Source organism: Mesocricetus auratus, unplaced genomic scaffold (assembly GCF_017639785.1).
Source record: "Mesocricetus auratus isolate SY011 unplaced genomic scaffold, BCM_Maur_2.0 Super-Scaffold_100007, whole genome shotgun sequence".
NCBI classification, from domain to species: domain Eukaryota; kingdom Metazoa; phylum Chordata; class Mammalia; order Rodentia; family Cricetidae; genus Mesocricetus; species Mesocricetus auratus.
The window spans coordinates 97136623-97410222 of NW_024429191.1; the positions used below are offsets into that span (position 1 = coordinate 97136623).

Genomic DNA, 273600 nt, shown 5'->3' on the forward strand with positions numbered 1-273600 from the left:
TAGGCTGGCCAAAGTGTGTGTGGGGGGGGGCATTTCCAAGGTCGCCCTCCTAAAATTAGGAGTCTAAAAGAACCTATGTCAGGCCAGGCGTTGGTGGCACACGGCTTTAATCCCAGCACTTGGGAGGCAGAGGCAGGCGGATCACTGTGAGTTCGAGACCAGCCTGGTCTACAGAGCGAGTGCCAGGCAGCCTCCAAAACAATACAGAGAAACCCTGTCTCGAAAAACCAAAAAAAAAAAAAAAAAAAAAAAAAAAGAACCTATGTCAGCATCCAGTGCGTCCCTAGCAAGCAGTCCAGGGCCCTGAACCACACTGGTGTCCCTGGAAGGCCTCTCGGCCCCAGGCAGCCGGCAGGCTTCAGTGTCCCGGGTATGGGGTGCTGGAGACTACCTCTGTGGAGCGTGTTTCCTGGAAACAGGTGAATGGAATGGCAGAGGGGAGTATGGCAGGTATCTGGGAGGCAATCCAGACCCCACGAAGTTTAAACTCGCCCCTCTCCCTGCTGTTTTGAGAGCAGACAGCCTGCTCTGATGAGAGAGTGGAAGAGACTGGTGTGAACCGTGGTTGTGTGCCCTCAGGCTCCCCAGGCATTTAGGCTTCCCAGCCTGCATCTTTTTAACCTTTGGGGGGGTTCTATGAAAGCCAGGAGTCTACGTCCAGGAGATGAGACTCCCCGGATGTGTAGAAGAATTGGCAGGGAAGAAAGGAAGCCATTGCAGAGGTCCTGGGAAGGGCCTGGGTCCTTCAGGCGATAAAAATAGGTGGTGGACACTCTGACCCAGCTGGCCAGGACAGACAGCACCTGGGGGCCTAACTAACCTGCTGCTGTGTCCCACACACCTCCACACCCCACACCCCCGTCCAGGCTACTCTCCAAAGATCAGGGCTGGTGCTGATGGGGTTGGGGTGCCCAGCCTCTGCCCACAGCCGTGGTCACCTGCAGTCACAGCTGGTCACTGCCTCACCTCAGCTGCATGCTAGGGTGTTGCCGCCCTTAGGTCTGAGAGTCCAACCATCCCTGTGTTTTGAAGTCAGGCAACCGTTAGTGGGCTACCTGGGACACATATAATAAGCATGTCACCAGTAAGCCCCCCCCCCCCAGGGAGGGCAGAGTACTTAGCAGGGATCTGAAGTCATCAGAAGGCCCGGACGACGGAGAGCCTTGGCTGACGTGAGACGGGGGGGGAGGTGTGTGTGTGGGGGGGTGGGGGGTGGGGGGGTGGTCAGGAGGGCAGGAAATAACTGGAGATGGGGCTGGAAGGCAAAGCCGCCGGGGGGGGTAGTCGGCCTCAGCAGGTGTCCAGCTCAGTCACGAGTCCCGTGTTATAAAAGGCAAGGGCTGGAAGGGCAGGAGAGAGGGTGATGTCGCCTTTGTGTTCCATGTTGAAGGGAGGCTTGGGGACAGACCACATGGGATTCAGGAAAGGGCCGTGGCTGAGCCGCAGGCATCTGGCAGCGTTATTTCATCCCTACTGGACATGGCTCCAGTTGTACAAAAAACAAAAACAAAAAAACTGGGCACCCAAGCAGCCCGCAGGAAGGCAAAAAGGAGCCGCGAACGGTGTTTTGCTACACAAAAGCCGTTTTCTTATTTTGCCTCCCCGACCTCGTGAACGACCTAGAGCAAGTTGCCACCAAGTGAGCTGGGGAACTTCAGTCTAAACGCGCTTCTGCAGCATCCCGAGCTCGGCTCTCACTTGACAATTTGAGTATGAGGATCTGGAGATCAATCTTCTGCGCGCGCACACGACAGGGGCCCTCCCACAGGAGCCGGTTGGCCAGGAGGAGCGATGTGGGAGCGCGCCCCAGCGGTTATATCCGGTATGGCAGCTGGCAGGAGAGGGAATCTGGACTAGGAATGCTTCCAGAATCCAAATGCTCCTGATTTGGATCCTGGGCAACTTGGGAACTAAAAAACGAACGGCTTAGTGGGTAGGGAAGAGTAAGATTGGTGCACACGTGTGACCCTAACTCAGGTGGTTGAGGCAGGAGGATCTGGAGTTTGAAAGCAGCTTAGGCTACACAGTGGGACCTGCTATCAGAAAACAAACCAGAGGGGTTGGAGAGATGGCTCAGCAGTGCTTGCTGCTGTTCCAGAGGACCTGAGTTTGGTTCTCAGCACCCATGTCAGGCAGCTCACAACTGTATGTAACTCTAACTCCAGCTCCAAGAAATCTGATGCCCTCTTCTGATTTCTCCAGGCATCCATATACACGCGCTCGCGCCTGCGCACCCGTGCAGCCACACAACACACACACACACACACACACAGCAACCAAAGGGCTGGGGAGATGCCTCGGTGGCTAAGGGCACTTGTCTGCAAGCAGAGAACCTGAGTCTGACTCCCCAGCACCCATGTGAAAAGCTGCTTCCCTGCACTCGCCTATAACCCCAGCAGCACTGGAGGCTGAAGACAGGCGATACTCAGAGCCCACGGTTCAACCAGCCTAATGTGACCAACAAGCCTCTGATTCCACGAGACAGATGTCAAGGCGGAGGACAGGGGAAGACACCTGGCATTTGGCTCTGGCTTCCATGTGCACAGGCACAAGAAGACACACATTCACATGCAAACACCTCACACACACAGAGACATTTCTGGGGTGACTTCTCTAGGGTCCTGAAGGGGTGAAGCCAGAGATCACCTAACCAGAGTGGACACAGCCCAGTCAGGAGCTAGAGTTGTCATGTTAGGAGATGGGCAGAGCCTTGACTGGGAATACTGGTCAGGGAGCTGGGGAGCACCATGTCAGAAGCTCAGCCCGGTTTATCATCATTGCCTGAGGCTGTTGTCCCAAGAAAGATGAAGCCTTCCTCAAACTCTGACTTTCCCAAAGCTCTAAAAGTGGGTAATTTCAAGGGAGTTCTCCTGCCTCACTGCTTGCCTGCTCTATGCCCAAAGGGCATTGGTGACTTTCCTCTTGAACAGAAGCATACACTGGCTCACCTGCAGATGAGTATTGCTTCCTGGAACTGAATCCTGCCACACCTGGATGGAGACCAGGGACTGCTTCCAACATAAGCAGTGAAGTTTGTATGTAATAGTTTATATATATATATATATATAAAATTTATTTATTGTGTATACAATCTTCTGCCTGCATGCCAGCAGAGGGCACCATATCTCATTCAAGGTGGTTGTGAACCACCATTGCGTTGCCGGGAATTGCTCTGGAAGAACACTCAGTGCTCTCCAGCCCATATGTAATAGTTTTACTGAAACACAATCTACACATAATGTAAAATCCACAGGTTGCAGGGGTCTACATACAGTGTTAACTTTAAAAGTAGCCTTCAGGGGGCTGGAGAGATGGCTCAGAGGTTAAGAGCACTGACTGCTCTTCCCAGGGGCCCTGAATTCAATTCTCAGCAACCACACGGTGGTTCACAACCATCTGTAATGAGATCTGGTGCCCTCTTCTGCCATACAGGAGTGTCTGCAGGCAGAGCACTGTATACGCAATGAATAAACCTTTAAAAACCAAAACTTTAAGTGCATTCATAGTGCTGTGGTCACCACCACTATCGGTGGCAGAACTTTCTGCCCTCAGTGAGCAGAAGCCACCCCTCTGCCACCCTCTGTTTCCACTCCAGCTTTAAGTTATCATAGATTGGAGAGCCAGAGATGGCTCAGTGGCTAAGGGGACGCACTGTTCTTGCAGGGGATCAAGATTTGCTTTCCAGCACCCATATGTTGGTTCACAAGCATCTATAACCCTAGTTCCAGGAGAATCCCACAGCCTCTTCTGGTCCTCATGGGCACAATACACATGAGCAAAATGTACACATAGATTAAAAATAAGTTTAAAAAAACTATGCCAGGCAATAGTGGCACGCATCTTTACTCCCAGCAGTAGGAAGGAAGGCAGAGGCAGGCAGATCTCTGATTTCAGAGCCAGCCTGGTCTATAGAGTCAGTTCCAGGACAGCCAGAGCTACACAGAGAAGCCCTGTCTCAAAAAAAAATTACCCTACTATAGATGTTTCATGTGTTTGTCCTAGGTGATTGCCTTATTCATAGTGCGTTTTCAAAAGCTAGCTTATTATAGGGACCTTACTGAGGTCTCTATCATGGTGAGGTATGTGTAGTCTACCCTGCTTACCCATTTGTCCTAGGTGGACAAGTCAGTTTCCATCTTTTGTCCTTTATGAATAACACTGACAAGAACTCTTGGAAGACTAGTATTCAGGGGACACCTTTCAATTTAAAGCAGTAATTTTTTTTTTTTGGTTTTTCGAGATAGGGTTTCTCTGTGGCTTTGGAGGCTGTCCTGGAACTCGCTTGGTAGTCCAGGCTGGTCTCGAACTCACAGAGATCCACCTGCCTCTGCCTCCCGAGTGCTGGGATTAAAGGCGTGCGCCACCAACGCCCGGCTTAGTAATATGTTTTTAAAGATGTATTTACTATGTATAGTGTTATGAGATCTCTTTACAGATGGCTGTGAGCCACCATGTGGTTGCTGGGAATTGAACTCAGGACCTCTGGAAGATCTCTTAGTCATCTCTCCAGTCCCTAATGATTATTTATTTTTATGTGCAATAGTGTTTTGCCTACATATATCTGTGTGAGGGTGTCAGATCCCTGGTTGTGAGCCACTATGTGGTTGCTGGGAATTGAACCCAGGTCCTCCGGAAGAGCAGCCAGTGCTCTTAACCACTGAGCCATCTCTCCAGCTCAAAAAGCACTAATTTCTATTTCCAACCAAACAAATATCTAATTACCATATATTAGGAAAACACATCAGCTATGATCACTGCTAACTTCTATTTTGACTTCTGGTGTTTGTTGTTTTGTGTTTTGAGACAGGGTCTCGTGTAGCTCAGGCTGACCTTGAGCTCCCTATGTAGCCAAGAATAGCCTTGAATTTTTTTAAAGATTTATTTATTATGTACACGGTGTTCTGTCTGCATGTATCCCTGCATGCCAGAAGAGGGCACTAGATTTCATTACACATGGTTGTGAGCCACCATGTGGGTTCTGGGAATCGAACTCAGGACCTCTGGAAGAGCAGCAGCCAGTACCTCTTCACCGCTGAGCTATCTCCCCAGCCCCTAGCCTTGAATTTCTAATCCTCCTGTCTCTGCCTGTCAAGTGCTAGGACTGCAGGTGTGCGCCGCCATACCCAGCTTTACGTACATCTAGGCAAACACTCTTTGTATTTACTTATTTGTTTGTTTTGGTTTTTCCAACAAGGGCTATCCTGGAACTTGCTCTGTAGCCCAGGCTGGCCTCGAACTCACAGAGATCTGCCTGCCTCTGCCTCCCGAGTGCTGGGATTAAAGGCGTGCGTCACCAACGCCCGGCTAGGCAAACTCACTCTCTCTCTCTCTCTCTCTCTCTCTCTCTCTCTCTCTCTCTCTCTCTCTCTCTCTCTCCCTCCCTCCCTCCCTCCCTCCCTCCCTCCCTCCCTCCCTCCCTCCCTCCCTCCCTCCCTCCCTCCCTCCCTCTCTCTCTCTCTCTCTCTCCTTTTATTTTTTTAAAGACAATACTGACAGGTTGCCCGGGGTTGTCTCTGCCTCCCTCATGCTGGGATTACAGGTGTGTCTCATCAAGCTCGACTGTGATTGGACGGGGGGGGGGGGGGGGGACAGCAAAAAACAGAGGCCGAGAGTCGGAGAATTACTAAGGTCAGGGCGTCCGCGCCGGGAGACTGCGCTTCGCTCCGCAGGTGCGACCAGACGGCCGACACTGAATCACCGGCTCGCACCCCAGAGCCCTCCCCGCCCGTCGTCTGCAGCCGCGCAGGGGACAGCACTCCCCGGGGCCCGCACGCCCGCCCGCCCAGCAGCCGCGCGCCTATTGGCTGAGAGAACGGCAGCGCGACCCAATCAGCGGACAGCGTCCGAGCGCCCACTAGGAATGCGGGGAGGGGCGGTGGGGGAAGCGCCCCGCCCAGCGCCCCACCCCACCCCCCCAACCCGGAGGCCGCGCGCGTGCGCACTGGACCCCGCTCGCCGTCGAGCCCGCCCTTGGGTCTCCCCGGGCCCCGCCCACCCACCCACGTGACTCGGCGCGCGCTGGCGGTGGGGCGCGCGCCCCTCGCCCTAGGACAAAGCGCCGCCGGGGCCGCGCTCCCGGGTGCGGGGGGAAGCCTCGGCCAGGTCCCCAGCCCGGCGGTGCCTAGGGGACTAGGCTGGCCACCCGCGTGGCCTCGGGCTCCTTCCGCTCCGATGAAGGAGACGACACGAGCCACAGCGGCACCGGGCTGCACGTGCGGCCACCGGACCCGAGGACCAGGGGAAGCCGGGTCCTTCCAGCGCCCAGCAGGACCGCACCACCCCTGCCGTCCTTCCCCGTGTGGGTGTGGCGCTTTGAGCGGCCAATCACACCCTGCCTGGCCTCGACCTTGCTCCCCAAGGGCCGGCCGGTTGGATCTGGAACCCCAAACCATAAAGGGAGGGGAACCGAGGCAGCCCCCGCCGTGGGGTGGGTGGGGCCCGTGGACCCTGCTAGGCTGGACCGCAGGCAAAGCTTTGTAGGCCCCCAGTTTGGAGCTGTCGTGTCACCTGACCGCATTGCGCAGCACAGGGGAACCCTTCGCGCCCAGAACCCCAAGAGGGCAGGTGGGAGCTCGCAGCCCCACCTGGCTCCCCTGGGCGGTGCACCTGCCTCACCCTGCTGGCCTCCCAGCCTTTCACTTCGGGGACACTGGCCCTCTCCTCTTTGCTCCTCTTGGCTCCTCCCCACTTTGTGGTCCAGTACACAGTGTCTTTATTTATAGCCTGTCCCCTCAGGCTAGGGTCTGAGTCGTGTTGGGAGCAAAAGACAGCTCCACGGGGTGCCTGGAGCGGTCAGAGGCTTCCTTTCAAACACCGCTCCTCCGATGGAGCCAGGATTCTGAGATGGAGTTTTTATTATTATTATTATTAATTTTTTATTTTGTTTTTTTCGAGACAGGGTTTCTCTATTCTTTTGGAGGCTGTCCTGGAACTCGCTCTTTAGACCATGCTGGCCTTGAAGTCACAGATATCCGCCTGCCTCTGCCTCCTGAGTGCTGGGATTAAAGGCATGCGCCACCAACACCCGGCTTGAGATGGAGTTTATTTTTTATTTTTTTAAGATTTATTTATTGTGTATACAGTATTCTGTCTGCACGTATGCTTGCAGGTCAGAAGAGGGCGTCAGATCTCTGGTTGCTGGGAATTGAATTCAAGACCTCTGGAAGAGCAGCCAGTGCTCTTAATCTCTGAGCCATCTCTCCAGCCCCCGAGATGGAGTTTATTAAGATGAGATTTTTATGGGATTTAAGCACTATCTCTGGGAAAGATAGTACACATCCAGGCGTGGGTGTGTCCCGCTTTGAGGGACCAGCAGTAACCACATATGCAATGTTTGGTGGCTCTTAATCTTTAATTGCTCATAACGTTTGGAAGTAACCCTCCCCCCCCACCCCGCGCACGTGCCCTTCTGTGGTAAAAAACCATAGGTTTGCAAAGGTTGCACACAGGGTAAACCATATCTGCTAGGCTTACCCTGGGTTAAATCTTGACTGTGAGATTTCCAGAAAATTGCAAGTTTGTATCTGGGGAGAGAATGAGGCCAAACCCAGAGGTCATGTACGCTTGGGTTCCAAGCCTGGTTTATTATTTGATATCTCTGTATAAAAGGGACATTGTCTCTGCAAAGACAGCAAGTTTTATGAGCCGTGCTGGAATTCTTGACTCAGCAAAAAACTTTGCCACATCCCACAGCTTCTGTCTTCCTAGCCTGCCTCAAGCTGACAGCAAAGCTATGGAGGCATTCACTATAAATTTAGTCCTAAACTCACTGTGGGGCACATGCCTATAACCCAGCACCCAAGAGGCAGAAAGGCTGAAGCAGGAAAGTCTCCACAGGTTCTAACATGCCTGGTTTGCATGTTAATACCTAAATCTTTTTTTTTAATCTCATTTTAACCGGGTAGTGGTGGTACGTACCTTTAATTATCCGCACTCAGGAGGCAGAGAGGCAGGCTCGTCTCTGAGTTCCAGGACAGCCAGGGCTACACAGAGAACCCTGACACAGACACACATTCCAATCCAGTCTGGACTACAGTTGGGGGTGGAGTGGGCCCCACAGGATGATGGACAGCAGGCCTCCAGCTGGGACTCCTCTGGGTAAATGCTTGCTTTGCAAGCATGAGGACCTGAGTTTAGATCCCCAGCACCATGGAAAGGCCAAGTATGGGAACAGGCAGATCCTGGCCAGTTTAGCCAATCAGTGAGCTCCAGGTTCTATGAGAGACTGTCAAAAACAAAAACAAAAACAAAAAAACCAAGATGGAGGGCTGGTGAAATGTCTCAGAGGGTGATGGCTCCTGCTGCCAAACCTGATGCCTGAGTTCAGTCCCAGGAAACTAACATGCTGGAAGGAAAAACTGATTCCTGCAAGTTACCCTCTAACCTAAACACACACACACACACACACACACACACACACACACACACACACGGCGGCGGGGTGGGGGTGAGCACACAAATAAATGAAAAATAAAGAAGCAACGTAGGAAGAAGTCACATTGACCTCTGAGTTCTGAACATCTTTGCATACATATGTGTGACACACAAAACTCAACCTGAATATGTAGCCTCTTTCCAAGGCGCAGCTACCTTCTTTCTAACAGCATACTGGGGGCAGGGTGTGCACACCCCTTTAATTCCAGCACACCGGAGGCAGAGGCAGCCAGATCTCTTTGTGTGTTTCAGGTCAGCCAGCGTTACATAGTCAGACATTGTCTCAATGTTACGTGAATAGAAACAAATATTCTAGAAGGTCCTTCTTTAGGAAGGAAAATGGGGACACTTAACCAGAAATAAGAAAAGATTATCGAAGATATCCAATAATGGCCTCGAATTCAGATAGTCACGAGTGGTCACTTATCATCTGCCAGGTTGGCAGACATTCCCGGATGTAAAGACAGGTCTTGTGTGGGGAAGCCGGAAGGACACCCTTGGGGGAGAAAACAGACCTAAGTGGTGAGACCTGCTATCCCAGCCTCCAAAGTTTCCCACTAAGGAAAAAGAGTGCAAGACACCTCCACTCAGCATTGCTGCGTGCAAAGCACCACCTGGCCAGAGTTTAGACCCTGCAGGTCGACGACAAAACAGTTCTGGCCAACAGTGCCCACAGATGCTCAATCCCAGGACAAGCTGACCCCACCCTGGCCGCCTGCTCACCCCCCCCCCATTCTCAGTTCAGCTACTGATGGATGTTTCTGTGACACCCGTAAGAAGAAAGGGCCTGGTCTGGTCAGGGACACTAAGTTGGTGTAGGACTCACTCTGAAGAAGGACCTGCAGGACCTTGTGGTCAGTGGGAGGAAGCCAGGGCAGCCCCAAGAACACTTAGCATGGTAGTTCCGCCTGCCTCTGCCCCTCCCCTCTGCATCACTGCCTGAAGTTTGAAGTGTGGGCACATATAATTTAGTTTTTTTGTTTGTTTTTTTTTAGTGGTGCAGGCAATATTTGATCGTCTCAGAGATTCCGTGGGACAGATAGCTGAAAAGCTAACTCCTGGCCCTCGAGTGCCTGATGCCATAGGCCCCTGGAGTTATAGGTCATTTCCAAGATTCTGATGATCGTTTGACCACGTGCCCGCCGCCATGGCCCCCTCTCATACTATCTTTGCTAACGCTACCGGGCTCATCTGCCTGAAGTCTGTGGCTGAAACCTCACTTTTATGTCTTTGAGGGATCTTAGGGTAAGGGTGCAGCCCTGACCCCTGCCTGGGGCTGACAAATTGTGCTTCTGACTCATGGTGAGGGTTTGGAGTCTACCCATCCCTTAACCTATCATTAAGACAGGCAAAATCAGAGTGTCAAGGCAAGGGTTTTATTAGCAGCCAGTGTGGGTATTTAACTGCAGAGCCTCTCAAGGAGGCCTGGGGAAGAGCCTCTTCCACTCCTGAAGTGCGACACTCGAACTGCAGCAAAACCTGGAGCTTCCTGACGAGATTACAGCGAACACAGGTAGACACACAGAAACAGAACAGCAGCCGCCCTACCTGCGCCTACCCTCCCTCGGTGTCTCTCAACACAGAAGCGAGCACGCCCGTGGAATCGGACTATGGAAGTTGCCATGGTTTCTGTTTCGCCTTCTCCATAAGGATTGCACCTGGTAGCGTGCTAACCCTAAACCCTTACTGTAACCCTAGCCTCAGTCTGGCCACACCCCTCATGGGAGACCCTGAGCCTAAACTACCGCAGTCTGCCGACTGCCCACTCTCAAACACTGCTGTGAGGCAGCAGATGTCTGTTTCAAGCTCCAGGGTTGCAAGGTCGTTTCTGTTGCCTGGCGATAAAGAGCTGACACACCATCTGCGTGGGAGTGTGTTTCTTTACTACGATAAAATACGGGAGATGGGTTCGCTTTGTAAAGAAAGAAAAAAAAAGCATTGTAGACAGTTTTGGGAGCTGGAGGGCATGACGTTGGCATCCACTCTGCTCTGGTGCGGGCTCGGTGACTGTGTGTGTTCCCACTCATTTTCACAAGTTGACACACAGCTCTCTCTAAGCTCCCAGGACTGTGAACCACACCACACAGGCAAGGAAACTGAGAGATCGAGGCCGCGGGACTTGATCCCGTAACTGGTCAGCGAGCGAGCCAGAATGACTGACGTTGGCAACTGGCTCTGGATCCACGCTCGGGCTCGCCTGGGGCACAAACCACCTGCTTTGCCGCGGCCTCTCATCTCCCCAAGCGGACCAAGACAGACATTAGCGGCCGGGCATGGCTGGCGTCCATCCTGCCCAGCACCAGCACGAGCCAATCAGAGCGCAGCTGCCTGCCCCGCATTGTGATTGGTTCGGGCGACGCAGACTTCTTCCAATCACAGGGAAGTTCTCTTTGACCGCAGGGTGGCTTGGAGCCCCGGGCTTTTGTTCCTCGGGAGCTGTGAGGTCCAGATTTGCTGAACCCCAGTGCCAGGGAGCGGGGAGTAGGGAGTGTGAAGGTCAGAGCCGAGGTAACTGAAGGGGAGCTGTACCTGGAGGAAACGTAGCCTAACGTTTAACACTTACGCTCGAGCCGCACACCAAAACGGAACAAAAAAGTGGGCCCCTAATCAAACCGTGCCTAAGATTGTGCTTGCTTGATGCTGGCTAGCTAGCCGCGCACTGCCTTGTTGTAGTTTTCTTTTGTTCGAAACGGGGGAATCTCCCCGTGTCGTTCAGGTTGGCTTAGAACTCACTCTGCAGCCCTGAATTTGGAACAATTGCACTGCAAGCCTCCCCAGTGCTGCCGTATGACCCCATGCCTGCCTCTTGAAGGCTTGCTTCAGGTACAAAGAAAGCCACAGAGCTGGCGAGGGCTCCCTGGCCTGGGGTAAGCAGCGGTTGTCCGCGAGTCTTAGGCCCCACAGGAGAGGTGAAAGTGTCAGGATAATGTGGTGGTGGGTACCGGGCCACCACAGATGGCTGCTTCTGGTTGTCCGGGTGCACACCCGGGTTTCACTGGGCGCCTGATCTTGTTCCCCCCCAGGCACTCTGTCACCCGGAGCCACCCGGAACTGGGAACTGTTACAGGCAAGAATCCTGCAAGCTTTAGCGTAAGCCATGGCTTCTGCTAGCCCCAGGCTGTCGACAGAGCTGACGGTCACCACAGATGCATGCCCAGGAAGCAGCACGGCTAGTCTCCAGGAACGAAATTGTTTTTTGCAGAGAACTGAGTACCAATTAGCAGGAGATTCAATTTATGAGAATTCTTTTTCTCACATAATTATCGGGTGGGGTGGGGTGGGGGAGGGCTGTGGGCTGGGGCAGTCAGGGGTGGATGCGTCCAGTCAGGGTCCCAGATTCTTTCTTCCGCCCTTTCCCCCTGAAACATCTGCGGCAGCTGGGCTTCCTTCCTTTTCCTGGATGCAAGGGAGGACAAACACTATACAGAGGCACTTCCTGTCTCTCCACAAGTCAGCCCCTGTGCTGCCTGGGGACTCAGCCACACACTGCTCCCAACCTTGACCCAGAATCATGAACCAAAATAAATCTGTTTTCTTTGTAACTTAAAAAAAAAAAGATGGGGAAGAAAGAAGAGAAACAGGAAGTCACACACGTCCGTCCTATACAGAGAGAGACGGAAAGAGAAGATAATGGGAGGCGGGTAAATGTGACCAGGGCACACTGTATATACGCGTGAGAGGGTCAAAAAATACAGGCAGGCGTCAATTCACTGGGAGCCTCAGGACTGTAGGGTTTTCACGGCTTGACTGAGCCCCGTGGTGGTTATGAGGTGGTGAAGCAGGTCTGAATGAATCTGACCAGCTTGCAAACTGGTTTTGCAATGTGCTAAAGCAATGAACAGGGGGCAAAAATAAAGGAAAGCACACCCATGGGTCTGTCCCGGCCACTCACGGGGCAAATGGCAAGATTTGTGTTAAGTTGGAGCTCCCAGGGGGAAAACGGACAGAAAACTGAACGCTGTTCTGGTGAGCTTCTCAGGGACTTTAAAGTCTCGGGGTTGGAGCTCGTGGGACACTCAAGTGAAGAGCAGCAGGTTGAGCCTGCTCCTGCAGGGGGTGCCTCCCAAACCGGAGTGCCTTCCTCCCAAACCAGAGTGTCTTCCTCCCAAACCAGAGTGCCTTCCTCCCAAACCGGAGTGTCTTCCTCCCAAACCAGAGTGTCTTCCTCCCAAACCAGAGTGCCTTCCTCCCAAACCAGAGGAGTGCCTTCCTCCCAAACCAGAGTGCCTTCCTCCCAAACCAGAGTGCCTTCCTCCCAAACTGGAGTGCCTTCCTCCCAAACCGGAGTGCCTTCCTCCCAAACCGGAGTGCCTTCCTCCCAAACCGGAGTGTCTTCCTCCCAAACCAGAGTGCCTTCCTCCCAAACCGGAGGAGTGTCTTCCTCCCAAACCGGAGTGCCTTCCTCCCAAACCGGAGTGCCTTCCTCCCCTGCAAGAACTGGAGCTGGGCAGTGGTGGCGCACGCCTTTAGTCCTAGCACTGGGGAGGCAGAGGCAGATGGATCTCTGGGTTTGAGGCCAGCTTGGTCTACAGAGTGAGTTCCAGGACAGACAAGGTTACACAGAGAAACCCTGTCTCAGAGAGAAAGAGAAAGAGAGAGAGAGAAAGAGAGAGAGAGAGAGAGAGAGAGAGAGAGAGAGAGAGAGAGAGAGAGAGAGAGAGAGAGAGAGGTGAGGATACTAGAACCCTGCACTTGTGGGGTAGAAGCAGGAGGGTCAAGAATTCTAGGTTATCCTCAGCTACATAGCAAATTTGAGGCAGCCTAGGCTATATGACGCCGTATTTCAAAATACTAGTACAATAAGATTAATTAGAAGACAATGCATGTTCAACAAAACCAAATATAAAAATGACAAGTGTCAGCCGGGCGTTGGTGGCGCACGCCTTTATTCCCAGCACTCGGGAGGCAGAGGCAGGCGGATCTCTGTGAGTTCGAGACCAGCCTGGACTACCAAGCGAGTTCCAGCACAGCCTCCAAAGCCACAGAGAAACCCTGTCTCGAAAAACCAAAAAAAAAAAATGACAAGTGTCTTATAAAAAGAAACACATGCCGGGCATTGGTGGCGCATGCCTTTAATCCCAGCACTCGGGAGGTAGAGGCAGGTGGATCTCTGTAAATTTGAGGCCGGGCTGGACCGACAGCCTCCAAAACAATACAGAGAGACCCTAAAGAAACACTGAAAGAAAAAAGGAGAAAATGGAACGACACATTAAAATTGCTAATACCAACCATTTTCAACCTAGAATTCTATCCAGAGAAAATATTCTTCAAACATAAAGGTAACTGGCAGTGGTGGTGCAAGCAATCTCTGCACTCATGAGATGGGAGGGTTATAATCCAAGATCTGCCTGGGTCACACAGCTAGATCCTATTACTCCCCCCAAGGAAAAAAAAAACAAAAAAGAAAGAAAAAAGGATGCACTAAACATTTAGGAACTGGAGAGACAGAGCTCAGTGCATGATACGCTTGCAGGGGATTTGAGTTTGGTTCCCAAGACCTGTGTCAGGGAGCTCATGAACTCCTATAATTCCAGCTCAAGTCGTCCAATGCCTGCTTTCTCTCTCTCTCTCTCTCTCTCTCTCTCTCTCTCTCTCTCTCTCTCTCTCTCTCTCTCTCTCTCTCTCTCTCTTTTCATTTGGCTGTCTTGGAACTGGCTCTGTAGACCAGGCTGGCCTCGAATTCACAGAGATCTGTCTACCTCTGCCTCCTGAGCGCTGGAACTAAAGGTGTGCACCACCACTGCCCAACTCCAATGTCCTCTCTTGTCTTGGAGGGCACCTGCACTCATGTGCCCATGCCCATGCAAAGACACACATACACATGATTAAAAAGAAAGTAACTCGGTTGGCTCTGAGGTTAAGAACACTGACTGCTCTTCCAGAGGTCCTGAGCTCAATTCCCAGCAACCACATGATGACTCACAACCATCTGTAATGAGATCTGGTGCCCTCTTCTGGCCTGCAGGCAGACATGCAGACAGAACACTGTATGCATAATAAATGAATCTTAAAAAAAAACAAAGTAACTCCTTAGAATAAGCCAATACGTTAATCATAAGATATTCAGTATTTCTAATAATAAGGAAAACGCATACAATGGTAATGTTGAAGTGACACCCGTATCTGTGGGAATGACTTAAAAGAGGGTGGGGAGCCGGGCGTTGGTGGCACACGCCTTTAATCCCAGCACTCGGGAGGCAGAGGCAGGCGGATCTCTGTGAGTTCGAGACCAGCCTGGACTACCAAGCGAGTTCCAGGACAGCCTCCAAAGCCACAGAGAAACCCTGTCTCGAAAAACCAAAAAAAAAAAAAAATGACAAGTGTCTTATAAAAAGAAACACATGCCGGGCATTGGTGGCGCATGCCTTTAATCCCAGCACTCGGGAGGTAGAGGCAGGTGGATCTCTGTAAATTTGAGGCCGGGCTGGACCGACAGCCTCCAAAACAATACAGAGAGACCCTAAAGAAACACTGAAAGAAAAAAGGAGAAAATGGAACGACACATTAAAATTGCTAATACCAACCATTTTCAACCTAGAATTCTATCCAGAGAAAATATTCTTCAAACATAAAGGTAACTGGCAGTGGTGGTGCAAGCAATCTCTGCACTCATGAGATGGGAGGGTTATAATCCAAGATCTGCCTGGGTCACACAGCTAGATCCTATTACTCCCCCCAAGGAAAAAAAAACAAAAAAGAAAGAAAAAAGGATGCACTAAACATTTAGGAACTGGAGAGACAGAGCTCAGTGCATGATACGCTTGCAGGGGATTTGAGTTTGGTTCCCAAGACCTGTGTCAGGGAGCTCATGAACTCCTATAATTCCAGCTCAAGTCGTCCAATGCCTGCTTTCTCTCTCTCTCTCTCTCTCTCTCTCTCTCTCTCTCTCTCTCTCTCTCTCTCTCTCTCTCTCTCTCTCTCTCTTTTCATTTGGCTGTCTTGGAACTGGCTCTGTAGACCAGGCTGGCCTCGAATTCACAGAGATCTGTCTACCTCTGCCTCCTGAGCGCTGGAACTAAAGGTGTGCACCACCACTGCCCAACTCCAATGTCCTCTCTTGTCTTGGAGGGCACCTGCACTCATGTGCCCATGCCCATGCAAAGACACACATACACATGATTAAAAAGAAAGTAACTCGGTTGGCTCTGAGGTTAAGAACACTGACTGCTCTTCCAGAGGTCCTGAGCTCAATTCCCAGCAACCACATGATGACTCACAACCATCTGTAATGAGATCTGGTGCCCTCTTCTGGCCTGCAGGCAGACATGCAGACAGAACACTGTATGCATAATAAATGAATCTTAAAAAAAAACAAAGTAACTCCTTAGAATAAGCCAATACGTTAATCATAAGATATTCAGTATTTCTAATAATAAGGAAAACGCATACAATGGTAATGTTGAAGTGACACCCGTATCTGTGGGAATGACTTAAAAGAGGGTGGGGAGCCGGGCGTTGGTGGCACACGCCTTTAATCCCAGCACTCGGGAGGCAGAGGCAGGCGGATCTCTGTGAGTTCGAGACCAGCCTGGACTACCAAGCGAGTTCCAGGACAGCCTCCAAAGCCACAGAGAAACCCTGTCTCGAAAAACCAAAAAAAAAAAAAATGACAAGTGTCTTATAAAAAGAAACACATGCCGGGCATTGGTGGCGCATGCCTTTAATCCCAGCACTCGGGAGGTAGAGGCAGGTGGATCTCTGTAAATTTGAGGCCGGGCTGGACCGACAGCCTCCAAAACAATACAGAGAGACCCTAAAGAAACACTGAAAGAAAAAAGGAGAAAATGGAACGACACATTAAAATTGCTAATACCAACCATTTTCAACCTAGAATTCTATCCAGAGAAAATATTCTTCAAACATAAAGGTAACTGGCAGTGGTGGTGCAAGCAATCTCTGCACTCATGAGATGGGAGGGTTATAATCCAAGATCTGCCTGGGTCACACAGCTAGATCCTATTACTCCCCCAAGGAAAAAAAACAAAAAAGAAAGAAAAAAGGATGCACTAAACATTTAGGAACTGGAGAGACAGAGCTCAGTGCATGATACGCTTGCAGGGGATTTGAGTTTGGTTCCCAAGACCTGTGTCAGGGAGCTCATGAACTCCTATAATTCCAGCTCAAGTCGTCCAATGCCTGCTTTCTCTCTCTCTCTCTCTCTCTCTCTCTCTCTCTCTCTCTCTCTCTCTCTCTCTCTCTCTCTCTCTTTTCATTTGGCTGTCTTGGAACTGGCTCTGTAGACCAGGCTGGCCTCGAATTCACAGAGATCTGTCTACCTCTGCCTCCTGAGCGCTGGAACTAAAGGTGTGCACCACCACTGCCCAACTCCAATGTCCTCTCTTGTCTTGGAGGGCACCTGCACTCATGTGCCCATGCCCATGCAAAGACACACATACACATGATTAAAAAGAAAGTAACTCGGTTGGCTCTGAGGTTAAGAACACTGACTGCTCTTCCAGAGGTCCTGAGCTCAATTCCCAGCAACCACATGATGACTCACAACCATCTGTAATGAGATCTGGTGCCCTCTTCTGGCCTGCAGGCAGACATGCAGACAGAACACTGTATGCATAATAAATGAATCTTAAAAAAAAACAAAGTAACTCCTTAGAATAAGCCAATACGTTAATCATAAGATATTCAGTATTTCTAATAATAAGGAAAACGCATACAATGGTAATGTTGAAGTGACACCCGTATCTGTGGGAATGACTTAAAAGAGGGTGGGGAGCCGGGCGTTGGTGGCACACGCCTTTAATCCCAGCACTCGGGAGGCAGAGGCAGGCGGATCTCTGTGAGTTCGAGGCCAGCCTGGTCTACAGAGTGAGTTCCGGGACAGCCTCCAAAGCCACAGAGAAACCCTGTCTCGAAAAACCAAAAAAAAAAAAAAAAAACCAAACAAAAGAGGGTGGGGATACTGGAACTTTACAGACATTGCTGGTGTGAGTGTCAACAGGGCAAACAGCGTGAGGTCATCTGGCAATTTGCACAAAGATAAATGCCCACTTACATATGACCCAGCAGCCCCACTCTGTTTACCCAAGAGAAACAGGAGCGTTGGGTATGGAGGGTACACTCAACATCCCAGCACTGGGACTGAGGTGGAAACAGTCAGCGGCTTCGTTTGTAGACACGGCCCAACAGTCCATCAGTGAACAGTGATCAGGCAGGATACCACGTGTATCTGTACACAGTTATAACCAACTCACTCTTTGTCTTTTGAGATGGAGTCTCACTGTGTAGCCCTGGTTGTCCTGGAACTCTCTATGTAGACCAGGCTGTCCCACTTGACTCTGCCTCCTAAGTGCTAGGATTAAAGGTGTGGGCCACCACACCTGCTCCTCCTTTTCCTCCTCCTCCTCTTCTTCTTTTTGAGGGGGTGATACTGGAGACAGGGTCTCCTGTGGTCTGCACTAGCCTCAAATTCACTTTGTAGCCAATGGTGACCTTGAACTTCTGATCCTCCTGCCTCCACGTCCTGGGATCCACACCTGGTATCCACACCTGGGAATCACACCTGAGATCCACCCCTAGGACCCACACCTGGGACTCACACCTGAGATCCACCCCTAGGACCCACACCTGGGACTCACACCTGGGACCCACACCTGGCCACACCTGGGACTCACACCTGAGAGCCACCCCTAGGACCCACACCTGGGACTCACACCTGGGCCCCACACCTGGGATCCACACCTGGGCCCCACACCTGAGAGCCACACCTGGGCCCTACACCTGGGACCCACACCTGGGACCCACACCTGGGCCCTACACCTGGGCCCCACACCTGGGATCTACACCTAGGACCCACACCTGGCCACACCTGGGATCCACACCTGAGATCCACACCTGGGACTCACACCTGAGATCCACCCCTAGGACCCACACCTGGGACCCACACCTGGCCACACCTGGGACCCACACCTGGGACCCACACCTGGGACTCACACCTGGGATCCATACATAGGATCACAGGTTCATGCCTCCAACCCTAGTTTTCTGTATCTTCTTTGGTGAGAGGTTCATTTAGCTCCTTTGCCTGCATTTACTATGTAGAGAAATGCCCAGGTAGGAACATTCACTCAGGCACATACACAAGGAACCACCGACCTGCAGCCTGGAAGGTGGGCTAGCACAAAGAGACGTGCCAACTTGCCGACTTGTAGGAGACAGCTTTCTTAGTTACCTCATACCTAATTTCCTTCTGAGACTACTCAGTGTCTCAGACTGGTCTCAGACTGGGCTGAGACGTTCTGTTGCTCTGGGGTGGGGAATTTTTAAAAATGAAACACTGTCATGAAAGTGTGGGCCAGGGACTGACACTGGCTTGTCAGGGCTTGGATTGCCTACTGGGTTCCTTTCTCCCAGCTCCATGGCATGTCTATTCTCAGTCTCACACGAGTGGGGCCTAACTGATATTATTAAATGGCACAGCATTTCAGGTTTGCAGATGTACTCAGCATGACCCCTTATCTGAGGGGTTAGGACAGGACTGCAAGTCTTTTTTTTTTTTTTCCTTTTTGACAGGGCTTCTCTGTGTAGCCTTGGCTGTCCTGGGACTCACTCTGTAGACCAGGCTGGCCTCGAACTCACAGAGATCCACCTGCCTCTGCCTCCCAAGTGCTGGGATTAAAGGCATGTGCCACCACTGCCCAGCTTCAGGGGACAAGCCTTAAGCTGTATGGTTTTTACTACAAATTTTTCAAAACTTACCACCATCAAATGCTCCCAACAGTGGGGAACAGTGGGGATTCTCCATCGTGGGTGGTAGGAATGGGAAACAGTTCACCCGGCTGCTTTGCAAAACAACCAGGCAGTTTGTGACAAAGGGAAACGTCTTGCCTCACAGAAAACCCTCTTAGGTGTTTTACCCAAATGACTGGAAGACATGTCCATGTAAAAACCTCAGTGATGTTTATTCATAGTGACTGGGAACTGAAAAGAGCTCTCCCCAGTCAGTAGGTGAACACACCGGGTTTTCTGGTCCAGGGACTGTGGCAATGGGGAACCAGTGTTGGCACAGAGCCTGGGGAATTTTAGATGTATACTTCCCAGGGCAATGAGCCAGTTGCAAAGGCCACCATGTAATCCCACCTAAGGGGCATCCTAGAAAAAAGCAAAACTGTGCAATCGCCAGGGCTTGAGATAGGGTGGACTGAAAAGACGGTCAGTGAAGGTGTTTTGGGGTGGTGGCATGGTCTACGTGCTGCTGTAGGATGGGTGTCTCACATTTATCAATTCGCCAAGGACCGGCCTGGTGTCAGAGCTCTTGTGTAGCACATGGGTCGCCTTGGATGGGTAAGGCACCGTCACAGCACCACACAAAGACCAAAACAAGGAAACTACCAGCAGGAAAAGGGAGTCATGATGCACCCAGATCAGACATGGTGGTACACACCTGTGTGTGGTACATACCGGTGACCCCAGTGCTTAGGCTGGGACAGACAATCACAAGGTTAAGATCCGCCCTGGCTAAGCTACATAGCAAAACCCTATCTCAAACACACACACACACACACACAAAGACAGAGAGCACACTTTTAGAAGAAACAGGATCCTAGCTAGGATGGAGTTCAGACAGTGACAGGAATCCGCATCACGACAGCCTTGCTGAAGGGGAGGGTTGACCTCACTCACTGAAAGAGGAAGTGACCTCAGGAGCTAAAATTAGTGCAAAGTGTAAGAACAAAGGCAAAGGAAGCCGCAGAGAGACTTCGACTGTAGCCGGTAACATCATCTTCATGGTTGGTTCCATGCTGTGCCCACCAGACCAGCACTCGGAGCCTCCAGGAAGAGCCGGGGGATGGAGTGGCAGGAGGGTAGGGAGGGCTTGCTTGAGTCGGCCCTCGGCGGGAACTGGTGTTGAGCACCAGCACATGCTACAGGCCACATATGGAAAAGCCTTGGTATGTGTGCAGACACACAAGGTAAATACACATGCATGTACTCCAAACGCACGTACTCCAAGCTACATCTCCTGCTTTCATCGGCTGGGAGGGCCCAGCAGCCAGGACACTCAAGGCCTTGGGATACTTGTCTGAACCATGGCACCCAAGCGTTGGGGAATCTTGGAACTGCCTGCCCTTCCACGCCCTGTAAGTTCCAGGATCGTTCCAGGCTCCTCCATACCGCTCATTCTCTATGGGACATAGAGGGCTCTGAACTCTCTTTGGGCTGGTTCTGCCGCCTGAGTTCTGAGATGCTTCTTGGGCTGGGTTTCTGGTTTCTGTATGGCAATGTCAGGTATTTCCTGAGAGGCCTGGAGACAACCCACCAGTCAGGGTTTGCAGCACACCTTCTGAAGGGACCAGACCCTCACCCAGCCCCCTGCTTTAGCAGCCACGACAGGCTGCAGAAAAGACCCAGCGAGATGTAGGCCTCTGACTCAGCACGTGTTCCGAACTTCTGACCTTGCTGGACCTGCCCCAGTCTGTAGGAAGCCAGATACCCTCCCGGGGCAAGGAACCAATCAGAAGTTAGCTGGCGGGCTCTGGATGTGCTTTACAGCAATGGTGATGGGCAGAGCATAGCAACCGCCCCAGGAGGACCAACCAACACAGGACAGGTCATCCAAGCTCGGAATGTACTAATACTGAGACTGTTGTAGACCCCTTGCTCCGCCCCACAGTCCCTCTGGGTCCCTGTTGCTCTACCTGCTATGTCAGACAGATCGAAGACCTGAGTTAATACAGTTAACTCGTTAATTAATTAAAGACTCTTTGCTCTTGCATCCGAACAGGTGTCTTTTTTTTAAAGATTTATTTATTTATTACATATACACCAGATTGAATTGTAGATGGTTGTGAGCCACCATGTGGTTGCTGGGAATTGAACTCAAGACCTCTGGAAGAGCAGTCAGAGCTCTTAACCTCTGAGCCATCTCTCCAGCCCCTCGAACAGGTGTCTTGGTGACATGAGGGTTCAGAATGTAGGCACAACACTTCCAGGGTGGCCACTTCCGGAGGCATGGGATCCACATCAGCAGGGCAGCTAGGAGGGAGCAGCCTATGCCGATCCACAGGGTAACGGGCCCTAAACACAGTGGATGACCTTTGCACTTTACTAAGAATAGAATATGGCTGGGCGGTGGAGGCGCACGCCTTTATTCCCAGCACTCTGGAGGCAGAGGCAGGCGGATCTCTGTGAGTTCGAGACCAGCCTGGTCTACAGAGCAAGTTCCAGGACAGAGTCCAAAACAATAGAGAGAAGCCCTGTCACGAAAAAACAAACAAAAACAAAAAAAGAATAGAATATGAGCTCTAGGAGTGGAGAGACAGCTGAGTGGTTAAGAGCACTTGTTTTTCTTTCTTGCAGAGGACTCAGGTTCAATTCCGAGTACTACACGGTGATCCACAACCGTCTGTAACTCCAGTACCATCAGATCTGATGCCCCGTTCTGGCTTCTGTGGGGCACCAGTCAATAATAATAATTTTTTCTCTCTTTTTAAAGGATTTTATTTATTTACTATGAATAAACATCCTGCCTCCATGTACATCTACACATCAGAAGAGGGCACCAGATCTCATTACATATGGTTGTGAGCCACCATGTGGTTGCTGCGAATTGAACTCAGGACCTCTGGAAGAACAGTCAGTGCTCCTAACCGCTGGCCATCTCACTAGCCCCCTTCAGAATCTTTTCATTTTCCAGAACTTCTGTTTTTTAAATTATCATTATTGGGCTGGCCAGATGGCTCAGAGGTTAAGAGCACTGACTGCTCTTCCAGAGGCCCTGGGTTTGATTCCCAGCACCCGCATGGTGATTTACAACCATCTGTAAGTCCAGGGGATTTGGTGCCCTCCCTCTTCTGGCTTCTGTGGGTACCTGCACACATGTGGCATACAGATACACATAATTAAAATAATAGATATATTTTAAGATTTATTTATGCCAGGCTTTGGTGGTGCATGCCTTTAATCCCAGCACTTGGGAGGCAGAGGCAGGTGAATCTGTGTGAGTTCGAGGCCAACCTGGTCTATAGATCGAGTTCCAGGACAGCCTCCAAAGGCAATACAGAGAAACCCTGTCTTGAAAAACCAAAAAAAAAAAATATTATGGAGCTGAGCATGGTGGCTAACGCCTTTAATCTTAATACTCAAGAGGCACAGGCAGGTGGATCTGTAAGTTTGAGGCTGCCTTGATATATATAGAGAGTTCCAGGACAGCCAGAGTTACATAGGGAGACCATGTCTCCAGAACAAAACAAAACAAAAAGAAAAAGACTTACTCATTTTCATTTTATGTGTATGAGTGCCTGCCTGCATGTATGTGTGTGTGAACACATGTTCCGCGTGCCCTCAGTGGGTGTCAGGCCACCTGGTGAGCAGTTATGTAAGGCTCTGGGAACTGAGCCCAAGTCCTCTGCACGAGCAGCCAACGCTCTTAACCACTGAGCCATCTCTCTGGCCCTGGTGTTTGGTTTGAGAGGTGATCTTGCTCTTCAGCTTTGAACTCAGAGCAGTTCTCTCCTCCTAGCTTCCACAGCACTGGTATTATCGGCGTGAGCCACCACACCCACGTTTTAGGTGTATACTTAAAAATGGTTGGAAGAGTGGGAGAGAAATACCAAGAGCACAGAGGAGAACCCGGGCTGCTGAGTCAGGCCTGCGATTCTGGTTAGTCAGGAGGCTAAGGCAGAAGTACTCCAAATCAAGGCTAACCTGTGAAACCTTTTCTCAGAATAAAAAATCGAAGAGTGGATAGCGCTTTCCTAGCCTGCTCAAGGTCAGGGGGAGAAAAGGGTTAAAAGGATACATTTTGTGATGGGCATTTACCACAATTTTTTTCTTTTTTTTTTGTTTTTCGAGACAGGGTTTCTCTGTGGCTTTGGAGGCTGTCCTGGAACTCGCTCTGTAGACCAGGCTGGCCTCGAACTCACAGAGATCCGCCTGCCTCTGCCTCCCGAGTGCTGGGAATAAAGGTGTGCGCCACCAACGCCCAGCTCATTTACCACAATTTTAAAAGCACGTATATAGTGGCTCGCGACCATCTGTAGCTATAGTTCTAGGGCACCCAATGTCCTCTTCTGTCCTCCATAGCATTCCTATAGTGCACACAGACTCCAGCAAGCATACACATATACTCATAACTACAAATCATTCCAAGGCCTTGGCTGCAGAAATGGAACTTGAAGACCTGGGTTTGAATTCCCGGGACCCATATACAACCACACACAGTCATGTGTCTATAAGGGCTCTGAAGGCAGAAACAGGAGAATTCCCAGAAAGCTATGCAGTGACCAACAAGGAGGAAGATATAGCATGTTCTCTCTCTCTCTCTCCCTCCCTCTCTCTCTCTCTCTCTCTCTCTCTCTTTCCCTCCTTCCTTCCCTCACCCCCCTCTCTGTCTCTCTGTGTCAACAAGGGGGAAGATATAATAGCATGTTCTCTCTGTGTATGTGTAAGTGTGTGTGTGTGTGTGTCTGTCTGTCTGTCTGTCTCTCTTACACACACACACACACAGCATGTTCTCTGTGTGTGTCTGTCTCTGTCTCTGTGTTTCTCCCTCTCTCTCACACACACCATATATACATCTTTTTTTTTGAAAGGCTCTATATTTTTTATTACTGGACAAATCAATCCCAACTTAAATATGACCAAATCTCCAGGTTAAAAATGTTAAACTTCATCCGGTAGCATAGCTTGCGTTGACCACCATTCAGTGCAAACTCTCAGTTCTTGCCATTGATTGTGTGAATCCCTAGAGGCCCAGCTTGGTTCTCCTCCAGGGTCTTCTCTTGGAGTTGTACCTGATTTTGCTACCGGTTTTCATCCGCATCCGCTGAGAAATAGGGCGATTTTGCTTTTGTTTTGTTTTTTTGGTTTTTTTTTGCTTTTGTTCCTTGGCCAAGAATCGCTTGATTCTGAGAGTCTTGTGAGAAGACATGATGAGACACTGACCCAGACGTAACACTGTACGATGGCGGAGGGAAGGTGAAGCGTATATACATCTTTTTTTTTTTTCGGCTTTTCGAGACAGGGTTTCTCTGTATTGTGTTGGAGGCTGTCCTGGAACTCACTCTGTAGACCAGGCTGGCCTCGAACTCACAGAGATCTGCCTGCCTCTGCCTCCCGAGTGCTGGGAATAAAGGCGCGCGCCACCAACGCCCGGCCAATGTTTTTTTTTTTAAAGATTTATTTATTTATTACATATACAGTGTTCTGTCTACATGCCAGAGAAGGGTACCAGATTGAATTGTAGCTGGTTGTGAGCCATCATGTGGTTGCTGGGAATTGAACTCAGGATCTCTGGAAGAGCAGTCAGTGCTCTTAACCTCTGAGCCATCTCTCCAGCCCGCCAATGGGTTTATTCTGCGTTTGAATCCAGGAGGCAAGTGTAATGCCCACAGCTGAAAGAGAAGGCGGGTTGGCTAATCTTGGTAGGTTTCTGTAAGGGATTGGGCTAGGGTTTCAGTCACCTTGGAGGAGGGAGCTATGGGTGGTAATTTCTGCACACAGGTCAATCCTTCATAACATGTGTACTCGAGCCAGGGAAGACTTTGCTGTTCCTCTGAGCCCCACCTGGAGAAGGCTTTGGCCATTTCCACGAGTCTGAGGCATTGGAGTCCTCGAAATATGGCTGTGCTCATGTCAAAAATAAACATTCAGACTTCATCCACTCAACTCCTACGGTACGGATGCTACTGGTACATGGTATACTTAGGTATCAGGCAGGAGACTTTGCTATGCTACTGCATAATAAGTGACCCCACACTCTCATTAATTCACAACTGGTAATTCTTCATTTCTTTGAAAAATACTTACGTCGCCGGGCGTTGGTGGCGCACGCCTTTGATCTCAGCACTTGGGAGCCAGAGGCAGGAAGAGCTCTGAGTTCAAGGCCAGCCTGATCTACAGAGCTAGTTCTAGGACAGACAGCCAGGGCTACACAGAGAAAGTCTGCCTGGGAACAAAAGAAACAACAACAAAAAACAGAAGCTGTATTGATAATGGTGAAGGGTTAGACGTCAGACACCCTATCCCAAATCTGGGCCTGCTCTCCACCTGTATAAAGAGCCTGTGACCTTCTCCCCTGAGCTAGCAGATTGCTCTCGAAAAATAGAACTAAGTAAAATAAAAAATGCCTTGATGTGACCACCTCATGTCATCTCACAAATACACATTCCAGGGCCGGCTTTGTGCCAGGTGTGAGAGTGACACCAGGCTTGGATCTCTATGAACCCCACAACACAGGCCGGCTTTGGCCCCCACGGAGGGTAGGCTTTGGGCTAGTCTGGAGCTGGAAAGGAAGTCCTCCACAGTAGACCAGTGGGGGTTGGCTGTGGGTGGGGCAGAGAGGGTGGACCAGTGTTCCAGGCCTAAAAAGGACCGGATGGATTGGATTTCCTGGATTTTTGGATGTAGAGTTTAGAGTCCCCAGTCCAACCAGCACTGCAGCATTGTCCTGTCTGTCATTTATCTATTTTGGTTTTTTAGACAGGATCTCACCATGTAGCCCTGGCTGGCCTGGAACTCACTTGTAGACAAGGTTGGCCTCAAACTCAAGAGATGGGCCTGCCTCTGCCTCTGGAGTGGGACACATCTAGCACTTTTATTTTTATTGTTGATGTGTGTGCCTTTGTGTTTATGTGCACCAGTTCTTACAGGAGCCCAGAGGACAGAAAGGGCATTGGATCCACCGGAACTAGGGTTTTTTTTGTGGGGGGGATGGGGGGCCTTCCAGACAGACTCCTCTATGTAGCTTTAGAGCCTGTCCTGGCACTGTTCTGTAAACCAGGCCTGCCTCTGCCTCCCCAGTGCTGGGATTAAAGGGGTGTGCCACCACCTCCGCCCTCTGGAACTAGAGTTATGGTGAGTCACCATGAAGATAAAGGAACCCGGAACCCAGGTTCTCTGTAAGAGCACCCACTACCTGCTTATAACCACTGAGCCATCTTTCCAAAAATCCTCCCCCCCTCAACCCCCTACGGCCGTTTGTTTTTGATACAGGGTCTCAGGTGGGTCTGGCTGAACTCACTGTAAGTGCAGATAAGACTTCTGATCCTCTTTGCCTCCACCTGCGTGCTGAGGTAACGGGTATGTGCCCAAGGCCTTGTGCATGCAGCCAAGCAGCCTACTTCAGTAGGTATTGAAATTTACCCCTAGTCCTAATATTAAGCAGTCACTCCACTGCCATATGCAAACAGCACCATCTCCTGATGACCAGCCTGAATTTCAGGGTCCGTTCGCACTGTAGCGGCTGCCAGACCTGCTCTGCTTTACGGCTAGATGCTCTGGGCTCTTTCTACCCTTTGGATGTTAGGGCCAGTGCCGCTGTAAACGTTAACCAGTTTTCCTCATCTGGAGAAGACATAGTCCTAGACACATGGTTACCTGAGGCCCTGCCAAGGACAACAGACATGGGCTGGTTGTGTGCTCTTGCTTCCGTAGCAATCCTAGACAAGCTGCGCTTCATTGACATCCAGCCCAATTCCTCACCTTTTGGAGGATGCGGCCTGCAGCAATGCTGGGAGGATTCAAGGGCCTGAATCTATTATAGAGCAGGCAACAGGAGGGCCATAACCCCAGCAGGCAGGTAATCTCTGCATTCAAGACCAGCCTGAGCTACTTTCCAGGACAGGTTCCAAAGCTACAGAGAAACCCTGCCTCAACTAAAGTCTCTGAGGAAACAGACAATAATATAACCACTCCCAGTCTCAATGAATGGGAAGGCCTCCACTGCATAGCAACGGGCTTGGAATTTCCAAGTCATTCCCCACCCCCAAATTTTTAGAAGCCAACAACCCTCCCACCCCACCTCCCTTCCCAACAGGACTTTCAGGAGGACAGAGATTACTGCAGCACTTTTATTTTCCTTTACACAATGTTGCTGGGGCCTAATGTTCTCACTGAACAGTAGAAAACCAAAATTTGTCATTTCTTAAAGAATTGAGTACAAAAAACCTTACATAAATTAAAAGGATGAATACATTTACAGGTGTCAATGCAAACGTTCCCAACTCAAGGCAAGTAACAACCCACGGCGGTCAGGAGGGAAAACACCAGAACGGAAACTGGGTCCTAAGGCTCGGACTTTCCCACCCTGTTAGACCGGCAAGACGGAAGTGGTGACTGGTTCAAGAATCCTTGCCAGCCTCGAGAAATCCTGGAAGTCAGCTGTCGGCTAATACCCTGCACAGATCGCTGCATGGTGCTCACACAGATCCACCAGGCTGGGGATTTCTCTTCCACAGCGCGCTCTCCCCAGCCACCAAGTGACCGAGCCACATGACTAAGGACTAAATCAAGATATGCACAGGGTATTAACATATACCAAGGGAACAGTTAACTTGAATACAAGGTCAAAAATCAGCAACAAGTTCTACGATCCAGTGCTGATATTGGATACAAGCTTCAAGGACAAATTTCTTTTCAAAGGCTTATTCCAGTTTCATGAGGCTAGCATGAGGTGTGTACATTTGCCAGGGCAAATCGATACTTCAGAATCAGCTCATGCAGCAGATGCCTGGCACCTGCTCAGTCCATCTAGAAGCATTTGCGGTGCACGATGGAGGGGCCTGATTCGTCATACTCCTGCTTGCTGATCCACATCTGCTGGAAGGTGGACAGCGAGGCCAGAATGGAGCCGCCAATCCAGACGGAGTACTTGCGCTCAGGGGGGGCGATGATCTGCAGAGGAAACGGTGAATGAGAACTTGTCTGGGGTCCTACCTCCCTCCCTCAGGTGCTAGGCCTGCTCAGACTGGCGGCTGCTACTCACCTTAATCTTCATGGTGCTGGGAGCCAGGGCGGTGATCTCCTTCTGCATCCTGTCAGCAATGCCTGGGTACATGGTGGTGCCACCAGACAGCACTGTGTTGGCGTACAGGTCCTTGCGGATGTCCACGTCACACTTCATGATGGAGTTGAAGGTGGTCTCATGGATGCCACAGGACTCCATTCCTAGGGGACAGACAGAGCTCATTCACCCACTGACTTCCATGTGCCCCACCCCCTTCCAAGGTGACAAGAACCTGTGGCTCCTGCACCGTGTTCAGGACACCTACCCAGGAAGGAGGGCTGGAAAAGCGCCTCTGGACACCGGAAGCGCTCGTTGCCGATGGTGATCACCTGCCCATCAGGCAGCTCGTAGCTCTTCTCCAAGGAGGAGGAGGATGCAGCAGTGGCCATTTCCTGCTCAAAATCCAGGGCAACGTAGCACAGCTTCTCCTTAATGTCACGCACGATTTCCCGCTCAGCCGTGGTGGTGAAGCTGTAGCCTCTCTCAGTCAGGATCTTCATGAGGTAGTCTGTCAGGTCCCGGCCAGCCAGGTCCAGACGCAAGATGGCGTGGGGAAGGGCGTAGCCCTCGTAGATGGGCACTGTGTGTGTGACCCCGTCACCAGAGTCCATGACAATGCCAGTGGTGCGCCCGGATGCGTACAGGGACAGCACCGCCTGAATGGCCACGTACATGGCTGGGGTGTTGAAGGTTTCAAACATTATCTGCAGAGGGACAAAGAGAAGGACACTTTAGTGAGCGGCAGACCCGGAGTCACCCATACCCACACGCTACATGCTGCATGCCACAAATGTGATGTGTGAAGTAAAAAATAAACAAAAAAAGATCAGAACACAGGCAGAAACGCAAACAGAAACCTGGAGGCTTCAGGGAGGAAATGCCAGGAGAGGAGGAACAACAGAACCCTGGAAACACCAAAGAAACACTTGAATATCAGGAAACGAGGAGGGAAAAGAAAATGACTGGTCAGGCTCAAGGGTGGCAGAAAGAGGGCCCGGGCCTGTGACGTACCTGCGTCATCTTCTCTCTGTTAGCTTTGGGGTTCAGGGGGGCCTCGGTCAGAAGCACCGGGTGCTCCTCAGGGGCCACACGCAGTTCATTGTAGAAGGTGTGGTGCCAGATCTTCTCCATGTCGTCCCAGTTGGTGACAATGCCGTGCTCAATGGGATACTTCAGGGTCAGGATACCTCTCTTGCTCTGGGCCTCGTCACCCACGTACGAGTCCTTCTGGCCCATGCCCACCATGACGCCCTGCGAGGAGAAGAGCCCGTCATGTCTGCCCGCCCCACCCTCCTCCTCCTCCTCCTCCGCAGCGCACCCGAGGCCCAGGGGAGCTCTTTCTGCCCCTCTCGACTCACCTGGTGCCGGGGACGCCCGACGATGGAAGGGAACACGGCCCTGGGGGCGTCGTCGCCAGCAAAGCCAGCTTTGCACATGCCGGAGCCATTGTCAATGACGAGGGCGGCAATTTCCTCTTCCATTGCGATCTGTGCGGGGACACGCCACGGGGAAATCAGCGCGGCCCTCCCGCCCGAGTCACCCGGGAGGAGGAGGAGCGCGGTCGGTCCCTCCCCACCCAGTCCCAGGGCGGCCTCCGGGGCCCCGCGTAACCGTCGGCAACCGGCGGCTCACCGCCCCCCCATCCCACGCCCCGTTCCGCCGCGGAGGGGCTTGCGCACTGCGGCGGGCCCCGCCCTGCCCCCAGCGGGATGCAGCAGGCGCGGATGCAGCACCACGGCCACCCCGGCCGGGCTCCACACGGAAGCGGGGAGGCAGGCAGGGCGTCCCGGGAGAAGAGCGACCCGCAAAGGGGAGCCCCGGGCCGGGTTGTGGTTTAGTGGGTGCGGCGGGTGCGAGGGCCGCGGGGCCGCTTACCGGCGAAGGACGGGGCGACGGAGCAGCGGGAGAGGAACACGCAGCGCAGGCCGGCGGCGGAGACTGAGACCGACCGCGGCCTCCCCCGCCGCTATTTAAGCGGGAGCGGGCCGCGCGCGCGGGCGGAGGGCGCGCGCGGCCCCAGAACATGTCCATATATGGCGATCTTTCCAAAAGCCGGGCGCCCATTGGCCCGCCCGCCAGGGACACGTGGGGCCCGGGGCCCGCCCGCCCCTCGCCCGCGCCTCCGCCAACGGCCCCGCCCGCGCCGCCCCCGCGTGCTCGAGACCCGGGGCGGCGCGGGCCTGGCCTCCCGGGGGCGGGGGTGGGGGGGTGGTCTCGGCGAGGGGCTTGCGGGTGACAGGCCGGGCCCTGTCCCCGGTACTGCAGCAGGGAGGGCCCGGGCTGCGCCCCGAAACTGCCAGGTCCCAGGCGGGCCGCGCCCCGAGCTGGGGTGAGCCCCGCGGCCCCCGCCCCTCGTGAGTGCTGCGCCCCGCACACACACACACCCCTTCCCGGAAGCTTCAGTACAGATCGGGGCCTCAGCAGCGGGTGCCCGGCTGGGGAAGGGGTCCTCAGGGGGGACCCCCGGGGGGTTGCGGGGTGCGGTCATCATCGCTTCTGATCACGTGGAAGAGGGGGTCACCGGCTCCCCCATTACGGCCACGTCCGCGTTGGCCCCTGCAGCGGAGGAGGCTCGCCCCCCAACACACACACACGCACACACACACACACGCAGGCCCGGGGTTGGTTATCGCTGACCATCCTCATGCATGGTGGTGGTGGTGTGTGGGCATTGTGTCAGGCTCGTGTCTGTGGACATTCCAGGGAAACTGAGGCAGGGGAGGACTTCTAGCCCCGCCCCCGTCTTAGGCCAGCTGGGCGAGACACCCTGGATAAACTGAGGTCCGGGTGGAACTGGTTTGGGGCACGGAATGCAGGTGCCTTAGGTCCAGACTGGCGCGCTGGGGGCGGGCATCCCTTGCCATTCTCCCCGTCAGACGGCGCTGGGGTAACCTGTCAACCCTCGGCAGGGTCGCGGCGGCACCTTGCAGCGAGTGTGCTCCGCCTTGATGGTACCCGGGAGGGGAAGCTTTGGCCCTGTAGCTTCCTGCGTTTGTGTGTAAGCTTCTGGGGTTGTTCAGTGTAGCCTCAAGCAGAGGGGGCGGGGTGGAGGGGCGCGCGGCGGGCTCCCAAGGTCACAGGGCGACCAGCTCGACTCCGCAGGAAAGGGGGCGATGCCCCCCACTCACAACCCCCCTCATTCCTGCAAGAGATCAGCTCCCCGTGTGACTCAAGAGGGCCAAGCAGCCTGCCCCAGTCCACCCGCTGTCCACAGGACCCGGTCACCCTTGTCATCGGGCCTAGAGAGAGGGGCGCTGCCCCCCGAGTAGCCTGTCAAATGTGGGCGCCTCCAACGAAGGGTGCGCGCAGGGCTGCACGCCCAGAGACACCCCCACCCCGCCCCCCACCGTGACCTGGGTAGAAACCCTGAGCCTGCGCGGCCTTCCCGCAGGTGGGGGGGTCCCCAAGATGCGGTAGCACAACACTGAGACACGCAGGGACGTGCAAGTGAGTGGGAGGTTTCGGGGGCCGCCCTCGCCAGGGGCCATCTCTCGCTGCCCCTGGCTACCCAAACCCCGGCTTTCTCTCCAGAGCGCCTTTGTCTGCCTGTGTGCAGGAGGCAACCGCGCGACTCAGGGACGGCTTTGTAAGGCCGGGCTCCCCCCTGACGCCGGCGGGGGCGCCTCGTCGTCGTCCCCACACCCCAACCCCCCACCCGCCGCCGGCGATGCGCGCGGCGGGGCCCAGGTGCGGCTCAGGTGTGTGCGGTGGGGGCAGGGGCGGCGGGCGGCGCGCGGCCATATTTGGCGATTTCGACCCGTGCGCGCTCCGCCCGCAGCCGGGAGGCCCGCGGCCGCCCTGAGTCACGGGGGTTGGGGGGGACGGACGTAACGGACGAGGCGCTCCTCGCCTTATTTAGTCAAGCAGGCTACCCATTGGCCCGCGGGACAAAGGGGCGGCGGTCCCGGCCGGTGCGCGCCGGAGACCCCCTCGGCTGTGCGCCTGGGTTCAGAGACGCGGCCCTCCCCGGGGACGGCGGGGGAGGGGCATCCAGGCTTCCCAACGCCGCCGCGCACCGGATGGAGGAAGGGAGCGAGGGGCTGTGTGTGTGAGTGTGTGCGCGCGCGCTGTGATTTTTTTTTTTTTTTTTGTCTTTTCTGCTTTGCAACCGGACTGCGTGAGGCCTCACCCAAGGTCAGGTCCCGGCCCAGCTCGACTGCTGCGGAAGTTGGCGGCCCCACCCCTCTCGGAGCTGGACTGGAGAACGCCTGCCTTCCGTGTGAGCCTGCAGGCCAGCTGGGGCAGCGATTGCTGAGCGGCCAGAAGTGGGCGTGTCCTCTCGTTGTAAAGAGAGACTCAGGCTAGAGAAATGACAGGAATTTTTCTTTTTTCTTTTTTTTCCTGTGCTGGCTTTGGTCAGTTTTTTATTGTGACCTCGATGCTTATTTCACAGTCTGGTCGTTTTCATGGATGAAAAAAAAACAGCAGTTCCAAGGGGCGAGGAGTTAGGAGATTTAATGCATGCTGCCCCCACCCTGAAGCCCTCCCATGTGTCTTTTGTTTTGTTTTGTTTTGCAACCTGTCAGTCCCTTCTCCCCGCGGACATTTTGGATACTCCTTGAACTTGTGGTCACCTCTGTGCCTGGTACCTCGGTCCTCCAGCAGTGCTCCACCCACCTTGGGTACTGTACGCTTCCTCCTAACAGGCTGCCTTGTTAGGCAAACGGAACAAGAAATTTGGCCCTGGGCCTCCATGCTCGGTCTCTGCTATTTCTGCCATCGGGGATGTCAGCCTAACCCTGAAGCAGAAGAGACCGAATAAGCCGTGAGATTCAGGTCAGGTTTGGAATGTAAGTACCAAGGTTAACCTTTCAGGTGAGGGCGGGCTGCCGCGCGGTAGGATGCTGACCTTAAATGGTAATGGGCGAACTCCTCTGCTGTCTTTGAGCCGGGTCTCTAAGTCCAAAAACCGTAATAAAAAGCAGAACGTCAGAGCCCGAGGAAATGCAAACCTAAACACCGCCACGCTGCTCACTTCCTTGTCCTAGGCCTCTGCAGACGCACCAAACGCACCAAATGCAAGTGGGTGTTGCTTGTCCGTCCAGCGCCAGGACGCACAGGCCTGGCCCTGTCGCTGAAGGAGGCTCTAAAACTGAGCGTGAGACCCGGGCAGTCTCCGGTGGCAGAGCAGTGAGCCAGAACTCGGGGCGCACGCACGCGCGGCAGCCGTGGAGGTCAAGGATCTGCAGGGCATCACGGACCCCCACCACACGAAACAGCATGTTGGCCAACTGCGAGCCTGCCCCTCCCCCTCCAGGGAAGGCATCTGCCCAGTGCACAACTGCTCCAAGATGCCCCCGGGTAGTCCCTTTTCACTCAGTGACCCCACGTGTCAGACCCGAGGCTAGACATAGACAGGACTGCCCGCCTGTGCCTTGGCCTGCTCTCAAGGATACACTCACTCCTGGCCAGCTGAGGCCCCAAGGAGACTAATTCATACACACACACACACACACACACACACACACACACACACACACGCTGCACGGGTGTGGTGGCCCACCCCTTGATGCCATCACTCCAGCAGCACAGGCAGGGCCTATCTCGGTGAGTTCAAGGCCAGCCTGGCCCACACAGTGAGTTCCAAGACAGGCAAGGCTACACAGAGAAACCCTGTCTCGGGAAAGAGAGACGATGGCTCTCCCCCAAGGGCCTTGCTCCTTTCGGGGCCACAAATTAGCCCAGGCGTCTCGTCGTCGCTGTGCTGATGTGGCCTGTGGTGTGGTGGTGAGTGGTGTTGGGAGAGTGTGCCGAGACACCTCCCCAGAGCCCAGCACATCCTAAAGCTGACACACACACACACACACACACACACCGCAGTTCCTACTCTCAGCGCTCTGACTTAACTCATTTGTCTGAGCCTGCTTCAGGCTCAGCTGCAAACTGGGCCCCACAGTGAGGTCTGTGTGTCCCCATTCTCTCTCGATGGGGCTCTTGTGTGGTTCAGCCTTCAGCTCCATCGTTGCTCACTGAGCCTCGGCTTCTGACCACTGCTTGCTTGGCTTCCAACCTCCGCCCCTAAGTTAACTGACTGCCCCCCACCATAGGCCGGCGACCTGAGGCTTCCAAGTTACACCCAGTGAGTAGCCTCAGAAGCCCCGTCCTCAGGTGGAGGGAGGGGGAGGGGTTCCCCAGCCCTGGAGAAGGAGGCAGAGGTGGGCAGGGCCCGGGCAACCAAGAAAATGGGGCGGATTCCGTTTCAGCCCCCACCCTGACCTCACGCTGCAGGGATTGGAGCTCCGGGAGGGGCAGGAATCCCGTTCTCCATTCCCTCCCGGTTCATCAGCTCTGGTGACCCCAGATAGACTGAGAGGGCTGCAGGGGACAGGACAGGTTAGCCTCGCCACCACACCTCCCGCTCTGGCAGCTGGCTTGCAGGGAGTAGCCTGCAGAGCTAGTCTGGGTCAGGGCTGGCTTCCACCCTCCGGAGGCTGGGCTCGGCGCCTGACTAGGGGGCGGGTCGGGGCCGGACAAAAGGGCGGAAAGCTGCTGATCTGAACGTACTGTGCCTCGCCGCTGTCCACCTGCTGCAGCGGCTTGCGCACAAAAGCAGGTGGGCGGAGGGGTGGCTGGAGTTTCTGCAGGACGCTCAGAAGGGACACTCTGACCCTGCGATTGCCCTCCCTGGGGGTGCGGGGGGAGGCGTGACCTGGGCGGGGCCCCGTGGGAGTGTGCTCTGCTGGGCGTGGGAAACCTGCCCACTGAGATACCCAGCTTGCACTCGCAGGCCAAGTCCAGTGTCTGAGCCACTACGATGGAGGGCGGAGCTGCCCAGCTGCTAGCCTCTCGCTACCCGCATCCTCGGAGCCAGTCCGCACTCTCCCCTTCCGTCTTCGGGGTCAGCACTGGCATCGCGCGGAGAAACCAGTCTTCAGAGGGCGCAAGGGACCTAGGGAGGAAAACCAGTGGGGCGGATGGATGGATGGTCGTGGGGGGGGGTGCGGAAAGGCTGTCTCAAACACCAAGTCCTGGGAAGCCTGACCCGCGCCCCAAACTGCAGGCTGGAGGAAAGCGAGGCACTGCCCGGGCTTCGCCTCCCCTTCCTGAGACCGCCCCGCGCTCGAGCTTGGAGTCCAGGCCCCAGCAGAGGGCGCCCCGGGCACGGGCCATGCGGAAGGCGGGTCTGGCTGGCTCGTGTCATTCCCGTGGGGACCGCCAGGGGGGTGGGGTTCCGCTACTGACACTGGGAGGGGTGCAGCTCACCTGCGGTTCCAAGTCATCCCCACCTCCAAGGCGAGAAGGACCCCGAAGCCAGGAACCACGCAGGGCTGGGCTCGCCCACCGCTGAGTCATCCGTGCCAGCGGAACCAAGGCAGGGTTGCGGCCAAGCAAGCGGGTGACCTCAGCTGGTGCTGACGCACGCACGGGAGGAGGTGGGGCTGGGACAGCCAGCGCCCAGAACAGAGGAGAAAAGAAAGAACAGATGGGACTCACTGCCAGATAGGACCAGCCCCTCGGATATCTGGGAGCAGACGCACACTCAGGGACCCCCAAAGCAACGCGCCCCGTGACCTGGGGTGTCTATTCACTAGCGGGAGAGGTGGGAGAGGTGTGCTCCCGACTGCCTCGCCTTGTACTCCCTGGGTGTCACCGGGTCTCACTGTCACTCACTGAGCCACCTAACAGCCACCATTTCTCAGAAAAGAAAAGCAAGCGTGATTCACAGTAGACGAGGGTGTGCGGGTCACGGAGCCGGATGTGGTCTGGAGTAGAGGTTTAGGACTCCGAGCAGGGCCCCCTCCACACACACCTGATCTCCTCCCCACTGAGTCAAAGGTTTTTAGTTTTTTCTTCCTCCTCTTTATCTTGAGTGTTTGCCGAAATATGTAGCCGCTCCGCGGACCAGGCTGGCCTCAAAGTCACAGAGAGCATTGCGGTTTGCGTCGTTGTCTGTTTGTTGTTGGTGTTTGTTTTTTCGAGGCCGGGCTTCTCTGTGTAGCCTTGGCTGTCCTGGAACTCAGAGATCCACCCGCCTCTGCTGAGATTAAAGGTCAGCACCATCTTTGCCTCATGGTCTTTTTTTTTTTTTCCAGACAGAGTTTCTCTGTTTAACATTCCTGGCTGTCCTGTCCTGGAACTCACTCTGTAGGGTCAGTCTCGTTGTCTTTTTTAACAATAACTTGTTTATTTGTATTTTATGTACATTAGTGTTTTGACCCATTGTATGTCTGTGTGAGGTTACAGACAGTTGTGAGCCACCGCCATGTGGGTGCTGGGAATTGAACCCTGGACCTCTGGAAGAGCAGCCAGTGCTCTTTTAACTTCTGAGCCATCTCTCCAGCCCTCTCATTGTCTTTTTTATTTTATATTTTGGTTTTTTGAGACGGGGTTTCTCTGTATTGTTTTGGACACTGGCCCCTCTCACTGTCTTCTTAATGGCATGAGTATGTGAATGTTTCCTTGACTTATAGTCATTTGGTGGAATTTTTCATTTTTAAAACGCCATTTGTGGAGCCGGGCGTTGGTGGCGCACGCCTTTATTCCCAGCACTCGGGAGGCAGAGGCAGGCGGATCTCTGTGAGTTCGAGGCCAGCCTGGTCTACAAGAGTGAGTTCCAGGACAGCCTCCAAAACAATACAGAGAAACCCTGTCTCAAATAAATAAATAAGTAAAAGCTATTTGTGTGTGTGTGTTTGATATGAATGCAGGCACTATTGGGGGCTAGAATAGGATATTGAATCCCCTGGAGCTGGAGTTACAAGCTACTGTGAGCTGTCATGTGGGTTCTGGGAACTGGACTTGGAACTGCTGGGAGATCAGCCAGCACCCCCAACAGCTGATCCTGTCCTGGAACTCACTTTGTAGACCAGGTTGCCCTCAAACTCAAGAGATCCACCTGCCTCTGCCTCCCGAGTGCTGGGATTAAAGGCGTGCGCCACCACCACGTGGCAGATATCACTGTTTTAAAACACCTTTTAGAAACAGCTTGCTGTTCTGTCTCGTTATTTCTGAGGCATTTTACAAGTTGGCCCAGGCACGATGCCCCTGCATTTTATCCTGCTTCACGGCATCGATCAAGAAACAATTCTGAGCCGGGCGTTGGTGGCGCACGCCTTTATTCCCAGCACTCGGGAGGCAGAGGCAGGCGGATCACTGTGAGTTCGAGACCAGCCTGGTCTACAGAGTGAGTTCCAGGACAGCCTCCAAAGCCACAGGGAAACCCTGTCTCGAAAAACAAAACAAAAAAAAAAAAAAAAAAAAAGAAACGATTCTGCCAGTTGGTGGTGGCACACGCCTTTAATCCCAGCACTTGGGAGGCAGAGGCAGGCGGATCTCTGTGAGTTCGAGGCCAGGTGGACCGACAGCCTCCAAAACAATACAGAGCAACCCTGTCTCGTAAAACAAAACAAAACAACAACAACAACAAAAAACCCAAACTGATTCTATGGTAATCTGCTGTCTTACGGTTTCCATTGCAGTGAAGAGACACCACCTCGAGAGGAAGACATTTCATTGAGGTGGTAGCTTACAGCTTCAGAGGTTCAGTCCATTACCATCGTGGTGAGACACGGCGGCATTTTGCAGACAGACTTGGCGCTGGAGAAGGAGCCGATACACGTTGGGGTGCAGACAACAGGAAGCAGACTGAAACCTTGAATGTGGCTTGAGCACATATGAGACCTCAAAGCCCGCCCGCCCCCTCCCCCCCACAGTGACACACTTCCTCCTACAAGGCCACACCTCCTAATAGTGCCACTCCCCTTTGGGGGCCATTTTTATCCATTAATAATTCTAGAGCATTTTTTTGTAGGTCTAACCCAGGATCTTACATTGTGGGTTTTTTTTTTGTCATAAACACTCATACTTTTAATTTCCAAGACCTCTCATTCTGTGACTACTCATAAAATTAACTATGAGACTGTAGCCCGTGCCAGGAGCGGACAGATGACTCAGCAGCTTCCAGAGGACCCAAGTTTGATTTCAGTCATTCACCCTGAGAGGCTTACAACTACCTGTTACGGCAGCTCCGGAACGGCTGATGCCCAATTCTGGCTCAGATATCACCACACCTGTTGCACACGCATACAAGAGTGTTTCTTTTTTTTCATTTTTCAAGACAGGGTTTCTATGTGTAACAGCTCTGGGTGCCCTGCTATCCTAGAACTTGCTTTGTAGATCAGGGCTGGCCTTGTGGAACTCACTCTGTAGACCAGGCTAACCTAAAACTCATAGAGATCCTCCTGCCTCTGCCTCCCAAGTGTGCCCGGCTTCTCTGTGAGTTCTTAATTAATGACTATTAATGACTGATGTGGGAGGACCCAGCCCACGGTGGGTGGAGCCACATTGCCTGGGGGTCCTAGGTGATAAAAGAAAGCAGGTACAACAAGCCCTCCATGGCTCCTGGTTTATTTCCTGCCTCCAGGCTTCTGCCTTGATTTCCCTGGACGGTGGGCTATGGGATGAAAGAAGAAATAAACCCCTTCCTCCCCGAGTTGCTTTTGGTCAGAGTTTACCACAGCAGTAGAAACCCTAACGAAAACAAGGAGGTTGTAGCAGTGTGTACCTGTTATCCCAGCACTTGGGAAGCAGAAATAGGGAGGGACCTCCCAGTGTAGCTGAGTCAGTGAGTTCCAGGTGAGAGGCCCAGTCTCAAAGGGTAAGGTAGGGGCTCCAGGAGGGAAAGGCATTACCGTGAAAATGTGTTGACTTGAGTTCCGTCCTCGGAACCCTTGCAAAGGTGGGAGGAGAGAATTCACCGCACACACATGATAAATAAATAAGTAAATAAATAATTTAAAAGGGAGGATGGACAGCAACTGAAAGGCACCCTGTGTCAACTTTTGACGTATTCATACATCCACGCACACTCAAAAGATGCATACTCACACACACACACACACACACACACACACACACTACCGGTACCTGGGACTGACCTGAGGAGGGTCTAGTTCATGGAGAGCAAGCTGAGTTCTGCAGGCAGTTGTGGCTGTGTCTCCCGGCACAGCTGGGCCTTTGTGTCCACAGAAATGGCAAGATCTCAGAGATGAAGGCTGGGTTGAGGCTGCCTTCACCCCTAGTGTTGGGGGCTCCCACTGTCTGCACACAGGTATCCGTTTCCTAGGTCCTCAGCGAGTCCCACACATCCAGGGACCCAGGTGCAGGCGCTTCATGAGTGCTCCCTGCCCTGAGGTATGAGTGGGGAAGAGGACCCAGCGGTCACACGTGTGTTTGTGACACCCTCTGCTCTGCCCTCACGTCCCTCTTGGAGACTCTTGGCCTTGCTGGAGCCTTGGGATCTGCTGAGGTGACAGAGTCCTCCGGCCCTCCCCTCCCTTGTCTTAGCTTGCTTGCGAGACGTCACCACTTTGTGGATTTTTCCCCCTTTTGGTTTTCGAGACAGGGTTTCTCTGTATTGTTTTGGAGGCTGTCCTGGAACTCGCTCTGTAGACCAGGCTGGTCTCGAACTCACAGAGATCCGCCTGCCTCTGACTCCTGAGTGCTGGGATTAAAGGCGTGCACCACCAACGCCCGGCCCAGGCCATGTTTTACATGCCTGTAATTTCAACCCTGCAGAGTAGAGGCCACCCTATGCAACACGGGGAAATCTGTCTTAAAGCAGTGAAAAAGGAGGGGCCATGCATTTGAAAGAGCAGAGGGTGGTACTTGGAAGGGGTTGAAGGGTGGCAAAGGAAGCAGGAAACAATGTGATTATATTACACTCTCAAAAGTAAAAAATAAAAACAGGGCTGGAGAGATGGTTCAGAAGTTAAGAGCACTGACTGCTCTTCCAGGGGTCCTGAGTTCAATTCCCAGCAACCACATGGTGGCTCACAACCATCTGTAATGAGATCTGGCGCCCTCTTCTGGCCTGCAGGGATACATGTAGGCAGAACACTGTGTATGTAATAAAGAAATCTTTGGTTGCACACACCTTTAATCCCAGCACTCGGGAGTCAGAGGCAGGCGGATCTCTGTGAGTTCGAGGCCAGCCTGGTCTACCGAGCGAGTTCCAGGACAGCCTCCAAAGCCACAGAGAAACCCTGTCTCGAAAAACCACAAAAAAAAAGAAACCCCCTCCCCATGATCTTCTTTCTGACAGGACCTCCCCCCGCCCCGCCCCGACCTCCCCGTGGGGCAGAGCCTGTTACCCTAAACCAGGTCTGCAGGCCTCAGTAAATGGAGCTGGGCCGAGAAAGTGACGCGCGGCCCCTCCCCCTCCGCCGTGTGTAAGCGGAACCGCGCACTGAGAGCCGAGCATGAAAAATTGATTCAAGAGCCCAGGGAGGAGGGCACAGCAGGAGGCGCGGCTTGGGCCTAGGCCAAGCCGGGCCCTGGGCAGGAGCAGGCGCCCTGCCCAAGGACACCGAGGTGTGGCGTGTGGGGTCGTGTTGGGCAGCCACTTGGGTACCTGCCCTCCTTGCAGGGGCAAGTTAGCCTGGGAGATGTCGGTGGGGCAGAGGGCTCAACCGCAGCAGCAGCAGCAGCCGAGGGGCGGGGCTGGGAGCATCCCGGGAAGGGTGAAGTCCTGGGGTTTCCTGGTTTCCCCGGAGGGGCCGTTGGAAGGTCACCCTGGGCCACGGGTCTCCCCGGCTGTTTCCCAGCTTCCAGGGCTCCAGGCCGTCCAGGGGAAAACAACCCATTCCTGTACCGACAGGCTCGCACTGCCAACACCAGAGCTGCTGGGCACCCAGCCTGGCCTGGCCCACGTGCTGGTTGCCATGGCAGCAGGCAGCATGCTGGCAGGAGCCCCAGGTTGGGCTAATCTAGATGGGGGTGGAGGGTTATCCCGAGTTCTGGGGTACTGTTGACAGTACTGGGGGCCTGCTTGGGGGACACGGCGAAGAGGCCCTTAGTGTCCAGGAAGGACCCGTCCCCCAGCACTCGGAGAAAGGTTTCCTTAGAACGAGGAGTGTGGTGAACACCTTGAGTCTGGGGGCCCTCAGGGCACTCTATTCCCCTGCCCCCAGCTGATCTCTTACTGAGAAGGGCATCAACTCGGACCCTAACTTTGCCACAGCCAGACTAACAGCTGAGCCGACCCTTGCCTTTCAGGCCCAGCTGCGGTTAGAATGGCCCCTGCTGGGTCCAGAGTGGGCAGGGGCGTTGCTCACCTAAACGGCGGCCTCTGAGTCCATCCATCAAAGGTGCCCCTCCCCCAAGACACACCTGTTGAAGTTGGCGCATCAGGCGGCCTGGCATCTGCGCCCAGACCTGGGGCAGCAGCACTGGGACAGCTATGCTTTGGGCATACCATCTCCCCCTCTGGTTCAGGGCGGATCGATGGGGTCCTAGAGGGGATGTCCCAAGGGTGCAGCCTGGAGAGGCCACAGTGGCAGACACATATGTGAACCCGAGACTAAGAGGCTTGCACGCTGGGCAGCGGTGGCGCACACCTTTAATCCCAGCACTCGGGAGGCAGAGGCAGGTGGATCTCTGAGTTCAAGGCCAGCCTGGTCTACAGAGCGAGTTATAGGACAGCCAGGGCTACACACAGAGAAACCCTGTCTTTTTGTTTTTTTTTGTTTTGTTTTGTTTTGTTTTTGTTTTTGTTTTTTCGAGACAGGGTTTCTCTGTGGCTTTGGAGGCTGTCCTGGAACTAGCTCTTGTAGACCAGCCTGGCCTCGAACTCACAGAGATCCGCCTGCCTCTGCCTCCCGAGTGCTGGGATTAAAGGCGTGCGCCACCAACGCCCGGCTGAGAAACCCTGTCTCAAAAACAACAACAACAACAACAAAAAAAGGTGTGCATTGGGGCCAGAGAGACGGCTTAGTGATTAAGATCACCGGCTGCTCTTCCAAAGAATGCAAGTTCAATTCCCAGCACCCACATGGCAGCTCTCTGTGAGTTTGAGACCAGCCTGCTCTGCAAGAGCTAGTTCCTGGACAGCCTCCAAAGCCACAGAGAAACCCTGTCTTGAAAAACCAGAAAAAAAAAAAGAAAGGAAGGAAGAAAGCTACCTCCGTCCGAGGAGCTCTTACTCACACACCCTGGAGCCCAGCAGGCCCCTCATATCACACAACCGTCAATGCCGACAGCTCTGCTCCATCTGGGGCTGTTGGGGGGAGTGTCCCAAAGTTGAATAGACACCTACACTTCTGGCTCTATTACCAAGAGACTGTCCAGAGCCAGGCCACTTAGTGCCTGGCGGCCAGGCCTCCCCCCGCTAGGTACCTGATGCCGGGGAATCTCGCCAGCACCAGTCAAGCTAATGAAGCCGTTATGCCAATCAGAGGGACCAGACACCCAGGGCTCTTCTGCAGCCTGGCTAGCTGGGGCTAGGGCGCATCGTGGGCACAGCCGGCTCTCAGGCCTTCCCCTCTCACGGACAAACCTAACTAGCACCTTGGGACCTGATGGATGGGAGAGACTGCTCCAAGCCAGGGACGCTCCTCAGTGTGGAAACCAGCATGGTAACTGGGGGCTTTTGCATGGGCGTCATGCTACCCCGGACTACCTGTAGGGCGGTACTAGGCACACAGCCCAGTCACACTTTCAGTGGGTGCCTTGTGCATGTGTGTGGGCCACAGAGGGGAGGGGGGACAGAGCAGGAAGAGAGCTGAAACCGGTGGGGTTAGCGCTTGGCAACCAGTCAGGAATCCTACCCTGCGCCCCCTGTTGAGGACGGCCCCCTTACTTCCTCAGGCATTGCATTGAGCTACCTCACCCTCCGCGTGCTCCTCAGACAGACGCCTGTGCCTGTCTGCCTCTGTGTCAGTCCCCGACCGCAGCCACGTGAGGCTGGAGGGTCCAGGAGGATGACAGGGCTGGGGCCCTGACTGAGAGTGCTCCACGTCCTCCTATTGCTGCCCCCCCCCCAGGAAGGCCTTCGCACCCTGTCCCGGGCTTTCCAGTCCACCGAAGTCACACAGTTATGAGTGGGAAGACGCCACTTCTGGCTCAGGCCCAGGACGGGCAGCTCCAGTTTCCCACTTGGCTCTGGTCCCCTGAGGCAGGTGCCGCACACAGGAAAGCAGGGTAAAACCGGGCAGGCCCACTGAAGCCCTCTATAAGCTTCCTCTGGGACTCAGGATGGAGAGGGTACAGCAGCCAGGTGTGGCCATGTACGGCCAACTTCCGGTATCTCCCATCCCCGCCCTGGATTCCATGGGGGGCACTTTTGGAAACCTGGGGGAAAGACTGCACCATACACACACATACACACACACCTATACTGAAGTCTGTAAAGGCCACGAGCCAAGCCATAACCCACTGTGATCTGAGCAGCAGTATTGGGGTCTCCAAATCTGTTGGAGGCCCTTGAAGCTAGATCGTCCTGGGCCCCCTGCATAAAGGGGAAGAGCATCACAGTCCAACAGCTGTCAGGGTACACAGGAACCCTGGCACACCCTGGCTTTTTGCCGGCTACAAGGGTGTGTTCCTGCACAACGCAGTCCTGGACGTGAACATCACACGGTTTCCCTGTCGTACATACGAGTCTGCTCTTCCCAAACCAAGTGGACCAGGAACATCAGGGCCCCCGTCTCCACACTGCCAGTCCTGCTAGTGGTCCTTACATGCTTCCCGCTGGCTGCCTTCCAGCCCATAGACAGGGACAGTGTCAGACCCAGGGCTGCACACGCGGTTAGGAACCATGGGCCAGAGGGACAGGCCAGGCTGCTGCTGCGTGCTACGGGGGGCCTTGCTGCTCCTGGGAATCAGAGACGCGGTAACTGGATCCTGCAGAGGATCCGGGTGGCCACTACGGGTGGAGGGCTGCGATCAGGTTGCCGCCCTGCTGTGAGTTTTCCACTGGGCTGCTTTTTCTACCTCGGGAAAGAGCTGGGCTGGACTGGGGGGTCCGAGCTGGGGGGTGGGGATTGGAAGGTCCTGAAGCAATAGGTGGGCAGAAGAGAAGCTAAGAGGTGGGAGACCCACAGGACAGGACCTCGGGCCCAGGCAGCCGTGGGTGAGGACGGAGGAGGTGGCCAGTCTTGCTCTTGTCCTGCTAGGCACCAGGCTCCGGCCTCGGTGCTATCCAGGAGCCACTGAAATCCAAGCTGGGGGTAGGGCAAAGTGGCTACTCCTCCTAAGCCGGCGCATCTCTGATCCGCCCGCCCCCTCACCCGCCCTCGGCTGCCCGCTGGCCATGTATAGATCTGCCTGGGTGGCCAAGGCCACAAGACAGAGGCAGCGTTGGAGCAGGTAGCGTCCATGTCACTGGCTAGGCTTGGGGGCCAAGGGCCAGCTAAACAGAGCTGGGCCTCTGGGGGGGCCACAGGGCCCCTGGGCACTCAGAGAGACCTTCCCAGGCCCCCGAAGCAACGTGGTTAGCCCCAAAGATGCCAACCAACGGACTGCACCAGGTGCTGAAGATCCAGTTCGGCCTTGTCAACGACGCCAGCCGCTATCTGACGGCAGAGAACTTCGGCTTCAAGGTGAACGCCTCGGCGTCCAGCCTCAAGAGGAAGCAGATATGGGTCCTGGAGCCTGACCCAGGGCAGGGCACGGCCGTGCTGTTCCGCAGCAGCTACCTAGGCCGCTACCTGTCAGCAGGAGAAGACGGACGCGTGGCCTGCGAGATGGACCGGCCAGGCCGAGACTGCCGCTTCCTGGTCCTGCCGCAGCCTGATGGGCGCTGGGTGCTGCAGTCAGAGCCACACGGCCGCTTCTTTGGTGGCACGGAGGACCGACTGTCCTGCTTTGCCACAGCCGTCTCCCCCGCAGAGCTCTGGACTGTGCACCTGGCCATCCACCCGCAGGCTCATCTGCTGAGTGTGAGCCGCCGGCGCTATGTGCACCTGTGCCTGCAGGAGGGCGAGATGGCAGCAGACGGGGACATGCCGTGGGGTGTGGATGCGCTGCTCACCCTCATTTTCCGGGGTAGGCGGTACTGCCTCAAGTCTCACGACAGCCGCTACCTGCGCAGCGATGGTCACCTGGTCTGGGAACCCGAAGCCCGCGCCTGCTACACACTAGAGTTTAAGGCAGGCAAGCTAGCCTTCAAGGACTGCGACGGCCGCTACCTGGCACCCGTGGGGCCTGCTGGCACCCTCAAGGCTGGCCGCAATACCAGGCCCGGCAAAGATGAACTCTTCGACCTAGAGCAAAGCCACCCACAGGTGGTGCTGGTGGCTGCCAACCACCGCTATGTCTCCGTGAGGCAAGGTAAGGGGTGTGTGTGTGTGTGTGTGTGTGTGTGTCCACTGGACACGGGTGTTTCTGCGTACACCAGCTGAATCTGGTGCCTGCTGACGGCAACTGTCTCTAAGACCCCCGGTCCGGTGAGGCAGAGTCTAAGGGCAGCGGGGAGGGTGGGAAGCAGGCTGGGGAGATCCTGCTTTTTCTTGCTCTCCTGACAGCCCCGCTTTTCTGGTCTTTGGGGGAGGTAAGGGAGGGTACCATTTTCATATATTTGACCGACAGGGACCTTGTGGGGGCCCCAAGAGTGGGAGAGTTCGCTGTTATCTTCAGCGTTAGTAGACTCGAGCCAAGGCGACCCTGACCAGGGGCTGTGCTTTCAGGGGAAAGGTGCCGTTTCCACCTGTGGGGTGTGGCTTGGCTCTCCATTTCCTGGCCGCTGGTCACTTGTGTGACACTTGAGCAGTCTGGGGTAAACACAGTGTTCCTACTGCCTCATGAGGAAGCCAAAGTGGCCCTAGGCTACTGGTGTAACCCTGGCCCGGGCTAGAAGGTAGATTTGTTTCCGTCCGGGTTCTGAGCTCACGCACCCGGGGTGCCTGACCTGAGTCCACTGAGCTCACATGAAGAGGTGAGGCAGGGAATGCCCCTCCTACTCACTTAGACCCCTTCCTTGCCAGCGCTTGCCAGAGAAAGGGGAGCTCCCATGTGCCTATCATGCCACTGCCCACCGCTACGGTATGCAGCTCTCCGATCTCCTTGGGTGTCTTAGGTCCTCCCAGGCGGTCAGGGACACCCATGCGGGAGTCCAGCTTGCCCAGGACCTACACCTGCAGTCGTATGGAGACAGGGTTTCTCTGTGACTTTGGAGGCTGTCCTGGAACTGGCTCTTGTAGACCAGGCTGGCCTCGAACTCACAGAGATCCTCCCGCCTCTGCCTCCTGAGTGCTGGGACTAAAGGCGTGCGCCACCAACACCGGGCTCTGCAGTCGTTTCCTTTAGGTCAGTCTGGAGTGACAACAGGCATAGTCACCAGACACACTGCCAGGTCTGGAGAAGGCTCAGATGCCCGCCACAGTCTTTAACTAAGCAAGCTAGCCGGGGCAGTGGTGGTGAGGTGCTTCCTGGAGGAGGAGGAGGAAGAGGGGGGGGTAGTGGCAGCCGCGTTGTGCGTGCAGTGATTGCAGCAGGTAGCCTGTAAAGGAGTCAGGAAGGAGGGCGCCAACGGTAGTGTCAGTACCTGTGGCCGTGCCGTGGTGGGATTGGCAGTGTTATCTACCAATGGCATGGTGATGCAGGGGTGGAGGTGGGGACGGGGACGGGGAGGGGGAGGACGTGGAGATGGCGATGGCAGTGGTTGTGTTGATAAGGGGATAGGTGGAGACGGTGGAGTTAAGGAGGGTGGTAGAACCTGTGACGGTGTTAGAGGTGGCCGTGGCTTGGGAGTTGGTGGCGGGGATGTGGGGCTGGGGAGATGACTCTGGGGAGCACCTGCCTAGGTAGGGTGTGCCGCACCCCGAGTCCCACCCCAGCACTGGAGAGAAAGATGGTGGAGCTGGGCAGGGCAGTGTCTGTGTGGATTGCTTTCCAGCCTTTAAAAGAATATTATGAGCCAGGCGTTGGTGGCGCACGCCTTTAATCCCAGCACTTGGGAGGCAGAGGCAGGTGGATCTCTGTGAGTTCGAGGCCAGCCTGGTCTACAGAGCGAGTTCCAGGACAGCCTCCAAAGCCACAGAGAAACCCTGTCTCGAAAAACCAAAAAAAAAAAAAAAAAAAAAGAATATTATGGTGCACATGTGGGAGGGAGGGGTGCGTGCAGGCGCCTTCAGAAGCCGGGAGAGGGTGTTGGGTTATCTAGAGCCCTAGGCTATGGGCAACTGTAGACCACTTGACAAAGGGAGCCGAGGACAGGACTCAGGTCCGCTGGAAGGATGTAAGTGTTCCTAAACCCGGAGCCATCTGGCCAGTCCACATTTTAGTCATTTAATTTTTGTTATTATTGGCTGGGTGTGGTTGTGGCACACGCCTTTAATCCCAGAACTTTCAGAGCAGAGGCAGGCAGAACTCTGTGAGTTTGAGGCCAGCTTTTTTACACAGGGAGTTGCAGGAAAGCCAGGGCTACATAGTGAGACCTTGTCTTGAAAAAAATAAAATTGTATATTGTGTGTGTGATGTGTGTGTGGTGTGTATGGTGTGTGTGATGTGTGGGCATGTGCATGCCATGACACACCTGTAGAGGTGTAGAGGTCAGTAAACAACTTTATGGAATAATTCCCCCCCCCCACCTTTACATGGATCCCAGGGATCAATCCTAGGCTTCTGGGCTTTCACAGCAAGCACCTGAACTTGCTAAGCCATCTCACCAATCTTTTCAGGGTTCTGACACCCAGGTTGGGATTCCAGCCTTTTGGTGAGGGATCTCCTACTAAGGACTTGGCAGTAGAGGCACTGAGTACTCATCTGTGCTTCCTCAGCTGGTGATGCCTGCAAGCTGTCAGCCTGGGGAATGATGTTGGGTAAAAGAAGGCAGGTCTTTGCGTGTCGGGGTGCAAGACAGACAGAAAAGGGCCTCTGTCCCGGCTGGCAGGGCATCTATGGGGTAGCCGCTCAGCTCGCTATGGTCACCTGGAGAGACAGCCCCAAGCTTGTCTCCCAGTTAGGAGCTGCCTATGAGCCCCAGCTTGCAATTTCCCCCACTTGGACTCCTTTGCTGCCCCTCCATAGCCTCTGCCAGCCTGTCTCTGCCTTCTTGGGCACTGCAGGGCCGACGTGCAGCCCAGCTATGAGTGTTCGCTTCGGCCAGTAATAGACTGATACGACCCCTTCCCAAATCCTAGCAGACACAGCTCGTACTCACTGCCAGAACCTTCTGGGTCCTGCACCCCTCCCGCGGCCATCGATGGATGGTGCTGGCTGGCATGCCCAGCTAACGACCATTGACCTGGTTCTGCCCTCTGTCCCCATTGGAGGCCACTTTTCCTGCGGCCTACGGCATCCTGCCTTATGAGACGCATTACCCAGACTTCCCCACTGACTTCTGCCCACCATGTGGGCTTGGTGCATGAGGTGGAGGGCTGTCCTTGGTGCCAGCCACCCAGTTTAGTATTTGTTGCTGGAATGACGAAGCTAGCAGGGGTGGGGACAGTAAAAAAAAAAAAAAAAGAGGCTGTTGGGCCGGGGGCTGGAGAGATGGCTCAGTGGTTAAGAGCACTGGCTGCTCTTCCAGAGGACCCCGGTTCAATTGCAGTACCCGTATTGTGGCTCACGACTGTCTGTAACTCCAGTGCCAGGGTTTCTGATGCCCTCTTCTGGCCTCTGAGTGCACTGCACACAAATGGTACAGATAAACACACAGGCAAAGCACTCGTACACATGGGAAAAAAATAAACCAACTTATAAAAAAAGCCAACTGGGACATGGAAGCAATGATTCCCAGTGTGAGGCTGCCTGGGCATAGCCTTTGGGAGCTAGAGAAGGGCGGAAGAGCTCAGCCTCTGCGCTAGGGGTTGCTGTCTGGTTGCTCCCCTCTTCCCCTACAGGATTGGACCAGATGTGGCCCCGCCTTCATGCTTAGCCCCTCCCCCACCCCCGCTTCCGTCTGTTACACCTTGAGTCCCTGGGGCTCATGTGGGCTCTATCTGCCCCCCCCCCCCCCTACTCAGAGTCGTGGGAGGGGGCCAGAGCTTCTAGGACAACCCTGAGGAGGCTTCAGCGCCTGCGGGCTGTTCCATTACACACAGTGGGCTGGCCCCGTCAGCCTGCCTTCCCCTCGGGCCCCCGGGGTACCGTGTGTGAGAGGTGGGCTGGTTCCTAGTCTCTGGCTATGGTTTAGGTCACCTCAGAGGGAAGGTCAGAGACACACACTGCCCCGGCCCCCTCAGCAGCTTAAGGGTGAATTATAAATAGAAGCTGCTGTAAATCCTGGGTCAATAGGGCAGGAACAAGCAGATTACTTGCTGATTGGCAGACAGGGCTTTGCCGGCATTAAAGGTACTAACTATCCCAGGGAGTGAGGGAAGAGCAGGGCTGAGAGTGGATCCTTTAGGGGCCGTGTGTGGGGTACACTGGTGTCTGGATGGTCCTGGGCAGGGCTCTCTTGCCTCTGAGAGAGGGCTTCCAGATCTCAAGACAAGAGGGCTCTAACCGAGACTCCCTCCGGCTTCCCGCTCTCCCCAAGGCATGCTTCCCCATCTCTTGCCTGCCAGGAGGGCTGAGGGGCTTCCCTGTCTTCTCCCCCCAGGAATCAATGTCTCGGCCAATCAGGATGAAGAACTGGACCACGAGACCTTCCTGATGCAAATTGACCAGGAGACAAAGAAGTGTATTTTCTATTCCAGCACTGGTGGCTACTGGACCCTGGTCACTCACGGGGGCATTCAGGCCACAGCCACTCAAGTGTGAGTGCACCCGCCCCTTGTCACCACCACTGCCGGCTCCCCCATCACCATCTCTTACAGACACGACCACCACCGCCTTTTTTTTGTTTGTTTTGAGACAGGGCTCACAGTGTTGTAGCCTTGGAACTCACAATATAGACCAGGCTGGCCTCCCACCCAGAGATGTGCCCCTGCCCTGCTCTCCCCCCACCCCAACCCCCCAGTCCTGGGATTGGAGGCCCCACGGCACCCGGTGACCACTATCACCTCTGTCACCGCCTCCTCCACGGCCAGGCCATCATTGCCAGTACCACACTCCCGGCACAGCCTAAGCTATGAGGATAGCGACCTAGGTGGAAAATGTTCGCCCGGGGTGGGGAGTAGCTCCCACTGGCCATGGGCAGGCTTCTAGCTCACCCCCGGAACCCAATGAGTACAGGGGGACCAAACTACGCCTCGCTCTCTGAAATCTTGCCCGTCTCCTCCCCCAACCCCCCAGTTCTGCCAACACCATGTTTGAAATGGAATGGCATGGCCGGCGAGTGGCTCTTAAAGCCAGCAACGGGCGTTATGTATGCATGAAGAAAAACGGGCAGCTGGCCGCCATCAGCGACTTTGTGGGTGAGCACCCCGGTGCCTTCTGTAAATTGGTGCAGCTTTCCTCCCAGGGCCGGTGCGTCTGAGGTTCCCTCCCCACTTCGTTCGTCAGGGGAAGAAGTCAGACCCCAGGGTCTCTTTTTCCTTTACTGTCTTTGGGGGACCCCGGTGCTTTCTGAACACCTGGACTTTAGGAACGCCTAGGCTGGGTCGTGTTAGGTTCCCTGCCACAGTAGCACACTAGGCAGTGAGTGGCACACCTGGACCCCCAAGTCTCTGGCTTGCGTAGGACAGGTATGGGCAGCAGTGGTCCGCAGCGTCCTCTCCCTTAGGCGAAGACGAATTGTTCACCCTCAAACTCATCAACCGACCCATCCTGGTGCTGCGGGGCCTGGATGGCTTTGTCTGCCACCGCCGGGGATCCAACCAGCTGGACACCAACCGCTCCACCTATGATGTCTTCCACCTGAGCTTCAGGGACGGCGCCTATCAGATCAGAGGTGCGGGGGTGGGGTGGGAACAAAAGGCGCAGGGAGGGCATGGGGTGCACCGGCCCTGCCGACCTCCGGCCTTGCCCCCAGGTCTTGGAGCTGGGTTCTGGTACGTTGGCAGTCACGGGAGCGTGTGCAGTGACGGCGACCTGGCGGAGGACTTCCTCTTCGAGTTCCGAGAGCGTGGCCGCTTGGCCATCCGTGCCCTCAGTGGCAAGTACCTGCGCGGCGGTGCCTCGGGGCTGCTGCGTGCTGACGCAGACCTGCCTATGGCGGAAGCGCTCTGGGAATACTGAGGACTCGCAGGGGACCGACCCCTGGGCACCACCGACCTAACATTAAACCTGTGTTGCGCAGCTGCGGTGGGCTTGTGCCACACCCAGCTTGGTAACGGGAAGGGTGCGCACCTTGGAGTCCCAGTTTTGTCTGCTCTGCACCGGGGCCCTGCCCTTAGGAAAGCCTTTGCCCTTTCCTGCGAGGACCTCCCCATCTTCTGTCAACCTTAGGGCAGGGCCATGGCTGGAAGTGGGGGCTACCTCTGTGCCCTCACCCCCCACCCTGCGCCAGAAGTTGCTAGGCTTTGGGTCCCAGATTGAGACAGGCCATCCTAACCTAGGCTGACCTGACTTTGCTTGGGGCCCTGAAATCCTCCCCAACTACCCAGGGCAAACCAGACCCCTGGAGCGTTGCAAGTCTAAGACAAGAGGTCACTCGGCCAGAGGATGTGTCGCGGTGGGGAGGCAATGTATAGATGGAAGGAAGGCAGAAGGCATGCTGGGAAGGACGTTATGGCTGGATACCACCCCCACCCTTAGGAATAAGATAGGGACTGTCCTTGGCTTCCCCAAATCCACAAGGGTGGCACTTCTGGGCATATCCCTATAAACCCTTGGAGCTGACCCTAGTGGCTTGCCCGAGTGGGCTGGGTCTCAGAATCTGGTGTTCTCACGGCCTGCGGCGTCACAGGTGTCAGGCGTTATCTGGCATGTACGGGGATGGCACAGGAGATTGCGGGGGGGCCCAGCGGGGATAACGGTGGCTCTTACTCCACAATGGCATCTCAAGCGAGACGCTCCAGCTGAGCCTGGCATTTCTTCAGCGCCGCCAGCCACCTAGGCCTGGTGCTGGGCCTTTCTAACCCTGCCAGTGCCAAAGCCCAGGTGTGGGGTGTGTGCCCAGCGGGGCCGATGAGGTGACGGCATCACCGGCAGTCCCTGGGGACACGTGCCCAGTTCCCAACATCTGCTGGAGGTTAGGCTAAAGACGAACCTTGCAGTTTATGTGGACTATAATAGCAAGTAGGGGACACTAGAAAAATGTCACCTGTGACAGAGACAGAAGTCAGGTTACCCGGGGAGACCCCCCCCTCCCGCCAGCCTCTCCAACTTGCTCAGAGCAGACAGTCATGCACACACACTACGTGATGCAGCTGGAGGCTTCCAGTCAGGAGGTGGCAGGGGTGGCCTTGGAGACGAGCTCTGGGCAGGGCTCGCAGCAGCCCGGCAGTGGAGGCGAGCCTTCTGCACCCCGTTACAGAAGCCAGGCTGGCACAGACTCCAGCTTGTGTCGAGGGAGGCCATTCCATCTCCTGGCTGCCTCCGGGGGGAGGGGGGAGGGCTCTGTCCTGTGGGATGGACAGACCCCCATGTAAATAAATACCCTGTGAGAGGAGCCCTGGAGGAGGTAGCTGGGCACGGCGAGAACGGCCCTTTGTTATCAGGGCCAAGGGCGCGGCGGACTCTGAAGAGGGCAAGAGGTGAGTAAACATCAGCTGACATCTGGGACGCCATGAAAAGGGCAGCTAGTCGGCACAGCACCGCAGACAGCACTCCACAGGAGCAGACACGCTCTCCCCCTCCCCCGACAGTGAGAGCAGCCCCGCCCCACCCCGCCCCAGCAGCAGGGCACTGCCCAGCTGAAGGAGGAGGCTGGGACACCGGGGCTGTGGGAGCCTTCCCATGGTCTTTGTGCTTTGGTTGCGGTGGGCACTCTGCCGCCTGGTGGCTCCGGAGGGGCAGCCAGCGCTCCTGGGGCACGGCGGGCGGGTGGGGGGCGGGGTGTGTGTGTCAGCGGCAGAACAGTCCCAAACCCACAAGTCCAGACCCCAGAAACACTGTGTCCTCATGGTCCGGGCACTTGGGCAGCGGTGTCTCCCATCAGTGGGGGCGGGGAGGTGCCCCCAGGCACGCCCCAGAGCTCATCCTGAAGTGAGTCCCGCAGTGAGGAGAGGCTGGCCAGCAGCTGTGCCGGGAGGGAGGGAGGGAGGAGAGCATGAGAGGCAGCAAACCCTAGTGGGTTCAGGCACTGCCCGGGTCCTCCTCACACCCCACTTTCTCGGCCTTTCTGGCTGACCAGCCAGGAGGCGCAGCTGCCTGAGCCAGGGAGCCAAAGAGTATCCTTTCCGGCCCGCGTAGAGCCACGAAGGCTGGCGCACTGGAGGAAGAGGACCAGGACCCATCTGGTCACAACAGGACGAGGCTAGGGTTGCGCAGCTGCTTGTAAACCTGCAGGAGCTTCTGGGCTGTGGAGCAGGATCTGACTTCATCCTCCGTGCACAGCTGGTCACGCAGTGTCTGCACCTCACGAAGCAGTTCCTGTGGGCAGGCAGCACAGCTCAGCCCGGGGCCTTCGCCCATGAGCATCTTGTACTTGGGAGGGAGGTAGAGGGTGGTCCAAAATAGGACACCGGGTAACATGGCCTTATATATGTGACATACAGCCACGTGGGTATGGCCAGGAAACAGGAAATGGACATAGCCCTATACATCTTGATTCCATCCTGGGAACCCCGCCCACACTGGAAACCGGGCCCCCCACATGCCATCTGGGGACACTCCTCACACCCAGGGACCAGGGCTCACCTGGTGGTTGGCATGGATCTGGTGTAGATACTGCATTCGGAGGTCAGGTGGGCTGGCACCTTGGGCAGCTTGCTCTGTGACCATGGTCTGGGGGACAGAAGGGTTGGGGGACGGGTACTGGAGAGTTGTTTCCCAGAGTGGGTGCCTGAGTCTAGAGGCCAGGATCTTCATGGTCCTCAGATCACATAGTGACCATTTCTTGTCTGTCTCCCCAAACATTACCACCTGGCTTTTCTAACCAGCTGGCCCTGACTCCTGTGGAGAGGCCCCCTCGTTCATTCACCCAGTAGTGTTTCCCACCCTGCTCCTCAGGACGTTCCTCCTCAGAGCAGCTGGAACTCCCACCCACAGTAATTAAGAAAGATGCTTCTAGAGTTTAAGTCAGGACCTGAAATAACCCAGGGTGACTTCAAACTTGCTATGGAGCTTAGGCTAGGCTGGCCTTGAATTCCCGATCCTCCTGCCAGGATTTTGGAATGTACCACTAGGCCTGGACCTTTTTTGTGTGTTTGGTTTTTGAGACAGGGTTTCTCTGTATAATAGCCGTGGCTGTCCTGGAACTTGCTTTGGAGACCACGCTGGCCTTGAACTCATAGAGATCCACCTGCCTCTATCTACCAAGTGCTGGGATTAAAGACATAAGGACATGTCACAACACCCAGCTTAAAGAGATGTTTTAAAACACTTTTCTCAAGGCAGAGGCAGGCGGATCTCAGTGAGTTCAAGGCCAGCGTGGTCTACAGAGCAAGTGCCAGGATAGGCTTCCAAAGCTACACAGAGAAACCCTGTCTAGATAAAAAAAAAAAAAAAGAAAAATCCCCCAAAACAAACAACTAAAAACCCTTTTCTCACTTCTGTGGCTCAGACAAACTTTGGGCTGGGCCTTAGGCAGGACCCCCACCTGATATATTTGCTCATTTCCTCTGAGGGTTATTTAGGGCCGGGCATTCGTTCTTGCTTTCTGAAGACAGCTTAGCTTCCTGCAGCTGAAGCTGAATATCCACCCGGGGCCCAGGGGGTTGCTGCCTATGGGGAAGCTAACCTCTGGGAGAGTCCTGGCTATGCACCACAGAAGTGTTTGGCTGAAGGTGCCCTGCTGAATGCTGCCTAGGGGACAGTTACGCCACGTGATTCTCTCTCAAGGATCCACTGTGTCCCCCTGAAGTCACACACCAAGTCCTAACACTACAACTTTTTTGAAACTGAGTCTTTGCAGATGACCAAGATAAAGTCACCAGGGCAGCTTTATTCCTATGTGACTGTGTCCTTGTAACGGGAAATTTGGGGGAAAGGCGACAGAAGTTCTTGGAGGCTGGCCGGCCCTGTGGGTCATCTCTGGCTGGTGGCACCACTGCCTTGGAGACTACCCTGCTGGTAGTCCACAGCATGGGGACTGAACTCCTGAACCCACCACTCACTCTGTGCGGTGAACATCACAGACGGCTCACGACAAGGCAGTTAACCACTGGGGGTCATGTGCGGGGGCTGAGCTTGCGGCTCTGAGAGCAGCTAGCTCCTCCACCTGGCCCTGCACTCACAGAGCACCTGTCAGCTACCAGGCCCCTGGTTCTGGGGTGGTGGTGGGGAAGCACCAGGGTACACTGGGTCAAGTTCCAGGGTGAGGTTGGTAGAAGGCCACAGCCCAGAACCAACCGCAGGACTGCCAGGTGGCCTCTGTGGACCTTGCCCTGAGGCTGAGTCACACCAGAGGGTGACCGATGATGGGTGCTTGGGACAGCACAGGCGCCTTGGCCTGCAAATCTGTATCTGGGGCCTTGCCCCAGACATGGCAAGCAGTGGCTAGAGATTTATCGGACGTGCAGACTCAGCCATTTCTGAACTTGCAGGTGACACCGGTTGACAGCACAGCCTTGCTTGCTCCAGAGAGGCTCACGCATGCACCCTTTCGGGAGGTGACAGCGCAACCTGTTGTCCACACACAGCTGCGTGGGTCCACAGAGGAAACCCAGATAGCTGCCGGCCCCCTCCCTTCCCCAGCCCCCCACCCCTGCTGGCCGTGGTACCTGTATTCGCCTGATGATAGCGTGGTGTGCCCTGCACATGTTGGCCAGGGAGGAGCTCTCCACTTGGATCTCCACAGCCTGGATGGGCCCCGCGGGGCTCAAATCAGTCACAGCTACCTGCAGCGTAAGAGGCCCCGATTAGCTGCAACGTAGGCTGGGCTGTTCTTTACATTTTATAGGCAGGCAGGCTCGAGAACCAAGGTAAGAAACCTATTTGCAAGGGACAGTCATATCACGACGACTCAGAATCCAATCCCGTAGGAACCACCTCATTCTGAGCTGCACCTAGACCCAAGCTAAGCTTGGCTCCATGCCAGGGATGGCGTGCGGTCCTAACACAGGGAACTGAAGTGCCCGTCTGTGGACATGTCAGCGTCCTTCAGGAGGTTCTGACTGTGCTAACTGGACAGGCTGAGGATTGCAGAAAGGCCTTGGCCACCAGGGGTTTCTCCATGTGGCTGCCAGCACAGACTTTGTACACTGACCAGAACCAATGCCAGTTCTTAGCCTTGGTCAGGGGTCATCCGGCTTAGATGTTGGTCCCAACAGGGCTTGAGTGGGCAGTGCGGTGGGCAGTGAGGTGGGGAGCTTGGAGGACGTGGCCTGATCACTAAAATAACCTGAGCTTGAGTAGAGACCACGGCTCTTGACAGACAGGGCTTATTCTCCAAGAGTCTCTGATAGTAAGGCCTACTGCAGGGGACCCTAGCTGCTGGGAGGACCCCAAAAAGAGGCTATATGAGGCCAGGTGGCGGCGGTGCACGCATTTAATCCCAGCACTCGGGAGGCAGAGGCAGGAGGATCTTGAGCTTTCTCAGTCTGGTCTACAGGGTGAGTTCCAGGACAGGGTCCAAAGCTACAGAGAAACCCTGTCTCAAAAAACCCAGGAGAAGCCAGGCGTTGTTGGCGCACGCCTTTAATCCCAGCACTGGGGAGGCAGAGGCAGGTGGATCTCTGTGAGTTCGAGGCCAGCCTGGACTACAGAGTGAGTTCCAGGACAGCCTCCAAAACAATACAGAGAAACCCTGTCTTGGGAAAAAAACAAAGAAAAAGGGTTATATGAGAAGGAAAGGCCAGAGGGGATGGGCTGTCTCATCTGAAGTTCCCCAAAGGGGCCCACTGCCCTTCGGTGCTCCAAGAGGTTAACTGCTACTGGCTTGGGATGGGTAACCACCAGCACTGTATTTATTGTCCACTGTGACCCTAGCAGTGCACAGGAAGGAGGGGACCCAGGGTGGGTCAGACAGGGCTGCTCCTCCCGGGGACCCAGTGTTGGTGAGGCGGATGGGGACTGAAGTACAGTGACTCCCCACTGAGGACTGTGGGCCCCGCGGCCCGTCCCAAAGGCACACACAAGAGACCCCTGCTTGCCTCATGGACGATGAGGTTGACGTCGGTGCCGTCCGGTGCTGTTCCCTGGATGGAGGACAGTTTCTGGGCCCTCACAACAGCCACGGCGGCATTCTCGGCAAGGAGCCACTGCAGGGTGGCGCTGCACAGGTGGGAACCTGGGAGAGAGAGGTGACCGCCCGAGCGTGGCGGGACGTGCCAAATGGCACCTGTGCGGCTTCCCACACTTGCTCCCTTTGCCCTAAGTGTCCCGGACGCACGCCCACAGTCCTGCCGCAAGTAGGGAGCTAGGCTGGTTACCCGAGAGACAGGGAGGAACGGGGGGGGGTCACTAGAAAAGCCAGGGACCCGGAGCTGGACCCTCACCCCAGGGGATTCTACAAGGCACAGGGCACACGGTCTTAACTGCACACTGAGGTGCACAGGCAGAAATGCTGCGCAAGGCGGGTTCAGGCCTCGGGGGCGGGGGACAGACTGTCGCACACCCCAACACCCTGTGGGAGCAGGGCAGAAGTACCAGAAGTCAGGACACTTCTGCCACAGGGCCTGCGCCAAGCAATACAAATGGCTGGGCACATTGTGTGTGGGAGCGAGAGCGAGAGCCGGGCCCAGTGCTGTGGCAGACTTCAGGCAGGACCGGCTTTTGGTATGGAGACGCCGGGCGTGAGGACTTACCAAGCTGTTCTTTGGCGGCATCTGCCTCTGCTTAGGTTTTTTTTTTTTTTTTTTTAAACACACAAAGGACATGACCACAGGGCAACGTGACACAGGGCTCCAAAACCATCAGGGAGGGTGCAGTGGAACCTCATGGGGATGGGGGTGGGGGTGGGTGGGGTGGGTTGGTGAGACACGGGGAGACAGAGGAGCAGCCGACCCCCACAGGCTACAGGGCCCTGAGGCCAAAGTGAAGCCAGTGGGGCCACCAACCTGAGTGGCCGCCCTCCAGGGCGGTTCTGAGGAGCACCGCCGACACTCTGATGGACGCCGTGGACGGAGGCAGGTACTTGGCCCGAAGGGAGGCGGCAGCGCCGGCTGGCTCGCCGCCGGGGGCCTGGCAGGTCTTCAGGAAGGTCTCCACCGGCTCGCGGGCAGGGCCCGGCACGCAGGGGGCCTGGGCAGGTTGCGAGGCCGCGCCGGGGGAAGCGCAGGCACTGCAGCATGTCCACCGTGCGCTTGCACAGGGGCAGGCAGACGCCATCTTGCTTAGGGAGGTTGAGTGGGAGCTTCTCCAGATAGGGGGCCTCTAGCGGGTCGGAGGGGGCCAGGGCCCCGCCCACCACCTCCCTGAGGCTGTAGAAGAGCCAGCAGGACATGGTCACCGGCAGGTCGAGCGCGCCGCTCTCGCTGGGGCCCAGGGGCAATGTCACTTCGCGCCGACTGCCTGGGCCGAGTCTGTCCACTGGGATGGTGTAGGTGAAAGTCGAGCCGGCCCCGTCCAGGTCTAAGGCGGAGGAGCTCGTTAGCACCTGGATGCACAAGGTCCAGCCCTGGTCCAGGCTGAAGCTGCTACCGTTCTCGAGCGTGCAGGTGGCCATCAGCACGTCTCGTAACTCCAGGCGGCTCCAGGAGGTGGCGATGGTACATGAGATGGGCCGCACGCCCTCCTGGCTGGACAGCAGGGCACAGCTCACGTTCATGGCCTCGTTGAGGCTTGTTAGGGCCTTGTTGCGCTGGTCAACAGCTTTCTTCAGGAAGGACACTCTGCAAGGGGACAGACACAACGCCCAGGAGAGTGAGAGCACAGCAGAGGGGGCCCGCGGCTGTGGGCGCGCGAGCTCTCAGGGGGAGCAGGCGGCTCCCAGGCCTAAGGAGCAGGAAGGAGCCTTTCCCTGTCTGGCCCCTGAAACCCGTCAGAAGCTGCGTTCAGTTTCGACCTGATCCTTGTTCTTGGCTGTCGACCGGCCTACGCCTACCAGGGATGGGTTAGCCCCACAAATCACCCCGTGTGCTCCCAAATGGCACCCTCCCCCCTTGCCGCACTCCACAGCGATGGTAGGTTGTAGGCCTACTCGGCTATCTCCGAGACGCAAGGGCCACAGGGCCCACACATCACCGGCTCCGGGCCCCAAGTCACGAGGAGCAAGAGGAGCTAGCTAGCTGGTGGTGGCTGTGGGGAAGGCTTGGTTGTTGGAAACTTTGCTGAGGGCAGGAACACAATGCCGGCCTTTAAGGAGGGTCCACAGAAACAGGCCAGGGGTTGGCGGTAGAAGGCTCCCGGGTCCTGTTAGATAAGAGGGGACTGAGGAGGAAGGGATGACTTGTCTTCTGAGGGCGAGGCGCACTCTCTGGCCCCTGATGGAGATAGTCACACGCATGGTTGTTACCCAGGACCTCCCTCGCCTGAGTCGGCTGCACAAGGACAGAGACACAGGCTCCGCTTGAGACAGAGCCGGAAGCTCACCTCTCAGAGACATCACCGATGTCCAGGAGCAGCTCCTTAATTTTCTGGCCTGCGTTTGCCATAGTCATTTTGGGAGGCACAGGTACCTCAGAGTTCAAGCCCAGGCTGCAGGTGATCAGGCGCCCTTTAGAAGACAGGGCTAGGAGCTCGGCGCCACCTGATGACGGACAACGGACACACACGCAGGGCCAGTCAGCAAGTGTGGGGCAGCTGCCAGACACACAGCAGTGTTTGCTCTGGACTCCAGGGAAAGGGTTGGCAAAGGGCCCAGGCCGTGTCCAAGGAAGGAAGTGAGTTTCTGGGGGGGTGTGGAACACCGGGGAAGCCCACACCAAGGGGCTGGACAGAGAAGGTGACCCCGGGTCTCTACACACATTTTCCAGTTGCCTACACGAGATGCTGTCGGCCCAGATGGGATGCCACGGTAATGACTGACCCACACAGGCAGGACAAACGGGGGACGATGTCCAGTCACTCTTAAGTGTCTCGACCTTCAACAGGCCACACGGAGCAAGGCCGCTGAGCCTTACAGAGACAAGTGTCCCCGAGGCTGAGCTCTCCTCACCTCATCCTCACTGGGCTCCTCTCAGAAAGCCCGGCTTTTCTACCACATCCTCCTGCTCTCGCCTGGCACTGAGGGGACAGAGGCTGCCCCTGACAAAGGTCTGCTGGCTTCCCTGCTCCCAACACAGCTCTTACCACAAGCCCTGACGTAGGTAGCTTACACCCTGGGTCAGCTGAAAGTCAGTCAGTTCCTATGTACCTACGCCTACCCGTGCCCCAAGCCCTGTGGTAGCATGGCTCTTCCAAGCATTTTTCCCCCGTTAACGGTTTTCTGAGGACTTAACATCTTCTTCTCATTCCAGAGTCAGGCAAACCCAGCTGAAGCTTTCTGAGACACCCTCTGAATGGCTCATAAACAGGTCACACACACAGCAGCGAAAGCAGGCTCGCCCAGCTCCCCGGGAGGACACGGGGAGGCTTGGCCTGACCTGATTTGTCCCTGCTGTGGGGGGATGCTCTTATGGCAACTCCACAAGCCACATGCTGTGAGTTGGCACTCAAGTGTGTGTGTAGGGGACAGAGAACACCCAGGCAGGGCAGCACACTGCCCAATCCCAGGCAGGACACAACACACAGGGGTTACCTGGACCCCGAGACGGGAGTGAGGGAGCCACTGCTCTGTGACAGGCCTGGTGAGGAAAGCCCGTACCTGCCGGCCTTAGCACACGTCTCGCCAAAGAGGAAAGCAGGGACAGCTCAGGGGGAAGGGACTGTCCCAAGGCTCGGTCATATCTAACAGCAGGTCCGTACCTGTGGGTGCCCTTGACGACACACAGAGAGTGACGACACTGCAGATGTTCAAACTGGCTGGGCACAGCGTGGAGGGCAGGCCTCCCGCGGCCCCGCCTGGCTTCTCAGGGTTCCAGGGAGCGTCTCTCCGGGTCAGGTCTACAGCACAGAGGTTTGAGGGGGTGCTGTGGTACATGAGGCCGTCCCCGCCACAGGCAGCACAGAGCACAGGCCCCGGGAGGCAGTACTCACGAAGGTCTGGTACCAGGTTCCCCGACTCACTCCAGCTGGCCTTGATGGCCAGTGTCCGGCCTTGGTGGCCCAGGGCCACCAGGCAGTCAGAGTGTACATTCTCCTCGGGCAGAGGCTCTCCTGCTTCTTCCTCAGCGTGTGGCTCTGCCCTCAGGGCCCCAATGAAGACCACAGGCTCCTCCAGGTGATGGAGGATCTTGACTAAGGCCTTGGGGTCGCCGGGGGCTAACCCACAGGTAACCAAGGCCTTCAGGACCACGCAACAAAGCTGGCCGTCAGGGAGGCCGCAGAGGACCACGGGGGACTGCATGAGGGCCGCATCGGCTCCAAAGAGCAGGCCAAAGAGGGCCTCCTCCAGCGTGAAGCAGCCACAGCCCTGGGGGTGACCGTGAGGAGCCCCGGAGTCTGGTGGGAACGCGCAGGACAGCACCGGCAGGAAGCAGGGGGCTGAGGGCTTCCCGGGCACCCCACCTGGAGGGGTGCAGGTGGACAGCTCCACCTCGCCAATCTGGCCTCCAAGCCCAGGCTCCTCCCCTGGACAGGGACGCTCAAACAGCTGCATCTTCCACTGGGTGGGGCCCTGCACCAGGGTGACCAGCATGTCATCGAGCACGGTGAAGGCACAGAGCGCAGCGTTGGGGAGGACACAGGCGTCTGGGTCCACATGGATCACAGGGGTAGAGCAAGTGTCGTCCTCCTTGTCCTCACAGGCCTGGATCACAGACCTTCAGGAACACAATGGAACAGCAGGCAGTGCTGGGTGGGGTAGCCTCATTTTCGCGTTCAACAACAATAACCTGACTTTCTCGGTTGGCGGGCGGGCCGGGCAGGAGGCATCTCGGGAAGTGCTCGCTCCCACGCCCTCCACAGGCCACTCAGCAGGTCACACACACACAGACACCCCTTGACACACGGATCAGCCGGAAGCACAGCCCCACAGCAGGCAGACAATGCTCACCCGTGCGCGCGTGGGAATGGGTCCCCAGTGCTGCATCTGGGCTGTGCGCGCTGCTTTCCCAGCACCGGCCAATGGCCAACAAGCCTTGGCTGTCCCTACCAACAGGACGACACACCTCTTTCTGAGACCCACTTCTGAGAGGTCTTGCCAGACACCCGGGCAGTTGTGCTCCTGGCTACAGACTTTGCTACCTGAGCCTCAACAGCTAAGAACTTCGTGGAGGCACACACTCTCGGGTCGCACCCACGGAGTTAGTGCACGGGTGTTGGGGGCAGGAGGTTCCAAGTAGCGGGTCCGGATGGCCTAGACCGCCGTCCCCTGCCTGCTTCCCGCGTGCAGTCAGTGGCTGGCCGGCCAGCACGGGACTGGGTAGGATAATGTCAGCGGGTCTCAGACCTGCGAGCTTCCCTAGGGACCCGACTGGGTGCACGGACGGGCCACACGAGCCGCGTGCGGCCACGCCCCCTCCCTCACCTGTCCCGGTTGTCCAGCGACAGACAGTAGATGCCGGTCCGGGCGCACAGGACGTAGAGCGCCCTGCGGATCGCCAGCAGCTGCAGGTGCCACACCTGGTCGGGAAACTGGTACACCGCCTGGGCGCCAGGAGAGCGAGGTCAGGCGAGGGCACACGCGGCCCCGGCTCACCTCGGAACCGCGCCGCCCGCTCGCCCGCCGCTCACCGTCAGCACCCCGCCCTCCTGGTCGTACACATAGACGAACTCGCGCCCGGTGGACAGGAAGACCTCCGCCTGGTGACGCAGCACATGCGGCTTGGCCCCCGCACGGCCTCCGAGCGGACAGCAGAAGTCGGACAGGTAGTGCACGCGGGAGGCAGAGGCAGCGGCAGCACCCGCCATCCTGCGGGCGCCGGGCCAGGGCTCAGCCTCGAGAGGCGGCGCCGCCTCCGGGCTTTACGGCCGCCCACAGCGCGGCGCGGCCTCCGCCGTAAAGCGGCCGCTGCGGAGGCGGGGCTGGGACCCGTGCGGGGACGCGGGGGCGGGTCACAGCAGGGCGGGCACGCTGCGACCGAGGGAAGAGCCGCGGCTCAGGGCGGGACGCGGGAAGCCAGCCCGAGGGCGGCCAGATGGGAGGAGATCTTTCGGGTCCACTCTGGCCCGGGTAGGGGGTCCTTGCCTCAGACCACCTACCTGGCGAGCAGAGGTTGCTCTGGCGCATACAGCCTTGTATGCCGCACCCCGTTTTGTGTCAGCACTTGGGAGGGTGTCACCAACGTGGCACAGGCGCTTTGGAGTTGGGTGGCTCAGTACCCTGAGCAGTCCCTTGACCGGGGCGGGGTGGTGGTGGTGGTGGTGGTGGTGGTAGAAAAGGGGCTTCGGGCCAGCCAGGCGAGCCTGCGCTCTCCGTATGAACGCGTCGGGAGCAGAGGATGCTGAGAGGCCTCTTAAGAGCAAGGTCTAAGGGAGGCTTTCCGTTTTCCTCGAGGGCAGGCAGCTCTTTGGGGGAGCAGGCTGAGGTGAGAACCCTACTCTGGATGACGCCCCAAGTGGAAGATCAAGTAAGTGCTCTCCGCCTGAGCACTCATCAGCAACCAGATGCCACAGTGGCCTACGCTGCTGAGGTGGCAGCTTCTCGGAGGCTGAGGCAGGATTGCTTGAGCTCAGGAAACCCTGTCTTAATGCTCGTCTGAAAACTTCAGCGGCCAAATCTAGGAATAAAGGTGTCTGGGGCACAACAAAAGAAAATGTCCCACGAGCTTGGGCATAGTATAACCCTAGTGTAGCTTTCAAAGCACAACCCTGGGCTAGAACATGGCTCAGCAGCTGAGAGCACACACTGTTCTTGCAGAGGACCTAAGTTTGATTTCCAGCATCTACAACCCCTGGCGGCCCCGGGGGCTCCTACATCTTCTACTGGCCTTTCTATTAATGTGCACAAAAACACAATAAAAATGATGCGCCTGTGGTGGTACACACCTTTAATCCCAGCACTCTGGAGGCAAAGACAGGCCAGGACTACACAGTGAGACTATCTCTAAAAAAATTAGTTTATCATTGGTTTTTATGGACAGGGTTTCTCTGTGTAGCCTTGGATGTCCTGGAAGTTGCTCTGTAGACCAGGCTGGCCTCGGAACTCAAGAGATTCACCTGTCTCTGCCTCCTGAGTGGTGGAATTAAAGGCATCTGCCACCATGCCCAGTTGTAAATTAAAAACTAAAAAGCCAGACCACAACCTTAACCCGCGGGTGAGGCTGTCCGGGAGGGCCTGGACCTACTGCGCCAATTCCCTGTGGCCTCTGGAACAGATGTCTGGGCCCTATCCCCAGGCTGCTGAAGACACCACGGAGCTGGAAGCATCCTCAGCTTATCTTCTGCACACCAGGCTTTAACGCTGAAGACTGTCCCTATGTGGTACAGGTGGTGTGCACACACCACACACACACACACACACACACACACACACACACACACACACACACACACACACACACACACACACACCTGGCGGGCAATGGCTCTGGGCACAGAACAAGGCACTGGGAGCAGGGCAGTCGCTTCAGGCGCTTTTATTAGGTTCCACTGCAGGGCTAAGGTCAAAGGACACTAGTCCACACCCAGCCAGTGCACACCTGAGCCCAAGTCAGAGCTGAAGCGGGAGCACCATGTCCTGGGAACAGGCTGGTCAGAGCAAGGACAGGGCGAGGGCCCATCTCTGAGCCTGAGGAGGACCATGGCAGCCACTGGGTCACTTGGGTAGGAATACCCACAGGCACCCCCTTTTGGGTCGCAGTGCCTGATGGCAGGAGGGATTAGAGGTGGGACTAGGGCCACCTCCGTGGAGGAGGTAGCTGAGCTGCTCAGGCCTGAACCTTCTGTAGGGCTCACCCCAAGCTGGTAGCATTAGCTTGACTCTCTTTGGACAATAAAATAAAGTGCATTACTGAACAAAGAGTAATTCAAAACCATAAGCAGAGAAATCACAACAATTTCTTTAGCTAAAGATATGAAAACAAGAATGATATGGATTCCAAAACACGAGAGAAAAAGTAATTAACTTTGTAGACAAAGATGAGTGGGGGAATAGGTGGTGGCAAAAAGCTCTCCAGAGTTTGTGCTGGGCAGCAGCTGCCAGCATGAGTGATGGTGCTGGTACAATTGGCACCAGGAACACAGCTGAGTCAAGGACACGGCTATGCCAGGACATCCAGTCTACCAGACTCAGGGACCAGAAAAGACACAGTGTGAAGCCCTAACCAGGGAGACTACCAGGAGGGATATAGACAGCCCTCTGTAGATTTCTCTGTAGACTGCTGGCAGGTGGCTGGAGAGACAGCTTGCTCTCTGCCTCCTGACCCTCCAGGATGACCCTGTCAATACTAAACCAAACTCAGTGGGTCCACAGTCCCAGGGCCTCTGACCTCACATTGCCTGCCAGGTGAAACCAGAGACGCTGACCCCAGCCCTGCCCACCACATGAAAACCTAGCAGGTAACTGTTCTGCCCACAGGGCCAAGGATGTGGAAGGCAGCATGGGTGCACTCTAGTAAAATGACACGTGGCCTCCAGTAGTCTGTGCTTGGCACGGCCTTTCCCAGGGTGAAGGACAGCTGACAGAGCTCTCATTAAGGCAAAGAGGCATCAAGATATCCATATCTTACCTGGGTAAGGGCTGTCACAACACAGCCACGAGGGAGGCCCACACCTGTCCAGGCCTCGTGATGGTCATATGGGCACCTCCTCTAGGCTGTCTCAACTACCACAGCACTGCGCAAGAAGGCCACAGTGTAGGGAGGCCTTGGGTAAAGGAGCAGTGCTGGGAGAGGGGACCAGGTTCCCAGGGCTCCCACAGACATGAGGGGCTGCCTGCCAAGCAAGAGCAACCACTGCTCTGCTAACCCACCCAGGCTACCGGCTGCCACCATCCGTGGCATGATAGGAAAGTCTCAGGCACTGAGGTTTGCTTCAGAGGAGAACTGATGGCGGCCCCTGCCCAATAACCACCCTGAACACCCAGGAGGGGCTGCACTGAAGGAGGAAAGAAAGCAGCATTAAGTCGCCCTCACTCCCATCTGTGCTGTTTTATCTTAAAAACAATAAATAAAAGTTTTCTGGGCAGGAATTACTGATAACTGCTGATTTCAGGCAAGGGCAGGGGCGCACTACACTGCAGGTCAGACCGAGGACCACCTAGTCACACATGCTCCCCGCAGGGGACACAGCCCCACACAAGGGGGCGCAGACAGCCAGGAGCATCCGTCCACAAACCGGGGAAAAGGTGGGAGGCAGAGAACAAAAAGCAGAGGAGGAAAGACAGCGGGGCGACAGCAGCAACCTCTCTGTGCACCCCCGTTTCAGGGGGTTGTTTGGAGGCGCTCAGTCCTTCCAATACAGCGGGGAGCTATTAACTAGGTGAGGCGTGTGGGGTGTTCTTGGGCAGGGCTGCTCTGCCCTTCCAGTCGGGAGGTTCTGTTCAATCCCAGCATAGCAGCTGGGGCTCTTTCTCTTCAAGATCCGCACTGAGACGCCTCAGTGTATCTGGAATACCAGGGTAGCTGGCCCCACTGCTTTGGGGCTATGGGCTTCAGGCCTTATAGGAAACATGTGGCGCTCCAGGCTTCAGAGAGGGCTGGGCTGGCCCAGTCCCGCTCAGCAGAGGGCCAGAGCCCTAGGTCCTGGGGAGGCTGCACATCTCGCAGTGGCCGGTGCCGGGTTGGTTCATGAAGGTGCAGTGCTGACAGGCCCACATGGCAGACGTAGCAGCCCGTGCAGAGCCCCCAACTGCACCATATTCATGAAGGCCTGGGAGCTGCACACCAACAGTGCCTGTGGGGGAGAGCAGGGAGAGCACATCATTGCTGCACACCAACAGTGCCTGTAGGGCAGAGTAGGGAGAGCACATCATTGCTGCACAGAAAAGACATCTCCCAAGAGCACCACGGCAGGGGCAGAGGTGGCTCGGAAGCCCATTCTGTTTGAGCACAAACTGTCAGCACATACCCCACCCTGCTCTGCACTAGGCAGGGAACTTGCTCCCTTGTTGCTAAGTATTGCTGTGAGAGTAGTTTCATTCTTTTTTTGCTCTTTTTCTTGGGGACAGGGTTTCTCTATATTGCTTTGAAGGCTGTCTTGGAACTCACTCTGGAGAGACCACGGTGGCCTTGAACTCACAGAGATACGCCTGCCTGCATTAGGTAAGTTCTGCGCTGGGGCTCCCATGACACCAGGAGAGCTTGTAAGTATGAAGAGTCAGTCTACCTACAAGATGTTGCTTTCCCGATATTGATGACTGAAGTTTCAGTCAAAAAATACACACATTTTGTTGTTGTTTGAGACAGGGTTTCACTGCTGCCTTGGCTGCCCTGAAACTCTACAGATCAGGGTGGCCTTGAACTCACGGAGATCCGCATGCCTCCGCCTCCCAAGTGCTGGGACTATAGGTGTGCACCACCATGCTCAGCCCAGGTATCTTGTTTTTGTGATGCTGTTTAACAGCTCTCAGTTCTCACCACCAATCTTGTGCATAGGACTGGATCACCAGGCTGCTGTGGAATATTATTTTAAGGTGTGTCACATTTGTTTATACTCTAGAACATTTATTTTACTATGTAAAGACGTCTTGCGTTTGCCTAACTCTGTGAAGTTGTGATTCCTTGCCTGTCTAAAACACCTGATGGTCTAATAAAGAGCTGAACAGCCAATAGAGAGGCAGGAGAAAGGCTAGGCGGGGCTGGCAGGCAGAGAGGATAAATAGGAGAAGGCGAGACAAGGGAGAAGCAAGGCAGAACAAGGGAGGTGGACGTCAGGGGCGTCACCCAGCCAGCCACAGAGTAGGAGTGAAAGTAAGATACCCAGAAGTAAGAAGAAGGAAAAAGCCCAGAGGCAAAGGGTAGTCAGGAAAGCTGGCTAGAAATAAGCCAAGTTAAGGCTGGGCATTTATAAGATATAATAAGACTGTGTGTGTAATTTATGTGAGAGCTGAGTGGCAGGCCCCCCAAAAGTATAAAGAGCCCAAAAGTGGAAGAATAAAAACAAAAACAACCAAAATTCAACATTTTAGCATACTAACGTGGGGCCATATTCCCATGTAGGGCCTGAGGAAGCTGGGAAAAAGTACACAGCTTCTGCAAGAGTTTTCACCTGCTGGTGAGTCCTGGAACAGCCAGTATGTTAAGTAGAGATGGAAAAAAATCTTCTCAAATCGCTATCCAGCAATCAATCATGGATCAGGTAATGCAGTTTGTTGTGCCAAGTCAGCACTTCATAAAGGACTCAATTCCACTGGTTAAAAGATGCACCAAAGCTGATAGAAAAGGGCTCCAGAAGATTGCCATGGCTACAGCCATCCGAGTTGCTATCACGGGATTCATTGGCTTCTTTGTGAAATGGATCCATATCCCTATTAATAACATTGTGGGGGCTGAGTGCTTTCCCTTCATGGGAACTAGAGAACAAAGGAGGGTGTGAGAAACTCATGAAAAGCTGCCTGTATACTTTGTTGTTTTTTTACTTTCCTCCTACCTAAGAGGTTTTCTATTTCTAAATTAAAACAACTTCATAATAAACATTTTTTTTCTATTAAAAAAAGTAAAAATGCCTGCCACAGCGCAAGCATTGACATTCTATAGCTCTAGAAAGTTTGAATCACTCAAGTTTTAGGCTTGGCTTTCTGGACCTGCCCCAAGAGTGTGCGGAGCCAGCTTGCAGAGTAGTTCTAGTTCTGAGGAGTCAGGTGTAGTTTAACAGTCTAAAGTTTGCTCGTGCAGTCAAAAAAGGCTAAAAGAAAGCCGGACATTGGTGGCGCACGCCTTTAATCCCAGCCCTCGGGAGTCAGAGGCAGGTGGATCTCTGTGAGTTCAAAGCCAGCCTGGTCTACTGAGAGAGCTCCAGGACAGTCAAAGATAGAGAAACCCTATCTTGAAAAGTCCCCCCCACCAGAAAAAAAGGTAAAAAAAGGTATTTGTCAAGTAGAAAATCAAATGCTTTGGAGAAGCAGTTTTGCTTTTGTTTCCACAAGAAACATGAGGCTAGAGAGTTGTTCCAGGTTGATATGGATCTGGTTTGAACAGGGGAGACATCCTGAAACTTGACAGATGATGTCTATCAACAAAGGTTACTACTGGTCTTTCCAGGACTTGGCCATTGTATTTCACCTATTGACAGCAGGAATTAGTATGGAGAAAATGGGGTGTGTGTGTGGTCTTTGGTTATTTGGTAGGTTGTGGATGTTTGTTATATTTGGGGGATATAGGAATGATAAAAGGGCAGATTATTGAATCTACTTTAAACTGAAAACTATTAATCTCCAATATTTTGTATTGGCATGGGTTTTTGTATATTGATACAAATTGTTATAAAACACTATGTTTCTTCTCTTGTTAAAGGATTTTTGAATACTGATACAATTTAAGGTTATTTTGTTAAAAAATATTGTATGTATGTATCTACTCTTTTTTAAGGTATTATTGTACCTATACAATTCATTTAAAAATGTAAGGTAAAATTCTAGTCTTTAACAACCATTGTAGCCAGGCAGAGGCAGTTGGATCTCTGTGAGCTTGACAGCCAGGGCTACACAGAGAATTCCTGTCTCGGTCATACAGAGCTATATTTTAGATAGATAAATGCTTTTCAAACAACTTCACACACCTACAGCATTAAAATTAAAATGTTTTCACGATAATGAGACCCATCTGCTCCTGGCAGTTCCAATTTACTTCTGAGATGATGGGTATTTGAAGCAACTTCTTATGGACTTTGCTTTTATTGTGGCAAGGTTAGCCACTGGGCAAGGAAACTGCTTTTGTCTTTGGCTGTTTACAGTGTCCTGTGCAGACCATATGCACGACACACAGGGAAGTGACCGTTGAACTTTGCCACTACAAGGCAGGACAGTCCTTGAACTTTCCTGCTTCGCTGAAAAGTCTGCCAGGTACTCTAGTCCTGTAGGCTGAAGATGGATGCCCCAACATTGCACAGGAATTTTGGATGGCTGTCCAGGTAGTCAAACATTCTGTTGTTAAATAATATTACATCCTTCTGGATCTCTGATGGAGTTGGTTTAGGCTAGACAGCTTTAGCTGAAATTTTCCCTAGTGATGATTCAAAGTAAATTAGGTGTAAAACTTTGGATTCACTAAGACAGGATAGATAATGCATTGTTTTCTCTGAATATCCTAACTACAACTGAACAGAATATTGCAAATTAATTCTTATTTGATAATAGTTTTACTATGTGAAAACCTTTCACTTTTATTTAGACAAAAAAGGGGAAATGTTGTGGAGTATTATTTTAAGATGTGTTGCATTTGTCTAACTCTGTGAAGCTGTGTTACTTTGCGGGTCTAAAACAACTTATGGTCTAATAAAGAGTTGAATGGCCAACAGAGAGGCAGGAGAAAAGAAAGGTGGGGCTGGCAGGCAGAGAGAATACATGAAAGGAGATGTGAGAGAGGAGGGAGGAGGACATCAGGGTCCAGCCACAGAGTAAGAGGGCAAGTAAGATACACAGAAGTAAGAAAAGGACAAAGCCCAAAGGCAAAAGGTAGCTGGGATAATTTAAGTTAAGGAAAGCTGGTTAGAAATAAGCCAAGCTAAGGCTGGGCATTTATAAGAAATAAGACTCTGTGTGTGATTTATGTGAGAGCTGGGTGGTCGGTCCCCCAAAAGTATAAAGAGCCTAAAAGAGGAAGAATAAAAAACAAACAAAAACATTTCGGCATCCCAACATGGGGCTAGAGTAGAAGAGAATCCAACAACACAGTCAGACACTTTATGGAGTTCCTGTCAGCAGTAGCACTGTGAGTTGTTTTGTTTCCATCATCAAAGTGAAGGGGACAGTAACACATGCAGTGTTCAAAACATCTTTTCAGACCAATGATCTATCTGCTGCACAAAGTCACACAGCTTAAAACTCTACAAACGCAAGGATTATACCTGGACAGTGAATGGCCACACCAGCAACCATGACATATACCCAACTAAAGATTTAGTTTGTGTTTGTCCCTTTGCCCAAGCTTTCCAAGGAGGTGCCTGGGCATAAACAACAGAGCTCACGCTGCACATCCTGGCTGTGCCCTTGGCAGAGGGGATGGGGACACTTACTGCACAGCTGCTCGATGGTGGCCCACTGTTCAGATTTCTTCCACGCCTGTGCCAGCTCCTCGTTCCTGGTCCTCACGGCTTCTAGCAGCAGGCTGATGCTGTCCTGCAAGAGGCCACAGGAAGGTTCTACTTTGCTCTGACTGAGAGGAAAGACTCTATCTTTTTTCCCTTAACATCAATAGCAGCTTTTTGTTTGTTTGTTTGTTTTTTGGTTTTGTTTTTGAGACAGGGTTTCTCTGTATTGTTTTGGAGCCTGTTCTGGAAATCTCTCTGTAGACCAGGCTGAACTAGAACTCACAGAGATCAGCCTGACTCTGCCTCCCAAGTGCTGGGATTAAAGGCACGTCCGGCTCAGTAACAGCTTTTAAAAGAAAATTGAAAAGATCTCAGGCTGTCACTGCAAAATGAAGATGCATTAGCTCTAACTGGGGATTCAACTTAGTGGCAGAGTGCTTGCCTAATGTGAAAAATCACTGGGATCAATTCTCTGTATGGAGAAAGAGAAAAAAGGTATTAATGCTAAAGTTAACTAAAACTTAATTTCCTCTCAAACAGTCTCAACAGCAGAGAAGACACACCCTGGGTCTTAGAAGCACAGTTGAACAGGAGCCCAAGTCTGTAAGACCCATCTTCCTCTCTCATAAGGCTACAAGCTAGAGGACATGGCTCACTCCCCTCTGCTCTCCGGGTGATTCTCAATAACCAAACTGTTCTTCACCACAAAGGCTAAAGATCAAACATCTCCACCAACAGTGAAGTTCCCCTGTGAAGTGCTATGGCCTGTGTATTGTCACACTGTGGAATGAGGCAGCTATTTCTTGACACCAAGCTCCGCCCCCCAGTACTTGGGATCGGAGGAAAGAAATCAAGAGGGGGGCAGAGCTGGTACCTGCAGTGGCATGACTTCATTGGTGACCAGAAACAGCAGGAGATGGAAGTCAGAGATGGTATCCAAGAACACGGAGGAGGTATTCTGGGACAGGTAGGTGGCCAAACTATGAAAGTCCTAAGGAAAGAGTCATCAAAGAAGTGAAATGATCACAAATCCCGAGCACTGAACCAGGGAAAGAGTGCAGCCTCCTCCTAAGCACAAGCGCATGAAATGGCAGAGACATCCTGTTTCAGTAACCACAAGGGAGTCCAGAAGAGGTACAGAGAGCTGCTCGTGTGACTCTCCTGCACAAGGGCAGCTCTAAGCACACCTGACCCAGGTATATAAGGAAGCAAGTATTTAAGCGGGTCCAGATCCAAGTCCTTGTTCAGATAAACAGAACACATCCCTTTACCTACCCTAGCTGTCTTGGAAATGTATGTACCAGGCTAGACTTGAAATCACAGACATCAGCCAGCCTCTGCCACCTCAGTCCTGATGGACCCTAACAAGCCCAAGACACAGGAAAGGCAGGGCAGACCAACAGGGAAGTAAGACTGTGTGCATTGCTCTACTATATGGGACAGCAATATACAAAGAAAGCTTGGTAGACAACAATAAGTGGTAAAATGATGGGAACACTAAAAAGACAAGTGAAGGGCTGGAGAGATGGCGCAGTGGTTAAGAGCTCTGGATGCACTTCCAGAGGACCAGGGTTCAAGTCCCAGCATCCACATGGTGACTCAAAATCAATTACAATGGTGCCCTCTTCTGGCATGCAGGGATACATGCAGGAAGAGCACTTCACACATAAGAAATAAATAAATTGGGGCTGGAAAGATGGCTCAGTGATTAAGAGTACTGGCTGCTCTTCCAGAGGACCTGGGTTCAAGTCCCAGCTTACAACTGTCTGTAGGCCCAGTTCCAGAGTATCCAACATCCTCACATAGATACACATTCAGGCAAAACACCAATGTACATAAAAAAAAAAAAAAGAAATCAATCTCAAATAAATAAAAGAATTTTTTTAAAAAGGCAGGTGAGAATGGGTTACAGCAAGTCCATAGGCAAAGGGCTTCATGGGATTTAAGCATGGTTATCTACTGCCTACTGAAGGAAAGACATTCCGGTAATAACAACACCCAGAACAGGGCCTCACGGGACTTGTCAGTCAATGAACCAAGGGACTGTGAGAAAAATAAGACCAATGCTAGACGTTCCATTAAATTTTGTCTCTAAGACAAAGAGCTTACCTGTGTCTCACCCAACACATCACGGTTTTCAATAGGAAATGGATTTTGCGAAATAGAAAAAGTGTAAACTGGATCCTTGGGAAAGGTGGTTGTGATCTACAGAAGAAAAAACATATTGTGAAAGTTCACCAGAAACAGGATGGGCACTCCTGCCTATGTGAGCCATCCAGACAGGCATTCTGAGCTGAGCCTACAGCTTTGTGCTGAAGGGAACTGGAAACTGTGTTATTCTCAAACAGTGGAGCCCTGACTCTGGGAAACAAACCTAAGAATATACGTATCTTAAAAGTGCTCACATCTGAGCAGCCGTAGCTCAGTTGAGTGGCTGACACACACCTAACTGCAGTGTCAGGACTGTTGGGGGCTTGTGCTACTGGGTTCATTCTGTTACAGATGTACAAGGTCAGTTCATCCTGGTCAAACAAGGGAACCACACAAAGGATCAGAGAAAGAAGGCAGACTACAAGCATAAAATTCTCAACACCAGGATTGCTACCATGTGTGCAATAAGCCAGTGTGGGCCTGAGAAGCACCCATACCTCCAAGAGTCTATCAGAGCCCACTCCATGAGACACACAGGTTTGCAGGGCGCAAGCCACAGGCAGTCATCTCCCTCCAACGTGAGGGAACCTAAGTCAAGACTTTCTTTTTTTTTTTTTTTTTTTTTTTTGTTTTTCGAGACAGGGTTTCTCTGTGGCTTTGGAGGCTGTCCTGGAACTCACTCTGTAGACCAGGCTGGCCTCGAACTCACAGAGATCTGCCTGCCTCTGCCTCCCGAGTGCTGGGATTAAAGGCGTGCGCCACCAACGCGCGGCGCTAAGTCAAGACTTTCTACCAAAGGTACGACATTTCTTTCCTTTGACTTCAGCATGCTTTAATTAATGGCAGAGGGCATTTTAAACCTAACATGTAATCAATAGAAGCCTCGGGGTCACTGGTGAATGTGCAGGAATCAATACAAACACAGGTTTTATTCCTCTTGGCAGAGGCCCCTTCCCTACAAAAGCACCTAAGAGCAAGTTACCGCACTTCCGTCTGACATACTTCTCTCTGCACGTGACATCAGCATCATCAGGTCATACCCCTTCCCGATATAGCATAGCTATTCTCACTCCTGTGGGACTATTTCTAAAGAATGAAAACGTTGCTCTGGTGGCTGTGATCTGTTTTCTCCATCAGCAAAGGCAGCAGGTTATTTTGGGATTCAGTGATGCCAATGTCAGCACTCTGTAAGGAAGAGCTGAACCATCAGCTGCATCAGAGGTGGCTGGTGCTTCACAGACATACGTGTGATTGCAGCAGGGAGGCCATGTATGTAGACTTGAGCCATGTGCTGCCCACAGGGCCTCAGGTTACTATCTAAGAGACAGACGACGGGAGTGGCTCTGAGTATGTTCTGACAACACAGTTCCAGCTGTGTCTGAACACTAAACATAAGGAGTATAACCAAGTTGTAAGCAAAGGCCTGGGGATACTCAAGTCCCTTCTTTTGGGTTGGCACAGACAGGAGTGGAAGGGTGGATGCAGAATACTTGCTAGTATTTACCAGTAATCCAGAGAGTACATGCCTGTAACCCAGTTTGCATTTACCAGTAATCCGGAGTTTCTTGTGGTACACACCCAGTTATTCAAGAGATCAAAGCAGGAGATTCTGGGTTTGAGAGCTGCTGGGCAACTAAAGGATAACTTATCTCAAAATAAAGAAAATGTAAACAAAATGGGATAGGTCTAACAGTGTGCTTGCCTAGTAAACACAAGCCTATGCATTCAAATCTCTAAAGGGTGAGGGGTATTTAACCTAGAAGAACACCCTGGAGAACAGCACAAATCAAAGTCTGCAGTGGCTCCAGGGGATCACTCCAGGGATCCAGTTCCTCTTCCTGAGCTTAAGGACAGCTCAGACTCCTGGGTTTATACTTCACAGTGTGAAACAGCCATCCCATCAGCACTTGAGAGACGACTCAGTATGCAAATCTTTGCTGTGATACAGCTGTCCTACCCTCAAATTCAAAAACAGAAGCGCCTGCGTTGGTGGCGCATGCCTTTAATCCCAGCACTCGGGAAGGCAGAGGCAGACGGATCTCGTGAGTTTGAGGCCAGCCTAGTCTACAGAGCTAGTTCCAGGACAGCTTCCAAAACAATACAGAGAAACCTTGTCTCAAAAAATAAAACAATAGAAAACAGAAGCTATGTTGGGTGGGATGGCTTATACCCCAGCACTTGGGGGCAGAACCAGACAGAACTCTATAAATGCAAGGCCAGCCTGTTCTAAATACTGATTACCATGACAGTCAGAGCTATACAAAAAAACAAAACCAAAAGCAAACCCAAACAAACAACAACACAGCAACAAAACCCAGCATATATGCTAGGCAAGGTGGCTCATATCTCTAATTCCAGCCCCAAAGAGGCAGAGGCAGGATTATAAGTTTGAGGCCAGTGAGGGCTATATAGTATGGCCCTGTCTTAAAAAAAAAAAAAAAAAAGAGGGGGGTAGATAGCTCTAGTCTAGGTCTATACTATCTCTGACACCTGGTAAAGAGCCAAACAACACTATTCAGGCCCCTATCCTAAAGCTCTCTCAGTCCTCACTTTCATAGGGGCAGAGAATATGGGTATTATAGGGTAGACTGTTTCCCAGTAACCAAGTGATGCTGAAAGGTGGGGGAGATGCCAGGGGGGAGGTGAAGGGGGTGAAGGGAAGGGCTTAGGAAGCTCATTTTAAATCATGCTGACTCCTCCATCAATCTGTTTTCATCTTAATTACACCCCAGGTAGTATAAAAACAGATGCCTTTATGGCCTAGGTAATAAATATGTTCTCAGGAGCTGTCAATTGAAATGGAGCATCTATGGGCTAGGCTCAGGGGAACTCACTGCTCCAAATGCAATGATATTTTATTGCCTGAATCATATACCCACCCTAAGTCCAAATGCAGTTGAAAAGATGAATTCTGGCACAGCAGTAATGTAGAAAATGAGCTGCCTCCAACACCACCCCCCCCCACCGCCCCAGAAAGAACACTGCAGGCAATGACACCCCAGCTGCTGTTGAGTTAGCAGGCTTTGTCGTACAGTGCTCACAGCCCTGTGGCCAAAGGCATGACTGTGTCTCTGTGACCATCAAATTTCTCGACACAGGAGCAACAGCAGAGCCAGCTCCTCTAACATCCTGGAGGTTTGCCCAGAAACAACCCTGGTCCTCACCACTCACGGCCACTAAGGCATGGATGTGTCCAGGAAACTCTTGATAGAGGGGCCCCCAGGAGTACTACTGCTGCTGTGTTAGGCAGGGCAACATCTGCTACCTCCTGGGCAGTGGGCAGCGACCAGCCCAGATTACAGAACTGCTCAGATGCCCTTGGGACTCAGTCCCATGAATCATTTGCCTTCCAGAAGTCACAGGGTACAACTGGAGGCAGGTGTCCTTTGTGTGCATTTTAGCACGAGGAAAGTTAATCTCTAGGTTGTTTAAACTGTGCAGTTTCTGGAAACATGGGAACTGATAATCAAGAAACAATTCTTGGGACAGCATGTTGACTCAAATCTCCATGGCTTCCTTCCTCAAGTGGCCAACACCCAGGAGTCCTGGCCTTTGAGTGGCTATGGTACCAGTCAGTGAGTCTGAGTATAAAAGAGTACTTACGTCTATGATCAGGTACTCCACAGGCAGGGGGCGGGCCAGCTGGGTGATCTCATTGCCAAACTTGTCTATGTCCTGAAACAATCAAAGTACAACATCAAGTGAATGAAGGCCAACAGTGACAATATTCTTTTCACACCAGTATTTCAACTTTTAAATTATTATTATTATTATTATTGGTAGTAGTAGTAGTAGTAGTAGTAGTAGTAGTAACAGCATCTCAGACTGACCTGGAAGGAACTTACTATGTGGACCATGTTGGCATTGAACTTGTGGCAATCATGTCTCTATCTTTCCAGGGCTGGAATCACGTCTCTATCTTTCCAGGGTTGGAATCACGTCTCTATCTTTCCAGGGTTGGAATCACATCTCTATCTTTCCAGGGTTGGAATCACATCTCTATCTTTCCAGGGTCGGAATCACATCTCTATCTTTCCAGGGTTGGAATCACATCTCTATCTTATCTCTATGCCTGGCTCTTTTAAGATATTATGATTTAGCCAGGCACAGTGGCACACATCTTTAATCTTAGTACTTGGGAGGCAAAGTAAGAAAAATCTATGAGTTTGAGGTCAGTCTGGTCTACAAAGTGAGCTCTGGAACATCCAGAGCTAAACAGAGAAATCCTGTCTCAAAAAGTCACAAGTAAATATAACTAAATAAAATTTAAAAAAATAAAATTTACACTTCTGAAAACCACACAAAATAAAGACACGTACAAATAAGTGTACGTGCGCTTGCTCTCTCTCTCTCTCTCTCTCTCTCTCTCTCTCTCTCTCTCTCTCTCTCTCTCTCACCACCAATATGTCAAAGTCTAAACCTGTTTTGCTTTGTCAGATGCACAGAACATAAAGTTTAATTATGGGGAAAAATGGCCAACATATGTTCATTAATCATAAGATGACAATTAGATCTGATTTATGTCAAACATGCTGAGTTCAAACAGAGCTTTAGAAACAAATTCCTAAGAACTGATGCTTTTTATTAAAAGATCCTACAAGAGGAGTCATATTTTCTATCTAAATCATCACTTAACATTATGAGTCATTCTTGAGCTGTATATAAATTATGTGTCCATAATATCTAATCATAGGTCCTTACATAAAAGTTTGTTTATTGAAGCCCTCAGACCCAAACTGCCAACCATATGTTCCCAAGGTGTGCCATAAGGCCACTCCCAGCATATCCACACCTTCCAGGGAACTCAGAGAGCCAGACTGGTCTGCCTTTGGAGACAATCATTGCAAGCTGTTCTCAGGTTAACAAGCCCATCATCCTAACAGGACATCACTGGCCCCACACTAGTCCTGTTTCCTGTCTGTCACCTACAGGAGGCTCCAACAAAGATTTACCCTCTGCCCTCCTAAGAAAGCTGGCCAAAGCACATCTATGCAGCACCTATGTGAGAAGTGTGGGCTTTCATTCCATCTTCATGCCAAACAGGCTGATATCATGTTCCTGCAACACCTACTATGTTCTGCCAGTCTCTGTGAGGGTGCTGTTCTACTAACCTGTGGAAGGGTCACTTGTCCTTCCCCACACACGTGATCACAGGGTCAGAATGGCCTCCATGATCTGTGCTTCCACTATGTATGACACGGTCCCAAAGACGTAGGCCTACTGGGGCATCTTAGGCCTCTGAAGACACAGTTTCTTGATGGAGACAGGGTAGAAGGCAGGAATCAAACCCAATCAAACTAAATCACCATTTCCAAAAATACATGCTTGCCCCTACAAGAAATAACCTGCAACAACTCACACATAATTAGCCCATCTGGAATTCATCTTCAAATCTAATTAAGCTCTAAGATGCAGAAACATTTTCCAGCACCTGTTCACTTTAATCTTCCCCTCCAGGGAATTTTCTTGTTCAATGCCTCCACCCTTTCTTTGTGTTGAGCTATTCTCGTTCAAATTTAACTACCCAACTGTACCTTTCCTGCTCACCACGGAAATAAAGGTGCTGTAGTTCCCATTTTCCCTAAGGGAAAGCCGGCTAACTTCTACCTCTCTCCCATGCCCTCACCCAAATGCTCGTGCCAGCCAATCCCTAGCCCTACATACCATTTTAAAGGCCCTTACTTTTTATGAGCTTTAGCAAATGTCAGACTGAATACACTAGGAGGAAGACATCTTGATTCTAAGTTTGACAGCTGCCAAAGTATCAGCTGTTTTATCTACACCTGGAGCAAGACAAGGGAGAGTGAGGAATCACAGTCCGCAATGCCTCACTGCCTACTGCAGACCACGTCTGGAAGCACGGGCACCATGGTCTTGACATGAAAAAGAAACACAGATACTGATGTCCTTGCATCCCCCAGCCAACACGGGCTTTGTGGCTTGGTGAGTGGCTCACTGACTGGCTGCCATCACCCTGCTCTAGAGAAGCTGGGTGAACCCGAGCACGTTGCTGCCCCATTAGCAATGGGTACACATCACCAGCGGTGCTGATCTGAGAAACACTCAAGAGCATAAAATCCTGGGGGGCAGGGAAGCCCCACCCACAGGACATCTGCAGGGTGCCCGCCAGAGGCGACAGAAGCAGCAGCAGCTGCTTCTCAGGCCCTTGTCAGGTTGGACCTGCATGTCCTGGTCTGCCAAGCCCCAACGGCGCATGTCGCAGGCACTGTCCTTGTACCTAGTGCATGAGAAATGATAGACTTCAATAACCGGAGGATACTGAAGAGCAAGTCTATCATGGTTGCCCTAGCCTGGCTCACACCTCAGCCCAGCAGTCATGCAATGTCCAGGGCACATCCAGACCTCATGTGTCCTCCTAGACTCTGGAGCTCAGGCAGTACACTTGTTACTTGTACTGAAACTGAAGAACAAAACTCTTTCCTAGACCAAAACAGTTCCACTGTGTTGATAGGTGAGGAAATCTGGAGAAACAAAACTAGATTTCCACTTATACCAAGATGATGCACAAATGTTTTGTTGATCATAAAGTAAAATTACATCATAACAGCACCACACACACACACACAGAAAAATTCTAGCGGGGCATAGAGTACAAAACATGAATCCACCTAGCACTCGAAATGTGAAAGCAAGAGGATGCCAAGTTCAGGGCCAGCTAACCTGGGCTTCATAGTAAGCCTTGACTGACTGAGTGACTGAGTGACTGACTGACTGACTGACTGATTCATTCATTCAGTTTTGGTTTTACCAGACAGGGTTTCTCTTAGCCCTGGCTGTCCTATAACTCACTCTGTAGACCAGGCTGGCCTTAAACTCACAGATACACCTGCCTCTGCCTCCCAAGTGCTGGTATTAAAGGTGTGTGCCGCCACCACTCCACTGTAAATCATGTTTTTTTTCTTTAAAGATTTATTTATTTATTACACATACACCAGATTGAATTGTAGATGGTTGTCAGCCACCATGTGGTTGCTGGGAATTGAACTCAAGATCTCTGGAAGAGCAGTCAGTGCTCTTAACCTCTGAGCCACCTCTCTAGCCCCGTAAATCATGTTTTAAAACCAGCCACAACCACAACAAAACAATTTTATTTATTTTTAACAAATGATGACACATTTTAGGGTCTCACAAGGGGTGGTGGTGGCACACACCTTTAATCCCAGAGCTTGGGAAGCAGAGGCAGGCAGATCTCAGTCAGTTTGAGGCTAGCCTGGTCTACATAGTGAGTTCCAGAGCAGCCAGAAACCCTGTCTTGAGGAAAATGAAAAAAAGACAGAACCTCACTGTGTAGCCATAGTTAACCTGGAACTCTCTATGTAGACTAGGCTAGCCTTGAACTCCCAGAGATCTCTGCCTGCTTCTGTCCCCAAGAACTAGTATTAAAGGTGTGTACCAACAAGCTCGGCTTTTATTTTTCGAAACAGAGCCTCAAGAAGCCCTGGCTGGCATGAAGCATGTTATATAGCTGGTGATGACCTTGAACTCCTGATCCTATCTGTGTCCCCCAAGTTCTGAAATTATAGAAATGTGCCACCACACCAGACCAAAGGCAGAAATTATAATGAAAAACAAAATTAAGGTATTTTTTAAAAAGCATAAACTGAGTCAGATGGTGGTTTAGTCCCAGCACTCGGGAGGCAGAGGCAGGTGGATCTCTGAATTCGAGGCCAGCCTGGTCTAGAGTCAGTTCTGGGATAGGCTCCAAAGCCAGAAAAACCCTGCCTCAAAAAACAAAAGCAGGGGCTGGAGAGAGAGGGCTCAGAGATTAAAAGCACTGACTGCTCTCCCAGAGGTCCTGAATTCAATTCCCAGCAACCACATGGTGGCTCACAACCATCTGTAATAAGATCTGGTGCCCTCTTCTGGCCTGCAGGCAGAGCACTGTATATATAACAAATAAATCTTTAAAAAGCAAAACAAAACAAAAACAAAGAAATCATAAACTGATTTAGCTCCTTTACATTAACATACAGAAAATAAAACTCTTACATGTGTTTCTAATATATAATAACAACAAAAACTGCATTAAAAATTTAACACATAGGGCTGGTCAAGCAGCTGAGTGGTTACAACACGGGCTGCTCTTCCACAGGACCCAGGTTCGATTCCCATCTCTCACCTGGGGCTCACAAATCCCTGTAACTCCACCCCAGGGGATCCAGTGTCCTCTTTCTGGCCTCCTCAGGTACCACACACATGTGGTACATAGACATTCACTCAGGCAAAACATCCATATTTGTAAATAAACTTTTAACAAACTGAGGTCAGTGGAGATGGCTCAATAGTTATGGTGCTTGCTACCAAGCCTGACAACCTGAGTTCAAACCCAAAGGACCTGCGTGGTAGAGGAAACCACTCCCTACACATTGTCCTCCGACCTCTACATGCATGCAAATACACAGAATAAGCATGTGTAATAAAAACAGTCAGTGAAGAAGGTAGGTGTGGTCCACAGCCCAGCCAGTCTAACAGTGAGGAAATGGAAGAGAACACAGGACTCATTCTACACATCTACACGTGGTAGCATTTAACAAGTAACTGCAATACTGACAACTCATCTCAAGCATTAGGTAGCAAGTAGCATGAATGAAGACCTAGTTCTCAGGAGCCTAGTGAGCACCGCTCATGCAGATGCCGTAACAACTCCCACTCTATGGAGGATATAGCACCCAGCCTCAGAATGGAGCTCACGGGTGTTGGAGGTGTCTCTCTTCCACCCCCTTGAAGGAATGATGTCTGCTTAGTCCTAGCTCGAGCCCTTGCTCTCAACATCATTCCTTCCAGTGAGAGCACCACCTTTGGTCCCTTTCACAGCTGGCACCTGCAGCTCCGGAGGGCAGTGTCCTCAGGTTTCCCCGGCACGCCCCTCTGGCTTTCTCCTGGAAATCTCTGCTTCTCTTGCATACTTCAGGAACTATAATTTGTACTTTTCATGCAGACAAATTTGAGCTTGGTATTATCAGCCCCTATCCCTTGCCTGTGTTTTTCAGCCTCACTGGCAACTATCTGAGGCTACCACGCCAGCCCAGCCCAGCTTCAAACTGCTATCAGCGTCAGCTGGGCAAGGTAGTATAAGCCTATAATTCAGGCTGATACGAGTATAACTGGGCATGGTAGTACACACCTGTAAGTCAGGAGGCTGAGGCAAGAGGATCCTGCACTTCAGGCTATATAGAAATGTCATATTTTCAAAAATGCAAATGCTGGCACCCAGTCTTGTTGTCTTCATACATAGACCCAGTACACTGCTCCAGAATTTCCCTGCTCGCCCAGAGGCTGGCTTGTCCCTGATCCTCACTGAGCCCCCAACCCCACAGTGGACCAAAGGATGGGTCTTCCACAACAGGACCTCTTGCCTGTGCACAGGCATGGGCTGTGTGCCACCCCTCTGCTCTGCTCCCCTCCTCATTCAAGCCTCTGGAATGTGATACTTGACTGCCAACCTCTTCTGAACCACATCTCATAGGAATGTTCTAAAACCCTCCTTCCACATCACTTTCTGTGGCCTGACAACATCAACCATACTGACAAGACTGACTGTCTGGATGCAAACACTATCTCCCGAGAAGTGGACCTGCGAGACCTCAGCTCATGCTCTTTCTATTCTAGTCTTAGCTCTGGGTTGTCTGCCTGTCTGTCTGCCTGTCTATCCTACCCTGGGCAGGAACATCACCCAACTCTCCGAGGAAAAGAGCCAGGCATTGACTGGCTGATGGTTACAGGTCCAGGGGAAAGTGCTCAGCAAAGTCTCTAGATGAGTAAGAAGCGCAGTCTGGCTGTCAATTCACAGTGGTTATGGTTGTGGATGTGAGAGCATGGGGGAAGGGTACCCAGGGAACATGTGATGGGAGCTGTGTGAGATTTTCCTATCAGTTTATAACTCCTGGTTTTCATAAGCACATGTGTGGTTTTACATTAATGAAATGTTCCACCTCATCAGAGAGTACCACTCTGCAAAGTCTGGTGCTGTCTGATGAAGGCTGTGGCCATGGTGGTCCTGTGGCCTGCTCCTCTGTCAGCCCTGACACACCCTGGGTAGATTCTGTCTAGGTCCACACATCTCCACCTCTGGCCTCACTTCCACCGTCCTGTGGGCCAACCTCACCCATCATTCTGCCTCTGATTCCCTGCCTGATCTCCCTCCACTTTCAATGCTGCTTGTCCGCTGTCCACCACTCACGTGAGCACTGCTACTCAGCAATTCCAGCAGCACACATGGGAAACCCGCAAATGAGAGCATGTGGCCCCGTTTTCACACGGCCGCTCTCTGCTGCTTTTACTTTGAGGTACAGCTCCTTGAAAGAGCACAATCTAACCTCAGGCTCCTGTGACTGCTCCTCAGCCTCCTGTCACTAATCACAGATCTAGAGAGACCCTTCAGGCTACCCTCAAGCTTCGTAGATATCTCAGCTCTCTGTAGCTGATTTTTGTCTCCTTTTCCCTCTCTCCTTTTTTTGTAACTTTGACAGAGGCCCACTTTTGGTCCTTCATTCTCTCCTATCAAGCTGTCTAGGTCTGTAGCCTTGAGCTACTCAACCTTGTGCCTCCAATGCCTACTTTTTTAAAGACCTTCTTCATTCTCTTAAGCAATAGCTGCCACAGTGGCTCCACCAGGATAACACAGCAAAAAGTTCCATCTTCACTGATGCCCCCTGGTATCTGGCCTGAAAGCCCCTGGGCTCCCTGCCCTTGTCTCTAGAGTCTCTCATGGCATACATTGAGCCCAGGAAGTCTTGGCCTAAACAACAAGGCCCTTGCAGATTCAGCCACTAAGGCTGCTAGCCTGACCTGGCTCCTAATTGTTCCTTTGCCGTATTAAACCTTGACTCCTGGCCTACTCCCAGCTTGTATATTCAATTCTCTAGTCAAGCCTCTTAGAGTGGTCCATACTGTTGCATGGCCCTCTCCCTGCCTCTGTCCCAGAAATACAAGTCATATTGCTTATTGTACTCCATATTAGAAACAGGCCGCTGCCTTGCCTGGAATAATCCTTCCCAGATCCATGGGCCAAGTCATCACTGCCTATTAAAAACTCTACCCAGGCCTGGCAGTAGTGGCTCAAGCCTTTAATCCCAGCACTCGGGAGGCAGAGGCAGGCGGATCTCTGTGAGTTCGAGGCTGGGCTGGACCGACAGCCTCAAAAACAATACAGAGAAACCCTGTCTCATAAAACAAAAAACAAAAAAAACAAAAAACAAAACTCTACCCAGTTGAAAACATCTTCCTCTACTACAACAGTACTTCCACAGTACAGGAAAACCACTGTACTCTCAATAGATCTAAGACTCTGCAAACAGTGTCTGGTGTTCCCAGGTGTCCCCTAGACACAAGTGAATGACCACCATCAATGGACTAGGGAGAGCCATGGCCTGACGCCATAGAGTAAAGGCAGCGTTCACTGTCAAAGGAGTTGTCGATGACCACTCAGCTCCAAGAGACATCATCTATATCCATGCCGGCCGGGCACACACTCCCAAAACCCTCTCAGTCTTCAGAAGCTAGGGTGCAAGGGGAACCGAACCTGGGAGAGTCCCACAAAGACATGCAATACTCTGAGCAGACCCTTAGCTGAGCCCTAGGACCTGCTGGCTTGGCTCCCCTGAAAGCAGAGATTGCCACAGGAAAGGAAATGGACCCCTATATTGCTGTTTTGAGACAGGTCTCATTATACAGCCTCAGCTGGTCTAGAATTCAGAGGTCTGTCTGCCTCTATCTCCAGAGTGCTGAGATTAAAGGAGTTTACCACCACATCTACCTTGACATCACAGCAACATAACGTCAGTCTCCAGCTAGAGACACCACAGTGCTATTTTATCTTTATCACACTAAGTAGTGAACTCTGCCTAGAAACCCAGAAAGCTGTAGATCCTATGGGGTAGAGACCTGGGGGTCTGTTTGCTCCAAATTCTATGGAGTACAGAAAGAGAGGTGTCACTCTCACGGGTGATGGAAAGAGGTCCTTAAGAGTTTAAGCCATGTTCACCCTGCCCATGTGGGCCACCAGAGCACCACAAGACTCTAACATACTGACACAGCCTTTCTTTCTGGTTATAAACAAGTACCTATTAAAGAAGCAGGTGCAGTGGCACAAGCTTGTAACCCTAACATTGATAGACAAGAGCCTGACAGGGCTTGCTAACTGGCTAGTCTGGCTAAACTGGTAGAATCCAGGATTAGTGAGAAACCCTGTTTTCAAAGATTAAGTGAAATTATAAGGATCTAGATATAACATTGACCTCAAGCCCCCAAACCCATGTACCCTTTCACATGTACTCATATTATATAAACACACAAATCCTAAAATTTATTAAAGCTACCATCCCCACCTTTTTTGAAAACAGGGTCTTAGTATATGGCTCTGGCTGGACAGATACACTACTTTGTGAAAAAAATTTTGGAGGGCAAGCTAACATCCACCAAAACTCAAAATTCTCATGCCCAGCAATTATTATTATTTTTTTCCTTTGTAAGATGTGGCTAGTAGCCGGGCGTTGGTGGCCCACGCCTTTAATCCCAGCACTCGGGAGGCAGAGGCAGGCGGATCTCTGTGAGTTCGAGGCCAGGCTGGACCGACAGCCTCCAAAACAGAGAAACCCTGTCTCATAAAACCAAAAAAAAAAAAAAAAAAAAAAAAGATGTGGCTAGTTTGTAACAACAACCAGAAATAACTGAAGTAGCAATCAACACTCAACTAATGAAATGAAATTTATTTGGATTTGGTCACCAATAATAAAGGTACTCATTTATTCTAACGACAGCTCTTTTCTTTCTTTTAAATTAAAAAGAATCTAAAGGCAAACATTGTCATTGTGGCTAGGAACATCACTCAGTAGTCGACATCACTGGCTGCTCTTCCAGAGGACTCAAGTTCAGTTCCCAGCACCTGCATTGTGTTCACAATTGCCTGCTACTGCTGGGCGGTGGTGGCGCACACCTTTAATCCCAGCACTTGGGAGGCAGAGGCAGGTGGAGTTGTTATCAAATGTCTTCTTCCTATTTTTCTGCAGAAACCACAGGATCACAATGAATATGCTCAGCCAATGGTCCTTATGTGGAGTGCAGGCAGCTGAGAGAAACAAAGCGACTCCTAGACCCTCACTCCTGACAGTCCTGGGAATAAGCAAAAGCAGCCTGGTTCCTCTGGGGATAACTGGCTGTCCACACACAGCCAATGCCTCCACTGTTTTCTTATAGCACACACAGACACATTTAGGTCTCCCAGCTTCTTTGCCAGCATTAGGAGTCTCTGCCCACTGCTCTTTCCTGCTTCCCTGCTGCAGGCACAGGACATACTGCACACTCAGGCTCCCTGTTCCCACCCTATCTGTGAATACAAGGAAAAGTACACACACACATACACACACACAAATATACATACACACACAAAACACACACACACATACACACACACACACAAAACTACACACACATACATATACACACAAAAAAACCACACACACACACACACACACACACACACAACACACACACACACACACACACACACACACACACATGCACCCACTACATGTTTACAAGACACCAGGATGACACTTCATGTATCTGCTTTTAATTTTACATGAGGGTTAGGGTCTGATATCTCTAACTGGCTAATACCACACTGAAGGGGTCATATACAGCAATCTAACAGGATGTGTGATTATTATGTTCCTTTGTTATAGGACTATCTAATCGCTTTCAATTTTATGACCATAGATGACATTGTGATGAACAATACTTAGGTAAATATTGGTGCAGGTTTAATTTATACAGCGTATTAAAAAAAAAAAATCAACCACAAAGTCCATGGCAGGACTAAAAGGATTACTTCAATGTTTGCTTTTATAGTCCTTTTTGCTTCAATTGATACTTCTCTTAAACACACGGTGAATGGGCATCTTAACCCCAAGGAGTTATGAACCACTCAGAAGCACTCCTGCATGCTCTCATGACAGACCAGACAAACAAAGGAAATAACAGGATTAAGGAAGTACCAATAATTTCTTAAGTGCAACAGTTATACAAGGGATTGGGGGGGGAGAAAAACAAGAGGGGGGAAGGAGGGAGGGGGGGAGGTTGCTTTCTTATTTGGTAAAAGATACTTTAAAAAGGTGGTGGCACATACTTTTAATCCCAGCACTTGGGAGGCAGAGGCGGTGGATCTCTGAGAGTTTGAGGCCAGTCTGGTCTACAGAGAGTTCCAAGGCAGTCAGAGATACACAGAGAAACCCTGTCTTGAAAAACAAAAATAAAAGGAAAAAAAAATCTGCTATTTGTTCTTTTACTTGGAAACTTCACAACAAAAAACTGAGTAGCTATAGCAGGCAGAATTCTAACAATGGTCCAAATGACTCTCATCTTTACAAAGCAAAAATGGGCTGCAATGGTCAGATTTGGTATAACATGCCCAAGCCAAATAAATATGACTGTTTCCTTTTCTGGCTATGCCACAAAAGGCCATCAAAGCCTGAGTAAGTAACAATAAGCTCCAGAAATGTGACAGATGCTTTGACCCATAAGCTGGGCTCCAAACCACAAAGGCTGACACACAGGTCACACTCATCCAAGATAGCCACATTGTCCTACACATTGTTAATATTTTTTTTCTCCTGTATTTTACCTTATAAAATACATCAGGAACATACTGCTCACTGCTGGACTCCTTGGCATAGCCGAGCTCAGGGGCATCCTTACAAGGCAGAAGACACTCATCTCGGACCAGTGCCATGCACTGATTGGATACCTGGTAACCTTCAAAGTGAACCTGGTTGTCTGGACCACCTGTAAGAGAAAAACCTTCTAAGAAAATCTACCAAAGGGTAATCGGAAGCATTCACATCACCTATGCTACAACTGGTAGGAAGCAATCTGGAGGATGGCCAGAGCACAAAGCTTTGGAAACTGTTCACTCTTCCACAGCCAAGGGCCATCTATGACAGGTTGTCGAGTCTACTGCTACACTCTCATGCACAGAGCTCTGTGGGTGCTTAGAGCCCTTAAAGCACACAGACGATCAGTTTGGAACATGAAAGTATGAAGGCAGACACTGCCCTGCACCTCACTAGCACTGTCACCTGAGTGAAGAGGGTTAGGAACAAGAACAGATTCATTTGCAGGCAAGGAATGAAAAGCACACCTGTGATACAACAGAAACTATAGATATGGGGCTGGGTTGCAGAGATCTTGTCTTGCATACATGAAGTCCTAGGTTCAATCTCTGGCAATAAACCAGGCATAGTGGTCAATGTCTGCACCCTCAGTACTTGGGAAGCGGAGGCAGGAGGATCAGAGCTTCAAGGCCATCCTCAGCTACATAGCAAGTTTAAAGTCAGCTTAGGCTTCACGAAAACGGTTCAAAACAACAACAACAAAACCAAAACCAAACAGAAGACCAAAAGGCTCAGTCACAAAAGTCTGAAGCCTGGCCTGAGTTTGAGACCTACAACTCACAATGGAAGAAGTGATTTCCATTCCTATATGAGCACACATGTGCCCCCCCCCCGTCTCGCTCCTCTCCCTCCTTCCCTCTCTAATAAAAATAGAAAACTGATTATAGCACACAAATCATATACACAGCATTCTCCAGATTACAGAAACCTATGTGGTCATATCAAGTTAGTGCCCAGGCATGTCATTCTGTGAATACCTGGACACGGCCTAGACCTGTAGTAATGTGTACCTCAACAGTCTCTACAGCCCTCCACACTAATGATACATATACTGACTGCCCTATAGTGTACCCTCTTTCCCAAGCACCACCCATAAAGCCTTAACATTAAGTCTGGAGAGAAAGTGAGTAAAGGCTTCTATTGTCTGCGTGAGTAGAATCCACATGACAGAAGAAAAGAAATTACTCCACACCGGGCGTTGGTTGGTGGTGCACACCTTTAATCCCAGCACTCGGGAAGCAAAGGCAGGCAGATCTCTGTGAGTTCGAGGCCACCCTGGTCTACAAAGTGAGTTCCAGGACAGCCTCCAAAACAATACAGAGAAACCCTGTCTCGAAAAACCAAAAGAAAAAAAAGAAAAGAAAAGAAAAAAGAAAAAAAAATCTTTAAAAAAAGCTTATAATAAAATGTGAATTTGGTTTTAAGAAAATATTAAATTAAGGACAAAGATAGTAAAAATGGCTATTCCAGAGACAGCCATCCAGTTGGTTACACTGGAGCCCTGAAATTAGGAGGGTGAGGATAGTAGCATGGGTAGGTATGATCCAAGAATCAGGACTGCATACAAGGACAACTTGTGTCCAATGTTCTTTTACAGTGCTGGAGATTTTTAAAAATCCTATCTCTAGCCGAGCATTGGTGGCTCACACCTTTAATCCCAGCACTTGGGAGGCAGAGGCAGGTGGATCTCTGTGAGTTCAAGGCCAGCTTGGTCTACAGAGCAAGTTCCAGGACAGCCTCTAAAACAATACAGAGAAACCCTGTCTCGAAAAACCAAAAAATAAAATAAAATAAAATAAAAAATCCTATCTCTGCCAGGTAGTGGTGGCGCACACCTTTAAACCCAGCACTCCAGAGTCAGATACAAGAGGATTTCTGTAAAGGCAGTCTGGTCTACAAAGCAAGTTCCAGGACAGGCTCCAAAGTTACAGAGAAACCCTGTCTTGAAAAACCAAAATAACTAAGTAAAAAATAAAAATTCATCTCTATTTCAGTTTGAAAACAGTTACAAATCAGGAAAGAGATTCAGTTCATCTTCTTTTCAAATACATCTGACCCAGACCTGAACAACACCATCAGAAAGCGTGGAACCAAAGGCGAGGTGGCCCTTGAGCGATTCACCACTACACGAGGCCAGCTGCAGCTGACTGCACAGTGCTGCATGAACCAGTTCCCCAAGTCCTGTCCAGAGCCTAGCACTTTCGCTTTGGTTCTAATGCAGACCACCATTACATATCATCAGCCACCCAGGTGCAGCTGTACAGTGTATAGGACAGCAGACACATACTTAAGCTCATGGCTTAGAATGCAGAGACCAAAGTTGGAGGAATACAACTACTTACAATCAGGGTACTGTAAACTGGGGCTGGTTTTCAGATCAGTCATTTAAGTGTGACAAGTCATTGGGAAATGAAAAATTTTACGAGACTAAAAAAAAAAAAAGCATTAGAAACCAGGCATGGTGATGCCTGTTTCTAATTCCAGCACTTGTAAGGTAGAGACAAGAGGATCAGGAGTTTCAGGCTAGCCTGGTCCTCATGAGATACTCCCCTCCCCTCCCCACCCCACCCTTAAAAAGAGCTCAGGATATAGGTCAGTAAGCAGATCCAGCAAGCTTGGGCCCTCAGTTCCATCTCTAACATCACAAAGGAAGGGGGAAGGGCTGAGGAGTAAGTGCACACAGGTGCCCTCTGGAAGTAACGAGCTACATGCACACTCCTTTCCCAAAAGGAGGAGAACCGCATCACACACATTGTTTACACATCTTTTAGGAAACCTCACAAAGGCTGGGCAAGTTAACTCTCACTCCCTGCAGAGCCTCTGCTAGGAAGTCCACACACACAAATTGGGCACATACTGGAAAGTGATAATGACAAAAAGAACTGAGTTGCCTTGAATCTGAGGTCTTCAAAGTCATTTTTACAGCCCAGGAGCCAAACATGTAACCAACACTGAAGGCCTCACATGTGGTATAGCCAGCCCCTATACATATCCAAGCCAGAAAAGCTGTAGGCAAAGGCAAGGGGCCAGGCCTTGGGTACCCAGCCACAAAAGAGGGATCAACTCATAGGATGTGTCCATAAACATGCAGGCTCACAACTTCCTCTCCAGCAAGGAAGATGGGACTGTAGCAGGTGTATTTCCCAGGACCTCTACAAGGTCCCTACTTGCCCTTGGCCAAAAGACCCTAAACACAGGAGAAGGAGTACACTTTCCTTTGAGTTAGAAAACCAGTGTCCCAGGCTGGAGAGAAGGCTCACAGGTTAAGAGCATCAGCTGCTCTTCTAGAGGACCCGGGTCCAATTCCCAGCACCCACATGGCAGCTCACAACTGTCTATAACTCCAAGATCTTACAGCCTCAGACACACATACATGCAGGCAAAACACCAATGCAAATGACATGGATGATCTAATTTCCAAACTTTCAACAAGCATGTGACTCAATAATTGAAGGTGGCAGTCTCCAAGATGTAAACTACTTAAAATTCCCAAAACGTGCCAGTTCTTGTGGCTCATGGGACAATTTCCCCATAGAAAAATTAAAAAGGTTAGATGGATCACTATAGGAGCCCACAGATGCCCAAAATACCCATTTTCAGTGAAGGTGCCCCAGCTGTCTCAATGAGGGGCACTGCCAGCTTTTGTGGGGTGTTAGAGATGCTTGATATAGAGGTTTCACAAACAGTAAGAACTGACCCACATCCCCACTCCCTACACGATCATGTAGGCAACCCCCCTTTTGTCTACTATGATCCAGGGTTACGATCAAAGCTACTTTATAAACCCTAATAAAAACACACACACATACATGACTGTAATACCCACTGAGGGTTCCAGGACTACAAAACTGTGAAGAAAGGGCAAACAGCTTGGCTTGAGCAAGAGAAAGCATGAAGCACCTCAGGAGGCCATCACCCTAGCAATCACGAGAGAGATGTCGGATCTGTGGTTTACCCTTATGTGTACCCAGACCACAAAGTAGCCTGACACCTGCCATTGTGTCAGTGTCCTACCTGCTCACAAGAAAGGACTTTCTGGTGCTCTTAATCCCAGCCAACATCTCCACTCACTACCTTCAGCACTCAACTCTAGCAACAATGTACAAAAATATGCCACCAATCCAAATGTGCAATGATTAACATCCCTCTATTATCAACACAACAAAGATGCCAACAGATACTCTCACTCATTCCTCGAAAGGTGTTCACTCAAAAATAAAAAAGAAAAAGAAAAAAAAGGAAAGAAAAAAGACACTTGTCAATTTAAACAGGCCATAGGAAAGGCAAGCTTGCTAGCATTTAACAAGGCTTAAAAATCCTGGCAATGTGGTAGTGTCTTAAACCCGGAACCTAATGGCGACAAAGACAGGGTCTAGGCCCCTGACTCAGGCAGTGTGAACTGGGAGGGTGTTCTAAGAGACAGAAAGTAGGTCACCGAGACAAGAGACTGCTGGCTCCTTGGAGAGAGGAGGGCTTCCAAGTCAGAAACCGTGTTTCTGTTAAAATCCTAGCTAAGTGGATCACACGCTTACATTTTGTTTCTCCAATTTCTAAATCCCTACACCTTTCAATTCTATGGCCCTATGTCTCACTTTTCTGTAGGATCGCACCCAAGGGATGTAATCAAAGACCTAGTACATGTCTGCATAGGCTACAACCTACTGTACATTTACAATGTATAAGACATGTATTATCTAACACACATCACTCCCAAAGGAACGTTATAGAATTTTTTAGAATGGCATTCCCATTCACATGTGGAGTGGACATGAATCACGAGAGCAGGGATTCTCTCTTCCTGCAAAGTCATTTCTAGCTGCGGGAAAAGGGCGCATATCCAAAAGCCAGAGCTACCCTAGACTTGTGATGAGAGACCCGAGGATGGATGGCCAAGGAGAAGTCCTGACTTGGCCCCAGTCTCACGGATGATGCTAAACTGAGAATTTTTACCGTCAAAGTTCATTAAGGAACTTATTCTAACAAAGCCAAGGACAAGAGTCGCTGCAAAGAAGAGCAAACACAGTAACGGGCAATGGTATCGCTGACGTTCCTCTGCCCCATTTATACCTGTGGCCACAGCAGTAACAAACTTGGATCCAAAATGACCATCGGGAGAGAGCCGGCAAATGTTGGGGTGCTTGTTTTGAAAGTCTCCTGCAGTGATGCATTCTTCTGAACTCAGGAAATAGGTGTCCTAAGCCAAGAGAGGCGGGATATCAAATTTTACAGCATGTGTCAAAACAAGCTTCCATTTCTTTTGCAGAAAATATTAAAGAGCTGGGACAGCAAGAAGACTCAGCAGGTAAAGATGCTTGCCACTAAGGCTGACTGACCTGAGTTCAATCCCCAGGCACCCCATGGTAAAAGGAGAGAAACAACTACAAGCTGTCCTCAGACTTCCACGGGTGTGCCATAGCACACCTGCAGAATAAATAAAACAAATTTCAAACATCAAAACAAAAAACACAAGAAAGAGCTTCTAATGCCAGCACTTGGGAAGCAAAGGCAAGTGAAACTCTGTGAGTTTGAGGTCGGCTTGGTCTATACAGTGAGTTCCAGGCCAATCAACACACTGAGATCCTTGTTACAAAAAATAGAGCTTAAACGACAGCACCTCAAAAATACCTGAGGCAATACACTGAGACAAACACTTGTACTTCCTAGCCATATGGGACTCATATTAAAACCACCCAAACTAGGAGGGCAGAAGGCCCTGGGCAAACCGCTCCCACAGGGCTGCAAGTAAGGGTGAGTGGGATTTGCTGTGGGACAGAATCAACAGGCTGAGCCTTAACTAAGAAGAGTGTCTTCAAAGTTATGTGCAAGCTGTGCAGAGACTAAGAGATCCAAGTCAGCACTACCTTAATGAGGTTTCAGGCCAAGCAACACTCCTGTCTCCGTCTCACCTTATTCCGACTGTATCGGACTGTACCCTTTCGGGTATCTTCTGAGACAAGGTCCGTGAATATCCATCCAACCTTAATGGAAAAGGAAAGCATCTTTTGAGTATCTCCATACAACAGATGGCTTCTGTCCAGGGAGCATAAAAGCAGTGGCCTTCAGACAACCCTTCTTGCTCCTGAGCCATGTAAAACTGAGAGCAAACAGTTCCTTGACTCTGCTGCCAGGGAGAAACTGGCACCTTCCTCTGGTGCTGCCATGACAAACATGCACCCATCACACAGACTCTGCTTAGGACCACTCAAGCCCACACTTTGTTAGAAGTCAGAGCATCTTGTGAATGAGACCAATAGGACATGGCAAGAAGGAGCATATGCTCCGAAAAGAAGACAGACAAGAAGCAAGCAGTAAGTTTTCCTGGGGTGTGTCATCTACAAGGAAGAAACAGACTCCCTGGAGAGAGGCAGCTGAGATGAAAGGAGTGTTACAGCAGAGGTTTCCCCATGCCAGGCAGCACAGGTCTAAAGCTGCATCAGGGGCTCCTAAAGGCCAATCCCACAATCCAGGTATTGTGCAACCTGAACACCTAGTGAAGAGGTCTGCGTGATCTGTCATCTAGGCTCACCCTGGCCTCCAGAGTCAGAAGACAGTGAGAGCCAGTCAGACTGGAGCTAGAGGACAAGCAAAGCATCACTTGCATCCTTGGGAAACTGACAGATGGCCCCGAGACTAAGCACTTCAAACCACTGTGCACACATAGGACTGGTACACTATGGATCACTACGGCTGTAACAATGCTCACATGAGCACAAACCAAAAGAGATGGGAGCAGAGAAAGCAAACACAGGACCCAGTTAACTGGCACAGTCCAAAGCAGGCTGTGTAAGAGCCTGTCAAGGAACTTGAGTTTTGAGGAAGTAACAAGTAACTTCAGACTTTATATTATGATGTGATGAAACAAGTTTGGGACAGTCTCTCCTGCATTAAACCCTGACCTGGCATTGAGGTGCTGGCTCCAGAACCTGTAGGGTATTTGGCCTCAACAAGGTAAAACTACGCTATGCCTTCCTCAGTCATGCTCCTGAGCTTCCTGCCCACCTGGAGAGAGGTAAGATAAAGCAATCCACAGATCATTCCTCTCTGTTCAAATAAGGGGCAAAACTTACATGGCTACTAACACTGAACTGAACTCTCCCCCATGTGTTCAAATTCATGGTTCAGTGAGTCCCTAAACCCTAACAAGCCAGGGAGGTTAGCCTCCATCTGTAGCCCTCACACGGGAGGCTGAGAAGGAGGATTTCCGTTTGAGAACATTGTGACCTACAAAACAAGAAAGCACAGCCCACCATTCCTAGGACCCTTGTCAAAGGTGTGAAGCAAGCTACAGCATGGACTGAGAAGACTTTCTGTCACTAACTGTCCCAGGGACCACAAAAAAGCCGGACTCAATGACCTGCACTACACAGAGGAAATCCAATGCTGAAGCAGGAAAGGTACCAGCACCGAAACTGTCCTCAGGCACTGTGACTGGCAAGTTGAAAAACTATGTCTTCAAACCTTTTACTTGGGTTTTATAATTAAGAGTCTTGATCCATGCACCAGGCTCCCCTTGAACTCTTGATCATCCTGCCTCAGACTGTTGGGGGGGGGGGGCTGAGGACAGGGTTGACACACATGTGCCTTTGCGTTTATACTTCAGAAAAGTGTTCTCACCTCACTCTAAGTCAGAGACCCATCAAAGCTATTTGCAGTAATTAATACAAATGAGGGTCCAAAGGGGTTGAGCCTACACTTGATCTTGTCACCTAGGGGTTTGATCCCAGACCAGACTTAGCCACTCCACTGCACATGTGGATTTCCCCAGCATGGAGCCCTAGGTTTCCCCAAAGACCACCTGGCTGGCGAAGGCCTCATACCTTCCTCAGGCCAAGTTTGGCAGCAATCTCATCAACCACCTCAGCTTTCGGATCTTCCAGAAGCTCCAGGCTGTTCTGTGTACCAATCTGTGAGGAACCACAGTTAGAAAACAGTAAGAAGACAGAATTGAAGAGCGGTGCTGCTACAACTTCCACCTCCGACTACCAGCTTCAACCCTGCTGAAGAGATCTACAGCTACAAACACAAATGGGCCCCAAGGAAGGCTGGCCTTGGGAAAGGAGTGGCTTCCAGAATTCCTGGGGATAGGTAATTCTGCTCCAAACAGCTTGGCTGGCAGACATCCCAGAACGGCTTTGGTGGGTTGTGCCCTACTGCTGGAGAGGCCACACTTGGTCCTACAGACAAGACACTGAGCCAGAGGGACAATCTAACAACAGAAAATGAACAGACACCCCAAACTGTGACATGGCAGTAGGAGGTGGAACCCTGAGCTTGAGCATTCCACAAGCGCTGGGGTGGCTGGCTCGCATGTAACCTAAACTGACAGGCGGCGCAACAAGTTGGGAGTTGCCAAGTCTGGTGACCTGAGCTTACCCCCAGGACTCACTGTGGGAAGAGATAATGGACTCCCAAAAGCTGTCTTCTGACCTCCACTGTGTACACACAAAATAAATAAATGTAAAAAATTTAGAGTAAGCCAGGTGGTGGTGGTGAATAACTAATCCCAGCACTCAGGATGCAGAGGCAGGAAAATTTCTGAGTTTGGGGTCATCCTGGTCTACAGAGCAAGTTCTAGGACACCCAGGGCTACACACAGAAACCCTGTCTTGGAAACAAACAAAAAGAATTAGAGGAAAAGAACTCTTAAGTGGTAATAGGTGTCACTTCCTGAAGTGGACACACATTACCAAAATCTTACTTTTCTACTTAAATGCAGCCCCAAAACCATGAGTAAGTATCACTCTAAGCCAACCCCACTCACAGGGACTTAAAATGCAAAGGGACTTCAATGGAATTCAGGCCTGTAAACTAGTCAAGCTCTAACAAAATAGCAATGGATTTTATGTTTGCGGGATTTCACCAGGTAGGAAACACTAACACATTCAGAACATATGTCAAAGCGTGGCATAAATATAAGATCCTTGTCCAATGACACGGCAGCAAGGGCTGACTTGGTGCTGGCAGGTGGTGCTAAGAGGTCAAGGGTTTCCACCACTGGGACCCCCAACATGGGACACTGATACTGACGGCAACAGTCAGAATGCCAAAAGTTTCTGTTCTTTCCCCAAAAATGTGTGCTGTGTATAGTTGCTGGTTTGGGGCTTTCTTTTTTGGGGGGGAAGGAGGTGTTCTTTTGAGACAGCCTTTGGCTATGTAGTGGTGTCTAGCCTCAGAGTTACTGCAGACTACGCTGACCTGAAAGCAACAGCTGACAGCTGGGGGAGGAGCTGGCGCTCACCTTTAATCCCAGCACTCGGGAGGGAAGGGCAGGCAGATCTCCAAATCTGAGGCCAGCCTGGACTACAAAGTAAGTTCCAGGCCAGCCAGGGCTACACTGCAGCCACCGCTTGCCTCTCCCCTCTTCAGTGCTGTGGTCAGTGGTACTGGCTATCACATCCTGCCTTTTTTCTATTTAAGACAGTGTCTCACTTTTTCTTCTGGACTGACTCAGATTCACTATGCAGCACAGGCTGGCCTTGAACTCCATTCAATTCTCCCAAGTGCTTAGATCTAAGGGATGAATATCCACACTGGGCTTCAATTATGTATTTTTTGTTTGTTTGGTTTTGTTTTTCGAGACAGAGTTTCTCTGTAGCTTTGGAGGCTGTCCTGGAACTAGCTCTTGTAGATCAGGCTGGCTTCGAACTCACAGAGATCCAACTGCCTCTGCCTCCCAAGTACTGGGATTAAAGGCATTCGCCACCAACGTCCAGCTCAATTATGTTTTAAATAGAACTGCCACACTCTCCATGACAGAGACTACAAAACTGAGCTGAGCCTCTGTGCTTACACAGTGGCACTCTGGTCGGGTATAACTCCATGGTCCATGTTCTGTGGCGTAGTCTCTCTGTGGGGTCTCAGTTACCATTAACTGTTTCTTTGTAAACAAGGCATCATAAAAAGACCTCTACAATTATCTGGGTGGTGGTGGCCCACACCTTTAATCCCAGCACTCAGCACTCGGGAGACAGAGGCAGGTGGGTCACAGTGAGTTCAAGGTCAGCCTGGTCTACAAATCAAGTTCCTGGATAGCTAAAGCTACACACACACAAAAAAAAACCCCGTCTCAAAAAAAAAATTAATAACATAAAGAGTAAGAAAAAGAACCCCGACCTTCACACATGGTAGATCCTGCACTCATATACCTGAGGAGGTTCATAGATTGCAGCCACTTCAGCTCTGATGCCGAGGGGAATGTCCTTGTGTTCTGTGTACCGTCCATATAAATATCCAAAATGCTGATTTCCTGTCTTTCTCCAGAAGTCAAGGAAGCGGTCAGCAACAGTGTGATTCTCAAACATGATATTGTCCACATGTCTGTATTTCTGTAGAATAACAAAAGTAGACTTAAGTCAAAACATTCCACCAGAAACTATTTTTTTTTCAAGAAAAATAAAAAAACATGAAACCATTGCCTCGCTTTGTTTTTGCTTTGAAGATTTAGTTTTGTTTTTATGTATAGGAATGTTTGCTTGTATGCATGTCTCAGCACTACCTGCATACATGGTGCCCGTGGAAGTCTCAGACTGTGTTTACAGACAGCTGTGAGATACCATGGGTGCTGGGAACCAACCTGGGACTTGCGCAAGAACAGGAAGAGCTCTGACCTCTGTACCACAGCCCAGAGCCATTTGCTTGTATTCAGCTTGGACCCAGCCTTATTTAGTTCTTTCAACAAGGTAAACAGGGTTGGGTGTAGCTCAAAGATGTGGCCAGTGGCACATCACTGACTTGCCTAGCATGTGCCCTGGAGTTTAGGCCCCTGCAAACAAACAAAACCCAATTTCAAGAACCTATTCTAACCAGGCCTGGTGGCTCATACATTCCCAGAAATCAAGATGCTAACGCAGGAAGAAAACTGTCTGAGGCCAACCTGGACTAAAGGACACAGCTGGAGACTGTTTCTAAAACTCAGGAAAGAAAGAGGGAGGGCGGGTGGGCCGAGAATTGCTTTGTTCTTTAGAGATCAAGGGAACAGGGAAAGAAGGATTTCATCTATCAGTAGCCTGAGCAGATCTCTGAAGCTGTATTACCAACTCCCATGTAAAAGGTTCTTAAAGGCAAAGTCACAACCACTGAGCACTTGAAAATCTAAGAAAACCCCACCTCCCAAAGTAAACAAAACCACTAAAATAAATTGAAGAGGAGGAGGAGGCTGCTGTGGAATAATCCTCTGTACACTGTGAATATGTATTACTCTCATTGTTAATAAACTCCAGCTCTGGAACTTATAACACCACCTCACGGCTGCAACATACACATATGTGCAGGCAAATATACTCAATACATAAAATAAAAATAGTATTTTTAAATGCCTGTTAAAGAAAACCCATCCTCTGCACAAGCCAACCAAATGGAATCAAAAGTTCCACACCTGCAAGCACTGGAAACTTCTCTCTCACTTATGGCTGACTGCCACAGCAAGGTAGACAGTTAGATCTAAAAACACAATTCCCAGCAAACACATGGTTGCTCACAACCATCTACAATTCAATCTGGTGCCCTCTTCTGGCATGTAGACATAACACTGTATATGTAATAAATAAATCTTTAAAAAAAAAAAAACACAGAGGAGCTGGACACATGGCTCACTAGTTAAGATCATGTGCTGCCCTTCCAGAGGATCCAAGTTCTGTTCCTAGCACCCACAGCAGGAAGCTAAAATTCCCTGTAACTTAAATTCCAGGGGACCTATTCGGGTACCTGCACACACCCTACACAGACATACAATGTACATGAAACTAATGCCAGGTGTTAATCCCAGCACTTGGGAGGCAGAGGCAGGTAGGTAGATCTCTAAGTTCCAGGACAGTCAGGCCTACACAGAGAAACCCTGTCTCAAAACAAACAATGAAACCAGAAGGAAACACAAAGCATGCAACAAAGAATATAAATGAACAGACGGCTGAAACACCAGAGAATTTGCCACAAGGGAAGCGCCCATTTGTTAGTCATGAAAACAAACCTCAGGGACACAGGCAGCCTCACCTGTCTGTTCAGCGTGATGGCACTAGGTTGGCATTTAGTGCAGATGCCATTTGGCCATGGGAGGTGTCCCTCACACCCTGACTTAATCTTGCAGCTGATGTTCTCCAGGGCAACAAACTTCCCTCTGAGGGAGAAGGCAAGAGACAGAATTAAACACGACATTAGGAGACTAGAAGGGTATGTGAGACAGCTTACACCCACTGCAAGTGCTCCTAGGGGGCAAGAATGAAACACAATGCACTAGCCACTCTAATTTAAAGTTCCCCGTTCTTACAGTGTCCTATAGGGGACTCACAGCTCTCTTTCTACAGAAATCCAGTCATTGTTCTCAGCTCTTTCCCACACCCATGAGGCTCTGAAGGATATTGTTGAATACCTGTTATCTGCCTTGTGCCATCAAGAGAACATGCAGCTTATCACTGACTGATGACAGTGTTCGCCCACTATCTACTCATTTGTATAACATCCTCGTTCTTAGGAAAAATCTGGTTAGGACACAGAACAGTAATGTATTCTTTCTATCTGCAAGCAGAAGGGATGTCTGTGGATATCAATGAGGAAGCACTGGGCCTACCATTGATCTGTAGATATGATTTCTGGGGCTGGAGAGATGGCTCAGAGGTTAAGAGCACTGGTTGCTCTTTTAGAGGTTCTGAGTTCAATTCCCAGCAACCACATGGTGGCTCACAACCATCGGTAAGGAGATCTGGTGCCCTCTTCTGGCTTGCATGAATACATGCAGGCCGAAAGCTGTATACACAGTAATAAATCTTTAAAAAAAAAGAAATGATTTCTGTAAAAGAGATGTTGGTTTTCTCAATCACAGAATGCTGGGTTAATCCCACCTTTTTGCTTTATAATAGTTGTTTCATTACATTTTCTATATTTAGTGTGTGTGTGCCACAATCTCGCCCTGCTTCTGGATCAGGCAATATTCAGACACTGCCCTCTGCACTGCCTTCCTTTCCTTTCCTTTTGCATTCCTGTACCCACTGTATAAACAAAAGGCACCAGAAATCCATGTAAAGTCTGTGTGCTGGGGCCAGAGTGGCCACTTACTTGTCAGCCCCTCCAGTCAGCTTCCGGATGTAGGCATGGAAGGACATGTGCTTCACGGGCGGCTCCAGGTGGTTCAGATAGTCCTCATCAAATGGCTATCAACAACACACAGGAAGAGAGTGGTCAGGGTCTGCCAAGGTACATGAGACTTCAACTGTACTGTGTAGGGGCTCACACCAGACAGCACAGAGACACTAAGGGAGGCTGAGCTGGACCTTCACGAGTTCAAGCTTAGAGTCAAGTTTTTCTCTGTAGAGTTACATTTTCAAGATAAAATGAACTCCTATTCAAGGCAAAAGCTCCAAGAAAATCTTGCAAAGTCACAAAAGGCCTGAGGCTTAGTAGCAAAGCCCTGAGCTCAACCCTCATTAACCAACACATGCACGGGAGGGGGGGAGGGGAAGGGAAAGAAGAGAGAGAGAGAGAGAGAGAGAGAGAGAGAGAGAGAGAGAGAGAGAGAGAGAGAGAGAGAGAGAAACACAGACAGACAAATCAACAGGAGACATAAGATTCAGACATAGTAAATCAAAACCATGACAAGCAGGACTGGAGAAGCCCAGCTTTGTGTCAGAGAATAATTATCTAAGAAGACAACTGTACACATTCTTCATCAGCAGCATCAGCCTCAGCCATTCACAGTCTCTCGGAAGGTCACTCCCATAAATAAGTCTAGATTCACTGTGCCGCTTGTACTCTGGGAGTACAAGGCCCAAGACAATAAATAGAAAAATTCTTTTAAGAGCCACAAACACCCAAGTTTAGGAAGCAGAAAGTGCTGAGCCAGCTAGCTCTCTCAGCAGCCAGCCACACTGCCATCCAAGAGCGACTCCCTCTGCACAACTCACCTCCAGAGGGACACAATGTACACACTTCCCCAGGGGGCCATGGCGACACCTGGAGCGGGCACGGGGTAAAAGAGAAGCACAGGGACACCAAGGTTATTTTCTGTGGCTACTTCCCATATGTTTGTACATCACACTTGGGTAAAATGCTTCCCTACAAATGAAGAATTACTGTTGATGGTACACAGATGAATGTTTCCATTATAATAGATATTATTTACTATACTATGTGTCAGAAAAAACTACTACATAGGATAACATAAAGTACAACCCCAGCACTCAGGAGGCAGAGGTAAGAAGACGCAAGCAAGTTCAAGGCCAGTCCTGCTGACAGGGCCACACAGGCAGAACCTACCTCGGAAGAGAATGGGAAAGGGGCAGAGGGAAAGGAAGAATGGGGTGGGGAGGAGAAGAAATGGAAAGGGGAGGGAAAATGAAGAAAAAGGAAAGTGAAACCTGGCACATTAAACCTGCTTAACATGACACTAACTAAACATAAAGTAGCACTTATCAAACATACAAGGTGATGGTCCATCTCCAGCAAGAAAAATAAAAATGTTTTAAAGTCACATTAAATAAAAATGTTAAGGAAAAGCTGGGTACACGTCTTTAATCCCAGCAATTAGGAGGCAGAGGCAGGCGGATCTCTGTGAGTTCTAGCTGAGCCTGGTCTACAGAGTTCCAGGATAGTCAGGACTGCTACACAGAGAAACCCTGTCTTGGGGGGAGAGGAGGGATGGGGACAGACACCAAAACCCACAAAAGAGCTCGACTATCTGGGCAGTGGTGGCTCAAGCAAGAGACTCTGTAGGGAGCAGGTGGGTGCCTTCCCTAACTCTGATGTGGTGTAGCACACCTTTAATTCCAACACTCAGGAGGCAAAAGCAGGCAGATAGCTGAGTTCAAGGCCAGCCTGGTCTACACGTGAGTTCCAAGACAATCAGGGTTACACAGAGAAACCCGTCTTGAAAAACAAAACTAAAAAAGTGAAGAGGTAACTTCTGTATGTCCTCCTCTATCAGTTAGAGGCAGACTTATTTCTGAAGAGCAGAGTTAACGCTTGTGTGAGCACGTGCCCTAAAAGATACCTAATGGAGCCGTGAAAAGCCCAGGTCAGGGTGCGTCCTGGGAATAAACAAATGCATGCTAATGCAGCATTTGCAATACCAGTATCCAGTGTCAGTACTTTATCGCATTTACAGTGACACACTTAGGAAAGACACAATACAGAGACAAACGGCCTCAACTCACATAATTTCACATTGCTAGGTGTAATTCCAGATGTTTCTAACTGGTTTCCCTACTTTATTTTTTAATTGCAATATTATCTTATGTATGTGGGTGTTTTGCCTTTGTGTGTACCTGCATACATGCCTGGTGCTCTAATTTTATTTATGTGTACGGAAGTTTTGCCTGTATGTATATCTGCATATATGCCTGGTGCTCTCAGAGGCCAGACAGCTGTAACCCATCATGTTGATGCTGAGAATCAAACCTGGATCCTCTGCAAGAAAATAGCAAGTACTCTTAACTGCTGAGCCATTTTTCCAGTCCCTAGCTGGTTTCTTTAAAAATAATTGCAAAAAAGTCTAAAAGTAAGGAATGCACACATGCACTAGCATTTTACATGACCTGGTACAAAGTGAACATTCAAAGTAGATTTGCAAACCTAGAGGACACACACTGGCACCTAGCATCCAGATTATTCTACCGGTAGCCACTCTATTGCTCCTGAAAAGTCAGAGTCAGCCCTTACATTGGTAAACACTGAGCCATCATCAGTCGCCTCTACTCCTACCTCTGCTGGTGGTAGGGGACATCAAAATAGACCCTCCCTGTCCCTAGACACCTTTTGAATCTCTCAGTATTCACATACTCCTTTGTTGTTTTGTTTTGTTTTTTTCAAGACAGGGTTTCCCTGTGTAACCTCCCTGGCTGTCCCTGAACTCACTCTATAAGCAAAGATGGCCTCAAACTCAGAAATCCACCTGCCTCTGCTTCCTGAATGATAAGACTAAAGACGTGTGCCACTACTACCAGGCTTAAACATTTTATGTGGAATCTATTTTAAAGTTTCAACTACTAAATTGTTACCAAGATAAGATGCAGTAAAATAATGTGAAAATAGATGGCCAAACGCAGCTCTTTCACCCTTACCAGATACTAATATGGATCTTGTTTAAATATTTCTTTTTTTCTTCTTCTTTTTTTTTTTTTGAGACAGGGTTTCTCTGTATTGTTTTGGAGGCTGTCCTGGGACTCGCTCTGTAGACCAGGCTGGCCTCGAACTCACAGAGATCCGCCTGCCTCTGCCTCCCGAGTGCTGGGATTAGAGGCATGCGGCCACCAACGCCCTGCCTAAATATTTCTCTTTTTGAGACAGGGTCTCATAAACCAGCCTGAGCTCACTATGTAAACTACACTGTCCTTGAACTTGCACCAGTCCTCCTGCTTTGGCTCCAAATGCTAAGATTACAAAGCTCTTGAGTATTTCCTGTAATGACCCATTAGGACTCCACAGGCAGGAGCCTCAGGGAGCACTCACAGCTGTGGGTCCCGGCTCCTGTAAATCTTCCCGTCCTGCTTGCTGAGGTACTGATCGATCTCATCTTCAACCACATTAGGAGCACCAAAGGCCTTTAACCCTAGTGAGGCCGATGTCTCCATTTCAGATGAAGGTCCAGCAAGGCTCGAGGGGAACAGGAACAACAAGTCGCCATGCCTGTTCAAAGACAAAACGTCAAACGCCATCCTCTCCTCCAAACCAAACCACATGGTTTTTGTGGGTGTGTGGGCCCTGAGAGCTTCAAATGACAGATGGTACAGCGTAACGCCCTCACAGGGAAGTTTCTGATTTTAGGAGAATAGAATTGTTTGTTTCTTGGTTATATACACATCAGTGCAGATTCTCAGAAATTCAACTTCTCTTACCAAACGCTATGAGATACACCTAGCCATCTGACTGCAAAGGTGACCACAGCCTGAGCTCACCCGGGCCGCCATGGCAGCACTCCTGCTGCTCCCTGTCTGCCACCCCCAGCTCCATGTTCAGTTCTTTAGTCAGAGCAATCTGCCTAGCTCACACACTCTGAACCCCACGTTCAGCTTCCCACCCTCTATATAGCTCACACACATGGAGCAGACATGAATGAGGTAGGCGCCGACTCAGAAGCACCCAGACAAGAGTGCACAACACCTGATCTAGAAGTTCTTTCTTTCTCGTCTAGAGGCCTCAAAGATCTGCCACAGTCAGCTTCCCAGGCATCATCAGGATTGTCCTGGTCGGTGTTTTTTTAATCAGCTAGACACAAACTAAAGTAATAGGGAACCACAATTGAGAAAATGCCTCCAGGAGACTGGCCTGTAGGGCCAGGCAGTGGTGACTCTCCCCTCTAATCCTAGCATTCAGGAGGCAGAGACCAACAGATCTCTTGAGTTCCAGGCCAGTCTGTTCAACAGAGTGATTCCCAGGATAGCCAGGGCTACACAGAGAAATCCTGTCTCAAAAATACCAAAAAGAGAAAAAGACTGGCCTATAGCAATTCACGTAGAAGGTCCAGCCCACCCTGGCCAGGCAGTCCTGGGGGTTTAAGAAACAGGCTCCGAAAGCCATTAAGAGTGAGCATTCGGGGCTGGAGAGATGGCTCAGTGGTTAACAGTACTGGCTGCTCTTCCAGAGGTCCCAAGTTCAATTCCTAGCAACCACAGGGTAGCTCACAACCATCTGCAATGAGATCTGGTGCCCTCTTTTGGTGTGCAGGCAAAACGCTATATATATAATATATAAATCTTCTAAAAAAAAAGAATGAGCATTTCTGCATGGCTTCTGCTTCAGTTCCTGCCTCGCTCTCCCCTCAGTGAACTACGACCCAGGGTATATAAGCCAAATAATCCCTTTCCTCCCCAGCTGCTTTTAGCTGTGTTTATCACAGCAACAGGAATCCTAACTAAGATATGGCTTATTTAAAAAACAAAAACATCTCACTATGTAGCCTAGGCTAGCCCAAACTCAGAATTATCCCACCTCTACTTAATGCTAAGATGACAGATGTGTTTTACATTTGGCCTAACATTGCCCCAGGAAGTAAGGCTGACCGTGCTGAGGGACAGGTCTGACAGTTTCTGCACTGTGAAGAACCTACAGATTCCTAGGCACAGCCCTCTTCTTCTGTTCCTTCTCCTGTGGAAGGTCTGCTCTGCTAAAGAGCTGCTGCCACAACTCTACTTCTTGTACACCAACCTGACATGACTCGGCTAAAGAACGCTGCCCCCTGAAGCTATCCACACAGCCACTGTGGGTCACACCTGACCAGAGGTAGCTTGTGGCACTGAATCAGCTCCAGCCTTTGAAGACAGGAGGTAACAGAAGATCTGGCAAACTTTCAGTTGCCATCGACAGGATGCACAAGAAAAAAGCTAAAGGAACAGCAAACCAGAAGACGGGCAGAGTCTGCAAGTGCAAACACTGCAGTCATGCAGCCCCCGGGAGCACAACTGCAGCTCTTAAGAGCTGCTCTCGCCTTCTTATTCCTCCATAATTCAAAGGCAGTAAAACTGCCAAACTGTAACCAGGCCTCTGCTTCTGGCAGTGGATTAAATATTACTAAACACTGGCTGGGACCCTGAATCAGTTTTAACAAATATACTGTAAAAACACTGCTGAGCTCTCCAAAACCTAGCAGTGAAGTCTGTGAGGAGAGAAGAGGACACAGCCACCATTGGCCAAGGCCAGGATGAAGAACTTGACCAAGACTACATCACTGGGCAACAGGAGATGAGGCCCCGAGCTCCCTGCCCCAGAAGACTGTGAGCCTGAAACTCCCGCATAAAACCAATGATTAGCCAGGCTTGTCGGTGCACACCTGTGATCCCAGCACCGGGGAAGGAGAGAGCAAGAGGATTACAAATCCAAGACCATTTTAGCTATACCTCAAGATCAAAGCCAGCTTAGATTACATGAGACCCTGTCTTAAAAAACAAAACCAGAAACAGATGACTAAGGGAAGTCTGAACAACTGAAAGAATCCTGGTCTGCTTCCACCAGATGCACAGAAGGGAAGTCATTTCCAAGGCTGTGCATCCAAGCAGAGAACCGCATGTGGAGTAGAACCTGGGCTGCTTGGGATCTGCAAAGGAACGCAGCCTCAGCTCCAAAGCGCCCCCTTGTGCTCACACAGCAAACTCACAGTCTTAGCTCCACAGCACCCACCCCCTTGTGCTTTCACAGCAAATGCCATGAAAATGATCTTTGATCAAATGAACTTGTTAAAAGCCTCCTCACAACTCCCTCAATAAAAACTACCAAAAATACAAGAGAAACAAATTCCCTTAAGCAAGAGTAGACAGAAACAAGTGGGGAGGGGGGACGACTGGATTCAAATGCTGGAATTACAAGACACAAACTACAAAGAATGGAACAGAAAGAGCCAACAGCAGAGTGGAACCTTAAAAAAAAAAAGATATTTAAGCCGGGCGGTGGTGGCGCACGCCTTTAATCCCAGCACTCGGGAGGCAGAGGCAGGCAGACCTCTGTAAATTCGAGACCAGCCTGGACTACCAAGCCAGCGAGTTCCAGGACAGCCTCCAAAGCCACAGAGAAACCCTGTCTCGAAAAACCAAAAAAAAAAAAAAAAAAAGAGAGAGAGAGATATTTAAAGTGAAAGTGATAAGGTGGTACGAATCTATGGTCTGAAGCAGTAAAATTCCAACTCAAAAAAAAATATGAAAAAAAGTAAAAACAGACATAGTATACTCCTAAGCAAGAGGGCAACATCCAGACATAGCCTGTCCTGTTAGCCAGTCAAGTCTCCACATTCAACATGGAGAGCAAGGAATCCAGATCAAGGACAGCAGCCCACAAGGTGTGAGGGAGGGGGTCTTAAACTCACACGACCGTGTGTCAGTAATTCAATTCAGACTTTTTCCTTCTTTCTTTTTAAAGCTTTTTGAGACAAGGTCTCACTATGTAGCTCTGTCTGTCCTTTACTTTCATATAATCTTAAAATATTTGAAATTTTTAAAAGTTTATCTTGCAGGGCCGTGGTGGCTCACACCTTTAATCCCAGTACTCGGGAGGCAGAGGCAGGCGGATCTCTGTGAGTTCGAGGCCAGCCTAGACTACAGGGCTAGTTCCAGGACAGCCAGGACTGTTACACAAAGAAATCCTGTCTCAAAAAAACAACCAAAAATTTTATCTCATAGGCATGGCATGGTGGTACACATCTCTAATCCCAGCACTTGGGGTGTTCTGGGTACACCCAGCTACATTAAATTTCTTTTCTTGTATCTACTTGTGACACGTTTTTAAAAACACCATCAGGTGGATGCAGGGGCACACACCCATGATCCCAGCACTCAGGCGGGAGGGGGCAGAAGAGCGAGTTCAAGGCTGATTTCTGTGGCATAGGAAACCCTGTCTCAGAAAACAAAACAAAACAAAAACTAGACTTGTAGCTTGGTAGTCGAACAACTTGCCTACCATGTGTTAAGATTTAAATCCAATTCCCAATACCAACAACAAAAGCCCAGCCCCAGCTGGAGAGATGGCTCAGCATCTCTGAGTTTAATTCCCAGCACCTATATCAGGCAGCCAACAACCATCACCCGTAACACACATAGACACACACTCTGACATATACACACACATAATAATTAAAAGCGACAGCCATTGTTCTTACTATACATCCATGTGAAGGAGACAATAGTTACAAGGATAGCAAGGCCCAGTGAGGTGGGGAAATCTGCCCAGACTCACAGGCCAATGGCTCGGTAGATGAAGGTGCCTCCTGACAAGCCCAGTGACCTGAGTCTTATCCCTAGGACCCAAGGAGAGACTAATTTCTCTGAATCGTCCTGTGACTTTACACTGGAGGGCATGCTCGCACATGTGCACACACACTGATAAATCTCTCATTGTTGTTTTGAGACAGGGCCTCACTATCTAGCCCTGGCTGTCCTGGCTCTCAATCTGTAGACCAGGCTGGCCTCTGCCTCCCGAGTGCTGGCATTAAAGGTGCGCACAGCCCCATGCCTGGCTGACTCATTTTCAGGGCTGAGGGTGCAGCGCAGGGGTAGAGGGCGACCACTGTGTCCCAGACCCGTGGTTCCACTTCCAGCTCCATAAAAAACTAAAGAACAACCTGCCAAATAAATCAAAACTCAAATACACAAACATCAAACTCTCTTAAAGCTCAAAGAAAATATGACCTCAGCCACCCTGGATATGGTCACAAATAGCAATTATGAAAGATACAAACGAATTACAGGGATAGGCAAATAAGTACCAAGTGTTTGCAAAACAAACACTATTACTACATATTTCTGATCTCCACATATCCTAACCTATGGCAAAAGTGATAAGATTGTCAGAACAGTCTACTGCTCTATTCTAATAAACAGGCATGCAGACAAATGCCTGCAGACTGAGTCACACATGCAGGTAAACACTCATACCCAAAAAACACATGAACCTAAAAAAGAGAGACGCTTCACTGTTTGCTAATGCAGGTGCCCACGTTAGAACAGGCAGAACAAGCTTGTCCACAGTAAGCCAAACAGCAAACATTTTCAACCCTACAGGCTACATGTGACACTCACTCACCTCTGCCCTTACAGCATGAAAGCAATCAGAGACATGACTGGGTTCCAAAGACACTGACAACTTAAGGGACAAGGGGCCACCATTTCTCACCTATCTTCCTAGTAAGCAGGGCTGACATGGTATGATCTGTTCCCAAACATCTGGGCTCTAAGTCCTCTCTGCTCCAGACAAGACATTGACCCTACTTCAGATATGGACCCAAGACCACAGCCTTTTCCTAACACCATTCCAAAAGTCCACAGTCAAACCTGCTTAACAGTAAGTGCTGGTCTAGCACAATTGTTGTACACCAGTCAAGCAACACAATGCACTGTCTGTGAGCAGCTAGCAGAGCCATAACTAGGGTACCACCCAAAGGAAGAGGAAATCCAGGCAGCCTCAGAGGGGACATTGGATCTAGATCCTCCCCCTGCCCATCTTCCACTAGACACTTACTTGATTTTTAGCAAATGAAGGGATTTGCTGGATGATGCTGTAATCTCTCCAGTCTTGTTTCTATTGATGTAAACTGAGAAGCCGTTGTTTTGAAAGCCAAACTCCTTTGCAACCTAAAGCCCCAAAGAACAAAAAGGTAATGAAACATCCAAGTACGACATACTACAGGGTACCAAAACAATGGAAGATAACTTGGGAAATTTAGGAAGTGCTCACCAAATAGATCCCTTGTTATTTCACTCTTTTTTTTTTTTTTTTTTTTTTTTTTGGTTTTTTTCGAGACAGAGTTTCTCTGTGGCTTTGGAGGCTGTCCTGGAACTCGCTCTGTAGACCAGGCTGGCCTTGAACTCACAGAGATCCGCCTGCCTCTGCCTCCCGAGTGCTGGGATTAAAGGCATGTGCCACCAACGCCAGCTGTTATTTCACTCTTGAGAAAAACTAATGATCATACCAGTGCCCACTCCATAAGTGGGAAACAAAGGCCTTGTATAAATAATGTAAGAGATGAAACTAGCCAGAGTCAAGGCCAAGTGTGGCAAGGTAATTACTCCTTTTTAATAAATATTAAAACCCCACTCCAATCATAAAATCTAACAGAGAAAAAAACTTGAGTACAGAAGCCTTTAATCCCAGCGCTCGGGAGGCAGAGGCAGGAGGATCTATGTGAGTTCGAGGCCAGCCTGGTCTACAGAGTGAGTTCACAGCAAGTTCCAGGATAACCAGAGCAACCCAAAGAAACCCTATCTCAAAAGACCCAAAAAAAAAAAAAAAAAAAAAAAGGCAAGAGAGAGAGAGAAGGTGGTTGCAGCTAGCAAGATAACTCAGCAAGTTAAAGTGCCTGCTGCTGAGCCTAACTGGCCGCACAGAGTAGAGAGAACTAACTCTTGCAATATTCCTCCAACCTCCATATGTGTGCCATGTCATGCCGCCACCACCACCCACCTCAAAAGTGGTAGTGTAAGTAAGTGCAAAAGATTTTGGTTTTGCGAGACAGGGTTTCTCTGTATACCTTTGGAGCCTGCCCTGGAACTCATTCTGTAGACCAGACTAGCCTCACAGAGATCCTCTATCTCTGCCTCCTGAGACACCACCACCCAGCACTTAATTTTTTATTTTTTTGGTTTTTCTCTGTAGCTTTGGAGGCTGTCCTGGAACTTAATCTGTAGACCAGGCTGGCCTCAAACTCTGAGATCTACCTGCCTCTGCCTCCTGAGTGCTGGGATTAAAGGTGTACGCCACCACTGCCAGGCTAGCTTACGTTTCTTATTGGCTGGCTCTCTCTTACTTATTAACCCATTTCTATTAACCTATATATTTCTACATGGCCTTATCCTAATGGAAAATGACCCATGTTCTATCTTCCCGGTAGATACATGTCATCTCGATACCCTCTCTCCCCAGAATTCTCCTGCTCTGGTACCCCGCCTATACTTCCTGCCTGGCTACTGGCAAATCAGTGTTTTATTCATCAACCAGTAAGAGAAACAAGTACAGAAGGACATTTCCCATCACAAGGTCTCAAGCTGTTCAGGCTAGCTTCAAACTTACAATGTAGTTCAAGCTGGCCTTCAACTCCTGGTCCTACTCTTCCTGCCTCCAAATGCTGGCCTATGAGTTATTTTCAATATAAACAATCTCACTACACACACCAACATCAATTTCTTTACAGAGCATAAAGCCACAAATAAAGACTACTGAGCACAGGGCTCAAGACCTGCTTCCGCCGGGTGTTGGTGGTGCACACCTTTAATCCCAGCACTCGGGAGGCAGAGGCAGGCGGATCTCTGTGAGTTCGAGGCCAGCCTGGTCTACAAAGTGAGTTCCAGGACAGCCTCCAAAACAATACAGAGAAATCCTGTCTCGAAAAACCAAAAAAAAAAAAAAAAAAAAAAAAAAAAAGCAAGTCTGTAAGGATACAAGGAGGATGTTTTAGAGACCATTTATTGGGTTTTTATTACTAAACAAACAGAAAAACAACACACATAGTACATTCTCACTTAATGCGATATCTAAAGCAGTGGGACTCACAGAAAAAGGAAACAGAATGGTGGCTACCAAGGCTGCAGTGAGGAAGAGAGGGAAGCTGTGGTTCAAGGGGGGATGGATTTCAGAGGTGCACAATGAAAACATTCTGTAGACATGTTTGACAGTAATGCAAGTATACAAGAAACTTGATATAGAATAAGTATGTAACCGAAGAGAAAAAGAACACCCAGTACCATAGATGAGAACCACATCCACAACACACTAATAAAAAAAAAAATAGAAACAGTAAAGCCAGGTAGTGGTGGCGCACACCTTTAGTCCTAGCACTCAGGAGGCAGAGGCAGGCGGATCTTTGTGAGTTCCAAGCCAGCCTCGTCTACAGAGTGAGTTCCAGGACAGCCAGGACTGTTTCACTGAGAAACCTTGTCTCAATAAAACAAACAAAAAATTCCTTTTGCAAAGTACTTTGACCTACCCATGCTCTGGTAGAGAGAATTGAGACAAACACCTGATCTAGAGTTCAGCATGGTGACTCATACTTGTGTTCCCAACAGCACTCAGGAAGCTGAGGCAGGAGAACTGCTTAAAGTCCAAGGCCAGCCTACAGAGTGAGACTTGTCTTTCTGTCCCTGCCTGCCCCATCTCCCTCCCTCCCTCCCCACCGTGGCCCTCCCACTACCACGACCATCCAGGTGTCCAGCTCAGTCGTACAGAGAAGAAGCCACACAAGTGACAACTTGGTAGCAGGAGAACAAAAGGAAACGAGAAAGGCAGACAGGGACACTGGAGGGGACAACCCCCCCCAATATGTCACAGGTACCTTTTTCAAAAAGGTTGCAGCTGTTTCTCTCTTTGTTGTAGTGATCCGCTTCACCCCATCCGGGGATTGGACTCGGATTATCTGTTGTAAGTGAAGTAAGGTGGTTACTGAAGCCAGTGAGTGTCCATTGGGTAAGACTCACACCTCAAGTCTTCTGGCATCTGGACTGTTGAAACTGGAAGGTGAAAGCCACTCTTCCCCACCTCCCTCTGCAGCGCATGCCCCTGTGAATGCAGGTGCACTCACTTGTGCACACCCTGCTCTCCACCTAGTCTCTGGGGGACAGGGCTCACTGAACCTGGAGCTCACCATTTCAGCTACTCTGGCTGGCCAGCAAGCAGCTGGGCTCACCCATCTCCACTTTCTGCAGTGCTAGAGTTGCAGATGCACACCACCCTGTCCAGCTTTACCATGGGTGCTGGGAATGCAAATTCAGGCCCTCAGGCGTGCAGAGCAAGCCCTTTACCCACTAGACCGTCTCCCCAATCTCAACCCCACTGTGCTGAAGGGGAAAGGAGAGGTGAGGTGCATCATTATCACATGGACGATGGCCTAGAGCACCATTCTGACTCAAACACCTTATAGTTTTGTACACGACATATAACATCAAGGCTAAACGTGGTGGGAATGCCTGTCATCCCAAGCACTCCAGAGGAGGAGGCAAGAGCAACGGAAGAGGGCAGCCAGGGCCACATGAGACCATCTTAAGGTAGATTTTTTTTTTTAATTTTACACGTGTAGGTGTTCTGCCTTGGGTATCTGTGCACCACACGCATGCATTGCCCTTCAAGGTCAGAAGAGGGCATGACATGAAACCATCTTTAAAAAAAAGGCTGGAGAGGTGGCTTAGCTCTTAAGAGCAATAGCTGTTAATTGCATAAGATCAGGTTCAATTCCCAGCACCTTCAGGGCAGCTCTTAACTGACTCCAGTTCCAGGGATGAGATGAAATGCACACTTCTGCCCACAGGATCCATCATGATTGTGGTGCACATAAATTCACACAAGCACACATATATAAACATAAAAATAAAACACACATTACTTTAAAAGTAAAATAAAGGCCCTTAATATCATAGTAAACTCTGCTATTAGTAGCTTGATTTCTAGGCAGGGTTTTAACAAAATGTATTTCCATGGCAAGGCAAAGCTAAAAATGTTGGCTGCCCTTCAAGACTCCTAAGTACAGGCCAGTTTCTAGTCCTTGATTTCTACACTGACCCAAGCCTTCTGAGAACATGTCATTCATTATGCTAGCCTTAACTGGCATGCCCTATAAACTAGGCAGCTGTTGTCCAGCCACCCGAGGGCTGAGAGGGAAGAAACAAAATATCTCGGAAAATGCCTGTTATACTTCCTACTCCAGCAGTCATTAATGGAGCACTATACAGAAAATGCTTTGCAGATGAAAAATAAGACAAGGCATTGTTTAAAGATTTCTCCTGACATACTGCAGAATTCCACAATGGCTTCCAGTCAACTGAATTTTGTCTACTTTCATCAAAGTAACTAAGACTAATGTGGGTTTTCTAAAATAGCATGATCGAAGTCTCTCAATTTTTAGTGACTTTTACCTGGCTTTGTCCCGAATATTCAACACTTAGATTTTGTTCTGGATAATCCCTATGAATATCCTGATTGTTAAAGGGCATAAAATGGTGTACGCAGCTGCTTCTTAACTACATCTGTCTTGTTTCCTCACCCTGCTCACTCATCTGTATTCGGTGCACTCTTGGAATTTGATACCTAGGAAAAACACCTTTATAAAAGTAAGGAAACTATTTGCACATATTTCATTCTTCGATCTGTCTTCAACACTGAGGCATGTCAAAAAAAGACGTCTGCTTCTCTGTGGAAGGCTCTACAAATGCTCCTTCATCCAATCACACAGGAATGAGAGCCTGTCATCGCCACTATGAAAGAAGCCACAGGGAAGAACCCTTTTGTTTGGTTGACTTTTATACGGTGGTACAAACCGTGTAGACCAAACTGGCTTCAAATCCTCTATCCTCCTTGCCTAGCTTTCCCAAGTCCTGGAATTACAGGCCTATGATCACACTTAGCTTACCAAAGAATTCTGCAGTGCAAGTCACCACTTGATCTACAACATGGCATAGGAGTCTGGATTTAACAAGAAACAAACTTGTACTGAGAAAGTTTTGGACTAACCTCTGACACAGGCTGCAAGAGAAAAGATATGGAACAGACAGATTGGGCCACATAGAATACAGATTCTGAATAAGTTAGATGTGAGGGGACAAGCACCAGCAGTTCCGGGTATTTGGGAAGCTAAGGAGGAAGGCTTGTACACTGGAGCTAGAAGACTGGCTGGACATAGCTGAAACCTGGAAGGGAGGGAGGGAGGGAGGGAGGGAGGGAGGGAGGGAGGGAGGGAGGGAGGGAGGGAGGGAGGGAGGGAGGGAGGGAGGGAAGTTTGTTCTCAGAATTGTTAATTTTTAACATTATCACCACAGAAATTCTTTTTTTTTTTTTTTTTTTGGCTTTTTGAGACAGGGTTCCTCTGTATTGTTTTGGAGGCTGTCCTGGAACTCGCTCTGTAGACCAGGCTAGCCTAGAACTCACAGAGATCTGCCTGTGTCTGCTGCCTGAGTGCTGGGATTAGAGAGAGCACCACCAACACCTGGCCAGAAATTCTTTAAAGACCTCCCTTTGAATTAAAAGCAAACAGGGCAGGCTGGAGAGATGGCTCAGAGATTCAGAGCACTGTCTGCTCTTCCAAAGGTCCTGAGTTCAATTCCCAGCAACCACATGGTGGCTCACAACCATCTATAGTCGGATCTGATGCCCTCTTCTGGCATGCAGGCATACATGCTGGTAGAATACTGTATACGTAAAAAATAAATCTTAAAAAAAAAAAGGCCAGGGGGGTGGTGGTGTCCAGCTCTCAGGAGGCAAAGGCAGGCGGATCTGAGTTCAAGAGTTCAAGGCCAGCCTGGTCTACAAGAACAAAAGAACAAACTAGTTCCAGAACAGGCCTCCAAAGTGACAGAGAAACCCTGTCTCAAAAAAAACAACAACAAAAAGAGGATCAGAGAGATGGCTCAGCAGGTATGAGCACTTACTGCTCTTGCTGAGAATCCTAATTCAGTTCCCAGCATCCATGCTGAACTGCTCACAACTGCCTGTAACTTTAGCTTCAGGTATCTCAACACTTTGGGCTTCAACCAACAACTACACTCAAATACACATACCCACACTTGGGCACACATATACATATAATTTTCTAAAAATGGGGCTGGTGAAATAGCTCAACTCATTATGAGCACTAGTTGTGGGACTGGGGAGATGGCTCAGAGGTTAAGAGCACTGGCTGCTCTTCCAGAGGACCTAAGTTCAATTCCCACCAACCACATGGTGGCTCACAACCTATAACTCTAGTTCCTGGGGATCCGATGCCTATTCTGACCTCTTTGGGAACCAGACATCTAAGATAGTAAACTTAAGTTTCTCTACATATCTCTCCAGGGAGAACAGAAGACCCCTAAATGGAGCTTGGGGGGGGGAGAAGCCACCCTCAGAGAAAAGCCTTAATTAACTCTTAACCTACCAGAAATAATAGCCCTCGTTTACAATCCCAGTATGAGGCAGGAAGATGTCAAGGTCAAGGATGGTGTGGGATAAACTAGTAAGACTGTCTCAAAAAAATAAAACAAAACGCCCCAAGAGCCGGACTTCCCTGGAAACCCATGGAATCCAGAAAGAAGTGACGTTATTTCGAATTCAGGGAACCACTGGAGAGCTGTCCCAGGCCTAAAGCACCCAAACATGGTTCCGATCTCCCACATACTGAAAAACCCCTCAATGGTGACCACACTTCTTCCTTCAGGCCGGCCTGTTGCTCACGTTTACTTTGGTGAGAAGCTCGCACAAGGGTTAACAAACGGCTAGCCACTGCTTTCCCTGTTACATTTCACGGGGGAGGGGGGTGACAATCTCTGTCAGGCCACAGTGAAATCGGCCTTCTTTATCACACTCGTTTTGAACAGGTAGGCAAGCTGCCTCTGCCAAAGGGGAGCCGGTCCCGCCAGGTTGCTGCCTGCCCCCTTCCCCCGCCCCCGAACACTTCCTCTGTGGGGAAGGGGCTCCCTAACGATGCCCTTCTCCCGACAGACTCTTCCGGAGTGAAATCATGACGAGGCACTGCTGGGATGGGGGAGGAGAAAGCCCTTCGGACTAGAGGAAAGGACGTAGCCGGCTTCGGGGCCTGGGAGGAGGCAGGGTCCCTCGGAGTGACCTGCGGCAAGCAGGGAGGCCGCTCCACTCGGACCGCTCGGCCGCCTCCCCGCCAGCCTCTCCAGGCTCAGCTAAGGCAGGTACCTCCACAAACAAACCCAGGGCCAGTGAGGAGGAGCCGCTGGCTGCTAGCACCGTGTCTCGCGGGCCCGCCCAGGAGGCCGGCAAATCTGCTGCCTCATCCCGGCGCCCCGCTCCCTCCCGGCCGCCGCACTCACGATGCTCTCGGCCATGGCGGCCGCTCCTGTCTCCGGGTTGGGGCCCCGGGCTGCCGCCGCCTGTCTCCCCAAAGGCCTCGCAGCCCCGGCCTCGGCCTCAGTCCCGGCCCCGGCCTCCCGCCGCCGCCGCCACCTCCGCTCCAGCTTCGCCTCCCGGCTCCGCCAGCCGCCGACGTCCAGTGCTTCGCTCAACGCACTCCGCCAGGCAAACACAGACGCGAAACAAGGTTCCGGGCACCCCCTCCACCCCCACGCCAACGGCCGCGCGCATGCGCAAACAGAGCTGCGCACACCTCAGCCCCGCCCATCACCGGTTCCGAGGACGTCTGCAAAAGAGACTTGCTCCTGAACGTTTCAAACAATACTGAAAAGCCCCAGGAAGAGAGAGCATCAATATGTCACACACACCCCAAAAAAGCAATCGCCATTGAGGGAATTCTGTATCGTCTTCACAATTTTCCAGCAATAAGGTGGAGCTCCTTTTGCATTTCCTTTGTAACTTCATGCGTAAGATTTGAAGGAGCAGACATTATGGAGATCTTTTAAGGGACTAAAAGCCACCGTTTTGTTTTGTTTTGGGTTTTTGTTTGTTTTTTTTTTTTTGAGTAATTTGTTTTTGTGTAGCACTAGCTTCCCTGGAACTCGCTCTGTAGACCAGGCTAGTCTCAAACTCACAGAGATCCACCTGCTTCTGCCTACCAAGCCCTGGGATTAAAGACATGTGCCAACTCACCTGACTAGGCTTTAAAAAAATTAAGATTTTTGTCCGGGCATTGGTGGGTGCACGCTTTTAATTCCAGCACTTGGGAGGCAGAGGCAGGAAGATCTCTGTGAGTTCGAGGCGGGCCAGGTTTACAGAGTGAGTTCCAGGACAGCCAGGACTACACAGAGAAAACTGTCTCGAGAACAGACAAAAAAAATGTGACTTTCATATCTGGTAATTAATATCACTTTGCATACTGTTTCCAAGGTTCACTCTTGTGGTGTCTGGACTCTATTCCTCCCCCTCCCTTCCCCCCTCTCCCTCCCCCTCTCCCCATTTCTTTTTCTTCAATTCTGGCAAAAGAATAAGAATCCAGAGTCGTGTGTAAGAGTGGTTATGAAGTGCTCTCCCACTAAGCTACAAACCTAGCCCAATCGAGAACGTCCCCCCTCCCCCCGTAGCTTTGCAGCCTCTCCCAGAACTCCATCGTGTAGACCAGGCCGGCCTCGAATTCACAGATCCTCCTGCCTCTGCCTCCCGAGGGCTGGGATTAAAGGATTTGCACCGCCACCACCAGGTGGCCTAATGGAGAACACCTCATCTAAGAGGACTCATAACAGCGTCAGGTCATAGTGGAAGCCTGGATGGAAGAGGTAATGTAAAGCTGCAGGCACAGGTAAGGATATAGCTCTGTGAGGTCCTGGATTCCATCCTCAACCCCTGGGGTTGGGGGAGAAGAAAAGAAAAGGCTATGTTGGTAATGATGGAGGACACTGGAGGGCCCCAGGCAGCGGTGATGACGCAGTAGGGATGGCAAACGCCAGGACACATGGGCCAGCAAATTTGTCTGAATTATAAAATTACAAGCTAGAGAGCAAGGGTAGATACAGAAAAAAAAAAAAGCCAAGGCTAGGCCTGGAATGTCTGTCAAAAAGCTGAAACTTGGGCTGGAAAGACGGCTCAGAGGTTAAGAGAACTGGCTATTTTCACAGAGGGCCCCAGGTTCAATTCCCGGTACCCACCCACCTGGCAGCTCACAGCTGTTTATAACTCCAGTTCCGGGAGATGTGAAGCCTTCTTCTGACCTCTAAAGGCACCGCACTCAGGTGGTGCACAGACACAGATGTAAGCAAAACAACACACCCATACACATAAAATAAACAACTGGGCTGGAATGATGGCTCAGAGGTTAAGAGCACTGACTGCTCTTCCAGAGGTCCTGAGTTCAATTCCCAGCAACCACATGGTGGCTCACAACCATTCATAATGAGATCTGGTGCTCTCTTCTGAATACACATGGATTTTGTATTCATAATAAATAAATAAAACAGCTGGAACTCAGGGGGGTCTGGGGTGGAAACAGGAGGGGGCACATGGCAGGTACAGCAGGACCTCCATCTTGCCCTAAACATGTCCATGATATCCATGAAAGTCCTGTGGGCCTACCGTGACAGTGACAAACACCTGCACACCACACACATTCCAGTTGGAAGCAGGGAGACCTTCGGAGGGATGCATCCAAGGCCACACAGAGTTGCCGTTTGGTAGATTCCAGTGTCAACAGGCTTTGAACATGCCTTCTGTCTCCATAATAAGTCGTGTCTCTCAAGTCCTTTAGCCAAGAGGACTGCTCAGTGACCATAACAAAATCCTGCCTTTGAGAAACTTGGAGGGAGGGGACATCTGGAATGTGAATACTGATTTGTTTATACGCTGGATAAACTAGGGGGGGGAGTAAATTGGCATTTGTGCTGCCCAATGGGCTCCTGGAAGACTGCACTGTGAACCAGTTTGCAGAGACCTCTTCTTCTGAGGGTGCCCGTGAGCCTACCAGGCTGAGGCCAAAGTGGGGCTCAACAGTGACGGCCATGAGGGCCAGCCTCAGAGCCGCCATACCAAAGTCACAGTTGTGCAGATATTAGGGACATCCCTAGAGCCAAGGTCAAGAATTAGGAGTTAAGAAGAAAGACCAGCTGCATCTGCAGAAGCGGGGGCCTGCCGTAAGCCCTAAAATGTGACTCCTCACATGATCCCACTGTGATCGCTGCGTGGGTGGAGCTTGCAGCCAGCTCTCCAGCTCTGAGGTACACGGTTTACAGAGCAGCCAAGGAACACCACTACACCAGGACTATAGCCAGTCCACAGAGGCCCGGGCCACCTGTCTCCTGGGCTTTTCCAATTCATGTGGAGGATGGAAGAGGGAGAAAGCAGCCCCTTGTTGTCTCAGGTGAGTCAGCATCTGATGGTCTAGTTCAGGATGAAGATGTTTCTTGGCCCTAAGGTCTTCCAGGAGGCCCCTGGACCAGGTTATAGTCAACCTGACTCCTGGTCCCACCCCCAGTCTAGTTGTGTGCTGGGATTTGTCATTAAGTGGATGCCAGTGGGTGACCCTCACAGATTGAGGTAGGGCTTCACTACTCCGATGACTACACCTCCTGTAGGTCTGAAAGAAACTCTGGCGTTGGGCTGGAGAGTAGAAAAATGCAAATGTCCTTTGAAGTTGAATGTGGGTTCCACGGCCTCAGACAGTCTTACTGCTGCCAAGTGGGCTCCAGAAGGCTGTCCTTCTGCTCTGACAGACTCTGGCTGACAAATAGCCTTCACATATTCTGCTCCAAACTCGGGGTGAAAGAGTCACTTGGGCAGCTGGACTAGCACATGTGGAAGGGATCGCTTCTCCCTGGTGGGACTGACTGAGATGGGTTGGGACCCTTGCCTAGACACCTGGTTGTAGCCTCTTCCAAGTGAAACTGTCCTTGGGGAAAAAAAAACAGGTGGTGGCATACACCTTTAAACCCAGCACTTGGGAGGCAGAGGCAGGAGGACCTCTACAAGGTCAAAGCCAGCCTGGTCTACAAAGTGAGTTTCAGGACAGCCAAGGCTACACAGAGAAACCCTGTCTCAGACAGACAGACAGACAGACAGAAAGAAAGAAAGAAAGGAAGGAAGGAAGGAAGAAAGAAAGAAAGAAAGAAAGAAAGAAAGAAAGAAAGAAAGAAAGGCCAGGTCACAAGTGGTATTTCCCCACCTCCCTGTAGATGCTCTCTGTCTCTGTCTCTCTCTGTATCTGTATCTCTGTCTGTCTGTCTGTCTGTCTGTCTGTCTGTCTGTCTGTCTGTCTCTCTCTCTCTCTCTCTCTCTCCTGTCTACCTGCTCAGCTGAGCTGCCTACCGGAGGGCAGTGGTGTTTTCCTCGCCTCCTCTTAATTGCTGCCCAGTCTACTGGCTGCCCCTCCCCTTGCTCAGAAAGCCGGGCAGGCAGGACTCCCACAGCCCATCCCTGTATCCTCCATGCTAGGTCCAGCACAGTGTCCATACATGGCCTAGGTTCAGTTGGTGGGTCCCGAGAAGATGCAGAGAAATCAAGGTTGGTTTCACAGAGGAGGATGAAGGTGAAGGTGTGGGGGCGGGACGGGGATGTCACAGGATCAGTTTCTCTGTCCCAGGCAGCCTGCCCTTCTGGCTTGGGTGGGAAAGTCCCTCCTGTGACTGGACAAAGTCACTGCTGGGTCACTGCAGACCGATTCAAACAAAGAGACCATTCCAAATGCAGGAGAAGCAGAGCTACCTGCCACTGTTGTGTCCTGTGGGAAGAACAGAAATCCTTACCCATGAATGTCAAGCCCCCTTGGGGGAGACCATAGCGGGATAGCGGGTCCCTCTTTCACAAGGGTGTGGAAGAAATGAAGTGTGTATATCTTTTTTTTTTTTTTTGGTTTTTCGAGACAGGGTTTCTCTGTATTGTTTGGGAGACTGTCCTGGAGCTCACTCTGTAGACCAGGCTGGCCTGGAACTCACAGAGATCCTCCTGCCTCTGCCTCCCAAGTGCTGGGATTAAAGGTGTGTGCCACCAACGCCCGGTAGGAAGTGGGTATATCTCTTAAGTGCTGTCCTGCCCAGTCTTCACCATACACCTTCCAGAGTGCGGCCACTACACTGTCCTAAAGGAGGCTGACCTCATAGCTACCAGGGCAGACAGTGAGCTAGACGTCCTCACCGCCCTTCTGCTCCTTGCCTAAGCAGGATGAGGCCACAAGTTCCCAGGCCCCTCACTATCCAATTCTTCAAGTCTTTGCTTCCTCCACAAGCTTCCTCTAAGCCCACCCCCTCCTCTTAGTGCCTCTCTAGCGAGACCTCTCCCTTGCTGGATGTCACATAGTCCGAGTGGCTCACCAATGCACCTTTTTTTTTTGTTGTTTTGTTTTGTTTTTTTGTTTTTCGAGACAGGGTTTCTCTGTGGCTTTGGAGGCTGTCCTGGAGCTCACTTTGTAGACCAGGCTGGCCTCGAACTCACAGAGATCCGCCTGCCTCTGCCTCCCGAGTGCTGGGATTAAAGGCGTGCGCCACCAACGCCCGGCCCAATGCACCCTTTTAAGTTTTCTTTCCATCTGCAGGATACCGCTGGCCAGGAGCAGCCACTCACTAGGAACAGTCCACATACTCCAAACATCCCGGGTCCAGCACTTTGGGAGGATCAGGTAGGGACCTGGGGCTGCAGATGCTGTCCTGTGGCAGAGCACCAGGCCCGGAGGAAAGGCCAGGCCTCCTCTCTCCCACTTTCCACAGGAGGGAGCTGTGTCAAGTATCTGACTTTCCTCTCCAACTTCTTCTTCTCCCTGCTGGCCGTATTGGCCCTGGCAGCAGGGCTCTGGGGCCTGGCCGTCAAACAGTCTCCGGAGAGTGGCTGGGATGGAGCCCTGCCCACAGACCCCATGTTGGTGCTGGTGCTGGGAGGCCTGGTGGTCAGTGTCGTGAGCCTGTCTGGATGTCTGGGCGCTCTCTGCAAGAACAGATGCCTACTGCACTTCTACTGTGGAGCTGTCCTCCTCTGCCTAGCATTGGAAGCCCTGGCAGGGACTCTGGTGGTGGCCCTCTGGGGCCCACTGCAGGATGGCCTGAAGTATTCCCTGCATGTGGCCATCGTCCGCTACCGGGATGACCCAGACCTATGCTTCCTCCTCGACCAAGTCCAGCTGGGGCTGCAATGCTGTGGGGCAGTTTCCTACCAGGACTGGCAACAGAATCTGTGAGTGTCCCCCATACTCGACACAGGGCAAGAGAAGGGGTGGTCTGGATGCCCTGCTCACTCACTGGAGCATGCGTGTGCGTATACATGTGCATGTTCTTTTTTTGTTTGTTTGTTTGTGTTTTTTGTTTTTTGAGACAGGGTTTCTCTGTATTGTTCTGGAGGCTGTCCTGGAACTCGCACTGTAGACCAGGCTGGCCTCGAACTCACAGAGATCCGCTTGCCTCTGCCTCCCGAGTGCTGGGATTAAAGGTGTGCGCCACCAACGCCCGGCACGTGTGCATGTTCTTGTGTGCACACAACCACATGCCTTGCAGCTCCTGCCTCCACAGACCCCCACACAAGTTTCCCTGTGTGAGCACGCTCGTAGATCCCTTTTATGTCAACACAGAACGAGGTCTCATGCCAAAGCACACACACATCACATGTATACAGACAGACATGCAAATGCGTGCACTTATTCGTGAGGTGTGTGTGGCGCTTGCCTTTGCCTATGCTATGGGCCTTGAACCTGATTGAACTCAACCTTTGGCCAACTCTAGGGCCCAGACACAGCTCCTCCATGCTGTCCCTCCACTAGGAGGTTCTGGTTTTGTTTTGTTTTTTCCGAGACAGGGTTTCTCTGTGGCTTTGGAGGCTGTCCTGGAACTAGCTCTTGTAGACCAGGCTGGCCTCGAACTCACAGAGATCCACCTGCCTCTGCCTCCCAAGTGCTGGGATTAAAGGCGTGCGCCACCAACGCCCAGCTCCACTAGGGGGTTCTAAAGAAGAGGTCATCTGGAAGAGCAGTTAGTGTTCTTAACCTCTAAGCCAACTCTCCAGCCCATGACACAATATTTTATGTTCTGCTCGAGGGTCCCTGTGTTGTCTACCTCCTCCAACACACGGAACACTCTGAGCAGCTCCTTTCCTCCCTGTGACATGCAGGGTAAACATTATGCTCCCTCCTCAAGCCTCTGAGGACAATTGATGTCCAGGGATGGACACAGAAGAGGCTCTAAAAACTGGTCATTTGTTCCTGACATGGCTCCAATATATGGCGCCTACCATTGCTCCTGAAACCTTGCAAAGCACTCCCCAGTTTCTAGGAGAACCCAGCCACAGAGAGTGCACTCTGTTGGTGGTTGTCAGGGCTTGGTGAGTGAAGTCTAGACCTGTGGAAAACTACAACTGAGGCTCCTTAGCCTCCAGGGGCTCCTCATGGTTCTGAGCCTTTTGCCGCTAACCACTAACAACACCCCTTCTTATTGCAGCCTCCCTCTCTGACACTGCCCGTTCAAATAAACGCACAGTGTGCAGGAGGCAAGGCCTCCTTATCGCCTCTCCTTCAACCACCTCACTAAATATTTCCTTGACCTGCCAAGGTAGACACCCCACTCCACCCCCATCCTCCTGTCCTCAAGTATAGAGAGGTGTAAGCACTGTGATACAAAGAAACTGAGTGTCAAGCCAGACAGTGGTGGCACACGCCTTTAATCCCAGCACTCGGGAGGCAGAGGCAGGCGGGTCTCTGTGAGTTCAAGGCCAGCCTGGCCTACAGAGCGGGTTCCAGGACAGCCTCCAAAGCTACAGAGAAACCCTGTCTGGGAAAAACAAACAAACAAACAAACACAAAAAAACAACTGGGTGTCCTGTATGTGTTTGTGTGTTTGCGCGTGTATGCATGTGCTCCTTCATATGCATGCAAGCATGTGTGAGTGCATGCCTGAGTGCATGTGCGTGAGTGCGAGAGAGCGAGAGAGCGAGGGAGCAAGAGAGCGAGAGAGCGAGAGAGCGAGAGAGCGAGGGAGCGAGAGAGCGAGAGAGCGAGAGAGCGAGAGAGAGAGAGAGAGAGAGAGAGAGAGAGAGAGAGAGAGAGAGAGAGAGAGAGAGAGAGAGAGAGAGAGAGAGAGAGAGAGAGAGAGAGAGAGAGAGAGTTTGAAGGCAGGCCTCTTCTCCAGGACTAAACCTTGTATGCCCTGCAGGTACTTTAACTGCAGCTCTCCCGGGGTACAAGCCTGCAGCCTTCCTGCCTCCTGCTGCATCGACCCCCAGGAAGAAGGAGCTTTGGTGAACACTCAGTGTGGCTTTGGGGTGTTGCGCCTGGACCCAGATGCAGCTGGACAAGTAGTATACCTGCAGGGCTGCTGGCCCGTGCTGCAACAGTGGCTGCGAGGGAGCATGCAGACCATAGGCAGCTGTGCCGTCACTGTCGTCATGATTCAAGGGACTGAACTCCTGTTAGCTGCCTGCCTGCTAAGGGCCCTAGCTGTCCAAAAGGCAGCAGCAGAGGACACAGAGCCCGACCCTCTGTGACGTGCCAGCACCATTGTCCCCCCCACTGAGCAGAGTTGAGAAGACTCTGTCACAGGCCAAGTTCCAGGCCTCTCATCTTCCAGGGACAGTATCAGAGTAACTCTCCATGGGACAGACACCTGGACTCCACTCCTGGCCATTGCCCCTTTGATACAGCTGTCAGTCCCCAAGGCCACCTAGACTGACTGTGCTGCCCTGATTTCACAATTTCACTCCTGGTTTCTCAGGACCCGTCTCAGCCCCATGGCTGGCTTTTGCAAAGGCTACGGTGGTAGTCTGTACCTGAGTGCACCTGCTTCCCATTAGGCTGACAGAAAGAGGAGGGCTGAGGGTTCCTGTTTCCAGCCTCAGTCACCTACCCTGATCTGACTTACCCTGACTGGCTCTAGATCCCCATTTCCGCAGGACTGGCTTCCTATAGGCCTCCTCCTGCTTTCTGGTCTTAGTTGAGATGTGAGGTATGACCTAGGCCACACCCTGTAGAAAGCTTTTTTTTATTTTTGGTAGGAGGAAGACTTATTTATTGGTGTGTGCATTCATGTTTGCAGAGTAAACTACAGATCTCTCAATGACTGGGACTGTCTTCCTCAAATAAAAATGGAGAGCGCAGCTGTGACTCATCTGTAAAGTTAGCAGGGTCGATCTGTGGCCGTCTCGTAAGTGGAGTCTTATTCTTTTCTAGTCCTTCTTCTTCAGATAGAGCCTCATGTGTTGCAGACTGGCCTTGAATTCCCTATGGAGCCAAGGATGACCTTCACCCTCCTGCCTCCTGCTCACAAGGCTGGAATTACAGCCCTGCACCAAAATACCCAGCACATAGGGCCCTTCTGAAAGCCATTTTCTGGCCATTCAAAGGGATAAACATACATTTATCCTAAGAATTGTGGGTGCTTCAGGGTGAGCTTGCCCAGGTGTGAGCCTATATGCCTTACCTCTATGTGCGGAATCCTCAGATTACTGGGGGTGCCCAGTCTTAGGATGGACTGGCTGGGCCATGGGGCTCCTCTTAGGTGACTGTGTTTAGGTTTCTTTTTTTTTTTTTTTTTTTTTTTTTTTTGGTTTTTCAAGACAGGGTTTCTCTGTGGCTTTGGAGGCTGTCCTGGAACTCGCTCTGTAGACCAGGCTGGCCTCGAACTCACAGAGATCCGCCTGCCTCTGCCTCCCGAGTGCTGGGATTAAAGGCGTGCGCCACCAACGCCCGGCTGTGTTTAGGTTTCTAGTTTTTGGCCTTTCCTACCTTCTTAGAGAGTCTGCTTCATTAGCTATGGCCACCAGGAGTGAGGGTCAGAGCCGGGCTTCCATCCAGAGCCTCTGCGAAGTATGTGATCAGAACCTCTGTGGAGTGTGTGTGTTCAACGGGAGATTTTTTTTAAATCATTTATTTTATGTACATCTGTGTTTTGCCTGCATGAATGCATTTTGCCTGCATGAATGTCTTTAGGAAGGTATTGGATGCCCTGGAACAGGAGTTACAGACAGTTGTGAGCTGCCGTGTGGGCACTGGGAATTGAACCCGGGGTCCTTTGGAAAAGCAGCCAGTGCTCTTAACTACTGAGCCAACGGGCGTTGGTGGCACACACCTTTAGTCCCAGCACTTGGGAGGCAGAGGCAGGCAGATTTCTGTGAGTTCGAGGCCATCCGGGACAGCCTCCAAAACAATACAGAGAAACCCTGTCTCGAAAAACAAAAAGTAAACAAACAAACCACTGAGCCATCTCCCCAGCCCGTCAATGGGGGTTTCCTACTTCTCTTTCCTGCCAGTGTCTCCTACTCCCACCTGCCCTGAACCTTCCTCCATGGGGCAGATAAAGCAGCCCTACCGTAGATGGAGTACTCCATCAGTGAACCCCAGGTAAGCAAGGGCACGCTAATTTTATTTTGAAATAGGGACAAGGGACAGAGTATGTAGGGAAGGCTGGCATAATGGGGGGAACAGCCTCAGTGTCTCTCGCCACGTCACCCCAGGACAGTGTCCCAATCCAAGACACCCATCCGGAAGGGCTGCAGGGCAGAGGAACATTCTCATGACAGTAGGCAGTTCAGGGAAACATTATTGGAGAGTCCATTCCTGCATTCCAGCTACAAGAGGGTCAGGTTCCCCCCTCCCTTCTTCCTCCTGAGCAGTGACTTCAGGGTCAGCAGAGCATCCTGCAGGAGGCTGGGGGGCTCTTGGTAGCTGGTGTCAGGGTGTGAAGTTGTCCCACCCGGAGGCCAGGGGCAACCTAGCTAGGGACTCAGGCTTGGGTTTGGGAAGGGGTCCTGGACAGGGCTTACAGAGGGTGGTGGGGTAGAGTGGATCTTCATCAGGCCTCTTCCACAGAGATTGACTAAATGATGCCGTACTGGGCCAGCTCATGCAGCTCCAGGTGGTTGAAGGCCTCCCAAGGGCAGATGACAGTGATGTCTGCAGGAAAGGTGGGATTAAAGAGGACTCCATGGCCCCGGGACCACCCCCATTCCTGTCCCCTTGCTTTTTCACTCCCCACATAAAAATCCATGCCTCCCTAGGATGAGAGCTTAAACTCTGACTGCAAATCTTCCTCCTAAGGAGGGGTCCTGCCTCCAGTTGAGAAGAAAGTGGAAAGACCAGGGGCTGAAGGGAAAAATGCAGGAAGGAGCAGCAAACAAGTTTCTTCTGTGCTTTCGAGAACCTACCCCACGGGAACCACCCCTCAATGGGGTCTGAAGTCTGATGTTGGGAGACAAACAGGGGACTAGGATGGGAGGCAGTGAAGAGAGGAACCTGGGAGCTGTGGGAGTGTATCTGAGGGATGTAGCGGACTTAGGAGGGCTGTCCACATGCAACAACCCTGAGTCGCCATACCTGTTCCCAGGCCTTCCATTCCAGGGATGTCATCCCCAAACCTGCAAGGACAGAGTGGTCAAGGACGCTGTCTCCAGGTATAGACCTAGCCACCGCTGCATACCAGACTTCCTCCCCAACATCTGCTCCTGGGCAGGGTCTGGGCTCCCTTCCGCCAGCATGGGGCTAGTTAAGGGAAGAGTGAGCCCAGGGTACCCAGTGTTCCTGGGTGGGTATGGGCTGCGCCTCTCTGCAGCCGCGTGGCATGGAGCGTGTGAGTGAGTGTGAGGGTGCCGTGTGTGTGTGTGTGTGTGTGTGTGTGTGTGTGTGTGTGTCTCAATGTGCCGGCTGTGGTGTGTCCCACATGCTGGGACACATGCTGGGAACTAGTCTCCTGGTGTGGTGTGCAACAGTATTGAGAGGCGGTGTGTCTTCAGGAGGGATGCCAAGCAGAGCGTGACTGGACCACAAGGGAACATGACCGTGGGCTGGTGCTGTTGTTGGACAGGGTGACAACTCCACAGACGTGGTGGCTGTGAGGGAAAGGCTGGCTCCTCCCTGCTTTCTATGTTTCGAGATGGGGGTTTCTCTCTGTGTAGCTTTGTAGACCAGGCCGACCTCGAACTCACAGAGATCCACCTGCCTCTGCCTCCCGAGGGCTGGGATCAAAGGTGCGCGTCACCAACACCTGGCTGCTGTTTTCTCTGCCTACAGACGATGTCTGTTTTTACAGCACTCTGCCATGACACCATCCTCTAGGTTGTGATATAGTCACAGGGTCTTTACCAGAGTCCAAAACAAACCGTGCACACAATAAATCCTCTCTGCACAAAGTATCCGTGTCCCGTTATTTTGTCATAACAACAGAAAATTGGTTAAGGTGATGTCTGTTAAGTGTTCACAGGTGAATATGGTGGGGGTGCACACATATCCCTGAGGAGATTCGGGTGGCCTGCTTTCCAGACCTGCCTGGCTACATGCAGCACCTGGTGTAAATAGTAGGTCCCTGGCTCCCCAAAACCAGCTCCTGGGTCCCCCCCATTCATCAGAACGAAGACAAACTGCTGCAAGGAACCATGGGTGGAGCCCAACCCCAGCCTCCACCTTGTCCTCCCAGGAAGCCCGGGAGGAGTGTTCCTTCTGTGAAAGGTTCCCCTCCGCTGTTTGCTTACCCTTGGACGCCCTTCTTGGGGGGCTTGCTCTTGAACTGCCTGGTTTGCCGTTGCTTGAACTTAGGTGGTCCTTTCCTGGGGGTGACCGGTCCTCCTATAACCCGTGTGGCTGACCGGATCTCGGCCTTGGGTGGCTCCAGGTTCATGGTGAGGGTGGCAGAGACACAGCAGTGACCCTTAGCTTCTGGACTCGGTCAGGCTGGGCTGGACTCCTCATGCAGGCTGGGGCAGACCAGACAGATGAGGGATCCCCATTAGCCCTTGCTCTTCCCTGCCAACCTTAGGAGCAGAGGGCCTGACACCCAGGAGCCACCCTGAGACAGCTGTCTCCACTGCAGGGAGCCCACCCGGGCTTCCCCGCATTCTCTCCTGGCACCATCAGGCACCTCCCACTGGTAGCAGCCTCAAGCCACTTACGAACTCCCTTGTGCCCATCCCATACTCCTGACTCACATCAAACACACCCTTTTTGCTGCCCCCACCACCACATCACAAACCAGGGATTTTTTTTTTTTTACGAGACAGGGTTTCTCTGTATTGTTTTGGAGGCTGTCGGTCCAGCCTGGCCTCGAACTCACAGAGATCCGCCTGCCTCTGCCTCCCGAGTGCTGGGATTAAAGGCGTGCGCCACCACTGCCTGGCACCAGGGCTTTTTACTACCTCCCCTTGGACACCCTTGATGCCTGCGCCCTCCCTCCTTCTCATCCCCCGGAATCTGACCCAGCCATGCCACTCTGTGGAAAGCCTTCTGAGGACTCCTGGGATTGGCAAACAAAAGGACACCCCTTCTTGATCCTGCAAGCGATTTCCCCACAGCCTCTCACCATCTCTTCCAAGTGAGCAGCCCTGGCTGCTGTCACTGGTGGCGGGTCCCTTCTCAGGAAGGCCTCCGCGGACTCTACCTCATGTCATTCTACGTTCCCAGGTCCTAGTTTATTTCTTTTTAAAATTTTTTTTTGGTTTCTTTCAAGACAGGGTTTCTCTGTATTGCTTTGGAGGCTGCCCTGATTCTCGCTCTGGAGACCAGGGTGGCCTCGAACTCACAGAGATCCACCTGCCTCTGCCTTAATTTATTTCTTCATATCACATTCTGGCTAAATTCCTCATTTATTTACATGCCCCTTTAAGTATGTTTGTTCTTGTTTATGTACTTGCTGGTTTGACTTATTATCTTCCCCTTGGGGTTGGACTTGGTGCTGATAAAATGGTGCACAGAGGCCCCAAGGAAGGGGTCTGTCTTTGACCCAGAAACCGTTAAGCTGGGTGCCCCTCACTTTCAGGGCTCCATTTCAGAGGGTGGAGCCAGAGGCAGGTCTCAGGGAGAGCAGTTACCCTGGGATTCTTCCCTTAGGCTGCTCACCGGCTTGGAGATTGTCCTTGGTTACATATCACCTGAGGACTCTGCCGTCCTGTATCAGGCCACAACCTAGGGCACACTATACACGATGGTCCCTCCTCCTCTCCCTAAGAGCCCTAAGCCCCAGCGACTTTGCCAAGGACAGCACAGCTTTCTGAAATCCTCTTAGCACCTGAAGGAGACTCCTAATCTCCCAGAGTTTCTAGGAAGCTGCATAAACCTCACATGCTGCTGAATAAGGGTGATGCAGACAGGAGGTGCTGCCCCGACCCTTAGGTGTCCAAGGGACTGCCTCTTAGAGGCTCCTTTCTGTCCTCAGTCCTACGTGGTATAGCGCTGATCCAGCCTTAAGCCACTGTCAGTGTTCTGCTGGATCATCAGGGCTGAGATAGTCAGTAGACAAGGACAAGTCTGTTGTAGGCAACGTCCACAAGAATCTCAGCAGCTCCCCCTACCCTTCCTAGGTTCTGCCTTTGCCCCTGAAGCCAGCACCAGCCTCGGAACCTGGACTCAGTATTCAAGCGTCTGTATTGGCCTGCCCTTGGGGTTCTGACATGATACGCCCTCAGCTGCAGCCACTAAGAGCACCTTCTATGCACATTCACTATGTTCCCTTTTAAAAGGGCCCTGCCCACCTCCCATCCTCTCTCTCTCTCTCTCTCTCTCTCTCTCTCTCTCTCTCTCTCTCTCTCTCTCTTCTTGTCTCTCCACTCTCTTCTCTTCTGCTGCTCCTGCTCCCAGAGGCCATGCTCCCCACTCCCTTCCCCCCTTTTCCCATTCACTTTCCCCTAATTGAAAAAAAAAACCTCATCCACGTGAGCTCTGTTGAGTGGCATCATCTTTCTCTCTCCTGCCGCTTTTTAAATTACTACACTCAGGCTGCTCAGTCCTGAGGCACCCATCCCTTACTTCCCAGTGGTAAAACATGTCTCTAACCAAAGGCCATGAACCCCCCCCCAACAGAGCTCCGGTGATCAGTGCTGTCTCCGTGGAAACCATGCCTGAGAAGCCTAACCCAGACTGATCTGAAGCTGGCGCCATTCAGTTGTATGATCGGGTGGCTGGCCTTGGAAACAGGCACTACCGTTTGACATTGTGAGGAAGCGGAGGAGGTGGCTGGCAGGATGTCCTCTTCCAAGGACAGGGAAAGGGGACAAGCTTCTAAAGACTCAGAGCTCTGCAGAGGTGGTGAAAGCCTGTTGGCTTCCCCTGACCCCCAACTCTGAACCAGCAGACTCCTGGCTGTCAGAAAGGGCAACAAGAGGTGTCACTACTCACCAAGCACTGGACAGGTCTCAGGGAGCCACAGGTTCCCGTTAGCTGGCCTGGGTCAACAGAACTGTGGCCTAGGAATTTATCCCCCTCCTGGTGAGCGGATTATGTCTCTCTTCTCTGACGCTACACTAATGAGATTGCCGGGCCTTGATGGAGCCACTGGGGATGCTGGGGGTGGGCAGGAGGGGTTCAGGTGCAGCCAAGGCGGAGAAACTCTGGAAAACCAACTGTCTTGTGAACCTCTTTTCAGGAGGACATGTTTCAATCCAGAGTAAAGAACTACACCAATGTCTGGGACCTAGCAGGTGCTGTCACCATTGTCGTGTTTATCTGGGCCCAGCCTCTGCTGAGTCCTTCGGATGACACATATTATCTGTCCAAGATGTCAGTCTGAAATGTGACCTGTCACCCACTAGCAGAGTGCCCCTGCTCTCTCTGGTCTTAGTTTTGTCACAGGTTTAGTAAGACACTAAACATGGAAAAAGCCCTATTTATCAGCTCAAACCCAACAGGAAGTCACTCTATAATCCTAGCTTTCCCCTTAAACAAAGTAGGTGGGACACATACATTTTTTTTTAAAAAGCCTGTGTTTTATTTATTTTTTTTAATTTATTTATTTATGACATACAGTTTGTCTACATGCCAGAAGAGGGCACCAGATTGAATTGTAGATGGTTGCGAGCCACCATGTGGTTGCTGGGAATTGAACTCAGGACCTCTGGAAGAGCAGTCAGTGCTCTTAACCTCTGAGCCACCTCTCCAGCCCCGGGACACATACATTTAACCTCAGTCCTTGCCGCTGGTTCTGGGGCTTGATGCCCCAACTGCCTTGGTTTCTAGCAGTGCTCACAACTCTAAGAGATGACCCTAAATTACCACATGGTTTAAAGAACATCTCCCCAGGACCCAGCAGGAGACAGGGAGCAGCTAGGCCCCTCCTACATGATGGTCCTCATTTATCACACAGATGGGAACCAGAGTTTACGGTCAGCAGGACATCACAGGTACACGGGGGCCTGGAGGTGCTCCTGTCACAGAATATTCAGGGAGACAGGGGTTTTGGTTCATTTTCATGGGTGAGGAAAGCTGGGACAAACAGCCAGCCTATGTATGCTTTATTTGACAACACAGGCAGAAAGACAACACAATTGGGTTGTCACAGAGAATTTATTTGGAGGTGAAGCTGTTATATGGTAATTCCTATACCTGGCAGATATGTGGAGTTTTCCAGACGCAAGAACAAAGGTGGCCCTGCTGCTTCTTAGGGGCAGCTTCTGTCCATGGCAAGGAGTCCCAGGTAAACTGGCTCAGCCTCCACTTTGCATGCGGAGCCGGATCTCCATTCTGAGGAAGGCCTTGAGGTTCTCGTCAGTTACATGTTCCTCTAGGACGGCCAGGGCCTGCTGCCCACCGTCCTGGTAGTGCCTCAGCAGGGCGTCTGCATAATCTACCCACACGCAGTTAGGACAGCCACTCATGCAGCAGTTCGTTGGAGGCTGGAGCTCGGGTGACAGAGAGCACGGGGGTCTTATGAGGTTCTCGGGGGGCGGGGAGGCCTTTGGATCCCTGTCATCCTTTGCACCTGCTTGGAAACCTTCCTCCCTGTGGTCCATCCCCAACGTTCGGCAGCTAACCGTGGCTTGCGCGGGAGCCTGGTGTCCGTGAGGAACACTGTGTCTTCCTCGGGGAAGACCCTGCCAGCAGTCCCAGCTGGAGAACTGTTGTGTCCCCTGCGAACATGGGATACTCAGTGTGACTCTTCCGGGAAGCTGTTAAGGCACTGGGGAATGTTCACCCTTCCTAGCACTGGACCAGTGGCTCAACGTCCTTCTCAGCCTGCTCCCTTCCTGCAGGACCGTGGACAAGTTACTGTATTTCACTTCTGTATACTGTTTCCCTGTCTGTGAAATGGGCGTGTAGGTTGGTATGAGAGGAAACTTGCTAAGGGCCTGTTTCGGTGTCAGGCACTGGGCCTGAGCTCCAAACGACTGCAAGGGGAACAGCTCTAGATCAGACTACTGGATAGATGTCTGATTCTGGACAGGATGAGGGGACGGTCACAGAGCCAGCTGACCCTCATCGGCCAGTTTTAAGTAAGCTCGCCTCCTCTGGCCATGCTAACTATCCGCATCGGCCTGAGTCCTGCATCTTCCATCAATCACTTCACAGGACAAGCTCAAAGTATATCGGGTCACCCCATTCTCCGTCTCTAACGCCTCAGAGACCCTTGGGTCTGATGCTCACCCGTGACGATGGTCACTAGCTGGGACTCTTGCAATGAATGTGTTTGCCCACTAACTCATCTGGGGCCCCAACCTGTAGAAACCTCAGTGAGCGCGCTGACCGTGACTCCTCCTAGGGTTGGCTGGCCTCTCGGACACCTTGGGACACCCCGGCTGCGCGAAAGGCTTCCCGCACCCCGGCTGGGACGCTGCGGCCCGCTGGGCCCGCGAGTACTTGCCCAGGAACAGAGCGCAGCGCCCACCCGTCCTCCCCGGGCCAGGTTCTGCAGCAGAATCCCCATCGCCGGTGCAGACGCGGAGGCCAATGAGCTTGGGAAGGAGCGCAGGAAGCGGAAGTGATGCTCACGGGGCGGGGTCTTGCAAGAGGGCGGAAGTGGCTTCGTGCGTGGAGTTCCTGGAGTAACGATGGCTAGACCTGGGCGCGCAGCCGTGGCGACCTCCCGGTCTGCGGGTCTTAGAGGCCCCGGACAGCTGCACGCTCGACGGCAGCAGCAGTCGCACGGACAGCAGCGCTCTGCCTCATGGCCGGGACAGCGCAGGTGGGTGTGATCCCCGGGACAGGACCCAGTTGGGAGCTTTTCTACCTGAATCAGCCCGGGTGCACGCTCAGCCATGTGTTGAATGAACGGAGCTGAGTGTCTCAAGTTTCTCGTGAGGCCATGAGGTACGAGGTCGTGGCTGCCGCCTGCTTGGGTTTTCGTAGTTCCTTTTGCCTTGGCATGCTGAGAAAATCCAGTCCAAGGCAGCCTGGGTCAAGGGTGAGGCGAGGACCCCTCTGTATGTTCATGGACTCTGCACCGCTCCTTTTTTTTTTTTTTTTGGTTTTTCGAGACAGGGTTTCTCTGTAACTTTGGAGGGTGTCCTGGAACTAGCTCTTGCTGACCAGGCTGGTCTCGAACTCACAGAGATCCGCCTGCCTCTGCCTCCTGAGCGCTGGGATTAAAGGCGTGCACCACCACAGCCCGTCTCCTTCACCGCTTCTTTACAGACGTAATGTTTGTTTCTGCTGTGTTGTACTAGGCAAGGGCCTCACTCCTGGGTTTATCTTTCCAGCAAAGAAAAGAAGAAAGTGAATTGCAAGCCCAAGAACCAGGATGAGCAAGAAATTCCTTTCCGGCTCCGAGAGATAATGAGGAGCCGACAGGAGATGAAAAAGCCGCTGAGTAACAAGAAGAGAAAGAAGGAGGGTATGTATGCATAACCCTTGCTAGACACCAGCCTACCACCTATGCCTGAACCCATCCAGTTGTCCAAATACTTAGAGGCAGGAGTGCAGAGTATGGGAATAGTTCACCGCGCTGCACTTTTGAGATTTTATTTTTAATTATGTACATGTAAGCGTGACTGGTAGGGAGGAATGTGCATGCAGTTGCTATAGGAGGTCAGGAGAGGATGCTGGATCCCCTGGAGCTGGGGTCATAGGCTTTGGTGCCCAATGTGGCTGCTGGGGAGCCAAACCCAAGTCCTTGAGGAGCATATGTCCTTTTTTAAATTTTTATTTTTATTTATTTATTTATTTTTGTTTTTACGAGACAGGGTTCCTCTGTATTGTTTTGGAGGCTGTCGGTCCAGCCCAGCCTCAAACTCACAGAGATCTGCCTGCCTCTGCCTCCCGAGTGCTGGGATTAAAGGCGTGCACCACCACCGCCCAGCCTTTTTTTAATTTTTAAAAAAAATTATTTATTATGTATACAGTGTTTTGCCTGTATGTATGCCTGCATGACAGAAGGGGCACCAGATCTCATTATGGATGGTTGGAAGCTACCTGGTGGGTGCTGGGAATTGAACTCAGGACCTCTGGAAGAGAAGCCAGTGCTCTTAACCTCTGAACCACCTCCCCAGCATGAGGAGTACATATTCTTAGTAGCTGAGCTATCTATCTCTCCAGTGTCACTTGTGTGTTTTTGTTTTTCGAGGCAAGGTTTCTCAGTGTAGCCCTGGCTGTCCTGGAACTCACTTGGTAGACCAGGCTAGCCTCAAAGTCAGAGATATCCTCCTGCCTCTGCCTCTGGAGTGTTGGGATTAAAGGCCATGTTTTGGTTTTGGCTTTGGTTTTTTGAGATAGGGTTTCTCTGTATAGCAGTCTTGGCTGTTCTGGAACTCGCTTTGTAGAAAAGTGCCAGTGGCCTTGAACTCACAGAGGTCCATCTGCCCCTCTGCCTCTTTAGTGCTAGGATTACAGGTGTTTGCCACCGTGCTGGATGCTCTGGTTTCTTTGTTCACCTGTGTGGGCAGTGGGCATCTTTTCGTGAGATCATATCTGTAGGGCTGCCCTGAACGGAATGCTGTAGATCTGCTCTGGTCTCCCTTTCTTGTGGCTGACGGAGGGGAAGTGGTCATGAGCTGCCTAACCTGTCACCAGCCTCTCTGACCTGAGCCTCGTCTTACACCTGCTCTGGGTGTCCTCTGTCCTCAGCCCAGGTGACTTTCAAGAAGACCTTGGAAAAGGAAGCAAAGGGAGAAGAGCCAGACATCGAGGTCCCCAAGTTCAAGCAGAGGAAGGGGGAGTCTGACGCGGCCTATGTCCATCGCATGGAGCAGGAGACCCAGCATGTGCTGTTCCTTAGCAAGAACCAGGCCGCTCGGCAGCCAGAGGTGCAGGAGGCTCCCAAGAAGGAGAAGTCTGAACGGAAGAAAGCGTGAGTTGAGCCTGGAGGCTTCTGGTGACAGGGAGAACTGGACAGGCAGGGGTCTTTGTCTGCCTTGGGCGCACTGCTGTAGAAATTGGGAAAGGACAAGCTTGGTGTCTGTCTGCTGTGGGGGAGCCTGCTGGGTGTTAAGATATTGTCCCAGTGGAACCACTCACCCTTGTGGAATGACCCAGGGGGGAGGAGGCTGTCACCTGCTCTGTACTGAGTTTGTCTCTGGTGTTCCCCTTGGCTTGAAAGAGACTTGAGTCTGTCTTCTTTGGGCAAGTTCTGTACCTTCTTGGCCCGGTGTCCTTGACTATAAAGAGGAGTTAATGCCACTGCCATGTTCAGTTGTGCTCTTGTGTCATCCATAGGGGTGGTGTCCAACCAGTAGAAGCATAGAGTCCCCCAACCTACTCTGTCACCTCCTGCTCCGGCTACCCCTGGCTTGTGTGCAGGCAAAAACATTTATTGTTTATTTAGATGCAATAATCACGGCTTTCAGAAAAGTCAGTCTGGGGTCTCTGTCTGTCTCTCTCCTCTTCTGCCTCTCTCCTCCCTCTTCTCTTTCTCTCTCTCTCCCTCTCCTCCCTCTCTTCTCTCTTTCCCATCTCCCTCTCCTCTCTCTCTCTCTTCTTTCTCCCCTCTCTCCTCTTTTCTCTCCTCCCTCTCCTGTCTCTCTTTCCTCTTCTCTCTTTCCATCCTCTCCTTTCTCCTCTCTCTCTTGCCTAAGTCTGTGCTTTCATCAAAGTTGAAGAAAAATTACAACCATGCATGGCGTCTCGTGCCTATCATTCCAGGATCCAGGAGCCTGAGGTTGGGGGCCTGCTGTGAGTTCAGACCAGAGAGGGCCAACAAGAATGGCTGCATTGCCTACTTTTCCTCTTCACTAGTACAGGGAACATGTGTCCTTTTATTCTTTCAAAGATGTGATCATACTGCTTTCTACTTTCTCCTAATATTATAGTCACATGAGCCAAAGCCCAGCCCAAAGCCACGGTAGTCTACAAATGCTCACAAAGAGGTGTAGTGTGTCACACATATGGTACTTTGCAAGGCCCTTTGATCCAGTCTCTGCTGCCATTCAGGATGGAGTGTGTTGTTGCAGGTGGCTGGCCCATGGGTCCCAGCGGTGTGGCCCTGTTCACCGTTAAGGCAGTTAGCCACGTCCTTGCCGTCCTTTCGACAACCTAAAGTTGTCTACACTTTGCATTGTTCCCTGGGGACCCTTGGGGAGCCTGCTGGATGCAGCTCTTGAGGGCAGGCTGGCCTCTGCTGCCCCTAAGATGGAACGAGAGCTTACAAGTCTGAGGAGCACGTGTTTTCTTCCCAGCTTCCAGAAGCGGCGACTTGAAAGAGCCCAGCAGAAAAAGGAGGCAAGAGCGGTGGACAGACTGGAGCAGGAGTTGCTGAAAGGTAGCTTTCCCACGGCAGCTGCAGTCCCCACAGGGCCCCTCCTCCCCCCTACACCTCCTTGGTGGCACCCCTGCGCTCTTCCAGGCTCACCACTAGGAGGCCAGTGGATGAGTAGGCTCTGAAGCCCTCAGAGGGAAGGTGGGTGGGTGGTGAGTCAGAAATGACACGGGCTCCATGGACGGCGGCCTCTGTTCACGCTCTTCGCAGACACTGTGGAGTTTGGAGAAGTTGTGCTGCAGCCCCCAGACCTGACAGTCCAGCCCAGAAGGAGCACAAGCAGAGATGCCGTACGTGGGGACCGCGGGATGCAGAGGGTGGGGATGGGCAAGGCCATTCCTGTTTCTGCTGGGGAGCAAGAATGTCCCGGCGGCCCAGGACCTTCTTACAGGGCTGTCAGCTTGCCGGGCCAGCAGAAGCCCTCTGCTGTCTTCTCCTAAGCTGAGCTTGTGCTACAACCTTCTCTCTCTTTTCTCAGCCTGGCAAGAAATCGCTAATGCTGAAGATGCTTTTGGGCGCTGGTGGTGTGTCCCCGACTCCATCCACCTCACTGGCCCGCCAGCGGATCCTGGGGGAAGAGCGGGAACGGGCTGTGCAGGCGTACAGAGCCCTGAAGAAGCTGCAGCGGCAGGAAGTGACGCTCGCACAGCCACCCGGCAGCTCTTCTCAGAGAAAGCGCCAGACTTGTCCATGACTCGGAGACCCAGGGGTCCAGTCCCCTGGAAACTGACCTGAAAAGGGGAAAGACCACAGATGCTCATCCCTGGATGGGGGCCTGAGCACACACTTTCTTTATGGGGCTGGGGTGCTTTTCTTTCCCTGCCCCCGAAAGATCATCCTTCTAAGAGTGACCACCAAGGAGTTCCATCTCTTACACGGCAAGTTCCCCCAAGACTTGCCTGAGACACGGATGGGACGGGTGGCTGGTGTTTTCCCTTTGCCTAGCTTCACTCCGAGACAAGTCTCAGGACCACCATAGAAAGGACTCAATCCCCTAATCCGGCTGATTACTGAAGCAGCTGATGTAGGTCAGCCTGTTGTCTTAAGAGGCTCCCCAGGGTTCAGTCCAGTGCTAAGCAGGTTAACAGGACAGTGGAAGAGCAGATACACCTAGGGCAGGTGTATCAGTCAGGTGGCTGGCAGTCAGCACTGTATTTGCCTGCTGGGGTCTGTACAAGAGACAAGAGCCCCAGTCTGTTTGGTTTGAATAGAGATGGGCTGTCAGTACTGGCTGAGCTCATTGAGGCATACACATAAAAACCAGATTTCAGTGATAGGAAGGGCAGAGTAGTGTCAAGAAAGCAGGTCCATGTCCTGCGTAACAGGCCTCTGGGAATAGGGCAGGCCTTCAGAAAGGACCAGGGATGGAATCTGGTTGAGTGTGTTTCCCATAGTACCAAAAGAGGGAGGACATGATGCTAGCTCCTGATGAGAGTGAGAAGTAGAGCTTGAGACTCATCCAACCTCCGGAGTGTGGTACTGCCCTATAATCCCGCACCTAGGAGGTAGAGGCAGAAGAATTGGGAGTTCAGTGCCAGTCTTAGTCATGAGACTTTTTAAAAAACAAAACAACTCAGCCGGGCAGTGGTGGCGCACACCTTTAATCCCAGCACTCAGGAGGCAGAGGCTGGTGGATCTCTGTGAGTTTGAGGCCAGCCTGGTTTACAGGGTGAGTTCCGTAACAGCCAGAGCTGTTAGAGAAACCCTGTCTTGAAAAACAAAAACCTCGTGTAGACATCAAATGAGCTAGGCTTGGGCCCTGCTGGGGAAGCACACAGCCTCTGGCAGACCTTCCAGGAGCTTCCTTCTAGCAAAGCAGCTTGGTGCCCACACGAAGTGCTTTCACTTGCTTTTCCAAATTTGTATTTTCCAGTGTGAAGTTTACTAACGTCTTGCTCTCTTTGAAGTCTGGACTGTGGCTCTCTGATCCAGGGACTGAATGCTTAGACACACGCACCAGTACAAGGGCCAGAAGCAAGCAAGTTGGATGCATTGGGAACTTGATTTCTCACTAAGCATCTGCCAGGGCCAAGAGCCACGGTTATTTGAGCTGTAGGCTTTTGTGTTCTTCTCAGAGGCAATGTAACTGTCCAATTAAGGCACAACTGGCCAATTCTGTAGCCAGCTAAACTGCATTAAAGAGCTCTGGCTAACCCTCCCTTAAAGAGGCCACACTTGCACACTTTGGGTATGTCTTTCTTTCTGTAACTTCTGTTAAAGAAGCCCACATCCAAGCCTTTATGTAAAAAAAGAAAAATGTATCGCATATTGAGTGTTCATGCAAATTGCCTGGAGGCCAGAAAAGGGCACCAGATCTCAATAGCTGTGAGCCGTGGTTGCTGGGAATTGAACTCAGCCTCTGGAAGGGCGGGCAGTGCTCGTAACCCTTGAGCCATCTCCAACTCCTAAGGTTTTTTTTTTTTGGTGCTTCTCTTCGTCTAAACACACTAAATAAACCCCAGCTCTGCTGTATTCCAAAAGGACTGTTTTCCTGCTCTGTGCTTATGCCTTTTCAGAAGGCTTAGACCTGATGATGGTGTGGTCCCTCCTTGAGTACAGTTTTCCCCTTCTCCTCACTTCAGTTGTGGAAGGGCACATCACAGCTCTTGCCTACTCCAAGGTCAGGCCTGGCCTTTGCTGCCATCTTGGACTCCTGACCTTCAGAGCAGCAGTCTTAAATATTGATAGGCTGGGGCATCGGCACTGTTAGATCAGTACTGACTAGGTACTGACACACATTGAAATTAGGCCTTGATGTTATGAAGGGCAGAATATCTCTGGGGTTCCCCAGACCTCTCCAACTTTGTGTCCTGGTTGAAAAGCAGGCACCTTGATATTAGTAACTCGGCTGCAGGTGCTTCTCAGCAGATTTGAGCTGAAATGAGGCTCACCACATTGATGCAATTGGTCAACTTACTAAGTGTTCTCTATTAAGCTGGTTTGGTGAAGTCCCACCAGAACGTCACCACCTTCTGTGTACCATCTGTACCTCTTATGTCCACCTGTGGAAACTCACAATACATATCATTGAGCAATAAAAGCTCACTGAGGGCTGGAGAGATGGCTCAGAGGTTAAGAGCACTGACTGTTCTTCCAGAGGTCCTGAGTTCAATTCCCAGCAACCATATGGTGGCTCACAACCACCTTGAATGAGATCTGGTGCCCTCTGCTGGCACACAAGCAGAAGATTGTATACATAATAAATAAATAAAATTAAAAAAAAAAAAAAAGCTCACTGAGCAAATGGACCATGAAGCCAGTCTTGTTTCTGGCGAGGTCGAGCCTCATCCTTTTGTCTTTTGAGACAGTGTTTGTGTAGCCCAGACTAGCCCATGCCTCTTGGGAAATACACTCTACACCCTCGTCTTTGTGAGATAAGTTGGGTTGTTCCTAACTCCTGAGCTCAAAAAATGATCCTTCCAGGAGCTGGAGAGGTGGCTCAAAGGTTAAGAGCACTGACTGCTCTTCCAGGAATCCTGAGTTCAATTCCCAGCAACCACATGGTGGCTCACAACCATCTACAAGTCAATCTGGTGCTCTCTTCTGGCAGAACACTGTATATGTAGTAAATAAATAAATCTTAAAAAAAAAAAAGATCTTTCCACTATGGTTTCTTGAGCAGATCAAGCCACAGGCCTGAACCACCACATCCTCCCTGGTTTTTGTTTGTCATTTGAGACACAATTCCTATTCATACTCCATTAATTTAATGGATTTTATAAATATAATAAAAAATTCATAATTTTCCTGGGGAACGCTGTCAGAATAATGGAAGCTCAGAAGGGCAGAGCTTGTACTACAAAAAAAAAAAAAAAAAGAGGAGCAGTACAGTCCAAAGCTCTCAAGCACAGGTCCAGAGTTTCCCGGTGGGAGTCCCAGCAGCACTCTGCAGGTCTGTCCTCTCCCAGCCCTCGGAACACTGTTCAGAGGCCAAATGGCCAGTGTCTGTACAGTGTGTGCTTGCTGACTGGTCACCGCACAGAATCCCTGTCCCTTAGGGATATACACTGGGTGGCTCTGCTTCTGCCAGCACAGACCCTTCAGAGGCTGTCATGGAGTCCTTTGTCTCCCAGGCACCGGGTGGGTGGGTCGGCCATGGTCCTCCATCTTGCAGTCAACCGCTGGATTTGTGTTGCTCCTGGAGCCAGAGCAGTACCGCCGCCAAGCCAGTGCCGTCCCTGGCACTTATTTCTGCTGTGGTAACCTTCTGCTTGGCACAAGCCATGATGTCTGGAAGCCTGATTAATGACTTCATTTCCTCCACAGTCATGTAACAGGGCAGGTCACTGTAGTTAAAGGGGCAACTTCATCATCAGAGGGTGACTTCTGCAGACTTGCCCTACCCGCAGCTGCACCCCCCACCCCCTCCCCTACTGTGGATCCCACGTTCCAGGCTTGGGGACCACCCCACCCTTCCTCTGCCCTAGACCCATACATTTTATTGAAGAGTATCAGGACCGAGGCTTTTGCAAGTTCTTCTGCAGAAAGGAGACCCAAGAGCAGCACGCAGGAAGCAGAGAGCTGGGTGGGGTTGGAGGCATCCATCACAAACTAGGGAAAGGGAAACAGACGCTAACAAGGTTCTCCTGACCCACCCTCCACCTGGGCATTGCACAAGTGGCTCAAGAAGAGCCTTTTATTTTATTTTGGTTTTTCGAGACAGGGTTTCTCTGTAGCTTTGGAGGCCATCCTGGAACTAGCTCCTGTTGACCAGGCTGGTCTCGAACTCACAGAGATCCACCTGCCTCTGCCTCCTGAGTGCTGGGATTAAAGGCGTGCACCACCAAAACGCCCAGTGCACAGAACCTTTTAAATTAAAGTGGTCATTTATGATGCTGGAGATTGAACCGTGTGGCTAGGCAAGCCATTTGCTGAGCTGCACACCCGGCCCCAGAGTGGCTTTTAAGCAAAAGGTTTTGGAAACGGGCAAAGGAGGTTGTATGAGGATGGCTTGGCGTCACTGGTGTCTTTTTAAGTACATAAAGTTCTCCATCCCCGGAATTTGGAGCCCCTTCCTTGTGGGGATGGGGGCAATCAGAGGGATGTGGGAATGTTGGACATATTCAGGTATCAAGGCATAGAACAAACAGTGCCTTCAGCCAGCCCTCCTGGAGCAGGAAACGCAGCCTACGTCTGTTCTGTTTCCCTAAGCACAGCCAGCAAAGACCCCACCAAACCCGGGCCCATCATACAGATCAGGGTCTGCTACTCGACGACTCAGGGAGACAGACACACTGCTCCCTCAAGAAGCTCCAAGGACTGACTCACCAGGAGCGAATGGCAGTTTCCATAGTAACTGGACCAGATGGGGCTCATGCAACCCCCGAGCTCCCGGATGGTGATCTTCCTATGGGCCACGATGTCAGTGAGGTTGGTGCCCACCTGTGGGGAAAAAAACAAAAACAGGACGCACTGACAGCAGCGTAAGCGCAGTACCTGGACTGCAGCTCCGCGATGGGGGTGGGTGTGATAATTAGTGACAACCTTCCAAGCCCTTCAGCAGAGCTCGCCACCAAGAAAACCAACTCTCTGGGGGGCTCCGGGCCACCAACGTCAATCACAGAGATGGACCCCGGGGGTGACAGCGAGATCAGTCCCTTGGGAGGGGAGAGAACAGTGCCCGCGGGAAGGCAGGCGCCGGGTTCTCCGCAGACCCAGCTGTTCGGCGTCGGAACTCCCGAACCGACCCACCGATCGCCGGCATCGCGGCTGCCACCCGGAAAAAGCCCGAGGCGCTTTGCAGGTCAGACCAGAGAGAGGAGGACACACCTACCGTGGGCCGCGTCGGCGGCGGATCCCCCAGGTCGCCCTTGCCGTCTCCGGAGCTCAGCTGTTCGGGCGGTCAAGGGCCTGAGTGCGGCGTAGGGCGGAGTCCCCGTCCCGAGTTAAGCCCGGTGTGTCCCCCGCCCTGCCAGCGCCCTCCCCTCCCGCCCGCCCACATGGTGCGGAAGGATATTCTGCAGGCGTTTCACCAGCAGGGTCTTGCCGACTCCCGCAGCCCCGAGCAGCAGACACATCCCCCGGTCCCGGCCAACGGGGCACCGGTACCTGGGAGCTACGACGCCGTGAGGCCCGCCCCCGCTGAGCTTTCATTGGATAGCCCTCTCTTCCAAGGCGTTCATTGGTTGGTCGAGCGGGCCAATGGTCGCTCAGAGTCAGCGAGCACGCGCAGAGGCTCGGCTTGGGGCCCCGATCTCGGGGTGGCGGGGAGACGTGCGCCTGCGCGAGCAGGGGAGGAGGGAGAAAAAAAAAAAGGAAAGGCGGAAGCGGAAGTCGGGGGGCGCGTCAGCTCCGAAAGAGGGAGCGCCCGCGGCGGCGTCGGTCCGGAGTGGGGTCGCCATGGGGCGAGGCAGCGGCACCTTCGAGCGTCTCCTAGGTAACGCGTCCTCCAGCCAGCTCGCCGTCCGCTCCCTCGCGGTCCCGCCGGACGCTGTCTCCGCAGGTCTCGGGGGAGCGGGCCGGCTGCTCGGACCGGCCGCCGGCCTCCCGGGATCCGGCACGACACCATTCCCGGGCCTCGGGTGTGGCCGCCGGGGCTGTGCATCACGTCCCCGGGGTCCAGTGAGGAATGCTCTTTGGGAGTCCCGCGATGGACCTCGCTTCCTCCGGGTCCGACGGCCCCGAACCGATTGGGCCAAAGTCCTGAGTCATGAAGTGTATGACTCAGATCTTAGCTTTACGCGGGTCGTTTGACCCTGATACCTGCTCGCAGGGTGTGGGATCGATAACTTTTGGGCCCCTTGGGGACGGCTTCCTAGGGCCCCAAGCCCGCCCCGCCCTGTTCATCCCTTGGGCTCTGGAACTGTCCCCGGGTTTTGGAAGACGTTTTCTCTCACTGTCGAAGGTGCTTGTTGATCCTGCTTGAGTCTCCTGGAGAGTGTCAGTTTTTAGGAGGGAAAAATGGGTTTGCCACGCATGCCCTGTTTCCTCGATAAAAATGTACTGTGTCCAGGAGTAAGCGCCAGGGTTGCCACCATAGCCTGCTCGTTTGCTTCTTTCTAAACTAAGGTTTTCAAAGGGGGTCGAAGAGGAAGCATTTTCCTTGCTGTCGCTTCTGGGGAGGTTCAGCACGGAGCTGGTGTGTCTTGGGAAGGCGCCAAGGGTGTGAGGAGTGTTCGCTAGGGAATCCTTGGACGTTGGTTTCGCCTCCTCCACTTGAAGTGGAGAGGTCATGGGTCCCCCATCTCTCTAGCACTTGCCCGGCTAAGAGCTCATATAAAGGACAAAACATCCGGATGATGGGACTCTGAGGGTCAGGTGACGCTGTTGAGAAGCAGCAGTGCTTGGCGTTTCGAAGTGCCCAGCAAGCTGTGATACAGGGCGTTCTCTTCCCTGGACTTGGTCTCCAAAGGGGATGGAGGTAGTACCTGTCTCATGAGGTCCTGTGGGTACTGAGTGAGTTTAGAGATTGAAATGACCGCCGATATGGAACAGGCACAGCAGCCATTAGTCCCCTCGATTTTCACACGATTTGCCTCCTGCATCGGAGGATGTCATTTCCACGATTGTAAATGTGCCTCAAGAGAATTTTCTGTTCAGTTAAGCCGGGTTTTGGTGGTGCACGCCTTTAATCCCAGCACTCAGGAGGAAGAGGCAGGCGGATCTCTGTGAGTTTGAGACCAACGTGGTCTACAGACCGAGTTCCAGGACAGCTTCCAAAACAAAACAGAGAGACCCTGTCTCAAAAAAGGGGGGGGGATTAGCTGGGCGGTGGTGGCGCACGCCTTTGATCCCAGCGCTCAGGAGGCAGAAGCAGGTGGATCCTTGTGATCCAGCCTGGTCTACAGAGCTACACAGAGACCCTGTCTTCAAAAAAAAGAAAAAAGGGGAATTGCTAACCAGGGAGCCATGGAGGAAACAGCACAATGGGCCCCCTTGAGTGACAGACTTCTCTCTCCTTTAGACAAAGCCACCAGCCAGCTTTTATTGGAGACGGACTGGGAGTCCATTCTACAGATCTGCGACCTGATCCGTCAAGGGGACACACAGTAAGTGAGGAGGGCCTGTCCTGTAAGGCAAGGGGTGTCCCCTCCTAAGATGAAGCTGACCACAAGAGTTCTTTACGTGGACAGTCCGCCTGGTCTATATCCTGGGTGTTTCGGTACCTTGGAACAATTAAAGCTGTACAGTTTGGTCTGAAGAACCAAGACGGGGTGTGGAAGGCTGGGCATATAGTTCAGTTGGTGGAGTGTTTGCCTAGCATATGTACAACCTTGGGTTTCATCCCCAACACAGCATAAACCCGGCACGATGGCACTGCCTGTAGTCACAGCACTTGGGAAATGGAGGCAGGAGGATAAGAAGTCCACAGTCTTCCTTAGCTACACATTGAGTTGGAGGCCAGCCTGGGCTACATGAAACCCCGTCTCCAAAAAGCAAATAAATGGTGGAGGTCTTTGTTCACCTTACTGAGATGTTCCCATCCTTTCCTGTTACTGCTGATACTAATGCTTTTTTCTTTTCCCCCCTTAGAGCAAAATACGCTGTAAACTCCATCAAGAAGAAGGTCAATGACAAGAACCCACATGTGGCTCTGTACGCTCTGGAGGTAAGGAGAGCCCTGCTGCAGTGTCTTTCATCTCCACACGCAAGGATTCTTTTCCTCCTAATGTCCGGCACCCCGTGCAATCCCTCTAGTGCTAAGGACAGCTGTGAGCATTGCCTTCCGGCTCGGTCACTCTTATGGGAAGAGGGAAGCATAAGAGACACTGCTTCTCCAGCTGTCGTCCAAACATACACATCCCTCAGGCACGGGGTGGCAGTCACCTCTGGCCACAGGTTTTATCAGGACCCTCGGCCTGTCTTTGGGCGCTGCTTGGGGTCCCTAACAGGCTGAGTGGGCTCAGAGGCCAGTTGAGGCCTGTCTCTTGCAGCAGGAGGAAGGCCTTGCCCTAGACGTAAGCTAGGCCTTTGTCTTCCTTGGGTTTTTCAGGTGATGGAGTCTGTGGTAAAGAACTGTGGCCAGACAGTCCACGATGAAGTGGCCAACAAGCAGACCATGGAGGAGCTCAAGGAGCTGCTGAAGGTGGGTGCTGGACGTCGTGAGAGAAGGCGGGGTCGGGTGCAGTCCCAGCTCTGCTAAGTGTTTGTGGCCTGGCAGCAAGAGGAGCAGTGGGTGTGAGAGAGGAGGCGAGGGAACAGTGGTGTTCCCTGTGAGTGCTCTGTGAGTCCAGCCTCGGCCTGGGAGAGTCCTCCAGGGTCCCTGTGAGTCCAGTCTCAGTCTGGGAGACTCTTCCAGGCTCATGTGTGTGAGGAAGACACTGTTCTTGGGCCCGGGAAGACTTCAGAAGCAGACTTGGGGCTGAGTCTTTTAGGGCTGTGAGCAGAGGTGGTCATGGAGTGTCTGTGTGAGCAGGAGCTTGGGGAAGAGATTTGGAGTAACACACCCAGGGGTGGGAGAGACCTGAGCAGTGAAGGTACAGAAGTTTAAAGTTTAGGTGCATCTGTGACAGAGTCAAGAGGACAAAGCTACAGAGCTAGGAGCTGCCCCTGGGAGGGTGGAGTTCACACCTCCCAGCAGAGGAGAAAGAGCTCTCAGGATTGTCTCCAGGACCACCAAAGGGGTTGTGATGCTGCTAGGCTGGTGGGTTGGGCAAAGTGGCGCTGTTTTACGTGACACAGCATCAGGCTTGGTCTCACAGGAAGCTTCACTCTCAGCCCATGCTGCCTAAGGTGTTGAGCTGTTAGCCGGATCCTACTCATTTTGGGCCTAAATCAGACCTTGGCCAGTTTGTTGCACAGCTGGAGGAGGACAAAGCATCAGGAGACCTCCCTGCTGTTGTGTTGGCACAGCTGGTTCTGTTACCCTGCAGATATCCCTGATGCTGCTTCATCCTGTGTCATCAACATGAGGTGTCAGGCCTCCCTCAGAGAGTGACAGGGATGAGGCTGTGCTGTGGCGCACAGGGCCTGAGCCTTCCGTGGAGAAACATCTGGAGAGGGTATCCCTGCCTCTCTCAGACTGGCAGGAGGGAGAGCTGCCTCTGTAGTGTCCGTATCCTAAAGCCCAGGGCCATGCTTCATGCCCTGCCTAATGCCTTTTGGAGGCCAGTGGGAGCCCTAGGTGCTAGTAATGGTTGTGCACGCCAGAGAACTGTGTCACTGGCCAAGGGCTCCTGGAGAGATGGAGAAGGAGGCGTGGCTGTAGATGAGAAGCATGAAGCAGTATAGCCTCTAGGTGGCTCCTGAGATTAGACTGGTGCCTGGCCACCACCCGGAGACTCTCCCTGGCCTTTGTGCCAATTGTCTCCACTCAGGCTCTTTCCACTGAGACCTCAGACACCCTGGGTCTCCTGCAGCCCTCCCCACTTCCTTCCTCACTCCACAGAGGCAGGTGGAAGTTAATGTTCGGAACAAGATCCTGTACCTGATCCAGGCCTGGGCACATGCCTTCCGGAACGAGCCCAAGTACAAGGTGGTCCAGGACACATACCAGATCATGAAGGTAGAAGGTGAGTTAGAACCGTCCCAGCTCAAGGCTGGGAATGTGACCACCAGGAGCCTTAGGGTTGTCTCGCTAGCAATTAAGCTAGATCGTCCCAGTGATAAGGGGCACGGGAGGGTGGAATGGTCCCCCCTGAGTGACTGGCAGTGAGACTAAGGAGGCAGTGTTCTCCAAGCCTTGGACCATTCTACCTTCCCGTGCCCCTTATCACTGGGACGATCTAGCTTAATTGCTAGTGAGACAACCCTAAGGCCGAGCTGGACCGACAGCCTCCAAAACAATACAGAGAAACCCTGTCTCGTAAAACCAAAAAAAAAAAAAAGTCTGCACACCCAGAGTGATATGCTTCCTGGGGGCAGCGCAGGATGCACAGGCTAGGAAGACCTCGCAAGTCAATACAATGGATTCTAGGAGTTCTGAACACCAGGCACAACCTCAGTTTCTTGGCACCTTTTTCATTTTGTTTTGTTTTAATGTGTATGGATGCCTTGCCTGCAATATATGTCTGTGGACCATATGCATGCATGGTGCCCCTGGAGGCCAGAAGAGGTTGCTGGATCTCCTGGGGACTACTTACAGATGGTTGTGAGCCACCATTTGTGTGCTGGGAACCAAACCGGGGTCCTTTGGAAGCAGCAACCAGTGCTTAGCCACTGAGCCATGTCCAGCTCTGCCGTGGCACCTTTTGCAGAGGACTCCAGTTCAGACCCTGATGGAGGGACAGGAGAGTGGCTCATGCCAGAGGAGACCAAGACCAGAATGTGCGATTGCGGTGTGTGTGTCAGGAAGCCACTCACAGGTTTTTGGCCAGGGCATGGCAGCTACATGGTCTCTCTGAGTCTCCCTGACTGTTCTGGAAGGAACTCACTCTGTAGATAAGACTGGCCTTGAACTCACAGATTGCCTGTCTCTACCTCCGAAGTGCTGGAATTAAAGGCGTGAGCCACCACTGTCTGCTTGAAGGTCTTGTCCTGTGTTCCCTGCCTGCATTCCTAGAGATTAGCAGCTCTAGAGAGCTGCTGGGGTTTACAGACAGGAACAGTGGATTAGGATGTTTTGGTGATACTTTGGACTTGGGACTTGGAGAACTCTGAGTATCTTGTGCTAATCCTGCCAGTTTTATCTGATATGGCAGATGTCAGGGGTTAGGAAGTGGTGACCAAGGAGGGACCCAATAGTGGTTAACACCCTAACCCTTTTCTTCCTAGGACATGTCTTCCCAGAATTCAAGGAAAGTGATGCCATGTTTGCTGCTGAAAGAGTGAGTTCTGGGTCAGCCACTACTGAGTCTTAGGAGCTTTTGGGAGGAAGAGGGAGGGCCTGGGACTCTTTTGTGTTTGGAAACAGGCTTGGTGGGTATGGCTTTAGCCTTTAGTGCCAGCATTCCAGAGGAGGATTGCCATGGACTCCAGGGTCCTTGGTGATTAACTCATTGTTAAACTCTTACCTGTCATGAACAAGATTTAGAAAAGCAAAAAAAAAAGAAAAGAAAAGCAGCCGTTAGCATAGGTCAGGTTGAAAGAGGTTCACGATACCATTGGGCTGTAGTTTCTAGGTTCGTGTGGACAAAACAAGTGTCTAGGTTGAGAGTGTGATTCAGGGGGTAGGGCACATACTTGGCATTACAAGGCTCTGGGTTTAATCTCTAGCAGTATTTTTAAAAAAAAGAAGAAAGCAAGAAAAAGCTGGGCGTTGGTGGCGCACGCCCTTAATCCCAGCACTCAGGAGGCAGAGGCAGGCGGTTCTCTGTGAGTTCAAAACCAGCCTGGTCTACAGAGAAACCCTGTCTCGAAAAACCACCAAAAAAAAGAAAGAAAGAAAGAAAGAAACAAGGGAGTGAACTCCTTACTCCTTTATACAACCTTAAAACAAGGCTAGTCTCAATGATGTGCACTTTTAATCTCAACTTCAGAGGCTGAGGCAGACACATCTCTGTGAGCTTGAAGCTAGCCTGGTCTACACAGCCAGGGCTACATAGAGAGACCCTATCTAAAAAGTACAATAACAGCACAAGAATCCACGTCCACAAACCTGGGAGGATTCAGGGTTGTACCTGTGACAAGAAGTCTGTTAGGAGGAGGTTCTTGCTTTTGAAGTAACTTAGCCCTGGGTCATGTGGTCTGGGCCACTGATGTGGGGGGGCACATTGGGATCCCTTTCCTGTCTGGGACATGGGGTAAGCTCTACTCTCTCTGGGCACTTGGAGGGAGACTGTTAGGTGACAGTGACAGTAGCTGTTCTCCCCAGGCCCCTGACTGGGTGGATGCTGAGGAATGCCACCGGTGCAGAGTGCAGTTTGGAGTGGTGACCCGCAAAGTGAGTATGCCCCAGGGACTTTAGTGTTCAATTCCATGCCCCTGCCATTGTCACAAAAGCCATGCTTCTGTCCTGTGATCCTGTCTCTTCTGCTCCAGTCTAATGGTTTGGAAGCAAATCCAGCGCAGAACTGGGTGGTGCTTGAGGCAGGAGCTTGGTGTTTGGCCTCTCTGATAATGAGTACCTGATGGCCAAGGCCCAGCTTCATCCTAAGCCTAGACTGAGGTCTGGGTCTGGACCACTTGTATTTCCCCAGTGTTGGGCGAAGACCCTTTTTTTTTGTTTGTTTTTCAAGACAGGGTTTCCTCTGTGTAGCTTTATCTGTCCTGGAACTCAGATTTGTATACCAGGCTGGCCTCAAACTCACAGAGATCCACCCCGTCTCTGCCTCCTGAGTGCTGGGATTAAAGGCATGCTGTTTATTTTCAGTTCCTTTCTTTTCCCCCAAATGGTGGCTGAAATTGAGTTTTCTGCAAGTCTCCCGTCTCTTTTGCTCTGCTTGTCCCTGTCCCTGCTTCCATTCACACCACTGTTCAAGGCAGTTCTGGCTGGTGGGCAACCAGGGTAACCATAACCAGTGTCACTGGACCTGTCCCGCTCCATCTCACAGCACCACTGCCGGGCGTGTGGGCAGATCTTCTGCGGCAAATGCTCTTCCAAGTACTCCACCATCCCCAAGTTCGGCATTGAGAAGGAGGTGCGCGTGTGTGAGCCCTGCTACGAGCAGCTGAACAAGTGAGTGTAGACTCCCTGGGCACTGTGTCAGGCTTCAGGACTACAGACCTCACAGGCTCCTGAAGCACTGTCAGAAGTGTTAAGGGGCAAGCCCATGCAGGCAGCTCCACCACCCCAAACTCTAGGGCAGGTGGGTGGATAGGGTGACAGGGCCCCATGGCAGCCAAATCTACATAGCAGGTTCCAGACCAGCTAGGTCTACATGAGACCCTGTCTCAAAAGGGTCAAAACAAAGAAAGAAACAACGCTTAAGGATAAGGGGCCAGTGTAGTAAAAAGATTCGTGCTTACATGTGTATATGGGGACAGGTGAGCAAGCCCTTCGTTTGGATTTCTCAACCGTGGTTTGTCTGATCAGTCTTATCTTACCTCCCCCCTCATCTTCGTGTCCCTGTATGTTTCTGTTTTGTTGTAAATTTTTAAGATTTGTTGGGGTTGGGAAGGAGACATAGTTGGTGTGCTTGTGGAGGAGCTGATTCTCTTCCTTCTGGGAATCCCACTGAGTGATTTTGATGGCCCTGAAGTGAGTTGTGTGAACTTCATGTCCTTTTTGCTTGAATGAACCCAGTGGCCATTCCAGAAGCAGACTGTCACAGGACTCAGTGCTGTGTTGTCCTAGGACATGGGATGTGGTGTTGCTAGCACCTGTCAAAAGCATGGTATTCCAATTTGACCACTGTTCTAGGAAAGTCCTTTGTAGCTTCCATGTCCCTGTTGGGATCTGTCAGGATTTCAGAGCTCCTTTATATTATCATACTTCCCCAGTCTTCTGAACCAGGATGCTGTTTTCAGCCTCTGTTACGTGTCATGCATGTTTCCAGGGTGCATGCCCCCGTGGACAACCCCCCATTGGGCTCTATCAGAGGCTACTTGGTCCTTAGCTTGTTTGAGAGTGTATGTTTCTGGTGAGGCTGTGACTCTCCCATCTGTCACTGATAACCTTTGACCAGTCGGGTGAGGAGGCTGCTCCCAAAGAAGCTCTTGTTTTTGTTTTCTTCTGCCCTTTTTCTGTTCCAGAATACACTGACATTAAGTAGGGTACACATTCAGTGAGGTCTACAGTGAATGACTGGATTTTGAGAAGGTTCACATATAGTCAGAACCAACATCACAAAAGCAGATAAGAGAAAGCTTATAGAAAGATCCTTTGTTTTTTGTTTTTTTGTTTTTTTCGAGACAGGGTTTCTCTGCATTGTTTTGGAGGCTGTCCTGGAACTCGCTCGGTAGACCAGGGTGGCCTCGAACTCACAGAGATCCTCCTGCCTCTGCCTCCTGAGTGCTGGGATTAAAGGCGTACGCCACCAACGACCAACGCCCGGCTGATCCTTTGTTTTTTTTAAAGATAGATTTTTTTTTTTTTTTGGTTTTTACGAGGCAGGGTTTCTCTGTATGGTTTTCGAGGCTGTCAGTCCAGCCCAGCCTCGAACTCACAGAGATCCGACTGCCTCTACCTCCCGAGTGCTGGGATTAAAGGCATGCGCCACCACCGCCCGGCTTAAAGATAGATTTTTATTTGTGTGTGTGTGTAGACATGCAGGTGTGTGCAGGTGCCTGAGTAGGCCAGATACATCAGATCCTTCTGGAGTTGGGGTGACAGGTAGTTGTGAGCCACCCCATATGGATGCCTGAATCTAGTCCTCTGGAAGACAGAACATGTTCATAACTGCTGAGGAATCCCTCCAGCCCCCAGTATGGCCAGTTAGTCACACTGAACATGGCATCACATGACTGGTACAGGACACGGATTTTGCTGAAAGAAACTTTTGCCTTAAAATGGGAAGTGCCATGATATGATCCCAGCTGAGTCTGGGCCTTGGCTTTGCACAAATGCCTTCTGTCTGTGAACCCAACCGTCATGTCCTATAATGCTGGCTTCCTGTCTTCCCTCCTCCCCTCTGCACATGTGGACATGCTTTAGCATGGTTTTTTTTTTTTTTTTTTTTTTAGAAAAAGAGTGTGTGTGGGTTGAATTACTGATTATGGATATATACATGGCCCTCTGTCCCACTTTGTGGAGAAATCTCTGTTTCAAACTCTAGAAAATCCCTGGCCTGTCTGGACCTTGCTGCCCTTTCTGTCCCTTTCTGAGGGGAAGGCCCATTGCTGGTCATGGGAGGTGCAGCGGGCAGTATCTAGGTGCTATAGAAAGGCCCTTGCTCAGTGCAGCCAGGAGGACTGACTGAGGCCAAGTGACCCTCTCATGTGTTGCAGCTGGCTGAGGGGCCAGAGTCCCTTCTGCCATTCCCTGGAGTGTGGGCATGGAGCCATGTGTCCCTGTTGGACTTTCCTTGTTGGGCTTTGGAGATGGTGTGGGGCCCTGGGACGCTGGTGTAGGTGTCTGGTCACTTACAGTGTCTCATCGTGCCTGCAGGAAAGCAGAAGGAAAAGCCGCTTCTACCACAGAGCTGCCCCCAGAGTACCTGACCAGCCCTCTGTCCCAGCAGTCTCAGGTTCGAGTCCAGGCCTAGCCCCTAGCACACCTTTTTACCTCTTCCCTGGGACCCTCCTCACTCTACCCTGTCTGTCCTCAGCTGCCCCCTAAGCGGGATGAGACGGCCCTGCAGGAAGAGGAGGAGCTGCAGCTCGCTCTGGCCCTCTCCCAGTCAGAGGCTGAAGAGAAAGAGAGGATGGTAAGCCCCAGGTCCCTGTGAGTGCCCCCAGCTGTCGGGGCCCCAGATGCTTGGCAGAGGTGTGTGGCAGCCCTGCCTGCTCCTTAGCCTGTGCCATGTGATCCCTAATGATGTCTTTCCTGGTTCTGCTCAGAGACAGAAGTCAACGTACACAGCGCACCCAAAGGCAGAGCCTACACCCCTGGCGTCATCTGCACCCCCAGCCGGCAACCTGTATTCCTCACCTGTGGTAAGCCGTGTCAGCCAGGCTGGCTTTTCACCTTCCAGGGATCACCAAAAGGGTTCTGGTTCGGGGCTTTGTTGTGGGAGTGCGGAGGACGCCGAGAGAGGCCATCTGCCTGGGAGATGAACCCTTCCACTTCCTGCATGTATTAAGTATTTCAGTTCTGACCTGGAGATCCATCTCATTCCCACCCTCAGTCCTGTAAATGGGGAGTGAAGATGTAACAGATTCAGAACTTCACCTGGAGATTCTACAAAACTCTTTAGAGTAGCCAACCACAGATGGTGCCTGGAGCGAGGCACTGCCCTGGTACCTGCTGGTTGAGGAAACTTTTCCTCCTCCCCAGATTTTGAGCAGGGCCCACACACTAGGGCTTCATTAGAATTAGTCACAGTGTCCATGTAAAATGCTGGCACCCGTCTGGAAGGCCTGGCTGGTGTTGCCCTGTGTCTTGATAAAGTTAAAGACTGGTGATGTGGCAGTTTCATAACCCAGGATCTTAGAAGTTTATTGCCAAGAAGGAAAGAGGAGCCAGCCCCAAAGGCCCTGTAAAGGAAAGGGCTGGTGGGCACCAGACAGGTGGCTAGAACATTGGCCAGCCCCGGGATCTGCTGTTACCTGGTGCCATCCGATCCGTCTGAATGGTTGCTTGGGGATCACACCACTGCCTCCTTCGTCCTGTTGCTCTTCAGACTCTGTTTGTCTTCCCAGAACTCATCAGCGCCTCTGGCTGAGGACATTGACCCTGAGGTAAGCAGCACAACATTGGGTGCTGCCTCCCTGCTTCCCAGCCACATGGTAACCTCTGTCTCTTTTATTGCTTTGCAGCTTGCACGGTACCTCAACCGGAACTACTGGGAGAAGAAACAGGAAGAGGCTCGGAAGAGCCCCACACCGTCTGCACCTGTGCCCTTGACAGAGCCAGCTGCCCAGCCTGGGGAGGGGCATACAGCCAACAGCATGGTGGAGGTAAGAGGGTCCTCTGCACTCTTGTCTGTCAGTCAGGGCAAGGTATGAAGCTGGCCAAAGACGCCCTTATGCTCTGATCTCTTCCAGGCTCCTCTTCCAGAGACAGACTCTCAGTCCATAGCTCCCTCCAGTGGCCCCTTTAGTGAGGTAAGCTCTGCCCTTGTCCTGGTTAGAGGCCTGTGTCAGGTTCTGGCTGTCCCGTGATCCCAGCTCTGAGTTGGTGGGCAGTGTCCGGGTGGATGGACAAGAGCCTCAGTTTGTGCTTTGTTTGGGCATAGACTGGGGATGCGGCTCATGCCCACTCGTCAGGCAGGCTGAGGACCAGATGACTTGTCCATGCCAGGCTCTCAATACAGCGGGCAACACCTGTCTGCCGGCCTAGCAAGCATCTTTGCAAGGCCACTTCCTAGGCCTAGCAGGCATGGTGGTGCTCAGCCCCCTACTTTGTGTCTCCAGCAGTACCAGAACGGGGAGTCAGAGGAGAGCCACGAGCAGTTCCTGAAGGCCCTACAGAACGCTGTCACCACCTTTGTCAACCGCATGAAGAGCAACCACATGCGGGGCCGCAGCATCACCAATGACTCGGCAGTGCTGTCGCTCTTCCAGTCCATCAACAGCATGCATCCACAGCTGCTTGAGTTGCTTAACCAGCTGGATGAGCGCAGGTGTAGGTGTCCACGTGCCCTACAAGGTCACTCTAGAGCCATGAGCATCATGGGCTTCAGCTCCCACAGGCCCCATTCGCTGGTTACTTAATTGTTCCTGGGATCCACTTGATTCTCAAGTGCTCTTGGGGGTGGTCCCATTGCTGGGCCTGCTCTGCTCCTTTATATCCATGGCCCAGAGCTAGCAGCTGCCCTGCCCAAGCAGAACCAGCTAGGCCTCTGGGCTGTGGGAGACTTGAGCTGCCCCGTTCTCTGCACACAGTGTACTATGAGGGGCTTCAGGACAAGCTGGCGCAGATACGTGATGCCCGAGGAGCTCTGAGTGCCCTGCGTGAGGAACACCGGGAGAAGCTGCGCCGGGCAGCTGAGGAGGCTGAGCGCCAACGTCAGATCCAGCTGGCACAGAAGCTGGAGATCATGAGGCAGAAGAAACAGGTGTGGCACCTGACCTGGCACGTGGGCACGGGAGGCCCCGGCTAGGCTGACCGCTACCTCTCTCTTGCTTCAGGAGTACTTGGAGGTGCAGAGGCAGTTGGCTATCCAGCGCCTGCAGGAGCAGGAGAAGGAACGGCAGATGCGCCTGGAGCAACAGAAGCAGACCGTCCAGATGCGCGCCCAGATGCCTGCCTTCCCCTTACCCTATGCCCAGGCATGTGCTGCCCAGCCCGCTTTGCCCCTCATGGGCCAAGGACAACCCCTCTGACTGCTGGCTCTTCTTTGTCTCTAGCTCCAGGCTATGCCCACAGCTGGGGGTGTACTCTACCAGCCCTCAGGCCCAACCAGCTTTCCTGGCACCTTCAGCCCAGCAGGCTCAGTAGAGGGCTCCCCAATGCACGGTGTGTATATGAGCCAGCCAGCTCCAGCCACTGGCCCCTACCCCAGCATGCCTGGCACCACAGCAGGTAACTTTAACAGTTTACAGAAGGTGGGGAGAATAATACAAAGCATTTTCTGAATTCTCTTAAGTGAATATTTTTCTACAGTTGTTTTCTTCCTGTCCACATGGATACACGTGTTCATCTACACACCCAACTCTTTCCTGGTCTCTTCTAGAGTGAGGGGCAGGTGAAGGTCCTTCACCCGCAATGCACTTCCTAAGATCAGGGTGTGCTCACAGACGGGAGACACTGGATCACAGTGGTCATTATCACTCAGTGCCCCAGTGAAGACCTCTGTGCTAATAGAAAACCCGCTTGTCACCGTATCGGTCAGCCTGTCCCATTCTGTTTTGTGCCACACGGTGTTGACTTGAGTGCCTCACGAGTGCTGTCCTGTAGTTGGCACATCGCCTTCAATTTGGTTTTTCTGGTGTTTGTGCTTGCTTAGTCAGAAAGGCATAAGATGGAGCTTTAGCTGGTGGGTGCATAGCGTTGCTTAGTTGCATCACCGCTGTGTGGCTGAGGTGGGCTCAGCAGGCATCTTGTCTGTTCCAATATCAGCAGGTGTCATTTCAGAAAAGACCTTGAGACTGCAAATGCCTTGGTACTCAGACTCCTGCGTCTTCCTAATTTTTGCTTCAGTTTTGTTTGCCTTTCTCGTAGCCATCATTCTTCCTCTACTAGGAGGTACATTTCTCTTCTCTGTCGTTGGCATGCATGTAGGTGTGAACTTCTGAACATTTTGTTCAAAGGGGAACAGTCCTTATTGCTATTGTTTTGGAAACGGTTTCTTGGTGAAGCCCTGGCTGTTCTGGAACTTATTCCATAGACCAGGCTGGCCTCACAGAAATCCTCCTACCTCTGCCTCCCAAGTGCTGGGATTAAAGGTGTGTACTACTGCTGTGCCCGGAAATTTTTTTTAAAGATTTTTACTTTATATGTATGTTTTGCCTATGTGTGTCTGTGTATCATATTTGCTGGTTTGCCAACAGAGGTCAGAAAACGTTTTGGATGCCTTGGAACTGGAGTTTCTGATGATTGTGAGTCAGTGACCATGTGGGTTCTGGGAATCAAATCTGTGGCCTCTGCAAAAGCAAAATCACTGAGCCAGCTCTCCAGCCCCTGAGGTTTTTGTTTGTTTGTTCAATGACTGTTTTATTGTTGTTTGTTTGTTTGTTTGTTTGTTTGAGACAGGATTTCTCTGTCTCTAAGATATTTGCCTTCCTCTGCCTCCCAAGTGCTGGGATTAAAGGTGTGCACTACCACCACCTGCCTGGCTCAGAGCACACTCCTCTTATAGAGAATTCACATTTAGAGCTTAATTCCCATGTCAGGTGGCTCACAATCACCTGTAATTACAGCTCCCAAGTATCCAACTCCTTCTTGTGGCCTCTGAAAGTACCTGTACTCACATGCACATACTCTGGCGAAGACAGGTGTGCATGTAACTAAAGACATAAAACTAGCTGGGCATTGGTGGTGTACGCCCAGCACTTGGGAGGCAGAGGCAGGCGGATCTCTGTGAGTTCAAGGCCAGCCTGGTCTACAGAACGAATTCTAGGACAGCTTCCAAAACAATACAGAGAAACCCTGTCTCGAAAAACCAAAAAAAAAAAAACAAAAACAAAAACACACAGAAGACAGAGGCAGGTGTATATTTTGAGTCCCAGGCCAGCTAGTGATACATAGTGAGACCCTATCTCGGAAAGTAAACAAACAAGCCGGGCGTTGGTGACGCACGCCTTTAATCCCAGCATTAATCTCTATGAGTTTGAGACCAGCCTGCTCTACAAGAGCTAGTTCCAGGACGGCCTCCAAAGCCATAGAGAAACCCTGTCTCGAAAAAAAAAAAAAAGAAAATAAACAAGCAGCCGGGTGGTGATGACACACTCCTTTAAGCCTAGCACTCGGGAGGTAGAGGCAGAGGCAGGAGGGTCTCTGAGTTCAAGGCCAGCCTGGTGTACAGACAAGTTCCAGGACAGCTAGGACACAGGGAAGCCTTATTTGGAAACACCAAAATGAACAAGCAGAGTGTGCTCTTGTATCCACTGCACGATCTCTCTGTCCGTGTCTGTTGCCTCTAATGCTCGCATTATCGTTGGCAGGACCCATGTGAGTCTGCCAGCCACTTGTATAACATTGATCGACCTGTCACCTTTGACCAGGTCAGCTTGGTGCTCTGCTTGGCTTGTCCATTCCTTGGGTTTCTGGGATCCTGCTTCCTCTTTTGAGGGAAACAGCCATTAGAAGCAAAGTCTCAGGGTGTGTATAGTAGTGAGCGGTTAAATCCAACACTTGAGAGGTTGAGGCAGGAAGACCCCCAAGTTTAAGACCTGTGTTCCAAACAGCGGTTTAGGATTGGGTTCTTAGGATGCGTTTATAGTTTCTAGATCACAGAGACCTTGTAGCGTGTGGTGTGCAGACTAAGTTCACTCTAGCTCTTCTCATCCTGACAGCTTGGGGTACCCTTCAATGCCCCTGTGGGAGAGTAGCCTGGGCTACTGTAGGAGAGGGTGTTGTCTTTGTTCCAGTTGTCTGGATTGTGAAACTCCAAGTTATGGGCTTCAAAAATCTGTGTCCACTCTCCCTAGCCCCTCATCTTCCCCGTGACCAGCCCTTGTTTCAATGCAGTTTGGAGGGTGGGAGGGTAGCTCCTGTAGAGCACCTGCCTAGAGCATGTTCAAGACTCTCCGTTTGCTGGGCGTTGATGGCGCATCATGCTTTTAATCCCAGCACTCGGGAGGTGGAGGCAGGCGGAGGCAGGAATTTGAGACCAGCCTGTTCCAGGACAGCCTCCAAAACAATACAGAGAAACCCTGTCTCGAAAAACCAAAAAAAAAAAAAAAAAAAAAAAAAAGACTCTCCGTTCAGCCCCTAGTACTACAAAACCAAAAATAATTAGGTCCTTTTTTTTTTTTTCTGCTTTCATTTTCTTTTAGGACCTATCTTCCCCCTTGTTGGCTTTACTGCCCTTTTATAAGAATGTGAAACATGTCCTTGGTTCTGAGATCACATCAAAAGGAGAACCCAGGAAAGGGCATTCTCCTCTGACTCTGTCATTCCAGAACTGAACCAGTTCATCTTTCTTGTTCACAGACCCCAGCATGGTCAGCGCCTACATGTACCCAACAGGTGCCCCTGCGGCACAGGCAGCCCCACAGGCCCAGGCGGGGCCCACCACCAGCCCTGCCTACTCCTCCTACCAGCCCACTCCAACCCCAGGCTACCAGGTGTGTGGCGAGGTCATCCCCTCTCATCTGCTTCCTGCCCCTGCCTGTCCCTCACATCACCTCCTTCCTTACATAGGCTGTGGCTTCTCAGGCCCCGCAGAGCCTCCCAGCCATCTCCCAGCCTCCCCAGACCAGCACCATAGGCTACATGGGGAGCCAGCCGATGTCCATGGGCTACCAGCCGTACAACATGCAGGTAAGGAGACCCCGTCTCTGCTGGGCATGAGGGGGGAACGCACAGCATGGGTCCTCCCCTCTTGGGCTCTCACCCAAGCCAGAAGGGTCTGTGTCTCTCCGGTCACAGGCTGCTCAGTGTCGGCCTCCATCCTCCTCTCCACAGAGTCTCATGAGCACCCTTCCTGGCCAGGATGCATCTCTGCCAGCCCAGCAGGCCTACATGGCCGGGCAGCAGCCGGTGTACCAGCAGGTGAGCCACCTTCGGGCCCCTTCCCCAGCCCCTGAGCTCCCCGATGTCCTTGGATCGCCTGCACTAGTTACACCCAGAGGCTTTTTTCAGCCCCCAGAATGAGGACTGCAAGTCAGTGCAAACACATGCATCCATATGCATGCCTGGGAGGCGACAGATTTCCCGGAGCCTCATGAGTGCATTGGCACTGTGGGTAACAACGGGAAGCCTGCACTGTGCTAGGATAAAGCTTGTTATGAACAAAAGCTCTTGTGTGTGAAAAGAAGGGTGATGAGGCCTATCTGCTCTCCCTCTCCAGATGCCACCCTCCACTGGCCCTCCCCAGCAGCAGCCCCCTGTGGCCCAGCCACCGCCTACACAAGGACCGCCAGCACCAGGCAGTGAAGCCCAGCTCATCTCATTCGACTGACCTTGAGTCTGGCACTCTCCATCCAGAGTAACACTACGGTTCACCAGAAACCACTTACGTGTCTAACTAGCCATTTCCTCCCCTGTAGTGTCCCTTCTCGTGCGAGCAAGGGGTGGCCCTTCACCCCTGACCCTTTTCCCTGTCCTCGGTGGTCTGGCTCCTGTCACTGGTTCCCTGCTTTGATCCTGATGCAGTCTTACTTTCCCCAGGGCTGGGACTCTGCAGGGCAAGTAGGACCTTCTCTGAGGGGCGTCCAGCTCTGTGTTGGGGCGATGCTTAGCCTGTCCCAGAGAGCCTGATGGCCTTGGCACAGCACGGGAGGAGGCTTCAGGCACCTCTAGCTTCCCTGCTCCTCAGCTGTCATCTCTCCAGTGCAGAACAGTGATAATAAAGTGTATTTCAAACCTGTCGCAGTGTCTGTTGGCGCAGCAGGTTCAGTTTTGGACCAGAATGTGAGGGTACTTTTCATTGCCAATAGTTTGGGAGGTGCTGGTTGAGAAGCCTTGGGATGGTCTGGTGGGGACGCGGTATTGACTCACACGGCACAGGATCTCACCCGGCAGTTGTAAAAAGGCGGCGCAAAAGTGGACTTTTACTGTCATAATCGGCCCAAACCACTGCTTAAGGTTTCAGGTCTCGACATCACACCCTGGAAAATACATTTCCACCTGACTTCTGGCTGGGGCATCCAAGCTAGTTTCCCTCCAGGCTAAGTTTAAGCACCTGCCTTGGTGCACTCAAACCTTGGGAGACCAGGCATTCGCCTAGAAAAGAGCTCTCCACATTGGCAGAAGGGTTCCAGGCTTCTAGAACAATGGACTGGGCCCTTGGGTTAGGTTTAGGGCTCTGGACTCCGTACATAGCTAACCTCTTGGACGACTGAACCGTGCGTAGGGGGCGCCCGTGTATTCCGCGGGCGAGACAAAAGAGAAGCCTCACCGAGTCTTCAGAGAAACCGCCACCCCAGAACTACTTCCGGGCCCACGCTGCGCCTGCGCGTCCCGCCGCCTAGTGCGTCATATCAGGCGCCGACCCAGGCTCGAGCAGTGGTCCTCGGCTCCGATTCCTGGAGGCCTCACGGCTAGAGCGGCCCGCGCAGCTCGTCTGCTCCCGGCTAGAGCGTCGCTTCCGCGTAGAGCCGCGTGTGACCTTCCCGCCTGCGGAGCTATGCAGCCGGCGGCGGCGGCGGCGGCGGCGGCGAGCCGCCTATGGGGGCCGCGGCTTGGGCTGCGGGGGGCAGCGCTCCGCCTAGCCAGGTACATGGGGGTGTCTAGAGCGCGGTTGCCGGGGCGGCGGGCTGGAGCAGGTCCCGAGGGAACGGGTGGCGGGCGCATGGTCACCTTCCGCGGCCCTGCTGGTGGGGCGTGGAGAGGACGGCTCGGCCCGGGCGACCTTGGGCGAAGGTACCTTTCGGTCCCTGAGACCCACCGCCGTGGACCGCAGCGTGCTCCCCGAAGCCGGAACTTTGGAACCCTTGGAGCCGTAGTATGCACCCGCTCGGCCGATGTGTTTCATCCGAGCAAACTCCTGCTCTTTCGGGCAGAGTTGCCGGCGTTGTCGTACAGTAGGGGTCCTGAGACTCTGGGAAACGTAGCGAAGCTGGTGTAGGCCCCTCAGTAGCCGCAGCCAGTGAATTCTGGCCCCGGTGGTGGCGGACTGAGCACATGGGCCGTTTGTGCACCCCCGGGGGGGGTCTCTTCGTCTCTCCTTTGTCGGATCTAATGCCTGTCTGCTTGGGGGGTGCTAGGCAACAGGTCCCCGGTGTCTGTGTGGCGCGTCAGTTGAGGAGCAGCAGCCAGCAAAGGAGTGAAGCAATCGCCGGTGCCCCTCTGGATAATGCCCCCAAGGAATACCCCCCCAAGATCCAGCAGCTGGTCCAAGACATTGCCAGCCTTACGCTCCTGGAGATTTCAGACCTCAACGAACTCCTGAAGGTATTGGGAGAGATCGACACAGCCCAGGACTAAGTTCCCGTCTTATGTTTGTATTTTAGGAGTTTGGTAATTTGCCAAACCAGGGTCAGAGGTCCCCACCTCTTCTGGATGTGTTTTTGGGAGTTTGGTAAATTGTCAGATTTGCCTTCCTAGATGCCAGGACCAACGAGGCTTGCGCCTCCATTAGTGAGTACATTCAGGGTTGAACAGCCAACCCCTGAAACTTCTTTCATCCTACAGAAAACATTGAAGATCCAGGATGTCGGCCTTATGCCAATGGGTGGCATGATGCCTGGAGCTGTCCCTGCTGCAGCAGCAGCCCCTGAGGTAAGCCTAAGCAACAGGAATAGCCATTCTGTGTGCCTGGTTAGCTGCTGACCTCAACATGTGGCAGGTTTCTCTAGATCCTGTCTGGGTCTCGCTAGTGTGTCACCCTTGTGGGCTCCCCCGTAACACCCCAGGAAACTCCCCAGTGCCAAAGGCATGCAAGGTCTTGTGTTACTTATTGTATGTATGTATGTATGTATGTGAGTATACATGTTACAGCACGTGGGGAGAGGCCAAAGGGGACAACTGTCAGGAGTTCTCTCCTTCCACAGTGGGTTCTGAGGATCAAACTCATGTCCACAAGCTTCCCCTTCACTTTGGAGCCTGTCCTGGAACTCGCTCTGTAGACCAGGCTGGCCTGCGAACTCAACGACAGAGATCGCGCTTGCCTCTGCCTCCCAGGTGTTGGGATCAAAGGCGTGCGCCACCACCGCCTGGCTCACGAGCTTCCTCTTCTACACCCTGAGCTACGCTGGTGGGAAGACCCTATTTGATAAAGAAGGAAACGGGGTTCTGAAGAGATGAAGAGTTACAATACTACTGAGGAAAGGCGGGGAGGTGCAGGATGTGGTGCCAGGGTGCCTGCCTCCCCTGCCAGGCCTGCTTTGGGTTGGCAGACCAATGGGGGTGAGGGCTAGAGTTTCAAGGAAACCTCCACAAGGTGACGATACTGAATGAAACTTGAAAGCGTTGAGGGAGAGAAAGCAAAACTTTCCCCACAGATCTAGCTGATCAAAGGGGCTCTGAGCGGCATTTAACATCTGAGCAGGGGCTGGGCGCTCCATCATACACACACACACACAATCCCAGTGTTCATATTTGTGTGTGTGTGTCACATGTATGTGGGTTTCTAATGAGACCAGAAGAAGGTGTTAGATCCCTTCAAGCTGGAGTTAAAGGCCGTTGTGACCACCCTGTCTTGAAAAACAACAAAAAACCAAGCGCGTCTTTTAATCTCAGCACTTGGCAGACAGAAGCAGGCAGGTCTCCGGGAGTTTTGAGGACAGCCTAGTCTACAAAGGGAACTCCAGGACAGCCAGGGCTGTTAATACAGCCCTGTCTCAAAAAAAAAAAAAGTTCTCTTTATTGACACAGGTTTTGTTGTCCGAGGACTGAGATATTCTTGATTCTTCCATAACTTTTTATTATCTGCAAAGCATTTGTTATCCTCTCTGCCGTATAAGTACAATTGCTTGTTACTTGTGCATGTTTGCATGTGTTCCTGTGGGGGTCACCTGTTCAGGCACCGCTAACCTTATTTTAAGACATGGTCTCAGTTGGCCTGGTGTAATGAGGCTTTTTTTTTCTGTTCTGTCAGTCAGCTCCCAAATACCGACACAGAATCTTATTATTCATGGAAGCTTGGCCTTAGCTTGTTCCTAACTAGTTCATTTATATTAATCTACATTTTGCCCCCTGGCTTATCCTGCACGTTTCCTCGTCTCCCGCGCACCTGGATTCCTCCTTTTCCTCTCCCCAGAAATCCCGCCCATAGGTCCTGCCTAGCTGCTGCCCAATTGGCTTTTTATTACACCAATCACAGCAATATATCTTCACACAGTGTGCAGATACCCCACAACAGCCTGGAACTTGCTGGAAAAAGCTAGACTGGTTATCCAGTAGGCCCTCTGGATTCTACCTTGTCAGTGCTCGGGTCACAGTCACACAAGCTGCTGAGCTGGGCCTCTAGGGAGCAATCTGCTCAACCCTGTAAATCACAGTTTTAAAGAGAGGTAGAATGAGCCAGGCGGTGACACACACCCTTAATCCCGGCACTCCAGAGGCCGAGGCAGGTGGCTCTCTTGAGTTTGAGGTCAACCTGGTCTCCAGAGTGAGTTCCGGGACAGCCAGGGCAACACTGATTACTGGTCATGAGAAGCGTGGAGAGGGATGGGGAGGTAGAAGCAGAGCTGGGTGACAGCGGGGTCTGATCCGAGGGTCCACCTGCCTGGTGCAGCTCTGTAGAGGGCAGACTGCGGGGTCTGTGTGGGTCTTACCTGCAGGTCCTGGTGGGCAGCCCTGCCTCATCTGTCCTCACCTCGTCTCTCTGCTTCCACACCCTAAGGTGGCTGAGGGAGAAGACATGCCCAAACAGAAAGAGCGGACACACTTCACCGTCCGCCTCACAGAAGCGAAGCCCGTGGACAAAGTAAAGCTGATCAAGGAGATCAAGAACTACGTCCAGGGCATAAACCTTGTGCAGGTGGGGCCCGGTCCCGAGCGCCTCCCCTTGTTGGGGCTGAAAGTTCTCAGCACTGGGCCTTTCCCGGTTGGGCTTCCCTATGACAACCCAAAGCACTCCAAGTTCTTTACTGCTGTCTCTTTTAGGCCAAGAAGCTAGTGGAGTCCCTGCCCCAGGAAATCAGGGCGAATGTCGCCAAAGCCGAGGCCGAAAAGATCAAGGCAGCCTTGGAAGCAGTGGGTGGCACTGTAGTTCTGGAGTGACACTCCCAATCTGAGGACTTTCGGACTGGGGTCCCTGGGACCTGGGCAAAGGCCTGCTCACCCCTGCTTCACTCCCAGGTGGTGTGTTGGGAGCGGCAGCTACTGACGCCGGTGATCGAATTCTCCTGGGAGAGGGACAGGATGGACCTACTGTGATGGGGAGGGGCAGTTACAGCCTGTTCGGACTCTCAAGAGGTTGCCTTGAGATGTTATAAAGTGAACACGCCCCTGGTGGCTACTGAGAGAGTACACTGCAGAGGTTTGGTGTGTGTGTGTCTGGGGCTGGTGGTATCAGGGGTCACCTTGAGTGAGGCCTGTGTGTCCTGGACCTTCCCCAGGCTCTCTGCCCCTGCCACTCTGAGGGTCTACAGCCATCTATCGATTCCCATTGTGCAGGGGGAGGGGTGATCTGAGATTTAGATGGGGTGTTTCCACTTAGATACTTTTGAGTTTGAAGTGTGATGATACCGGCCCAACCTACGGAGACAGTCTTGGGCCCAGCATCACCTCAGTTGGGGTAGATGGGGGCTGAGCTGATGCCCAAGGCAAGGGGGTTGGTTGTACATGCGGAGAAAACACCACTTAACCGGCTGGGGCACGATGGCAGAAGGGGGTTGTGCTGGCAGGCCTTGGGAGACCCTGACTAACCGTGGGATGGGTCACCCCACATGGGAGCTGTAGAGAGCTATTTTTGTTCCTAGACTTCTCAGCAGAGCCTGAGAGAGGAGCAGAAGTTTCTTTACCTGGTCTTTAACCAGAACCCAAATCGTCAGTGGTGTTTGAGCAGATCTTATTCCTCCTATTGGAAAAACTTGTGGTTTCTCAGAGAGGCCAGAAGAGGGCAGTGTGATCTGCAGTGTTGCTTTGTGAGATCTGGCAGCCCCACCCAGCTGTGGGCCAGTCCACTTTACACAGCTAGGAAACTGCAACTTCTGTGACTGAACTCCTGGCCTCTGCCATGAGGCTTGCTGATGGCCACGCCGTGCTGGTTAATGATTCCGCAGCAGCGTTTCAGGGCTGTCTGCTCACAGGTGGCTACCAGGAAGCCTAGGTATGAGCTGCCAGATCCTGCTAACGCCTGGACAGATAGGGAGTGAGCTTAAGAACCCCAGGTTGGGCCTGCCCTGTGGCCTGGAATGTTCACCTCTGCTCGGGTATCATCCCAGCCAGGGCCGGAGTCTAATCAGTGGGCAGAGTGACCTTGGGCTCTGGCCATCGGGTTAACCTGGTTCCTGTGATCCTGGATGTGCTTAGAAATCTGAGGCAGCTGGAAGGTGGGTAATGTAAAGCTCTTGACCGTAAGCCAAGTCCCCTCAAAAAAGCACTGCAAGAAAAAAATAAAAAACTTGGACCCTAACATGACAGACTACACACCTTCCCGAGTCAGGCCCCTTGATGTTTCTGGCTACCCCAGCCTTTCTCCACCTGTCCCAGATCTCATGTGGAGTCTAGATAACTGCATGTGTGTACTGAGGGGGTGCCTTCCCAACATTTTGAGGCCGACGGGAGCTGCACAGTTAAGAACCTGTCTCAAAGATAAAAACTTTAGTTCTTCTTAGGTCCTGGCCTATGTTTCTCTGTGGGGCTTGTCCTTGTAAGCTTTCTCCCATGGATCAGGGTCCTCCAGTCAGTAAGTTTCCAGCACTCTCAGAAGGGTAGACTGCATACATACACACATCTGTAGTCTGGTCATCTCCATTCTGATAAAGTGATGACACTTCTCTTGGGTTTGCCCCAAGTGAGACTAGACAGCTGTTGGCATTCCGTTTGTTTTTAAGTTTTTGTGAAGATTAGAGGCCCCCATCTGTACCCTAACCCTAGGTCCTGTAGCTCATGGTTCTCCTGTGGCTTTGAAGGTGTCTCCAGCGTTTTATATACAAAAGCAATGTCAAGCACCAGCCAGGCTTCCTCTGGCTTATGACCTCTTTGCTGCTGTGCCTGGAAGTTTCATCCTAGTACCTCAGTTTCCTGGCAGGACTGGTTTGTATGAAGGCCAAGGGCTGCTTCAGGCGTCACAGTCAGCCCAGAGTGCTGACACAGGGTTATCAGATATTGGCACCCGGAGACCTGCCTAGCCCAGAGGTGTGGGCTCGTTGCCCACACCGTTGCAGGAGAGGAGTAGTGAGAAGTACCCTTAACCCCCTTGCGATAGGCTTCATGCCCAAGTGTAGTCTGCCTCTGGGCATGGGGGGGTATGCCAGGACATCCTGCATCCTGTTGCCATGATACCATTATATTGAGCATCTCATCAATTTGCTCTACCTCCCTGGCTACTGCTAAGTTTGGACGCTAGGTGGCAGGACTGAATACAGCAGGGTCACATGGGCCTGGAGCAATTTACAGGTAGATCTTAACCTTTCTCCTTTGCATTGGGTAGAGATGAAGCCAGAGGTGCAGGACACAGGTCTTTTAGTTCATGTGGCCAGACTCCAAGCAGCCTTGGGATTTGGGATTCACCTTGCCTAGCAGGCGCACCCTTGGGCTAGGAGCACATAAGGATTTCTTTGCCCGTCGTTGGGAAGTGGAGATGCACTTCTGAGACCAGACGGGTTGGGGCTGCCTGCTAGGAGCCTGGGCCAATAACCAAGCATGAGGAATTCACAGCTCAGAACCCGCCTCCGTGGTGGCTGCCTAGGACTGTGTCCACAGCAAGGCTTGAGCTGAGTTGCACTTGGCAGGGACTCGATGGGTGTGTGGGCATGGGGGAGGGTCAAGCTACCCTTTAATAAGAGCCTTTTGTCCCTGCTTTCTATTTAATTTGCAGGCTGGCCCCAAGAAGGTTTCCATCCCCCTCTACATCTGGGCGGGGGATGGGGGACAGAGGTCCACTGCTGCAGCACGTGTCCTTCGCCTGGGTAACACACGAGTCAGCACCAGGGTGCAAGTTCAGGCTCGGACTAGGGGGCTGGTAAGGAAATCAGCCTCCTGATGAATGGAGCGTGGCAGTGCACCTTCTGATCTGCAACCCAAGCCATAATCTACAGATGGAAGTGGCCATGGGCTAGCTTCAAGGGTTTCACAATTATATACGTTGAACCCCTTACCTCGGCTCCTTGCTGAGATCGCTTTAAGAGGGAGGGCGGAGTCTCCCAAGGCCGGAGTCCTGCCGAGGGCGGAGTCCATCAGGACCCGCCCCTTCGGCCGCGCGGGCGCATTGGTTGCACCAGGCGCGGGCAGTCGGTGGCACTTTGAACCGGGTGTCAGGAGGCTGGAACCGGAGTTGTGGTGCTCATCCCGGCCGGGCCAGGTCGCTGCTGCTCTGGCCATGGCCGAAGCGCGCACATCTCGCTGGTACTTTGGGGGCCTGGCTTCCTGCGGAGCCGCCTGCTGCACGCACCCGCTAGACCTGCTCAAGGTGAGGCTGAGTTTCAAGGCCGAGCACACGCGTGAGCCCAAGGTGCTGGGGACAGTCCCGGCCGGGCCTGGCGCCTGCGAGACGCCTGCTGCGGCCGCCGCTGGACTGCGCACCCGGTAATTACCGCCGGCGACGCCCACGCCGGCCTGAGCCCCGGCCGCCCTGCTCTGCGCTGTCGGGCTTGGGCCTGCGGGCGCCACTGCGCTTACTCCCCAGGAGGCAGCGGTGGAAAATCCCCGGGAACCCTCCGCAGATGGTTTTCTCAGGAGCCAGCGGGCCCTCAGAGGAGACACAGCATCGCCGCTCCTCGGCTCACCAGCTGGTTTCCCCCCCACCCCCGGATCTCTAACAGTCCCGCCTTAGCCCCGCGCTTTAATACCTGTGTGAGCCCTCCCACTCTGAGCCAATCCTCGGCCGCAAACATTCGACAGCTCTGGCTAAAAGTTGAGGGTGGAGTTGCAAGGGGCACAGGTGTTGAAACTTAAAGACCAGCCTGGTGCCAGCATTCATTCCAGAGCTCTCCTGCCTGCCTACCTGCCTGCCGGGTTCTTAGCGCCACCTACTGTGGGGGGGCGAAAGTGAGGGCAATGGGCTACGTGGTGGTGTGGCCTCGGTCATCTGCTTTGTGCTACTTCCGCTCGGATGGTGGCTGCTATGATCGGCACACCCCCAGGTGAGCCAGGAGACCCTGCATCCCCTGGGCTCTGCCGGATGACGCTGCCCGTTTCAGTACTAGAAACAAAGGAGACTGTTGGGCGGTGGTGGCGCGCGCCTTTAATCCCAGCACTCGACCAGTCTCTGAGTTCCAGGCCAGCCTGGTCTACAGAGCAAGTTCCAGGATGGTCCAGGGCTACACAGAGAAACCCTGTCTCGAAAGACACACACACACACCCCCCAAGGGGGATGGGTGAGTTTATGGGGTTTTTGTTTTTTTTTTTCTTTAAAAACAAATGTTTATAGGAAAATTAAGACAGTACTCTTCCTGTTCCCCAGGGCCGCAGAAGTCCCAGGGGAATTTTTTCCTGATTCTGTCTAACCACCGAGAAAAAAGACGCTGACCTCTCTACCCAGGGGGCTCTGACTGCTCCTACAGGGTGACCTGTGGACAGAGCACTTACGCTGACTGCCGCTTCCCCCAAACCCCACACTGGATTGGTCCCTGAGGTTTGAGCTGGTGATCTAGTCTCAAATAGTTCCTACCGCTAGAGACTTAAGGCACCATGTTTCCCAAGAAAGGCAGTAGTTTTACCTTTTTTTTTTGTCTTTATTTGTAGCCCAGGCTTACCTTGAACTTGTTATGCAGCTAAAGCTGGCTTTGGATTACTGTTCCTCCTGCCTCTGCCTTCCGAGTGCAAGGACTTCAGGCAAGCATTATCACTCCAAGTTAGCATTTCTAATCAGTGAGAATGCTGGCCACTGGGTACAAGGGAGGACTGGAACCTCACTTGTCATGGGAGTGGCACACACGGGTCCAGGCCCTGGGCATGGAGTAATAGCAAGGAGGCTGTAAGGAGGGGCTCCTTGAGGGGATTTCCTTTTACTGGATGCTCTTGTACCTGCAGACTCCTCCATTATTTGGGCTAGATGGCTAAACTAGGCATGGGCCCTGGCGGCCTCACAACCACCCCACTGGCAACCAGCCCTCTTGAGTGTTGACCAACTGTGACATAAAAGTCCCAGGCGGTTGTTTATTGTCCCTCTGGGCTTCACTGCTTCTCAGCCCCACCCCCTGCTCAGATGGCCGAAGGGTGCCTAGAGGGTCAAGAAGGGTTGCCATGGAAGCAGGGACACCCTTGTTGGACCCACGCCAGTAGGCAGTGCCCAGCCTCGGAGAGGCAGTGGCCAGGCTATTCCAACAAGGACTGCTCACAGAGACCATTTGAGAACTTGTGTGGACAGAATCTTGCTGTGCCTCAGGCTGGCCCCGGACTCATGATCCTCCCGCCTCCGTCACCTGAGTATTTAGGGTCATGTGCCCGAGTTGCTATGCTGGCTTTAAAGACTTTTTATGAAGTTCCTTGGTGTGGCGCCTGCGCCAATCTGATGCATCGGGTGGAAGCCTGGAGACTTAAATGAAAGACAAGACATCCGGTCGTTTATGTTGAGAGAATGTACCTGCCTGCGTGTGTCTTTATTGAAAGGAGGGAGCAGCCTTACATACAGACTTACAGCACAGCGGAGAAACCCCAGGTGTAAGAGCTTGTGTTTTCATAATTAGAGGGGCAATTATGATGCCAGTGGGGCAAGGCCGGGGCTATAAGCCAGGGCTAGACAACAGGATGCACCTGTGGTTGTTGGCTGACAAGCAACTCACAGAGACCCCGTGGGGGCTGGGGCCTAACACCTTGGTGTCCACCTGGCCCTGGCTTGGCCCTCTCAAGCACAGGGCCAGTTGCCGTCAGAGCCACGGCTCCCTGGATAAGCTTAAACCCTCTGTCCTTTTTTTGCATGAGTGTGACCATGCTTGTGAGGCCACATTTGGCTGTGGAAAGGCTTCTTTAGGGGTGAGTACAAGGACCCACACAAAATTTCTCAGGACCAGGGCTCCTGAACCCGAATGTAGGCCACCAGCAGGAGAGTGGGAGTAAGGCCCTGAGTATAGTAACTGTCGCTACTATAAAATAAAAGAGGCAGCAATTACAGGCCTGGGACCAGCCTTAGGCCCTTTGAAGCCTCTCTATTGCCTCTGCCTTAGTTTCCTCCGCGCCTCTAGGCATGTGTGCGGACAGGGTTCCCAGTGCACAGCTGGTGGATCTGGGAAGGACTGATGGTTGCAATTGTGTCCACAGAGCTTGTATGGCGGCCCAGGCATCAGTCTTCATTGCAACCCTGTTTCTACCGACTTGTGGCCAGGTGGCCCAGGCAACGGTCCTCATTGCAACCTTGTTTCTACCGACTTGTGGCCAGGTCAGAGCTCTGCTCTGCGTGGAGGTGACATGCTCTCCCCGCCTATGCACAGGTGCATCTCCAGACCCAACAGGAGGTGAAGCTGCGCATGACTGGCATGGCGCTGCAGGTGGTGAGAACCGACGGCTTCCTGGCACTCTACAATGGCCTGAGTGCCTCGCTGTGTAGGCAGGTGTGTACACAGGTCTTGGCTCACTGCCAGGGCTCATGACCCACAAAGTTCTTTTTCTCCCATTACCATCGGCTTCCCAGTTCTTGGCACCAGCTTCTCGGGTCCTGGTTCTGGGGTTCAGTCTTATGAAGGAGCCTTAGGGAGTCCCAGCTACTTTCCCTTCCCCCTTCAGATTTGCTATAGAAGAGACACAGGGTTGGTATGGGGTGGGGATCTGCTTCCCACTTCCAGGTGGGGAAACTGAGACTAGGGACGAGCCCTCTGGGTCCCTGTACTGGCTTTACTGCTTGCAAGCTCAGTGGCCTTAGAAAGGCCACTCAGTGTCCCAGGGCCCATGGGACAATGACTGGGCTGGGTAGAGTGCCCAGTCCTCTGAGCCAGGCACCCTCCTCAGATGACCTACTCCCTGACTCGGTTCGCTATCTACGAGACCATGCGGGACTACATGACCAAGGACAGCCAGGGACCTCTCCCCTTCTACAACAAGGTGTTGCTGGGCGGCATCAGTGGTGAGCACTGGGTAGTCAGGGCAAGGGCTGGGCAAAGGCCCAGGACATGGGGAACCATCACATATTGACCCTGGCATTTGTGTCACCGAAGGTTTAACCGGAGGCTTCGTGGGGACCCCAGCAGATTTGGTCAATGTCAGGTTTGTTTGTGCCGCTCATCCCCCTGGGCCAGGGGCTCTATTGTTCCCAAGCAGGCAAGCCCTTGCTCAGGTGACTCCTGAACGTGTTACACCCAGCCTGGGGCAATTCACTTAAGACTCAAGCCTGGGTTAATGGAGGAGCCGAGTCCTACCCTGAAGTGGGTGGGCAGTCCTGCACTGCTGACCCCTGACCTGGGGGCTAATGTATGTCCGGTGGTCCGCCCATCCTTGCCTGTCCTACCGTTGTTTCAGGATGCAGAATGACATGAAACTGCCCCTGAGCCAGCGACGCAAGTGAGTAGATGGGCTTTGTCCCAGTGGGGGGGTGACGGTAGGGGCCAGAGGACCAGCCAGGGAGGAAAACCCTGCACAGCTCTGCTGTGATTTAACCAGGGTTCCCGGTATTGCTCACGAGTCATATGGAATAGGGAGCGGGTGGCTTTAGAGTAGATTCCAGGCATGACTACCCTGGGGTCACTGGGGGGGGGGGGGTGTCCCTGGGTCCCCTGAGACCTTTAGGTTCTCTCTTGTGGGAAGACTCTCGCTATGCTGAAGGCCAGTCCCCACACACCTGCCTTCTGGAACCTGCGGACACCACGACTGTCGTATCAGACTGGGCTTCTTTGTAGCTGGGGGTATCTAAAGGCAGGGGTCTACGAGAGCTAGTTCCAGGACAGTCTCCAAAGTCACAGAGAAGCCCTGTCTCAAGAATCCAAATAAAAGCCGGGCGTTGGTGGCACACGCCTTTAATCCCAGCACTCGGGAGGCAGAAGCAGGCGGATCTCTGTGAGTTCGAGACCAGCCTGGACTACCAAGCGAGTTCCAGGACAGCCTCCAAAGCCACAGAGAAACCCTGTCTCGAAAAACCAAAAAAAAAAAAAAAAAGAATCCAAAGAAAAAAGCCCTGGGGCCCTCAGTGGGGACATGGCTTTTCTGGCGTCTGAGGCGCACACCCTGTGGAACAAGTGGGAGTGGTCAAACTCATTGACTTGTCTTTGCCGCCGACAGCTACTCTCACGCCCTGGATGGTCTGTACCGTGTGGCCCGTGAAGGTGAGGCAGGCGAGGGGGGACTTTGCATTACTGTAGATATGTGTGAGCTTGAATATGAGCTGGTGGGCTTCGGCCCGAGGAAGCTGGCAGGATGGGTAATGAATGGGTGGGTGGCCTGAGGTCTGGCTGTTGATGTCACCTGTCACTTCCTCCTGCAGAAGGCCTGAGGAAGCTCTTCTCAGGGGCAACCATGGCATCCAGCCGCGGCGCCCTGGTCACTGTGGGTCAGGTAGGTAGGGTTCCTGTGCGGAATGGGGCTTTTGTGGACAGTGTCTCTCACCTCTGCCCTCAGAGATCACAGAACGTAGCAGTGGGCACTGAGAACCTTGGGGGGGGGCAGGGAGGTACCTGCTATCCTGGAGAGGGGTGGGCACAGGTGGGTTCAGCTGCAGCCTGCGTCTGACCCCCACCTGCATGTCTGGGTGTGGTGGTTAGGTGACAGCCGAGTGCTTGCTCACTGCCAAATGTCACTGTGGACCCAGGCGACTCTCCCTGGATCTGGGAGTTCTTTGGCCATGACTGTCCCGTTCCTACCTGCAGCTCTCCTGCTACGACCAGGCCAAGCAGCTGGTCCTCAGCACTGGGTACCTGTCTGACAACATCTTCACTCACTTTGTCTCCAGTTTCATCGCAGTGAGTTATCCGGTGTGGCAGGGGGAGGGGAGGGAGGAGGGGGGGAGGAGAGGGAGGAGGGTGGCTGGGGTGAGCCAGGCCTCTCTGAGGCCATATTTGGAAATCGAGTTCACAACGTTAGCCCAGGCCAGGATAATGCCTGTGTCACCTCTCCTGGGGACCCAGGTCTTGTACCCTGCGGGTGAGCATGCAGGGAGGGTTTGAGAGTGCCCTGAAGGTGGCCCATTGGTGACAAGTTCCCTCCCCCCAGGGAGGATGTGCCACGTTTCTGTGCCAGCCCTTGGATGTACTAAAGACCCGCTTGATGAACTCTAAGGGCGAGTATCAGGTAAGGACCGGGCTGCAGGCTCCAGGGCTGCCTGGGGTTCCTGCCAACTACGGCCATACCCTGGGGCCGGGGCCCCCTCATCTCCAGCCCTGTGATCTTGGAGATGTGTATGCCTCCCCGCTGGGGCATGGGGGCCCAGAGACAAGGCTGCCGTCCCCTGCTCCCTTCTGGTTGCTCAACACTGGGGAGCCTCAGGGTGGGGCTGTACTTTTCCAAGGCCTTGGTTTTGCTTTAGACCAACAGAGTTCTCCCACCAGCTAACAGAGGAGCCTTTTCCCACTTGTCAGTAGAACCTGGCCCTAGTGCCTTGAGAGCCCATCTGATAGGCTCTCTGAGCAGCCTGTCGGATTGGCCCCGTGTTGTGTGGCCCATCGATGTCACAGCCTGAGCTGTTTTCTTTTTTTTTTTTTTTTTTTTTTTTTTTAAGATTTTATTTATTATGTATACACCACTTCATGTATGCCTGCAGGCCAGAAGAGGCCACCAGATCTCATTATAGATGGTTGTGAGCCACCATGTGGTTGCTGGGAATTGAACTCAGGACCTCTGGAAGAGCAGCCAGTGCTCTTAACCTCTGAGCCATCTCTCCAGCCCGCCTGAGCTGTTTTCATTTCGGCTCCTGCCCTGTTCTTGGGAGCAGACAGAGAGCCACCATGCCCTCCTGTGCCCGGAGGGTTCATCCGTGCATCCGAGTCTCCTCCGTTTCTCCTAGGGTGTTCTCCACTGTGCAATGGAGACCGCAAAGCTCGGACCACAGGCCTTTTACAAGGTTTGCCGGGGCAGTGGGGGGGGGGGGGATGAGCAGTGGGAGAGCCCCCGGGGGGGCCAGGTGGGTCTCTCTCCCGACCTGACGCCTCCAACTCTGATGTCGTAACCCAGGGCCTCTTTCCCGCGGGCATCCGTCTCATCCCCCACACCGTGCTCACCTTCATGTTCCTGGAACAGCTCCGGAAGCACTTTGGCATCAGGGTGCCAACCTGACCCCACCAGGGACACCTGGGCCGTGCTCGGTCACTGCGCTGAGATCCCTGGAAGAGTGGGAGGGGAGTGGACTCCCCGTTCTTGGCTGGGCCCGAGCTCTACCCCCAGCAGGCTTTTCTGTTCCTCCCACCCTTGGGCTGGCTAGGCCTCCTTACCCTGCCTAGGCCAGGGGTTACTTCAGTGGCCTTTGTCCCTTCCTTAGGCTCACTGGGCTGGAACCTCTGCCCTACTTGCTCCCGGGCTTTTGCCCTGTCTCTCCTACCCCATGATTCACTCAGGAGAAGAGGTCTGGCTCAGACTGGTAGTGCTGTCTCCCGCCTCCCTGGCTTCTGTGCCGCCCTGCCTGTCAAGCAGGAGGAAGCTGACCACTTCCCGCTCGCTCCCGGCTGGCCCTCCATACACCCAGCAGCTTCCACCCCGCACCCTAGATAAGTGTGGTGGGGGTGTGGACCGTGGGCAGCTTCTGCTTACCCGACAACCGGAGCACGAAGCACTTTTGTCATGAGAGGTACCATCGTGTTCTGCCCTTGGAGGTGCTGCCTTCAGGGGAGGGAGCAGGCAGTGTGAGCCGCCACCAGCACATTCCATGACAGTTGGAGTCCAGAGAAAGTGCCTGAGGTTCCCCTGGGCACTTGTCACACGCAGCCTTGGCTGCTCTAATGGTCAGTTGTGCCGAACCCTTCGCTCGGCGGCCGCAAGAAACCGGCCGTGTCCCTTGCACATGTGTGGCCCTCCCTTGCCTGACGTCCCTGGGGACGGGAGGGGGGGATTGGGGGGGGACATGCTGGCAGAGCTAGAGCCATGATGGCTTGTATGTGCCCTACAGGGACTTGTCAGCCTGTTATATGGCAGTGCTCACCCCTCTCCATTCCCCCAGGCACTTTCTAATCGGCCTGGTTTCCCCCAGACAGGGTGCATCAACACGAGGTTGGGCTTGGTGCCCATCCCCCCCCCCACAGTCCCCTCGGCATTGGTCCTCACCCAAGAAGTGGCAGCGGACCCGGGGGGCACTGCCTGCACCCCTCTTGAGGATCTAATAAACTAAGTGGTCTAGGGGACCTGCATGTCTTCCCTGCACACGCCTCACCCCCAAGGTGCTGTTCTTGGAGCGCTCGCTCTCTTGCGGTTTCGGACAAGGCAGTCACCGAGTCAGGGCCACCTTCCAGGGGGTAGAGCCTAGGGGAAGAGGTCAGTAGGAAGGGAGAAAGCACGCAGTTGGTGGCTGGCCAGCGAGCCCAGGAGAACTAAGGACGCCGTGGGGTCTGTAGTGAATGCAAACAGTGAGAAGCCCAGGCTGACACTTGCACTATCTTAGGCTGGGGCTAAGAGAATTCCAGATCTATAAGCAGGGGCAGGATGTCAGCTAGAGGTCCCAAAGCCACTCTCAATAAAGCTGGTGCTTGCATCAGAAGAAGCCCAGTGTACTCATCTCAACTTGAGGAGCCCAGGGTACTGCAGTAGCATGGGTATAAACGCCTAAGTGGGCATCCCTGAGACACCACACTTGCCGAAGCTGCAGGTGTGACTTGTTACATGTGAAAAGGGTAATGTGAGCCGGGAACATAATGATGCATGATATTCTTGAGAACCCAGAATACTGGATAGCGGGACTGTGAGGGTTTTAGTTTTACCACGGCTGGAGGCCAGACCCTGGACTTTCTACTAAGTAAGCCCAGGTGCCAGCCACACCTATGTACTTCCAACAGGAGGGTCTGCAGCCCCGGCTGGTTTCCAATGTCTTATCTATCTTCCCAATTACTAAGATGACATGTGTGTGGACAAGTTCAGTTTAAGTTGGTGGCGCACGCCTTTAATCCCAGCACTTGGGAGGCAGAGGCAGGCAGATCTCTGTGAGTTCGAGGCCAGCCTGGTCTACATAGCAAGCTCCAGGCTCCAAAGCAATACAGAGAAATCCTGTCTTGAAATTCCTCCCCCCAAAAAAAAAAGATTTGTGGAGAGATGGCTCAGTGGTTAAGAGCTCTTGGCTACTCTTCCAGAGGTGCTGAGTTCAATTCCCGGCAAACACATGAGTGACTCACAACAGTCTGTAAAAAGATCTGGTGCCCTTTCCATCATGCAGGGGTACATGTAGACAGAACACTGTATGCATAATAAATCCTAAAAAAAAATAGTTTGTGGACCGGAGAGATGGCTCAGAGTTTAAGAGCATTGATTGCTCTTCCAGAGGCCCTGAGTTCAATTCCCAGCACCCACATGGTGGCTCACAACTGTCTAACTCCAGCTCTAGGGGACCTGAGACCTTCACAGAGACATACATGCAGGGCAAAACACCAATGCGCATAACAATTAAATACATTTTTTTCTAAACTAAATTTCTGCAGGGCGTGGGTGGCAGATCTCCGGGTCTAGACAGCAAGTTCCAGGCTAAACAAGACTGCATTGTGAGAGACCTTGTCTTGTAAAAAAAAAGTTTATGCTGTATGTGGTGGCTCATGCCTGTGGTCCTGACTTGGGGAGGGGTGGGGTTGGGTGGGGCTTCTAAGTGGTACTATAAGGTCCAACCCTAAAGCCAGTGGAGAAAACTAGATTAGGGTCCCACCCGTTGGCCACAAAACCACTAGTACAGCGTCATGGGTAGGCATCCTACTTTGGAGTGTGGCTGGTGTGAGGTGTGAGTCACAGATGGATAAGACGCTCCTGCGGTTCCCCACAAGGGCTGCTCCTCCAGACCCCAGCCAAGAACTTGCCTGAACTAGAGACAATTGATGGCTTAAGCTCTTTTCAGATTCGGGGCCCAGAATAGGTCTTATCCACGAGACCGGCCCTCTGGAGAAAGCAAATACACACCTAACCACCTCCCTCATAGTCAGCCCTACCCAGCAAAGCCTCCCCGGAGGCCAGAAAGTGCCCAGTCTGGTTTGATGGGGTTAGACCTGGCATCAGGCCCTGCAGGGCAGGGTGCTTGAAGCCAATCGCCTTGTAGGTCTAGTTGAGACACTGTCTCCAAAAGGTGGGAGAGGAAGTCACACAGGACTCTGACCTCTAATCGTGGACACGCGGGCAAGTTGCAACCTCATGCGTGCAAAAGCTCTTCAATAAATAGTGCCACGAAGGTTGCCCGCGTATTCAGGGATGACGCTGGGTGCTTGCTTACCTCACACTACACGCTTATCAGCAGGTCATAGACCCACAGGCAAGACGTGAGACACAGGGCTGGTTATTAAGAGGCCCTGTGACGGGCTGGAGAGATGGCTCAGGTTAAGAGCACAGACTGCTCTTCCAGAGGTCCTGAGTTCAATTCCCAGCAACCACATGGTGGCTCACAACCATCCATAATGAGATCTGGTGCCCTCTTCTGGCGTGCAGACATACATGGAGGCAGGATGTTGTATTCATAATAAATAAATCTTTAAAAAAAAAAAAGAGGCCCTGTGACAAGCCGGGCGTTGGTGGCACATGCCTTTAATCCCAGCACTTGGGAGGCAGAGGCAGGCGGATCTCTGTTGAGTTCGAGGCCATCCTGGTCTACAAAGTGAGTTCCAGGACAGCCTCCAAAGCTACAGAGAAACCCTGTCTTGAAAAAAAAAAAAAACACTCGAAAAAACCAAAAAAAAAAAAAAAAAAGGCCCTGTGACGACTCAGTTCCAGGGGATGATGACACCCTCTGGCCTTGGGCAAATACACACACCAAAGGTGAAAGACATCAGATGTAAACAGCACCAATGGAAATAAGTGAAAAGTTGCCCCAGGCAGCACAGCTTGGGCCTGCCCCAATATGCTTTGTCTTTGATAGAGACTCAAAAGAAAGAGAGTGCATTCCGCTGGGGAGGCAGGAGTCTGCCCCGTGTGCCATGGTCACTCTTGCTTCTGATTAGTCTGGGCTTGGAAGTGGAAACGACAGTTAGTGATTGACCGGAGTGTTTGCTGTTGGGGTGTGTGGCTTCTTGGCTGAGAATGAAGAGCAGTGTTTGTCTCTGTTTCTCTGTCTCGTCCTCATTTGCTCTCCCTGCTCGCTCCTGGTGCTGGGGATGGAACCTACGGCCTTATGCATGGTAAACTCAAATCTACCCCCTAAACTGTACTCCAGCCCTCTTTCATTTTAAGATTTATTTGTTGCTTTTGTTTTTTTTGTTTGTTTGTTTGTTTTTGGGTTTTTTTTTTTTTTTTTTTGGTTTTTCCAGACAAGGTTTCTCTGTGGCTTTGGAGGCTGTCCTGGCACTCGCTCTCTTGTAGACCAGGCTGGCCTCAAACTCACAGAGATCTGCCTACCTCTGCTTCCTGAGTGCTGGGATTACAGGCATGGGCCACTATCACACGGCTTGACCTTTTTAACTTAAAAAAAAAAACTAAATTAAAGCTGGGTGGTGGCGCATTCCTTTAATCCCAGCACTTGAGAGTCAGAGGCCAGCCCGGTCAACAAAGCAAGTTCCAGAACGGCCATCCAGAGCTGCAACTCAGAAAAACCCTGCCTCGAGGAGGAGAAAAAAAAGTCTCCCCTGACCTCCAGGCAGAGTTCAAGTACCGCCAGAGCTGTTACGCAGAGAAAACACTGTCTCAAAAAACAAAAACAAGATACTTCCCACCTCTGCATCGATGGCCGCTATTGCTGACTTAGAGGAAGACTCCGGGACTGCAGGCTCGGAGGGGGGGGCGCGACAAGATGCCCTCCCCCAAGAAGGGTATCGAGGTAGCCATGGGAGCTGGGATACCGGAGCCATCTGTAGGGCCCAGGGGACGGATGCCTGCCTCAGATGTCAAGCTAAAAACCAACAAGAGGGCTGTGTTGTGGTCCGGGGGAGAAGGTGGTCATTCCTTTCACATCTGGTGCATGTCTCTGTGGGTGAAACAACCATCACTGCCCGCTCTGCCAGCAGGGCTGGGTGGTCCGAAGAATCTGCAAATGAGAGGTGGCAGAGTGGCTCTCCTGGTGTGGTTGTGCCCTGGATGATCTTGCTGCCAAGTTACCGACAAAGGCTGGAACACTCCAGCGGAGTAAGTCTTCAGATAGAGGAGGGTTGCAGTCTTTTGAGACTCATCCAGGGCCATGGTTTAGCATTTTGCCAGTTTAATTTTGAGAAGCTGTCCACAAGAAAGATAATTTATTAAAAATGGCCTTTCCTTGCCGGGCATTGGTGGCTCACGCCTTTAATCCCAGCACTCAGGAGGCAGAGGCAGGCGGATCTCTGTGAGTTTGAGAACAGCCTGGTCTACAATAGCTAGTTCCAGGACAGTCTCCAAAGCCACAGAGAAACCCTGCCTCGAAAAACCAAAAAAAAAAAAAAAAATGGCCTTTCCTTAAAAAAATAATAAAAATTAAGTGAGTCACACGCCACCTGGGAATCACTGCTCTTCGTGTGGTATCTGGTGGGTCTTGGAGAAGAATCTGTGTCCGAGGACATCTGATCTGCTCCTGCCCTTTGAGTCAAGTTTACGTGGGGTTTTAGACAGATGTCAACACAAAGGGTCTGGGGGTTCAATCACACGGGTGTCAGGAGAGCTACCCTCTTTAGTTAATTCCGGGAGAATGTGGGGCTAACAGGGTCTCCAGCTCCTGAAGCTCCCGTCTTCCTGGAATTGTTTATAGATAAAGATTTTACTATTAGCCGGACGGTGGTGGCGCACGCCTTTAGTCCCAGCACTCGGGAAGCATAGGCAGGCGGGAGACCAGCCTGGTCTACAGAGCAAGTTCCAGGACAGCCTCCAAAACAATACAGAGAAACCCTGTCTCGAAACCTCCCCCACCAAAAAAAAAAAAAAAAAAGATTTTACTATTGTTTCAGTGTCCTGTTTTGTTTTTGACAGCAGGTCCTGTTATGTATGTAACCCAGGCTAGCCTCAAAACTCCATCAAGCCTTTCTTTTCAACCTTCCAAGCTCTGAGAATCCAGGCATTTTCTCAATCAAGGTTCCCTCTTCGCAGATTACTCAAGCCTGTTTCACGTTCACATTAAATTAGCCAGTACAGGTCTGGAGAGATCGATCAGCAGTTAAGAGCACAGACTGTTCTTTCAGACGACCCAGGGTTCAATTCCTAGTACCCACACAGCAGCTCACAACTGTCTGTAACTCCAACTCCAGGGGATCTGACACCCTCACATAGACACAGCATTTTCCTCTATATCTGACTCTGGGTTTTTATTACTTAGACCAATTAAGAACTCCTTTTGGCCGGGCGTTGGTGGCGCACGCCTTTAATCCCAGCACTCGGGAGGCAGAGGCAGGCAGATCTCTGTGAGTTCGAGGCCAGCCTGGTCTACAGAGCGAGTTCCAGGACAGCCTCCAAAACAATACAGAGAAACCCTGTCTTGAAAAATCAAAAAAGAACTCCTTTTACAGATAACACTGGTCAATGATATGGGATGCGGTGAATTACGTGTAACCTCCTTAGCGTCTCAGCAGACAAGAGAACAGAGTTCCTGTTTCTCCCTGCTGTGTCTGCCCAGCTACCTCACTTCCTGCCTGTCTGTACAGACCTCCAGACCTCTATGGTTAGCTACTGACAAGCTCTGGTCTCTGACCTTCAGACAGGCGTTATTTGTACAAGCAAGATATCACCACAGTTATCAATAAAATTTAATGTTTTTTTTTCTTTTTTAAGATTTGTTTTGTTAGGATTGGAGAGAGAGATCAGTGGTGAAGCATCCTTGCGGCTTTATTTTTTTGGGGGGAAGTGGATTTTTTTTGTTTGTTTGTTTGGTTTTTCATGACAGGGTTTCTCTGTGGCTTTGGAGGCTGTCCTGGAACTAGCTCTTGTAGACCAGGCTGGCCTCGAACTCACAGAGATCCGCCTGCCTCTGCCTCCCAAGTGCTGGGATTAAAGGCGTGGGCCACCAACGCCCGGCAGGGGGGAAGTGGATTTTGAGACAGGGTTTCTTAGTGTAACAGTTCTAGCAGTCCTGGAATTAACATTGTAGAGCAGGCTGGCCTCTGTGTGCACCACCACTGCCTGGCTCTCTTGTTTTTGCAGAGGACTCGGGTTCAGTTCCTGAGTCCAGGCAGCTCACAATGATTTGTAACTCGAGTCCCGGATATTCAGAACCCTCCCTGGCCTCCTCGGGTACTAGACATGCGTGCAGTACGTAGACAAACATGCAGCCAAGGCACCCAAACATGTAAAATAAAGTGTTTTTAATTTTTAAATTCATTTTCAACCAGTCATGATGGCGTGTGCCTCTAATGCCAGCACTTGGGAGGCAGGCAGAGGCAAGCGGATCTCCGAGTTTGAGGGGTCAGCCCGGTCCACATAGTGAGAGTGTCTCAAGTTTTGTTTTGTTTTGTTTTTAACTTTTTATTTATGTGTATGTGTGTATCTTTGTGAGTGTGCTTCCTGCAGAAGCAAAAAAAGAGACTACTGGGTTCCTGTGGAGTGAGCTGCCTGCTGTGGAGCCAGGGTCCTCTACAAGAGCAGTGTGTACCATTAGCTGCTGTGAGTGACTATTCTCCATGCCAAACAATCCCTATCTTAGGGAATTCAGCTGTGTCCCCCATTTTGCAAAAAGATCCCAACTGGGTTATTGACCATTTACACCCACAGAGCATCAGGAGGGTCATGAGACCCTCATCTGAGTAGCCATCTCCCTGGTACCTGCTGTATATACCTTGATGTCTTAATTAGCTGAGGTTTCAGGGAGGGGCTAAAGTATACAGACCAGGGGAGACTATAGGAGGGAGACTTCGTTTGTGTAGCTACCGGAAATCCCTCATCCCTGCTGGAGGGCCTGCTGAGAGGGAGGAACACCCACACACCCCCGTTAGTAACCTTAGCCTATATTCTACTAGGAAGCCCAATCAACTCATGGGCCCTCAGAGTGAACTTTGACAGAATCATGCTGTGCTGCCTGGTTTGTTGTTGAAAGAACATTGCTCATGTCTCCCCCCAGAGGGGGAATCTTAGCAACAACTGCTGAAACAATCGCCACAGTTTTTAATATTGTTGTTATTTTAAATATTTTTAGTTCTATTTTAAAGCTGTGTGTGTGTGTGTGTGTAAGCGTGCAGGTACCAGCCGGGCGTTGGTGGTGCACACCTTTAATCCCAGCACTCGGGAGGCAGAGGCAGGCGGATCTCTGTGAGTTCGAGGCCAGCCTGGTCTACAAAGTGAGTTCCAGGACAGCCTCCAAAGCTACAGAGAAACCCTGTCTCAAAAAACCAAAAAACAAAACAAAAAAAAAACCAAGAGTGCAGGTACCCTCAGAGGCAGCCGATCCTCTGGAGCTGGAGTTACTGACAGTTGTAAGTTGCCTGATATGGGTGCTAGGACTCAGGTCCTACAGAAGTACGTAAGAGCAGTCCTTTTTTTTTTTTTTTTTTTTTTTTGAGACAGGGTTTTTCTATGCTAGCTCACTCTGTAGACCAGGCTGGGCTTGAACTCACTGAGACCCACCTGCCTCTGCCTCCCGAGTGCTGGGATTAAAGGCGTGCGCCACCACCCACCTGCAGAAGAGCAGTCGTTGCGCAGAACTGTTGAGCTTTCTCTCCAGCCCCCTCTTTAATGTTTAACACTTTTTTATTTACTGTGCATGTGTGGATGGGAAGGGAGGGTAGCTGAGGTCAGAAGACAAATTTCATGAGCAGTTTCTCTCCTCCTACCACGTGGGTCTCAGGAATTGAATTCAGGTCAGCAGGCTTGGCAGTGGGCATCTTTACCTGCTGAGGCTTCTCACCAGACCTTGTTGTCCTTTGTCTGTCTTTCGAAACAAGGTCTCTATGCAGCTCTGGATGTCCTAGAACTCACTGTGTTGACGAGGCTGGCCTCGAACTCACAGGGATCCTCCTGCCTCTGCCTGTCTCCCGAGTGCTGGGATTAAAGGCGTGTGCCACCAAGGCCTGGCTCGTCTTTTCTTACTAAGACAAGCAGACCATTCCAGAAGATTCTTCACAAGTTCGGTCTATCTTCTTTCTCTGAGACCACACCCAGATCCTCACCATCAACCCGTGGCAGTGTCCTGGAGGGGTTTCCTTAGAGTGGGGTGCCTCTTCCGCACTTTTCCCAAGGTAGCAGCCACCATCCTAGGAATTTCCTTCACCCCACTAGAATGTCACAGGAGAAATGAAAAGTTAAATGAGGTAGGAGAAAGCTCTGATCTTCAGAAAAACTATTTTGCACAACAGAAATGAATCCCCAAGGAATAAACACTCTGAGAAGGCGAGCCCTGCGGGTCTCCTTGGCTCCCTTCTCTCTCCTCCTCTCTTCACAACTGTGGGTGAAGGGAAAGATCAGGACGGAGTGGTTGCAGTGCTGACTCCGTGTCCTTAGGATCATAGACTGACTTCTTCCCCACTTCTAGAGGAGGGGACCCATGCAGCTCAGAGGTTCCAGGCGGGTCCCTTCCTTCTCTTCCTGATCGGCTCACACCACACCCTCCTAGGACACGTCCTGGGCCATTAGCACTTTTCTCTTCCCCACTTTCTGCTGTGTTCTTGGCAGACAGACACCGGCAGGCCACCAGCTGGCCCTGCCCTGGTGGAGCCTGGCCTAGATTCTGAGGTTTCGCAGGATGGAGGAGGTCTGCATGGCCTCCTGGAAACTGTTGTGGGGAATCCATCAGTGAAGACTGATCAGATGTGGGTTTGAGCCAATAGAACGTCTCTACTATACAGCTCACTTGTTCAGGATCCCGGTGTATGTAGCTCTGACCCTTTCTCAGGGTGAACTCTGAAGAGCAAAAACCAGCCGAGTGGGCGATGGTGGTGCATGCCTTTAACCCCAGCACTCGGGAGGCAGAGGCAGGTGGATCTCTGTGAGTTCCAGGCCAGTCTGGTCTAAAGAGCGAGTTCCAGGACAGCCTCCAAAACAATACAAAGAAAACCTGTCTTGAAAAAAACAAAACGAAAGAACAAAAACAATATCCTGGGTTGACATACTTCAGTTAACAAGAACAGTGAGTCAGAACAGAACTACTATAGAAGCCCCAAAGCACGATAAGTGCATTTAGAGACTTTCCCAGAAGTATGGACTTTGATGGATTAGGTCTTTGTCTTGACAGGTGGTGCTGTCTGTGTGCTGATTTTTATGGAGTCAGCTGTGCTAAGGTCTGGGGGTCTACTGAGGTATGAGAGCTCGTTACAGAAGCAGTTTGGGTACTCTTCTTTGAGTTGCCCCTCCAGGTTCCACTGGGAATGCTTCTGTCTTCCCTGTTCATTATTTTTTCCTTTCCTTTCTTTCTTTCTTTTTTTAAAGTCAGGGTCCCTCTGTGTAGCCATGGCTGTAGCTGTCCAGGAGCTCACTCTGTAGACCTGGCTGGTCTCGAACTTACACAGATCTGCCTGCTTCTGTCTCCCGAGTGCTGGGAGTAAAGCGGTGTGCCACCACTGCCCAGCTTGCCCTGTTCTTTCTTGGTTAAGTTGTTTTAGGACAGGCCTGGGTGTTCTCTCACAGAAGCCTGGGTCCTGGAGCCTGACTCTGGCAGTCCCAGCCCTCCCCAGTGAGGATCGTGAGGGGAGTGTGCACAAGCTGAAGAATTCAATCCTTTAATGCGCATTGCTTTGACTTAATTTGGTCTTTTCAGTCACTGGGGTTGTAATTCTTCTCAGGGACCAGGTTTTACAAGAGAGTCTAACAAAAACCAGCTTTCCTTTAAAAAAAAAAAAAAACCTCCTTGACCTCTCCAAGGTATGGGTGAGGTTGGAATGTTTTTATTTTTATTTTTATTATTTATTTATTTATTGGTTTTTTCGAGACAGGGCTTCTATGTATTGTTTTGGAGGCTGTCCTGGCACTGGCTCTGTAGACCAGGCTGGCCTTGAACTCACAGAGATCCACCTGCCTCTGCCTCCCGAGTGCTGGGGTTAAAGGCGTGTGCCACCAACGGCCGGCAAAATGTTTTTATTGTAGATGTGTGTGCAAGAGTACCACCAGAGGCATCCGGGAGTCTAGACCTAGTCATGAGAAGATAGAGGAAGTCAGAGAATTTGGGGAACGAGACCAAGAGAGGGGGGTGAGAGACAGGGGGCCAAGACAGCGTCAGGGTTGTATAAGAATGAGAAGCAGCCGGGCGTTGGTGGCGCGTGCCTTTAACCCCAGCACTCGGAAGGCAGAGGCAGGTGGATCTCTGTGAGTTCAAGGCCAGCCTGGTCTACAGAGCCAGTGCCAGGACAGCCTCCAAAATAATAGAGACACCCTGTCTCGAAAAACCAAAAAAAAAAAAAAGGAATGAGAAGCTGGGGGAGAGATGCCCGTGACCCGGAGAAATTTAGAGGAGTAGGGGTCATGGTGAGAAGAACTGAGGATGGCCAGGGTGCCAGCGTGGATTCTGTAACAGGTACTTGCAATCCTGAAAGCCTGAAGTTCAGTGTCCACTTTAGCGATGGGTACCACAGGTAGTCCCTTGTCCTGAGTTTCTTCTGGACTGCTTTTGAGTCTCTCCTGTGTAGCCCTAACTGACCTGGACCTCACCACATAGACCAGGCTGGCCTTGAATTTACAGAGACCCACCTGCCTCTGCCTCCCAAGCACTAGGATTTTGCCTACTATACCTGGCCTCTCACTTTTGTTTTTTGTCTTTTTCCTGAAATTTATGTATGTATGTAACAGGTGTTTTGCCTGCATGTCTGTCTATCTGTCTGTGTACCATGTGCATGCTTGGGGCCTGTGTAGGCCAGAAAAGGGGTTGAATCCTCTGGGACTGGAATTACAGACATGTGGGAGCTGGGAACTGAACCCAGATCCTTTGGAGGAAAAGTGCCCTTAACCACCGAGCCATCTCTGCAGTCCCCAGGTTTCCCTTTAGATTGGTGAGGCAGGCTCTGCGTTGCCGTAGATGTCTGGGGATGCATTTCCTGCCCCTGGCAGAAAGTCCTTTTCTGGAACTTTTGGTCTTCAATGGAGGGTCTCTGCTCCCTGACTGTTCCCGTCAGTTTCCGCCTCCCACTCTGAGCTGACAGGTGACTCTGGGTCTGACCTCGGCTGTCCCCGGCATACTTTCCAGATGCTGCTGATTCAGCCTCGCACCGCCCCCTTCTGGTCCTTCCCAGGTGACAGGAAGTGAATTGAAGCCCTTTGCTCCATCCCTCCAGGCTGTCAAAGGTCAAGCCTAGACAACCTGCAGACCCTTAACTGGTTTCATTCGGAGTCTAGCTGCAAGCACGGATTGGTCAAATGGAATAGCTTGCTCTGAAGGCAGAGAAAAGGAAGGAAGAAGGGTGGCTGTGTTTTCAGCTCTGCCCATGGAGGGAAGTCAGGGAGGCGGAAACACAGGAACACAACCACTTCCCTGACACCCCAGCAAAAGGATTAGAGCAGAGGGGACGTCCTCCTGCCCCCCCAAACCCCCGCTTGGGCCTGGAGCTAGGTGCAGTGCTCGCACGTAATCCCTAAACCAGTGGCCAAAGCAAAAGGATTAGTGAATTGGGAACTGGGCTGCAGGACAGCCTAAGGCATTGCGTATGAGGAATCTGGCTGCGGGGGCCCCTCTGGTCCCGTTTCCTGGTTAGTATCCGCCTGGCGTATTAGCACGGTGACTCAGCAACTGTTTTGGTTGCAGTTTCTACCACCTTCATGGACACAAAGAGCGAAAGCAACACAGGGAGGAAAGGGTTTATTTCGGCTGGCAACTCTCACGTCTCACACTCCATCTGTGAGAAAAGTCAGGGAAGAAACTAAAGGCGGGAACCTGGAGGCGGGACTGAGGCAGAAGCCACAGAGCAGTGTGCTTATTGGATTGCTGGCGACAGGTTGTTCAGACTGCTTATACACCCCAGGTGGTCCACGGGTGGCACCACCCACAATGGGCTGCGCCCCCCCACATCAATCACTATTTTTTTTTTCGAGACAGGGTTTCTCTCTATTGTTTTGGAGGCTGTCCTGGAACTCACTCTGTAGACCAGGCTGGCTTTGAACTCACAGAGATCCTCCTGCCTCTGCCTCCTGAGTGCTGGGATTAAAGGTGTGTGCCACCACCGCCCGGCTTCAATCACTAATTTAAAAAATTCCCGGGGCTAGAGATATGGCTCAGAGGTTAAGAGCACTGGCTGCTCTTCCAGAGGTCCTGAGTTCAATTCCCAGCAACCACACGGTGGCTCACAACCGTCTGTAATGTGATCTGGTGCCCTGCAGGGTGACACATGCAGACGGAACACTATACACATAATAAATAAATCTTTGGGAAAAAAATTCCTGCCCTGTGATGGTGTCCCTGCGGTGGTGTCGGAAGCCTTTAATCCCAGCACTTGGGAGGCAGAGGCAGGAGGATCTCTGTGAGTTCGAAGCCAGCCTGGTCTACAAAGCTACACAGAGAAACTCTATCTGGAAAAACAAAACAAAAATTCCCCCACAGACTTACCTGCAGGCTAATATCATGGTGACCTAGGGTTTCCAAAGCACATAGTTTGTCTCTCCTAGGCTCAGGCCAGCTCTTAGTGGTCATCCATGGTACTTTCATCTCAAAAATGCTGGGGTCTCTGCCACACCTGAGGCTATGTCTTCGCCAGTGCCTTCTCCTGACCCCTCATGGTGCCAAGCTTCATCTGCTCCCCATAACCCCTCATATCTTCAGAAGCAATGCCATGGGGCCCTCAGGTGGAGGCACTGGGGAATCATGGGTGGGTAGATCTCTGTGAGGTGTTTCAGGCCAGCCAGAGCTACATGGTAAGACCCTGTCTTATAAAACAATACTACTTGGGAAATCTTTTACATCACCAAGCCTGGCTGCCAGCACGAGGTACAGCCTTCACCTGCTAGGGACCACAGCTTTTGCATGGTTGCCCTGAGGAAGTACTCCCAGATTTGTGACCTCTTGTTTTGAGGCAGGGTCTCTCTATTTTGTAGTTCTGGCTGGCCTTGAACTCAGAGATCCACCTATTTCTGGCTCCCGAATGCTGCCAGGGTTCATGACATTGTCTGATCATATTTTTTTTCCAATTTCATATTTGGATTTATTTATTTTATTTAACAGGTATGAGTGTTTTGCTACCTGTATTCTGTGCACCGCGTGTATGCCTGGACTCTCAGGAAGTTGGAAGAGGGCACGGTATGCCTTGAAACTGAAGTTATAGATTGTTGCGAGCCACCCAGTGGCTGTGTGAGAATTGAACATGGGTCCTCTGCAAGAACAAGTGCTCCTAACTGCTGAGCCATCTCTACAGACCCCTTTGCAATCTTTTTTTTTTTTTTTTTTTTTTTTGGTTTTTCGAGACAGGGTTTCTCTGTGGCTTTGGAAGCTGTCCTGGAACTCGCTTGGTAGTCCAGGCTGGTCTCGAACTCACAGAGATCCGCCTGCCTCTTCCTCCCGAGTGCTGGGATTAAAGGCGTGCGCCACCAACGCCCGGCTGCAATCTTTTTTTAAGATGATGTTTTGCCTTGTTTGATCCCTGGGTAAAAAGACAGCGTATTTCCTTCACATTTCCACAGCTGGTCGGGGCCCTCTCCCATCTCCCCCTCCCTTTGTTTCGGCATGCCTGTTTGTAGTCAACACCATGTACTTTCCTCCTGTGGAGAATCCCTACCAGGCTGACAATCCACTAATGCACACCTCATTATCCCAAGCCAGAAAGCTTGGACTGCAGCCCAGTCTGCAAAGTGAGTTCCAGGATAGCCAAGGCTGTCACACAGTAAAACCCTCTCTCAAGAAGACCAAAGTAAACAAACAAACAAGTGAAAAGAAAAGAAGAAAGTGGCCTAACAAGCAGTGTTCCCAGCAGCACAATTCGCCACAAGGTAGAACTAGCTGAGTCGTCATAACAGATCGATCAATGAATAGTGTAGCATGTCCATGCCACCAACCATAGTCCAGCCGTGTGTGTGTGTGTGTGTGTGTGTGTGTGTGTGTGAGAGAGAGAGAGAGAGAGAGAGAGAGAGAGAGAGAGGACAGAGAGACAGATATATTTGTATATAAAGAAAGGGGGGGAGGGGGAGAGAGAAAGAGACAGAGGGGAGGGAGAGGGAGAGAGAGAGCAGTCATGGGTGCCAGAGGTCATTCTCACTTGCTCTTGGTTTCCACCTTGTGGTCTATCTATCTATCTATCTGTCTGTCTGCCTATCTATCTATCTATCTATCATCTATCTATATGTCCATCCATCCATCTATCTATGTATCTATCTATTTTTTTTTTTGAGATGGAGTCTTACTATGTAGCTTGGGCTCACTTCATAAACCAGGCTAGGCTGATCCTCCTGCCTCTGCCTCCTGAGTGCTGGAATTACAAGCACAAGCCACCACACCTGGCTCTGTACTGGGGCTTGAGTCCAGGGTGTCACACGGGCACGGCCAGGCCTCGTCACATTTCAACCCCACTCTTGCAAAGAAGTGGGCCCTGCCGCCTGCTACAACACACACGGACTGTGTACACACCGTGCACAAGAAGCCAGACCCAGGACCCATGTGACGCCACTTGCAGGTGCACACGCCGTAGGCCGACTTTCTTTAGGCCACCAGTTCCCAAACAATGACACAGAAGCCTCCTACTAATTATTTTTTAAAGATTTATTTATTTATTAAATATACACCAGACTGAATTGTAGATGGTTGTGAGCCACCATGTGGTTGCTGGGAATTGAACTCAGGTCCTCTGGAAGAGCAGTCAGTGCTCTTAACCTCTGAGCCGTCTCTCCAGCCCCCAGCCTCTTATTATGAGAGCTTGGCCTTAGCTTAGGTTTGCTCCAAACTAGCTCTTGTGACTTAAATGAACCTGCTTATATTACCTGCCTTCTGCCATGTGGCTCATTACCTCTCCTCTTTACTGTACAACCGACTCCCCCTGTGTCTCGTTGGCGAATCCCAGGCACCTGAGGTTCTGCCCAGAGTTCCACTTTCTCCCTGCCCAGCTATTGGCTGTTGAGCCCTTTACTAGACCAATTAGAAGGTGCCTTGGCAGAGACACATCTTCACAGTGTACAAAAAGATTGTCCGGGCCAGGCATTTGAAAAACCAAAAACAAAAAGATTGTCCCACAGCAACCCACTCTGTGGGAACACCACAGAGAGCATCCCAGACAAGTATTGCTTAAGGCTGGAGAAGGCAGGGAGTTTTGGCAGCTGCAGGGTGTGAGTTCTTTACTGGAGTGATGGAGAACTTTACAACTGACTGCAGAAGCCTGTGCACACACCTGTAATCAGAGCCGGACCGGGTGGTGGTGGTGGTGGTGGTGGTGGTGGCTCATGCCTTTAATCCTAATACTCAGGAGGCAGAGGCAGGTGGATCTATCTGTGAGTTCCAGGCAAGCCTGGTCTATACAGTGAGTTCCAGGACAGGCTCCAACAGTGTCTCGAAAAATACCATAAATATATATTTACAGGAGTCGTGTGGTGAAAGCCCAACTTTTTAAAAAAAATTTGGGGGGGTTTCAAGACAAGGTTTCTCTGTATTGCTTTGGAGGTTGCCTGGAACTCATTCTGTAGACCAGGCTGGCCTGGAACTCTCAGAGATTCCCCTGCCTCTGCCTCTAGTGTGCTGGGATTAAAGGCACGCACCACCAGTGCCTGGCTGAAGGACCAGTTCTTTAACCCCAGCACTTGGGAGACAGATCAAGTGGATCTCTGTGTTCAAGATGGTCTACAGAGTGAGTTTCAGGGCTGCCAGGGCTATGCAGAAACCCTGTTTGGAAAAACAACAATAACAAAAAACCCTTTTCTCTTTTATTTTATTTTATTTTATGTGTGTGTGTGTTGTTTTGTCTGAGTGTATCTATGTACCTCTTGCATGCCTGGTGCCCACAGAGGCCGGAAGAGGGCATCAGATCACCTGGAAGTAGAGTTTTGGTTCCTGTAACCGTGGGTGCTTGGAACAGAATCTGGGCCCTCTTAACAGCTGAGCCATCTCAGTAACTGCTTCCTTCCCCCTGATTCAATGACCCTTTAATTCCACTGAAGGAGTAACATGCCGGAGCATTACCAGTAAGACACAGTCTGTGGCAATATGCAGATTAATAGAAATGGGGTAATTTAATTGTGAGAGCTAATCAGTATATGCTTGAGCCACTGGCCAAACAATTCTTACTGATATTAAAAATAACCCTTTAATTACATGTTTCATGGCTGTGTCAGAGCTGGATGGGGAGGGCTGTGGCCAATCCCTGATGTCCACGCCTACGTGGCCAAAGATGTGAGGACTGGATGTCCGGGCTGCAGGCACTGAGTTTAAGGACAGCGTGTACCTCCCGCAGTGGCCTCTGGGTGGCAGCCACGTAGCGCCGACTGACTGATTTGTAGGTAGTGGTTGGAACCGGACTGGTCCGGGTGAATGAGTAGATAGACCCAGAAAGGGTGTGGCTCAGGCAGATGGAGGTGCGGCCTAGACTTTGAGATGCCATGCTAGCAAGGCCCTGGAGTGGACGTGGCAGTCCAGGGTCCAGACAGAAACGGGAGCCCAGTCCCAGGATGGGACTCAGAGCTGGGCCGCCCGTTACAGGTGGTGGGAGGATCCAGCCAGAGTTGGGAGAGCTGGCAAAGTGTGTCTCCTAGGATTGGCTGGGAGCATTAGCAGGGTAGAAATGCGACAGTGCAAAAACGTTGGGGCAGCTGGGGATGTAAAGAGTAAGTCCTAGGCGGCCAGGACTGTATAACTGAACAGTCTCCAAAGAAAAGCAAAAACTGTCCCGGGGCACACATACCAGCAGACTAGGGTGGGCCAGGCTGCCCCTGGGATCTAGAACTCAGGCTGTGGGGTGCATGGCAGGCACCATGGGTCTGATGTGAGCACCAGGATGCCCGGTCATGATGGTGGGTCCTGCCAGTCCACTCAGCGGGACATCTCGGGTTGAGTGCTGGCCTGGCACCGGGGCGCCCTGTGCCTCCTTAATCAGAGGCTTGTGAGCCTCCACCCAGACCCCTGGCCAGGCTTAGTTGGAAAGCAGGCTCAGTCTCTTCTATCAAAGCGCAGAGTGTCCTCACTGCAGGGCACCCTCCTAGAGCTATGACACGTTTCCAGAGGGCTGAACATCTACTCGGACCCTCCTGCAACCCCTTTCTCTTCCCCAGGGTGGAGATGTCCAGGCAATGGCACCCAGGAGAACACGTTTTTCACTGAGTCACCGCCTCCTGCCTGGAGCCCCGCCCAGGGATCTTCCCCCATTTCCTCCAGTAAGTCCCAGAGCAGGGCCAGCCTAGGGAACCTCCTGGGAAGAGTCCCCTGGATCTACCCCACCCCCCTTGCAAGACACTTTGGACAGCTTGTGTTTGCACATTCGGTCCCAACAGCTAGGCTTCCTGGGACCACCCACTTCCCCCTTCCTCCTGCCCGACAGTCCCTGGGGTTTCCCAGCCTAAATGAATCAGCAGGAGGGTGGTGTGTGACCTCAACTGGTCTAACTTTGGGCATCGTGGAGGGAGGGAAACTCTTTCAGCAGGCAAAGACGGATAATGTGGCTACTGCAGAAACCCAAGGACGAAGCTAACACACAGAGGTGGCGAAATCAGAGAAGAGGGAGCCAAGGCCTCCACACAAAGCTTTTGTGCAGCCTAGACTACCTTGTGTCACTTAGTAGTGTGAAAATTTCTCCTTCCAGCCAGCTTGAGTTGTGTTTTCAGAGACTTAAGGACCAAAAATGATTGGATTAATAAAGAGCTGACTGGTCAAGAGCCAAGGGTGTCGGTCTGGGAGGAGATAGAGCAAGGAGTGGGAGGTTAATACAAAATACATTACGCCAGGCATTGGTGGCGCGTGCCTTTAATCCCAGCACTCGAGAGGCAGAGGCAGGGGGATCTCTGTGAGTTCGAGGCCAGCCTGGTCTACAGAGTGAGTTCCAGGACATAGCCTCCAAAAAAATGCAGAGAAACCCTGTCTGGAAAAACCAAAAAAAAAAAAAATACATGAAATTAAAAAAAAAAAAAAAGATTTGGGGCTGGAGAGATGGCTCTGCTCTTCCAGAGGTCCTGAGTTCAATTCCCAGCAACCACATGGTGGCTCACAACCATCTACAATTCAATCTGGTGCCCTCTTCTGGTGTGTAGATAGAACACTGTATATGTAATAAATAAATAAATCTTTAAAAAAAAAAAGATTTATGCTAGGCGGTGGTGGCGCATGCCTTTAATCCCAGCACTCCAGAGGCAGAGGCAGGTGCATCTCTGAGTTTGAGAGATCTCAGCCTGCTCTCCAGAGTGAGTTCCGGGACAGCCTAGATTAAAGGCGTGTGCCATCCACAGTCCAGCTTGATGGCTCCATTCCCCCAATGGGCCCTGTATGGCTCTCCAGCGCCCCAGGGCAGCTCACAACAACCGTTGTAGATCCATCCGGTTCTAGGCAGAGGCCACGAAACCTCACTTCCTTGGTACAGCCCTGCTTTCTGAAAGCCGTGAGGGAACCGTTTTCTGAAGCCACTCTGGATAGATCACTTCCTGCCTCCAGGCCTTCAGGGACCCCATCTGTAGGGATTCTAGCCTCCTGTCACGACAAGTCCAAAACAAGAGCGCAGGGCCCACCTACCTTAACCCATCTGAGCAGAGGGTTTTGAGGCAGGAACCGGTGATTTGGCCTCTCTCTCTGTCAGTGAGGACAGTAACCTTTCCTGTCTACTGTCCAGCTCTGGTAAGACTTCAGGGGTAAGAGTACAGGAAGTCACACAGGCCTGTCCCCAGGGAAGCTGAGATGTTGGAGCAGCCCTTGGAGCCTCTCAGGCTGGGTAGACCTCAGAAGTGACAGTGTCTGTCTGTGACAGTCCAGGAGACCCTCAGATGATGCCTGTATGGGGGAGGGGAGACAGGACAGCAGTCACGGTGGTTTGGTCTCTATCTTGGGGTTCCTGGCCCCTTAGGCCAGGTTCTGGCACGGGCTGGACATGAGGTAGGCGCTAGGCCTCAGTTTACCTTCAGGTCGCAGATGAAACAAACGGCTTTGTTGCCTTTCACAGACCGGTTTCCTGAACTGAGTTCAGCCCCTCTGGCCCAGGCCAACAGCATTTCATGTCAAGGGGCTCACAGGTCAGCCCACCACGCTCCATCACCAAACAGCTCCAAGACGGACACCCACACGCAGACACACACACACACACATACCACGAATGCAAACAGACACAGGCATGCACACACGGATATGCCAGTATAAGCTGCCAGCTCCAGGGGCCAGGGAGCCCCGAGCCTTCTGTGACGGGAAGGGCAGGCCTGGGAGGCCCTGTGTCTCTGTTCTCTTCAGCTGGTCTAGGTGCCAGTTGGCCAGCAGGGCCTGGGTGTCTGCCCAGTTGAAGGGCCAGCTGGGAGAACACTTTCCCTGAGGAGCCTCTAAAATCTGTCTCTAGCTAATAGAAATGGCTGTGGCCAGAAAAGAGATCTGGGGAGGGGAGGGGTGCTATGAGCCTGTCAAAAGCCTGGATTCAGCCTGCTGTGGGACAGACTCCTCCCAGGCCTGTGGCAGGACCAGCGGGCTTCCATCTCCTAGCAAGACCCAGTAGGTTTTTGGTTTTGGGTTTTTTTTTAATTGGTTTTTAGAGATAGGGTTTCTCTGTATAGCTCTGTAGACCAGGCTGACCTCGAACTCACAGAGATCTGCCTGTTTCTGCCTCCCAAGTGCTGGGACTAAATTCGTGCACCACCACCACCCGGCTAAGACACAGTGTTTGTAAAGATGAGCTTTGACACAACCTTGTTGTTCTTGTAGAAGACCCAGGTTCAATTCAGGTAGATCTCTGAGTTTGAGGCCAGCCTGGCCTACAGAGTGAGTTCCAGGATAGCCGAGGCTGTTACACAGAGAAATCCTGCCTGAAAAACCAATAATCCAAGTGGTGGTGGCACACTGTTAATCCCAGCACTTAGGAGGCAGGCAGATCTCTGTGAGTTGGAAGCCAGCCTGGTCTACAGAGCAAGTTCCAGGACAGCCTCCAAAGCCACAGAGAAACCCTGTCTTAAAAAACCAAAAAACAAACAAACAAAAAAAACTTAACATTGATTAAAAACTAAAAACCCTCAGAAGGGCTGGAGAGATGGCTCAGAGGTTAAGAGCACTGACTGTTCTTCTAGAGGTTCTGAGTTCAATTCCCAGCAACCACATGGTGGCTCACAACCATCCGTAATGAGATCTGGTGCCCTCTTCTGGCCTGCAGACATACATGCAGGCAAGATGTTGAATTCATGAAAAGGGGGGGAGGGGAAAAAAAAGATGTTGAATTCATAATAAATAAATAAATCTTTAAAAAAAACACCCTCAGAAAACCAGTAAATGACTGGAAACATTCTCAGATAGAAGGTGGGAGAGAGAGCTCAGACATTAAAAGTGCCTGTCACTTCTCAGGGCCCATGTAAAGATGGAAGCAGAGAACCAACTTCACATTGTTGTCCTCTGATGACCCACATTCACAATAATGATGTAATTAATAGCCTGGTGGTGGTTGGACACACTTTTAATCCCAGCACTGGGAGGCGGAGTCAGGTGGATCTCTGAGTTCGAGGCCAGCTTGCCTCTGAGAACTCTGACCTCCAGCACATCTCATGGTAAATCCCGGACATCTCTCCTCTATGGCCAGGAATAAAAGAGCACATCCTGCTATTGCCCCCTCTGAACATTGTACTGCAGGTCACAGTTCCAACAATGAGTTACCAAAAAGTAAATAAAATCTTGCAGATTGTGGGGAAAGAAAACGTAACTTTTGCACACAGTGCTTGGTCATCTCCCCAGAAAGACCTGAGGAATCTACAAGCATTGTATAAGAGAACCAACACTTGGATTTAGCAAACCTAGAGACCAAAACGTATTGTAATTCTACATGTTAGTGGTGAATAATTGGAAACAAAAGGTCTTAAATATCACTGTGAACACATACGGTGAGGAGACAATGCTATTTTTACCCAGTGCTCTCAATGGCAGAGTGGGAAAATCCAATAAAATTCTAGTAAATATTGAGTAACTATGACTCCAAATGCCTCATCGCCTAATTAGTTATGCAAATCGATCAAATAGCTAAGGGGAGGGACTTGATAGAATCAGAGAGGTGTGTGGGTTATAGCTGGGCATCATGGCAGGGGAATAGTTTTTGGTTAGCATTCTTGAGTCTCTGAGTTTGGGGAAAAAATCATTTACAGTAGTATAAGAAAATGATGAGCCAGGCGGTGGTGGCGCACGTCTTTAATCCCAGCACTCGGGAGGCAGAGGCAGGTGGATCTCTGTGAGTTCAAGACCAGCCTGGTCTACAAGAGCTAGTTCTAGGACAGCCTCCAAAGCCATAGAGAAACTCTGTCTCGAAAAAAGAAAAGAAAATCCCAAAGAGTGAATGGACTGATGGACTGTCATATGGGTACACTGTGTTTATGGACAGGATGTTCCATATTGCTCAGATATGGGTTTCAAGAACCCACCTATAGAGTCTCCTGAGGATTTTTTCCCCCTTGGTGCTCACAATTGATTCAGGGCCTCACATAGACCAGGCAAGCAATTCTGCCACTGGAAAAACCTCAGCTCTTCCCCTAAATCTTTGTTGTTGTTGTTTTGAGACAGGCTTTCTCTCTGTGTAGCCCTGGCTGTCCTGGAACTCGCTCTGTAGACCAGGCTGGCTTCAAACTCACAGAGATCAGCCTGGCTCTGCCTCCCTAGTGCTGGGATTAAAGGCATGCGCCACCAAAGCCCGCCTGGCGTGGCCATTTTTTTTAAACATGGTGTTTTGCCTGCATGTATGTCTGTGTGAGGGTGCCAGATGCCCTGGAACTAGAGTTACAGACCGTTGTGAGCTGCCGTATGGGTGCTGGGAATTGAAACTTGGTCCTCTGGAAGAGCAGCCTGTGCTCTTAACCACTGAGCCATCTTTCCAGCCCCCACCAGATCTTACTATAAGGATGTTAGGGGCTGGAGAGACGGCTCAGCGGTTAAGAGCTACTGGTTGTTCTTCCGGAGGACCCTGGTTCAATTCCCAGAGTCCACAGGCAGCTTACAACTGTCTGTAATTCCAGTCCCCGGGTACCTGACATCCACATGCAGATATATATGCAGGCAAAACAGCAATGCACATAAATAAAATAAACAAGATATAAGGCTGTACCAGCTGACTCAAGTTTTTAAATGAGGAGTGAGATGGAGTTGCATCACCTGCAATCCCAGCACTTTAGAGACTAAGAAATGTTCAGGGCTGAGGATGGCAGAGCTGCATAGGGAGACTCTAACACACACATATAAACTTTTGGTTGGGTACAGTGGCACACTCCTGTAATCCCAGAACTTGGAAGGTAGGAGCAAGAGGGTCAAGGTCATGCCCAGCTGGCTACACAGAGAGCTTGAAGTTGGCCTGGGCCTTGAGAGCTTGTCCCCCCTCCCTCCAAAAAAAAAACAACTAAGAAATCATTCCATGAGATGGAACTCACACTTGACACAGCTAATGTGGCCAAGAACCTGAGGCTAGACAGGTTCTAAGCCTGGGGAAAACCTCCTATTATCCTGCTAAAGGATCACAGCAGTACAATTACTCTTAATGACACACCACCATTCTCATAGATCAGCACCCCACTCAGCCCTCACCAGTGAAGATGGGAAGATTCTTGCAGGAGATGATAATTAACTCAGAGACCCACAACAGGACAGTTGTGGAGTGACAGACTTTGGGGCATTTCTTTTTCTTTCTTTCTTTCTTTCTTTCTTTCTTTCTTTCTTTCTTTCTTTCTTTCTTTCTTTCTTTTAAAGAAAGGGTTTCTCTGTGTAGCTGTGTAGACCAGGCTGGCCTCGAACTCACAGAGATCTGCCTGCCTCTGCCTCCCAAGTGCTGGGATCAAAGGTGTGCACCACCACTGACCAGGGCATTTATTTCTCAATGAGATTTTTTTTTTTTAAATCAAGCCTTTCCCCCTCAAGATTCAGGGATCTGTGTGGAAAACTGTAAGAGCTGAGGTGGGGGAAGATTTCAAGGAAGTGTCGTCTTCTAGATGCAACAAGACTGATACACATATGAAATCACAGAGGCAGCGGCAGGCGGTATGAACCAGACAAAATCCTAGCACTGAGAAGGGGGAAGTGGACTCTAAGTCCCACCCTAATCAATAATCTGTTAGCCATTGGTACCTGTTGGGAAATGAAAATCTGTTTTCTTTAATGGAGAGTCACTGGGTACCATATCTCATGGCAGGTCCCATTCCTAGGAATAGTTGGCTAAAACACAACGGACTCCATGTTTATGTGTGTGAGTGGAGGATAGTTGTTTTATTTGGTTATTTTCTGTCTTACTAGTTGTTTTAACTTTCTTTTCTTATCTTTCTTTCTTTCTTTTCTTTTTTAAGAGGGAAAGAGGAAGAACATGAAGTTGGGTTGGTAAGGAGTTGGAAGGATCCAGGAGGAGTTAGGGGAAAGGAAAAGCACTCTCAAAAGATATACTATAAAAATAATGATAAAGAAAGAAAGAGGAGGCTGGGCAGTTGTGGCACACGCCTTTAATCCCAGCACTCTGGAGGCAGGGGCAGGCGGGTCTCCGTGAATCGAGACCAGCCTGGTCTACAAGAGCTAGATCCAGGACAGCCTCACAAACCACAGAGAAACCCTGCCTTGAGAGCCACCACCACCCCCTCAAAAAAAAGAAGGAAAGAAAGACAGACAGACAGACAGAAATAAAGAAAGAAAGAAAGAAAGAAAGAAAGAAAGAAAGAAAGAAAGAAAGAGGAAAACTATAAATAAAAAGTCCATGATTTGGGGCTGGAGAGACGGTTTAGCAGTTAAGAGCACTGGCTGCTCTTCCGGAAGTGCTGAGTTCAAGTCCCAGCAACTACATGGTGACTCACAACCAGGTAGCTTTGTAGACCAGGCTGACCTCGAACTCAGAGATCTGCCTGCCTCTGCCTCCCAAGTGCTGGGATTACAGTGTGTGCCCCTACTGCCCACCTTACATTATATTTTTAAAAGAGCTGTGTAAACACAATGTCTGAACAAGAGTAGCAATATACAGGCTGGAGAGATGGCTCAGTGGTTAAGAGCACTGACTGTTCTTCCAGAGGTCCTGAGTTCAATTCCTGGCAACCACATGGTGGCTCACAACCACTTTGAATGAGATCTGGTGCCCTCCGCTGGCATGCAGAAGGAAGACTGCATACACAATAAGTAAATAAAATGTTTTTTAAAAGAGTAGCAATATACATATAACAAATTGACCTTAGATTTGTGTCAATATACCAAAATCCATATCAGTGTATTCATTTCTATCTCACATTCCCTTTTTTTCTTTAGAAAGAGATTGACTGTGATCATTAACCGTTTGGAACCAACCTCAGTTAAATGAAAACAAACATTTATAAACAATATTTGAGAGTGTGGGCATAATTCTCTCCAAACTGCTCCCTGCTGTTTGGGGGCACTGTCAATCCCAAGGTGATCCTGAGAAAACCCAGAATCATGGCCAGCTGTCTTGGATGTTGGATCACCTGGGCCACTGCTTCAGGGGGTCTCGTTTGATCAAACCATGCTAGTCTGGAAGGAATCCACAGCTTTTCATCTTCTGTGGAAACAAAAACAGAATCTCTTTTCCAAAGTAATATGCTCTCAGACTTAAATTTGGAAGTCAAGGCATTTTCAAAATATGGATTAATTCAGCAGCATTCATAATCAAATGTCTGTTAGCAGCTGTTGCTCCCTCCTCAGTAATCAAACAATTCAAAGACAACACAATAACATATAGTGTCTAGAGACAGGGTTTCTCTGTGGCTTTGAAGGTTGTCCTGGAACTCACTCTGTAGACCAGGCTGGTGTCGAACTCAGAGATGCACCTGCCTCTGGTTCCCGAGTGCTGGGATTAAAGGTGTGCACCACCTAATGTGGCCTTTTTTATTACTCTATCTTTTTTTAGTTTTTTTTTTTTGAGATTCTCTGTGTATTTTTTTTTTTTTTTTTGGTTTTTCGAGACAGGGTTTCTCTGTGGCTTTGGAGGCTGTCCTGGAACTAGCTCTTGTAGACCAGGCTGGCCTCGAACTCACAGAGATCCGCCTGCCTCTGCCTCCTAAGTGCTGGGATTAAAGGCGTGTGACACCAACGCCCGGCTCTCTGTGTATTTTTGCCTGTCCTAGAGTTCACTCTGTAAACCAGGCTGGCCCTGTCATCGCAGAGATCCATGTGCCTCTGCCTTCTAAGTGCTGGGATTAAAGGTATGTGGCACCATACCCAGCTCTTTCTTCCTTTCTTTCTCTCTCTCTCTCTCTCTCTCTCTTTCTTTCTTAATCTCTCTTATCTTTTTAAGACCCACATTTCTTTTTTTTAAAGGACTTTATCCTTTTTCTTTTCTCTCCCAAGCCTACACATATTTTTCAAACACAATGTAGACCCTTTAGTGGGTTTTCTTCATTTGAATCAGTCTTTACTGTATATCTCCATCTCTTTCTGACCATGACTCCTTTTTTTTTTTTTTTTTTTTTTTTTTTTTTTTTTTGGTTTTTCGAGACAGGGTTTCTCTGTATTGTTTTGGAGGCTGTCTGGAACTCGCTCTGTAGACCAGGCTGGCCTCAAACTCAGAGATCCTCCTGCCTCTGCCTCCCGAGTGCCGGGATTAAAGGCAAGCGCCACCAACACCCAGCTTCTGACCGTGGCTTTTAATCTGCTAAATTTAATGGCTAGGATTAAAGTGGAGGTTTGAGCTGACTGACTCTACCCAGTTAGGCTCCAACATGGCAGAGGTATGTTTGCTGCTAACTCTGGGAGCTGTGCTTACTACCTCGACTCTGGTCTAGGCTACTATTAAGCAGCTTGCAGCACACTGCCCGGAAACCTTTTTTGTCTGTATGAGTAAAAGCCAAATCTGCCATGCAGCATGCTGTTCGGCTTGGAGACTCTAGGAAGTCCAGTGCGGCTCTGTTTCTGGGCGTTCAGAGCCCTTTTTAAGCCTTTGTCGGGTTTTACATGGGAATTCTCACCCCGAGGTTGGGCACCATTTTGAAGACAGGGTTTTTGTTCTGCCTAGTCCCGCTGCCCTTCAGTCCCAAATAAATGCAGAGGCTTATATTAACTATAAATTGTTTGACCGATGGCTCAGGCTTCTTATTGGCTAGCTCTTTCTTAGTTGTTAACCCATTTCTATTAGCTACTGGCCAATCAGCATTTATTCACCAACCAATAAGAGAAACATAGTCACAGCATAGAGAAGGACATCCCCCCATGGGAAAATGCTTGTAAAACATATTTCTAGCCGGGCATATGTGGCGCACGCCTTTAATACCTGCTCTTGGGAGGCAGAAGCAGGTGGATCTCTGTGAGTTCAAAGCCAGCCTGGTCTACAGAAGGAGCTCCAGGACAGCCTCCAAAACAATACAGAGAAACCCTGTCTTGAAAAACCGAAACCAAAACAAAACAAAACGAAAACGTGTTTCTAGTGAAAGATTTATACCCTAAGTCTATAAGAAAGCTTGCCACCCAATAACTGTGTGTGAGTGTGTGTGAGTGTGGATGCACTCGTTCTAAGGTGCACCTATGCTTGTCAGAGGACAACTTGAAGGAGTGATTTCTCTCCTTCTACCACATGGGGCCTGTGGATGGAGTTCAGGTACTCGTTTGATAGCAGGTACTTTCACCAGCTGAACCATCTCACCCAAACAAAAAAAAAATGTAATTTAAAACATCTTTATTAATTAAAGACCTACAGAATGAGTTCAGTGTCAGTCTGGACAACTTAACAGAACTTTTTTTCTAAAAACAAATGGTGTTTTTGTTTGTTTGTTTGTTCGCTTGCTTTTGGTTTTTCGAGACAGGGTTTCTCTGTGGCTTTGGAGGCTGTCCTGGAACTTTCTCTGTAGCCCAGGCTGGCCTCGAACTAACAGAGATCCGCCTGCCTCTGCCTCCCGAGTGCTGGGATTAAAGGCATGCGCCGCCACTGCCGGGCTCCAAAACCAAGTTTTAAAAAAGGGCTGGGGTATATGTTCAGTGGTAGCCCAAGACCTCACACATTTGCCCAGCATGTGTGAGGTCCTGACTCACTTCCTGAGTATTGTAATTACAAGCACAAGGTTTGAGATGTTCCACAAAGTCTCAGGCATTTGGACACTTGGGCCTCAGTTGATAGTACTCTTTGAGATGGGCCAGCAGTTAAGAACACTTCCTGCGCCGGACGTTGGTGGCGCATGCCTTTAATCACAGCACTCGGGAGGCAGAGGAAGGCGGATCTCTGTAAGTTCGAGACCAGCCTGGACTACCAAGGGAGTTCCAGGGCAGTCTCCAAAGCCACAGAGAAACCCTGTCTCGAAAAAAACCAAAAAAAAAAAAAAAAAAAAAACACTTCCTGATCTTTCAGAAGACCAAAGTTTGGTTTCCAACACCCTGCCGGGAAGCTCCCAATCCTCAATAACTCCAACTCCAGGGAACCCAGCACCTTCTTCCTGCCTCTTCAGGTTCCTGTAGGCACACATACACACACACACAGATACAGACAACATAAATTAACAAAATAAATATTTTCCCAAAGTGCTAATACAGCCAGTCATTGATTCATATCTGTGATTCCAGCACTTGGAAGACTTAACTTGGGGGGGGCAGCCTGAGGTATATATTTTTGGGCTATCTTTAACTACGAAGGGAGGCAAGGGAGAGAGAACAGTCTTAAGCTGTGCTGGACTTGTGAGATCAGCCTGAGCTACAGGAGCTCCTGTCAGCAAACAACAAAAGTACTGAGCTTACCTTCCCCAGTAAAGCGAGCTAGACATCAGCTACCTGCATGCACCAAGACCTGGATTCCCTCCCTGCATGACGAAAAAGAAAACATAACCCAGGGAAGGAATCCAGGCATGGTGGTGAATGCTCGTAATCCCAGAAATCAGGAAGTGTTGGTGGGGAAACCAGTAGTTCAAAGTCATCCTAGCCTACACTGTCTCTTTGAGCCTGGTTTTGTGGTATTTGAGGCCCTGAGGGAGAGGGCGAGAACTCTTTGGAAGACAATGCTGCAAACCTGCTGTCTCCGGGGCCCTGCATTACTGTCTTTTGCCACATCTTGTTTTCTGAAGAAATCTGCAGCCTGTCTTGGGACACAAAGCAGTGCATTTCCTGGGAGGTCCTTCTCACTAAGAACCCCCCAACGGCACGGACGACAGGCCCACAGATGCTGGCTAGCTACACGTGGGAAGGCCCAGACCCCTGCATTCTCAGCTCCACTCTGTTTATGTCTTTTGATATGAGGAACTCAGAGCTAAATGGTCAAGCGGCAGAAACACTTAATTCAGGGTTCTTGTTATGGGGCAGACACCAGGGTCTGGAGCTGAGCTCAGAGCACGGCATGACCTGTGGGAACCAACAGAGATAGTGGGGCTCAGGGAAATCTGGTGCATCACCCTAATAGGGTACGTGCTAAAGACAGACCAGGGTAGGGGAGAGCAGCTAAGGCAAAATGGAGGCTGAGGAGTCCACTCCCTCCCCCCACTCCCTGCAGACTTCAGGCTTATTGCTAAAATTAGGCATAGTGGTACAAATCTTTAATCCCAGCACCTGGGGGGAAGAGGCAGGCAGATCTCTGTGAGTTCTAGGCCAGCATGGTCTACAGAGTGAGTTCCAGGACAGCCAGGGCTACACAGAGAAACCCTGTCTCAAAAAAAAAAAAAATCATTAGCCATGCAGTGGTGGTGCATGGCTTTAATCCCAATACTCTCAAGGAAGAAGAGGCAGGCAAACTCACAGAAATGAGTTTAAGGCCAGCCTGGTCTACAGAGTGAGTTCCAGGACAGCCAGAGAAACTCTGTCTCAAAAAACAAAAACAAAAACAAAGAAAGAAAAAGAAAAGAAAAAGAAAAGAAGACAGGGGTAAGATCCTCAAAAGACCTCACCAGGAAAGTCCCCCATCCTGCAGGGAACACACCCTTGAGGTGCAGGAAGCCCAAATGAACCACAGCGTCAAGGCAACTGAAGACCCAATCCTTGCTCCCACTCCGCCCCTGACCACTGAGTAGCTGGCACCCCTGGTGCTCAGGGCCACAATGTTGCGCGCAGAGCTCATGGCTCCTCTCACCCCTCAGCCTCATTACCCAGCTCACAGAGGGGCAGCCCTTGGATGTGGGGCTGGGCCCTTCCAGCCTGTACCCCACAGCCCTGCACAAGCGCCCCCCCCCCCCCCGCGCAGCAGATGCAAGCAGAACGTCTTTGCCTTCTGCTCATTGCCTGGAGCAAAAGCGGGAGAGGGTGGCTCCGTGCAGGATTTCTGAAAATGGGGGTACGGGAAGACAAGGCACCCAGGAGCATCCCTCTCCTGAGCCCTATAGCCCCGGAGGAGGGCTAGGTGGCAGGGTCACCCTGTGTACTTGACAGACGTGTACAAGGCAGGGAACTGGAGGGGGGACCCATAGCTTGGGGCACAGGACTCAACATCCCCTAAAACAGAAATGAAGTCCGGGGGAAAAAAGACAGCATCTGACCAAAGAGTTGACCCAGGGACCAGAGGGGAGGGGCTGGGGCTGGGGAGGGGCCAGTGGGTGACAGGAAAGAGACCAGATGTGTTTCAGAGGAAATGGACACTTGGCGATGTCCTGGGTTCCCGAGAGGAGTCTTGGGCTCACGACTATGTCATCTGCAGGTGAGAGGTGAAGGAGATGAGACGTGGATTGGAAACTGGGGCCTCAGAGTTTGAAAAGCCCAGGGACCCTGGAAATTGTGGGGAGGCAATGTCTCGATGCAAGCCGGAGAAAGCGAGCCACAACGGAGAACTTTCTAGAAAGCAGCGTGGCCCTCAGTATTACAGGATGTGGAGAAGCCAGAGAAGTGGAAGCCCAAAAGCACCCAGGGGAGTTTCTGACTCCAGGGTCACTGGGCAAGAGGGGGAGTTCTCCGGGCAGAAGATGGCTCAAGGACTCGCGGGGGGGGCAGGGGAGCGGGAGAGCATGTCCTTTGCAGGGTTTTAAGCCCAGGGGTGAAAGGTGGACGTGTGACTCCTCGGAAAAGGAGGCACGGGGGAGAAAGGAAAGGATCATGCAGACTGAGGTGCGACTCCCGTCAAGGGATTGTCAAATGAGCGGCGTTGGAGGGGGCTTACTGGACGGGACGAGTCCCTGAGGTCCACAGGGGATGTCACCAGGCAAGGGCTTACGAGGCACTATTGGGGATCCCCTTGTCTGAATCCTGCAGGGCAGCCCACACACCTCGGTGTCCCCCCCCCACCTCTACCCCCGGGTCTGTGGTGCATGCATGTGTGGCCGCTGCAATAGTTTCAACTCGGGAGACAGATGAGGATTAAGTAAGGGACTTAATCCTTCCGGAAAACCAGGACTGCATCCTGAGTGCAACGGTGCGACCCCAGGACAACCAAGGCATCATCGCTAGAGAAAGGGGCGCTCTGAGTCACGCCCTCCTCCCTTCTTTGCTGGGCGAGCTCAGTCCCGCCCCGGCCAGGTCAGGATTCACCAGCGAAGGGTCTCAGAAGACCGGGGGTGTGCAAGGTTGGATCTGCGGGGTTGCGGTACGCCCAGCGAGGGTCCTCGGAAGGGACCCGTGGTGTCGGGAGTCTGGGTCAGGGCTTGAGCAAGGCTCCGTGTGCCAGAGGGGTGGGGAGGCGGGTGCGCGGAGTTGCAGATCCGCAAAGCAAGCGCCGCACGGGAGAGATCCTCCGGGTTACACCGGGAGGGTTTGAGGGCTCGCAGCAGGTCCGCTGAGCTAAGGCGCGGGCGCGGACCCCAGGCTCTCCCCCCCTCCCCTGCCGGCCGCTCCCGCCCCCGCCCCCTCCCCCTTCGCCGCCGCCGCCCAACGTCGCCGCCGGAAAGTTTGCAAGCGCGGAGCCGCCGCGCCGACCCCGACCAGTGGCTGCTAAATTCCAGACCCCGGCGCGCTCGAGGACCGCGAGGAGCCCAGCCCTAGCCCGAGCGACTGAGCGCAGTGAGCATTAGGGTCGGGCCCTTTGGGGGACAGTCCCAGGCGGTCCGTGGGGGCGCCGGAGCACCGGCGTGACCAGGGCGCGCAGAGGAGGGCAGTGAGGAGCCCCGTTCCGCGGGCCTGGACGTGGACCAGCTGTCCCTGGGGTCTTGGGCGTCGCGGTTCTCGCCCCCCTCCCCACCTCCGGTCGAAGACCTCAGTTTCCAACCCGGGGGATGTGTCGTACTGTTTGGACGGTCACCTGATCTCTAACCGTCCGACAGGTTAGAGGTCTCCACCTCTCCCTTCTGTCCCCTGGGAGCGCAATCCGGGAGCCGACGCCGTGAGAGGGTGGGCGCAGGCGGGGGTCCTGCTGCCCCACTGAGCGCCTAAGGTATTCCAGCTCCCCGCCCATCCCCCAACGGCTCGCTCATCCTCCCCCTCCCCGGTTAGATCCGCGCTCTCCCCTCCTATGCTTCCCCGATGCCCAGGACTCCCTAGCAGTGAGTGACCCACTCTTGCTGGGATAGGGTGAGGTGTGCAGGCACCCCGCCTTGAGGGCTTTCCTTCCGCAGGTCACGATTGTTCACTTTGACCCTTGCGAGCGCGCTTGTCCTGCCCGCACCACCCCCCGGCTCCCCAGCGGCCCCCTTCCCACTTCAGACCCATGGAGTTCACCTCTTTCTTGGCTCTGGCACCCTCCGAGGATCGACCAGGAATATTTTGCTGCCCTTCTGTCTTGGAGACATAAGAGGGGGGGAATTAATCAGGGCTCACCCTGGCGGGTGTCGCAGGGCTTGCCCGCCCCCTTTCGAGGGAAGGACTCAGGGATTTTGTCAACAGTCTGTGGACCCTGATCCTGTCCCTGCCCTAGGGCTATGACCCGGGCTAGTTCCTCTGTTTTGACCAAAAACCCTCTTCCAGTTGGTAACTTTATTCCTCGGATCAAAGACTTTGCCAGCTCTCCAGCTTTGGCTCCTAGGGAACCAAGAGCCTCCCCAGTGATGCCTCTTTCGGTCACTGGGGCCATCCATCTGACCCTCCCCTCAGCCACCTGCAGAGAAAAATCGGTGCCTCACTGGCCACACTGCAAACACCCAAGAGTCCTTTGCCCTGTTGGGGCCGGCTGGGAGCAGTGGTGGCATGGGGCAGTTGCCAGTCCAGGTGGCTGGTGTGCCGGGTGTGAGCTGTGAAGAAGGTGGGGGGGGGGCACAGGCGAGCGCTTGCGCTACAGACAAGACAGGCTGACGTCTTAGGCATTCAGGCTCCACGTTTCATATGCAGCTGCGCCTCATGAAATCTGACACCCGAGAGGGGGGTTTCAGTCCAAGGAGGGAAGGGAGGGTAGGGTCCCTGGTCTATTGTCCCTTACCTCCATCTGTTCCTTGCCCGGGAGGTAATAAGGTGGAAAAAGGGGACACGGGAGCAAAGGTGCTGCTGTATCCACACCTGGCTGTCGTCACCCCAGGGCTAGGACTATGCTCTCATTGGATGAATATTTATCAGTGCCGACGGCTGTCTGGGTGTCAGTATTTACCTCCCACTGTGGGGACAGGAGGCAGACGGCACGGGATACACAGATTGATCAGTCCTGTGCTACAGATGACAAAGCCCTGTACCATCCAGTGGCACAGTCCCCTTCGGTGACTGGAAAAGGATTCCCTGTTAGTCTTTTGTGTGTGTGTGTGTGTGTGTGTGTGTGTGTGTGTGTGTGTGTGAGACAGGGTTTCTCTGTATTGTTTTGGAGGCTGTCCTGGAACTTGCTCTGTAGACCAGGCTGGCCTTGAACTCACAGAGATCCGCCTGCCTCTGACTCCTAAAGTGCTGGGGTTACGCCCAGCTTCAGTCTCACATTCATCCCCCTCTGTGGTATGGGAGTAAGCCCCCTGGGCAAGCTGCCCTGAAGGAAGATCTGGGGGACATGAGGGTCCAATCCCCTTCTTTTGGGGCTTGCTTGTCTCTGAAGTTCCCCGTTGATTTTCAGCAGCCCCTTCCTACGATCAGCAACATGGTCCTCCTGGCCCTGGGAGGTCAGTAAGGTGGGGTTCAGGACGTTCATATTTTCTTTTCTCCCCCACCCCACCCCGCCCCGAGACAGGGCTTCTCTGTGTAGCCCTGGCTGTCCTGGAGCTCACTCTGTAGACCAGGCTGGCCTCCAACTCAGATCCACATGCTTCTGCCCCCCGAGTGTTGGGATGGCAGGCTCCTGGAACCACCCGGCTGTTGAACAGTCATGTTCTCAGCCAGGGCTCTGGAGGCAGACCCGGGCTCTAAAGACTGTTTGCCCCCTTCCCCCACTGAACTGATTTCCACCACCACCTCCCCATGCCCATTACCTGTGTCCCCACTATCCATCCCTTTGTCACGCCGCCCAGAAGCTTTCCCATCTCCAGCATTGCTTTTCCAGGGCCTCTGGGAGACCCCAGCAGCTCTGGGGTGGGGACCAGGCATAGTGGGTGAAGGACCAGCTTCTGGTTTCTCCAGACCCAGACCACTAGTGACCTGGGAATCAGATGGGGCTATCTGATTCAAATCAGAATAAGGCCACTTGGTGACCCAGAGATAGGGACAGTCTGAACTCCTCCTCCTCAATCTGTTTGCTGCTTTGTTCCCAGCAAGAACCCTCTACTCTGTGGGTATTTATTTTGTCCCTGAGGTTCAGAAACCAGAGACCTAAAACTCCTGTATCTTACCTCCTGCCAGGCTCTATTGACCAAGAGCTAGGCTGGGGAGTCCCATAGTAGGCTTCCAGCCAGGTGTGCCTGAAGGGAGGGCAGAAGTGAATGGGGGTCCCCTCAAACTGTTGCCTCTAGAACTGAACTGGGCTTACCATAGCAGGCTAAAATACAGGGACCCCCTTTTCTGCCAGCTGGGACCCCCTGCAAATCCCACTCCCATAGCCATATCCATGTTCCTCTCTTCTCCTCTTCACCCTCCCTCTCCAGCCCACCTGGGGAGGGGGGGTCTTGCTATATATAGTCCTGGCTGGCCAAGAACTCACTATATAGAGAGGCTGCCCTGGAAATTTGGGTGGTTCCCCTGCTTCCACCGCCTAAGTGCTTAGGACTACAGGTATGCGCTGCCGTACCTGGCTGCCTACTTTTTTTTTGTTTGTTTGTTTGTTTTTTGGTTTTTCAAGACAGGGTTTCTCTGTATTGTCTTGGAGTCTGTCCTGGAACTCGCTCTGTAGACCAGGCTGGCCTTAGACTCACAGAGATCTGCCTGCCTCTACTTCCCGAGTGCTGGGACTAAAGGAGTGCGCCACCACCGCCCAGCTGCATTTTTTTTTTTTTGGTGGCCGTCTATTTTATATCTGCTTGTGGGTGCACTCAGGAGAGAGGCCCATCTCTACAGGCCGCAGGGAGAAGCTCTTCTCTCTTCCACCACGAGAACCCATCAGAGCCCAGAAGGGTTCTGATGTGGCCGGCGTCGGGCTGATGTGTGTATGTGGCTGCCACTGCCCAGGACCTGTCACTGGTGTTCCTGTGTCTTGCAGGCAGCATCAGGCAGGGGTGTCCCTCATCTGGGCCCTGGCAATAGCAGTGCTAAATCTTAGAGGGACGTGCTGCCAGTTTGGTGCCCCAGGTGGCCAAGAGGCTCGGTCTGAGAGTCTCTGTGCAAGGTTCACAGTGTCATATGGAGACACTGGTCCTGGGAAAGGGACATATAGGTGGCAGAGACCACCTAAGCACATGACCCAGATTACCTGGCCCCTGGCAGTCCAGGAACTGCCCTGGTACAAGGGCCAAGTGACGATGGGCCTGGGCACTATACCCTCACTCTCTTTATCATGGGTTAGATTGTCTGGGCCAGTCAGCTTTCCAAGGATTAGGGTGGGGAAATCTAGGCTCAGCCAGGGCAACAGGACTGAGGGGGATGGTAGTGGCAGGGGTACCACTCTGAAAGATTTGGGTGGCCCAATAGGCTGACTGCTGTCAGCCAGCAAGCCCAAGGTAGCAGGAAAATAGTTGCCCATAGTCACCTATCTCTGGATTGGCAGTGGGAGCTACTCACACGCCCCCCCCGCCCCACAACCCCCCTGATAAGCCTCAGCTATCATTTGGCCTTAGGCTCAAGGGCTTGATCTTAGGGAACAGGGTTCTCTATGGACTCTCTCCAGACTCCATTAACCTGACTCTCTGCAGCCTGCGGAGGGGTGTATACACCCCAAGGATCCAGACGTGTAACCCCTGCCAGATGTGGGGGGAGGCTACCCAGAGACATGCCCCTCACCCAGCTCCACAGTCCCTACCCCCTGCTGCTGCTGCTGCTGTCATGCCTGGTGAGTGCTGTAACTCCACCCCCCAAACCCTGCCTGCATGGAGGGCTGGGCTGTCTGCTCGGTACAGAAGTGCTGACAGCTCTCTGTCCTGTCTGTCTTTCTGGCTGCTTGCCCATCTGTCTCCCAGGCAAAGGCACCCTCTGCCCAGGTGATGGACTTCTTGTTCGAGAAGTGGAAGCTGTACGGTGACCAGTGTCACCACAATCTGAGCCTGCTGCCCCCGCCTACCGGTGAGTCCCACCCGCGTACTCCTGTGACCTTTTACCCTGCCTGAATGTGCAGTGTAGAGACCTTCCTACGGAATTGTGACAGTAACACTCAATGGCTTTTTCCTGCCCAGCCACCTGCCCCCAGTTTCAGGCCAGGTGACTGACCGCTAGGGGCAAGCGGCTTCCCCAAGGCTGCGTAGTCAGGAAACAGTAGAAATGCAGGACAAACTGCTGTCCTCCCTGCTGCAGGATGCCTCTGTGCCCGGGCAGCTGATGCCTCTGCTTTCACTGCTCACAGTGGGCAGACGGCGGATAGGGTCAGCAGCAGGTGCCGAGAGAGATTACATCCATACCGCTGCTCAGCAGGGATAGATGACCAGTGCCTAGGAGAGAGGGAGAAGGACATAGGAACCGTGGATGGGACTGGGCCTGGAAAGGATGCCAGCCAACCTGGAGAACATCTGGGAAGGAATGTGTTATAAGGGGCCAGTGAGATGGCTCGGCAGATAAAGGCCCTTGCTCTGGGACCCACATAGTGAAAACAGAAATGATTGTTGCAAGTTGTCCTATGACCCTATGAGCTTATGTGCACACGTGTGTGCTTCTGCGTACATGCATGTGTACACACAGATACACACAATAAATAAACAAACAAATGTGAAAATGTAAAAACTAATTTAAGCCCGGCGTTGGTGGTGCACGCCTTTAGTCCCAGCACTGGGGAGGCAGAGGCAGGCGGGTCTCTGTGAGTCTAAGGCCAGCCTGGTCTACAGAGCAAGTTCCAGGACAACCAAGACTACAAAGAGAAACCCTATCTCAAAAAACCAAAACCAAAACAAACAAACAAAAAACAAAAAGCTCCCTACACACACACAAAAAACAACTAATTTCAAAAGAAGGCACAGCCCAGCACTCGGGAGGCAGAGGCAGGTGGATCTCTGTGAGTTCGAGGCCAGCCTGGTCTACAGAGCGAGTTCCAGGACAGCCTCCAAAGCCACAGAGAAACCCTGTCTCGAAAAAACCAAAAAAAAAAAAAAAGAAGGCACAGTTTGGAACTCATTTGAGACAGACAAACTCAACAGTTGACTGGGCGGGAGGGCAGGTGGGCATGGTCCAGGAGACCAGGGGCTATGCCTTGTGTCACATGTCAGGGAGGCAGCCCCTTTGATAGTGATGCCCCGGGGGCTTCTGGTCCTGATTTGGAGCCTCTCCTCCACCCGCCTTCATCTTCACAGAGCTCGTCTGTAATAGAACCTTCGACAAGTACTCCTGCTGGCCTGACACCCTGCCAAATACCACAGCCAACATCTCCTGCCCCTGGTACCTACCTTGGTACCACAAAGGTAACGATGGACGGAGGGCCTGGGAAGCTGAGGGGGGGTGGAGCATAGGGGTGGGCTGACCAGAGCCTCGCAACCCGCGTCTCAGTACAGCACGGCCTGGTGTTCAAGAGATGCGGGCCTGATGGGCAGTGGGTGCGAGGACCACGGGGGCAGCCGTCGCGCAATGCCTCCCAGTGTCAGATGGATGATGAAGAGATCCAGGTCCAGGTCAGCTCTGGAGGGTTTGGGGCAGGGCGGGGCGCGGCGCGGTGGGGCGGGGCGGGGGGGCGTGGTTTCACAGTGGGGCTGGGTGGAGGGGGCAGGGGATGAGGCACTGCCCAGCCCCGCTCAGCCTCTGGTTTGCAGAAGGAGGTGGCCAAGATGTATAGCAGCTACCAGGTGATGTACACTGTGGGCTACAGTCTGTCCCTGGGGGCCCTGCTCCTTGCCCTGGTCATCTTGCTGGGCCTCAGGTATACTGCTGTCACTCAGCTCGTCCCCAGTGTGGTGGTCGGGGTGGGGTAGAAGGACAGGGCAGGGGTGGTGCTGACTTGCCCATCATACAGGAAGCTGCGCTGCACCCGAAACTATATCCACGGGAACCTGTTTGCATCCTTTGTGCTCAAGGCTGGCTCCGTGCTGGTCATTGATTGGCTGCTCAAGACCCGCTACAGCCAGAAGATTGGAGATGACCTCAGCGTGAGCGTCTGGCTCAGTGATGGGGTGAGCCATAGACCTGAATGCTCCGCTCACCGGCCTGTGTAGGGTGGCGGGCTTCCGTGGACCTCACTCATGCCTCACTTCGCCCAGGCGGTGGCTGGCTGCCGAGTGGCCACGGTGGTCATGCAGTACGGCATCATAGCCAACTATTGCTGGTTGCTGGTGGAGGGTGTGTACTTGTACAGCCTGCTGAGCCTCGCCGCCTTCCAGGAGAAGAGCTTCCTCTTCCTTTACCTGTGCATTGGCTGGGGTGAGTAGGCTGCTGGTGGGGAGGACGGGAGGACGGGGAGGCAAGGTAACCAGGGTCATGGAACCACAGCGGCTGTTTCCCACAGGAGCGCCTCTGCTGTTTGTGGTCCCCTGGGTGGTGGTCAAATGTCTATTTGAGAATGTCCAGTGAGTATGGGTTAAGAGGATGGGCTGGGGCCGGGCGTTGGTGGTGCACGCCTTTAATCCCAGCACTCGGGAGGCAGAGGCAGGGGGATCTCTGTGAGTTCGAGGCCAGCCTGGACTACCAAGTGAGTTCCAGGACAGCCTCCAAAGCCACAGAGAAACCCTGTCTCGAAAAACCAAAAAAAAAAAAAAAAAAAGAGGATGGGCTGGAGCAGCTGGGGAAGATGGTGGTGGGCTTTGTGAAGTGACCCCGGGGGAAAGACGGGGGGGGGCGGGGGGGCGAAGGTAAAACACTTCGGCGGCGGCGAGAGATGTAAACCCAGGCTCTGGGGCTGGGGTTCGTTAGACACTCTCTTATCCTTCCTATCCTTCCTGGGGGGCGCTCAGTGAATCCCAGCAGATAGGGGGTAGGGGCTGGGGAGCTGCATGCATCACCAGGATGTAAGCCACTGGCCCCTGCAGGTGCTGGACCACCAACGACAACATGGGCTTCTGGTGGATCTTGCGGATCCCTGTCTTCCTGGCCATCCTGGTGAGGAAACAAGATGCTCGTTGTTGCCCTCAGCAGGGAAAGGGCCACTGGCTTGGCTCTCCCAGGTCCTTCCTTTCCTCAGCCTTCTGGAGAGGATGGGAGGGGGTGGGTGGGCAATCCCAGCATTTGTCTGCCAGATCCAGAGCTATGTGTCCAGGACTCACTTGGCAACAACCTCACTCACCTGCAGGGGGCTGGGGGGGGACAGACAACACTTGAGCCCCGTGAAAGACACAGGAAGTCCTCAGGCTGCCTCTGACCTTCGACTTCCTCACGCAGATCAATTTTTTCATCTTTGTCCATGTCATTCATCTCCTTGTGGCCAAGCTGCGTGCCCGTCAGATGCACTATGCTGACTATAAGTTCCGGTGGGCAAGGGTCAGGGTCAGGGTCAGGGCCCGGGCCAGAGAGGGGCTGGGGTTGCGGGCTGATGCCTTTGTCGGGAGAGCCCAGAAGCGCCCTGGCATGGGAGGGTGCTCAGTCCCTGCCTCTGCAGGTTAGCCAGGTCCACGCTGACCCTCATCCCTCTGCTGGGGGTCCATGAGGTGGTCTTTGCCTTTGTGACGGATGAACACGCCCAGGGCACCCTGCGCTCTGCCAAGCTCTTCTTTGACCTCTTCCTCAGTTCCTTCCAGGTGAGTCCCCGCCATACCCCACCCCTAGGGCCCGGAGTGCTATCCCTGACCACCCTCTTTCTCCAGGGTCTGCTGGTGGCTGTCCTCTACTGTTTCCTCAACAGGGAGGTAGGTAAGGCTGGGACCAGGGTCAGGACATGGCACAGAGGCCGGCCCTGCCCTGCTATGACCACACCTCCCTCCCCATTGTTACGGGTTGCATGTGTTGGATGTCAGGTCCCCCCCTCCCCCCCCCCCCGGGAGTTCAGTATGTGAGGTGATTCCCCACCGTCCCTGGTGACAAATGGCCCTGCTACACCCAATGTGGAATTTGCCTTGCTTTAGGTCTGCTTAGACTGAGGCTGGGCACCTCAGAGTCACCCAGGCAGGATCCTAGTGAGGTAGGGTGGCAGAGTGGTCTTACCTGTGGTTTCCGGTAGGTGCAGGCAGAGCTGCTGAGGCGTTGGAGGCGATGGCGAGAAGGCAAAGCCCTTAAGGAGGAACAGATGGCTAGCAGCCATGGCAGCCACGTGGCCCCAGCAGGGTCTAGACATGGTGACCCCTGTGAGAAACTTCAGCTTGTGAGTGCAGGCAGCAGCAACGGGACTGGCCTCTGTGCACCCTCTATGGAGACCTCCTTGGCCTGCCAGTCTCTCAGGGTTGGCTGACAACCCCACTTGAATCCCCACTGGAGCCCAGCCAGGCTGGGTTTGGAAAGGGCCTTACAGGACAACCCAGAACCAGATGCCTGGCCTAGGCTGGACAGAGAATACGGCTGGACAACAGCTTGCACTGCCCACATTCCCCCAACCTGTCCTGACCCTGGTATGGGCTGCACTGATGGGGTGGGGGTTGAATATGATGGAGAAGTTGTGCTATGAAGTGTGGGTGTTCCCATGTGTGTTGACATGTCCCATGTGCACAGATATATGTCCTTCAGTAAAGAGCTCAAGTAATAGCTGCTATGCATATCCTGGACAGCAGGGCTTGACGCACCTAGGGAGTGCTGGAGGAGTCTGGGAGGGCTGGACCAGCTCAGGCAGCAGCCGCAGCAGCAGCAGTGGATGGGGACTCACCAGGCCGAGGGGGCTAATGCAACCCAGGAATAGCTGTCCCCAAAGTGGTGCTTTGGGGTAGGGACCGCTTCCTCCAGGATCACCCTGAGCCTGATTTGCCCCCTTGAGGAAGGGTTTTTGGTAAAGACTCTTGACTCAGTCATGCAAGCCAGAGCCTTGCTGGGTGGAAATGGGACACGTGAAGGGCTGTGGTCAACTTCTAGGGCTGTCTCTTCCGCCCGTGCTGTGATGCCTAGTGGGGGTGTGAGGGCGGGGCGGGGAAGGGGGGTCAGCCGGGTACCTCTGTTCAAGCTGCTGGAAGAAAATGGTGCGGGACCCTGGGGGAGGGGTGCACACAGCCAGCATCAGGCCACGTGGGCTGTAGCTGCTCAGGCAGAGCCAGGCTAATTGAAGCAAATGAAGGGACAGGAGGCCTCTCAGGAAAGGTAAATAGAATGACTCACCTGCTGGGCCAGGGACTGGATGGAGCCTGAAGGGGGCCTTCCCCTGCCGGTCTCCAAATGCCTGGGAGCAGCAGAGAGGGAAGTGGGGGGGAGACAAGCAGGAGGCCCGGGTCCCCTGGCCCAGGTGGGTATTTGAATTACTAGGACTGGAAAGGCCTGGAAGTCAGTGAAGCTCACTGCACCTGCTAGAGACCAGGGGGTTCTGACCCTGCAGCTTTCCGCAGCTCATCCCAGACCCCGGGGCTCCAGGCCCCGGATCCTGAACTCTGGGTGCCTGCTGTGGGCCCAGAGCCACTCCCAGCCGGCACATGCGTTATGTACACTCTCCTTCACGCCGGCTGAGCTCGGGGTTGGTGACTGCCTTGGGGGATGCAGCTTACTTGGGGCCTCCTGACAGCCCTCCCCATCCTGAGTCCCTCTGCCCTTGTCCTCCTCCTTCACCCCTGTCCCCATCTCTGTCCCCAAGGGAACTGGAGCTGGCTGGTACAGGCAGGGGGAGAGAAAAGTGGGAGCCAGGCAGGTTTCACCTAGCCAATGAACATGAGCCATGACCAGACAGCTCCACAGTGCTGGGGAAACTCTTTCCGGCTCAGCCCAGGGTCCATGCAGCATCACTTTCATTTCAGGGTTCATCTCCATGGTTCTCTCCTCTCCTTCAGTCCTGCATGTCAGTCCCCCTCACCCCAGGGGTGCTGGGTGCTGTCCAGCAAAGTGTGTGTGTGTGTGTGTGTGTGTGTGTGTGCCCTCAGAGGGACACAGCATGTGAATATGAAGGAAAGGAAATGGAGTCCTGTGTAGGTCTGTAACGATTCAGTGTTCCAGAGGAATGTGTCTGATGGAGTTGTGAGATGTTAGAAGGAAGATGACTTGCATGTGGTCCCCTGGAATCTCGTGGATGGACATTCATGCTACTAAGATGAAGGTGGAAACTGAGAAGGAAAGAAAGAAAGGAAACTGACCATCGGGGATCGAACTTGAGAGTTGAGCTGTGGAGGGCTGACTGAAGGAGGGGACCTTAAGCCAGAAAGGCAGCTCCAGACAGCGAGTGAAAATGAGCATAGACTGGAGGAGACTGGGTAGTGTTCAGGCTTTAGGACACGGGAAGCTAGGCAAACACAACCACATGTGGCAATCCCAGGACTTGGGAGGTGAAGCAGGATGATAAAGAATTCAAGGCCTGGAGCTATATAGCAAGTTCAAGACCAGCCTGGGCTACGAGAGACTTTCAAAACACAAAACAAAAACCTGAAGGTGCTGTGGGCCACTGTGCACGCCTTTAACTCCAGCATCTAGGAGGCAGAGGCAGGCGGTTTTCTGTGATTTTGAGGCTAGCTTGATCTGCATGGTGAGTTCTAGGACAGCCAGGGCTATGTAGAGAGACCCTGTCTCAAACAAACAACAACAAAACCCTTCAGGGCAGAGGATACAGAGCAATGGTCGAACGTGTGAAGCTGTGTCTAGTCCCACAAGTAATGCAGAGTGCATGCTGGGTAGAGTGGTGTGCAGGCCAGTGCTGGGCAAACAGGAGGGTCCCTGGGGCTTGCTAGCCAGCCAGTCCAGCCTAATCAATGAGTGCGTCAGGCCAGTGGAAATTCCGTCTCAAAGGAGGCAGGCAGACAGCTTCCTGGGGATGGCATTCAGGGCGTTTCCCTAACATGCATATGCCCTTGCACACACACACACAAACATGCACAGGCACACATGTACACATGTTGGCGTACAAAAAAGGGTAAGAAGGAAAAGAAAAAAGGCAGACGATGAAAGAAAGCAATTAGTAATTCCAAGGGGGGGAATAGAAAAAAAAAAACCAATTTACCATAGGGTTTGCTTTTGAATACAAACACAAACATCATGATGTAATCATTCAATCTTGATATGACTAAATTGTAGGGAAAACAAATATCTATGAGGGCTGGAGATGTAGCTCAGTTGTAGAGCACCTGCCCAGCATGACCCTCAGCATAGATGAGACGTGGTAGCATACGCCTAAGACCCCCTAAATTTACAAAGCTGGAAGGAAGAAGGGCCGGAATTTCAAGGTCACCATAAGCTACATAGCAAGGGTGAAGCCATCCTGAGATTCTATTGGGACTGGAGAGATAGATGGCTTTGTGGTTAAGAGCACTGGCTGCCCTTGCAGAGAACTGGAGTTCAGATTTCCAGCAATCACAAATGGCCATAACTACCGTTCCAGGGGATCCATGCCTCCCCCTCCCACACACACACACACACACACACACTCACATTAGAGGCACACACCTTTAGTCTCAGCACCAGGAGTACAGGTGGAGCTCTGTGACTCTAAGGCCAGGTGGTCTACATAGTGACATAATGAGTTCCGGGATAGCCAGAGCTACACAGAGAAATCCTGTCTCGAAAAACCAAATCAATCAATAAATAGATGAATAAATAAATAAAATCTAAAAGACCATCTTGTATTAGGGGTATAGCAGAAAGTGGGAAACCCAATAAATGAAAACTCAAGGATAAGCCGGGGCTTTGGTGGTGCATGCCTTTAATCCCAGCACTCGGGAGGCAGAGGCAGGCGGATCTCTGTGAGTTCGAGGTCAGCCTTGTCCACCAAGCGAGTTCCAGGACAGCCTCCAGAATACAGAGAAACCCTGTCTCAAAAAACAAAACAAAACAAAAAAAATTCAAGGATACACCTTTAGCTTAGAATATGGGAGGCTGTTTTTGTTTGTAATTTTATTGTCATTCCTGGCTGGAAGCACATGGTGATGCATATAGTTTTGCCGTTGTAAACAGCACAGGCAGAGAGGGCACACTGACCCACGAAGGCGCTTGTATCCTCTGGCTCACTAGCAAGCAGGCCTGGTAGCCCTCTGGATGGCTAAGGGTTGCAAGTGTCACTTAGTGGTGACATCAGCTTCAGGATGGCCTGCAGAGACCAGCTTCAGGTATCTACACCCTGATCCTATCCCTCTCCTCAGGGGATAGATGCAAAGGCCTCATCAAAGTTCTCAACCTGAGCCGGGTGGTGGTGGCACACGCCTTTAGTCCCAGCACTTGGGAGGCAGAGGCAGGTGGATCTCTGTGAGTTCAAGGCCAACCTGGTCTACAGAGCAAGTTCCAGGACAGCCTCCAAAACATTACAGAGAAATCCTGTCTCGAAAAACAAAACAAGTTCTCAACCTGTATGGTGAACTCTGTGTAGGCGGTGGTAGCCCTGGGCAGGGAAGGAAGATGGGCCTGTTGTAGGGTTGGGGGCCAGGGAACAATGGGCATACCTCCCTGAGTCCTTGAAGCAGGTTAGCCCCATCTACCGAACCCCATTTTCCCCACCCCTGCTCACTTTTTGACCTGAGTAAGCCTGGGGTCATCCAGCACATGAGGCTCCATGCAGAGGGCATGGGTACTGGGATGTCCCCTTACAGCCCGCCCCAGTGTTATAAGCTAAGGCAAGGGACTCCCGGGGAACTGAGAGGCAAAGCACACAGGCCTAGGTGGCTGGGGTCACAGGTGAAGAAGGCAGAACCCACAGTCCAATACAGGGCTGACCCAGTTGTTAGGAGGCCCAACTATATGGCTTTGATACATGCAGGGGCATTTAGGTACATACAGTGTTGCCTGGCACTGAGCTCACCGTATTGGGCTAACCTTGTCACGTGAATCCAGGAGTGATTAATGGTGGCAGCTGGTACTTAGCCTGGGAAACCACACAGGAACCAAGTGCTAATCACTTTAAGAGGTTGGGATATGACAACTTTGCTGAAGGTCATGTGTGTCACCAGCCCAGCCAGAGTCCAAGCCCACTACTCCTCCAGGAAAGGCTGGGAAACCCCTGGAAATGCTCTGGCATAGCTGGGATGAAATCAACACCACTAGGAGGCAGAAATGACCTCAGGTTAGGATGTTGCCTGATCCCTCAGTGGACACGCTGGTCTCCTGGGTTGTGTGCCCACCCACCTTGTCCTGGTGTCCCCTGAGCGGCCCACACCCCTTCCAGTCCTGACAATCAATCGGAAGCAGATTGGGTAACCCACAGCCTGGGACACTGAGCCTCTTCAAACAGCCCAGCATGCCCCAGGGAACTGACAATGCCAAGTCATGGGGGATGGCTTGGCACCTCAAACAGTTTTCTCGCTGCCCTGTATTGCCTGCACCTCCCTGAGGAGACTTGTCTTGCTCAGCTCACACGCAGGAGACGCCTCTGGGGGCCACTTGAGCCCTGGATACTCTTCTGGGAAAGCATGGTCCTGAAATAAATCCCACTTTGGCATCTTCTCAGGAGTGGGAGAGTTCCAGGGCTGTTTCCACAACTGAAGGTCAAATGCAAGCAGGTCTCTCCTGGGCCCAGCAGCTGCCCCTGGACAGTCAAGGAGCCAATGCTCCTCAGAGTCCATAGACCAAGCCAGCAGGGAGTTCAAGGTGGCCAAGGGGTGCCACATGAGGAACGGCACCCTGGAAAACACGAGGGTCTGGTTTCACCACTCACCAGACTGCTCTGGGGTCCAGGGGCTCACAGACCGGCAGGGCTCACTGGGCCTGAGTCTCCAGGCCTGTGCAGCCGTGTGAGCTTCAGAGTGGGGCCTGACAGACAGCCAAGAGGCCACATCCAGTGCCACCCGCCTTTATTCACAGACCCTCGGTCTCCAGCACAGACACTTGGATTCAAGAGGGCACAAGAAAGGGGGCCGTGGTGATCCTCCCAGTACACCCCAGGAAGCCAGGACAGGCCCGGCAGCACCACTCCTTCACGGCCGGCCTTCGTGCCCTGCTCAAGGGCACTGCTGTGACCACAGGGCTACAGTGCCAGGGGACCAGGCCTGGTTGCTGAGGCCCCTTCAGGGAGCCAGAACTGTCCTAGGCTCAGAGCTGCTTCCACTCTGAAACTGACGCAAGAAAGGGGCAAGGGGACAGTGGGGGTGGGGGAGCGCCCCAAATGTCCAGGCCAGAAGAACAGCAAGTCTCCATGGAGACACCCACACTGGATGCAGGTGGGACTGCACATGTCCTCATTTCTGGTCATTCAAGGTTCCAACAGAGGTCCCTTTTTTCCTTTCTGACCTTGAGTAGCCAGGAAGGAGAGAGGAGAGGCATGGCAGGTAACAGCAGAGAGGGTTGGGTGGGCAGGGCCAGCTGCTACCCAAGATGCAGCTGGCCAGGGGAGAAGGACAGGAGCTAACATGGCCAGACCCCTGCTCCCCCAGTGACGGGGGCAACTTGAGACCCTGGAGAGGAAAGGAGGGGCCTTGGTCATCAACCCTGCTGGCTCTGGGGATGGTGGCCCACTAGAGCACACTCTCCTCCCCCCGCCCAGGAGCAGAGGAAACCAACACCAAGTGCACCCTGATCTTCTGGAGGCCAGGGGAGGGGCGCCAGGCACTCTAGGACTTCTTGGCATCCTGCGTGTTCCGGCGCTTCAGGTCACTCAGGTCGATGGGCTTGAAGGCTGTCAGGGGACAGTCTGGTTGGTCACCCAGTCACCACTGCTGGAGGCTCCCAAACCCAAGTGCCTTGGAAAGGACAACAGTACAGGCAGGAAGCAGGGGCCTCCCTCCCACTCCTCCAGGTCTGCCCTACTCACTCTTGAGGCTGGGGTTGGGAACCTTCTCCACATACTCCTCCACTAGGCCCCGCTCGCCACCAGACAGCTGGCTACGCAGGTCTCGCTCAACACCCTGCCAGGCTGCAACAAGAGGACAGAGGTTCAGAGCCCAGCAGTGTTCAGACAGCAGAGCATCTACAGGTCTGCCCTGACGCGGCACCACGAAGGCCTTCCTTCCCTCCAGCAGCGTCCACCCCTGCTTCCACCCGTCTGCCTGCCTTCCCTCTTCAACAGCTCCTCCCGCGGGCAGGCAGGCCGGCCGGTGCCCTCTGTGCGATGGCCTCACCAAGCTGCAGAGGGCCGCATACACCTCAGAGGCCCCGCCATCCCCACCTCTACTCACCCTACCTCTCGGTACGTTTGTTCCAATTCCAACCACACCACCTCTGTCCTCCTGAGGGACACTGTGCTCACAGCTACTTTCTCTCCCGAGGCAGTCTCTAGGCATGAGGACTGACTCCAAGATACTGCCTCTTCTAGGGCTCCACCCACTCCCCACTTCCTGAGCTGTCATCACATGTCCCTGTCACCAGTCTTGCTGGTCCCAGAGTTTAAGGCCACTGGAGCACAGTGCCCTCTTCACTGAAGGACTACTGTCTGGGACCCAGACAGAGTAAGAAGGGGGCAGGTATTCACCTACAGCAGGCAGCAGAGGCGGAGCACAGACACAAACGCACCAACCTTCATAAATGAAGCGTACATTCTCTTCATGTGCCGGTGTGAAGATCTCACTGCTGTTGGTGGGAGAGCGGGGGCTGCTGTTCCTCTTGCCGTTGTAGACGACTCTGGAGACTGGAGAGCTGAGGAAAGCCCCATGTGTGAGAAGGGATTACTAGGACCGATGGGGTCCCAGCTCCCACACACACCTAAGACCCACCTGGTCATTGCTGGGTGTCTGGTCCTGGCGCCTGGCTGCTGGATCCCACGGCCTATGAAACAGAAATCCCAAGGCACTGGATATGTCACCCTTCCAGCAGAAAAGGGATCCACTATGTGGCCCTGAGTCCACTGGGGACCCTTAGGGTGGGCCCAAGACTTGAGTGGCCCGTGAGCTCCAACGATCCTGAACACCTATGGAAGTGCTGGTGTCAGTGAGGCACAAAGGTGAGGCACAAAGGGCACAGGCAGGCCGAACACTGGTCCAGTCAGCCAGATCGGCCTCAGTGTGTGCTCTGCAACGCCAAGACTCAGCCTCCTCACTGCCCACAGGAACCCAGGGTGACAAAACCAGCCATCCTGAGCTCAGTGACATTTGACAAATGGCCCCAGGACACTAGAGAACCAGGAGGAAGGTATCCCTTGAGGAAGCAGCCAGGCTGACCTGACCAGTGACCAGAACCCTGGAGTGCAGCCTGTTTTCATGCCAGAGGATTTTTGCTGCCCTGAGTGGGTGGGGTGTCTATGTTTAGGGTCAGAATCTTGTAATTAACCAGCAGAGGACACACAGCCCAATACGAGGAAACCAGTCATACAAGGTTAGTCCTAAGCCTGGCCTTAGTCCAGATGGGGCAACCCAGATGCTGAACACAAAGGGGACAGTCCCAAGCATGCCACAGCAGGCTTTCCCAAAGGCTCTTCTATGGTCAGTGATCCATCATTAACCATTCAGACAGGTGAACACCTCGGTGGTATCAAGCTAGCTCCTATAAGAGCTCTAGAACCCTGTGCCTCTTCCCAAACCTGGCTCCTAGCCCAATCTCTCTTCTCAGTCTTTCCCAAAACTGCCAGCCCAGCACATCAAAGCACAAGAGAAGCCCTCTGCGGTATGATGATTGGGGAAGCCCCAGTTACAGGCCAGGTGGTGCTCAGGGGCCAACCCCTGCCTTAGCTTCCAGGATCATAGCTGCCTTCTGCCCTTGTAGGTAGCCTTTTCTGTCCAGGATTCCCTGCTGCTTGGCAGTGCCTGTCCCCTAGGCCACCATTCTCCGGTGCCTCTCCTGCCCAAGTAGCCTGAGGCTCTGGTGGTCACATCCTCCAATGAATGCCCTCTGCCTGGGTGCCCGTGCTGGCACCAGCCCAGCTGGCAGCAGGCTTTATGTTTGGTGAAGCGGGGAGAAACCTGAGCATGTTTACTGGCAAGGAATGAAGTAGTAGCATGACACCAAATGAGCAGAGTCTCTAAAAAGGTTGAGCACGCTGGGGTCTAAGACCAAGACAGGTACAGTGGGCTAAGAATGGCAGAGCCTGCAGGAGTGCCGAGGGTGTCTAAAAACCTTGCCACGGGGCTGGAGAGATGGCTCAGAGGTTAAGAGCACTGACTGCTCTTCTAGAGGTCCAGAGTTCAATTCTCAGCAACCACATGGTGGCTCACAACCATCTACAATTCAATCCGATGCCCTCTTCTGGGATGTAGGCAGAGCACTGTATATGTAATAAATAATAAATAAATAAATAAATAATTTTTTAAAAAACTCAATTATTGAAAAAAACCTTGCCACACTGCAGAGAGGCTGCTGAGATCAGACTATTGGTCAGCAGGCCAGGTAAAGGGGGAGGTGGTCTAACAAAGGCTATCCACACAAGGGGGCACCATTTCAAGTGAGCACGAATCTATGTGGTACCCAGGCCTCTATACCATGAGGTTCCCACCAGGACCATAGCAAGGACAGAGGCCACGCCAAGCCACCTCAAGCTCCACACCCAATTCTTTCTTGCCCGGCTTTTCTTCTCTCTTTCTGCTACAAGTGTCTCCACAATACCCTAGCCACACAGACCTCATTCCATTAACACCACAATAATTTTTGGGTCTTTTTGCTGTTTGGTTTACACTAGGAAGCCCAAGCTGACCTCAAAGTCACTGTGTAGCCAAGGCCAGCCATGAACTCATGGTTCTCCTGTTTTCACCCCCCAAGTGCTGGGATTACAGGTATAAACTATGCCTGGCACAACTCCATAAGACCTTTCCCTGTATCTTTGAAATTTGTTGTTCCAATAATACCAAACATCAAAGTCTACCAGCATATTTTTCCTATAAATCTAGGGCCTTGTGCATGCTAGGCAAACACGCTACCTGAAGCGTAACCTCTTCCTTCTTTACTTTTGAGACAGGGTCTAAGCTACCCAGGTTCTTTGAACTTACTGTTGACTAAGCAGGCCTTGGACTTGCAATCCTCCTGCATCGGCCTTCTCAGTAGCTAGGTTACGAGCCTGTGCTACCAGGATCCACTCATAAAATAAGACACAACTAACAATGATGGTATCTCAGATCTGATGACCCTCAGTGACAGATCCCTGGGCCAAGGACTCCACTAACATATCACCTATGGCCCTGCCCTCCTCTGACTGGCATACCTTGTCCCTGCTTCCTGCAGCTCCACTGCAGACACGGTTGGCAGTATAGCGTTCTGACACTTCTCGCCACTCCCCAGTGGGAACCCCTTGAGCTGTATGTATGTTGCCATAAAGTTCTTGGTCCGTGTGTTTCTCCCGTGTCACCAGCTACTATACTGCAGCCCCAAGAGTCAGCTATAAACTTGTTTCCTGCCAAAAGGCTACACTTGCCGGCTTCCCTTGCAGACAATGTCATCTCTGCCCCATAGGGGGCCACATCCCAATCCTCCTCCACACACCAGGGTGACAAAGCCCTCTCCGTGAATAAACATGGTCCCACCTAAGCTCAGACCAAGTCTTTTTTCTCCCTTCAGTTTCTCTACAGCTGCCTTTAAAAGATCTAACAGAACCAGAAACATTTTCTACTCCCTGATCTTCTGTCCAGGGCCCCCAGGGCAGAAGTACACAGGATAGAGGTCCTCCATCCCCTCGGTGGCCTCCAGACAAGGGCTTAGACTCCCTCAGGAAAGTGAAGTGGGCACCAGGGAGTTACTAGGTCCTCCTGCTCTGATGAAGATTAAAGCACAGCCATATGAAGTCTGTACCTCAAATGAGGGGCCTGCAGCTCCTCAGCAAACATAATGGACACGACAGAGCCATACTGCATGTTCCCAGTGGAAACTAATCACAAAAGGAATGCTACCGAACACTGGGTATGAGACAGAAGATGTCTTTTTTTTGTTTGTTTGTTTTTCCAGACACACAGCTTTGGAGTCTGTCCTGGAACTTGCTCTGTAGATCAGGCTGACCTGGAACTGAGATCTGCCTGCCTCTGCCTCCTGAGTGCTGGGATTAAAAGCGTGTGCCATCACTGCCTGGCTAGATAGCTCATTCTTAAACAAGGTGGAGATGCAGGGACTCAGAACCACTGAGGATCTCCTGGGCTGGGAACTCCTATCACAGCTGGCCAGGAAGAAGAAAGACATCATCTGACAATCCTGTTCCAGAGGATGAAACAGCTGTCACTAACACAGGTGATCTGAATGACTGCCAGCCCCCACCCAACCCAGGGCCTTCACGGCCACAGCAACTGTACAGGGTGTTAGATGCTAACTATCCCTGAGCTTGCCTCAATCCCTGCCGGTATCCTACAACAGGTCCCTCTCCTCTCTGAAATGCCTGCTTCCCAGTGACACCCATGGGAGTCTTCTCAGTCCTCTATTCCGTGGAGAGTTCTCACTGAATGGGTTTATTCTATATAGAACCATCGGTTTCTATGGGACCCAACCCTTCAGGGACTACCTGCAAGGCAAGGCAGGGAGACAGTACAGGGTTCAGGGGATCCAGAACCCAGGCCAACTCTTCTAAACACATCCAACATGTCAAGGACATGATGCTGGGTGGTGGTCATACTTTGCTGCCCAGGAAAGAGGCAACAGGGGTGGTCCCCCACCAGAACCAAGGGTGCAAAGGCTGGTCACTCTTGCTCGTTTGGAATTCCTGATACCCAATTATTTTGTTTCCTTCCTTCTTCTCCCCACCCCTTTTAGAAAAAGAGATCTCACGTAGCTCTGGCAGGTCTGACTCCACCTCACAAAGTGCTGGGACTACAAGTATGTGCCACCACTCCCTGCTTCAAATTTTCTAGTCCCTCCTTCTGTGCCTTGTGTCCTTTACAAATCTTGAGGCTTTTAATTAATGACTAACCAGCCAGGCTGGAGGCACAGTGCTGTTGACAGGTCTGGCCTGCTTCCAGATGATGGTGCAGCTCATCGGACCTAGAATGTAATGTCTCTGCTTCCTCCCCTGGACCAGCAAACCACAACATCCCTTAGCCGGACCCCAGACCCCCTCCTTCTGGAGGACCTGGCTCTCCTGCTGCCCTGCTCTGTGTGTGTGTGTGTGTGTGTGTGTGTGTGTGTGTGTCTGGACTTAAGTCCACTAGATGATCCCAGGGAAGTGTGTGTGTGTGCACACACGTGTACCCTAAACACTCCACACCCACAAGTCCACTAGCTGGCCCCAGTTCACCGGGGACCTTTGTCTGATCCTGTTCTTTGCCTGAAACAACAGTGGCATCCAGAGGGAAGATCCCCTTATCTAAGACGCCCCCCCTAGGACCAGACTGCTTTTGTCAACAAGGGCACGGTACTTCCGGCCACCATCCCGTCCACCTTGCGGGACTGACAACAGCAGGCAGGCCCCGGGCTTGCGCGCAGCCCACCGCACCTGGACAAAGGGGACGAGGGCAGGGCAGGTAACCAGCAAGGCGCGGGCTCGGGGAGGGACAGGCCTGCGGGGCCAGCAAACAGGAAGAGGCCTCGGAGGCTGCCCCGGAACTGCGGGCGTCGTTTCCCCCGCGGGCAGCCCGGCCAGAAAGGCTCTGGAGGCTGCCGCCACGTCCGCACCCCGCGGCGACACCGGCCTGGTCTCTCCCAGCGCCGGCCAGGCGACCCAGCGACACCAGGGCGGGGCGGGGCGGGGCGGGGCGGCCAAGGTCCCGCGGAGCCCATGGCGCCCCGCCCCACCGCGCCGCCCGCGCCGCGCCTTCCTCACCTCGCCCTCCTCGCCGCCGCCGCCGCCGCCGCCGCCGCTTCCAGTGGGCCGGCCGGAAGTGACGACACCGACGCCGACGACGCGCAGGCGCAAACGCCGCGGGCCGCGTGATCGCCGGCGCACGGCGTGGGGGCGGCGGTACGGCGAGGTCGGAGGCGCGCGAGGTCGTCCCGGAAACGCAGGAATGGGGTTTCTTTCCACCCCCCGCCCCCGGCATCTCTGAGAAAGGACACCGCCGGACAGTCCGGGCAGGGGCGGCCCGGGTCCCAGAAGCTCTAACCCCCCAGGCCTTGCGCCGACATCAGCCCCAGCCCATCGTCGTGCGTGGCGATGGGTTTGCACCGGACCGCGCTACTTAGCATCACAGCTTGGGAGTCGTGTTTATTGAAAAAGTAAAAAGTATCACCATAAAAAAACAAACAACACACAAAAGACAAAACCTGGAGAAAAAGCCAGGCCAGAGAAATGGGTACAAGGGAGGCGTGGCCCACGACAAGTCCTGACAGCCTGGCTGCCTCACTGGCGTGTTCCATGGTGGGCACACCCTGGCCCCTGGGGCAAGGAGCTTGCCGTCTTCTCCAGGGAGGCACAAAGCCCCGAAGGGCTTGGCTGGCTCAGTCCATGCTGGTTCCTTTGAAGAGTTCTACCAAGTCCTTGAAGTCTGGGTCTATAAGGTCAGAGGGCAGATGGCCATCATCATTGGCTGCATCTCTGTCTGCTCCCAAAGAAATTAGATACCTGAGGTGTGAAGAACTGTTGGTTAAAAACCTATCCAGCCCACTCAGGAACAGAGGGCTTGAAGTTGGGGGTCACCGGCTTGTTTGTTTGTTTTTCCAGGCAAAGGGACGCAGGGAGGGAGGGAGGGAGGGGGAAGAAACCTGACCCCCTTGGAAGCTGTGACCAGATTTTCCAGCTTGCTGTAATGTTGCAAGCGAGTAGAAACTGCCAGAATCCCCCAGAGTTTCTGCCTACACCGTCGGAGCTATATTTGGGGGCTCACTTGCTGGAGACCAACTGAAGCCCGGAGGGATTTGGGACGGGAGCCTCTGAACCAACCAACCAACCGTGTTCCACAGCCTCACCTGGCTATGTCAGGGTACCCATCACTGCAAGCGATATGCAGAGGCGTCCAGCCAGTCTCATCTCGTTGGTGAATGTCAGCGCCGTATTTGACCAGCAGCTTCACACATTCCAGGTTTCCAGAGAGGACCGCTTCGTGCAGCGCGGCCAGGCCTGGCAGGGTGGGAAGGGCCAGGGTCAAAGCTGTCGCTGCCCTCTGCATAGGGGTTTCCCTTACCTCCTTAAAGACAGAGGACCAGCCCATCAGTGCTTTCTCACCTGAGGGGTGGATAGTGTCCAGGGAGACTTTCCGAGCCCGGATAAAGCGCCCCACCTGCTCCAGGTCGCCTTGGCGGATGTGGTCCAAGAAGAGAACATCATTAGGGAAACGCACGCTGCGATCAGCCGACAGCCTCCGCCGCCGCTGTCTGGGGCTGTAGCGAGCATACCGGGCAGTTCTGCTGGGCATCCTGGGGACTGGGGTGGCTATCTCTGTGGGGACCCTACGTCAGTAGGTAGGAGTGGGAGGTACGCCAGCCAGACCCGATCCGTGTGCAGGCTCTCTGGCTTGACAGGACCCCAATTCCAGCTTATATAGGCCTTGCGGGGCTATATAAAGCCGCGCAGTCATGCTTGCAGACGCGAGGGGCTGAAACCGAGCTGCTCCCCCCCCCCTCCGGGAGCCCAGGATCATGTTTAGTGGCTCATCTTTCAGCACACCTGTCGCTATGTCCAGCCAAAGGGGTCAGATCCTTCCTGGCTACTACTCCCTGTCCGCAGCTGGACCTAGAAGGTGCCTTGTAGAGGACAGGACAGGAGAAGGACTAGGAGAGAGCCCATGAGAAAAGCTGTGGATGCGGACTCAAAGGCATCAAGAGAGTGTGCGCTTGAAGAATGGCTCACCTGTCTGCCTTCTGGAAGCCTGGTCCCCTCCCCATCTGAAGATCGCCCATCCATTTGTCGTTTAGGAGACCTCAGCACTGTCCGTTTCCCAGCATGTCTCTCTCTTAGCCTCCAGAAAGATTCCCAGAACTGCCTTCAGAGCATAGCATACTGTTGGGAACTGCTACTGCCCAGGCTAGGATCCCAGTCCTGAGGCCAACACCACACACACACACACACACACACACACACACACACACACACACACACACACACACACACATTGTAGGTGGCATTCACTCTGTACCTAAAGAGAACAGGGCACATTCATTACAGGTGGAGAAAGGGAAGGACCTCATACATTAGCTTCCTGCTTACTCTCAGCCAGCTATCTTACTTTTGCCGCGGCTTCAGCCCAGGTCTCAGGTGGTGCTTGGCTTGGGGGCATGAGACTACAGAGAAACCCTGTTTCGAAAAACCAAAAAAAAAAGACACCATCCATAGATGTCCTGAGGGTGTACACCCTACTCCAGTGTGATCTTATCCATTCATTCTTACAGTGACCCTATTTCCAAAACAGTCACACTCAAAAACCTGGGAGCTAGGACATGAATTTGGGAAACGCAACCTACTGTACTGATGAGATTTCCTAGGTGTCTTGGGAGACCCGGGGCTGGGCAGCTCCTTGGCAGGCTGGGGATCCAGGAAGGGCCGTGTGGTCATCATCAGGCCTTGCACCACCTGGCTGCCTTCCAGTCATCATCAAGCCAACGTGCTACACACCCTGTAGGTGTAAAGCCGAGGTCCACTGGCTGCAAGACCCAGAGTGAGAACTCCCTGCCTGGCAGGGGTGTTTCCGTGTCCCTCGGTGCTCAGGGGCTGTTAACTGAGTTTGAGTACTCCAGAACCTGCTGTGAGTGGTTCTGTGACCCTGCATCTATCTCCAGGCCTCAGGTCTATCTCCTGGTCAATTGGGAGGAGTCGGGTACCATGCCTTCAGACTTGTTCACCTCAAGTAGGGAAGCTAGTAAGCGTTCTGCACCCCGTTAGCTGGGTGACAGAGCCCCTCCCCGCTTAGATGTGACCATTGTCTTTCCTTGTGTTGTGGAAAGTTTTGTCTGCACTCCCAGTTCAGGGGGTTATATGAACCACGAATGCGGAGGCTGAAGGCACTATCAACAGAGCAGCAGGGAGGACCAGCAGATCCACCCCTTCCTTCCATCAGTGAATGGCCGCTAATGACATAAGGTCTGGGCACATTTGGTACACGAAGCCCCTGGCCATTTAGAGCACAGACGTTTGTAGTCGGATGCTTCTCTCCCACAGCAAAGGTTGTTGAGTTTGGGGTTTCTGTTTGACTCAGAGTCTAGTCGCCAAAGCCAGTTCTCAGTATTTCTGGGAATTGTGTGTTCTGAGTTGAAGTCTCAGCAGGAGTCACAATAAGCTGGGGTTGGTGACACTTTCTGTAATTCCAGCACTTGGGAGACGGAGGCAAGAAGTTCAAGGCTCAAAAAAAATTACACCAAGTTTACCCTCCAGCATTTTGTACCTCTCAAGCATACCTTTAATCCCAGCACTCGGGAGGCAGAGGCAGGCAGATCTCTGTGAGTTCTAGGCCAGCTTGGTCTACAGAGTGCGTTCCAAGACAGATGGAAGCTACACAGGGAAACCCAGTCTCAAAGCAAAACAAATCAATCTGCTTGCCTGAGCTTCCTGAGCGTTTGGGATTACCGGCTTGTATCAACCATACCCAATTCCAATTTATGAAAGGGTCAGAACTGGGAACACAGTTCTGGGTAAAGCGTTTCCTAGCATGACAGCCAAACCCTGTTTCAAAAGCATCAGTAGCAATAATGAAGAGTCCAATACAAGTTTGGCATAGTAACATAGTAGCACTCTGGAGGCTAAGACAGACGGTTTGCCATGAATCCAAAGCTAGTCTGAGCTACATAGTGAGTCCAAGGCCAGCAGAGGTGACCACACAAGCCTAAATTAAGTCAAACCAAAAAAAAAAAAAAAGAAAGAAAGAAAGAAAGAAAGAAAAAGAAAGTCTGACAATGCCTCCAGCAGTGACATGTACCCAGTGCCTGGGGGCTGTTAGGGTTAGGTAATCTAGGAGAGGCATGCCAGAATGATCTGCCTACGATTAAACTTCAAAACCTGAAGACCCCTTAGGGCAGAACTTTTTTAAAGTTCCAGGCTGTTGGCTTCTGGATACCTGGGGGGGAATTAGGAAATTCCAGTCTGCCAAACCTTCCGCTGCCCCAAAGAGCCTTGGGTTGTTTTTTTTGTTTGTTTGTTTTTGTTTTTTTGAGACAGGGTTTCTCTGTGTAGCTTTGGAACCTTCAGTTGTTTTACTAATCCACTAATCCTAGGCACAGAGGTTTTAGACAGCATCCTGGAGCTGCCCTGCACAGTCTGGCTCTGGAATGCTCCATCAGCTGCCTCTGCAAAAGGGGAAAGACATCCATGAGTCATGTTCCTCTCAGGAGCGCGTGACCGTGGCTGCCTGGTGTGAGCTTTCTTATCCAGAGACCAAGTCCCTGCACAGCTGGGCAGTGGTTCAGGGCTCTCTCTGGGGCAGGATGTACAGCATACCTTTTTAGCTGAGACTGGAAACTATCTGCCCACAGCCCTGCTGGTTTTCCTTCCCTGGAAGCCCTGTGTCTTTTCTTAATGACATGTCAGCTCCAGAGCTTTGATGCACATTTCGGGGACAGAATTTATACACTGCCCCCATCACACTCCAAAGTGACTGTACCCATTTTAAAGTGATCATGGTCCATTGTGTCAGGAGGTCCCTGCTGAAGCTTCTGGAGTCCTGTAAAGTCACCAAGAGCCAGTGAAGGCAACATACGTGGATGACTGACCTAACTGCTGAGTCAGAATGGACAGCATCAGAACGATCGCTACCTGGTGCTGCTTGAGGGGGTGGCAGAGGGTCCTCTTCCCCTGTCCTGTGTGCCTGTTCAGATAGGGGCATCCCTGGGCTTGTGTGAACTTTTATGGAAGGATGAGGTAGCCATGGAGGAGATGACCACACCCCACACCCAGGAGATAATCATACAGTAAGTCCTTCAGTTGGCTGTGGTACAATGGTTATAAATAAGCAGGAGGGCAGCCGGCCTTGGTGATGTGAAGATGTCTTGTTCTGGATATCTTCAGAAAGGGTGAGTGCATGCACACATTAAACACGGGCTCCTAAGAATACAGGTAAGGCCATGGGCTCTGTCTGACCTCAGGCAGCTTGCAGCGTTACTGTCCGAGCCCCGTAACCATGCTGAGCCCTGTTACCCTTTGGCTCTGTAAGCCTCTACTCCTACCCTGAGACTCAGACACTGCAGTGCTCCCAGAGGTAACCACACCAGAGGGGAAGCCTAAGAAAGCCAGTCTCAGGACCGTCACTACCCCCATTGCACGTCAGGTGATAGATAGCTTTGACCCTGAGAAAACAACCAATTCCAGTCTTAGTTTCTCTGAACGGAGTCTTCTTTTTAATTCATTTTTATGCTGCTATGTGGGTTTTGGGAAGTGAACCTGGGTCCTCTAGAAGAGCAGTGAGATAGCTCTAAACTGCTGAGTCATCTCTCTAGTTCCTTGAACTAGGTCTTCAAGTTAAACTTATTTGTTTGCAAAGTTTCATGTAGCTCGTGCTAGCTCTTGACTCACTGAAGACGAATCTGCTTGCCCTTCTCAAGAGCCAGATTACAGGTATGTACCTCTACGTGTAGCCTTTTTCCCCCTTCTTTTTTTTTTTTAAGACAGTCTTACAATGTCTGGAACTCACTATATAGACCATAGGTGCCTCAAAGTCAGAGATCCTCCTGCCTCTGCCTCCCAAATGCTGGGGTTAAAGGTGGCACCACCATCCCCAGCCTGTTTTGTTAAGGCAGGGCCTCCGACCCAACTCCCCTGCTTCATCCTTTCCAGTGCTAGTATTCATAGTGTGTCAAAGGCTGGATACATACAGCTCAACCGTTAAAAGCTCTTGCTGCTATTGCAGAGAACCTGAGTATTCAGAAAGTAGACGCAGAAAGATCTGTGTTTGAGGCCAGTCTGGTCTACTGAGTAAGTTCCAGGAGAGCCTTCAAAGTTACAGAGAAACTCTGCTGTCTTAAAAAACAAAACAAGCTCTCCGGCCAGATTGCCGCCGCCGTCATGGACACGAGTCGCATGGGCAGCCCATCAAGCTGGCTAGGGTACCCAAAGTGCTGGGCAGGACAGCAGGGACAGTGCACGCAGGTGTGTGTGGAATTTATGGATGACACCAGCTGCTCCATTATTCAAAACGTCAAAGGGCCTGTTCGAGAAGGTGATATGCTCACACTATTGGAGTCAGAGAGGCTCAGAGATTACACTGAACTTGCTGCTGGATCCTGGATATCCACCACTTGGCCCATGGTGACCTGCAACTATTGAATAAAGCATTTGTATTGTTAAAAAAAAAAGTTATTGTGGCTGGGTGTGGTAGTGCAGCACTGCTGGACTTTAATCCCATCTTGCCTGTCTCTAATCTTTTTTTTTAAGATTTATTTATTTATTACAGATACAGTTTGTCTACATGCCAGAATAAGATATGTACCAGATTGAATTGTAGATGGTTGTGAGCCACCATGTGGTTGCTGGGAATTGAACTCAGGACCTCTGGAAGAGCAGTCAGTGCTCTTAACCTCTGAGCCATCTCTCCAGCCCCGCCTGTCTCTAATCTTGAGCACTCTGGAGTTATAGGCAGGTCATCTGCCAGCATCACTTGCAACTTTCAGAGGACCCAACTTTAGTTCCTAGCATCCACATGGCAGCTTATTATCTGTAACTCAAGTTCCAGGGGATCTGATGCCCTCTTCTGGCCTTTGCGGGCACCAGGAACACTTACTACATGGAGGCAAAATATCCATACACATGAAATAAATAAAAAACTTTTTATTTGCTTTGGTATTTTGCCTGTATGTATGTCTGTGTGAGGACACCATTTCACTGGAACTGGAGTTACAGGCAGTTGTGAGCTGCCATGTGGGGGCTGGGAATTGAACCTGAGTCCTCTGGAAGAGCAGTCAGTGCTCTTAACTGCTGAGACATCTCTCTAGTCCCTAAAAGAAAATGTTAGGCCAGGTGGTAATGATGTAGTCCTTCAATATCAGCATTTGGGAGGCAGAGACAGATGGGTTTCTGTGAGTTCCAGGATTGCCAGGGCTACACACAGAAAAGAGAAACCCTGTATTGGGGAAAAAAGTTATTGTGTATGACATATGTGTATGCAGGCATGCATGTACCACAACATGTAAGACATAGGACAACTTGAGGAAAGAGGTCCTACATGACCCAGTACCCATTAACAGCATAATATCTGCATCCAGGATTGTGATGTAGTCACTGTATTGACCTTAGACATAGGAGGGAAGCAGTTGGGTCAATAGTCTGCATGGTGAGCAGTGATCATTTTTTCCTTTTGGCAGCAGAATTTCAGTTCAGTTCCCTTGGTTCAGAGTTATAAAACAGGTGACAAGGGGTAGTAAAATTTCAACTTTATTTAGCCAATGTGTTCAATTCCAATATTACGGTAGAAATGCCTCAAGAATGGGCGTTTGATTCAGCCCCAGTGTCCTTGGCTGACTCCCAGTTTGGGAATCAAGGGTCCCAGTTCTGCCTCACACAGGCCATGCTGGAAGAAAATCCAGCAGCCGGAGTGATGTGCCCATAGCCGGCTGGTCGGAAGCTCTGACATGAGGAGAGTTGCTCAGGCCTGGCCTGGGCGAGCAGCCAGCCACACTGTCTCTCTTCCACACGTGGGGGACCCACCCTCTGACAGGATGCTTAAGTCCCAGGGTTAACTGAAAATTAAAAAAAAGCCATGCTGCCGTGGCAACACTAGCACAACGTAGAGAGTGACTATCCAACTCAGACCCACCACTTCCTACACAGGGCAGGAAGGAGTTCTGGGGAGGCCTTCCACAGTGGAACAAGTGTCTCGATGTCAAAAGCTGTCTCAAAGATGCAATGTCTCACAAATGAAATTTGAAGCAGTATCATAAACCTCTCTGACAGGAAAGACATTACCAGTGTGAGACCCCCAAATATTTTAGTGAGCACTTGGGGCAAAATCCACATATAAAAAATACATCACAATTAAAAAAAAAACAAAAACAAAAACAAACGGAAAAAAAAAAAAAAACCACACACCAAAAGACAGCTCTTTAAGATGGGCTGGCCTGAAGAGAGATCCCTCTCCAAAACTGAAAAGCAAAAGAGACAGGTTTAAGTGTACGTGTGTTAGATGAGTGTGGCTTCAGAAAGATTCCCTGGGTTCTGATGACGCTCCCTCCTTGAGTGAGGCTCAGGCTCCGGAGACGTGGGCTGCTGGGAGCATGGCCCACCGAGGTCTTGGGTTTGGGTGCCCGGATCTGACTTCTCCACTACAATTCGTCCTTTACAGCTTTCTGGTCATCATCCTCCTCCATGTCTGGCTCTAAAGCTTCCTCTAGGTCCACATCCTGGATGAAGGAAGAAATTCCAGTTCAAGGGCCAAAGTTGCAGCATGGCAGCCCTCCCTCAGGGAGACAAGCCCTCAGTTAAGGACCTGGCCACTGTCACCTGTGGTTGATGGTGGTTCTGAGTATGGTAAGATACAACATGGCTCCCAGAGCCAGGAATCCCCACTAAGCACTGATAACCTCTAACTGGGCATGGCTCTAGGAACCGGCAAAGTCGCAGACCTTCCAGGGACAACAGCTCCAGCACAAGTCCAGATGCTGACTGTTGGTCATTGCCTATGGCTTTGTGTCGAAGCAACAGGAGAGAGATAACACTTACTCTACCCTACAGCTCTTTTGGGGTCAGTACTTCCAGGTGGACCTCAAGGACACACACTTCACATGGCCTCAAGTCTCGCTCTATCAAACCCTGACCTGCCCTGTTTCCCTGACTGTGAGCTGACCTAGAGAGTACAAAGCTCCTAAGAGCCAGCCCATGTCCACTCTTCAGCCTAGGACAAGCACAGTGTCCCACACAGTAACTAGTAAGTGTGTAGCACCCACAATGCAAACACAGACCCAGCTGGTTCAAGTCCAAGTTAATGGGGATGAGGACCCTGTGGGGTGGTTTTGAAAGGCACCTTAAAATCTTTACTTTGACTGGGCAGTGGTGATGCACACCTTTGATCACAGAACACAGGAGACAGAGGCAGGTGGATCTCTGTGAGTCTGAGACCAGCCTGGTCTACAGGGCAAGTTTCAGGACAGTCAGGGCTACACAGAGAAATCCTGTCTCAAAAAAAAAAAAAATTAACAGCCAAAGCTAAAACCCCCTACTTTTTAATGCTGTCTAAGCGGTATATATGAAACATTCCCTTTGGGCCTAGGATACACAGCTGTGCCAGCCATGTGGTCACCGAAGCCTCCAATGCAGAGTCTGAGCCAGTACCACCCACAAAGACCCAGGGCTGATGACACTCACATCATCGTCTCCTGCACCATCCTGGCCACCACTCTCCAGGAATTTCTTAAAACCGTCTAGCGTCCGCTCACCATTATAATCAATGACCTGTAGAACATGAGTAAGAGGGTAGAACTGGGTGCACCCCACTGACAGCAGCTCCCCCTCCATGCAAAGCAGCAGGACCCTCTAAAGAACTGTCTGCCCAACAGCCTGGGTGAGCCTGGGATGGAGAACACACCGTTCTGTCTGCAGTTGCTGGGAAGAACTTCAGGGTGGGGAAACTGTGCACTTTGACGGCTTCCACCTCATTAGCTGTTGAGTCCATCTTAGCAATGATGATATTTTCATGATCCTTGTATGTCTCTCCCAGTTTGTCCCAAATGGGGGCTAGCTGCTTGCAGTGGCCACACCAGGGGGCATCTGAAAGAGAGCAGTACTAAGCGTTCGTCCTGTACAGAGCTAGCGACACATGTTTACACTGTGTGCTGAAATCTGAAGCCCCCCATGGGGACAGGCTGGGAAGCCAGAGACCCCCACTTACAGAATTCCACAAAGACGTTCTTTTTCTCATCAAAAGCAACTTCTTCAAAGTTTTTCCCAACTAGCACTTTCACTGGCTGTTTATCCCAGTCTTCAGGCAGTTCCTGGCTCATCAAGTGGGGCTAGAGGGGAGAGAGAGTACAGTCAGGGACAGCGCTGCCCCATACTCCACCCTGGCACAGCTGAGACACACACTGTCCTCCAGAAACCACTGGGGCTGATGTTGCCAGGAATCTGGTAAGAAAGGGCTTCTTAGTTGGTCTTCAAGGTAGACCAACTAAAATACAGATGGTGTCCTGGTGCTTGAGGGAGTTTGTCTATGGTCCCTTAGGGTACAATGACTAGAATGAGATCTCTACCATCACAGGCTGAGTTAAGAAACTTATGCTAACATCTTCAGACTTTGACGGCAATTCTGCAGGAAGCACAAGATTCTAGATCCCAGGTGTACATCCTACTCAGCAAAGATAACTATGTCACCACAACCCAGGCTCAACTCCATACCTTGATCTTGCCCTCCAGGAAGCGGTGGCAAAATTCTGTGATCTTCTCAGCTGTTAGCTCATCTGACTCTGGTTTGTACTTGGTCATTTCTTCCTCTAGGGTAATAAGCCGCACAGCTGGACACTCCTCCTTCTTCAGGCCAAAGAACTCCAGGATACGCTGGTTGTCAGTGTGGTCGCTGTCGATGAAGATAAACAGGATCTTGGGGGAGAAAAGGCACATCAGATGGAATGTAGACACATGCTCACGCCTCTGAAACAGCTCTGTGCACCTTGAGTCTGGGGCTGCCTCGCCACAATAACAGGGCTGACTCAGTGGAGCCCCATAACGCAGACCCTAATGGATAGCACTGCAGAAAACTAGGGAGGTTTCTACTACCTATAAAAGAAACCCATGTCCTGAGGTAGCCCACCTTGCCCTTGAAGCCTTCGGCTGCTTTCTTGAAGTTGCCCAACTTGCCATCGTAGTCAGATACACTCTTGGGCAGGAATAGCAGAATGTGTGTCTTGATTTCACCTCCAAAAATCTTCGGGGCTGTCTGTGGGACAAGCAGCAATTACTGGGTTTGAGCTGTGAGCAGTGGCCCCAGGGTCCCCAGCACTCGGCCTTCAGAGGCCTTACCTGTTCAGTGAACTCGATGACCAAAGGCAGTTGGTTGTGCTTAATGAAGTCTAGCAGCTTCTCCTTGGTGACCTCACCTTCAAAGTTGTTTCGGCCTTCATCAAACTATGGAAAGAAAAGGGGCTGTGAGCTTTGTTGTGGCTGGCCAGCCTCAAAGGACAGACATTAACTATCCTCCGATGGCCTAAACAGGATACAGCCAGGACCTGGAACCAGCAACAAACTGGTGGCATGCTCACACCTCATGCCTGGTTGCTCATGGTCCTTCTGTTGCTTTGACTGAATGGCACAGACATGAGTTAATGCTGTCTCTGCAGGTCAATGCGGCAAACATCGCTGCCGAGACTGCACGCTCTACAGAACAGAGCTGAGTGCTGAGGAAGAAGCCACCTCCGTCTCGGAAACAGTGGCTCACAAAGCATGACCGACCCTCCTAGGATCCGGTGGGAGTGGGGCCACAATGATGACCGAGGAATCCAGACCTTCTCAGGATATCTGCTAGATTTTTTTTAACGGTGCATGCACACACGTTAAAAGTTTATGGAGGCTGGGCGTTGGTGGCGCACGCCTTTAATCCCAGTACTCGGGAGGCAGAGGCAGGCGGATCTCTGTGAGTTCGAGGCCAGCCTGGTCTACAGAGTGAGTTCCAGGACAGCCTCCAAAGCCACAGAGAAACCCTATCTCGAAAAACCAAAAAAAAAAAAAAAAAAAAAAAGTTTATGGAGACAGCTGGGCATTGGTGGCGCATGCTTTTAATCCCAGCACTCGGGAGGCAGAGGCAGGCAGATCTCTGTGAGTTCGAGGCCAGCCTGGTCTACAAAGTGAGTTCCAGGACAGCCTCCAAAGCTACAGAGAAACCCTGTCTCGAAAAACTAAAAAAAACTAAAAAAAAACTAAAAAAAAAAAAAAAAAGTTTATGGAGTCAGTCTGTATGTATGTACTGGGGGATCAAAGTCAGGTCAGCAGGCTTTGTTGAAAACACATCTATGTGCTGAGCCATCTCAGTTACCCTAAAGCTGTATCTGAGAGGCATTGTAGCCCAAACTGGCCTCAAACTCACAACCCTCCTACTTCAGTCTGCTGAGTGCTAGCATTCCAGGTGCACACCACCACATCCAGTCCAAGCTATTTCACAACCACACTTACTGGTGTCTGTTTTCCCACTGTGTCCCTACTTTGCAGCAAAGGGTGAGGGCCTTGTCAGATGTGTTCAGCACAGACCAAAGAACAAAGAACTCAGCACACCAGATACAGGAAGAACTAACTGGTGAACATATAGACATCACTTAGTCACTAAACTGACTTGACATGAAAAATAAAGTTTCACATAAATGTTATACCTGTTAACCATGTAATGCTATCTTATTCTGATTTACTTATCTAACTTATTGATGTCTTATTCTGATTTCCTCAAGACAGGTGTCTCCCTATGTTGCCCAAGCTGTTCTCTAAAGCTTGCAGTCAGGTGACTCTCCAACCTCAGTCTGCGGAGTAGATTGACAGCCACAAATCACAAGCTCATCCACTGTAAAAAGAAAACCCCGGCCGGACGGCGGTGCACACTGTTAATCACAGCACTAGAAGGCAGAGGCAGGTGGATCTCTGTGAGTTAGAGGCCAGCCTGGTCTACAGAGTAAGTTCTATGACAGACTCCTAAAGCTACACAGAGAAAACCAAAAACACCCTACTCATTCATTTCTAATAATACCTTAGGTCTACCTATTTCTTTTCTTTTGAGACAGTCTCATTATATAGCACTGGCTGGCCTTGAACTCTCAGTAATTCTCATGCCTTGGCCTCCAGAGTGTTGGGATTACAGGTGTGAGACACCATGCTCAGCTTTCAGTTCTAACCTCTAATACAGTATGTGTGACAAATGGAACCCACATACACCAGCTCTTGGGATCCTCAACCAACACCACCACAGATTAAGGCACTCTGAGGTCACAAGACAGAGAGCGCTAGCCACCTCCATAGCTTCGGGACAGGATAGCTTAGACCACCCTTTAGGTAGCTTTAGATAAGGAGTGGACAAGAAACAAGTTCTGCAGAGAAAGTGCACTTAAAACTTTCAAGTGAGGGCTGGAGAGATGGCTCAGAGGCACTGACTGTTCTTCCAAAGGTCCTGAGTTGAATTCCCGGCAACCACATGGTGGCTCACAACCACCTTGAATAAGATCTGGTGCCCTCCGCTGGCATGCAGGCAGAAGACTGTATATACAATAAATATTTTTTAAAAATTATCAAATAATAAAATTAAAAAAAAACTTTCAAGTGAAAAATCCCATGAGCCCTTCACTGCTCCTACACTTCTGAAATGAGGATCTATGAATGAAATTACACCCACCATTTAGTGTCAGCATGGCCATGGAAGAGAGGTATTTTGTGATGGTATTCAACTCTTCCCATCCAAAATCCACAAACCAAGTCTTTTATGTGAAAGGTCATAGCACCTATGACCTGTTGTTTACATCCTCTCCAGATGACTTTTTTTTTAAATGTGAGACAGGTCTGGACAGCCCTGGCTGTTCCAGAATTTACTAAGCACACCAGGCTGGCCTCAAGCTCAGAGATTCAGCTGCCTCTACCTCTGGAGTGCTAGAATTAAGCCTGCGCTACCACACTTGGCAAATGACACAATTCTGGGGTGGTATTTTTTTTTTGTATTTGTTTTTAGTTATTTTTTGAGACACAGTTTCTCTGTGTAGCCCTGGCTATCCTGGAACTCAGAGATCAGAGATCCTCCTGCCTCTGCCCACTGGTTGCTGCGATGAAAGGCCTAGCCACCACTGCCTGGCTGATGACATAATTCTTACAATGTAAACACTCTGTGATTAGTTATTATGTTGTATGGTTTAGGCAACCACAAGGAAAATAAAAAGGCCTATTCATGTCAGGTACAAGCGTAACTCTGTTTTCAGATCTCAATTTGTCGCCTTGGCTGGCCTAGAACTTCCTATACAGACTAGGCTGGTCTCAACTCCAGTGGTTGGATTAAAACCACGCCATGCCTAGCTTTGATTTGTTTCTTGAGACAGGGTCTATCCTGTACTCCAGGCTGACCTGAAACTTGTGATACTCCTGCCCCAGCATGCTGAGAGCTGGGATTACAGACATGTGCCACCATGCCCAGTTTATTCCAAACACTTCTGAGCCAAGACAGTTAGATCCAAAGACGTGGAGGGCTGACCACTCATCTTTTCTTACTGGCCGCCTTCTGTTATACTTCCCCAAGTAACGTCAAGGAGGTGGGGGCTAGAGATGGCTCGGTGGTTGTGAGTGTGACTACTCTTTCAGGAGCACAGGGACACTTCCAGCACCCACCCACATCAGTCCAGAAGTACTCATTGCAAACCACCACAGGCTCCAGGCAGGGAAATGTTAAAACTAGGCTGAGCCTACTGTGCTCTTCCACTCTACCTGAGCCTACAGAGTACAAGTGTCCAGGCTATCTGACCCAAACCAGCCACAGTGGAGAGGATACTGAATGGAAAATGAGTTGATTAAGGGTTCCATCAGACACTCTCTCCAGGTATGGTGCTGAGTCACTTTCATTGACCAACAAGACTCCTCTTCCAGCACAACAAGTCACTCCCACCACCTCCCGCTGAGGGGTGCAGGCAAAACTGACTACCTGTTTGAGCTGCTATCTTCTTGGCAATATAGTCACATGGTAAAAAAGGGCTCATTCACTTGGGGACTGCCGTAGAGGCCTGGCTTGGGGTCCTCATTCAGGTACCAGGACAACACCATCTCTGGTACAAACAGCAGCCCCACCAGGTCATGACAAACATTATGCCAGTGGCTTTGGCTGGTTCCAGAGCTCTGTCTTCAGTATAGGTTGCATGTCATCTTCCAGGCAAGACAGAAAGTAAGGCAGTGGCTGGCCTCACCCAGAGGTGGCTGGCTGGCCTGGCCTCAATGGGAACTATCTGGCCCTGCTAGTTGGTCTCAGCCAGTTCCCTGGGGCAGACAGGAAAATCTAGCTCATTTGACGGAAGTAGAACTAACATCCCAAAGAAGAGGAACAAACAGTAAGGCCAGCCTGGGCAATTCAAAGCAAACAAACAAAAAACCCAAACAAAACAATCACTGGGCGTTGTGGTACACTCTGGAGGATCAGGAATTCAAGGACAGCCTCAGCTACAAAGAGTTCAAAATCAGCCTGGGGTATATTACTGGGATGGGGGTGGGCACCACCACTGCCCAGCTTTGGATGAAACTTTCAAATATCTGAAAGAGCTTTTGTTCTGTTAAGACTTCACCCCAGCACTTTCTTTTCTGCTTCTCTAACCAGAAACCTAAGTAAAATCTCCTGACAAATGTACTAAGACAACCAGTAATTTAGCAACTCTACTCCCATCAGGTCCTCTAGCGGACCAAGGGTACCAGTCAAGTGAGTTCTCTCAGACGGACTAGAGCTGAGGGCACATGAATTAAAAGATGTCTGAATGTCCAGCCCTGGGTACAGCACTCATCTGGTTCTTACCCTGAAGTTCATTCAGCCTCAAACTAGTGAAGCCCTTCCAGAGACAGTAAACCACAATGTCGGGTGCCACATGGTTCCAAACCAAGCAGACCCTCTCATCTATGCTCCATCTTTCCTGAGCAAGCTATCTTTTCCTTTTCCTTTTTTAATTTATTTATTGTGTATACAATCTTCTGCCTGCATTCCCTTCAAGGTGGTTGTGAGCCACCATGTGGTTGCCGGGAATTGAACTCAGGACCTCTGGAAGAACAGTCAGTGCTCTTAACAGCTGAGTCATCTCTCCAGCCCCATTCTCTTTTTTTCTTAAGTAATCTATTTCATTTCATGTGCATTGATGTGAGAGCATTAGACACCCCCCCCAACTGGAGTTACAGACAGTTGTGAGTTGCTATGTGAGTGCCAGGAATTAATCCACACTCTTCTGGATGAGAAGCCAGTGCGCTCAACCACCAAGTCATCTCTCCAGTCCCCTAGAGTCTATCATTTTCTTTCTTTCTTTCTTTCTTTCTTTCTTTCTTTCTTTCTTTCTTTCTTTCTTTCTTTCTTTCTTTCTTTTGCTCTGTGACATTCCTCCGATATGGGACAGCACTCCAAAGTCTTATTCTTCTGTTCATGAGAAGCAACTCTTGTCTCCCACTCCCTAGATATTTCCTTTCATAGAACTTTCTCTCCCCCTGTACACCTCCTACCTGAGTGAGATGAGTTTCTAAGCACCCTCATCTTGGTACAGCTAGGCTGCAAAAGTACAGGTGCCCAGACATCACCCTGCCTCTCGGGACAAAAGACAAAGAAGCCCATGGACCCAACAGCAACACCACAGTGTCTGCTGCATCCCTGTAACAGGAAGACATGGGCAAGGACACTTGATGTCTAAGGAAAAGTGGACGACAGGATTGGAACCTGTAGGTGTTCAAGAGGGAGGTCTATCTGGGTGAGAGAGGGTGGGAGCAGAGCACAGGGGTCATGTAACCATAGCCAAGGGTCTTATCTGGGCTGAGGAAAAAGTGCTGACAATAGATCCCTTGGTATTGTAGATATAATTAAGACCATTAGACTTGGATCTTAACAATGATCTTTAGGGGCTGGAGAGATGGATCAGTAGTTAAGAGCACTGGCCGTTCTTCCAGAGGACCTCAGTTCAATTCTCAGCAACCACACGGCAGCTCATAACTGTCTGTATCTCCAGTTCCAGGGAATCCAAAACCCTCACACACACATACATGCAGGCAAATGAATATAAAATTAAAAATAAAAACACCAATGCACATATAATTTAAAATGAATTAAAAAAAATAGACTTTGGGGTGAAGAACACTGCTGGCTCTTCCAGAAGTCCTGAGTTCAATTCCCAGCAACCACACGGTGGCTCATAACCATCTGTAGAGATCTGATGCCCTCTTCTGGCCTACAGGGATACATGCAAACAGAACACTGTATACATGCAAACAGAATGCTACATACATAATAAATAACTACATTTTTTTTTGGTCTTTTGAGACAGGGTTTCTCTGTGTAATTTTGTGGACCAGGCTGGCCTCAAACTCACAGAGATCTGCCTGCCTCTGCCTTCCCAGTGCTGGGATCAAAGGCATACGCCACCACTGCCTGACTTTAAAAAAAATTATATATCCTAAAAAAAAAAAAAGAAAGAAAACAAAAAGGTCTTTACGCTGGGTAATGAAGGCACACACTCTTATAATGGCAGCACTCAGTCTGAGGCCAGTGTGAGTGCCAGGACAGCCAGAATTGTTACACAGAGAAGCCCTGTCTCAAAAAAAAAGGTCTTTAAGAGCAGGTATGTGGCTCAGATCTGTAACTTCAGCACTTGGGATGGAGTCAGGAGAACTGCCCTGAGTTAAAGGCCACCCTGGGCTATACAGTCAGTCAGAGCTACAGGGTTAGACCTTATCTTAAAGAGAGGGAAGACAGGGGAGGAGGGAGGGGAGAGATAGAGATTCCAACAGTCAACTTGGTTACAACTTGCCATGATCACCACCTTGTATTGTTCAGGAGGCCTACTGTGTTGGCTGACATGGAAGCTGGTCCAAAGGCCATAGTTTAAAGTGATGCAGCAGAAATCCTTGATCACCATCCATCCCATCAGCCCAGCTTGGCCCTTCCCAATATAAGCAAGCAATACCACCCTCTGCAGACCAACACCTGAACTGCCCCGGCACAGCTGCCCAAGGGTCACTCACCTTCTTAAAGAGGACCACCCCATCCTTGTCCAGCTGGTACTTGGAGAACACACCACTGTTGGACGTGATCCCAAAAGGTATGTCATCGACAGCCTCAGCCGCCAGCAAGAACTGCTTGGCAGAGTCTGACTCTACATCCTGGAAGAAGAAAGGAAAGCAAAGGTGACCACACATCCCCAAGCCTGAGCAGTGCTCCTGAGGAACAGCAACGGGACCCCTACCCCTGTAAGGACAGCAGACAAGCCAAACGAACCCTAAAGCTCTACCTTGAAGAAACCGATGACAGCCACCTCGCTTGAGTCTATCAAGGTCTCGGCCGCTGCGGTGTCAGACAGGGTTGTGGCAGCAGGACCTGTTCGCTTCTTCAGCCAGTTCACAATGTCGTCAGCTTCCCTGCCAGCTACACCCCAAACAAATGCAAGTTCCTGTGAAACACGGTATCACCCACCCTAACAGGCCATCTCTTTTGAGCTTGTGCCCAGGAACCTCAAAATAGGCCAGCCCATTCCTAGAGTAACATGCTCCCCTATAGACAACTGGCTATAGCCTCTGGATTCTAGAAGAGGCTACCTGGTGCTCATCAAATAGTGTACACACTAGGAAAGCAGGGCTTCCTCACTTAGACATTTTCCTCCAGTCTCTTTGCACTTTCCAAATTACCTTAAATACTGGCATTTATTCAGTTCAGTTTCTGCTACAGTGCTCTCACACCAGACTACACCCCTGGAGAAGTGATTAGTCAACTTCAGTGCTCGCTCTGCCACCCCTGAAACAGGCTCAACTTGACCCCAACACCCGGGGTGGGCCAGGTGTCCCTGTCTGGAACTTGCCCTACCCACTTCCCAGATGGTTAAGAACTGGAAAAATACTGTGTGCTTGAGTGCCACCCAAAGCAGACATGGTGAAGACAAAGAAGGCCTGTTCCCCACCTTGAGGCAGAACGTGATAGATGACTCTCTCCTCCTGGACTGCCACTTGGACTAATCAAGGCAGGCCTGCACATTAGATTTACCATGATTCTACAGCTTGGTGCCAAAAAGGAACTGAGCTGCCAGTTTCCTAACCCATAAAATCCAGAGGCTAGAAGAGTACCAAAGTAACTCTTGTCATTAAAGCCTGCGTGGGTGCGTGCGTGCATATGTGTGGTTGTTTTTGGTTTTTGAGACAGGATCTCTCTGTGTAGCCCTGGCTGTCCTGCAACTCACTCTGTAGACCAGGATGGCCTCAAACTCAAGAGGTTCACCTGTCTCTGTTTCCCAAGTGTTTAAGTATCCAACTGCTACCTGGCTAAAAAAAATATTTTTCTTTAAATTTTTGATTGTGGGAACTGGGGGAGAAAAGAGACGGCTCAATTGCTAACACCACTTGCTGAAACAGGACGTAGTGACTCACACCTTTAATCCCAGCACCTGGGATCCCAGATCTCTGAGTCCCAGGTCAGCCAAGGATATACAAAGAAACCCTGTCTCAAAAACAACAACAACAAACAAAAAAAAGAACACTTGCTGCTCTTCAAGAGGACATGGGTATGGTTGTCAGCACCCATAATGGGTGGCTCACAACTGCCTATAAATCCAGTTCTAGGTGATCTAACATTCTCTTTTGGCACAGAATGCAAAAGACAAACATATACACTAAGTTTCAGGAGCATGTGCAAGTGCACACAAACAATAACAAGTTGGGCGGTGGTGGCGTACACCTTTAATCCCAGCACTCGGGAGGCAGAGGCAGGCAGATATTTGTGTGTTCGAGACCAGCCTGGTCTACAAGAGCAGGGAGTTCCAGGACAGCCTCCAAAGCCACAGAGAAACCCTGCTTTGAAAAAACAAACAAACAAACAAAAAAAACAAAAAAAAAAAAGAAAGAAAGAAAAAGAAAACCACCAAAAACTGGTAAATAAAATGTCACCATGCCCAGTTTACTCGGCGGTAAGGACTGTGCCAAGCTTTTCATACATGCTGGACAAGAACTCTACCAACTAGAAATCTTGACTGGGCTTGATGGCACACACTTTTAGCCCCAGCACTTGAGAGGTAGAGGCAGGTGGAGCTCTGTGAGTTCGAGGCCAGCTTGGTCTACACAGGAAGTTCCAGGAAAGCCTCCAAAACAATACAGAAAAACCCTGTTCTCCAAAAACAAACAAACAAACAAACAAAAAAAAAAACCCAAACCAAAACAAAACAAAACAAAAAAAAAAGAGAGAGAGAGAAAACTCTACCAACTGAGCCGGATGCTTTTCAGATGAGGTCTTACTCTGTGGACCTGGATGGCTTGGAACCCGCACTAGGCTGGCCTCATACTCATGCCTTGGCCTCCTTGGTGCTGGCCATAGGCAAGAGCCAACACATAATGTTCTGGACTAGGAACTTTCTACTCCAAGAGTGAACTCATATAAAAAGTAAAGACCACAGACACCCTAGGTAGGTAACCAGAGTGGCTGACACCGAACAGTACAAGGCTGCTTAAGGAGATATTTTATAAACCTGGGATAAGCTGGTTTCAAGCCACCAATCATGTGTCTTGAATGGCTCTTACATGAAACTGGTTTTGGAGACCCAAGTCTTCTTTTGTTTTTGTGTTTTTCGAGACAGGGTTTCTCTGTATTGTTTGGGAGGCTGTCCTGGAACTCTCTTGGTAGATCAGGCTGGCTTTGAACTCAGAGATCCGCTGCCTCTGCCTCCAGAGTGCTGGGATTAAAGGCGTTCACCACCAATGCCCGGCCCAAAACCCAGTCTTCTTTTGCTACTAGTAACTAAATTAATTGCCTACATCAAGGTCCAGTCTCCATGAAAATTGCTTTAGAGGTGGTTGGGTGACAGGTGGAAGCTTGGATTTGCTGTCACCAACAACTAGGATGTTGTGACTGTGAAAGGGTCCCAGGGGGAAAAGTGGTGTGAGAACCATGAATGCTTGGCCTGGTGTTGGCACACCACGAGTGACACTTACAAAGTCACCCAAGTGCCACGCCTACTCTATCTGGAAGTAGCTACGTTCCTGTAAGCACCAATAGTTCAGAGCCCCGTGTAGTCAGAGAAGCACTTCCCTCATTGGTCAATGCTCAGATAAGCCTCCACCAACAGGCTACTCTGGAAGTCATCACAGACATGACTCTCTTCCTGTCGGGTACTCCAAAGAGGGAACTTTCCTTCCATGGCCCTCAGATGCTAGAGTTGGTGGGGAGCCCATCTGCAAAGAGGGTCCTCTGGAAGCCTCTCAAATGTGCCCTACCTCTCAGACACACATCTGCTTAGCTCCCAAAGCCCACACAATCTTTAAAGGGCAGAGGTGCGGTCACACCTGTGTACTCCTTAGGGGACGCTGTGTCTCCATTCTTGAAGAACTTGATTGTAGGGTAGCCGCGGACGCCATACTGCTGAGCCAGGTCAGACTCTTCGGTGGCGTCCACCTTGGCGAGTCGAATCTCGGAGCCTTCTGCCTTCAGCTTTGCAGCGGCTTTGGCATACTCAGGGGCCAGAGCTTTGCAGTGGCCACACCACGGGGCATCTGGAAAAGAAAGCAGGACACTGGGAGGTAGTCCTTGACCCAGGTCTACTGCTTCCCTCTCTACTTTGCACTTGCTTTCATAAAAACCTTATCAGCACACCGAGATAACCCCTCTTAATGCACACTGAGACTGAGCTGATAGCTGGTGCTCTTGGGCAATATCAGATCAGGACAGAGGCCACGAGTGACAAACCAACTCCAATCCCTACTTTGCCCTGTGACCACCAACACAGCAAAACAGTCCTGACTTGTAACTCTTCCTACTGCCCCCAGCAATCAGGTCCAACGTAGCCCTAAGATTTCCCATTAAGAATCCAGGGGAAGGAGTCGGGCGGTGGTGGCAGCGACGGCGGCGAATTCCTTTAATCCCGGTACTCAGGAGGCAAGGGGCCAGCCTGGTCTACAGACAGATTTCCAGGACAACCTCCAAAGCAATACAGAGAAACCCTGTCTCGAGATACCAAAAAAAAAAAAAAAAAAAAAAAGAAAAGAAAAAAGAATCCAGGGAAGTTTAAAAGGTTGCTGGCCCAAGCACTATACCTAGCAAGAACCAGCCCAGATGCCTAGCGGAAGCTACTCTTTTTGGTGTGGGAATGTGACAATCTGTCAAGGCAGCTTGGCAGCTGTGCTGGAGTTCACATACTTGTAAAGAGAAGTAAGCCTTGGGATCTGGCCTGCTTCCCAGTGAGGAGGATGAGGCAGGTTACACGTAGGGGTGCGCGCATAGTTGGAATAGGGCTGGACCTCCTGTTCTATCGGCATTGCTCCTGCTCCTCACACAGCCCATCCTGTCCTCTCCAGCCAACAAGGATCGGGCCATGTGGACGTCGGGCATTTAAAGACACCTTCCTGATTCTCAGCCCCCCAGCCCACCCTCGAGGAGCCCTGAACACAACGATTTCCACTTTAGGTAGGAAGGATGCTCTCCGGAAGGCCACAAGAGGCGAAGCCGACAGTAGGGGTGCTTCCCAGAGAGGACCGGCCCGCGACCCGCCAGCCTGTGCTCCAAGGGGCAAGCCGGGATCTACGGGCCGCTGCACCCAAGAGGGTGCGGGGTGCTTCCCAGAGAGGACCGGCCCGCGACCCGCCAGCCTGTGCTCCATGGGGCAAGCCGGGATCTACGGGCCGCTGCACCCAAGAGGGTGCCGGGCGCACAGGTCAGCGCCGGGTGCCGCCGAGGGGCGGCCCTGAGCTGCGGTCTGTGGACCAGGGGGGGCCCTGCCCGCCCCGGGGCCCCGCGGCTCACTCACAGAACTCCACCAGCAGGTAGTTGTGTGCCGCCAGCGCCTCTGCGAAGTTGCTCTTCTTCAGCACCAGGACGTTGTCCTCCTCCTCCGGGGCGTCGGCGCCCACCCTGGCCACCCAGGCCAGGGCCAGGCACAGCAGAGAACGGCTCAGCATGTCGGACGTCGGCAGCGGGCGGGGCGGTTAGCTTGGCGCCGCCGGGACAGCCAAGGCGACGAGAGCGCGCCTAGGTCCAGACCTCGCCTTTATAAATCCTGGGCCGGGGACGCGCCCCCCACCTCCCCCTCGCCGCGCGCGCGCGTGTCAGCCGCCGCGCGCATGCGCTCCGCCCCGCCGTCTGATTGGCCGAGGAGCCGAGAGGCCCACCCTCTCCGGGCGAGGACTGGACACCCACTCGAGGCTGGGCCGCGGAGCCCGAAAGGACCCGGAGGCCCCGCAGTCGTCGCCTGGGATTGGCCGGGGCGCGCGCGCGCACGCACTGCGTTCCCCGGCCTCTGATTGGCTGGCAGAGGCGAACTTTCTCTTTCTGGACTTCTGACTGGCGACTTTTCCCACGCCTTCCACGCCTCTTGGAAGAGGCCGCCGCTGGCCGCGCCGGGCCCTGAGGCTCCTGATTGGCCGAGAGGATGCGCGCACCCTGCGCGTTTTCTCCGTCGAACGTGGCAGGGGGCGGAGTCCCGGGGGCCTTTGGGCGGAGTTACGCCTGCGCCTCCGAAGCCCCTCGTGTTGCATTCTGACTGGACCGCGTTTCCGTACTAGCCCCGCCCCCCGCCCCGGCCCCCGCGACGCTGCCCGGAAGCCAACTGGTGCAACTTCCTGAAGTATGCGTGCGGCCCGTGCAGCTCCTGCCCTGGTCCTGGGCGCTGTGTCCCTAGGCTCGGGGGCTTCCTTCCGTTCTAGGGACTGCGACGGTTTCTCGCCAGCCAGGGGGCGTCTCCAGCCAGGGGGCGTCGCCAGCCAGGTGTCCCCGGCAGGCTGCAGGCCTCGCTATCCCGGGAGCGCTTTTTAATTTTTTTTTCTTTCTTGGTTTTTCGAGACGGGGTTTCTCAGTGTAGCCATTGCTGCCCTGGAGCTCACTCTTGTAGACCAGGCTGGCCTCGAACTCACAAGGATCCCCCTGCCTCCGCCTCCCGAGTTCTGGCATTAGCCACCGCCGTGCAGCACGGGTGCCTCTTATTCCTCTCCTCGCTTGTCCGAGGCTCCTGTCCGCGGGAACGCCGTCGACCCCGAGACCGCTGCGGACTAGAGTGCGCTCCAGACTTCGGAAGCCCGATCGGGGAGTGGAGGAAGCACCTCGTCTGACGCTGGAATGGCCTTTGTGTGTGTTGGTTTGGGTTCAATAATGGAAACTTTGGCTCCTGTAAACCAGACTAGACTCACATTTTTTTTTAAATCTCGATTTACTCCAGACTAATCAACCACTCACAGTCTCCTTTTGAGTTTGGGTCTCTCTTGCAGCTCCCTGAAGCGATGCTTCCATGCTCTGGCCCCCAGCCTGCTGAGTGCTGTGGTTAACCGTTGTGAGCAATCCCGGTCAATGTTTGGCCCACCCTTCTTTTTTCCTTGACCCTCAACGCCTGTCGCCAGAGTTCTGCACCCCCTCACCCCTGGATGGTCTGCTCGCTCCCTTCTAGCAGCCCCCCCCCTTTTTGCACTTTTAGATTTTTCGAGACAGGATTTCTTTGTAACAGCCCTGGCTGTCCTGGATCCTGGAACTCGCTTTGTAGACCAGGCCTGCCTCTGCCTTCACAAGTGCTGGGATTAAAGATGTGGACCACCACCGCCCAGCTTCTTACACTTCCTACTACAAAAACAATTCCGATAGTTGAGGGTCATTAGAAAACGGAAAACACTCCCATATTCACATAAGTATATACATTGACTAGTAATATACTGCTCGCTCTCAGAAATGGCGAAAACCGAAATAGGCTTTTGGCTGTTGATAGTTTCTTCTGAGACGCTGTAAATGAGGTCACGTGTCACCTTTGACACTGAACTCCGCTTAAGAGTTTTTTTACCTGAAAGACCAAGTCCCCTGTGCCTCAGCCACATCCAGTGCCCGCTGGGAAGCCTTCGTGTGTCTCAAGGGTGACTTTAGGAGAGCAAATGTGCCCTTGAGGAGCACTCTGGGGACACCCTCACCTACCGAGTCCAGCAGTAGCTGGGTTAGGTGCTTGTCCCTTTCTCTTCCTAACTGAAGTGCATGTACACACTCCCGCTCTTTGGTGTGACCAAAATTGCTTCAGGTCGGCTACACCGTCTCCCAGTGTTTGTGGTTGCCCTGACCTGTTTTAACAGCTGTGATTTGGAGCCAAGACAAAGAGTTTAAGTAAGTCGGCTGGCAGGTATGGTTGTTTTCCCTTGTATTCCAAGCATGAGAGAGAGACAGGCAGGTGGATGAATCTTTTTAAGTCTTTCACCCCCCCCCTACACACACACACACACACACACACTCTGTAGCCCTATTGCCTGGAAACTCACTGTGTAGACCCTTGAGGCCCTTAACTTCTGGCAATCCTACTGCCTCTGCCTCCTAAATTGCTGGGATCACATGTATGTTCAGCTACACCTGGTGAGTTCCAGGAGCTAAAGAACAGCGTGGGTTACTTGAGATCTTGTCCCCTCAAAAAAGTTTCATGTTTTTGGTGGCAAGTACTAAGGGTGGGATGTTTTGTCTATGGAAGGGAACAGAGTTGGGGGGGGTTGAGTATGATAGTTTAAAGATAACTTGCCTGCAGGGCACGTTGTAAAATACAAAGAAGACACATGGGCCAAGTAAAGCATTCCAGCTGCACACAGATTGGAGCAGATAGGGCTACCTGTGGCAGGCGTAGGGTGGATAAAGCTCTCAATGAAGGCAGCTGTCCCATCTGCATGACAGGGTCGGGCTCCTTACTGACAGTGGAAAGAAGGGCCAGCCCAGAAGCATCAGTCTCTCCTGTGTGATCACAGAATCTTAGACTGATGAACGTCTGCTCTTTCTGCATCGGCCATCTACACAAACCCAAACAGGCACAGCGGTGAGTTCTTGAGAAGCCAGAGGGAGGCCTGAAATTCTTGGGCTCCTCTGCGTTTTTTTTTTTTTTTTTTTTTTTTTTTTGGTTTTTCGAGACAGGGTTTCTCTGTGGCTTTGGAGGCTGTCCTGGAACTCGCTTGGTAGTCCAGGCTGGTCTCCAACTCACAGAGATCCACCTGCCTCTGCCTCCGGAGTGCTGGGATTAAAGGCGTGCACCACCAACGCCCGGCTCCTCTGCGTTTGTTGAGTAGCCAAATAACATACAGGTATTATGTCCCAACCTAAGAATTCGAGTTGCATCATCTGAACATCTGTGAGAGCCAAGCTGGGAACTTCCCTTTTGTTTCCCAAGGCCTGTCTCATGACTTCTAAAGAGCAGCTCCTACTGCACAAGAGGTAGTGTCCAGGTCGTGCAAGACCCACACTGGCTGTTAACATTTCTCTAGCCACTGGAAACTCATCAAAGTGTCCCCCAGGAAAGAGTATCACCCGGGTGGTGGTGGCGGTGGTAGCACACGCCTTTAATTCCAGCACTCAGGAGGCAGATGCAGGCGGATCTCTGTGAATTTGAGTCCTGAATGCCGGGATAGACTCCAAAGCTACACAGAGAAACCCTGTCTTGAAAAATCAAAAAAGTCTCACTCAGAGAAATTCTTCATCAACTATCAACAAAGGGTTGAGTTATTGGTTGGTTTTGGTTACTAATGTTATGAGTTCTCAGAACCAAGCAACTCCATTCCAGTTGGCCGGCTTGTCATGTCCAGTAGTGTGAACAGCAGATTGATGCTACTGGTCACAAGATCCGTGCTGGAGAGTGAACGAGAGTGCTGGTGACAACAAAGTGGGCAGTAGGACATGGTACACATGGCCCCACGGTTATAGTAGCTTTGACTGGTACAGGATGGCGCTGGGCATGGAGAAAGTTCCTGTAAATCAAAGTAGCTGGTAATTATACACACCACCACGGAAGCTGACTGCCTACAACCTATCACCTTCCTCAGGGAAGGAGGCCTGTCTGGAGGCGGCTGAGAGACTAGATAGAAACATGGGAACTCCTGGGAGTCCTGGATAGAGGGAAGTTGGTGGGGAGGACCCTGCAGGTACCTGGCTCCTGGGTGAAAGAGGCTAGGCCTTGGAACACCACACCACAGGAACAGGTTGTGGCGAGATAGGGAAGGTCTAGTTAGACTTGGGACCTAAAGCAACACGTCATGCGCTTTATTAGGCCACCCTAAGTTAACCTGCACCAAGGGAGGAGCCGGAGCAAAGTCCTAGCTGTTGGCAGTGTGCCTGCACACTTGGCACTCAGGGTCTGAGTTCACACACCTACCAGGCTAGGACAAACCTAGAGTTGTAAGGTTTAAGATTCTTGGCCCAAGGTAAGCTTCAGAAGCCCCTATTCGATAAATGCAAAATTTTAAGGGTTGACTGGCTGGCTGGTCCTGGGTTTGTAAGGCTACAAAACTTGGGGAAAAGGGCCTCACCCGGCTCAGGCCTTAACTGACTGCAGGTGCAGTGCGATAAGTTTTGGGAGAGGCTTGGATCAACAATCTGGCTGCCTACTGCACGGGGCTACTGTCCCGCAGAAGAGCTGGCTCTACTCTGTGGCCTTCCCTGGTTTATGATCAGCTGTCAGTGACAAGATAAAAAAAGACATCTCCTGCTGGCCGGTAGTGGCGCACGCCTTTCATCCCAGCACTAGGGAGGCAGAGGCAGGCGGATCTCTGAGTTCGAGGCCGGGCTGGACTGACAGCCTCCAAAACAATACAGAGAAACCCTGTCTCATAAAACCAAAAAAAAAAAAAGACATCTCCTGACCAGTTTCAGCAAAGTTTCATGGCCCCTCCCCCATCCCCAGCCAACATTGGTGGACCCCAAATGCAAGCCTGGGAGGGCTCCAGGAAAGCAGCTGACCAGTACCAACTGCAAGCATAGCATGACTTCACTGAACAACTTAAGAGGATGGTTTTCAAAACAGGCATCAGGCCTAACAGGGAAGTTTCTGGAATGACTCCTGCTGAATGTTCTGTGGTCACTGTACACGCATCCATAAGGGCAGGGTGGAACGTTGAGGTCACTACATGCCTTTTAATGTGCTCGGCGGCAGGCGAGTAGTCCTGCCTCCCTGTGGCCACTGCAGAGGACTACACAAGAGCTAAGCCGCACTGGTTGAGGCTCAGAGGCTAGCTTCCTGTCCCTGTATGCAGCCTTGTAGGTGTGCCCCAGAGAGCACAGTACTGGAAATCTGGAGTGAGGCTTCCACGGCACTGACTTCCTGTTCCAGTCAGCCTTGCTAAGACACGGAACACTTCTTCAGCATGCTGACCAGACCCAGGTACGTTTCTTTAAGTTCTAGAACACAGCAGGGCTCCTATTCCCTAGGCATCTCCTGTGAGATGACCCGAAGGGTGGCATGCAGGGCTCCGACACTAAGGGCAAGCTCCTGCTAGGACATGCTGACCCAAGCATGCCTTCTTTAAGTCCAGGACCAACACCGTGACGCTTAACTCCACCAATCCCAGCTGCCAGCACAGGCATAGATTTGAGTCATGTCACCCACGGGTCTAGGGTAGCAAAGACACAACAGCTGTTAGCAGCAGATAACTTCTCAGCTGGGCAATCTGACCTGAGACCCTCCACCCTCCACCAGTCTTGCCATTCCCTCCAAACCCCACAAGTAACGTAGACCACACCACCCCAGACTCCTTCAGGGTGTTTATTTCCCAGTCAGAAGAGAAGCAGGGACAGGCTCCTCTGCCTGTTGAGGCCTAGGCCTGGCAGACACCACACGGGGACGGGGACAGGGAGGGGAGGCACAGGAAACAGCTCCCAACTGTGTGCACTTGGTCCCACGTTTGTCCTGGCTGGGTCCAGGGAGGGCCTGCCCAGGGATGGTGGCACCAAGAGCCAGGGCAGAGGCATCAGGCCAGCTGGCCCAAATGGAGGCAATAAATACTGACAGGCCAGGCACGAGGTTTAGGCCATAGGGCCCAGGTGAGACAAGTAAGGCTCGGCTGGCTTTGTCCCTCAGGGGCTCTCTGTGGGGACAGGGGCTTTGAGTGCTGCCTACAAGGACAGAGACGGCAGAGGAATGAGGCGCCCTATCCTGCCTCCCAGGTGGGGTTGGAGGCACTGAGTTTTGGCAATTGACCCTCCCCTAGCTACTGGAGCCACCCCCAACCCTGGCCACGGGGAGGGAAAAGAGCTGGCCAGGCCTGCAGGAAGCAACAGCAGCACACCCCAGGCCTCCCTGGGTGGGTCACCAGGATGGGGATGGCAGACAAGGCAAGGACAGGGGAGACCACATGCTCATGCAGACAGGGGAGTTAAGAGTTAGCGACGGCCCCCAGTACACGTTCCACATGTTAAGGCATCATGGTTAGACAGTGACTGACAGTGATGGATGACCTGGCCAGGGGGTGTGGGGGCTTGGAGGACACACAGCCCAGCCCTTCCCCGTGCTCAGCAATCTAGCTCAGCTGGGGCAGAGACAAGGTGGGCTGGGCAACCCAGACAGTGTTCCATTCCATTCTAGAAGCCAGGGCCTGAGGAAGGGAAGACAGAGGAAACCTGGAGGGAGACAGCAGACTGGAGGCTTGGGCTGAAACCCCTCCCCCACTGCACAGGCAGAAGCAGCAATGTGACACTGGAGACCACGGGGGCCTGCAGGCAGGAGGTGGAGGAGGGGCAGACAGAAGAGCTGCCTGCCTGAGTGGACCGGGGAGGAATGGGGAGGGAGGGAGGGAGGGTCCTGTCAGCACTTTGGTTTGGGGTGGGTAGGGGTTTAGGGTGGGGCATGTCGGTCCTTCTGTCTGTCCGTCGCCCTGCCCGCCTCCCAGCTGGAGCTCAGTCCTTCCATTCCTTTTTGATGGTGAGATTCCACTCCCAGGACAGGTGGTCAGTCTTGTCATCGTCTGTGAAGCGGGACTTGATGTTGTAACTGCCCCGAGCAAGCATGCCTTTGGGGGCCTCCTCCATGGGTGTCAGGAACTCATACTCCTCAGCCCGGGGTCCATAGCTCCCGACCATGTAGTCGGTCTTGTCAACTGTGGGACAGGAGAGGCATGGTTAGTGGTTAGTGGCAATGCAAGCCCCTCCCGGAACCCACAGGCCCCCCACTCCATAGGTACACCCACTTACTTTTGACCCCTTTCCTGTATGTGTGCTGGATGTACTTCATGCCTGACACGATCTCTCTGTTCACCTGTGCGGACACAGAGCAAGGGTCAGTTGGCCCCCCAGTCCTGATCCTCTGCCCCCCTTTGCCAGGCCTCTCAAATCCCCCAGTTTACCCGGAAAGAGATCTTTATCCGGTACTCCACACCTTCCTTCAACACAAACGACTGTTTCTTGAAGCTCTCCAGATCACCTGTATGGGGAGGAGGCACAGCTGACTGCTTGGAGGCATTCCACTCTGCCCCCTACGCTCACTCTGGGCAGCCCCTTCCTTGACACAAAGCAGAGCCTAGGAGAGCACCTAGCTGCACTTCCCCTCTGTCCCACCAGAGGGCACCAGTGCAGAAAATTATTTTTAGGGGCAGCGGCTGGATGCCAGCTGGCCCCACCCAGAGACTCCAATACCCACTCACCTGTCAGGTCCAGTTCCAGAGGGCCCGGGGAGGTGCTGCACACCAAGGTCAGGCGGGTCACAACGACGTTGGGGACATTGGGGTCTGGAGAGTGAGAGTCAAGAGTCAAATTCCTTAGATTTTTTTCAACTCCCTGGAAGGAGGGAGGCAGACAGGAAAGGGGGTGGTGACAGGCTCAGGTGACATCCTTACTCCAACCCACCTACCTGCAGAGACAGCCACTCGGCCCAGCAGGGCCTCCTTGTACTTTCGAAGGCTCTCGTCGTCCTTGTCCAGTTCCTGGATCTCCTGGATGCTCTTCTGGGCTGGGGGCTTGTAGTTGACAGAGTGCTCATCTTCCTCATTCTCCGCCGCTATCTGGGCAAGCTGCTCAGCGGTGGGCTCCTGCTCTGCCATGCTCACCTCTAACCTGGGATACCTGCGGGCGGGGAGCGGGCAGAGCTGTGACAACCTGGAGGCATTCCAACCTAGAAGGACCCTGACACCTGCAGGGAATGACGGAGGTAGCTGCCGTGCCAGGGCAACTTTTAGAGGAGACAGGCAGCACTGCCACTCACTGCCCAGCTAACTTAAGAGGCTCATTTGAGAGGGCTACACCCCAAGTACACCATGAAGTAACAAAATGGGGACCTCAGCCCGTTCCTCAGAGAAGCAGCAAAAAAAAAAAAAAAAAACACCTCTCCTCCCCATGAAGAATGAGTAGCCTCCTGACCAAACGGAACTGGGAGACGAAACCCTGAACCCCTTGAGTCCTGCCGCTGCCCCTAGATGCCCAGGCTCTAATCCAAAGACACTCTCACTGTGTCACGGAGAAAAGTTCTCTTAAACGGGGATGCTCTGTGACTTAGCCACGTGCAGGACAAGGGTTTGCTCCTTCCTGCCAAATGGAACGCTGTCCTAAGCTCAACCGTGTGGCGACCGCTTACATTTGCAAGAGCCCAAAGGAGACGGTAAAATAATGCAAGCCCGTCGGCCTCCCCTGTGAGGGTCTGCGAATGCAACTTGGGAGGCTGGTGCAACGCTTGCAAATGAATCTCAGGAACCTGTTCCTGGACCCTGATCCCTAAAAGCGTCAGCGGCGGTGCAGAACCAACCCGGGACGGAAGCGCCTCGGGTGCCTTTCAGTTCCGCACCATCCCATCCCCCCCCCACCCCCGCAACGTCTCCAGGAACCCACTCGAATCCCTTGCAGTCGCTGCGCAGTGGTCAGGGGACAGCCCGGCCACAAGGCCCCGCGCCGTCGTCGTCCCTCCGAGAGGTGTCCGCCAAAGACACAGATAAAGCGGTGGTCCGACACCGGGAGGGTCCAGGCGACCCCGCCCGACGTCGCCACGCTTGGCCGCAGGCGACAGCATCCAGGGCGCGGCCCGCACTTCCGCAGGGCCCGCAATCCGGGCGGGGCGGGGCCGCGCGGCGGGAGTTGCGGGCCAGGCCCCACGCCGGACCCCGCCCGCGAGGCCGGGGATTGCGTCCCCCGTCCCCGGCACCTGGCGCCCAGGCCCGGGCAGCGGCGACCCTTCGGGCAGGACCTACGAGGCGCCCCCCCCCCGCCCGGCCCGGCCCACCCCGCCCGCTGCCTGTGACCGCGCCCCGCCCGCTTGCCCGCCCGCCCGCCCGCGAGCGCCGCGGCCGCCGCACAAAGCCAACCCGCTCCCCTCGCGCGCCGCCCCGCGCCATGCAACGCGCCCACTCACCGGAGGCTCGACCGCCGCTCTCGCGCTCCCTCCCGCACCAAGTGACGAACGTCGTCCGCCGCCCGCCGCTCGGACGGTCACTTCCGGGGTCACAAGACTTCCGCTCTGGCGGGCCGGGCGGGCGGTGAGAAAGCGAGAGCGCCGCTACGCGCATGCGCCGGCAGGGGGCGCCGCCGCCAGTCGGCGCCGTCGCCATTTTGCGGCCGGCCTCGTGGGCGCGTCCCGCGTGGGCCGGCGGCGTCGCGCCTCGCACCGAGTGTCCCTGGGGACTCGTGTCGGCGAGACCCGGGGCCCTGTTCCTCCAGAGCCTCATCGAGCGGTCGCGCGGCCGCCCAGAGTTCCGTGGCTGCTGCGCCTGGGGCCTTGTCCCATTGTCCCTGGAATCCGCTGGACCGGGGTCCTCGGCTGCGGCCGCACCCTGGCTGCGCCGCCCCGCGCACAGCTCTGGAGGAGCTGTGGGTCCGGCGGCACCGGGGGTTTCCTATTGTGTGCTTGTGCCAGCAGCCCCGGTTCCTCCTGCTGAGGATTCGGTTCCTGCTAGCTAGCTACTCCGGGCGGCTCGCTCCATAGTGGCTTCCTCCCCACCACCACCAAGGGCAGCCTCGCGCAGAGGAGAGAGGCAGGAGCTTAAGGGAAATCTACAGGGTTTTCTATTAGTCAGATCCGACAAGAGCCTTCATCTCTCCCCTCCGCTTGGGCATGTACCTGCCCCGTGGCAGCCAGGAAACGGCACGGCTGGTTCCGGTCACCAAGCGTAAAAAAGATGACAGTAGGAAAACAGTCCCCACCATTTAGCATCAGCGTTTTGTGGCCTCGTGGTTTTGTGCAAGCACTAATATCCTCCGGCCACACATCACCAGCTTTGAAGCAAGCCTCGAGTGCCCTTTCAAAAGTCTTAGCTGTTTGGTGTGCAGCGTTTTTGTCTAAGGAGGATGCATCCGCAACGCCCTATCCCTGCTCTTCTATGACAGTTTCAAAGCCAAACTCCATCACTGCTGACTATCCCCACTCTTAGGCTGTGATGGATTTGGCTTCACACACACACACGCACGCACACACACACGCACGCATGCACGCACGCACACGGGTGTGCCCAGGAGTGAGTCAAGCTAGCTTTTCCAGGAGGCTCGAAGTCCTGCACCCCAGTGGGCCTAGTTTATTGAACTCTGACCCACCCACAACTCCCTAGTTTGAAGCACTTGACTCTAAGTCCAAATCTTCCAAAGCAGCTTCTTTCTTTATGTCTGTCTGTCTGTCTGTCTGTCTGTCTGTCTGTCTGTCTATCTATCTATCTATTTTTTGGCTTTTCAAGACAGGGTTTCTCTGTGTAGTTTTGGAGTCTGCCCAGGAACTTGCTCTGTAGACCAGGGTGGCTTCGAACTCACAGAGATCTGCCTCCCAAGCTGGGATGAAAAGTGTGCACCACCACCACCTGGCTTTTTTGTTTTTTTTTAGATTTATCTTTATTTTATGCATTTATTGCCTGGATGTGTGTCTCTGCACTGTGTGTACGCAGCACCCACAGAGGTTGCCCCGGATGCTCTGCAACTGACATTAGACTAGTTTTGAGTGACCGTGTGAGTCCTGGGAATCGAACCTGAGACCTCTCTGAAAGAGGGCCTGGTGCTCTTAACATGCTGAGCTATCATCTCTCCAGCCTACCTCTGCTCCCAAAGCTTTGTCATAGGGTCTAGCTATGGTGATAGACATTCGAAGAGAAAAGAATTAACAAAAATCTTAAAAGCCCAGTAAATATTTTCTCTGATTGTATTGTGAATTCTTTTTTGTTTTTGTTTTTTGTTGTTGTTGTTGTTGTTGTTGTTGTTGTTTTTACGAGACAGGGTTTCTCTGTATTGGAGGCTGTCGGTCCAGCCCGGCCTCGAACTCACAGAGATCCGCCTGCCTCTGCCTCCCGAGTGCTGGGATTAAAGGCGTGCGCCATTTTAGCTTGCATCATAATTTGTAGGATTTGAACGCTTAAAATATATCGATGTGGGGCTGGAGAGATGGCTCAGTGGTTAAGAGCACTGGCTCTTTCTTCCAGAGGACCGGGGTTCTATTCCCGGCACCCACATGGCAGCTCACAACGGTCTGGAACTCCAGTTCCAGGGGATCCGATAATCTTACACAGACATACAATTGGGCAAAACATCAATGAATACAAATATATTACTGAAAAAAATATATCGGTGGAGGGTGGTGTCGACGCAAGCCTTTAGTCCCAGCACTCAAAGGCAGGCAGGTCTCTGGGAGTTCGAGGCCATCAGGTCTATAGAGCTTGTTCCAGAACAATGAAGGCTACACCAAGAAGCCCCCCCCCAAGAAAAAAATTGATGGAGGCTAGAGAGATCTAGAGAGATTGCTCTGCAGTTACAATCACTTGCTGCTCTTTTTTTTTTTTTTTTTTTTTTTTTTGGTTTTTCGAGACAGGGTTTCTCTGTGCAGCTTTGGAGGCTGTCCTGGAACTCATTCTGTAGACCAGGCTGCCCTCAAACTCACAGAGATCCGCCGGCCTCTGCTTCTCAAGTGCTGGGATTAAAGGCATGTGCCACCAACGCCCGGCCACTTGCTGCTCTTGCAGGGAACCTGGGTTCAGTTCTCAACACCCACATGAGTGTTCACAACCGTGTATAACTTGCTTTTGAAACTAATGTCCTCTTCTGGCCCTGGAAGGCACCACATGCACACGGTGCACTTACATAAATGCAGAACACAGATTAAAAATAAAACCTCTGAAAAACAAACAAGGGAGGCAGAGCCAGGCAGATCTCTGTGAGTTCGAGGCCAGACTGGTCTACAGAGCGAGTTCCAGGACAGCCAGGGATACACAGAGAAACCCTTTCTCGAAACAAAATAAAACAAAAAAAGCACTGAAAAACAAATAAGCCTGATGGCTTCGAGGTGTAGCTCTCAACCAAGGGAACATATAACATTGCAATCAGTCTGGAGATTGCCCTTGTTAGTCTTGTGGGTGGGTGTAACAAAACACCATAGACTGAATGGCCTACAAACAACATTCACTTATATGTTTGGGAGCTAAAAGCTCTGGATCATGGTATTTTGTAGACTGATAATTCTTAGATAATCAGCTAATTACTTCCCAGTGGCCCTATCTCCTATGCTTTTACCTTAAAAGTGTGGATTTGACCTACAAAGGAGGATGCAATCTAACCACAGTTTGCTTCTTGAAACATTCTGTGAAAGGACTGGAGTCTCATCAGGACAGTCCCCATGGCCAGGACAATGAAGCATGTGGTGAACACGTTCCTAGATATGTGGTCAGATACTTTTGAATGTGGTATGCTGCTTTGCTCCTTTTAAATTTTTTGTACTATTATAAAGGGAGGTTGATGTTATGTTATTTTAACCTCTTTTGAAAAATCACAAAAGGAAGAGGCATGAGTGCAAGACCCAGGAGCTACATTGTGCGTTGTAAGGAAGAGTAAAGAGGCCATGACAGGCTGCAGACTACCGGGTCTAGGCCTCAGTCTTACGATAACCAGGAAAAGGGGCTAAAGAAGTGGCTCAGAGGTTAAGAGCACTGACTACTCTTCCAGAGGTCTTGAGTTCAATTCCCAGCAACCACATGGTGGCTGACAATAACCAGGAAAAACCACCACACAGGCTGTAGCCTGTGGGGGAACCAATGAGAATTGAGACAAGTACTAGATGTTCCAGAACATTAAGAATCCTGTACCTAACTTGTATACAGGTTGCAAATTTCCTTGCAGCAACGCCAGTACCAATCCCTGTTTGACAAGACTTCTGTTACCTCAGTCCTGCCCAGTCAGGAGTTCAGCCACCATCTGAATCTGGAAATCTCACCCCCATCCCTTACTCTCCTTAAACAACACCCCGCCCCCCGTAACCAAGCCAAATCTCTCTCTGATCCAACCACTGTGTCGGAATAGACAGAGAGTCCAAGTCCAAGCTCGAGCTTGCAATAAAGGCTTTTACATAGGAATTGAACTCAGCCTCCTGGTGGTCTCTGGGGAGCTTATGACTTAGGCATGACAATAGCAGGCAGGACCTTGTCCTGCCCTGTAAGAAATGCATTAAGCTGCCCTCACACCTTGAACTCTATGAGATCACCATCTCGAGTGAAGAACCTTAGAAGTACACAGGATTTAGTCACTAAGATGTTTAGCACAGTTTTTTTTCCTGTTTTTGTTCTTGTTTTTTTTTTGTTTTGTTTTTGAGTATGCATTAGAGACAAAGTTCCACCGTGCTTCCCAGGCTAGCCTCACAATTCAAGATCCTTCTGCCTGAGGCTGGGACATGCCCACCGGCTCCAGGTGGTCAAACGCATGTGGGTAAACTTGCTGCACAAGCCAGACCAGCCATGTAAAGGTGACAGAACCAAGTTCCACAAAGCTGCCCCTGACCTCCATATGTGTGCACACACAGTAATAGTAATAAGAATCGTAGGATGCTGGGCGTTGGTGGCGCACACCTTTAATCCCAGCACTCGGGAGGTAGAGGCAGGCAGATCTCTGAGTTCGAGGCCAGCCTGGTCTACAAGAGCGAGTTCCAGGACACCCTCTAAAACAATACAGAGAAACCCTGTCTCGAAAAAAACAAAACGAAACAAAAAACAAAACAAAACTAAAAAGAATTGTAGGGCCTGGAGAGAGGACTCAGTGGTTGAGAGTGCACTAGCTCACGAGTCCCAGAAATCCACATTGGGAGGCTCACAACTGTGACCCCAGTTCTGGGGGACTGAATGCTCTCTTCTGGCCTCGGAGCCTGCACACACATGGTGCACATACACTGTATTGGCTTGAACGAGAGCGGCCCTCGTAGGTCCTTATGTCTGAATGCTTGGTCCCTCGCTGGTGGAGGTTTTGGGGTAAGGATTAGAAGGTGTAGTCTTAGGCTGGGGAGACGGCTCAGCATTTAAGAGCACGGGGCTTCTCTTCCAGAGGCCCTGAGTTCAATTCCCAGCAACCACATGAGATCTGATATCCTCTTCTGGCATGCAGGCATACATGCAGATAGAGCACTCATGTACATTGTAAATAAATAAATTGTAAGGAGGTGTGTCCTTATTGGAGGAGGCGTGTCACTGGGTGCAGTGCCCACACCACAAGCAACTCCAAGGTATCAGGAAAAGAAAGACCAGACATCTACTTGTTTTTACTAAGAGAATGCATGTGCTGCCTTTATCGCCAGGAGAATGTATGTGTGTGTCTTCATTGTGAGTGCTAAGAGGTCTCTCTCTTGTAGGAGGGAGGAGCTTTATATACAGGTTTACAGCACAGTGGAAAAACCCCAGGTAGGAGAGAGCATGTTTTCCTCCTGCTGAATGTTGATGTCAGAGGGTCAAGGCCAGGGCAGGAAGCCAGGACTAGAAAACAGGATGGACTTGTACTCTGTGGAGGCTGGGGCCCATCATCTCCCCACTTTTTTTTTTTTTTTTTTTTTTTTTTTTTGGTTTTTCGAGACAGGGTTTCTCTGTATTGTTTTGGAGGCTGTCCTGGAACTCACTCTGTAGACCAGGCTGGCCTCGAACTCACAGAGATCCGCCTGCCTCTGCCTCCCGAGTGCTGGGATTAAAGGCATGCGCCACCATCACCCGGCTCTCCCCACTTCTTTATATATAAATTAGCACTTATCTCAGGTGACTGGGACATTAATGCCAATTTTAGTTTCAATAACCAACCCTGTATACATGTAAACAAACATTTATAAACAATGTTTGGGAATGTGGGCGTCACTCGTTCCAAACTACTTCCTGCTGTTAAGGGGTGCTGAAATACCATGGGGATCATGACAAACAAAACAAAACAAAACCCAGAAACCTGTTGAAGTTCTTGTTTTTGTGGTCTGCAATGCTGCATCATCTCAGCTGTTTTAGATGTTGGATCACCTGGGCCACTGCTTCAGGTGGTCTTGCTTCATCAAACCATACTAGTCTGGAAGGAACCCACAGCTTTTTATGTTCTGTGGAAACAAAAGCAGTAATTCTTTTCCCAAGTAACCTGTCCTTATATTTAAATTTAGAAGTCAAAGCATTTTCAAAATATATAAGTTGGATTAATTTTTTTTTTTTTTTTGGTTTTTCGAGACAGGATTTCTCTGTATTGTTTTGGAGACTGTCGGTCCAGCCCGGCCTCGAACTCACAGAGATCTGCCTGCCTCTGCCTCTCAAGTGCTGGGATTACGCCACCACCGCCCGGCTCAAGTTGGATTAATTTAGCAGCATTAATAATCAAATGTCTTTTTAGCAGTTTTTGTTCCTTTCTTAGCAATTAAACAATTTAAAGACAACACAACTGTATATAGTATCCAGACTCTGTGTATTTTTCACTCCATATACTCTTTTTTTTTTTTTTTTTTTTTGGTTTTTCGAGACAGGGTTTCTCTGTGGCTTTGGAGGCTGTCCCTGAACTCACTCTGTAGACCAGGCTGGCCTCGAACTCACAGAGATCCGCCTGCCTCTGCCTCCCGAGTGCTGGGATTAAAGGCGTGCGCCACCAACGCCCGGCTTCACTCCATATACTCTTATCTTTCCCTTTTCTTTTACTTAATACCAGTACCTCGCTTATTAACTGTTACCAATTTTCAATTTACCCACTTTTAATCCATCCTCCAACTGAGGGTGATCTCTCAGGTTCCCCTTTCTTTCCCGACCTTGATGTCAGGCAAAGGCCTAGAGATTTACTCCATTCAATTGTACTGTTAGAAGTTGAGGTACCTGCCTGGCGTTGGTGGCGCACGCCTTTAATCCCAGCACTCGGGAGGCAGAGGCAAGCGGATCTCTGTGAGTTCGAGACCAGCCTGGACTACCAAGTGAGTTCCAGGACAGCCTCCAAAGCCACAGAGAAACCCTGTCTCGAAAAACCAAAAAAAAAAGAAAAAAAAAAAAAGAAGTTGAGGTACCTGTTTTAATTCTTCTCTTTCTCGAGTCTCTCGTCTCCTGAGTCTTTTTTCTGGCCGATGTTTCCCACTCTTTCCAAGTCTCCCTGGATCTCGGTGGGACCTCCAATTGCGGCGCCTGCACCACAAGCAACTCCAAGGTATCAGCAAAAGAAAGACAAGAGGTCCAGCTGTTTGTACTAAGAGAATGCATCTGCTGCCTTCATTGCCAGGAGAATGTGTGTGTGTGTGTGTGTGTGTGTGTGTGTGTGTGTGTGTCTTCATTGCAAGTGCTAAGAGGTCTCTCTCTTGTAGGAGGGAGGAGCTTTATATACAGGTTTACAGCACAGTGGAAAAACCCCAGGTAGAAGAGAGCATGTTTCCTCCAGCTGAATGTTAATGTCAGAGGGTCAAGGCCAGGGCAGGAAGCCAGGACTGGGAAGGTCGAGGCAGGCAGATCTCTGTGAGTTTGAGGCCAGCATGGTCTACAGATTGAGTTCCAGGACAGGCTCCAAAGCAATAAAGGGAAACCCTGTCTTGAAACAAACAAACAAACAAACAAAACCCGAAGTAAATAAATACATAATTGGGGATTTGCATACATTTGTGGAAGGTTAGTCAGTTATTATCCTGGGGGGAAGCAGACAGGCATGGTGCTGGAGCAGTAGCTAAGAGGTTTACAACCGTATCCACAAGCAGCAGGGAGAAAGACATTGGGCCTAGTATGGGCTTTGAAACCGGAAAGCCCAGCGACTTCCTTCTTCCAACAAAGCCTTCTCAAACAGAGTCACAGCCCCCAACCCTTTCCAAACAGTTTAGCAGCTGTGTCCTTAACAGGCAAATAGATGAACCTGAGGAGGACATTTTCATTCAAACCACTACAGCGAGCTCCAATTAAATGCTTTTTTTGTTTGTTTGTTTGTTTGTTTGTTTTGAGACAGGGTTTCTCTGTATTGTTTTGGACACTGTCCTGGAACTCACTCTGTAGACCAGGCTGGTCTCGAACTCACAGAGATCCGCCTGTCTCTGCCTCCCAAGTGCTGGGATTAAAGGCGTGTGCCACCAATGCCCGGCCTTAAATGCTTTCTTTTCCTTTTTTTTTTTTTTTTTTTTTGGTTTTTCGAGACAAGGTTTCTCTGTGGCTTTGGAGGCTGTCCTGGAACTCGCTTGGTAGTCCAGACTGGTCTCGAACTCACAGAGATCCGCCTGCCTCTGCCTCCGGAGTGCTGGGATTAAAGGCGTGCGCCACCAACGCCCGGCTTCTTTTCCTTTTTAAAACATTTTATTTATCTTATGTAAATGAGTGCTCCATCTCCATGTACTCCTTTATTCCAGAAGAGGGTGCCAGATCTCATTACAGATGGCTGTGAGCCGCCATGGGGTTGCTGGGAATTGAACTCAGGACCTCTGGAAGAGCAAGCGAGTGTTTTTGACCATTGAGCCATCTCTCCATCCCGCTTTATTTTCTTTTATAAGTTGGCTTAGTTGGTGCTTTTTCATAGCAATAGAAAGAGTAACTACAAGCCAGGTGTGGTGGTGCAGACCCTTCAGTACCAGCACTGGTGAGGCAGAAGGTGGATCTCTGAGTTCAAGATCAGCCTGGCCTACAGAGCTGTGGGGATCCCTGTGAGAATCACTGCTGGCAGGAAAACTATCTGGGTGACTAAGAATGAAATTCAGGCCAAGGGCGGTTGTGGCTCGTAGCACCACACACCTTTAATCTCAGCACTCGGAGGTAGAGGACCTCCGGGAGTTTGAGGACAGAATGTAACTCAGTTCAGCCTGACTTTAGTCAATACTGGTTCAAACTTCTGGCGTCTGACCCCAGGTGATTTATTGTAAGCATATTATTAATTTGTTAGTTTTGTTCTTTTGAGACAGGACTTCTCTATGTAGTCTGCAGATCAAGCTCCAGAACAGCCAGGGCTGTAACAAAAAGAAACCCTGTCTTGAAAAACACAACAACAACAATAAGGAAAGCAACTAAGATGTATGCACACTTAGGTAAATACACACCCATACATTTGCACAGTAATAAGGTCTGCTGCTCCTATATCAGGCTGCTTACAACTACTTGAAACTCCAGTTCCAAAGGTTCATATACACTCTGACCTCCAAGGGCACCTGCATGTATGTGGTATAAGTAAAACTCTTAGCCGGGCGTTGGTGGCACACGCCTGTAATCCCAGCACTTGGGAGGCAGAGGCAGGCGGATCTCTGTGAGTTCGAGGCCAGCCTGTTCTACAGAGCTAGTACCAGGACAGTCTCTGAAACAATACAGAGAAATCCTGTCTCAAAAAACCAAAAAAGCCGGGCGTTGGTGGCGCACGCCTTTAATCCCAGCACTCGGGAGGCAGAGGCAGGCGGATCTCTGTGAGTTCGAGGCCAGCCTGGTCTACAGAGCGAGTTCCAGGACAGCTTCCAAAGCCACAGAGAAACCCTGTCTCGGAAAAAAAAAAAAAAAGTAAAACTCTTACAGCCTCCATCCTCTGAACACACACACACACACACACACACACACACACACACACACACACACACACACACACACCTTTAAAGAGTACAAACTCCATCATTTTCTTTTTCTTTCTTTTTTTTTAAACATTTATTTATTTATTTATTTATTTATTTATTGTATATGCACTTTTCTGCCTACTTGCCAGAAGAGGGCATCAGATTGAATATTAGATGGTTGTAAGCCACCATGTGGTTGCTGGGAATTGAACTCAGCACCCCTGGAACAGCAGTCAATGTTCTTAACCTCTGAGCCATCTCTCCAGCCCTTTTCTTGGTTTTTGAGACAGGGTTTCTCTGTGTTGCCAGTCTGGCTGTCCTGGAACTTGCTTTGTAGACTAGGCTGGCCTCAAGTCACCTGCCTCTGCCTCCTGAGTGCTGGGACTAAAGGTGTGTGCCACCACTGCTCAGCCCAGCATTTTCTTTTTTGATATTTTGTGCTAGGGATTGAAACCAGGGTTTCACACTTCCAGCAAGCTGTCTAGCACTGTGCTCCATTCCCAACCCCATTTTTAAATTTGTGCATGTGTGTAGTGATCAAATGTGTGTGTGTGTGTGTGTGTGTGTGTGTGTGTGTGTGTGTGTGTGTGTATGTGTGCATGCAGAACCCAGAGTAGGGAATCTGTTTATTTCTCTATTGCTGTCTCCTGTGTTGTCTTGAGACAGGGTCTCTCATTGAACTGGAAGCTTGCCATATTGGGTTGGCTGGCAAGCTCTCAGCTCTGTCTATCTCGGCTTTCTTCTCTGTTTCCTGGGTTATTGGCACCCAGTGCCATACTCAGCATTTTCTTGTTTTTTTCCTTGCTTTATTTTTTGAGACAGCGCCTAACTGTGGAGCCCTGGCTAGCTCGGAACTCACAGAGATCTGCATGCCTCTGCTTCCTGAGTACTGGAACGAAAGGTGCATGCCCCCTCACCAGACTCATACCAAGCTTTTCATGTGGGTGTTAGGATTTACCTAGGTAAGGTTTTTTTTTTTTTTTTTTTTTTGGTTGTTTTCTTTCAAGACATGATTTCTCTGTGTAGCCTTGGCTGTCCTGGAACTCACTCTGTAGACCAGGTTGGCCTTGAACTCACAGAGATCCACCTGCCTCTGCCTCCCGAGTGCTGGAATTAAAGGCGTGCAAACACCATGGACCAGCTAGGAATGGTTCTTGTGCTTGTCGAGGACAAGTTCTCTTATGAAGTAATCTCCCAGAATCACCCTTTTTTTCATGCTTTTTTTTTTTTTGTTTTTTCGAGACAGGGTTTCTCTGTATTGTTTTGGAGGCTGTCCTGGAACTCGCTCAAGACCAGGCTGGCCTTGAACTCACAGAGATCTGCCTGCCTCTGCCTCCCGAGTGCTGGGATTAAAGGCATGCACTACTAACGCCTGGCTCAGAATCATCCATTTTTATTTATTTAGAGTGTGTATACATGGGTATTTGTTTTTTTTTTTTTTTTCCGAGACAGGGTTTCTCTGTGGCTTTGGAGGCTGTCCTGGAACTCGCTCTGTACACCAGGCTGGCCTCAAACTCACAGAAATCCGCCTGCCTCTGCCTCCCGAGTGCTGGGATTAAAGGCGTGCGCCACCAACGCCCGGCTTGTACATGGGTATTTGGTGTGTGTGTATTTGGAGGCCAGAGGAAAACTTTCAGTTTGTGGCTTTGTTGTTTCTTAGATAGCAGCTCATTATGAAGCCCTGGCTGGCCTGGAACTTACTATATAGACCAGGCTGACCTGTTTCTCCATCCCAAGTGTTTAAAGACAAGCCTAGCCTGATGTTATTCTGATGGAGCTGTCCACCTTTTTTGGTTTTTTTGATTATTCAAAACAGGGTTTCTCTGTGTAGCTTTGGAGGCTGTCCTGGAACTCGCTCTGTAGACCAGGCTGGTCTCAAACTTACAGAGATCCGCTTGCCTCTCCCTCCCGAGTGCTGGGATTAAAGGCATGCGCCACCACTGCCCGGCTGTTTTTTGTTTTTTGTTTAGACACGACTTCTCACTTGGCCAGGCACTCAGCAGCTGGCTAGCTGGCTGGCCAGGAAGCCATAGGAATCTCCTTGTCTTTGCCTCCATAGTGCTAGAATTACAAGTGCATACCACTGCACCTGTTTCCTTCTGTTTTTCACTTATATCCTGGAGCCTTTAACTCAGGTCTTTGTGCTTGAATAGCAATCCCATTAGAGCTGAGGTATCTCTTCTGTCCCTACTGTGTGGCATTATTCCTGAGAAGACATTAAAGTCTAGTGTCTTAGTGTCATTTCTGTGAAGAGACACTACAACCATGGTAACTTTTTTGTTTTGTTTTGTTTTTTCGAGACAGGGTTTCTCTGTATTGTTTTGGAGTCTGTCCTGGAACTCACTCTGTAGACCAGGCTGGTCTTGAACTCACAGAGATCCGCCTGCCTCTGCCTCCCCAGTGGTGGGATTAAAGGCGTGCGCCTGGCTTTTTTCTTTTTTTTTTTTCACTTGGGGCTGGATTACAGTGCAGAGGTTTGGTCCATCATGATCATGGCAGGAAGGCTGGTGGCACACAGGCAGACATGACGTTGGAGAAGTAGTTGAGAGTTCTACATCTGGATCCACAGGTAGCAGGAAGATAAAGCAACACTGGGCATGGCTCGGACTTTTCAAACCACAAAGCCCACCCCTAGTGACACACCTCCTCCAAAAAGGCCACACCTCCTAATCCTTCTCAAGTTGTGCCACTCCCTGATGACTAAGCATTCAAATAAATGAGCCTATAGGGCCATTCTTTTTTTTTTTTTTTTGAGACAGGGTTTCTCTGTATTGTTTTGGAGGCTGCCCTGGAATTTGCTCTGTAGACCAGGCTGGCCTAGAACTCACAGAGATTCCCCCCTGCCTCTGCCTCCCGAGTGCTGGGATTAAAGGCGTGTGCCACCGATGCCCAGCTATAGAGCCATTCTTATTCATACCACATCTACTAACACCAGATTGAAAAATAACAACAGTAACAGCCAGCTCTCTGAGTTCAAGGCCAGCCTGGTCTTCAGAGGGAATTCCAGAACAGCCAGGGCTACACAGGCAAACACTGTGTCTCAAAAAACCAACCAACCAACCAACCAACCAACCAAACAAACAAACAAACAAAAAACCAAACCAAACACCAGAGACAGACCAAATTAAGGATACCCAACGTGCAACCTGGTGAAGCATTGAGGTTTACTGGGGGTTACTTATAGGAGGATGGCTTAAGGGGTTACAGGAGCAGAAATGACTCCAAGTCACCAGGAGCCCACACCACTGCACTGGAATTCACTGCATGACTCATAGGCAGCTCAACAAGTTGGAGAGTCTCTTCCCGACAATTCAACTGGTCTCTGCCTCTTGCAGGCAGTTTGGTTTGTTTACTGATTGTCTCTAAGCAGTCCTTACTACTTATATAAGCTGGGGGGCGGGGGAAGGGGTGGCGGTGGTGGTGGTAGTGAATCTGGTAGATTTAGAGACTTTCCGAAGCTATCTATTTATTTACTGCCTGAGTTTTAAGGAGTTGCTCTGAAGAATACAGTGAAAAAAAATTTTTTAAAAGATTTTTTGTGTACAGTGTTCTGCCTGCAGGTATACCTGCATGCCAGAAGAGGGCACCAGATCTCATTACAGATAGTTGTAAGTCACTATGTGGTTGCTGAGAATTGAACTCAGGACCTCTGGAAGATCAGCCAGTGCTCTTAACCTCTGAGCCATCTCTCCAGCTCTGGAGTGAGTGTTTTTGTTTGTTTTCTTTGTATTTTCAAGACAGGAGTTTCCCTGTAGTTTTGGAGGCTGTCCTGGAATTTGCTCAGTACATCAGGCTGGCTTCAAACTTGCAGAGCTCCACCTGCCTCAGCCTCACGAGTGCTGGGATCAAAGGTGTGTGCCCCCATGCCTGGCCTGTTAGTTTTGAATTATGTGCATGTGTAGATATGGGTGTGTGCGTGTGCACAGTGTCTAGGACGGCCAGAAAGGCGTTTGATCATCTGGAGCTGGGGTTACAGGCGTTTGTTGACGTGGACAGGTGCTTGAAACTGAACTCCAGGAAGCACCTTCTTTGTTAAGGTGTTTGCACCACCATGCCCTCCTTCAGCATACACTTTTTACTCTAGAACCATCTCTCCAGCTCCTAGCATTAACTTGTGTGTGTGTGTGTGTGTGTGTGTGTGTGTGTGTGTGTGTGTGTGTGTGTGTGTGTGTGTGTGTGTGTGCCGGAGACAGAACCCAAGGTCTCATCCTAGCTAGGCTACATGCTATCCTGTTATACTACCAAAAATTTTCACATAACACTCGGGCAGCTGGGAGGTGGTGGCGAACGCCTTTAATCCCAGGCAGAGGCAGGCGGATCTCTGAGTTCCAGGCCAGCCTGGT

General features: G+C 51.8%; 20 protein-coding genes and 1 long non-coding RNA gene across 36 annotated transcripts; 9 read left to right on the plus strand and 12 right to left on the minus strand.

The window, feature by feature from the left end:
• Positions 1-24133: 24133 nt before the first annotated feature.
• On the minus strand, positions 24134-24382 carry LOC101841879 (60S ribosomal protein L39-like). Its single transcript, XM_040748042.1, has one exon. It carries the CDS (start codon positions 24317-24319, stop codon positions 24134-24136), a length of 186 nt encoding a protein of 61 aa, XP_040603976.1. The 5' UTR covers positions 24320-24382.
• A 2843-nt stretch (positions 24383-27225) lies between these two features.
• Actg1 (actin gamma 1) lies at positions 27226-30180 on the minus strand. Its single transcript, XM_040750170.1, has 6 exons — positions 30050-30180; positions 29533-29661; positions 29186-29425; positions 28440-28878; positions 28154-28335; positions 27226-28062 (listed from the first exon to the last, which is right to left on the minus strand). The coding sequence occupies exons 2-6, from the start codon at positions 29653-29655 to the stop codon at positions 27919-27921; spliced, it is 1128 nt and encodes a 375-aa protein (XP_040606104.1). The 5' UTR covers positions 29656-29661; positions 30050-30180; the 3' UTR covers positions 27226-27918.
• Positions 30181-32229: 2049 nt separating this feature from the next.
• LOC110340862 lies at positions 32230-36361 on the minus strand. 2 transcript variants are annotated; one of them, XR_005878571.1, is made up of 3 exons: positions 35378-35517; positions 33024-35063; positions 32230-32913 (listed from the first exon to the last, which is right to left on the minus strand). It is a non-coding gene; the product is annotated as an uncharacterized LOC110340862 (long non-coding RNA). The 2 variants fall into 2 exon arrangements; XR_002382690.2 differs by having other exon boundaries at positions 32230-35063; positions 35378-36361.
• A 7891-nt stretch (positions 36362-44252) lies between these two features.
• Positions 44253-51066, plus strand: Fscn2 (fascin actin-bundling protein 2, retinal). The gene is made up of 5 exons (XM_005069819.4): positions 44253-45223; positions 49437-49593; positions 50072-50193; positions 50502-50669; positions 50751-51066. Exons 1-5 carry the CDS (start codon positions 44398-44400, stop codon positions 50954-50956), a joined length of 1479 nt encoding a protein of 492 aa, XP_005069876.1. The 5' UTR covers positions 44253-44397; the 3' UTR covers positions 50957-51066.
• An 864-nt stretch (positions 51067-51930) lies between these two features.
• On the minus strand, positions 51931-62714 carry Faap100 (FA core complex associated protein 100). Its single transcript, XM_005069818.4, is given in 10 exon segments — positions 51931-53254; positions 53522-53608; positions 55546-55662; positions 56917-57053; positions 57823-58033; positions 58035-58596; positions 59297-59453; positions 60611-61566; positions 62274-62392; positions 62480-62714. Coding segments are annotated over 10 exon segments (2655 nt in total). The 5' UTR covers positions 62657-62714; the 3' UTR covers positions 51931-53122.
• A 1593-nt stretch (positions 62715-64307) lies between these two features.
• On the minus strand, positions 64308-117048 carry Nploc4 (NPL4 homolog, ubiquitin recognition factor). Its single transcript, XM_005069816.4, has 17 exons — positions 116916-117048; positions 112445-112525; positions 109639-109751; positions 104149-104325; positions 101607-101655; positions 100762-100856; positions 99703-99826; positions 97860-98039; positions 95532-95618; positions 93621-93692; positions 92782-92908; positions 87666-87826; positions 76628-76699; positions 72983-73078; positions 71748-71864; positions 70859-70961; positions 64308-66580 (listed from the first exon to the last, which is right to left on the minus strand). The coding sequence occupies exons 1-17, from the start codon at positions 116928-116930 to the stop codon at positions 66423-66425; spliced, it is 1827 nt and encodes a 608-aa protein (XP_005069873.1). The 5' UTR covers positions 116931-117048; the 3' UTR covers positions 64308-66422.
• Positions 67976-68221, plus strand: LOC106021133 (protein transport protein Sec61 subunit gamma-like). The gene has a single exon (XM_040747919.1). It carries the CDS (start codon positions 67976-67978, stop codon positions 68219-68221), a length of 246 nt encoding a protein of 81 aa, XP_040603853.1.
• Positions 116196-117631, plus strand: LOC121141592 (basic proline-rich protein-like). The gene is made up of 2 exons (XM_040750171.1): positions 116196-116317; positions 116575-117631. The coding sequence occupies exon 2, from the start codon at positions 116613-116615 to the stop codon at positions 117459-117461; it is 849 nt and encodes a 282-aa protein (XP_040606105.1). The 5' UTR covers positions 116196-116317; positions 116575-116612; the 3' UTR covers positions 117462-117631.
• Positions 117632-119082: 1451 nt separating this feature from the next.
• Positions 119083-125507, plus strand: Tspan10 (tetraspanin 10). The gene is made up of 3 exons (XM_040750172.1): positions 119083-119845; positions 122012-122643; positions 124608-125507. The coding sequence occupies exons 1-3, from the start codon at positions 119801-119803 to the stop codon at positions 124936-124938; spliced, it is 1008 nt and encodes a 335-aa protein (XP_040606106.1). The 5' UTR covers positions 119083-119800; the 3' UTR covers positions 124939-125507.
• Positions 125508-126795: 1288 nt separating this feature from the next.
• Positions 126796-131712, minus strand: Pde6g (phosphodiesterase 6G). The gene is made up of 4 exons (XM_040750177.1): positions 131549-131712; positions 128914-129135; positions 127763-127803; positions 126796-127342 (listed from the first exon to the last, which is right to left on the minus strand). The coding sequence occupies exons 2-4, from the start codon at positions 129057-129059 to the stop codon at positions 127266-127268; spliced, it is 264 nt and encodes an 87-aa protein (XP_040606111.1). The 5' UTR covers positions 129060-129135; positions 131549-131712; the 3' UTR covers positions 126796-127265.
• A 981-nt stretch (positions 131713-132693) lies between these two features.
• Oxld1 (oxidoreductase like domain containing 1) lies at positions 132694-134143 on the minus strand. Of its 2 annotated transcripts, none has more exons than XM_013113187.3 (2): positions 134007-134143; positions 132694-133275 (listed from the first exon to the last, which is right to left on the minus strand). In XM_013113187.3, the coding sequence occupies exons 1-2, from the start codon at positions 134067-134069 to the stop codon at positions 132853-132855; spliced, it is 486 nt and encodes a 161-aa protein (XP_012968641.1). In that variant the 5' UTR covers positions 134070-134143; the 3' UTR covers positions 132694-132852. The 2 variants fall into 2 exon arrangements, with proteins under 2 accessions (XP_012968641.1, XP_012968640.1); XM_013113186.3 differs by having other exon boundaries at positions 133890-134111.
• Positions 134144-134161: 18 nt separating this feature from the next.
• Positions 134162-140303, plus strand: Ccdc137 (coiled-coil domain containing 137). Of its 2 annotated transcripts, none has more exons than XM_005070178.4 (6): positions 134162-134327; positions 134842-134975; positions 136205-136427; positions 137752-137834; positions 138042-138121; positions 138310-140303. In XM_005070178.4, the coding sequence occupies exons 1-6, from the start codon at positions 134194-134196 to the stop codon at positions 138523-138525; spliced, it is 870 nt and encodes a 289-aa protein (XP_005070235.1). In that variant the 5' UTR covers positions 134162-134193; the 3' UTR covers positions 138526-140303. The 2 variants fall into 2 exon arrangements, with proteins under 2 accessions (XP_005070235.1, XP_040606110.1); XM_040750176.1 differs by lacking the exon at positions 134162-134327 and adding an exon at positions 134333-134452.
• Positions 140304-141521: 1218 nt separating this feature from the next.
• On the minus strand, positions 141522-143935 carry Arl16 (ADP ribosylation factor like GTPase 16). Of its 2 annotated transcripts, XM_005069815.4 has the most exons (5): positions 143788-143935; positions 143605-143663; positions 143100-143213; positions 142267-142382; positions 141522-142117 (listed from the first exon to the last, which is right to left on the minus strand). In XM_005069815.4, exons 1-5 carry the CDS (start codon positions 143846-143848, stop codon positions 141946-141948), a joined length of 522 nt encoding a protein of 173 aa, XP_005069872.1. In that variant the 5' UTR covers positions 143849-143935; the 3' UTR covers positions 141522-141945. The 2 variants fall into 2 exon arrangements, with proteins under 2 accessions (XP_005069872.1, XP_021082674.1); XM_021227015.2 differs by lacking the exon at positions 143788-143935 and having other exon boundaries at positions 143601-143652.
• A 118-nt stretch (positions 143936-144053) lies between these two features.
• Positions 144054-161165, plus strand: Hgs (hepatocyte growth factor-regulated tyrosine kinase substrate). 5 transcript variants are annotated; one of them, XM_013113432.3, is made up of 22 exons: positions 144054-144207; positions 145735-145819; positions 146304-146379; positions 146764-146856; positions 148159-148282; positions 149484-149536; positions 150523-150591; positions 151202-151326; positions 153697-153775; positions 153857-153955; positions 154089-154184; positions 154890-154928; positions 155007-155147; positions 155235-155294; positions 155604-155814; positions 156075-156247; positions 156321-156461; positions 156540-156714; positions 159787-159920; positions 160012-160116; positions 160261-160347; positions 160646-161165. In XM_013113432.3, exons 1-22 carry the CDS (start codon positions 144171-144173, stop codon positions 160754-160756), a joined length of 2313 nt encoding a protein of 770 aa, XP_012968886.1. In that variant the 5' UTR covers positions 144054-144170; the 3' UTR covers positions 160757-161165. The 5 variants fall into 5 exon arrangements, with proteins under 5 accessions (XP_012968886.1, XP_005069871.1, XP_005069870.1 ...); XM_005069814.4 differs by having other exon boundaries at positions 155607-155814; positions 159997-160116; XM_005069813.4 differs by having other exon boundaries at positions 144055-144207; positions 159997-160116.
• Positions 160945-165711, plus strand: Mrpl12 (mitochondrial ribosomal protein L12). The gene is made up of 6 exons (XM_005070177.2): positions 160945-160986; positions 161651-162012; positions 162504-162690; positions 162931-163017; positions 165083-165220; positions 165346-165711. Exons 1-6 carry the CDS (start codon positions 160945-160947, stop codon positions 165460-165462), a joined length of 933 nt encoding a protein of 310 aa, XP_005070234.1. The 3' UTR covers positions 165463-165711.
• A 2885-nt stretch (positions 165712-168596) lies between these two features.
• Positions 168597-176616, plus strand: Slc25a10 (solute carrier family 25 member 10). 3 transcript variants are annotated; one of them, XM_021227014.2, is made up of 12 exons: positions 169515-169724; positions 169811-171007; positions 171777-171896; positions 172291-172405; positions 172497-172545; positions 172798-172839; positions 173554-173597; positions 173756-173826; positions 174138-174230; positions 174481-174558; positions 175271-175327; positions 175438-176616. In XM_021227014.2, the coding sequence occupies exons 2-12, from the start codon at positions 170927-170929 to the stop codon at positions 175537-175539; spliced, it is 852 nt and encodes a 283-aa protein (XP_021082673.1). In that variant the 5' UTR covers positions 169515-169724; positions 169811-170926; the 3' UTR covers positions 175540-176616. The 3 variants fall into 3 exon arrangements, with proteins under 3 accessions (XP_005069868.1, XP_021082673.1, XP_040606109.1); XM_005069811.4 differs by lacking the exons at positions 169515-169724; positions 169811-171007 and adding an exon at positions 168597-168817; XM_040750175.1 differs by lacking the exons at positions 169515-169724; positions 169811-171007 and adding an exon at positions 171043-171321.
• A 29173-nt stretch (positions 176617-205789) lies between these two features.
• On the plus strand, positions 205790-216157 carry Gcgr (glucagon receptor). 5 transcript variants are annotated; one of them, XM_021227012.2, is made up of 17 exons: positions 205790-205859; positions 206408-206671; positions 207094-207151; positions 207412-207521; positions 211273-211409; positions 211537-211639; positions 212854-212961; positions 213047-213168; positions 213307-213413; positions 213507-213663; positions 213751-213910; positions 213996-214056; positions 214516-214585; positions 214865-214953; positions 215082-215220; positions 215287-215328; positions 215640-216157. In XM_021227012.2, exons 5-17 carry the CDS (start codon positions 211350-211352, stop codon positions 215865-215867), a joined length of 1446 nt encoding a protein of 481 aa, XP_021082671.1. In that variant the 5' UTR covers positions 205790-205859; positions 206408-206671; positions 207094-207151; positions 207412-207521; positions 211273-211349; the 3' UTR covers positions 215868-216157. The 5 variants fall into 5 exon arrangements, with proteins under 5 accessions (XP_021082671.1, XP_040606115.1, XP_040606112.1 ...); XM_040750181.1 differs by having other exon boundaries at positions 215287-215332; positions 215640-215837; XM_040750178.1 differs by having other exon boundaries at positions 215082-215328.
• Positions 216158-221293: 5136 nt separating this feature from the next.
• Mcrip1 (MAPK regulated corepressor interacting protein 1) lies at positions 221294-228177 on the minus strand. Its single transcript, XM_040750182.1, has 5 exons — positions 228114-228177; positions 223165-223216; positions 222969-223087; positions 222267-222368; positions 221294-222131 (listed from the first exon to the last, which is right to left on the minus strand). Exons 2-5 carry the CDS (start codon positions 223170-223172, stop codon positions 222067-222069), a joined length of 294 nt encoding a protein of 97 aa, XP_040606116.1. The 5' UTR covers positions 223173-223216; positions 228114-228177; the 3' UTR covers positions 221294-222066.
• Positions 228178-228468: 291 nt separating this feature from the next.
• Positions 228469-229757, minus strand: Ppp1r27 (protein phosphatase 1 regulatory subunit 27). The gene is made up of 3 exons (XM_005069808.4): positions 229452-229757; positions 229196-229346; positions 228469-228851 (listed from the first exon to the last, which is right to left on the minus strand). Exons 1-3 carry the CDS (start codon positions 229639-229641, stop codon positions 228728-228730), a joined length of 465 nt encoding a protein of 154 aa, XP_005069865.1. The 5' UTR covers positions 229642-229757; the 3' UTR covers positions 228469-228727.
• Positions 229758-235561: 5804 nt separating this feature from the next.
• Positions 235562-250822, minus strand: P4hb (prolyl 4-hydroxylase subunit beta). The gene is made up of 11 exons (XM_005069807.4): positions 250592-250822; positions 249135-249341; positions 246104-246237; positions 245838-245975; positions 239151-239255; positions 238942-239067; positions 238530-238730; positions 238027-238147; positions 237724-237905; positions 237504-237590; positions 235562-236542 (listed from the first exon to the last, which is right to left on the minus strand). The coding sequence occupies exons 1-11, from the start codon at positions 250740-250742 to the stop codon at positions 236465-236467; spliced, it is 1530 nt and encodes a 509-aa protein (XP_005069864.1). The 5' UTR covers positions 250743-250822; the 3' UTR covers positions 235562-236464.
• Positions 250823-257389: 6567 nt separating this feature from the next.
• On the minus strand, positions 257390-259988 carry Arhgdia (Rho GDP dissociation inhibitor alpha). Of its 2 annotated transcripts, none has more exons than XM_005069805.4 (6): positions 259886-259988; positions 258398-258609; positions 258192-258275; positions 257895-257971; positions 257743-257806; positions 257390-257648 (listed from the first exon to the last, which is right to left on the minus strand). In XM_005069805.4, the coding sequence occupies exons 2-6, from the start codon at positions 258585-258587 to the stop codon at positions 257449-257451; spliced, it is 615 nt and encodes a 204-aa protein (XP_005069862.1). In that variant the 5' UTR covers positions 258588-258609; positions 259886-259988; the 3' UTR covers positions 257390-257448. The 2 variants fall into 2 exon arrangements, with proteins under 2 accessions (XP_005069862.1, XP_012968594.1); XM_013113140.3 differs by lacking the exon at positions 259886-259988 and adding an exon at positions 259369-259502.
• Positions 259989-273600: the final 13612 nt, after the last annotated feature.

Excerpts from the sequence above, each read along its gene's own strand:
- LOC101841879 (XM_040748042.1), bottom strand. The coding sequence starts at position 24,319 with ATGTCTTCTCACAAGACTCTCAGAATCAAGCGATTCTTGGCCAAGGAA.
- Actg1 (XM_040750170.1), bottom strand. The coding sequence starts at position 29,655 with ATGGAAGAGGAAATTGCCGCCCTCGTCATTGACAATGGCTCCGGCATG. Across the intron at positions 29,426-29,532 it reads TCGGGCGTCCCCGGCACCAG|GGCGTCATGGTGGGCATGGG; the intron begins GTGAGTCGAGAG and ends TTCTCCTCGCAG. Across the intron at positions 28,063-28,153 it reads CCAGCACCATGAAGATTAAG|ATCATCGCCCCCCCTGAGCG; the intron begins GTGAGTAGCAGC and ends TTTCCTCTGCAG.
- Fscn2 (XM_005069819.4), top strand. The coding sequence starts at position 44,398 with ATGCCAACCAACGGACTGCACCAGGTGCTGAAGATCCAGTTCGGCCTT. Across the intron at positions 45,224-49,436 it reads CTATGTCTCCGTGAGGCAAG|GAATCAATGTCTCGGCCAAT; the intron begins GTAAGGGGTGTG and ends TTCTCCCCCCAG. Across the intron at positions 49,594-50,071 it reads CAGGCCACAGCCACTCAAGT|TTCTGCCAACACCATGTTTG; the intron begins GTGAGTGCACCC and ends CCAACCCCCCAG.
- LOC106021133 (XM_040747919.1), top strand. The coding sequence starts at position 67,976 with ATGGATCAGGTAATGCAGTTTGTTGTGCCAAGTCAGCACTTCATAAAG.
- LOC121141592 (XM_040750171.1), top strand. The coding sequence starts at position 116,613 with ATGGGGGAGGAGAAAGCCCTTCGGACTAGAGGAAAGGACGTAGCCGGC.
- Nploc4 (XM_005069816.4), bottom strand. Across the intron at positions 101,656-104,148 it reads AGGAGCCGGGACCCACAGCT|GTGTCGCCATGGCCCCCTGG; the intron begins GTGAGTGCTCCC and ends TGCCCGCTCCAG. Across the intron at positions 73,079-76,627 it reads TGGAGTACCTGATCATAGAC|ATCACAACCACCTTTCCCAA; the intron begins GTAAGTACTCTT and ends TTTCTTCTGTAG.
- Tspan10 (XM_040750172.1), top strand. The coding sequence starts at position 119,801 with ATGTGGAGGATGGAAGAGGGAGAAAGCAGCCCCTTGTTGTCTCAG. Across the intron at positions 119,846-122,011 it reads GCAGCCCCTTGTTGTCTCAG|GATACCGCTGGCCAGGAGCA; the intron begins GTGAGTCAGCAT and ends TTCCATCTGCAG. Across the intron at positions 122,644-124,607 it reads CAGGACTGGCAACAGAATCT|GTACTTTAACTGCAGCTCTC; the intron begins GTGAGTGTCCCC and ends TATGCCCTGCAG.
- Pde6g (XM_040750177.1), bottom strand. The coding sequence starts at position 129,059 with ATGAACCTGGAGCCACCCAAGGCCGAGATCCGGTCAGCCACACGGGTT. Across the intron at positions 127,804-128,913 it reads CCCAAGAAGGGCGTCCAAGG|GTTTGGGGATGACATCCCTG; the intron begins GTAAGCAAACAG and ends CTGTCCTTGCAG. Across the intron at positions 127,343-127,762 it reads AATGGAAGGCCTGGGAACAG|ACATCACTGTCATCTGCCCT; the intron begins GTATGGCGACTC and ends CCTTTCCTGCAG.
- Oxld1 (XM_013113186.3), bottom strand. The coding sequence starts at position 134,069 with ATGGGGATTCTGCTGCAGAACCTGGCCCGGGGAGGACGGGTGGGCGCT. Across the intron at positions 133,276-133,889 it reads CAACCCTAGGAGGAGTCACG|GGGACACAACAGTTCTCCAG; the intron begins GTCAGCGCGCTC and ends CCATGTTCGCAG.
- Ccdc137 (XM_005070178.4), top strand. The coding sequence starts at position 134,194 with ATGGCTAGACCTGGGCGCGCAGCCGTGGCGACCTCCCGGTCTGCGGGT. Across the intron at positions 137,835-138,041 it reads GGAGCAGGAGTTGCTGAAAG|ACACTGTGGAGTTTGGAGAA; the intron begins GTAGCTTTCCCA and ends CGCTCTTCGCAG. Across the intron at positions 138,122-138,309 it reads GGAGCACAAGCAGAGATGCC|CCTGGCAAGAAATCGCTAAT; the intron begins GTACGTGGGGAC and ends CTCTTTTCTCAG.
- Arl16 (XM_005069815.4), bottom strand. The coding sequence starts at position 143,848 with ATGTGTCTGCTGCTCGGGGCTGCGGGAGTCGGCAAGACCCTGCTGGTG. Across the intron at positions 143,664-143,787 it reads GCTGGTGAAACGCCTGCAGA|AGCTGAGCTCCGGAGACGGC; the intron begins ATATCCTTCCGC and ends GACCGCCCGAAC. Across the intron at positions 143,214-143,604 it reads CGCCGCCGACGCGGCCCACG|GTGGGCACCAACCTCACTGA; the intron begins GTAGGTGTGTCC and ends TTTTCCCCACAG.
- Hgs (XM_005069813.4), top strand. The coding sequence starts at position 144,171 with ATGGGGCGAGGCAGCGGCACCTTCGAGCGTCTCCTAG. Across the intron at positions 153,956-154,088 it reads CTGAAGAGAAAGAGAGGATG|AGACAGAAGTCAACGTACAC; the intron begins GTAAGCCCCAGG and ends GGTTCTGCTCAG. Across the intron at positions 156,248-156,320 it reads TCATGAGGCAGAAGAAACAG|GAGTACTTGGAGGTGCAGAG; the intron begins GTGTGGCACCTG and ends CTCTTGCTTCAG.
- Mrpl12 (XM_005070177.2), top strand. The coding sequence starts at position 160,945 with ATGCAGTCTTACTTTCCCCAGGGCTGGGACTCTGCAGGGCAA. Across the intron at positions 162,691-162,930 it reads ACCTCAACGAACTCCTGAAG|AAAACATTGAAGATCCAGGA; the intron begins GTATTGGGAGAG and ends TTCATCCTACAG. Across the intron at positions 163,018-165,082 it reads CTGCAGCAGCAGCCCCTGAG|GTGGCTGAGGGAGAAGACAT; the intron begins GTAAGCCTAAGC and ends CCACACCCTAAG.
- Slc25a10 (XM_040750175.1), top strand. The coding sequence starts at position 171,046 with ATGATGCCAGTGGGGCAAGGCCGGGGCTATAAGCCAGGGCTAGACAAC. Across the intron at positions 171,897-172,290 it reads GTGCCTCGCTGTGTAGGCAG|ATGACCTACTCCCTGACTCG; the intron begins GTGTGTACACAG and ends CACCCTCCTCAG. Across the intron at positions 175,328-175,437 it reads GACCACAGGCCTTTTACAAG|GGCCTCTTTCCCGCGGGCAT; the intron begins GTTTGCCGGGGC and ends GTCGTAACCCAG.
- Gcgr (XM_040750178.1), top strand. The coding sequence starts at position 211,350 with ATGCCCCTCACCCAGCTCCACAGTCCCTACCCCCTGCTGCTGCTGCTG. Across the intron at positions 211,640-212,853 it reads CCTGCTGCCCCCGCCTACCG|AGCTCGTCTGTAATAGAACC; the intron begins GTGAGTCCCACC and ends TCATCTTCACAG. Across the intron at positions 212,962-213,046 it reads CCTACCTTGGTACCACAAAG|TACAGCACGGCCTGGTGTTC; the intron begins GTAACGATGGAC and ends CCCGCGTCTCAG.
- Mcrip1 (XM_040750182.1), bottom strand. Across the intron at positions 222,369-222,968 it reads TGTACGCTTCATTTATGAAG|CCTGGCAGGGTGTTGAGCGA; the intron begins GTTGGTGCGTTT and ends CTCTTGTTGCAG. Across the intron at positions 222,132-222,266 it reads TCCCAACCCCAGCCTCAAGA|CCTTCAAGCCCATCGACCTG; the intron begins GTGAGTAGGGCA and ends GTCCCCTGACAG.
- Ppp1r27 (XM_005069808.4), bottom strand. The coding sequence starts at position 229,641 with ATGCCCAGCAGAACTGCCCGGTATGCTCGCTACAGCCCCAGACAGCGG. Across the intron at positions 229,347-229,451 it reads GGACACTATCCACCCCTCAG|GCCTGGCCGCGCTGCACGAA; the intron begins GTGAGAAAGCAC and ends CCACCCTGCCAG. Across the intron at positions 228,852-229,195 it reads GGGTACCCTGACATAGCCAG|GTATCTAATTTCTTTGGGAG; the intron begins GTGAGGCTGTGG and ends TTCACACCTCAG.
- P4hb (XM_005069807.4), bottom strand. The coding sequence starts at position 250,742 with ATGCTGAGCCGTTCTCTGCTGTGCCTGGCCCTGGCCTGGGTGGCCAGG. Across the intron at positions 239,068-239,150 it reads TCATCGAGTTCACTGAACAG|ACAGCCCCGAAGATTTTTGG; the intron begins GTAAGGCCTCTG and ends CTTGTCCCACAG. Across the intron at positions 236,543-237,503 it reads ATGGTGCAGGAGACGATGAT|GATGTGGACCTAGAGGAAGC; the intron begins GTGAGTGTCATC and ends TCCTTCATCCAG.
- Arhgdia (XM_005069805.4), bottom strand. The coding sequence starts at position 258,587 with ATGGCAGAGCAGGAGCCCACCGCTGAGCAGCTTGCCCAGATAGCGGCG. Across the intron at positions 258,276-258,397 it reads CCGAGTGGCTGTCTCTGCAG|ACCCCAATGTCCCCAACGTC; the intron begins GTAGGTGGGTTG and ends CTCACTCTCCAG. Across the intron at positions 257,972-258,191 it reads TCTGGAACTGGACCTGACAG|GTGATCTGGAGAGCTTCAAG; the intron begins GTGAGTGGGTAT and ends CTCCCCATACAG.